General features: G+C 42.6%; 4 protein-coding genes and 1 long non-coding RNA gene across 13 annotated transcripts; 3 read left to right on the top strand and 2 right to left on the bottom strand.

Moving 5' to 3' along the window:
* Positions 1 to 10374: 10374 nt before the first annotated feature.
* EZR (ezrin) lies at positions 10375 to 80520 on the top strand. 2 transcript variants are annotated; one of them, XM_045010279.1, is made up of 14 exons: positions 10375 to 10540; positions 27473 to 27569; positions 48789 to 48872; positions 60608 to 60703; positions 62379 to 62653; positions 63512 to 63595; positions 64322 to 64468; positions 68170 to 68266; positions 73535 to 73698; positions 75050 to 75180; positions 75971 to 76131; positions 76478 to 76570; positions 77932 to 78183; positions 79062 to 80520. In XM_045010279.1, exons 2-14 carry the CDS (start codon positions 27558 to 27560, stop codon positions 79224 to 79226), a joined length of 1761 nt encoding a protein of 586 aa, XP_044866214.1. In that variant the 5' UTR covers positions 10375 to 10540; positions 27473 to 27557; the 3' UTR covers positions 79227 to 80520. The 2 variants fall into 2 exon arrangements, with proteins under 2 accessions (XP_044866214.1, XP_044866213.1); XM_045010278.1 differs by lacking the exon at positions 10375 to 10540 and adding an exon at positions 26488 to 26626.
* A 1490-nt stretch (positions 80521 to 82010) lies between these two features.
* SYTL3 (synaptotagmin like 3) lies at positions 82011 to 152053 on the bottom strand. Of its 5 annotated transcripts, none has more exons than XR_006578186.1 (18): positions 151708 to 151870; positions 149820 to 150017; positions 132030 to 132632; positions 130075 to 130290; positions 121324 to 121388; positions 111639 to 111690; positions 109609 to 109675; positions 108615 to 108687; positions 105343 to 105470; positions 100665 to 100808; positions 96685 to 96863; positions 92598 to 92700; positions 89239 to 89409; positions 88853 to 88967; positions 87375 to 87483; positions 85768 to 85973; positions 85221 to 85315; positions 82011 to 82370 (listed from the first exon to the last, which is right to left on the bottom strand). XR_006578186.1 is itself a non-coding variant. In XM_045010506.1 (18 exons), exons 4-18 carry the CDS (start codon positions 132137 to 132139, stop codon positions 82249 to 82251), a joined length of 1860 nt encoding a protein of 619 aa, XP_044866441.1. In that variant the 5' UTR covers positions 132140 to 132632; positions 136194 to 136277; positions 149820 to 150017; positions 151708 to 151867; the 3' UTR covers positions 82014 to 82248. The 5 variants fall into 5 exon arrangements, 4 of the variants coding, with proteins under 4 accessions (XP_044866441.1, XP_044866439.1, XP_044866437.1 ...); XM_045010506.1 differs by lacking the exon at positions 85221 to 85315 and adding an exon at positions 136194 to 136277 and having other exon boundaries at positions 82014 to 82370; positions 151708 to 151867; XM_045010504.1 differs by lacking the exons at positions 85221 to 85315; positions 151708 to 151870 and adding an exon at positions 151918 to 152053 and having other exon boundaries at positions 82014 to 82370.
* Positions 152054 to 152109: 56 nt separating this feature from the next.
* DYNLT1 (dynein light chain Tctex-type 1) lies at positions 152110 to 161194 on the top strand. 2 transcript variants are annotated; one of them, XM_045010508.1, is made up of 5 exons: positions 152110 to 152245; positions 157411 to 157452; positions 159033 to 159156; positions 160273 to 160350; positions 160768 to 161194. In XM_045010508.1, the coding sequence occupies exons 2-5, from the start codon at positions 157444 to 157446 to the stop codon at positions 160836 to 160838; spliced, it is 282 nt and encodes a 93-aa protein (XP_044866443.1). In that variant the 5' UTR covers positions 152110 to 152245; positions 157411 to 157443; the 3' UTR covers positions 160839 to 161194. The 2 variants fall into 2 exon arrangements, with proteins under 2 accessions (XP_044866443.1, XP_044866442.1); XM_045010507.1 differs by lacking the exon at positions 152110 to 152245 and adding an exon at positions 152338 to 152453.
* A 7039-nt stretch (positions 161195 to 168233) lies between these two features.
* Positions 168234 to 224392, bottom strand: TMEM181 (transmembrane protein 181). Of its 3 annotated transcripts, none has more exons than XM_045011310.1 (17): positions 224262 to 224392; positions 203595 to 203698; positions 197116 to 197168; positions 194779 to 194869; positions 194057 to 194178; positions 186512 to 186631; positions 183719 to 183799; positions 182702 to 182801; positions 181200 to 181330; positions 179551 to 179642; positions 178533 to 178590; positions 177469 to 177571; positions 177301 to 177352; positions 174182 to 174264; positions 172717 to 172806; positions 171423 to 171489; positions 168234 to 169973 (listed from the first exon to the last, which is right to left on the bottom strand). In XM_045011310.1, the coding sequence occupies exons 1-17, from the start codon at positions 224390 to 224392 to the stop codon at positions 169895 to 169897; spliced, it is 1557 nt and encodes a 518-aa protein (XP_044867245.1). In that variant the 3' UTR covers positions 168234 to 169894. The 3 variants fall into 3 exon arrangements, with proteins under 3 accessions (XP_044867245.1, XP_044867248.1, XP_044867246.1); XM_045011313.1 differs by lacking the exon at positions 224262 to 224392 and adding an exon at positions 212765 to 212961; XM_045011311.1 differs by lacking the exon at positions 224262 to 224392 and adding an exon at positions 212596 to 212694.
* A 15502-nt stretch (positions 224393 to 239894) lies between these two features.
* LOC123366295 lies at positions 239895 to 242363 on the top strand. Its single transcript, XR_006578025.1, has 3 exons — positions 239895 to 239948; positions 241130 to 241241; positions 242148 to 242363. It is a non-coding gene; the product is annotated as an uncharacterized LOC123366295 (long non-coding RNA).
* Positions 242364 to 246054: the final 3691 nt, after the last annotated feature.

Raw genomic sequence — 246054 nt, 5'->3', positions numbered from 1 at the left:
TAAGAAAGCTAATGGTGTGCCAGTATTTAAAAGGGGTAAATGGAATCACCTGGGTAATTATAAGCCTGTCAGTCTGACATTGCTTCTGGCAAGATAATGAAGTGCCTGATACATGACCTGATTAATAAAGAATTAAAGGAGGGAAATATAATTAATGCAAACCAATGTGGATTAGTGGCAAATAGATCCTGTCAAATTAACTTAATATCTTTAATGAGATTACAAGTTTGGTTATAAAGGTAATAGTGTTCATATAATACACTTGGACTTCTGTAAAGCCTTTGACTTGGTACCATATGACATCTTGATTAAATGATATAAAATTAACATGGCACACATTCAGTGGATTTAAATGATAGGTCTAAAAATGTAATTGTAAATGGGGAAACATCATTGAGTGTGTTTCTAGTGGGTCCCATAGGGATTGGTTCTTGGCCTCATGCTATTGAACATTTTTATTAGGGACCTAGAAGAAAACATTAAATTTTCTCTCATGAAGTTTGCAGATAATACAAAAATTGGGGGAGTGGTAAAACATGAAGAGGACAGGTTACTGAGTCAGAGTGATCTGGATCACTTGGTAAGCTGTGCACCAACAAACAATATGCATTTTAATATGGTTATATGTAAATGTACACATGTAGGAACAAAGAATGTAGGCCTTACTTACAGGCTGGGGGACTCTAGCCTAGGCAGCAGTGATTCTGAAAAAGATTTGGGGGTCATGATGGACAATCAGCTGAACATGAGCTCCCAGTGTCACACTCTGGCCAAAAGAGCTAATCCAATCCTCGGATGCATAAATGGGCATCTTGAGTAGGAATAGAGGTTATGTTACCTCTATATTTGGCACTAGAGCAACCGCTGCTGGACTACTGTGTCCAGTTCTGGTGCCCACAATTCAAGAAGGATATTGAAAAAATTGGAGAGGCTTCAGAGTAGAGTTATGAGAATGATTAAAGAATTAGGAAAAAAAAAAGTCTATAGTGATAGGCTCAATGAGTTCAATCTATTTAGCTTAACAAAGAATGGTTAAGGGGTGACCTGATTACAGTCTATAAGTCCCTACATGCGGAACAGATATTCAGTAATGGTCCCTTCAATTTAGCAGAGACAGGTATAACACAATCCAGTAGCTGGAAGTTGAAGCTAGACAAATTCAGACTAGAAATAAGGCAAAAAAAGTTTAACAGTGAGGTAATTAACCATTGGAACAATTTACCAAGGGTCATAGTGGATTCTCCATCATTGGCAATTTTAACTCAAGATAGAAAGTTTTTCAAAGCTATGCTCCAGGAATTATTTTGGGGATGTTCTATGGCCTGTTTCGTATAGGAGATCAGACTAGATCAGTGGTCTTCAACCTTTTTTCATTTTGCAGACCCCAAAAAATTTCAAATGGTGGGTTTGGACCCCTTTGGAAATCTTAGACATAGTCTGTGGACCCCCTCCCCCCCCCGGGGGTCTGTGGACCGTAAGTTGAGAACCACTGTTCTGTAGAAACGACAACCTTTCACAGACCCCCCTTAGACATAGTCTGTTGCCTCCCCAGAGGTCTGTGGACCACAGGTTGAAAACCACTGAACTATATGATCACAATGGTCCTTTCTGGCCTTAGAATCTATGAATCTATATAGTTTCTGTGTACAGTTACTGTTTATTCAATGAAATGTCTAGATCCTTATCCCACTGTGCAAGGCTCATTCAAATAACAACTTAAAACTTGCTTCTTCAAAGAGGTCCACAGATGCTGACCCATACCAATAAAATGCTGCTGTCTTTCCCAAAAAGCTGTTAAGTGGCACCATCAGCCACGTTTGCCAGTCCACTTTTGTTGTTGTTCAATCACTGACTATTTAAAATTCCGCCACTCTTACACATGCCAAGTAGCGTCACAGGCCCAGGTTCCACAAGATTGTCTGCATGGGCAGACCTGACCCCAAATAAGACCCCACAGAGATCAGCTGGTACATTTGTGGCCTTATTGCATGAGTGGTCCTATTGAAATGAATGGACCTACTTGTGGAGCAGGGAACTACCTCAAGGTGAGTAAGGGTAGCAAAGTCAGGCTCTTAAGGCATGATCCAAAGCCCACCAAAGTCAGTGGAAACTTTTCTAGTGACTTCATGAACTTTGGATCAGGTCCCTAGATTGCAAACTCCTTTGAGCAGGGACAATGGTTTCCCTGATCTTGTGCAGGGCCAAGTATGATGTCGTCAGTTAAGTAATAATAAACATAATATACACTAAGCATTTAATTTAGCAGGACAAATACTCCTAGTTCTATCATGTTCAGTGCCCCAAAAGCTGTTGATGTTGGACCTGATGGAATTAGGGGGTTCAGTCTCACAACTAGGGGTTGGTGCCAGTATACATTTTTGTGAAATGCTGCAAGGGAAACACTTTGGATCTTAGTATTATACTAACATGAGAACAGTACATTCCTAAAACAACTTGCGGTGTGTGAGCACTTCCAGTTCCTTGACAAGGCGTCTAAAAGGAAAGTCATACAAAGCAGCACAAACATGGAAAAATGCTCTTAGGAAATACAGTAAGAGGAACACTGGGCAACCCAAGCTAAAATAAAAGCCAGGAGTTCTCTTCTCCTTGCCCACTATAAACCTTAGCTCAGCTGAGGAGAAATGAGCTGAACACAATATGTACGTCTATAGATATATTTGTATGTTTAAGCAATTGTACAAGAACAGTTCACCCTTAGGAAAATATTACTTCTGCAATGCTGCCAAAGTCACTGTTTGCATGGTTATCTGCAACATAAGTAGAAGTTTCATAAGATAAATTTTGCCTTCGTGGCAGGATTGATTTGCAGAACTAACTTCTACAAATATTTTACCAATTTCATTTTGGAGTCAGCATTCCTGTCTACCCTCTGGGTTACAGCATGCATGCCTCTCTACAAATCCTGTATTATCATCTGTCCTAAAGAAATACTGATTGGATGAAAGTTTAAGGGACGAGGTTAATCACTTGATTTTTTCCAAATTAAAAACAAATTGCCCTTGACACGAGGCGTCATATGCAACAGAGGTTATGCCATCTGCGACAAGAAATTTGTCAATCAGTGGTAAACTTTGATCAGGCTACATAATGTGTTCGGTAGCAAAATTACATTTTTTTCACTTCACCTCTGCTCTGGGAGTAGGTTTAATTTTTTGGTTTGCTGAATTAGACTTTTATTACTTTTGAAAACATCAATATTGTCCATGGCGACTCTCAAGACCTTGTGGGGAAGGATTTAAGGGGCATTAGGAGGAACTGTAGAGACCTCAGTTAAACATAATTAAATAAGGAAAAGCACCACACCAAACAGAGTATATGTTATTCCAAACGTTCTCAGTGCAGTTCCATGTCCTGAGAACTGAAATTAGGCTTCTCTTCTTTACAAATCTTTGGGTCTGGAAAGTACCAATAACTTGTACAGTGGAATCGGCACTAGAATATTTGTGCATCAAAAGCATTTCCTTTGGAAGCAAAGATGGAACAGGAGCTGCCCTCTTGAGACAAATCTCTTGCATAATAGAAGCCAAACTCTATCTGACTACACTCTACCATACACTAACTGGCATACTTTGCACTAAGCAGCTTGTACCACTAATTAGGTTACTCTGTTCCCAAATCTGCCCTCAACCAGACCCTTCCCTCCCACTCCACCCCTCCATCTCCAGTGACTTCCAACTGCCTCAGTTTTCCCATCTGCAAGGTAAAGATAATACTAATCTTTGTAAAGCAGTGTGAGATTCCCTGATTAAAAGCGCTAATAAAGTGCTCATTGTTAAGAGTAACTAGGAGTAGAATTGGATTCTATTCCTATATTTAAAATCTGTGGTTGTATCTGTTTAGCCAAGCCTTGATTAGTAGTAGCACCCATGAACATTCACTTCTTTTTAAGTGATGAAGTGTCCCTTTTGGCTACATAGAAGAGTCATACCAAAATGATATGTGTGTAAGCAGAGTCAGGATGAGCCCCACCCTGACATCTGGTGGTACATTATGAGGAGTGGGCAAAGGAATTTTAGGAATGTGCATTTGCATTGGTAAACCCACTCCACTTAGCATAACACACAGCAGCATGGGATGGTTATTTTCACACTGTGGAATCCCCAATTTCTTTGTTATTGGGGCAGGAAGGAGAAAAACGTGCTGTTACCTTAATTATGTGAATGAGGAACTATGAGACTGCTTTATGACAGAAATGATTCAACTTACATTAAATAGTACTTGATAGACAAGAGACATGGGTCCCAAAACCCAGTGAAGGGGAGAGAGGTTGGGGACTGGTGTGTGTACCTGATGGTATGGGCCCCTTTTGAGTGCCTGGGACACCAATTGCACTTCCTCCTCTCTCCACTGTTAAAGAGCAGAGCTAATTTTGAATCCTTTAGGAGTCCATCTAGAGGTTGCTGACCTGAATTCACGTTGGGCCATGTGGCACTGGGGCTCTCCTACTACAAGTTGAAATCACTAAGAGCTGAAATCACTAAAAGAGCTAAGCTTACTGAGCTGAGATCACTGAGTGCTGTGTTAAGTAGTGGGAGAGCCTGAAGATCTATCACCAAGCAGCTGGCAGAGCGGAGCAGTCTGCAGCACGTTGGAGCAGCCCATGGAACAGTGAGCAGTGTGGAGCGGTTTGTGGGGGACGGCTGACGTGGTTCACGGGTCTGCTAGAGGAGCAGCACAGCTGGTGGAGTGGAGCCAATCGTGGTGAAGGCTGCAGCAGAACTCCACGGAGAAGCGGGGCAGTCGGCCCTGGCCCACGTAAGGTGTCCCTTAGCACCCTGTGTGTGCGACCCCCCCCCCATTTCCACCCAGGCTGGGGGGAAGGGGTAAAACTCTGCCGATAAACTTTTGAACTCTGGGGTGGCACTGACCAGAGACTGAGACTTTTGGGTTGTTGGACTTTGGGGTGATTGGACTTAAGACCTAAGGACAGTGTCAAATGTACTTGGAGGTGGGTTTTTGCTTATGGTTTGTGTATAGTCCTGTTTGTGGTGTCTCTCCAACGTGATGCCACATTGTTTCCCTCCTTTATTAAAAGGATTTTGCTACACCCAGACTTCGTGCTTGCGAGTGGGGAAGTATTGCCTCCTAGAGGGGCCCGGGGGGGTGGTAGGTAATTGTCCCAGGTCACTGGGTGGGGGCTCGAGCCGGTTTTGCATTGTGTTATTGAAACGGAACCCCTGGATACTGAACCCGGCCCTTGTTGCTGCCAACTCAGAGGGGCAGAAGGGTTACATGTGCAAAAGTAAAACATTGCACCATATTCTGGCCAGGGTTCTACCCAGGCAACCCCACAGAAATCAAATAGGCTATACGGGTTTAACTATGATCAGAATTTAGCCCATTGCTAATAAGGTCCCAGATCTTGCAAGTTTCGGTTGCAATACAAGTTCAGGGGTCTGCCCAAGCCATTCTCATTACAGGTTTGGGGTCTAGAGCCAGAGCCGCAATGTATTTAGGCTCCTAATTTCCACTGAAATCAAATACCTTTGCGGATCTGGACCTACAACAATAAAGCATTAGTGTCTGATCTAATCTAGCTAAATCAGCGGGTCCCAAATGTATTGATTTATGTGCCACTTTCTTTAAAAGTTGATGTTTGAAGTAACACATGCACACTTCTCTTATTTTTTTTTCCTTCACATTTATTTCGGGCCATAGTAGGTGTAAGTATTTCTAGACTCTAGTAAAATAAATGCCTAAGGAAGTCTAAAGTGTTCAATTATAATATCTTCTTTAAAAATCTCATGTTTCCAAACAGTGAATCAGAAAGAAACACAGTGAAACAGCCATTATTATTTATGACTGTGGAGGCAGGAGGGAATTCCCCAGACATCCAGTGCCTCCGAGCCCTGCAGGGGCCAGGTTGCATCTTCTGCAGGGCAGGGAGTGCAGAGGGAGCTCCTGCTGTGCAGCAGCTACCCATGTGGAGACCTTTGACCTTTAGGCTGCCTGCTGCTGCAGCTTTTGCAGGGGTTCTGAACTGGCCCCCGCACATGTGTGTCTTTTTGGATGAGAGGCGTGCTGGTGGCATGATATGAAACGTCATGAATTCACCTCAGTAGCTTACAGCCAGCTAAAGGCTAGGCCTAGCAGAAAGTCTGTTGTGCATCAAATGACAGTACAGTTACCCATCTGCACACTACTAAATGCAACTACTATTCTGGCATGGTCAGTGAATGTTATTCACCATTATGGCTGAAAGTGGCCATGAGATTACATTTGGCTTCTTATGCATTTTCTGGTGTATTACAGGCAGTGCATGCAACAACTGTTCATTTGAAATGGAGAGGCCTTTTTTTTTTTTAACTTTTTTGCATACCACTTTCAAGAAGCTCACTACCACCAATGGCACATGAACCACAGTTTGGGAACGCCTGATCTAAGTTCTTATATTGGCACCCATCAATGGAGTATCAAATCATCTCCCACAAGTAAAGAACCACAAAGATATTTCTCCCCATCTGGCAAGAGTCAAACTTGGTTATTTTTTTTAAATGTATATGGAAAAATGAAGAGAGACACAAGACTAACATCAACAATAGGTCTGAAAAGAATAAATGTGAGACCAGAAAAGTGAGTATGTTTTAAATTAGGACTTTATACAATTGGCGGGTGGGGTTAAAAAATCTCCATTATTGAGGTTTGAAAATACAAACTCTTTACCTGATAATTTTGGAGCATTTATTTTGTTCCCCTTTTTTAATAAAAATGTGTTGAATGGACTAAGATCTACAGATATCTACTGGTAAAATAGACTGCAGAAGTTAATGGGGAAGGTAACAAACAGTTAACCCCCACCCCCAAAAAAAAACCTGGGAACCAGAAGTGGTTGTGGTTACTAACACTCAGTAATTTTTAAAATGCAGTTACCATGTTGAGGAAGAAGTAGAACATTGTGCTATGACACCGACACGCATGGCAGCATCTCCATTAAGAGACAAGGGCAGTTACAAGGGCAGAGCAACACTAATTGACACCCTTGAAGCATGAGAAGTCAGTATACATGCACACCATTTACAGAGCCCTCTGTATGCAAAGGGATCCAATGGGACACATTATTAATTTATAGTATAACTATATTTTATTCTACATTTTATTAAGTTTCAGTGGTTTTGAAGGGTCTGATCCTGAACACCTTATTCAAACAAAAATCCCCTTGGGATCAGCCCATAAATTAGCTTATTATAGCACTGGCACATTACAACTATTAATGTCTGCCAGTGTTTCTGTTATAAACTCCTACGTTAAAGGTTCATAACTTGGCAATAAAATGTACTGTTGTGGACTCGAATTTAGCATAGCAAAACTCAATCCAGGAGAAAATTTTGTTACTGTTATGTGCAATTATTTTTACAAGACTTAATTAAATGTTTTGAATGAACTTGCTTGAAAACGGATTATTTTTTGGACCGGGAATATGCCATGTACACTGAACTGCTGAAACAGGCCACAGCTAGGATATCAAAGAAAGGCTATTCTCTAACCCAGAGAAAAATCAACAGCAATATTCACAAGTCACAACCCAAGTGGAGGGCAGTGGTAACTGGCAGCCTCCGTCTGCCATTGTACCAGGGAGAGTACAAGGAGACAGAGTACAAAGAAAGGAATATGACTACTCCTTTAAAAAATCTGGAAAGCGAGACATAGGAATCTGTAATCAGTTAGGGAGGTATCATTTGTTTGTGTCTAAATGCTGACTTAAAATATTACATCTGATAACTGAGTGGATAAGGGAGCAGAAATGCCTGTGACAGGAAAATCAGGTCACTGCCAATATATATACAGGGATGCACATGAATGGTTGGTTGTTCTTTTTGCTTGCCAGCAGACTTTCTTTTGTTTTCTGGTGTGTCCTGGAGTGCTCCTGAAACATGCACGTGTTACCCTTTCAAGAGTAAAAGAAATGTTTAAAAGACTCCATACCTTTTCAGAGGACTTTTGAGTTTAGAAACGGTTTGCTGTCTGAGGGAAGTAAATAAACAATTGGATAACTATACAATTTATGTTATTTCGGATAATTCCAAGGGGCTAGTATAGAATGTAATTACTGGTGGGTTGCTAAGGGAACTTTATTATGTTTGTTATAAATTTTGAATTTGTCATGCAAAAACAGTCAGTGAAAGCTGCAGTTCCAGGCTGGGATAGTAGCATGAATTTACAGCTCATGACCTTTTGGGAAATGCAGTTTATTACTATTTATTTGTGTTGTGATCATAGGTGCTGGAACAAGGGGTTCTGGGGATGCTGCCACACCCCCTGGCTTGAAGTGGTTTCCATCATATACAGGATTTACAGTTTGGTTCAATGGATCTCAGCACCCCCACTATACAAATTGTTCCAGCACCCCAGGTTGCGGTAGTGCCTAGAAGCTCCAGTCATAGCCCAGAACCTGACTGTGTTAGGTGTTGTACAAACACAGAACAAAAGACAGTCCATGCCCCAAAGAGCTTATAATCTAAATATAAGACAAGAGACAACAGGTGGTTACAGACTGATATGGTGGAGCACAAGGAAACTATGAGACAATGTGTAGTTATATCACATGACCATTTGATTGCAGACATTGCTATTTATGAGTGGTTAAAGAACGTGAAAGGAATTTCTGAACTAAATTATGAAAGATGTAGAGCAATCACCTACCATTCACTAAATAAATAGTAACAGCATGAAAAATATAGAATAAAGGTTATATTTAAAGGAAACACCCAACAATGTTATGTTCAGTGTATAAAATCATTGGATCACAGTATACCATCCTTTGCATGGTTATTTGAACAAAGTGCATTCTTTCTGATTTCATAAGGAATGTCCTTTAAAATAAAGATTGGCCAGACACCCTAGAGAAAGTACTGGATCTGATACTATAGTGGTGGAGCCACCTTAGTACCGAGAGTGATAAGAATACATGTAATTTAACTGGATAGGTGGAGACTGATCAGAGAAAAGATTCAGATCCTTTTGGGTGAGGGATTATGGGTATTTCCACCCATAAAGAAAGCTGATTTAAGTAGCCAGATAGCTAACAAATTGGTACAAATAGTCAATGTATTGAACATTTAGGACTGGAAGATTGAGCAATACGATCCTACTTCTGCAATGAGTTCTGCCTGGGAACAGAGGTGCACCCACTCAGAGCTCCTAGCGGGATAGGGGCTTTTTAATTAATCCAAATGAAACCACGTTTTGATGCCATCAGAATTAAAATTAATGGGAGAGTAGAAGAGGAATAAAATAATACAATAAGCCTTATCACTACATTTCCTTCACTATTAATAGACAGTCTAATATAGAGATGTAAAAGGTTAACCAGTTAACCGGTGAGCATTACAGTTAACCAACCTTAACCATTAACCCCGGTGGCCCCACATGGACTGGAAGGACCCCAGCCCCGGCTGCGACAGGCCAGCAGGAGGGACCTGAGTGCCAGCCGGGCACGTCGGGCCAGCCAGCCAGAGGGACCCAACACCAGCCACACCAGACCAGCCGGACCCCAACCCCAGCTGCAGTGGCCTCAACCCCGGCTGTGCCAGCAGGACCCCAACCCCTGCTGTGTCAGGCCCACTGGAGCTACCTCGGTTAATGGTTAACTGGTTAAACTATATAATTTTAATTGTTTAACTGGTTAACTTTTTAAATGGATATTTACATCCCTAGTCTAACATGTTTATGGATTTAGGTTTCACACAGTAAAATATTGCCAGGCACAGACTTTTACTTCAAGATATGGCACTGGCTACCCTTAAGAGGATTTTTAAAAAACCAAGTTCTTTAAGAGGGAAAAAACTAAAATTAGCTGGAATAAGTCATCCTGCCCATGAGAAAAGCACTAGCACTGGGTGGATGAGGAATGTGGCTATAATTAGCCACTGGTGATTGTGTCCTGATTACTCACACAGTAACACAATATTATGGCCATAGTTTACAGTATCACACCATGACATCCGGCCTCAGGCTATGGCTTATGTTAAAGGCTTGCGTTCCGAGTGAATACAAAGCAAGCCCAGGGGAGCTTCAGGAGAAAGAGCAGTAGGTCACCCTAACCCCACCAGGTAGGGAGAGGGACCCACCTGGCCCCTGACGCACATCGCCGCCAGCTCACTGCGAGCGCTGAGCAAAGCGCTGCTATTTATAATGCGCTATTTTAATCGCGTTCGCTCATTGGCCGCCCGCCTTGGTGACGGCACAATCGCACCCAGGGCAAAGTTCCACTCCTCTGCCCATCCCTCCCCAGGAGAGCGAAACGCGCCGGGGACAGGCGGTGTCCTGGGAGCGGCACGCGCGCGGGGGAAAGGCACCGGCTGGGGCGCCGACTTCGCAGGGAAGCCAGGCGCTTGCCCAGGCCGCCGAAGAATCGCGGGGGGGGGGAGTGATGAGGTACCCGATCCAGTGCAGCTCCAGCAGCAGCCCCCTGGCTGGGAGAGCAGCCCTGGCCGGGCTCCCTAATGCTGCATCTTTCTCAATAGCAGTAGAACTAACAAAGGGTGGGACTAGAGGCTCAGGAACAACACCACAGAGAGAGGTAGGAAGAGGAGCCTTTATTCCCTGTCAAGAGGAAATTAGCTTTACTACAGAAGCCAAGTGCACAGTGTAAAACATACAGCTCCAGAAGGAGAAGTGTGGTGGATACATAGACATGGGGAGGTGCTTGGGTTCAGTCTACACTAAAAACATTCTTTGAAAAAATTCCTACTACTATTTCAGCCTCCCTGGAAAGAGCAATATTGGGAGCCATAGTCCATCAGCTGCTTATCAGTGTTTTTAAGTACCATAAGAAAAAGCCTGACTATTGAAGTCAATTAGCATTTTGCCATTGACTTCAGTGGGGCCAGGATATCACCTCATGTCATCTAATCCTGCAAAAGGCTGGTCTAATTAGCGTGTTTCTCAAAATTGTAGCAACAACCAATGAATGGCTCCCTCTGAATTAGGGTTCCTAATGCTGCTAAAACTGGTGGAGGTGAACCCGTGTTAGCAAAGATTGGACATTTTTGTCTGGACCATAAACAGATTTCCAGACAGCACTTGTTACAGTAGTACCGGTCAAGGTTTTGTTACAGTCTCTGTTACAAACATAGATTTGATGGAGATATCCTTAGAAATTTAGTTTAAGCAGGGAGAATCTGTTTGTTCCCATAGAAAGGGCAAAGTCAGTCATACAGCAACATGTTCTTTGTAACAACAAAGTGCCAGATTCACCACTGGCTTACACCAATAAAGGGTGGTAGCAGGAAGTGCACAAGGAGGAGTGGAAGGCAGGGACAGGTTACAGCAACATAAATTTCACTTTCAGGGCTAGAGACATAAGGGATCAACTTGGCTCTGAAAGAAGGCTGCGGCAGCCAAAAAAGGGAACCTGGCCAGAGTGGCCAAAAAGTCCACTGATGCAGCAGCTCATCACAGAGGGTCCTGCCAGCATAGCTCCTGTGGAACTGTTCCACACACAACTTATCAGAGCCCTGACACAGGCTCTATTACCCCTATGGAGGAGAGCCAGTGCATCTCCATGTTGAGTGCAATGGGTGGGAGGGTGTATGCTACACATGACTGCACCGCTTTGCTGAATTTGGCCACACGATAGGAAAATTCTCACTAGTCATGAGTCTACAGAAGTAGGCTTTCTACAAAAGTCCTATTAATCAGGTCATTTAAGATTTATTGTTGGCATAGAACTTAGGCAATTTTAAAATGACAGTAGGCCAAATATATCAGCACTCAGGGCCGTCCCTAGCGGGGTGTGGGGCCCGGGGCAGAAGTGACAAATCCATCACTGCCGGGACTGACCTGTCACTTCTGGGACTGACTGTGCTGGCCAATCGTGCCAGCCCGCGGGGGGCCCCCAAAGCATGGGGCTGGGAGTGGTCACCCCAATTTGCTGTACCCTAGGGACAGCTCTGTCAGCACTCTACATCCAAAAGTAGCCCTAGTGGCTGCTGGTCCATAAAAACTCTCTGGCATTTTTATGCTCTGTAGTTGCAGAAACTATTTGCAACTCCAGTGAGGAACAGGGTCTTCAGCTGCTGCAACCCCTCCTTTAAAGATAGGGTAACCAGACGTCCCTCTCATCTGGTCACCCTATTTAGAGAGGAGACCTCTCTCTAGCTGGTCTGTTTGCTGTACCAGTATGCCCTTAAGAATAGTGTCAGAAGACTTCACTGAGCATGCTCAAAGTGGACTATCTCCTGATCTCACTTACACAGATTAAATCAGGGTAATGCCAATAAAGTTAATGCAGTTACATGAATGTGCTGTGAGAGGGGAATCTGGACCAGAGTCCTCTATGCTCTAATGAAGGAATGGATTCTTCTTCAGTTGACAAAATGTCAGTCAGATGGGCCATCATTTATCTAGGCTACAGTCCCAAGTATTTGGGCTCTTCCCTGGATGACAAGACCATTATAAGGACCCCCAGGAGAGTTATTTCCTTCCTTTAATATCAGTGAGAATCATGATCAGTGGTGTTCCCAGATGTAATGCTCAATAACATGGCAGGCCAGGTGGAGTCAGAACTCTACCTTGGAGGAGGGGCAGTGTGGAATTCCTAATATTTTCTGCAGCCATTTAAATCAGAGAATATTGCCCTGACAGCCAAGTAAAAGATACGCCAGCTGAGATTTGGTGTAACATCCCTTTACTGACCAGCTGCCATGGGGGACAGGTAACCCAGGATTGTGGACTATGGTATTTTTACCCCTTCTTGATATGAGCACTAGTCAAAGTTCAGGGCCTTGTAGGTTGTTCCAGATGGGAGTAGAAATTGATGATGGAGTCTGATATTTTCTCTGATGCAATCTTGTTTATTTACAGGGAATGTACTGAGTCTTCCTCTTGCTTGCAAGAGGAATCAAAAACAGGAGACAGCTTCTTGGTTTATAGCCACAAGCCTCTTTACCCAGCACCAGGTCTAAAAGGCCTCTCACTCTAGCTTCTTCTAGGGTCATACACCCTTGTTCAGGCTGACCTTCTGTCTGTCTCAGACTCTCTCTCAATTTCTTGTGTGTACACAAACTTGTTTCTCCACAATCTAAGGCTATGTCTATATTATAGACTAGAGCCTATGCCAGCACAGTTGTGGTGCCATAGCTATGCCAGCATAGCTCTCTAGGGTATATGTAGCCTGTACTGACTGAAGGACTTTTTGTGTCTGTGTAGGAACTCCAACTTCCCAAACAACATGAGCTATGTCACTGAAAGCCCTATTCCATTGACAACTGCATCAACACTGGGGATTTTTCGTATGCCCTGTTCGACATAGCTCTGCCAAAATAATTTTTAAGTGTAGACCAAGCTGTGCATATGCACGCACACACACACACACATCCCTAGTCAGAACAATAGTCAGTGGAAATCTCCATCCACATGATGCTAGTTTCTGGGCAGAGTCCATTATGCCATGTTTTAGGTGTGGCTACTTTAACTATCTCTCACAGCAACTTTAAATGATGGGTAATTACACACCCATCTGTTTCAATGAGGTTTTAACGCAACCCAGAACAAGACTTAACCCAGCTCAGAACAGTATGTCTCCACTCCAATCAGGAGGCCCACATGCAGCATGTATAGGAATACCTGAGCTAGCTTTGACTGAACTAGCTCACTAAAAATAACAATGTAGTTTCAGCGGCATGGGCTAGCCAGCTGAGTACAATCCTGTTCAGGACCCTAGGTACAGACTCAAGCAGCTAGCCCATGCTACTGTGGTTACACTGATATTTTTAGTGAGCTAGCTAGATCTGCTAGCTCTGGTGTACCTATATGTGCTGTCCTGACTGCAGGTAGACATATCATAAGCGAGAGCATCATCTTGTAGAGCACTGAAACTTTTGCCTATGCAACCAGGATCTACATCCTTTAGGACCTCACGCAGCCAAAAAAGCCGTAGATATTTTCTGCCAGATACTAGTGTTATTACATGTTAATATACATTTGAGAGGGTAGAGGACTTCCTATGTTCTGTTTACTAGTGGACTTGGTGAAATATTCATTAGCTGGATTCAGGCAAATTACTAAAACGAGGCCAAATTCATCTCTGGTTTAAATGCCTTTGAAGTCAATGGAGTCACAACACAATGTATGAGCCTAGAGTGATCTACTTTTTGCCCTATCTCTGCCATTGGATTTCAGTAGCTATTTGTGTTAAATTATACACAAATTTATACATTATACTCAAAATTACTGGATTACCATAAATTAGATATGTATTCCGGTTGCTGATCTCCTGCTATTTCTTACTGATCCTCAGACATCTGTTCTGGCTATAATTCTTTCATAACCCAATTTAGAGATGTATCATGGATTAAACTTATTTACTCTACATTGGATGCTCTACTGAAGAAAATACAGAAAAATATATTTTCCAGCAACAACCATTTAATGTGTTAAAGGGAAGTTTTCTTCATGTAGGTCTGTTGATTTTAATTTTCATATAATCCAGAGCAAATATATTAATTCTCTCTCATTCAGAGCCTGATCAAAAGCCAATTCAAGCCAATGGGAGCCTTTCCATTAACTTCAATAGTCTTTAAACAGGCCCTCAGTGCATCAAAGTGGATCTTTGTAACAGGATGTACCTCTCAGTGCTCTTCACAGGTCTGGGGTTTAGGTAAAAGCACAGTTCATTGATATGTAGTTTAACCATGTGTCTCATATCCTGCATCTTTTGCTAACTCTATCCAAACAAAAATAACAGTGAAATCCAATTTGACAATAATCTTAATACATTTTCAGAGGGTTGGATATTTGGGATTTCCTGATTTCTGGTCTGCTGTCTAGGAAGCGTCAAGCCAGCATTGCTCCTAATTAGCTAAGAGTGATGCTGAAGAGGACCATGATGTACAAGAGCAGAGCTTCAGACCTGTGATATACAGGGGCCATGCAACACTGAAGCTCCCATTAAAACTCTGGAGTACTTACAAGAAGTTTCAATTAGCAGAAATTCAGAAAATTGGGATTGTACTGTAATAGTAAAAGAAACGGGGCCTCTAATCCTGATTAACACGTTACAATTCCAATTGTCAACTAAAATCTCATAGGTGTTTGAATTTAGAGGCAAGAAATATAATTATATGAACTTGCTTATCCCCCACTATTCACTTTTACCTGTAACCAGAAAATTGTCCCTGACTCTCAGACGGATCCACCTCTTAGTGAAGTCAGAGACAGCCTTTCTATTCACTTCAGTGGGAGTTGGATCAGGACCTATACTGGGGCAAATATGCATATAGCTAGCAGCAGTGATAACAGTAGTGGTGATTTGTGTGACTTTCTGTCTCTTATATGCCATAATCTCAATTGTATGGGATACAAACAATTTCAACTAGAATGCAATTATAATTTAATAATTTTCAAAGCCAGATGACATCGGGCCAAATCTTCAGCTGTTGTGTATCAGCGTTGAAGTCAATGCAGCTATGCCAGTTTACACCAGCTGAAAGGCTGACCCCTCATGAAGAAATAAATATTTGTGTGCAGTGTTTTTGAAAAGAACTAGGCACACTTCTCTTGCAACATTCCTTGATGTCAGAGTGTTGCACAGGATGTACATCAGAGCAGAATTTGACCGTAGAACTACAAGGATGAGGAAAGGTGAACTGTGGACTAGGAAAGAATGCAGTTGTTAAAGAATAGCTTAGTTACTAAGGATAACCCAGGTCTAGTTGCTATGGGCTTGGAGCGTGCTATTGTTGGGACATGACTGTAAACACACCACTTCATAATCAACATGTCATAAAATGAGGTTTCAAAAGCTGTATAAATGAGCAGCTGGTAAGGTACAGGAAGATTAATACAGGCAGTGAGAGATTCCACCTTTACATTCAGAAGGCCCTGTATGTTTGAATTTCCTAGAACAATGATCAGGCGGCTTATGTGAAATGAATTTGCCACAAACAGAGGTAGAAGCAGCGAGGTTTCCTGCCAGGCAGTTGATATACCTGGAGAGGTTGAGGCCAGTAGTGAGCTGGAGCCGGTTCCCACAGGTTCCCAAGAACTGGTTGCTAAAATTAGCCCTCCATGGAGAACCGGTTGTTAAAGGGCCAGGGAGTGGGCAAAGAACTCCGGTCCGCGGGCTGGACCATCCTGTTGCTCCCAGGATTCCCAGCTGGGGAGGCTGAGACTCCCCCAGCCCTTCCCCTGCTTCCCCCCAGCTGCAGCGTGGCCAGCCGCCAGCATCAGCTGAGCAGCTCAGCTGAGCTCGGGAGTCGTCCTGCTGCCGCTTTTTGAAAGGCCCAGCAAGGTGGGGTGGGGTCCTGCTGCAAGCTCCAGGGCTGGCCAGAGGGGAGGGGAGGGGGCAAGTGGGGCAATTGGCCTGGGCCCTGCAGGGGTCCCTGGCCCCATGAGGATGTCTCCCCCGGGCCCTCCCCCACTTCTCCCACCCCAAAGAGCCGCAGCATGGCCAGCAGCTGGGCAGCTCAGCTGAGCTCCTGAGTCGTCCTGCTGCTTTGAGCTGCCGGCAAGGTAAGGGGGAGGGGGCTGCAAGCTCTAGGGCTGCCGGTGGGGCAATTTGCCCCTGGCCCCACGGGTATGTCTCCCCCTGCCCCGGCCCCTCCCCCACTTCCACCCCTTAAATCAGAACTTTTTATAAGGAACCGGTTGTTAAGATTTTGGCAGCTCATCACTGGTTGAGGCTGTGTTTGCAAAGCAATCTTGTTGCTTAGGATAGTCATACATTTTGGTTATGAAAACATAAGTTCCAAGTGTTGAGGGAAACCATATGCAATTAGAAGTTATTTTGTATTACAAGGTAGAGAAAAAATAGTATTGATGTGCAGTGCAGGATGCTATTTAGTAAATGTTTGCAGTCTCACTGGTCCTCAAGAAAAAATGCACAAAGTGTATAATGTAATTGCTTCTACTGACTATGGTTTCATTCCATACAAAAAATTACTTTAAAGAATGTTCAGGATGAAAGTTAAGCACTCAAAGGTCAGAAATGCCAATGTTAAGGTTGCATGTCAACTGTGCCCACCTGAATGTGTGCATAGATTCATGAGCACATACTATTATTTCCACAGGACCCATACCTTATTCAAGCTCCAATTCAGCCGGATACTTAAGCACATGTCTAAGTGAAACATACGAATTAATTGAATTCCATAGGACTCTTAAACTCTAGTGAGTTACGAGAACCCACTGAAGCCAACAGGACTACTCCTGTGCTTAAAGTTAGGTAATTAAATGCCTTGCTGATCAATGAGAACAGGATGTGGACCAAAAGCTCTTGTTTTACATTGTGTCATGTTTGTTCATCTCAGCTTGTTGCTGTTCCCACCAAAATCCAGTACTTAATGTAACTTGAGTGTTTACACAATGGAGTAACGAAGGAGGCAATAAATTATTTCCTTTACCAATAGACCAGTTTGTACATTTTGCCCATTGCCACCTGAATTAAGTAATTACACTTCTTTGAAAAAAGTCCACAAAAGCAAAGTATCATTTCTTGTGCTATTGATCACTATTTCTATATAAAAACAACGAGGAGTCCTTGTGGCACCTTATTAATTTTTTTATTTATTTGGGCATAAGCTTTTGTGTGCTAGAACCCACTTCATCAGATGCATCATGAAAGCTTATGCCCAAATAAATTTGTTAGTCTCTAAGGGGCCACAAGGACTCCTCGTTTTTGCTGATACAGAGTAACACAGCTGTCACTCTGAAACCCATTTCTATATAGTTTGTTTTGGTTACATTTTGTATGATATGATAGTGTGTGAAGCATGAAGGTTACCAAGATATAATTCACAGTATTAAGTACAATCCTTATACAAACAATGGGAAGGATCTTATATTTTCATAGACAACATTCTGGAAATCCAAGCATCATTACCTATAAAAATAAGAATAAAAGGAAATGGTATTTTTAAAGAAAATTACTTTTTTTATTGAAGCAGCAAAACAACTTTTATGGGCATTTGACTTTACTTTTAGGGTAGCAGTGGACTTACCTCCACCAATACCAGATCAGCCTGCCCTCAAAACAAAATAAAAAATGCCCCATACTCATTGCTTGTGTTCATCCAACCCACCAGCATGCCGCCTGTGTTGGCATCCATGTCACCTTCAGTGTGTTTCCCAAAGAATATAGGGCCTGATTTTTCCACCCATACTCATGTTGTTTAAATAGGAAAACTCAGTGAGTCAGTTACTACTGGACAGAAATAAGGGTGGCAGGGTCAGGCTCATAAGCTTTCAGTTTCCATATTGGTATGAAGGAGTAATTTATTACCTCAACAGTATGAATGTTACATGTTAAACACATATAAGGCTCAACAGTAATGTCACTTACTGGTTTTGCACCAGAGGGTACATCCACATTACCCACCGCAATTGATCTATCGGGGATCGATTTATCGTGTCTCATCTAGACACGATAAATTGATCCCTGAACGCGCTCCCCATTGACTCCGGAACTCCACCAGGGCAAGAGGCGGAAGTGGAATCGACAGGGGAGCCGCGGCTGTCGATCCCGCACCGTGAGGACGGGAGGTAACTCGATCTAAGATACGTCGACTTCAGCTACGCTATTCTTGTAGCTGAAGTTGCGTATCAGGACTGTAAGTTTGGGTCCTATAAGCAGAGGCTCACTCTAACTGGCACTGTAGTTTGTGTATTTCAATGCATTTGAAACAATTAAAGTTTCCATTCTTCTCCCCTACAAATGAGGGTATTCTATAGCTGAGTTTCCCATAAATGGGTTATATGTATTGATTATTAGATCTGAAAAGTAATCAATTACCTATTACCAATTGCTCTGAAATTGCTTTCGTGAGGTGCTTGTGAGTTTTTGGTGAAACTGTGGCTGTACTGGGATGGGTACCATAACATTGTGGCTTAGTCTCTGGAGAGAAATGAGTCCTAAAGTAAAGCACCTAAGTCTATATTTGGGCACATAGAAAGTGGGTTGTTTTCAGAGGCTGTGAATACCCACAGCTCCCATGGAAGTCTGTGCCTGAGCTAGTTACTGTGTATGCATACAAGAGAGAAACCATGCTCCAAAGCTAAATAAGTGCCTCCTATATTGTATTTATTATTTCATTAGAAATTTCTTTTGTTCCTGTTCCCTTCTCTTTCTCCATACCTTACCACAGTTTCGTCTAACTGGAATTCCAACCCAATAACTTGTGCCCTTAACTTTAAGCCCATTTTTCTGTGGGCCAACATGAAACAAAATGTGTTTATCCATCCTTAATGTATAGGATTGGCATGAGTATTTGTGCACTATAAATATTCAAAAGCTATAGATTTTAAGGGCAGAAGGGACCATTTTGATCCTCTTATCTGACCTGCATAATGCAGGCTTCACCCAGTAATTTATGCATCAAGCTCATAACTTTTGTTTCAGTTTCTGTTTGAGTTATATTGCCCTTGTTAAAATGTGATACACATGAGTCTCATCTTACGCGGGGGTTCCATTCCGCAGTCAGCGCGTAAAGCGAAAACCGCATATAGTCAAAATTACATTGAGATGAATGGCAGGCAGAATCACCTGCACTACAGTTACAGTATTAAAATTGTTATTTTTCTCTTTTTTTTGTTTTGTTTTTGCCAACCGCGTAAAGCTGAAATCGTGCATGTTAAATGCGCGTAAGATGTGACAGACCTGTATTTTAGAAAGCAAACAAAGCTAAAGAAGTGAGTCTGTGCCCACAGTTGTTGAGACACCGTGGCTCCTATTCCTGCAATTCCTATTTTAAGTACAGTATAGAAAAAAAGACACTGTCTCAAATACCACTGTGTGGCAACTGTGAGCAAATGTTGAGTTTTTAATGGCAACCACTGGATGTCTGCCTTTCCTAGTTAACCAATACCATATCAAGGTCACTCTGGTTCTTTTGAATATCCTCCTGCCCCCATCTTTTAAATGTACTTTTTATTTAATTACATTTACAAGCCTTATTTTGAGGATTTAAACTGTACCTAGTGGTGCCTGGACCCATGCTGGTTCTCTGTACAAGAGTGAAATTCACCTTCTGTTTTTAAAGGCAGTATAATAAGAATTACTTTACAGAGTGTTTTTAAAGGAGTTGCTAGGCAACATATTGCAGAACTTCATGATTACCTTTTGTGCCATGAGTCAGAGCTAATTACTTCACAGCACCTCAGACTAGGTGTGTCATTGGGAGGCATTGAAAACTCCATTTACTTTAGATTACCTTCATGCCTAACAGCATCAGGTGAGCAGTAATCAGCACACCACCATTTTCTTCCAGTGAGGCCTCACAGAATACATTTGGTTTGGTGGCCTCCTTGTTTCTGAATTGCCGCTTTGAAGGTACCAGTGGCTGATTAGATAAGGCAGTTATGTGTATGCAGAACTGTATGCAGCCCAAATAATGAAACGTGTTAAGTTTGCTCTCACTGTTTAACAGTGTAGTTTAAAACTAATTGAGGATTTATTTGTGGATGTATAAAGTGCGCTGTTCAGCATGAAACATGAATAGCCCTTTATCTCGGGGAACTGGACAAGCCTATGTCCAACAGAAGTTCGGTTCCAGGTAGGTTCTACAAAATACCAGGGACCAAATGCAGACCTGGTGTAAGAGGGCACAGCTCTACTATGTTCAGAGACATTGCCCCATTTATACAATGCCTGAATTTGGCCCAATTTCTTTAGCAGTGGCCATCCACTTTCAACACGCTTCCATTATCATAGAGCAAACAGAGGATCTCCCTAGGTGTGTCCCTGTACTCCAGTCTCCATCTTAGCATCTTACTCATGATTAAGGTTAAGATTTTGTCACAGTTATTTTTAGCAAAAGTCACGAAGAGGTCGCAGGCAATAAAAAAAAATTAATTGGCGCCTGTGACCTGTCTGTGACTTTTGCTAAAAATAACTGGGGGGAATGACAGCTGATAACTGGTGGCAGTGGGGGGAATGACAACTAGAGCCCAAGCCCCACTGCCATGGCCACAGCTGCAGCCTCAGGGTGTGGGGCTGCAGCCACTGACAGCTGAAGCTGAAGAAGTCATGGAGGACCAGTAAAGTCAGGGAATCCGTGACCTCCATGACTAAATTGTGTCCTTAATCATCACTCTGTTTTTACAGACAAACTGAGCTGCAGAGATGTTAAATGACTTTCCCAAGGTCACAGAGGTCCCATTCCTGCAAAGTGATCAGTGTGGGCAGACCTTTATATCCACAGAGTCCTACTGAGCAGTAGTGGGACCTCAATGAGGCCCAGTTTTATATTCTGACTATTGGTTCCCTGAGCCTCACTCCCAAGCCTCTATTGACTGGACAACATTGCTTTTCCTGTCATTATGGTTACCTTTGTGGAATGAGTAGGTGGCAGGTAGTGATGGGTGGACCTGAAAAGATTCAGAGGTTTAGGTTTGGATATTTAACCAAAACATTCAAATAAATGCCTGACCCTCATCCATGATATCCGAACCTTTGGGGTCTGCTAAATTGGGTTTCATTCCTCTGTGGAGCTCTGTGCCTGCCAACAGCTCCTTGCAGGACTTGAGGCCTTGGGTTAGAAATCTCACAGATGCTGACTTTTCCTGGAATTTCTACAAATACCTATTTCTATTGTGTCCAGACATGCCACAAAGAGTGGCTGAGTTTGGCATTTCTTCTCCTGAGCACAGCCAGAAACCAGAGGCTCACACTAAGGGTACATGAAAATAGAAAATACTGGATAGAATAAAATGCTTTTGAAGCTCAAAAATGTTCACTTAGAATTTTCTGTGAAAGTTTCAGGTATTGGGTTTTTAAAATATGCCATATGTGGAATATTTGTTCCTAGCTTCTGTCAGAGTCTACCCAAAATTGGGCCTAATTCCGGTCTGTGCCACACTCAATGCAACCCCACTGAACAGGACATAAATCCAGGCAGAAATTTGTCCCAGGAATGTCACTTTACATGCTTGATTCTTAGACACGTGTGGAAATTGTTCTTGTGATTCCTGAACATTTTGTGAAACCAGAGCGTGGAGATTCCACAAAAGATACTGAAACGACGTCTGTCCAGCACCCACCCACAGATGACTTAAAACCAAGGTCCTATCTGGTTTCCATGGACATTTGGCCCGATGACCCTTTTCATAAAAGCCAGTTTTCATGGTTTCCTCTCCTCCATTGCTGTGTGCCAGTTGGGGCCACTCTCAGCTCCTCTGGCAATAGCTGCATTTCAGTGGCGATGCATGTGTGTAGTGTAAAGTGTTTTGGGATCCTTCAGCATCAGCACGAAAGGTATATAAATGTGAAATACTATTAACCTCTTGTTTCACTCCTTGTACTTCACCCTCTTATGTTGTTATCACCTTCCTTTTCAATTCTTGAATTGGTGATGATTCCTTTTCTTTGGTGTAGGGACTTCAACCATTGCCTGGTGGAGGCTTGGTGATGGATTGGTTGTGAGGGAGGCATCCCTTTATGCCCAGGCCCTGTACCATTGTGCTACATTTTTTCTGTCAAGTTTCACCTATACTTTTCTGTCCAAATGGAAAACAGGACACTCTGCGTGAGGCTGACCTGAGGACCCCACACACAAACACTGATGGCAGCAGTGGCTGGACTGTGGGGGCTCTTCTGTCTTGTAGCTCAGCTGAATGCCATCACGGGAATAAATGAAAGAAGTATGGGCCTACAGGCGGTTTGCCTGCAGCTCTATACATTGTTCTTATGGAGGGGATACTGTGCAAGCCGGGATGGAAGCACAGGAGCTTTCAAGGAGCTGCCTGCTGCTTTATCCACAGAAGCATATTTGAAGATGCACAGTATCACTGACCCTTCATATTGAAAAATCAAAAGACAGACCTCCAAACTTATTAGATTGGTGTAAAAAATCATGAGATATAAAAAAAATAGGGGAGTTATTGTTATTTTGCCTTCTGGTTTCTGAGCCTTTGGGATGCACTTGGGTCATGTGTTCAAGCTTTTCTCTGTACTCATGAGACCTAGCAACATTTAGTAAAAACAAAAGATGAGATTATCAGGTCATAGAGTTTAAGGCCAGAAGGGAACACCAGATCATGTAGTCTGACCTCCTGTTTAACACAGACCACCATCACCCACGCACTAAGCCCGACAACCAAAATTAGACCCAGTTATTGCAGCCAAACCAAGTATTACATATAATCATGTCTCCAGCAGCTGGGGCTTTAAGAAAAGCAGCAAAGATTAAGAGAGAACATAAAAACGGCCAGAGTGGATCAGACCAAAGGTCCATCTAGCTCAGTATCCTGTCTTCCAACAGTGGTCAATGCCAGGTGTTTCAGAGAGACTGAACAGAACAGGTAATCAAGTGATCCGTCCCCACTTGCCTAATAAAACTGTGAGAGATGGAAACATTGCATCTGGGGTTATGGAGCTTTCTCCTCTCCCCCTTGGACTAGTTGAACCTCAGGATGGAAGAAGGAGACTCTTAGTGAATAAATTGTTGCAATATATCCAGAGGTCTAGTGCTGCCAAAGCAGTCTGGAATGTCATTCTGGCACCTGAAATCCAGGATACAGAGGAGCTCCAAAAATTCACCAGGTGCATAGGGTCACAGCACTACTGAGGTTTGGCCTGGCTGCTCCTCCATGATGAGGGGAAGTGTCCTGGGACAAACCTGAGAGGTGCTGCAGCCTCGCATACCAGGTCACAGTGCCATTCATTACTCAAATTTGGTGCATGCTATGTGAGTGTGGCAGACAATGGGAGCAAGCCATGGCTGGGATTGGGAGGAGCTACCCTAGCCAGGCACAGGAGTGGAGCCAGGGAGGTGCTGGTGAGAGGCCAGGAAGGTTGTTGGCTGTGAGTTCTTGTTGGACTACGGAGAGAGTGTTGGGAAGCTGTGGGGTGATGGATTGGGGGCAAGTGGGGGATGTTGGGGGCTGCAGTGAGCAGGATGTACATCAGGGCTACTGGGATGCCTGGGGGCTCTCAGAATAAGTGGAGTCTAGTGGAGACCCATTGCTAACTTGGTCTGATCAGCCAGTTAAATTGGGTTTATGAAGTGTCCAAACAGCAGCTGGAGCATACAAGTGAATCTTGCCCTTATTTTAAGTTTGCAGAGAATATTAATGTTGTAAAACCAGTATTTTACATGTCCCACCAGTGGTCTTTTTGATTAACTATATGTGTGCTTTAGATGTGCCTTGCTACTTAAAGTCTGGCACATAAATACTGAGTTACAGGTGCTTTATGTTGATGTGATATATGTATTTATTACTAATGTGTGAAGTCTCATAACTGCTGCTGCACAAACTGTCAATTAGATAAAATTTAGTGGTAAAAAAATTACTATAGGTGCCAGGGCCACCCGGGGGCGGGGCAAGTGGGGCAATTTGCCCCAGGCCCCACAGGGGCCTCGCGAGACCTGGCCCTGCAGCGGTCTGGGTCTTCAGTGGCATTTCGGCGGCGGGGGGCCCTTCAGTCACTCCGGGTCTTCAGCGGCATTTCAACAGCGGGGGGCCCTTCAGTGCTGCTGAAGACGTGGAGCAACTGAAGGGCCCCCCGCCGCCGAAGACCCGGACTGCCACCGGGTGAGTACAAGCGCTGCAGCTCCCCCGCTTTGACCCAGGCCCCCTGAATCCTCTGGGCAGCCCTGATAGGTGCTGTATCTTATGATGACGTCATGCACAAGATAGATTTTGGACTGGAGACTCTCACGTGTGACAGAATTACCACCTTAGTATCACTTCTGCAGGGCTCATGCACTGTAAAATTTAGCACTACATCACTGACTGTATCACACAAATACACACACAAATGAGCTAGCCAAAGAAATCAAAAGTGTCAGAAAGTTTTCTTAAGGTGCGAAAAACATCTTGTTTCACATTAGTCAAAAACAGCCCCATCCATGAAAATTTGAAAACTACCAAAAAGACAACCACAAAATCCTCCTCTCTGTGCTGAGAATAAGCATGAAAATTTTCAGCACAAAAGGCGATTGGACGTCTAACATAGGGAATGCCAGTGAAAATGAGGTAGGATCAGAGTCTAAAATAGGGAAAGAACAAGTCAAAAATTACTTAAACAAGTTAGATGTTTTCAAATCACCAGGGCCTGATGAAATGCATCCTAGAATACTCAAGGAGCTGACTGAGGAGATATCTGAGCCATTAGCAATTATCTTTGAAAAGTTATGGAAGACAGGAGACATTCCAGAAGACTGGAAACAGACAAATATAGTGCCAATCTATAAAACTGAAAGAAGGACAACCTGGGGAATTACAGTCCAGCCAGCTTAAACTTCTGTACCCAGCAAGATAATGGAGCAAATAATTAAGAAATCAGTTTGCAAACACCTAGAAGATAATGAGGTGATAAGTAACAGTCAGCATGGATTTGTCAAGAACAAATCATGTCAAACCAACCTGATAGCTTTCTTTGACAGGGTAACAAGCCTTGTGAATAAGGGGGAAGTGGTAGATGTGGTATATCTTGACTTTACTAAGGCTTTTGATACTGTCTCGCACTTAGGAAGGAACAATCAGTTGCTCACATACAAAATGGGATATGACTGCCTAGGAAGGAGTACTGCGGAAAGGGATCTGGGTGTCAGTGTGGATCACAAGCTAAATATGAGTCAACAGTGTAACACTGTTGCAAAAAAAGCAAACATCATTCTGGTATGTATTACCAGGAGTATTGTAAGCAAGACATAAGAAGTAATTCTTCCTCTCTACTCCGCGCTGATTAGGCCTCAGCTGGAGTATTGTGTCCAGTTCTGGGCACCACGTTTCAGGAAAGATGTGGACAAATTGGAGAAAGTCCAGAGAAGAGCAACAAAAATCATTAAAGGTTTAGAAAACATGACCTATGAGGGAAGATTGAAAAAATTGGGTTTGTTTAGTCTGGAGACGAGAAGACTGAGAGGGGACATAATAACAGTTTTCAAGTACATAAAAGGTTGTTACAAGGAGGAGGGAGTACAATTGTTCTTAACCTCTGAAGATAGGACAAGAAGCAATGGGCTTAAATTGCAGCAAAGGTAGTTTAGGTTGGACATTAGGGAAAACTTCCTAACTGGACTAAATTGCCTCTGGACATTGTGGACTCTCCATTGTTGGGGATTTTTAAGAGCAGGTTGGAGAAACACCTGTCAGGGATGGTCTAGATAATACTTAGTCCTGCCTTAAGTGCAGAGGACTAGACTAGATGACCTCTTGAGGTCCCTTCCAGTTCTATGATAAGGAAGAAAATGGAGGAAACGACAAGCACATGCCAAAGTGCTAGGTGCAATGAAAGTGCTTCCTCAAATTATTCGTGGGGAGTACAATGCCGGGTGGGAAGGGGCTAGTGAGGAGAAGAATTTTTGTCCAAAACCCAGGAGCGCTAAAACCAAACAAACCCAAGTCTGGGTAAGTTCCCCAGGTACGTGTGTTATTTGTTACTGGAGGCTCCTTTCTGTTGTTTGCTTCTCTCCCTAAACCCGGAGCTAATGCTCGTTCAGCGCTGCACACTAAAATGCCCCGCGGTCCCGTCTCAGCCCCTATCGGGTCGCGCAGAGGCAGGTGGAGAGCGGGCGGGAGGCGGGGGCACAGCCCCGGCAGGAGGCGGGCCCCCGCTCGGCCATATTGCAGTGGGAGCGGCGGGGCGGGGCCAGAGGCGCGCACAGGGACCCGAGCGCACCCCACGGCCGCCTGCCAGTGCCCAGCCGCCGCCGAGGACAGCCGGGTAAGTCCCGTCCCAGCCCCCCTCAGCCGGCGGGGCCGGAGCCCGGGCAGCCACTCGGCTTCCCCCCCTTCCCCTGCCGCGGGAGGACGGGGCGGCGCTGCCAACAGGTGTTGCGGGGCTTAGCGCGCCGGGAGCTCCCGCCACCGCCTTCCCGCTTCTCCGGGGCGCGGGGCTCCCGGGGCCAGGTGCTGCCCGCAGCGCCGCGCGGCAGAGGGGGAGCGGGCCCTGCCGGCTCCGGGTGTCTGCGGACTGTAGGCAGAGTCCGCCTTCGGCTTGACCCCAAGAGCTGCTGGGCTCCCCTCTTTCCCGGGTGGCTGTTTAAGGGCAAAGGGAGCCAGGTGCTGCCCTGCCCCCTCCTCCCGGGGCTCTCTGGGCAGGACTCTTCAGCGGCTCCTCGCAAGGACTCTAAAGCACCTGCGCTTTGCAAAGCAGGATCTTAATCGTATTGAATGCTTCCGACCTGCTTGCTGGCAGCAGCCCCGGCGGGCTGTGTTGCAAACCTAGGGCTGATAATAGTTTCCAGGTTCTGCCTCCTCCTTCTTTCCCAAGTTATTAAACTTATGCCGCACAGGAGTCAGGAAAGGTGTTGAAATTATATTTAGTCTTATGGGTGTGTCTGGCCAAATGACCTTCTCTGGTTGCAGCTGGGTTTTTTTCCCACTGGGCGAGGTCACTTGTGAGTGTTTTTTTTTAAACCAGTGGAGTGCCTTGGTAATTGTTGGTCATGTATGAATCATCCTTGCTACTCCCCCTGATTACTTAAGAATCCCAGCAGAGGTTTTAAAGTTCTTTACTTTGCCCCCTTCTCAGTAAACTAGAACTTCTTTCCTACTCTCCTGTTATCAGATCTGTTGAGAAGAAAAACAAACACCTTCAAGCCTCCGCATGAGCATTTGTTTCTGGAACAACAGAACCACTGCAAGAACTGAAAATGCCCAAACCGGTGAGTGTTATTTCATGTCTTGTATCTTGTGGTATTCAATGTACATTTTATGTTTTACTTTAGATTAGTAACTTACCGTTTTTTTAGGTGACTGTTTCCTTCTAACACTTTTCACAAAGTGATTACTCTATATCTGGTCTCAGTCCTCATCCTCAAAGGAAATCTGCACAACCCCTTCAAAAAGATGAGCCTGGGATCTTAAATTATAACTGTTAGACACTAAAAAGAACGGACTGAACAGAGACACTGGTTTATAACAATCCATAACTCACCCCCCTTTTTTTTCCCTCCCAGCTGTCTTCCTCTTCCCTCTTTTCCCCCTATGACTGGAGGAGTGTTAATGGGCCCCTTCATCTTGAATGGTCCCTTGAAATATGTATTAACTATTTATGCTGAACAATCTGTTCCACCTTATATATAGCTGTAACACCCTGAGTATATTTCGCAGACCTGAAGAAGAGCTCTCTTGCTCAGAAGCTTGGGTGTCTCACTGACAGAAGTTGGTTCAAGAAAATATACTACCTTGCCTGCCTTGTTTCTCTATTTCCTTCTATGTTGAGAAGGATTATAGAAATTAAGACCTCATAATTTGAGAGATCCATGCCAATTTCAAATCTTTTTGATAGGGCATAGCAGCATGATGAAGTCCTACAACTGTGTGTGTGTCATGTGGGGGGTGCTAGTCTGGCCCGGGGGAGGTGGGGTTAGGGTGCTGGGGGCCAGGCTGGCATGGGGAATTAGGGGGACCCTGGTGCCAGTAGCAGGGGTCGGGCCTGGGCGAGCACTCACCAGCAGGAGGGACCCAGCCCCACCCTGCTCTGGCTCCCGGTATCATTCAGGGGAGGGGACAGAAGCCAGAAGTCATGCATCTGATGAAGTGGGTATTCACCCACAAAAGCTCATGCTCCTAAAGGTCTGTTAGTCTATAAGGTGGCACAGGACTCTTTGCTGCTTTTACAATTTGTAATGTTAACAGAATCATGAATCTGAAGTCCTATCCTCCAGTGCTTAATTTAAACTTGTATTGATTTATTTAGACTTTTTAATTTAAAACTTTTTAAACTAGTATTTAAAATATTACTGTACCTTAATCCAACTACACAAAACTCTACTCCCCAAGGGCAAGTAACTGTTTTGGTGGGCAAAAATATAATTAATTTTGTTAATTTATGGTTAACATGGGTGAGCAGACTTTGCACTTGAGTTGGTACATCTTTGTAATTTTGCAAGGTTGTCTTAAAGGTAGGTGGGGGGGGGGGTGTCCCTTTATAAAAGAGCTAATTTATAGCCTGTGGACTGACAAGTGTCTGAGGCTAGGTCTACTTTGTAGTGACTTAAATATTTTGGGTTTTTTAAAGATTCATTTGCTATTGAAAAGTAATCATTCCAAAAGAGGAGAAATAGAATCATTTCTATGCTTTACAAAGGGGTGTGTGTGTGTGTGGCTATCAGAACCAAAGAACTTGCTGGTTCCAGCAGAATTTAGATCTGAAAAGGGGTTTAGTAATGGACTTTGATTGGAGATGGGAGGCAGAGGTCAACAGCTTGATTAAAAATTATATTGTATTCTCTGTGAAGATATTGAAACTAATATGCATACTTAAAATTCATTGAATAAGTCACTTAATGAATAGGTCACTTCTAGGACAAGAATGCCAAGGGCCTTGCTTTTTCAAAGGTGCTGAACTTTTAAACTTATGGGAACTGCAGATGCTCAGGCCTCAGTTGTGTCAGGACAACTATAACTTGATTTTTAGACTAGAAAGAGAGCATAACAAGTTTTTTTTTAAATCAAATGCATTTTGTATTATGTTCTAAAATCTTCATATATTGGTAGAAAAATACTAACCCTTGAGTAACTTAATAGGGAGGTATTTTATTATGCTCCCATATGTAACTTTTAGAGTTAGCAGTTAAAACAAGATTGTTGCAACTTTGTTATCTTCTAGGATAGGTACTGTGTGTCTATAACAGGAAGAGTCCTGTGGCCTTTTATCTCAGTGTTGACTAGACAGAAACAAATATACGTGTTCTTCTGTAACAGCTCACAGGAAGCACTATATAGGATTTTATTAAAAGGCCTGATTTTAGATTTTATCCAACTATAGGCAGAAATAGCTCAATTTTTTTCTGTGCAAGCTTGGTCCACTTTTTTTAATGCTGTTGCCAACATTGCTACAAATATCTTGGAAAAACCTGTTGCTAGTTGGGGACATACCAAATATAACAATTACTTACTCAAAAGACTAGAGGCCTGATCAAAAGCTCCTTGAGTTCAATGGACTTAAGATCAGGCTTTTGCTGTGTGCTGTGGTCCGCTGTCAGGGGAAACCTTAAAGTCGCTAACCATAAAGGACAAAGTTAGTGCATTACTTCCACTGTATATCTTCCATAGAGGCCTGTCATCAATTTATTTTAAAATGCAGTGCAGCTGTAGCAAGTCTGAGCTCTGTGGCTTTGAGGTTGTTTTTTTTTATAGCTCTGCTTTGGAAAAAGGGTAAACAGATTTGTCTTCCAGTGACTAGCAATTGATGTTCCACCCATCATAATGAAGAGTTTGTTTAATTATGTTGCCAATGACAATTGTACTACTGTCTAAGGTTAACATGCATATGGACTACAGAATGTTTTAAAATAATTCTGAGTGACAATTCAATGTTCAGTAAAAATAGTACAATCGCTCTTCTTTCTTTATGCAAGAATGTCTTTCTATTAATGAGGTAGTAGTGTCCATATGAAGGTCTTTTTGCCTTTGCCCCCCTAGAAAAAAACATGTTGCATTATGAACAATTACATTATGAACATATTGCATTATGAACAGTTTACCCAGTTTGTAATCTGCTTAACAGGAATGCGCATGCGCACACTAATATATCCATTGAGAGTTTTATTAAGTGTATCCATTTGTCTTCCTCCCTCCTCCATGCTGTTTCTCCAGTTTGCATCTTGGTATTGACATTTTTACAGTTAATACGGAAATATCATAGTGTCAGTGGAAAGTGTAACATACTGCAGAGACTATCCTATAACCTTCATAGACTACCAAAGTGGCATTGGAAAACAATCTTTATGAAATCATCCAGTTGGAATAACCTGAATTTATGGGCTCTGATTAATTTATGCTGAAAGGTACTGTAGGCTGAAGAAAAGTTCTTTCATCTAATCAACAAAAGCTGCTTACAACCATGTACTTAATTCTACCTGAACTGAGCATGACACTGGAGCAGTACCTGACAGAGGTTGATATTGTTCCTCTCCTTTTGCTGGCTACTAAGTAAATGGTGAAGAGCCAAAATGTTGACAGGTGCGAGTGAGAGCAGCTGGAGAAAGGGCAGCCAGCACCTCCTTTGGTTGGTTTCTGAGCCATGTGACCTATTGGCTAGGATTTACAGGCATGAATCTGTGGCAGCACCTACTGATATAGCATAAACCCAGTCTTTATAATCAGTACTTAATCTGCTGTTCAGTAGACCTAACTCGTATGTTTACTGGAAAAGGATAGAAGAAGAATGGTACTGGGATTACCTTATTAGAACACATTGCTCTGTCTCCCAATTTTAAATTAGGGATGATTAGTTTGGACTCTTCCCAGCCCTGCCCCTTGTTCTTTACTATCATGGAATAGGATCTTTATCAGTTTATAGGGCATTGTGGGATAGAAATTAAAGCTGTCACATCAGAGCTGGAACTGCATTGTGAGAGATCAGAAAAGGCTAATGCCCTCAGGCCAGAAGATTTAGTGACTCCTAAAGGGGAGTTAGACAGAATCTAACTTAGTATGTTGTTTTCTGTTCAAAGTAGATAAGGTGTTGACTCCTTTACAGTGATGTGATAATCTGGTATAAACAGATAAATAATATCTATTCATATTTCATACCATCATTGATGGGAGGCTTTGAGGTGACAGATTGCTCCTATTTTTCATAATAGTCACTTTTTAAAAATTGATTAAAAAGCTCTAATTCAGTAATTTAAACACTTTTTTAAAAAGTCCTTAAAAACACAACCAACAAAACAAATTTACATAGTTTAGAGCAATGGTTCTCAATTTTTTTTTCCTGTGGACCACTTGAAAATTGCTGAGAGTCTCAGTGGACCACTTAATGATCTTTCCAAATGTTGTTTGTACTGTTAGCTAACTATCATAAAGCACTTTGGATAAAAGTGCTATATTAAAAAAAACGTAATTAACATTTTTTGGTTCTACAAATAAAAGCGCACAACTCAGATTTTAATATCAGTTGTCTTACCTTTCTAATGCTGCCATTGCAGCCCCCGAGCTGGGGCTGGGAAGGAGGGTCGAATCTCTCCCTGGCAACCACAGCCTTGGAGCTGGGGAAAGTCACCTCTTTCTCTGGCCACCACAGCCCTGCATGTCCCAAATTCCCCCCACCCCCGCTTCTCACCCCACTGCCCCCTCCCACCTACCCTCTATTCCCCGCAAGGCCACCACCTCACCTTACATGTGCATCTTCTTCAGGGTCCAGGCACCTAATTAGTGGAGGCATGCCTCCACAGCTCCACTAATTAGGTGGGTGGCCCTTCATTCTCTTGTGTGCGGCTGCCCAGGTGCGCACCTTAGAGAGAACTATCTGGGAACCACCTGAATGGAGCTTGCGGACCACTGTTTGAGAACCTCTGGTCTAGAGAGCATTACCTTTTTTGTTCCAGTTGTCATTTTATACAAAGAGATTCATTGCTTAAAATCAGGACGCTGGCAATACTACTGCTGTAGTGGCTTGTATTTTTTAATAGCTTTTTTTCCCTTCCCACTATCCCAACACTTTCAGCTACATTTGAGGGAATTTCTGTTGAATCTTGTGATGCACATTTTATCTTACAGAAACTGCTATAAGATGAATTCAAAACTGCTATCAACAGTACTATATGACAGCTCCAAAATAATACCAACTCAATTAAACTAAAATTGTGGATTTTTCAATAAGCATGTAATATGTACAAAGTGTAACTGTTCTGAAGGTAGACGCACTTTTAAATAAGCTATTTAGTGCACAACTTTAAGTCCCCAATTCATGTGTGTTTGGAGGCTGGGATGGAAGCTGTTTAGGATGGAAGCAATTATCAATCAATTGCTAGCAAACCAAATACTATACAAGTTCCTCTAGACAATGGTTCCCTAGATTATACATCCTAAATTATTTGAGCAAGTATAAGTAGATACCATCCTGCTCTGAAGGGATTTACCTAGACTCTGCCTGAGATTTGTTTATCTTAAAAACAAAACAAAATAGTAGAAGGAAAGTCTAAACTCAAAGTTCAGCAGAAGTTGCCGGGGAAGGGTTTGCAGAAGTGTAGTTTGGAGAAGCTCTTCTCAATAAATAGAGGGAGGGGAAGCCACAAATGTCAGGGGCAGCAGAAGAAAGCGTGTAGGTGGCAATAGGGAGGGAGTGTAGTTGTTGGCAGGAAATGGGCGTGGAACATGAGAAGCTTGAATTGGAAGGTGAGAGGAAGCCAGTGAAGGGCACTGTGAGATTGATATGGACACACTGACAAAAGAGGAGGTATTCGACTTTTCTAATACGGTAACTTTTTTGTACAGATGCAGAATGGTTCTTTCAGGATCTACAACTGAAGCTCTGTATACAAACATCAGTCACTTTTATTTGCTGTATTGAGGGTTTTTTTAGTGACTCATCTCTACTTTTTCCCCCCCCCCCCAGCATATATTTTGGATTTTTTAGTAAATTCTTTTTCTGATCAGAGTTGAGCAAGTCCTGTGTAATGAATGACTGACTTAACAAACCTAGTCTTGTCTTCCACTGGTGGAATGTCTGTGTGCTGATGGCAACTTTCTCAGACTTATTTGGTCTTGGTTCCTATTTTATGTGGGGCCATTGCCTCTGGATGCTTCCTCCCCTGCTCCCAAACTGTGTGTGGCAGTGACTGGTCAGATAAGTCTCCGGGTATGTTTCCTGATTTAGTCAAGTGCAAACAAGTTTTGTGAATACCGGAAATTAGATTTCATATTTAGCTTCTACAGATTTCTCAGATTGGCTCTCTATACATTTATGCCACTAAAATTTAGTGTCTCTTACTTTCCTGGAAGGCAACCCCTAAAAAGGAGTGAGTATGGTCAGAGGAATTCATTTTTAAACACCTGAGAAAATAGTCTTGATAAACTTTTCCCCTTCCATATCTCCATCCCAAAACCCACCCAGCTCTATTCCTCATTATGTACCATTAACTGTGGAGGACAATGGACTCATGCCTTCATGTTTCATAAAAGAATTTTTTATCTCCTTCAATTCTTGGGATCAACTTGGCGTAACTGGACTTGAGTCCAAAACTAATGAAACTCTTGTATATGTTGACGTTCACAAGCTGTTTGCAACAATGTCTATTGCACTTAATTTCCCACTCCTAAAATGGATTTTTTACTATCCCATCCAAGATTGGTTTAGCTATCAAAACAATGTAATGTTTAAAAGTACTCACGGGTAATATAAGAAGTATATTTGTACCTGTACCTGTCCTCACTGCTTTTCTCCTCATGCCCCCCCCCTTACCTCCTCACCTTGCTCCTTAAGCGTTGTGTGTCCCACCTGTCTCCAGAGAGACGGTGCATGCAAGAGTAACAGGGAAGAAGGGGAGGGGCTGATGCTTCCCCCGACACTGCTCAGGAAACTGCCGTGGCCGCATTTGGGAAATGGTGGTTTAACGTCTTGTCTTATTAGAAACTTAAGGGAGGGGGAGTGCTACTTTTTAGTAAAGAAAAAAGCCCAATGCTTCCATTTGTACATACTACACAACAAAAAACCTGATAATTTTAAAAGTAGGTCAGATTTTGAGACTAAAATTACTTGATGACCTTTACATATTTGCATGTGTGTGTAATTAGTACTCTTATTTAGTGCTTTTGTCCCAGGATCTCAATGTACTCCACGTGATATTGGGTCTTGCATCAACCCTGAAGCAGATAAGCATTGTGTGGTGGTTTTTTTTTTTTTGTTTGTTTGGTTTTTTTGCCGTGAAAATTTGAGACATTGGACCTTAAACCTGTCACTTATCTCAGACTTAATGTTTGTTGTTCAAAGTGTTAGGTTGGTACAAATGTAGTGTGGGAGGGGTTGCAGGAAGCTTATGTATGGGAGAGGAGGAGAAATGTTTCTCTGGGAAGTAGGTTTTTCTTTAAAGGGCAATTGTTTGAAGCTGCTCAGAAGTCAACAACATTGGAAGTCCTAGGGAAAGGGCTTCGTGGGCAGTATGAACGTGAGACTGTTGATGCAGGATCAATTAAAATTATCACATAGATATCATAGTCATATCTGTTTATGCACGTAATCTAACACTTTGCAGCCAAAAGGTTCCCAAACGCTGGAGCTGTTTACATAAAGCTCCACTGAAATTCAGCCACCTCTGGGATAGAGGGCAGTAGCTGTACGGTCACATGGTTTTGTTGCCTGTCAGTGGAATGGGGTAGGATGTTTTGGCCAAGGACACAGTGAAAACCTGCATTCTTGTTTAAAAACTGGCGTGGTATTTTCTAATATCCATATAGACCAGAGAGGACTCAGTTTTGAGTTTCTATCCCAGACACCGTCCCATTAAACGAAACAGTGCCCATTTATTTATCTTGGGCTGAAGAGCCAAGTTGGCCTTACTAATATAGCTGGCTGAAGAACAAGAATGAGTCTTTATGCCCCCGTCCTCCCAAAAAAGTCTATTTTTTCACTCCAAAAAACTTGATGTTTGAACAGCTCGATTTGTTGGGATTTTATCTTCTAATTCTAGAATTTCCAGACAGAGGTCTCTGTTTTTGTGCACCTTGAAGTTACTTACAACAGTGGAAACTAAGTGTAAAACCGTGTTCTACAATATCTTGGGCAAACACTATGGAATTAAGTTAAACCTTACTGAATGACGTTTAATAGCTTTGGGGCCCATTGTATTGAAAATGCATATGTTTGTGTACTATTGTGGGCTTGTATGGAACTTCGCTGGGAGGAAGGATTAATTTAATCTCTGGGAGATAATGTGAACTTCAAAAGATTACATTGACCAATATAGCGCAGACAATTGATCTTTTGGGACAATATATGTGAAGTGGAATTGCTAGGAAGTACTGGGCAAGAGGGGATTGCAACGCCCCACTTACAATTTAAGACTATGGAACTTTGCTCAGAGGGGAGACCTTTTGTCTGGTGATCACCTGTTACAGGAGGACAGTTCAAAGACCCAATCTGGATTCCCCAGGGACCAACAGACAAAAAGGATTTTTGGATAAATAGCCTGGTTTTAAACAGGCCCAGGGCATTCATTCTGATCCAGTAAATGGATAGGACCCTGAGTCCTTAGGGAAGCATTGGAAGGACTGACACCAACCAGAGCCCTTGCGTAGATGGATGGGGATATGATCTCTGTTAATCTTATTGGCATGTGTGTAGGCTCCTTTATTGTTTTTTAATGTTTTCTCTGTAGTGCTTTTCCCTTAATAAAATATGCTTGCTTAGAAAGAACTGTGTAGTAACTTCTAACTAGCAATGACCTTGTTTCATCTCTGAGAAGAGTAGTGAAGGAGGTCTGTTTAGTCAGGCTCTTTTGCTGGGAATAACACAGTGAAGGCAGAGAACTGTTCAGCCTGGAAATACGGTGGTCAGGAGAGAGAGAGGTGAGTCTCCACCTAAGAGCAATGGCTAGGAGTCCAGAAGCCTGAAAGTGGGTGCCCTTGCTGGATCACTGAGTGAGGATACAGATGTCGTTGCCCTGAACTGTGACAACGACCATTCTGACTTGTTGGCGTTTTTTACTCACTCTGCCGAGGCATAAATAATTACATGAGGGTAGGGCAATAGAGAATTGGGGCCTTGGACTAGCCACCCTAGAACCACAAATTCTCCTGTAAAGGAGGCTGTATTCTAGGCAACACTTTGCATTGCCATATTCCCATCTCTCTCACCCTCTCATTTCTTTATGTAAGAAAATAATTGTCAGTAATTGTCCTATCTCTTAAAAAAAATGCTTTAGGGAGAATAAAAAGAGTTTAGAGGACCAAATCCTGCCTACCTGCCACTTTATTCAATAAGTAAAACCTCACTAACTTGCACGGATGACAAGTGTTCTGCCTGTGACCGACTAACATTTGAAAGTGCAAAAAAAAAAAAAAAAATTCACAGAGCCCTAGTAAATGTATTATATAGCTTATAACAGTGTTTCTTTTATAGTTGTCTCTTGCCACCCTTCTATAGAATGGTAGCTAAAATTCATGGATCATGTTTCTTTGAATCCTTTAACTGTCAAAAGAGCTTTCATTATATTTATATAGCAAAGGGGAAGTATGCCTCAGCTGGAAAATGACAAATTCCTTGACCCTCATTCTTTGAAGTAGTTTAGCTGAGATTCCCCAAATGTACGTAATTAGCTTGGCATAGATTTCAGATTGTGACTCCTAGATCTGTTTCTAGGATGGTGCCAGTACAGGAACTCTTACTTAAATGAGAAATGTAAGTAGGTAGATACTACTGTGTACTAAAATGGTATTTAAGAAGGCATGAGTTACTGTATTAAAACTGATAGCTTTCTTGTTTGAAAAATTGCCCTTGAAGCACAGTAAATTAGACATAGTAAACATATGGGACAATCCTGAAGCTACATAATATACTTTTTAAAAAACTGATCTTCCTAAGGCTATTGAGCTGCTGTATTTACTTTCAGCATGTTTCTCCCACCTTGCTATGAAAGGCACAAAAGGTCTGTGACAAAGTCCAGCCTGTCCAATTTGAATTTTTATCCACTGTCTAAACATTGGTGATTGGTGTTCTAAATCTGCTTTGTAAACACTGAAAAATAACTTTAATTGTACTGCATGTTGTGGGAGAGGAGGGGGGAGGGGGAAGAGGGGAAATTTGTGTGAATGTGACCTAATGCCCATATTTGCTTGTAATGGGAGAAGAAACATTTAGCAGAAACTAATATCTGAGATGGAATGTTCAGTGTTAACAAGCAGATGTTGCATCATAGAAATGACTATCTTGTATAGAGGCAGGTATCTCGTAGCAGTCTGATAGTGTCATTTATTTTAGAGACATAGATGAATCCCATCTGGCAAAGACAAGTTCATAGCATGCTGTATGACTAAGAAGCATTTCTATATTCTGTAACTTAAAACTTTAGTGCCAGTCTAACCATGTTACTTGCCATGTTACTTACCATGTTATCTGTCTAGGTATATGTATTGCAGTTCTCTTCTTCCCCTCTCCCAGCAAGCTAAAGTTTTAAGCCAATCTGAACTTAATATTTGTTACCTGGGGCAGTTGGAGGCTGGCACTTTCAGAGGAAGTTGAATTTGGATCCTCCTATAGGAAAGAGGAGGATAGGCAGACAAAGGTGAAAGTAGTGCTGGCTGTTTCCTGGCTCACAGGTACACAGAAGACTGATTTCCTCCAGAGCAGTACCATAGAACTTCGGGGGAGGGACAATATGGTCACAGAGGGCGGTATAACCTTTAAAATCTACATTAAAGTCCAAGCATTATAAATTAGTTGACCTTTCTTTTGTACTATACTGGCACAGAACACTTTAAAAGATGTGTATGACATTCTCTGTCAAATGTCTTCCTTGATCTTTCTACTGAATTCAAAAAACTTAAAATACCAAGACAGACTGACTACTTTAGTGAGCAACAACATTGAAATAAGATGATCAAGGAGGGAGTGACTGGAAACAGTGGTAGTTTCCATAAACAGCTTCTCCTACTCATGTCTCCAATAGACATTTTCAAGAGGAGTCTTTTATTCTACCAGCAATGTTGGGTTACAAATTAATTATTTTAAGGGGATAAGCACAAAATTGGTTATTATTACTTACAACACAACTATTTTAAAAAGACTGGTTTAAAATTCCATTCTGAAATTTTTCAGTGGGTGTACGTGCTCACATGCTAAATCAAACAGCTTATGCTACTAAAAACATCAGACTTGCTGCCTTTTATGTATTTTGAAGAACTTTGGTTCAGAAATAAAGTAATGTTTCAAGAGAGCACACATAGCACATGACTTCATTCCATTACTGAAGTGAAAATACAAGCCTAACGGAAAACTAAGTAGAAAAGAACACTTTTCTCTCTGGCCACAAAATCAAGAATTAAAACAAATAGATCATGGATTAGCTCTGACTAATTCACCCACGAAAGCTCATGCTCCAAAACGTCTGTTAGTCTATAAGGTGCCACAGGATTCTTTGCTGCTTTTACAGATACAGACTAACACGGCTACCCCTCTGATACCAGCCCTGACTAGTTCTTGGCTTTAATTTTTTTTAAAAAAAGCTTAAATCTTCCTTAAACATTGTAGTTAAAATTGATAGTTGTCTGAGCCTTTGCTGAAGAATGCAAATACAAACCATAGATTTAAAATCTGGTTAAAAAGTCCTTGCTTCCTCAACTGCTTCAGCTTTCATACTCTAATCTTGTGATGGTCCTTATTTTCCAGACATTGGTGTCCTCTGCAGTAGAGAAGACCTTTATCCTATGTACCATCCCCTTTCCTTCCCCAAATCGTCTTCAGAATAAACCTTTCAGGTCTCATTTATGTACTATGTAAAGAAGAAGAAAAGGGTCACAAACTCAAATACTTTTCCTCTTCTTGTGGGTCACCTTTTAGGATAATGACAGAGGGGACCTACTTAGAAAAGGGAGATGGAGAGGAGGAAGAGGTCTTGAGTTTAATTGCCCTTAATGAGGGATTAGTAAACCAACAAACTGGCCCTGCACGGTGTAAGTTACAAGGAGTCTGGAACCCATTCCTGAAAAACACAACAAAAATACTCAGTGAGTGTAGTAGATAATAGCATAAAAGCTGTTTTAACACTAAGTTGCATTTTATGCTTTATAGCATTTTATTTCAAAATCTGCTGCGACTTTAAGAGGTCATCTAGATTGCTAAAGACCTAATCCTACAAAGAGAATATGTGGCTGGATATCAGTGTGGAGTTCCATTTCCTTCATCGGGGTCCTGTGCAACTACAGGCGTCTGCCTCTACTGTTCTCTCTCTGCAGCTTCTGAACATTGGGCCTTATCTAAACACAAGTTGTACCAATTTAAATGTGTTTAGAGACTGGCATAGTCAAATCAGTGTAACCCCTCCTGGTGTGGATGTTCTTGAATAATTTCAAATTAAAAATCTATTCAGAAGTGTCCACACAATCAGATTTGCACAGAATTTTAACTACCCAGTTTCTAAACCTAGTTAGTTGAATCAGTATGACCCTTGTGTGTACAGTGAGGCTTCTTTTCTTTAGTACAGGGGTGAGGAACCTTTTTTGTATCAGGGGCCATTGACCCACAGAAAAAATCAGTCATGGGCCACACACAGCCCTGGTGCAAGCTCTGGGGTGGGACTGAGGATGAGGGGTTTGGAGTGCAGGAGGCTGGGGCAGGGGGTTGGGGTGCAGGAGGAGATTTGGGGTACAGGCTCCGGGAAGGAGTTTGGATTTGGGAGAGGACTCAGGGCTGGGGCAGGGGGTTGGGGTGGGGATGCGGGGTCTAGGAGGTTAGGTTGCAGGAGGGGATTCTGCAGTGGGCCAAATCCATCTTGCGGGCCGTAAGTTCCCCACCCCTGCTTAAGTAGGTCACTTTCTGCGTCACCAGTTTAGGAGTGGAAGAAGTTTTAAGTGTTTTCTATGTTCATGAGCTCCCAGTCTTCTACAGTCCTCTGATATATTGTGAACTCTCAGCTTTCTCTATTTTTGGGCCAGCAGATTCACATCTTATTAACCATTTTTCAGTCCATACTGGACATATTCTTCATATTCCTATCACTAAATGTTTAAAAATCATGGGTTGGACCCAAAAGATTGGCCTAACAATGCTGATTTTAAAAAAATAAATCTGGGGTTTGCTTGCCTTCTGGTTTTAGAGCCTTTAGGGTTCATGTTTTCAAGCTTTTTCTCTGCATCCATGAGGGCTAAAAATTAGGTTTTTAAAAATCAAAGCTGAGATTCTTCCATAATAACTTGTTTCCAAAAGCTGGGGCTATATTTAAAATATCAGCTCAAGACTTGTGATAAAATTGATTCTCACTTCTGTCCTTTTGGTCCTGAACCAATCAACACTAATAATACATGAATGTCAGTAGAGAGGAGTCCCCCTTTCAGTGTCTTTCCTGATATTTTGTAACATGAAAGCACTATTGCTAATAGCAGATGTTTACCAATAGCTCTTTCTGTAAACAGCTAAGGCTGAAGTGAGATTACCACCTCTAAAGACTTAGTGCAGATCTGAGAGGGGAATTTTACCATATGGTTCTATGCCCAGATACTTCTTATATCAAAGACCGTAGGAATTATTTGTGTATTGGGAGGGCAGAAATTGGACTTCTGTCATGTTGTGTTAGAGATGAGAATTTTGCTACTGAAAGAGCAGAAGTTTTCTTATGTGTGTAATGCATAATGGGGGGCATATTTGCATGGTGTTCACACTCTCCATCTTATTGCAACCATAATATTTTTTAATTGCCTATGATTTAAATGTAGCTTAAAACACAAAAAGAAAATGCTAAGGAAAGCAGTACTTAACCTCACTGGATAAGGAATAGTAAAGACTAGAATTTCTGACCACAAGGAAGATAGAGTTAACAGATGACTTGACTGAACTATTCAGAACTTTAGAGTAAAACCTAGGGCTGTCAATTAATCACAGTTAACTCACATGATCAACTCAAAAAAATTAATCGTGATTAATTGCATTGTTAAACAATAGAATACCAATTGAAATTTATTAAATATTTTTGGATGTTTTTCTACATTTTCAATATTGATTTCAAAGTTCACAGTGCTCACTTTGTATTATTTTGATTACAAGTATATACACTGTAAAAATGATAGTATTTTTCAATTCACCTCATACAAGTACTAAAATGCAATCGCTTTATTGTGAAAGTGTAACTTACAAATGCAGATTTTTTTTGTTACATAACTGCACTGAAAAACAAAACTGTGTAAAACTTTAGAGCCTACAAGTCCACTCAATCCTACTTTTCATTCAGCCAATTGCTAAGACAAATAAGTTTGTTTACATTGACAAGGGATATTGCTGCCTGCTTCTTATTTACAAAGTCGCCTGAAAGTGAGAACAGGTATTCGCATGGCACTTTTGTAACCGGCGCTGCAAGCTATTTACATGCCAGATATGCTAAACATTCGTATGTCCTTTCATGCTTCAGCCACTATTCTAGAGGACATGCTTCCATGCTGATGATGCTCATTTTAAAAAAAAAAAGCATCAATTAAATTTGTGATTATACTCCTTGGGGGAGAATTGTATATCTCCTGCTCTGTTTCACCCGCATTTTGCATATATTTCATATTATAGCAGTCTTGGGTGATGACCCAGCATGTGTTCGTTTTAAGAACACTTTCACAGCAGATTTGACAAAAGTCAAAGAAGATACTGATATGAGATTTCGAAAAATAGCTACAGCACTTGACCCAATGTTTAAGAATCTGAAGTGCCTTCCAAAATCTGAGAGGGATGAGGTGCTTTCAGAAGTCTTAAAAGAGCAACACTCCGATGCGGAAACTACAGAACCCGAACCACCAAAAAAGAAAATCAACCTTCTGCTGGTGGCATCTGACTCAGATGATGAAAATGCATCAGTTCGCACTGCTTTGGATCATTATCAAGCAGAACCCTTCATCAGCATGGACGCAAGTATACTGGAATGGTGGTTGAAGCATGAAGGGACATGAATCTTTAACGCATCTCGCACGTAAGTATCTTGCAACATCAACTACAACAGTGCCATGCGAATGCCTGTTCTCACTTTCAGGTGACATGGTAAACAAGAAGCGGGCAGCATTATCTCCTGTAACCAACCTTGTGTGTCTGAGTGATTGGCTGACCAAGAAGTAGGACTGAGTAGACTTTGTTTTATTTTTTGAATGCAGGTTTTTTTGTACATAATTCTACATTTGTAAGTTCAACTTTCATGATAGAGATTGCACGACCGTATTGTATGAGGTGAATTGAAAATTTTTTTACAGTGCAAATATTTGTAATAAAAATATAGTGAGCACTGTACACTTTGTATTCTGTGTTGTAATTTAAATTAATATATTTGAAAATGTAGTAAAATCCCAAAATATTTAAAATAATGGTATTCTATTGTTTAACAGCATAGTTAATCACAATTAGTTTTTTTTAATCGCTTGACAGCCCTAGTAAAAACTGATAAGTCCTTCCCATCATCTGACAAGGAGTTGCTCTGTATAATGTACTTATCATGTTTTACTGGTGGTTACATTATTGCCCTGTGTCCTATGGAATTTACTGCTGAAGGAAAGAAATAAGTGTGTTGCCTAACTTTATGGTCTTTTAATTTATAAAATCACAGGTGTTACTAATGTAAAGGATCTCGTGTATCAGGATGTAAGATCACTATTAGTGTGGGTGGGTTGGTTGGTTGGTTTTTTCCTCCTCCCCTCTGGGTACAGCATACAACAATTGGCTGTACAGTGGTTAAACTGGCCCAGTTTTAAGGTGGGTGTCTTCTTGGAATTAACTGTGGCCAGAAATAGGCAAATAGAAGAGATGGATCATACCACTGATCGTGTTGCAGGATTTATGGGAATTTTTCATACAAATTCCTTTTTAAAATTGAACTTGAGTGTAACACCTTCTGTTAAAAGATGATATCTTGCCCTAGGATATGGCTTTTAAAAAAAACAAAACATTAATGCTTTGTAAGACCCTTATGATTAACAGGTTACCTGGAAAACAAAAGGATCCTTTTGAAACTACCACAGCTTCTACTACAAGACTTACTTATAAATAGGGCCCTACGAAATTCATGGCCATAAAAAAATGCGTCATGGACCATGAAATCTGGTCTCCCCTCATGAAATCTAGTCTTTAACCTATACTATATAGATTTCATGGGGGAAACCCACATTTCACAACTTGTGGGTCCTGACCCAAAAGGGAGTTGCAGGGGGATTGTGATATTGCCACCCTTACTTCTGTGCTGCCTTCAAGGCTGGGTAGCCAGAGAGCTGCCGCTCTGGCCAAGCGCTGAAGGCAGCGCCTCCCCGCAGCAGCACAGAAGTGAGAGTGCAATACCACACAGTGCCACCCTTATTTCTGCGCTGCTGCCTTCAGAGCTGGGCAGCCAGAGAGCAGTGGCTGCTTACTGAGGGCCCAGCTCTGCAGGCAGAAGTAAGGGTGGCAATACCATACCACAACTTCTGTGTTGCTGCTGGCAGCAGCTCTGCAATCAGAGCTAGGCTCCCAGCCAGCAGCCATTGCTCTCCAGCTGCCCAGCTCTGAAGTAAGGGTAGCAATACTGGAACCTTCCCCCCCCCCCCCCACCCCCCATAACCTCACAACACCCCTTGTCTCTTCCCCCCCCCCCCAGCCCGCACAACTCCTTTTTGGGGTCAGGACCCTTACAGTTACAACACTGTGAAATTTCAGATTTAAATAGCTGAAATCGTGAAATTTACGATTTTTAAAATCCTATGACTTTGACCAAAATGGACCATGAATTTGGTAGGGCCCTACTTAAAAAGATACTGCTGATCTGAAACTGGATTAAATAGGTAGGAACAGAACAGCCTTATTTATGGGTGGGCCTGAATGAAACTTTTCTTCATACTTCCACTTTTCTGTCCCAATAACAAGTAGGCTGTTCAGAGCAGACATTGTTCAAGTCTAAATCATAGGCTTAGTATTTCATAGTCCAGTAGATGAGGCTTGTAAAAACTGTGATCTTAAACCTGAACAGTTTGACTCAAGGCTGGGTGTAAACTTATTTTATGATCATGCTGAAAAGCTAAGAGAGGAGATGATTATATAGTTCATCACTTGCACAGTTCTCTCTGGCTCTGGGATGGGGTGTGTTCATTCTCCTCATCTTTTCCACTCCGAGTGCACAAGAGTGTCTCTGCACAGGCCATGCCATGTGTTTTAGGTGTGTGGTTTTTTTAACTTCTGTATATGAAAACACAACACAAAATATTTAATACATTTGTTTAAGGCCCTGATCCTGTAAACATAAATACATATACATACATATATAATGCCTACTTAATTCTATGCATGTGAATAACCTACTCAATGTGCGTAAGTGTTTGCAGAATGGGGGCCTAAATGTGGAAAGACAGTGTCTTACTGTTTAGCACTTGTATATGCTAGAGTGTAAATATTTCATACACTGTGTATAGTACATACATTATCCCTTTAATTGTCTGAGCTTCTACCATATTGGTGAGATTTTCTCTTCGCTAAAGGCCAAATTTCAGTTTTGGGATAATGCCAGGATTTACTAGTGATGTCATAAATGGTGAGCTGTCGTGCTGTCCCGTGCAGAGATGACTTCCATTTGGAAGTCTCCCTCTTAGGCATCAGGCTTCCTCCTTAACTCTCCTCCACTGAGGTTTCTGTTGCTGATAGAGTGCCAGTCTGTCTGCTCCCACCATAGCATCTTCTCCAGTTGTATGTACCTATGCAATTTAGATTGTCAGCCTGTTTGCTTTGGCTCTCATCTGTGGCCACTACTTTCTTATGGGCCTTGCTGATTACAGCTCTGGCATTGACCTCACCTTATTGGGGGGAGGAGGGGAACCTTGTAATCCCTGACTCCTACCAAGGGTCTCAAGGAGCCTTAGACTCTAGTCACCTCCTTTGGTACAAGTTTTTGGTCTCTGAGGCAAGGTAACATGTCTCCGTGTGAATATCCCAGAATCAGCTTTTAGACGGACCACAGAGTTCTTGCTTAGAATAAGGCTTATTGGGAGACAGGAAGTGCAGGGGGACCTCTTAGATGGAAGACTCTGTTGCCTTACCAGGAAGGCTACAGATCCTTGAAAGTACAGTGGACAATTGAAAGCACAGTCTAGAGATCAATGAGGAGTCCTTGTCTGACCTTTTTGGCACTGACCGAGATCCAGGCCCCAGAGCCAAGTTCTTCCTTAGTTCTGCTGGCCACATAGGCCTGGGCTATACTAGCAGAGGGATTCGAACTAAGATACGCAACTTCAGCTACGCTATTTGCATAGCTGAAGTCGAAGTATCTTAGTTCGACTTACCTGGCCGTTCTCACGGTGGCGACTCCGCTTACTCCTCCTGCTGAGATGGAGTGCGGGCGTCGATTAGCAGATCGATTTATCACGTCCAGATGAGACGCGATAAATCGATCCTCGATACATCGAACACTACCCGTTTACTACCCGCCGGATCTAGACGTATCCTTAGTTGATCATGAACCTTTTTTGAAATGCAGACTGAGAGGGTTCACTAACCTAGTCTCAGAGTCCCTTCATTGTCTCAGTCAAGGGAAAATTAATATTTGGATGAACCAGGAAGCCAGTCCAATACATGTTTAGCATTACGGTATAGCCCACTACAACAGAGAGCAGATAGTTTACATGTTAACAGTTTTGCCCTATGTTCTTACAGCTAACCCTGTTCAAACAACTTAAAAATAAATGTGAGATGTGGGACCTTTATAAGCAGTAGTTGATTGTGTGGCTGTTTCTGTAGCTTCTTAAATATTAAGTATAACCAGGAGGATATCTCGCTATTCGAGTACTTAATCTTTGATATCCTTTCAAACTAGGGAGCTAAAGAACTCTTAATATTCCCCCCACTCATACAGTAATGATGCGCTAGTTGCTACTAAAGCAAGAAGTATATCTTGATGTCAGTTGGAATGCCATGTATAGGAAGGTAGTAGGATTCAGATCTGTAGTGGTAGGGAAAATATCCTTTCAGACTCCTTAAAATCTCTGCAAAAAATGTACTTTACCCCACAATGTGGCTTTCAGCCAAAAGTGTAAAGAATCTAAAGGAACTGCAGCTTTGTATTGTATGTAAGGATTAGGAATGTATGCATTCCTTAGAGGGTGTGGGGAGAGATTAGTATATAATCTGACTTTCCTGTGTTGCAGGGGGTGGGCAAGAAGATTTCTTAATTGGCAGGGGTTAGATCTTCAAATCTTGGTCTTACCATTTCTAAATAGAGCTTTTTTTTCAAGCTTTCAGTGCCCCTACCTCCCCTTAGGTACCCCTAGCACACATTGTTCAGTTGGAAAATCCTTCCCTTTAGACAAGAAAGACTTTTTTTTTTTTTTTTAAAGCATGGAATTGGGTACTGTCTCACATTTTAAAGCATTCTAGAATTCTGCAACTACTAAAGCTAGGGTGGAAAAGAAGTTTTCTAAGAGTTTAGATTCAGTTGAAAAGAAATCTAGAACCTGCAAAATTCTCTTGTGCTTGACTGTTTTTAAACAGTATCCTTTTATCTGAACAAATCCTTAAAGGCATTGGGGTCATCTAGCAGACAGCTTCTGGGGTTTGGCAACTGTTGACTCTCCAATAGGTAAATAACTGGAAAGAAGGAATGAAGAGATTTTTCTAATAACTTATTTTAATGACTCTTGGAGCCTATGTAACTCACTGAAAGTGTCTTATGTTTTAACTCGAAGGTGTTCCATTTTGTAATTAAATACATTAAAATTAGTATTGCCAGTATTTTACAGTTGATGTAAGTGTAGTTTCATATATAAATTATAATTTTCAAGGGTGGTCTCCAGTATCTACATTATTTTTAAGTAATGAAAGCTATTTAAACTTGAAACACTGTGCAAAAGGGCAGATATTCCTCTTCTCTCTCTTAATCCCAGTCTAAAAATATTTTTAAATGTCACTGGTATACAAGTTCCTCACCTATAGCAGACTTTTCTGGTCTGTTAGTTTTGCTTTCTGTAGTGTTGCATTCATAAAATGACGTGTCCATCTTTTCACCCTAAGGAGAAGGAAAAATACACCAAGCTGTACAATATGTAGCTAATAAATAAAAATATCCTTGCATTATTTTAGAAATGCAAATTATACAGGAAGCAAATGGTGGAATAGTGATTCTCCAACTTTTTTCATTTGCGGACCTCTAAAAAAATTTTTGAATGGCAGCAAGGACCCCTTTGGAAATTAGATAGTCTGCAGACCCCAGGAACCACAATTTGAGAACTTCAATAACTCAGACATAGGTTAGGGGTTTGTTATAAAAGTGGATAGGTGAGATTCTGTGGCCTGCATTGTGCAGGAGATCGGACTAGATGATCATAATGGTCCCTTCTGACCTTAAAGTCTGAGTCTATGAACAAAGAAGGAAGAGGAGAGCATTGCATCCCCTTTCCCTCATCTTGTGTAGCAAAACTGTCTCTGGTTTCAAGTTCTTGTTCTCATGGTTTATTACCTCTCCCTTACCAATATTTATGTTGCAACCCTGAGGGTGGAGGAAGGAGTCTTCCTGAGGTGTGCAAAGTGCAATACTTTTTAGGTGACAGTATTGTTGTATCAGACCTTCAGATAATCCTTTTCTGAGCTGCCATTACTGTGCTGCTCCTTATGATACTTCCTGCAGTCTTGGTTGCTGCTTTCCTGTTTTTTTTTGTTTTTTTTTTAATTAATAGACAATTTCTTTGTTACTAGTAGAATATCTCTAGTGTTCTGCATACAGTACTAACCTTTCTATTTTATACACTTGATCACCTTTCTCCTTTTGCCTTTGAAATAAACACAATCAGATTTATTATTAAAATATTTGTTCCACAGTGTTCTTAAACCTCCTTTAATGCCTTTTTGCATGCTCAGTAGATCAGTTATAAGCATAATAATTGATGTTTATTGGATTAATACTGATTGGCTTGGAAGAATAATCAACTGCCTTTTACCTTTAAAACCTTATGTTAAATCTAGCTCTAGCATAAAGGGGAGCTGAATTTAAACTCCTAAATTTAATTTGGTCATTATGACATTCTTTTAGGATTAAGGGGTGTTTTAAATGCAGTGTGCAGTCCTTGCTCACCATGTGCTGTGGTCAGAAGCAATCAACACTAAAATGCTTTCTCATTTAATCAGAAGTCCAATCCAATTCCAGGCTGAGTAACACAACCTGTGGAGCAATCTGGATAAGTCAGTGCCCTTAATTAACTTTGTCTATGTGATAACACAAAACTCTAATTGAGGAATACACTAAAATGTAAATAGTCTTTTAAAAATAAAGCGAGCGAGAGACTGGAGCCATTGTTAATGCTCATCCTCAGTGAGGTGAAGATGCCTACGATGCCTTTAAGATTTTTTTTACTGGAAATAATGCTTTAAAACATGTACAGTACTGGTTCTATGAAATATACATATAGTTCACACTGGTTGTATGGTTTTTCAATATTTATTTTTTAAATCACTGTACTTATTTTCTCTTCAGCTCAATGTTCGAGTTACCACTATGGATGCGGAGCTGGAGTTTGCCATCCAGCCCAACACTACAGGCAAACAGCTATTTGACCAGGTCAGTTGTGCATGTGTGTGAAACCATTTTAGATTGTAAGCTCTTCTTCAGTCATGAACCATTTCTCTTCTGACTTTGTACAGGGCCTATCAGAATGGGGTATTCTAAAGCCTGACTGTTGCCTTTGGACTTAACCACAATAAATAAGCAAAGATCCTTTAAAAAAATAATTGGCCACTATTTTTTTTATGTTCAAGATAACTAACAAATAAATGGTATGTTTGTCAAATATCCACTAGTGCATTCACCCAGCCTTTACCGCTCTTGATATTTGCCTTATTCTCTCCAGCAGAGACGCTTATGGGTTGTCCTCTCAGTATGGTGAACACAATAAACACAAATTTGTGAACATAATCACCCCCCTAATGAGCCTCTGCTAGAACTCAGTGCACTTTCTGTGAGGTTGTATTATCTTACGAAATTACTCAGTCATTTAATAATTATTAATCTCACTCTGAGACTTTAAATATTGGGCATCTGTCCCTGCTAGGGGATTACAAAGGGAAGGAGGCAATAACAGCCTGGAATGAAGGGGCAGTGGTAATGACTTTAATGGCTTGTATTCCAAAGGGTATGAGAGAGGCTGATTAGTATCCCTGGGGCCCACATTTCTCTAGTGAAGCCCATTTCCAAGTGATTATGAATCTTTCCCTTTATATTGATTTTCATTCTCTGGGTGCCAGAGGTATAGTAGAGCATGCTGGAAAGGTTTCACTGTGCCACCTTTGCTAGTTTCTTCCATTGCTGATATGCTGTCCTGTGAAGAATGAGCTGTTTAAAACTTTCATGTGGGTAATGTCTTACCTTAAGCTGATGGTATGTCTTGTCTAGATTAGTGACTTTTGTCTTTCTACTGATGTAGAAGGACATACTGTAGAATGAGCCCTGAGCTACAGTACACCATTAGATCAACATAAGCTGCCCCTATGTTGACCTAACTATATCATTGTACACACTACAGCCTTGCTCCCTCCAATATAAGTGCCCCACTACACTAACATAATAGGGCCTTGTCTACACCACAAAGCTTTGTCAGCTAAAGTTATTCCGCTTTAATTAAAGCGCTTTAATTAAAACTGCTGTTGCATGTCCACACTGTTGGCAGAGGGCAGCTCTTGCATTGACACAGAGCAGCGCACTGTGGGTAGCTATCCCACTGTGCAACTGGCTGCAGGGTGCTTTGGGAAGGGTTTGCAATGCCTCATGGGGCAGGTATAGCGTCGCGTGATGCAGGTTTCTCCAGGGACATCCTACTAGGTTGAAAAAGCAGCTGACAACTGAAGTGTGTGTGGGGAGGGAGAGGAGAGTGGTGTGTCTGGGGCAGGGGAGACAGCAGGCTGATCGACCTATCCTGAGGCAGGGGGCGGGGGACACTCACCCCACATCGGGCCTTGGTGGCACAGCAGTCTCTCCCAAAGCAGGCCGCTCTGACTGCTTGTCTGTGGTACTGTGATTCCCTCCGAGTTCTCCCACAGCCTCCTCAGCTCCGCATCCTGTGCAGGCAGCTCTGTGAGCTCTCAGTGTGAGGGATGTCAAAGCAGCACAGCAGTGTTCCCCACCCCTCCCGTCCCTTCTTCCCCCCCCCCCCCCGCCCCCAGCGTACGGCAGAATAGGAGCATTAACAGGACCCCAGAAGAGTCAGGCATTTTGCATATTAAGTGTAACCGCTTTTTACAGGGCACAATCCACCCTGTGCATTAGGACAAAGCAAAGAGGCTGGCCATTAGTGTCAGTGGGTTCTTCAAGACACACGGGCCTTCTAGACCAGGGGTCTCAAACTCAAATGACCCCGAGGGCCGCATGAGGACTAGTGCATTGGCCCGAGGGCCGCATCACTGACACGCCCCCTTGCTGCCCCTGGCCCCACCCCCAATCCACTCCTTCCATGAGGCCCCGCCCCTGCTCTGTCTCTTCTCCACCTCCTCTCCTAAGCGCGCGGCTCCCCGCTCCTCCCCCCTTCCCTCCTGGAAAGTGCTAAGCGCCACCAACAGCTTTTTCAATGCACTCTTCCAATCCTTGAAATATGTCACGTCCCGTTGTGGTACCCTTCAGTGGCATTAAGTCTAGCAATTCTTCAGTTATATTCAAATTGCAGTCCACACCTCTAATGAACACTGCACACTGTGCGGTATCTGATACATCTGTACTCTCATCAAGAGCAATTGAAAATACTTCAAAGTCTTTTGCCATTTGAATCAATTGTTTTTGCACATTATCAGCTAAATCCGTTATCCTGCAGGCAACTGTATTTGCAGACAAGCTTATGCCTTCAAAAACTTTCTTCCTATCAGGACATAAAATTTCACTGGCCTTCATAAGACATTCTTTTATGAATAAGCCTTCTGTAAAAGGTCGCGATGATTTAGCTATCATTTCGCTTATCACAAAACTTGCTCTTACTGAATCTTCGCTAGACTTGTTAATCCCTGAAAATAAATTTCTTTGCTTGGCAAATGCTGCTTTAAGTTGCTGAACTTTTTCCTCTCGGATTTTTCCGGTGAATGCATCATATTTTTCACGGTGCATCGTGTCATAGTGCCGACGCACGTTATACTCCTTGGGAACAGCAATCGTTTGCTGACAAATAAGGCATTGAATTTTATCTTTTACCTCTGTGAAAAAATATAAATTCTCCCATTTGTCTTGGAAAACTCTTTTCTTCCATGAGTGTTCTTTTTTTTGACGAAGTCATTTCCAAGCAGTTTTAATAAATATATACACTCAGTAATGCACCTCACTCAAAGGACAAAACACGCACTTAGATTTACTGCCTAAGGCTCTGGGAGGGAGTTTGGGTGGGGGAGGGGGTCTGGAGTGCAGGCTCTGTGCTCGGTGCAGGCTCCAGGCTGCGGCAGGGGGTGGGGGTGCAGGCTTTGGGACGGAGTTTGGGGATAGGAGGGGGTGCAGGGGTGAGGGCTGTGGGGCTGAGGGTGAGGGGTTTGAGGCATTGGAGAGGCTCGGGGCATTGGAGAGTCTCAGGACTAGGGGAAGGGCAGCCTGCCCTGGCCCTAGTGCAGGGAGGCGCTAGGACCCTGCGGCAGCAGGTGATGCCGGAAGCCGGCATAGCGGAGGAGGAGTGGAGTCAGCGTGAGCTCCCGGGCGGTGAGGGGGCAGCAAGTGGGGGCCGGGAGACACTGGGGGGAGGCGCGTGGGGGCGGCAGGTGGGGCCAGGGGAGAGACCCGGCCCCAAACATTGAGGAGCAGCGCGTGGGGAGCTTAGGCACAGAAAATAACTCGGGGAGGGGGGCGGGGGTGAGGGGAGTTTGGCGGCGACAGGAAGTAACTGGGGGAGCTCCGCGGGCCGCAGGGAAGAGCTCCGAGGGCCGCATGCGGCCCGCGGGCCGCATGTTTGAGACCCCTGTTCTAGACACTGAAGAACATGGGCAGCCAAACTGTCTTCTCTTGCTGTTGCTCCGAGGATATGCTTAAAAGAAACAGCATGAGCTCATCTCTGATATCACTATTGGGAGGTGGGGCCGCTATGGCTCAGAACAAGAACGAGGTAGTGATTGGATTGAGGCAAGTGGCATTTTTATAAACCTTTTTATACCTTCTTTTTGTGCATGTAATACCCAAGAGTTTTTATTGACTGGGTAGAACAGAAATAGGCTAAGAATGGCTAGGCTTGCTTTTCACAAAGACCTAGCTGTACATATATAAGATGAATTCATAGCTCTGGCTTGAAGGAGAACTTGTTTGTAATCATAAAGACTCCTGTATGCCAACAGAGCATTAATAGTGCCTGGAAAGAGACTCAAACTGTACACAAAAAAGGCAAGATTAGCTTAACGTCCCTTAGAAAATGTTAAATGAGTTGGGTCAAACAGTTTTTCTTTGCTCCTCTACTGGTCCTTTTAACAAAAGGCTGTGTAGTCTGTCTTTCAGCTCAAGTAGGCAGAACTGGCTGAATAGCATGCATTCTTTGTACAAATGTTGTCAACACACTTTGAATGACATTTCAGACAAGAGTTGGCCCGAGCCAACTCAGTCTTGTGGGAACTGTGCGGATTCCTTTTTTATAGAAAAGATAGCCTGAGTAGCTTTTGTTTTGCTCTGACTTGCAATCACTGCTGTACTTGAAAGCTAACTTGCAATATCACATTTTATTGTAAGAATGACGCGATTTTAATTTCTTTTGATCACTACAGACCTGGGCTAGATTTGAAATCTATAGACTGTTTGCCAAATCTCCAATAAAATAACTTTTAATTGAAGCAGCATTTAGTTGTATGACCTACCTACCTGTAGATCTGGCTTGATTTTCTACCCAGAAAATAGAGGAGGGTTGCAGCAGGAAGGGGGAGAATATATTTACTTCAATCTTTCAGGGTATAACTTTCAAAAGTTCCAAAGTCTCGCTTTCTAAAATGATTTAGGAACTACTGAAAAATCTTATCCTCAATCTTTAGTGTTGCCTGCTATAGATGCAAGTCAAATATTTCAGGCAGAAGTGATTTGTTTTAAGATGCTTCTTCAAGTATCTAATCAGGCGAGGTGGTGGTATACTAAATATAGCTAGCTTTTGCATAAATGGCAGAAAAGTCTCAAGATTTCTTAGCTACAATTGAACTTTGATGTGAAAAATGATAAGCTTGAAACAAGTTTAAAAAATAACAGGAGTGGCAAAGTAGTGTTGGCTACTACCTCTTACAATGACTTACCGCATCTACCAAGATTCCTAGGAGTACCTTTATCTCTCACCCCTGCCCACTGTTCTTTTTAATAGTCTTCCATATGATTGGAATGAAATATCAATGAAATAGTATGCTGGGACAGAAAACTCTTTAATCTGACATGGTCTTGCAGTGTCTGTTGCTGGAAAAGTAGCAAGGTCTTGCAAATCTCACACTGAAATGAGGGAAATTAAAAATAAGTATGTCTGCTTTGGATTACGTTAACATACATTCTCCATAGACACATGGACCTCCCCAGCCCTCTCAGCATTTACCCCAATATAGAACAAGGTCTTGAGAAGATCTCATTTAAAGTCTCATATATCCCATCATGATACTCTGTTCCAGCAACTCTTCCCATCTCTCATCAAACAATTAAAAAGAACAAGAGTTGGGGATCAGTTCCCCCTCAGAAACCAGTTAACTCCGGGGGTTGCAGGTGAACAGCAATACTCAGCTATGTGTAATTGAAAAGCTGCATTGAGAGATTGTCGGGTTTTTATGTTCTGAAGGGGTGGGGTTGAAACTTAAACTGATCTTTATTTTAAAACTCCCACACCTGAATCTTTTCTGGTTGCTGAGGCACTCTGCTGTGTGACAATAGCTGCTGTTCAGAATAAAGCTATAGCCTACCAACATCTTGCCATAGTCCATGCAGAAGTTGGCTCTCAAGGACTCCCCAACAGCACAATGTAAGGGGCAATTGTAACAAGGCAATGACTAGAAGCAGGCTTTCTATATGAATTAAGAAAAAGAAAGTTAGTATTTATTTTTAAAAAATCTATAATAAACTACAGTAAAGGGATATCATCCACTTAAAACCTTCAGACTGTGTGTGTGGTGGTATGGGGGTTTACCTTAAGTGACAGCTAAGATTAGAGAGAAATTATTTTCCTGCTCTTTCATTTTGTTGACTTTGCATTCTGTGTGTAGAAACAGTGAAACTGACTAGGAACGTAAGACTTGCCAGACCCAGGATCCATCCAGTTCAGTATCCTGTCTCCAGTAGGGTCCAGCAACAGATGCCTTAGGGGAAGGGGCAAGAAACCCTACATTAGGCAATGTGTGATCATTCCTTCCCCCCAACACTTACTTGTCCTAACCCCTAATAATATTAGATTTGCTTATATCCTGAAGCATGAGATTTAATATCACTACTCAGTCAGTCCATTCATTATGTGTGGGCCTTTTCCCAGCAATGGGAGACTTTAAAAGGAAAGGTGACTGTGAACCCAGTTTTCATTACTAATGTACCAGCTTATTTCCAATTTAAGGTCACAATCTGTGGACTGACAGTGAATTTTTTCATGTGTGTGTTTTAGGAAGTGTTTTGATTAAAGAGCATTTCTAGTCTGGCAAAAGCCACCACTTTATTGAACACATCTAACTTGGGCTGCAGAACCCTTGCTGCTGGTGATGTGAGAGTATGAAAGGAATCCGATAACTCCAGCTATGATATAGTCTTTCAGGGCTGGCAATCAGAATGCATCTTCATTATGGGAGGCAGCACACTTTATCTAGAAATCCACAGAGAGAATGGGTTTTTCTCCCCGCCTCCATGTTTAGAATCACTGTCTGGAGCAGAATTGGACTTTAAGTAGTCTTCTGCTGAAAGGAGCCACAATGTATGCTATTCTCTCAAGTTACACTGTCTGTATAAGTGTCTGTAAATACACCAGGTTCTAGAAGAGAAACAGATGTAGACCACTGTTTTCCTTTTTGGTAAACATTCTAAGTAGGACTTTGATATTGTTAAACTTACAGATTTCAAAAGACAAGGGAAAATATCTCTACCTTCAGACTAGAATGTAGAGCACTGGAAGTATTACATCAAATATTCATCTTAAGTTGGCCTAATTCATTACCCCAGTAGCCTATTTTCAGGCTTTCGAACATCAGTTGGTTTTCTGCTTGCAGTAATGTGAAGGGTTTGTCTATATGGGGGAAACTGATAGACTAAGTTATTTATTCCACTATTCAAAACAACTTCCCTAGGTAGACAAGCCCAAACAAGCATGTAAATCTAAGTGTACCTGAAAGCAGCACAGTAAGATTGAAATCTGCATGAGCAGGCTCTAATACATGTAGTGCAAGCTCTGCGGATTACTAGCAAACTGTTTTCAAACTTACTGTGTGTATGGCAGACCTCTGAACCTTTATTTAATTAGGAACTACTTCACTGGCTTGTGTGAAGGTGTGGTTTTTTTTTAAATAAAATAGTTAAGCCTATGAATGTTCCAATCCCTTTCCTTTCAGATCAGGCTCATATTCAGAGTCTTCATACTTTTCCTACAGTACATGGAGTTTCACAATCCTGGATTCCTAAAATCTTTCAAAAACAGCCACTAGTTTCTGCACGGTAACTTATGAGTAATGGAATGGGATCAAGTTAGTGGCACACTCACCTCCTCTAAACAACTTCTGAGAATATACTTTGGAAGGCAACACCTACTTTGAGAGCTGCTGGGTTAATTAACAAACAATTTTTGTGATTAAACTGAAGATCCTTAGTCCAGTTTGTGTCATTCTGTTTGTATATTCACACTGATCAAACATCAGTTAACCAAAATTTAGTCCCATCTGTATCAGTGACTGATCTCCCATCTTTAATACAAACGAAATAATCTTAAAAGTACTAAGTTATAAAGCTACATACTATCTGCTTATTTTTTAAATATCATATCACATAATTTAAGTACCTATGCAAAGTGTGAGCAAATGTTAATTCTATATGACTTGTTAAAATCACAGACCATCATGGCGTATGAGTGAGAGTATTTTCACATTCTTGTGATCTGTGAAAACCTATCTTGATTGTGGTGCCTGGAGTTAACATTTTGAAATCTCCAGAGGTAAGGGAGCAGCATCTGTCAAGTAGACCATTTGTAATAGCTTGTCAAGGTGAACTAGGTTACCCCTGCAACAAGGAGTAGTCAATTTATTTTTTTAAGCTAAGCTACAAATTTCTTGATCAAGGTATAGTCAGGGTCCAGACTCCAGAGAAGAAAATAAAAAAATAAGTAATTACAATTTCTGGGTCCTTTCAAAGGCATCTGATGGGGTCCAGATTTGGCACATGGTCCACCTACTGACTACCCCTGCCTACAAATAAACTAAATGATGTATGCTATCAGCTAAAGTAGTGTCTTGACGTTTTAAATGAGTAGTACAATTGCTTTATTTGATCTGGAAAGAGCCAAATGACCCTTGAACTTAAAGGCCTTTTTAAATGAATTGTAACCTTGCTGGAGAGTAGATTCAAATATAGTTCTGTTGAACATGATTTTAACTTAAACTGGGTCAATTACACTGAGAACAAGGCTTAAGTCCTTCATCATTGCAAAAATGAGCCAAATCCTGCTTGCCTAACTCATGGAGTATTCCTATTGGCTGCCATGGTATTTGCTAAGAGACCACTCAGATACGAGCAGTAGGATTAGGCCCTGCAGTGTGACACTGTTGTAGGCAATAAAAATAGCTTTAGTATGTGGCCTTATTTTTTCATCTTCCCCTTTCAGTTAGCATGCTGCTGTTAGTTGGCTTTCATAGGATTGCCAAGCATCTTACTCCATCTGGAATAAATATGAGACCCTAGAATTTGCTGCTTCAGTACCCTTCCCATGGTCAAGATGGCAAGTAAAGTGCTTTTTTTTTTTTTTTTTAATAAAAGTTGTATCTAAAGGTCTCAATGGTGAGCTGATGCATGTATCCAGTTACTGGATTTTTGTAGTTTGATCTAGGTTTTCTGTATTGCCATCCCCACTCAGCCAAATCCTGATTCAAATCTCAAAACTCATGAGATTAAAAAAATCTATAATAAAAGGCGGCCTTGTCTTCCGTTGCTGGCCGGGGCGGCTCTAAGAATTTTGCCGCCCCAAGCACGGCAGGCAGGCTGCCTTCCGCGGCTTGCCTACGGACGGTCCGCTGGTCCCGCGGCTTGCCTGCGGACCTCCTGCAGGCACGCCTGCGGGAGGTCCGCCGAAGCCGCGGGACCAGCGGACCCTCCGCGGGACCAGCGGACCCTCCGCAGGCAAGCTGCCGAGGGCAGCCTGCCTGCTGCCCTCGCGGCGCCGACAGAGCGCCCCCTGCGGCTTGCCGCCCCAAGCACGCGGTTGGCGTGCTGGGGCCTGGAGCCATCCCTGGTTGCTGGGAGCAGATTTTTAAGTTTAAGTTTCCACTGAGATAGGACTTAGGCACCTAAATGCATTTAAAAATCTGAACTTTGAAGACTTAAGAGCTCTTTTTTTTTAAGCTTTTTTCTGCAGCCATGCAGGCTAGAAAACTATATATTTTTCAGTTAAACTTGAGTCTTCTCTGGAGTGCAACAGGTGGGACTTAATAAAAACCTCAAATCATGACACTTGCCATAAAATCATGAGAACTGGGCTTTGTGCAGCAGAATGGATTATGAGCATTGGCATTCTTGTCACCATTATCTCCCTGCCAGAGAGTTTGGAGTAAAGCTCATTTCCCTCTCTTCAAAATATACCTAGACCTCAGGAACCTCTCAGGCTTTTTGTGATGGAACAAACCAATTCTGCAGCTGGGAAAGAGGAGGGATTTTAGTCAAGTACCAGTTGCTAGTTGAGGTGTGTTCCTCTTACCACCCACCACCTTCCAAACCCCCTGGTTTTTATTACCATGTTCTGATGAGAACATAAGATTAGTTTTGACCTAAAGTCTATTTTTAGTAAAATTAGCTTTTCACTTATGAGCCAGCCAAAGTAGGGCATTCTCACTTGTGCAAGAGCATATGCCTTCTTTTTTTTTTTTAAAGGTACACTTCAAAGAAGTGGGAAATGGCCCCCACAGGTGTGTGAGATGACCTTTATGTTCTTAAGTAGGGCATCTAGCTTGTAATTCCTCTGTGTAACCTCTCCATTGAATTCCAGTTTCCCTTGAGTCATGTGCATTGCTGTAACTTACAGATTGTCTATCACTAATCAGCCATGGCTATTGAAACTGTAACCCCCCCAGAGTGGTAATCACCATAGTTGCTGGGGTTTTTTAAAGGCATTCTCACATGCTAACTGCCAGCTTCTGGCTCATTTGGGTACTAAATTCAAGGAAAACAAACTGTGGAGTGAAGGTTGGGTAAGTGCTCTGGGGAGAGGAAGTTTTTGGACTCTGAACAAGATGTTTGCATGAGTTTCACTTTTATAAAAATGCAATTAGTGGAGTATTAATGAAACTACCTTCCTACATGCATGAGAAATCTGAGCCGCAAACACCTTGGCCTCTGTGCCCTGAGTGGCATCACAAGTACCATAAACAAGGGAAGGAAAATAAAAACGCTGTCCCAGTCTAAATCTCAAATCTGTTTCTGGCATTTGTGGTGTCACCTTTTTTGACCAGAGAAACAAGCATATCTGCAGTGCATAGATTACATGATTTTAAGAAGGTACCAGTTACAGTAGAACACTAATTTGATCCTTGAGAGGTTCATATACTATTTTGATGTATTATAAAGGATTTTCTAAACTCTTTGCTGTCATGGGGTAAGAGGGAAGGTCCTTTCATAGATCGGTAACTGGTTAAAAGATGGGAAACAAAGGGTAGGAATAAATGGTCAGTTTTCAGAATGGAAAGAGGTAAATAGTGGTGTCCCGCAGGGGTCTGTATGGGGACCAGTCCTATTCAACATATTCATAAATGATCTGTAAAGTGTTTTTATTTTATTTTATTTTATTTATTTTTGTTGAAAATCTAAGTACACTATATCTGCTGGATTTCCCCCTTTTTTCCACATGCTTGTTGACCCCCTTAAAGAATTCTATTAGATTGGTGAGGCATGGTTTCCCTTTACAAAAACCATGCTGACTATTTCCCAATAAATTATGTTCATCTATGTGTCTGACAATATTATTCTTTATTATAGTTTCAACCAGTTTGTCTGGTACTGAAGTCAGGTGTACTGGCCTGTAATTGCTGAGATCACCTCTGGGGGCCCTTTTTAAAAATTGGCATCACATTAGCTATCCTCCAGTCATTTGGTACGAAAGTGATCGGTTACAAACTACAGTTAGTAGTTCTGCAATTTTATATTTGAGTTCCTTCAGAACTCTTGGGTGAATACCATCTGGTCCTGGTGACTTATTACTGTTTAGTTGATCAATTTGTTCCAAAACCTCCTCTAATGACACCTCAATCTGGGACAGTTCCTCAGATTTGTCACCTAAAAAGAATGGTTCAGGTTTGGGAATCTCCCTCACATCCTCAACTGTGAAGACTGATGCAAATAATTCATTTAGTTTCTCCACAATGGCCATATCATCCTTGAGTGCTCTTTTAGCATCTCGATCGTCCCATGGCCCCACTGGTTGTTTAGCAGGCTTCCTGCTTCTGATGTACTTAAAAAAAAATTTTTTTTATTAGTTTTTGAGTCGTTGGCTAGCTGTTCTTCAAATTCTTTTTTGGCCTTCCTAATTATATTTTTACACTTCACTTGCCAGAGTTTATGCTCCTTTCTATTTTCCTCATTAGGAATTAACTTCCACGTCTTAAAGGATGCCTTTTTGCCTCTCGCTGCTTCTTTTACTTTGTTGTTTAGCCAGGGCGGCATTTTTTTTGTTTTCTTACTATGTTTTTTAATTTGGGGTATACTTTTAAGTTGAGCCTCTATTATGGTATCTTGTAGCTTGCAGAGATTTCACTTTTGGCACTGTACCTTTTTAACTTCTGTTTCACTAACTTCCTCATTTTTGTGTAGTCACCCTTTCTGAAATTAAATGCTACCATGTTGGGCTGCTGTTGTGCCTTCCATCAGTCAGTTCTCACCCTCCTTTTTGGGAGTTGAAACATGCAGCTAATGCTCCGTTACCTCCTTTTTTCCAGGCTTCTGTTTTCTTCCCTGTCTGGGAGATCTGATTCTTGGATGGACTAGCTCAGCAGTCAGGGGCTGCAACTGGAGGTCCTGAAGCTGGCAACCTTGGGTGGATGGGAAGAAGGAGGCCTGTTAGAACATGAATTAGATGTGACGGGGTGGGGGTTCAACTGAGGGAGCTGATGGTCCAAATTACATTTTACGGGTATATTAACTTTTTTATTATTATTTTGTTTCAGGTGGTTAAGACAATAGGCTTGCGTGAAGTATGGTACTTTGGTCTTCAGTATATGGACAACAAAGGATTTCCGACTTGGCTGAAACTTGATAAAAAGGTAATTGCTGTTTTGGGTTAACTATTGAAAAGAGGCTAACTTTTGGTGTAAGAGTCATGCTGTGATATCAATTGCTGATGTCAGTCCTGTAGATGCTGCTGTTAATTTCTTTCAGCTCCATGTTTGTAGCTTTTTTTTTTTTTAAGAGAACCAGCTGACTTAGGGTGGCAGGAATCCTGTGAACAATGGTCTGGCAAACTGGAGGTTCACTCCCATCCCTGTGCATGCATATTGGCAGTCTGTGGTATATAAATGTGATAGAGCAGTTTGCAATCACTTTATCAGGGTGTACCTTGAGTCTAGCCCCAGCACATCCGGGCTTTCCACAAAATAAGCAACTATTTTTATTCTCTTAGTGGAACCTGCTAATTTATGGTGCTTAATATTTCATGCTAGTATAGAATTAGTTGCCAGGCTCATTAGAATAGATGGTTCATTTCTAGATTTAAAAGTGTTATGCTGTAATTTTAATGTACTCTTCGTTCAGTGGCTTTCAGATGTCTTGGGGATTAACATGAGCCCTTGGTGAGCAGACAGATTATCCCACATCTGCCAACTGTGAAGTTTCTTGTGCCTTTCTCTGGGGGTGTCTGGTGCTGGTCACTGTCAGACAAGGAGCTGAACGGATCACTAGTCTGACCCAGTATGGCATTTCTTGTATTCCTATGTTCCTGAATATACAGAGTTTATTGTGGAAGTCTCTGCTCCCATATTATCAGGGGCTGCAGGTCTTAAACCCTGGTCCACTGGGCTCTTAAGAGCTAGTAAATTCCAACCTGCCATCTGGGGACCAGCGAACAGTTGCTGGAATAGAAGCTGAACCTTAACAGAGGACTCCAGTCCTGGTCTCTGACAGAATGCCTGGGGCCCTGATCAGTTCATTGCTTCTATATAAACCCAGCATAGGAACAGGAAATTGTCCATGCAGCTGGGTTCTCCAGTAGGTCAGACTGTGCACTTCTCAGTCCATGAGACATTTATGGAAACTACAGCAAATTTTTTTGAGTATTTTTCCACATAAGTTGCATAAAAAGTATTCACGTTTTCATGCTGTTTAGCAGCTGGGAGTAAGGAGGAGAGCCAGCACTTTGAAGCAGTGGACTGATCACGTGGAACACGCACGGTTCCATGGGCCATAGTTTGGGATGGTCTTCTGTTTGTTGCTTAAAATGCCAACAGATCTTCATTTTCCTTCTTGTCTCTCCCCTCCCCCCCCCAATAAAACCATCTGGCATGGAGTATAGATCAGTCTGAGGCATATGTTTCCCTTCGAAGTAGTATCCATTTGTCCCCACTATCTAGTGAAAGGAGTTGATAGGGAGTGTTAGAAGGATACTGTCTTTGCCTTTTTTCTTGTAACTAAACAGGCTGCTCTTTGGATTAATTTAATTAATTAAATTTTGTGCTATCGTAGGAGTGATCCTACAATGAATGCCTCATGGGCGGACCCTGGCACTTACACAGGTGCCCATGGATTTGAAAGGGATCCCATGCTGGTGCAGGAGTTTGTTGCAGAGTTGGGGCCATACTGACAGTAAATTCCTGAAGTAATCTTGTCTGTAAACCTGTACTAGAACACCACCCCCCAAACCCTTTTCTTTGTGAAAGAAACATCTCCTATTGTCAGTTAGCCATCTGCTCAGTTTTTGGGTCTGTGTGTTTTGTTTTGTCTCAGGTCTCTGCTCAGGAAGTCAAAAAGGAAAATCCCCTCCAGTTCAAATTCCGTGCCAAGTTCTTCCCTGAAGATGTGTCTGAGGAGCTGATCCAGGACATCACCCAGAAGCTGTTCTTCCTGCAAGTGAAGGAAGGGATCCTCAGCGATGAGATCTACTGCCCACCTGAAACAGCAGTTCTTCTTGGCTCGTATGCTGTGCAAGCCAAATTTGGAGACTACAGTAAAGAATCACACAAGTCTGGGTACCTCAGTTCAGAACGCCTGATCCCTCAACGGTGAGTGCTTTAAAATAAAAGGGTAAGGCTGCCCTGAGTCTTCCAGTGTATTCCAGTTATTTGAACTCCCTCAAAAAATGGTATGATCAGAAGGCATGACACTTCAAAAGTTAAAGCCTCTGCATCTCATTGTTCTCTGTTCCATCCAGGCTGCGTGTGCATGACTGGAGAGCACTGCTCAATACTTCCTTTCATCAGAAAATAGATAAGGGAATATTTTCACCTCTTTCAGTTAGAGTTTGGATCCCCCTCTCCCCCAAAGTCTAATCACTAGCAACTGTTAGCAGGTTTTGAGTGGGGAACAGCAGATTGCCATTATGAACATCCCTACCCCTGGAGAAGTTGTGTTTGCACATTGTTAATTTTTAAAATCAAATTATCCCAAAGAGAGACTCTCCCGCTGCAGAAATTAACTTCTCTTTTTAACTCACTCTTCCAACTGTCTCAGTGGTGTGCATTTTTCTTTCCATAAACTGTTCCACTTGGTCAAGGGGTCATGTGTTCTACCTTCATGCCCTTGGTCAATGACAGCCAGGAGTTCTTGCTGGGGAGAGATGGGCAATTATCTATGTTCCACTTCATGAACTAGTCCTTCTCCCAAAGGCATTTGTTCCTGGCGGGGGGGCATTTAGGCTTTTCATGAGGTTAATTTCAGCAGCACACACATGCACTTCCTGTAGAGGGATACCAGTTTTGTTCAGAAATGCTACAGCAGTAATCTTAAAACAGCTTTATCTGCAGATCACAAGAGTGGGGGAAAAGTGTGACATAAATATACATGCATAGCAAAGTTAAATATTGCAACTATATGCAGCAGAACAAGTAACCTAATACTTCTAACTTCCTTCCATGTATTAGAGTAATGGACCAGCACAAACTTTCCAGAGAGCAGTGGGAAGAACGGATTCAGGTCTGGCATGCTGAACATGGTGGAATGCTCAAGTGAGTACCTCTGTTGGGCTGTATTTAGGTCATCTTGACTTGTTCTGTTAATCTCCTTAAGCACGCAGTTTTATTGTGTATTTTTAAAGTGGAATCTCAAAGTAATTGGATCGGGAAATAGCTAACACTTATTTTGCAATCCAGCATGGAATAATGTGAAAATTCAGTAGAATTGGAAACCAGTTTTATAAAGTGTACTGCAGCCAAGCTCAATGCATTTCCAATCCAATTAACAAACCTGTAGGTCGGCATTGACTGCTCTGATGTTCGTAAAGTTAAGATCTGGCACACGTGGAGAAGACCTCATTGAATGGATACAACCTTCTAAAACATTCATGTCAAACGCTTATTGAAAGTGCCTTTAAAACAAAATACAGTTAGGCTTGTAGAATGGAAAGTCAGGTGTTGCATTCTTACATTGTCCACATGTTTGTTGGTTGTACACCATGACAGACGAGTGCTACTTACTGAGAAGTCATGATTTAGGGTTTAACTAAACAGGAATATTTTATTCTATTCAATAATAAACTAAAACACATTCAGGACTTCTCCTGAGCCCAAGCATCAGAACTGGAGTTAGGAGCAAACTGTCTGTCCCAGAAGCAACTCCTCTTTTTTTCCAACTTGCACAGATGTTTCTTCCACTAGCTTTGGCTTGTAATTTCAAAGAAGTTAGTTATCTTATGTATATATTTATACTACTTTTTTTTTTCCCACCTCAACCAGAGAGAATGCAATGCTGGAATATCTAAAGATTGCCCAAGACTTGGAGATGTATGGAATCAACTACTTTGAAATCAAGAATAAGAAAGGAACTGACTTGTGGCTGGGAGTAGATGCACTGGGTTTGAATATTTATGAAAAGGATGATAAGTAAGTGTGCGTGCGCATGTGCCTGATCCCTCCAAAGGGCAACAGACTGTTGCTGGAGCCCAAAGAACTTTGAATTAGTAAAATGTAGTACTTGCTTGGTGAATGTCACCTAAGTTTGGATAGCCACGGGGTAAAGTTTGTGTTGGGAGGCAGGGCGAGGCTTGTACTTTACGTGAATCCTGATTTCTCTCTTCTTTCCCTCACAATGTGACTGCTTTCCTCTTAGGCTATGCACCAGCATGTAGAAAACTTGAAATTATGTTTATAACAGCTCTCTAAATGTAGTGCATGAAATCATGGTATTAAACTGCCAGCACTGTTAACTTCCATTTCCGTATACAGCTGTAAAATCAGGCCTAAAGAATTATTTTAGGGAAATATCAACCTTGTCCAAAGTTAGGGGATCAGACACCACAGTAGTGGTTGCAGTGTAAGAATCTATAGACCAGATTCTCATTATGCACTCCCAGGAACTGCCTTTTTCAGGGTTGAGTGTTAAACACAGTTGCCAATAATATAAGAGCTAATTAGAGTAAATTCTTTTAGTGTGTCTGTAGTTGCAACCAATCCTTTCAGTAGTTGTGCGCTCGCTAATAATGGAGTATGAGAGGGGGAAAAGAAGGCTGAGAAGCAGGAAGAAGTAGACTGAAGATTAAAGAAGAATAAAGTTTAAAAGGAAATGAGTCCTGTTTGTATGTGTATCGCTTTGCTGGATTCTTAAAAAAATGAAGCACAGGCCCAAAGTGCGGTGAAATACGAGGAAGTTTGAAATGAAGGATTCTGCGTCAGTGACTTAAGCTCCATTTCTCTGAATTTCTAATATAAATCCTAATAATAAAAGGGTAGCAACAGGATCGTAGGGGATGGAGAGTAAGTCTGGGTCTAAAATGACAGTTGAGATGTAGCATTAATGGGAACTGTTTGGGGCTCCTGTTAGGACTGCAGAGGAAAAGAATGCATTTCTCTTTGCTGTGTTTAATGTGTGCCGTCACCCAGAAAACAAGGAGTGTCACATGAGATATTGCATGAGTGAAACTACCTTTCTTTATTTCTTGAATGACTGGTTTCGCTGTGTAACCATGGTCACACAAACAGGTTTTTCGAGCTGCATAACCAGGCAGTATGTAGCCGTGACCTCTGAAAGAATTATGTAGAAAAACTTACAGAACCAAAAAAAAAAGTTAGGCCAAATGATTTGTTTTGTTCAGCTTTTTTGCTACTGTGCAATTGGATCTTTTGAGCACATAATGTCAGGACTAGGAAAAACAGTGATGTACATAAATCAGGACTGGATGCACTGGCAGAGCTTTGGGATTGGGATGGGGGAGGTTGGGGAAAATTTTGCAAATGCTTTGTTTACTGTTGAGTAAGACATTACTACTCATTAAATACAGGAATCTGTGCTATATGTCAGTACCTATATTTAAGGGTGAATACCAGTCCCCCCCCAAACTTGATTTCTACTACAGTATTTAAAATGTGGGGTGGGGGAGAGAGAAGACTACCATTATACAGTACTACATCTGGAATTTATTCAACAAGGTATCAGTGCCACCTCAAGTGTACTGTAATACTGCATGCTAGTGTTAGATTGCTCATTTAATAGAATATATTGGCGACTGGAGCAGTTATGGCCAAATCAAAACCTAGGCAAGCAAATTACTGTGTGTAACACACGGGTGTGCGTGCACACACAGGTGCATAGGCACACAGAATAAAGGTTCAGAAATGCTACATTTTAATAGGCGTTCATTTTATTTTTGCACTGGTTTAAAGGCTGGTGCTGGGAAGTAGGCTTGGGCCCAGTGTTTCTACAATCCTGTGTTTAAATGGTAGGTAGCTTCCACCATTTGATACAAGGCTTGGATGAATTTGCCTTAAGTTGCAAGCTCTTGTTTCTCTGAGCCTCTTCTTTTCCTCCCTTCCCCGTGTATAGTGCTTATAATCTTGAAGAAACTTGAGTTATTAGAAGTAGTAACCTGGAGTTGTTAAAACATTACATATATCTAATACACTAAAGGGGTTTTTAAATGTTTGTTAGAAATTCCTTTTGGTACTTTGATATCTCCATTCAGTCATTGAAACTGTTTGCTGTCTTAATGATGGATTACTGCATGCACAGCCATGTGCGCCGCCACCCCTCCTCTCCCCTCCCCCCCGCCCGTGTGCTATAGAACTTGTAAGAATTTGCTGTCCTTTGTGAGCAAGCACTGGAATTCTGCAAGCTTAATTGCTTCACTTCCACTTTGCTTCATTAAATTGTCAAGATGGAATCTGCCTATTCTATATTTTAATTAGAACAGAGAAATTAAACTTGTGCTTGTCACTTCATCTAGCTAAAGAGGATTTTACACTGGCCTTTTCTTTCCCTACTGAGCAGATTTTGGCTCAAAATTTAGACTGCAAAAATAATTTTTTTTCAAATGCTAATGAAAACTGGTTTTTAAAAACAACTGCATGTACCCCAACAGTGTCTGAACACAGATGTGGCAGTATTGGGCAGGTATAAGAGAACCTAAAAATGAAATGGACTAGAAACCAATTAGATTTAGTAATTTCTCTTTTGATTTATCTTATTTTTTCAAGCTCAGAAATTCAAAAAGTAGTTGGCATAGTGAAAAGTTAAGATATGGACTTTTTTGTTTGAATAATCTGAAGTCTTTGTATTACTGGGAGGAATTTTTGTTTGTTTAAAATTGACTTTTAGCCCACCAGTTTGTGCTTTAACTGCAGGTCTGTTTTCCAGTGGCAAAGAACTGCATAGGACTGTTAGCATATGAGAGAGCCCATGGTTTAAAGTTCTGCTGTATGACTTTTGGGCAAAGTCCCTTGTGCAGGTTTCATGCAAGAACAAAACAGAGCTTTTTGTCTCCAGTCTCTCCAATAATCTGGAGGAGGGGAAGAAATGTAAGAGAGATCTGCTTCCCTTAACTGTCTCTAATGAGCATGCTATGGATTTAGGCCCCAGTTCAGAAAATCTTCTTTAAGCATATGATCATGGGACTTAGCCACTTGCTTAAGTGCTGACCTGAATAAGGATACTTTACAGAACATGGGCCTTAAAAGATTAAAAATACGTTTCATTGTACATTTTATTAGTCAGAAAATAGATGTAAACTTCTGAGTCTGTATCATGCCAGACAGTGTTTGTTAATAGTTTTGGAAGGGCCCTATATACTTCAGTGCAAGGGGGGAGGGGGGGGGAAGAAGTATTACACTTAAAAAAAAAAAAAAAAAAAAAAAAGGCCAAGGTTTTCAACAACTGGTGCCAAAAAGCATAGTTAGATACCTAAATAAAGGAGCCTGGCATTCAAATGTGCTGAGAATGCAACAGATCCTGCACTAGTCAAATGGAGCTGTGGGGACTGAGCACTTCTGAAATTCAAGCACATACTCTTACATTTAATGGCCACAATGTCACTAGGCTGGTTACTTCGAATTAGGAAAGGGAGAGCCGCTGAGTTTGATAAGGGGTGTTGGGGGACATATCTTCCCATGGGCAGGAGCAGATGTTTTTCTCATGTTTTATTTAGTATTTCAAGTTGTCTAGTCTGTTTTAGAGCACGTGGCTCAGGGCCTCTCTGCAGAGGAGTGAAGTAATGGCACATTGTTTCAAATTCTGGAAAGAAGATCAATTAATCACACATCTTGTTGTTTTTGTTTGTATCTTGGCTTCTTTTAAAACCTGTCTTTGTTTTCAGATTGACCCCAAAGATTGGCTTCCCCTGGAGTGAAATCAGAAACATCTCTTTCAATGACAAAAAGTTCGTTATAAAACCTATTGACAAGAAGGCACCTGTAAGTATATCTAGAATGAACTCTTGCATATCATGTTTAGTTGTTAAATACTTTTCATCTCCATGCCATAAAATACAGTTCTTGTACTCCTTATAAAAACTTGCTCATTGCATCAGAGACAGTATATACTACCACAGAGTATTCATCAAACATTTCTGCCTATAACTAAGGCTGCAGTTTTGTTTTGTTTTTTTATAATTGGAGATATACCAATCTCCTAGAACTGGAAGGGACCTTGAAAGGTCATTGAGTCCAGCCCCATGCCTTCACTAGTAGGACCAATTTTTGCCCCAGATCCCCAAGTGGCCCCCTCAAGGATTGAACTCAACCCTGGGTTTAGCAGGCCAATGCTCAAACCACTGAGCTCTCCCTCCCCCCAGTTCTGTCATGGAGGTTGCGGAAGTCAGATTCTGTGACTTTCCACGACCTCTGACTTCTGCAGCAGCTGGTGCGGCTGACCCCGGGACTAGCTGCTGCTCGGGCGGCCCTAAGCAGCACTGGCCCTGGGGAGCACCCAAGCAGCAGCTGACTGAAACTGTTCATCTTAGAAAAGAGACGACTAAGGGGGAAATCTGATAAAGGTCTATAAAATCACAAATGGTGTGGAGCAGGTGAATAGGGAAGTGTTATTTACCCCTTCATGAAACACAAGAACCAGGGGTCACCCAATTAAATTAATAGGTCACCGGTTTAAAACTGATATAAGGAAGTATTTTTTTCACACAATGCGCAGTCAACCTATGGAACTTGTTGCCAGGGGATGTTGTGAAGTCTAAAAGTATTACTGGGTTCAAAAAAAAATTGGATAAGTTCATGGAGCATAGGTCCATCAATGGCTATTAGCCAAGATGGTCAGGGATACAACTCCATACTCTGGGTGTCCCTAAACTGTTGACTGCCAGAAGCTGGGACTGGATGATGGGATGGATCACTGTAACTGCCCCGTTCTGTTCATTCCCTCTGAAACATCTGGCACTGGCTGCAGTCAGAAGACGTGATACTGGGCTAGATGGATCTTTTGTTTGACCCAGTATGGCCGTTCTTACGTTATGTTCTAAGGGGGTTGGAGTGCAAAACAGCACTTCAGGGTTATAGAAACCTTCTTTGTCTTGCTATATCCCACATTCTTTCCTGGGTGCTGACTGGTGAGTCTTGCCCACGTGCTCAGGGTTTAACTGATCACCATATTTGGGGTCGGGAAGGAATTTTCCTCCAGGGCAGATTGGCAGAGGCCCTAGAGTTTTTCACCTTCCTCTGCAGCATTGGGCACGGGTCACTTGCTGGAGGATTCTCTGCATCTTGAGGTCTTCAAACCACAATTTGAGGACTTCAATAACTCAGACATAGGTTAGGGGTTTGTTACAGGAGTGGGTGGGTGAGATTCTGTGGCCTGAATTGTGCAGGCGGTCAGACTAGATGATCATAATGGTCCCTTCTGACCTTAAAGTCTGAGTCTATACCACCATCCAAACCACTCGCCACTGCCCCCATCAAAAAAAAATTCTCTACAGTTATATCTCGCACTCATATCTGAGGTACTTTGAAAGGTGATGTCTGAGTTACCTCTTCATAGACAAATAACTTTTGAGCTGTTTAAAAAAAAAAAAAAAAAAAGTTCTCCCAGGGCTTCTCTCTCACTTCTCAGAACACCTGGAGTTGCTGGATAATTGTTTTTCTATTAAAGGCTTCTTGTGATGCTACTCTAAAACTGAACATGCACAGCATTCTTACTAAGGGTCTCAGGAGCGTGTCACTCCAAAAGTGCACATCACACACCAGATCATTGTGTATTTTGACTTCTGAAACTTCACAATTGTTTGGAGACAGATTTAGGGGGCAATTTGCATTGCAATTCTGATTCAAAGAAAGGAGCAGAGTCTCTTAAATGAGCTTGTAGACTTTTTAGGGTATGGAGAAGCAAGGACATGGATACCTGAAAAGAGGTAATTTAAATACAGTACCTGTGTGTTTAAAATACACCATGAGCATGTTTTCCCAGGTAACTGTAGTGAATTTACCGATATCACTATCAGTTATCAAACCATGAAGAGTGTAGTAACAGGAATAGGTGAGGTGTGTTCCGACAGTCCTGTCAGCTGTTGGAGCAGGAGAAAAAGGCATTGAGAAAAGGGCATGCTCGTGCATCTATTAACATAAGGCATGGGGAAAATGCCGCTTTTAGAAACAGTTAGTTTGGTTTTGGTAGGGCTTTTTGAGAAAATTGTAGCTATGGAGTTAAAAGCAAGTGACTCAACCAACTGTTTAAATAACAAACAGCAGAATATTGAAAAACTGTTGGTGTGAAATCCATCCTTTTCTTAGAAACAAATCTGTTTTATAATGTAATTCATGGCAACCACCAAAACACTGCCCCACTGTAAAGGTTCACCTCCCTGTACATGCTGGACTCCTTGGTAGGAAAGCCCCTTTGTGATCTCAGCCATACTTCATGCTGAGTACAAAATGTTAATCTCCTGTTTGTGATTCATGGACACTGCTTTCCACCCACTCTCCAGCTGCAAATCTGAATGCATTTAAAATGGAAACTTGCAGGAGACTAATACAGTGAAGCTGTTACTACTGAAAACACCTTTTATGTCTGTTCCATTCGGTTTGGAGTGCCTTGTATGCTCTAGATGCTTCTTGTATTCAAACTTTGCTACAAAAAAGAGAAGCAAAAGTCTTGTTTTTTCTGGATACAAGTTTTGAGTTTCCAAGGGCAAGCTTTAAAAACAAACCAACAAAAATAACAACCCAGCCCTGGATACCTACCAGTAGAATCCCCAAAGTAAAAATAGGATTGCTGTTTTTTCTCTTTATGTTGACAAGGCTTCAAGTTTACTAGGAACAGAGTCTGACTCCTGAGGCACCTAGTGCTGTGGAGATTCTTTTTGAGTCAATGTGCCACTGATACTGAATAGAGACGGAAGATTTTGCTGGGGGTATCAGCATACCAAGTTAGAATGCACATCTTCATCTCAAGCCAGGGTAGGGTGGGCCTGAGCTCTTCTGTGCCTCTGATTATTATGTTCACTGCAAAACTCCTGTGTTCTTACATGAATTCTTTCTCCCTTAGTTACAAGGCTATAGATGACAAACGTGGGCTCCCATCCATGCCTTTAGTATTTATCTTCTTGGAGTTAGACATTGCTTAGAGATGGAGGCCATACCTGCATACAGTGCACATAGCTGTTTGGCTTTTTTTGAACTGTTTCCATAAGTGGAAGCATAATTAATAATTTACAGCTGTAGACCGTATCAAGCATGCCAAAGACATTGTGATCTGAATAGTTAGAAAAACTAAACCAACCACCTTGGTTGACTGCAAAGTCTGCATCCTTCAGAGTTGGTATGTGAACAGAATCATAATGGAGGGCATGTACTGAAGAGAACTTATCCTTGCCAGCAGGTTCTCACTGAATTTGGAGTTAGGAGCATTTTTCATTATTTCTGGAGTCACTTCCAGTGTTAGTCATAGATCCAAAATACCTTCTGAACTCCAGGTGTAATTGAAATGTGTGGAGTGGCAGTCATTGATGTCTGAGACCCATTCTCTGTAAATGCACAGCTCTGACTCTCTTCTTGTGACAATTCTGTCTCATATGAACTATGAGACACTCCAGGGAGGGCATTTCTAAGGGATTAGTGCATTTCCCAGGCGACTTGTCGTTCAAACACTTGTCATTTTATCTGTTGGTCTGTCTTATCACCCTATGCAAAGCATGCTGTAATAGCAGAAATGCAATGCTTTATTGAATAATGAGTGTTTCTTGAGTTCAAAGTCTTACTGAATCTATAATAGTTCATATACTTAAAGCTATCTGGCTCAGTAACAGATGAAGAATTCTATGGCTTTGGGCATAGCCTTACTGAAGAATTTACTTTTACCTGTTTACTTCACCTACAGGGAGAATGAATTTTGTTCTAATAAATGGATTGTTTTGATGCTGGTTGATAAAGAACAGGGGAAGGTTTCTGAGTTAACTCTGTTGGTTATCAGTGCTGCATGTAACCCAATACCCAAAGCATTACTCGTGTGGTGTTGGCAGCTGGGGAGGGTGATAGAGTAGCTCACTAATGCTCAGAGCTCTGATCACAGCGCAAATCTTCTTAAAAATGGCACCAAGAGGCAAAGATGACAATGCAGATGTCATGAATGCGGAAATCTTGCTCCTATAAAAACTCCCAAAGTTATTTTTGGCTCAGTAGCAAAAGGAATGAGGAGTCTCCCATCTTCATTCTAGCAGAAGGAATTAAGGTGTTTCTCCTCTCCTTTTCCCCCCCCATCATCTAGGAGGAAGGGCTGCATGAATGCTTGATGGTGGCAGTCTCTCAGTGGCCACTTCAGAAGTGGCTATGGACTGTCATTTGTCAAAGTGGTGGTTCCATTAGAGTGTAGCTACACTCATCCATGTTCTATATTTTGCACCTATGTAGAGATACCATTGCTGGGATTCCCAACAAATATTGATACAACTATTGTGGCTGGACTCTCCGGTACTGGAGACTTTCTGTGACATAGCTTGCATAGCTACAAACATTACTAAGATAAAAATGCTACATATCTTGCTTCAGAGTGTAAAAGTTAATCACCTTCAAGGGGCGAGAGGGGATCTGTCTTCTCATCCGTCTAACCGTCCCTTCCTCCTGAATCATCCCGATTCCCTGAAAAGTATCTCTTGGTACAATTGGCTGAGGGTGCTGACAATTTTTCATCTTTATCTGAAGAAAGAGATAGTAGCAGGTTCTAAGACACTGAATTAGAAGGATCAGTGATATGACCTAAGACTGTAAATCCTTGTGGTATTTTTTAATATTAATCATATACTATTACGTTTCAGGCCTCCTTAAGTCTTATTTCCATTCATAAGACCTCCTTGCCCACTTTGTATACTAATGAATAACAGTAATCACACACTGTCATATCTTGTCTAATGAATAGAGGTGGGTGGGTTACATGGCTGCTTAGATATCCTCCCAAAAAATCTGATTGACTTTCCAAGTGTTTCAAATCTCAGGAAGCTCCTTTTGTACTACCGTCACTCTTGAATCGAGGTTTTTATGGGAGTGTTGTTACAATCACTGGGAATACATAATTGAAAATGCAGCTGCTATTCATATATAAATGCCTGTGCATGTCTTTGGATTGCAGTAGGAGAATGGCCATGTGATTGGTCTGCCTACAATAAGTTAGAAATGCTTTATCTCCTTCCATAGTAAACCACTGCCTCAGGGACTGAATTCCATTGTTCTGCCTCTCTTCCCTAGGACTTTGTGTTTTATGCACCTCGTCTAAGAATTAACAAGAGGATCCTGCAGCTGTGCATGGGTAACCATGAGCTGTACATGCGCCGCAGGAAGCCTGACACCATTGAGGTCCAACAGATGAAAGCCCAGGCCCGTGAGGAGAAACACCAGAAACAGTTGGAAAGGTGAGCTGAACTGGACAGAGGAGGGGGAGAGCTCAGGGGAAATGTGGGTGACCTGTACGGAAGCAAATTGGCAGGATTAAGCATTTCAGTTGTGAGACAGCTGAACTGGAGCCAATAGGGTGGGGTTGCACCAAAGCAGGAGGTGAACTATTCAGACACTGAGGGCTACTGCCCTCATACCACCTTAGCCAGAGGGGAGTATCTGGCCCTGGATTCTAACTGATAATAGAGGGGATATTGACTAAAGGGGGAAGAAACAATTCAAAAGAACGTAGGACTTGCCAGACTGGCTCAGACATGAAGTCCACATGCCAGTATCCTATCTGACAGCGGTCAGTACTAGATATTTGTGAGGAAAGTACAAGAAACTACATAGTGGCAGTTAGAGAATAACTTACCCATAGACAAATTTCCTCCTAATGCCATTTGTTGGCTTATGTCCTAAAGAATGAGTATTTATATCCATTAAAGTCTTTGTGTATCTAATGTAACTGTAGGTATTCTTCTTATCCACATGGATTTCTAATCCTTTCCTTGAATTCTGCTTAAATCTTGGCCTCAATGATTACTAGAGGCAAGTAGGTCTGCCGGTTGGTTGTCTTGTAGGAAAAGTGTTCCCTTCTGTCCAGTTTTTAAATTTGCTGTCTTTTATCTTATTATGAGAGGATATATAGGAATGTGATTTGCCTATGCCTGTTACTTCTAGCAGGTCTTTTGTTTAACTCTGCTCTACACTAAATGGTACCAATCTTTCCAATGGTTTTCCATCTGGAAGTATTTACATGCCTCTGATCATTTTTTAGAGAGACAAGGTGGGAGAGATCTGTTGTTGGACCATCTTCTGTTGGTGAAACAAGCCTTCAAACTTACCCAGAGCTCTTCTTCATGTCCTCGAAAGCTTGTCTCTCTCACCCACCTTGTGTCTCTAATATCCTGAGACAGACACAGGTACAACTACACTGCATCTGATTGTTTTTTGTCAACTGTCTGTGAATCCTTCTTTATGCAGTGGGGTATCCAACACTCAACACAGTGCTCCTGGGTAGGATGTAGCATTGACTTGGAAAAGAAAGATGGAAAGTATATAACTTATCCCATTCCTTGGTAGTAGTGGTAGTATTACCTGGTTATGGGCCAGGACCCATTGTGCTAGGTGCTGTACAAACACAGAACAAAGACAGTCCCCACCCCAAAGGACCCCCTAACATAGTTTTTGACTGCCATTGACCAGCAGTTTTCACTGAGCTTTCTACAGAGATGCCCAGGCCTCCTGCAGCATGGATGCAGTTCAGTGGAGCAAGCAAACTCCTACCTTCCTAGATTCTAAACTTATGTTATTTCTCTCTAACAGGCAACAGTTAGAAAGTGAAAAGAAGAAGAGAGAGACCATTGAAAAAGAGAAGGAGCAGATGTTGAGGGAGAAAGAGGAGCTGATGCTGAGACTGCAAGAGTACGAAATAAAGACCAAGAAGGCTGAGAAAGGTAAAGGGTTTGCACTGGTCAGCAAGCAGGGTACAGGTGATCTCACATACTGGGCTTTACCCTTCTACTTGATAGCTGCCCTTCTCCTAAACGCTTCCATCTTGTGACACTTTGATCTGCTGCACAAAACGGACTTCTACCAGTGCGTCTGTGCGCATGTATAAATACAGGGACAGTGAAATCTTTCCTTTTCAGTGCAGTGATCACCAGCTATTGTATAGAGAAAATAGATGTCAAGTGACCTTTATTTTTGTCTGGAAACTGAGGTTCAAAACTGAATCTTCGCTTTCCCATAGGAGGAAAGTGTAATATGGCCACTTCCATCAGTGACTGACTCAAATATTTCTCATTCAAGTAGCTTTTAATGGTCCCTCCCATAACTCCCCTGCCAGGACACCTGATGCTTCATTAACAAGACATCAGTGAAATTGGAGTCTGTCCTCCCTACCTCCAATGTGTAGAGAAATATGGAGGACCAGAAGCAGCAATCCAGTCCTACTCCATAAACTGGTACTCTAAGACTTTGGAGTTGCCATGTTTTCCTCAATATGGAGTAAAACCCACAATTAGACTCAGTGCCTACATTCTGGAAAGGGAATATTATCTAGAACATAAGCTACGGACGTCTTGCGTATGATGTGTCAGGTAACTGCATTTAGACTTGTTCATAAACTAAGTTGGAGTTTGTGTATAAAAGACTAGAGTGAAGTATTTGCACCGGTATGCAAAACCCCTTTTGTGAAGAGGTTAGTTAAACCCATTGACTTACAGCTTTCCTCTGCCTTTACAGAGCTCTCAGATCAGATCCAAAAAGCCATGCAGCTTGAGGAGGAGAGGAGGCGAGCAGAGAAGGAAGCTGAACGTCTGGAGGCCGAGCGCTTGGCTGCTCTCCAAGCCAAGGAAGAGCTGGAGAAGCAAACTGTTGACCAGATGAAGAGCCAGGAACAGCTGGTAGGAACCATAGGCTTTTTGAGTGTTCATGTATAAAGCCTTGAATTGTATATTTCAGTTAATGTGGGCTTGTTACTGTATATTTTTAAATGAAGTCTTGGATACAAGGACATAAACCATTAGGCCAGAGGCCGCACTGCAGTGGCATAATCATGGACTCAGTTTTGACTGGGAAACTTTTCAAATGATCTACCAAATAAGTGCAAATTGCCCATAACTTAATGGAGTCTTTATCACAGTGGAGGAATCTATTCACAAAATCATGTAACATTTGGGTCATGTTTCTCATTCATAAACGCATTATTGAAAGAGCTCCAAGTATAATTCTAGCCTTGCTATTCAATAGGCTACAGAGCTTGCAGAATATACAGCCAAGATTGCTCTTCTGGAAGAAGCAAGGAAGCGTAAAGAGAATGAGGTTGAAGAATGGCAACACAGGGTGAGTTTCTCTACTTTCCTAAATTGATCCAGAGCTTTAAACTTTGGTACATTTTACTAATTCATTTGCTTAGCCTTGTATAACACCACAGAAGAGACTCTTTAGTAAAGCCCTAATGGAAATGCTGAATTTATGAATGTAGCTATTAACTTCCAACCCAAAGTGTGATGTGTAATCTCCCTCCTCCAACAAATCTGACTCTTCTCAAAACTCCAACCAGTGAGCTATATAACAACTTAGAATGCAATCTTAACTACAGAGTCATGATCGTAATGTATTTGGGCATCTTAGGATACACATATTTGTGTATGAAACTGTTGAATGAAGGAGAGAGAAACGGACAAAGTAAGTGTAACAGCACTAATGTAGTGGTCCCAATAACTTTGTGCTATTGGAAAGTGCCTTCTTTTGTCTTGCCACGGGGGACTGAAGTATTCATAATGGAATGCAGCAGAAGTGAGAGCAAATCTGGAAGATCCTTAAGTGTGTAGTTATATTTATGTGCCAACATAAGTTAAACACTATATCTGGAAAACATTTTCTCACTCTTTAGTTTTCTATTTTGTCTTTGCTATTTCGCACCTCTAGGAAAACAACCCTGCAGCATTTTGTTCAAGAATAATTATTATGTAGAGGAAAATGTGTGTTCTTAGCATTTTTTAAACACTGATTAGAGATCTGATAGCAATCCAAGAGTTTAGGGCTGGCTGGGGATATTCTGGATATTTCAAAACTTCATTGAAAACTGCCCAAAGTCTTACCAACAGTTTTCCATTTTTTTCAGCTACTGTGAATCTTGCCACGGAATTACAGCCCCCCCCCCTTTCTACATTTGCTGGAAGCTGAGTTCAGTTTTCCCACAAGACCATAGCTAGCCCTGAGGAGGGAAGAACTGGTTTTAGTAAGCAAGAAGCCCAATTTCTTGCAATTTACACACACCTTTAAAGTCCCGCAATTTAGGAATGCAATTTCTCATTTCTCATTGTATGGACTTCCCAGCTAAGGCTGACCAACAACTTCTTTTTATTTGACAAGTAGTATGTTATAAATATGGATTCCACATTCCCCTACCATACTAGTAGTTCTTCAGGCATCATTCTATGTTGGAGGAAGACTCTTGCTTAGTGAAATTATACTGGCCTCATCCACAATCCTAATCAATTTTTTTTTTTTAAATCTCACCATGCAGAAGAGTATATTGAAAGAATTGTCTTCTGGTTAGCAAATATCCAACCACTCTAACATGCCCTTTTCTTTCTGTCCCTTCCCCTTTGGGTGCTACAGTGTGTTCATTGAGCTGGGTTTAAATAAACTTCTCATATCTGCTTTTGTGCCCATTTTTTTTTGTTTCCACTTTAAAGGCCAAGGAAGCCCAAGATGACCTAGTGAAGACAAAAGAAGAGTTGCATTTGGTAATGACTGCCCCACCTCCACCACCAGCCCCTGTCTATGAGCCAGTGAATTACCATGTCCATGATAACTTGCATGAGGAAGGAACAGAATATTCAGGCTACAGTGCCGAGTTCTCAAGTGAAGGCATCTTGGATGATCGCAATGAAGAGGAACGCACTACTGAAGCAGAGAAGAATCAGCGTGTTCAGAGGCAGTTGATGGTAAGAAAACAAAATTATTAGGAGAAAACTTAAATCTAATGTTGCTGAAAATTGAGCCCTGTTTAAATGCACGGATCTCCCAAACTGGTGTATGTAAAATATTAAAGGCTCATCTATATGGAAACTTAGTGTGCAGCACGCTGTGAGGATTCTGCTACTGCACACTAAAGGTAATAAAGGTAATAATTGGAGATATACCAATCTCCTAGAACTGGAAGCACACTAACTGGAAGGGACCTTGAAAGGTCATAGAGTCCAGCCCCCTGCCTTCACTAGCAGGACCAATTTTTGCCCCAGATCCCCAAGTGGCCTCCTCAAGGCTTGAACTCACAACCCTGGGTTTAGCAGGCCAATGCTCAAACCACTGAGCTATCCCTCCCCCACACTAAAAGTTCGTAGTGCACTTTGACCTACTGCTGGGATCTGTACTGTAGTTGTGCGCTGCAGAACTGTTTATACATGGCAGCAAGGTCCACATGGCCAGTTAGCGTGCTTGAGGTTTACACCTTGGTTTGCCATGCACTAAATCTCCATGTAGACAAGCCCTACAAGAAGTCTTGAACATAAAGCCATCTGTGCCTGTACTTTAACATGACTGACTGATTTTCATGCAATACATATGGGCTTTTCTTATTACTCACACAGTAGGGATGCACTGATGCTTCTGGTTCTTTCAAATAGCTAGTGTTCAGTCAGCACATTGTAATACTCAAATGTCCAGATCTCCAGTTCACCCATTTCTTCTGTACTCTTCTGCATCCCAAGGATGTTGTCAAAAGCCTCTAAAACATTATTAATGCTTGACTCTGTCAAACTCTCGAGATCCAGGTCTTTCATGTGTGACCCAGATTTGTGACATCCTGTACTCAATGTTGCAGACCCTGACAGATGAGCTGGCCCAGGCCAGGGATGAAAACAAGAGAACCCACAACGACATGATCCACACAGAGAACATGCGACAGGGACGTGACAAGTACAAGACGCTGAGGCAGATCCGACAGGGCAACACCAAGCAGAGAATTGATGAGTTTGAGGCCATGTAAGCGCACTTTACAGCCAAGAAGGCAAGACTATGGGAAAGGCAGATCTTAACATACGATCTGCCTTTTCTGAGGGGTCACTGTATAACATCTAAATATATATAAATATCAAATGCTCTAAACCTAGAGAGGCTCCCACTGTCAGCTTATCCTCCAGTTTTTACTATTAAAAGGTGGTGACTGCCCATTAAGTCTGTCAGTCAAGCAATTCTGATAACTGTTGCTCATTCATATCCTAGTGCCAAAAGGCCTACAAGTCACGTCCATTTTTTTTTTCAAGCAGGGTTTACTTTAATACTACATCTTTCTATCCATAAAGATGATATGCTGTGATAGGTGGTACATCTGGATTCAGCTTTTTAAATAAAAACACAATGCTGTGGGTGAATTTTTGTGCCATATCTTTACATTCTTTACATACAGCATATAACCTGACTAATTCTACATTATGCTTTGTCAGCAAAGACCTGCAGGCCCTTGTTAATAATTTTACAAAATGGTACCAGCAACCATCTGGAAATCTGTTATTTCTACGTATGATAAGTGTGATGGGGGTTTTTTTTGTTGCTCTGTTCAATTGGAGAAATTCCTGCAGTGATCACTCAGACGAAATGCAGTATAGGAACACTCTTTGATACCCTCCTTGCATAGGTAGGCAAATATTCGGTTGGACTCATACACTTGTTGATGTGTTATATACTCCAGCTTAATTAATGATCAGCTGTAGTGTAGTATTTATATATAAATATGGATTGTAACACTAGTTCAAAAAGGGGGAAAGTTTTTTGCTCTGTATATTTTGTTACCTTTTTCAGATTTAGTATTAAAATAAATTGCATATGTAAAAAAATTTGCCTAAACAATATACGTAGTCTGTGCTACAGAAACAGTGTAAAACTGATTACTTGCTATAAAACATATTATTTGTAAAGTGATTTTTTTACTTCAAATAAAATTGATATATGCACGATTCAGTATATACAATCTTACTGCACCTATTTTTTCTAACAAATTTTCTAATTTTTTAAAAATATTTGATTTAATATTTCAGACTCCAACTATGAAGGGATTTTGTTTATATCCCCCTCTTATTCTGTCTATGAAAAGAGCATTTGTAGACTTCTTGTTTCCTCCACCCCATCTTTGAAAATTTGTTAGAATGTCAGTGTGTTGGTTCTGCTCCTCCATTTACAACTCCAATGCTGCTTTATACTCGTAAGGTTAAACCTTTATATCAAGGTGTTGTGGGTTTTTCACAACACATGAATATGAATAAAAGATCTGCAAGATAACAAAAGATTTGAAGTTGTGTATTTTGTGTTGTGGGAGGTGTTTAACCCCAGCAGTGCTGTGTGTATGCTAGAACTACAGTGCAGCTCTACATTTCTCACTTTGGAAATATGAACTCTTACATTTGCAGCTTTGCAGTGAAATGTCCTGGGGGGGGAAGAAACACTTTCTCTAAGTGAGGGTGCGGGGAAGAGGAAGACAACTGCTTTTTGCAGTAATGTGTGATCAGGGGCCGGGAATGAAAGGGATGAGACCTTTCAGATACAGCATTCTCCCCACTGCAGAGAAGATGCATCCACCAGGAAACTGGTACTTCTCTTGATCTTAGACCGCGTCTACACTGGGAAAATGTCACACACCAAATTGCTATTTGTTCTAAGGTAGGCTTGCTTTCTGCAGTCAGACTTGCTAACTAACACAGCACTAAAGATGGCTTCAGCCACAAGAGCCTCACCTTTCTAGGCCTCCCACTGGTAGTTACATGTCTTCATCTGAAGTGGTGCAAATTTTGTAACCAAAGGCAGACATGGCTTTGGCCAAAAGGCTGACCTATGAGCTCTCCAGTGTGCTGCTACTCAATCAAGAGTGGGTTGTGAGGGGCGCCCCACTTGCTGCATCACTAACAGTGTGGTCACTCCCCTCCTGCAGTTGTCTTTGTCCAGTCCTAGGGTAGCTTCTCAGCATGCCCCAGAGCTTGGCTCTGTGATAGAAATGACATTTCTGCAGCCCTCCTGAACTGGCTCTACAGCTTCAAGCTCTGTAGTTGGGGAGACAAGGAAGTAACTAACAGCAGCTCCTGCACCCTTTACAAACCTCCACCCCACATTCCCATAGCCTGGAGCAGGTGTTTCCAAACAGTGGTCCATGGACCATCAGTATTCCACAGAGCGCTTGCTGCCCGCTTGCTAACTTGCATTAAAAGATAATATGCTTTCCTTCTTGTTAGCTACAAGGATGGGCAGTTGTTAATGACCTCATCTTTATTAAAACATGGCCACACTAGGGAGGAAAAACTAAGAATCTCTGCTCTAGAGTATTTGGTCTTGAGTCAGACTCTCTTAACATGCATATCGCATTGTCTTTTCTGTACTGAGTGCCAAACTCTCTTGCAGACCAACATTTAGAAGGATACCTTATGCTTTCTCTCTCTCTCTCCAGCAGTCTCCTTGACATCTTTTTGCTTTTCTTTTAGTAACTGTACTGCAAACAACTTGCAAGCCAGACTCCATCAATGCTTCAGGTGCCATAGTTTCCTATGGGAATGTGAAGACGTTTCACCTGTACTCAGATGGCCTTTGACCATAGTAACATTTTTGGCAACAAGTGTTGAAGCAACTCAGCAGTTATAGCTGCTCCTTTTGTAGTAATATAACAATGCATCATTTAATCCCCAAACCACCACCACCACATTTGAGCTGGCTGCTGCTGATAAATGTCTTACAAGAGCTGCTCATGATGAAAAATCATGCATAAGATTTTTTTAATTAAATGCTCCTGGAGTGTAACAGTTTAATATTTTATTAGTTTTGTAATGATTCTAATTACACAGTTTTGTTTTATGTATAGATAAGTGGCTTACGTGTGGAGAGCTCTTTTCAAAGGTATGTTTCTTTCCAGAAGGCAGAAGGGATCAGAGAGCATGCCGTGCTGCTTAACCTTGAGTACAATGCTTGGGCAATACTTTCCGACTGCTCACACGTGGAAGATATGCTTGTCACATGGGTGCTATTAGGACTTAAGTGTCCGTATCTGAATGCAGCGTAAGTGTAATATCTATCCAAGTGTTTGGGCTGCTGAGTATTTTCTGCCACTGATGTTTTGATTGGGGGTCTGAATCCCAGGTGCCAGATGGTTCTTCTACAGGAAAGTTGAAACAAAAGGGTAAGGCTAGGTGTACATGAGCATTTCTGCCCTAACATAGAATCTCTGTTCTCCATTATTTCTTCTAATGCTTTGTCTCATTATGTAACTCCATCCTTAAATCCACAAGTGTCAAACTAATTCAGTACAGTGAAGACACCATTTATTCTGCAGCAATCTAGATTTAAATTCTGCATTAAGGACCCTGATTGCTGTGGCAGCACCATTTAAACAGAAGTATATTGATGTAAATATGGGAAATTAAAATCAGCTTGGGTTTATCACACAATTTATCGGATTGTAACACTCTACTGTATCACAGAAACTGTTGGTGAGGAAGTGGGGTAGGGCAGAGGCTGTCAACCTTTCCTGACTCCTGTATCTCTCTCTCTCAGGAGTCTCTTGCATACCCCAAGTTTCACCTCACTTAAACTTACTTACAAAATCAGATAAACTGTCTCAGCACACTATTACTGAAAAATTGCTTACTTTCTCATTTGTACCATATAATTATAAATCAATTGAAATATAAATATTGTACTTGCATTTCAGCATATATTATATAGAGCAGTATAAACAAGTCACTGTTTGAAATTTGTTTGTACTGACTTTGCTAGTGCTTTTTATGTAGCCTGTGGTAAAAGTAGGCAAATATCTAGATGACAGTGTAGCCTTGGAAAGACCTCTGTGTACCCCTGGTTGAGAACCACTGAGCTAGGGTGTTTGAGCTTCTGGTACTCAGGAAGGCAGATTAGGATAAGTACTCTTCCTAGGCGCTTCTGCTAAAATAATCAGCAGTGAAATAACTCAGAATGGACATGTACTGTCACTTATTTTCAGAGTCCCCCACTCAGACATGGAGCTGTTAATGGTTAGGAGAGCAGGCACTGGCTTACATACAGCCCATATTTTTAACCATGGAGCTTGTAGATCAGTTTTAAAGGAAGAGGTGGCTTCTGCAGCAAATTCCGTGCACTGTCCTATTTCTTAGCAGAATCACTGGTCTCTTAGCTTAAAATCTACTTCAAAGGATGAGCCCTTTTGGTACAATTGCTCTGAGGGGTGCTCTAAGAGCAGGCCTCCACGGCTCTGCATCAGAGTGAACCTACATTCAGTGGCAGGCTGGTGCTGTATTTGGTGACAAAATGGAAATACAGCAGCTGTGTGAGAGGCAGTTGAGCTGATTAACTGTTTTTCAGTTTGCACAGTGTGTCTGGCAGATGGGCAAACAAACCTTCAAAAACACTTCCAGGTGTGGCTGCCCAGCAGCTGGAGGCACGCTTCGGGTAGACAGCCATGGGCTAGTTCTGCTCAAGCCAGCGCACTACAACTAGCAGTGTGGGTGGAGTGGCATGTGCAGTAGCTTAGGCTAGTCACCCGAGTCCAAACCTGCCCAACCCTGCTGCATGCACCACCCCAGCCCCGCTATGATTTTTTAGCACCCTAGCTGGAGCAGAGCAAGATTTTGTTTGCCTAGCTGCCCTGTAGACATACCCTAGAGCTCACTGAACAAAGCCAATGAGGCTGAGCCTTTGCCAGATGAATTCATCCCCATAGGAAAAGTGTAAGTAGGTGAACTTGAGGCAGCACATCTGACAGAGGCTTGCTTATCATTAAGGCTGGCAGGCAAGATAATAAAAGCTAGGTTATCCAGTGCTAACACTGCTACTTGAGCTCTAAATCTTTAGAAAACTGCCCAGTTTCCCCTGAGGAATTTGCTGCAGCACCTGCCCCTTGCCCCAGAAGCTAAAATGTCATTCAGTAAAGAGATGTTTGGCGCCTTGGTCGTTAAGAAAAACTTTAAAATATGAACTGGTGTAGGGCTGCCTGCCTGAGCTGGCAGCTAGCCTGAAACGCTGCTCACTCCCTTGAGCTAAATGGGAAGTTTTCACATTCTGTCAGCAAGCTGAGATGCCTACTGATGACGATTTAAATCTGGCCACTTAATCGTTTCTCTGCCAGTTATTTTAAGGGAAGCTGCCAGCTCAAATGGTTCTGCTACAAAACCAAAGCAGGGCCCTTGCCTTCCTGGGTGCCTGACCCTCCAATGTCCCTCACCCAGGCCACCAAAATTTCCAGCTATTCCCCACCCCCAACAACTTTCATGCAGCAGCTTGAAAAAAAAAATGGGGACAAAAAAACAAATACCCATCTAAGGCCTGGGGCTAAGTCCAGAGGGCATTTATTAATGCCATTCAGATTTAATGCACTAAATCTCTCCATTTTAAAATGTAAATGAAGCAGTTGCAGAATTTCCTAAGTGATGCAAATAGCAGGGGGGCCTTGCTAGGCTGCTGGTAACCAAAAATGAGTGTGGTGTTGTGATGCTTTGAGTTCTGTTAACTGGGTGGGCTTTGGTTTTAAAGCATTAATTAGCCAAGCTGTAAAACGTTAGGGTTTGACTTGGTCTGTGGTCATGTCAAAGGCGGGCCGGTTGTGGGAAAGCCTGGCACGAGCTAACGCAGGCAGAGAGCAACTCCAAGTAGGGAGTGGTTCAAAGGAATTCTCAGGCCCATTCTTTGGTAAACAAGCTAGAAAGCACGACTGGAGTAACGTCACCTGATGGACAAGGGCTGATGCCAAAGCAGCAATAACAGGCCCTAGTGAGTCAGTTCCAGAATAGGGTGACTGGTTGGGCTAGTGGGTGTGGTCACATGCTGGACAATGGGGACAGCCCAGGCAGCGAGCTCAAACAGAGCCTTCTGAAATGTTAAAGAAGAACAGACTTCTACCCTTGCCGCTTCTACGATAAATTATGCAGAAGTTACCAGTAAGGCCCCAACTGGGCAAACACTTATGTGCACATGCTTAAGTTTACACCTGTTCTACTGAATGGGAGTAACTCACATGTGAAAAGTTAAAGGCATAAGTGCTTGCAAGATTGGGACCACTCCCCCCTTCTTTCTTCAAACTTGTCCTCCACACCTAGCTCTATCATGAATCTGTAAGAAAATAGCCAATTAAGACTGGACAGAATGAGAGGCAGATGCAGAGACCGGGCACCTACTTTGCTGCTTTGTCGTTATTTTTTAAATCACACTTGTATATGCAAGTGGCTGCCCCGGCCTTTCACAGCTCTGCTGTCTGTGTTCTTAGGCCCTGATCTCAAATCCTGCCCCTAGTTAGCAGACCCCTGTGCCCATATGGAGCCCCATTGACTTAAGTGGCACTTTTCACAGGCATAAGGTGAAGCATGTGCATAAATATTTGCAGGCTCAAGGCCTAAGACTACAAGTGCGTCAGGCCAAGGGCTGTTTGTGCGGGTGTGTTTGCCTAGCACCAGTCCTGAGTGGGGCTCCAACTGCCACTGCATTGTAAATTATTATTATTGTTCTGTAAAATGAGTAGTGGAGTGTTTCTTTTGTCTTCAATTTTTTAATGATAAAAGACTTACTTGTGCTAAGCCTGGCTCCCCCCAGGAACCGGTCATTTGAGCCAAAAGATGCCTGGTCCCAGACGGCCAAGTCCAGACAAGATTGCCGGAGCTGAGATGGGGTCACGCCGTCAAAGACAAACAGGTGCTTCCACTGAGGACAGGCTTCTTTCTTCAGGACAGGAGACTTCTGTCTTATCTCACGCTGGTCCGGGAGAGTGAGACAACTTCCAAAAAGGAATAAAATAGATGCTGGGTGAGGTCACTGACCTAAAAGATATTACCTCACCCACCTCTTTTCTACCTGTATCTCTCAGCCATGGGGGCGGGGAAGCATTTAGTCTAATAAGATAGGACACTTCTCATTGGAATGCTCTGACTGGTAAAGTGAGGCATAAGTGCAAAATGGTAGTATATTAACACTTTTTTTTTTTTAAATCGTAGGCTTGATTCTCCTCCCACTGAAGCCAGTGGGTCTATTCCCATTAACCTGTATGGGGAGTAAGAATGAGCTCCGTTGACTCTGCTTGCGGATCCAATTGTTAGGGACGACTGTAGCAGCCTTTGCTTCCCAATAGCAGCTGCTCCCCCAGCCCATCCAGCAATGCCTGCCTAAGAGCAGCATTTCTCTCACTCACAAAACTAAAGAGACCATTCCACCTCTGGTAAGGGGCTCTTATCAGGAACGAGACACACCCTCACTACAGGTATCCAACATCCTGCCTCCTGCTGTGTACGATGCTTGATTGTAGGAAGGTAAAATGACCCCATAGTGCTAACTCTGCAATGCTGCACATGGGAGAAAAATTCCTTCCTGACCCCTGAAGTGATGGAGCAGGAAATGTGATTAGCTCCATCTTAGCTTGCACAGTGAGAACGTGTTAGGAAGGTAATACAAAATGACAGCAAAGCTGAGTGTGCATGGGGTACGTGTTTCTGTGATATGCTGACTGAACATAATAGGGTTTCACATACAAAGTGACAGCTTTCAGCGAATGCACCCTTCCTAGTCACTGTGACAAAGGCAGGATGGGGGTGGTCGCCAACAGATATGTGTACTTGTCACCTACATCAGTTCCAAACATTCTGACATAGTCATAGTAATAAAAGAACTCTTCTGAAATGCCTAGAATGAGTAGGAGAATAGGTTACCTCTCCCAGCGAGTAAAATGCTGTAATTCACTTTGCAACAGCACAGCTCAAAGCATGAATTAAGAAGACAAGAATGGCTCTCCTCCCTTGTTTGTAATCACATTTCCTAAGTGTTTCCTTTTACTGCTTCTGAACTTGACATTTAAACACTTTTGCAACTGTGAAACCTTAGTATTCAAAGCAGAGATTAAATCTCAATAACTGGTGGAGTTACCACAAATCCTAAATCTGTCTGAACGGGGCCTAAGGGTCAGATTGTGACCCCTTTGCTTACGCTGGTGAGTGCTGCAATCTCAGGAGCTACTTAGGTAAACGCTCACCATCATAAGACAGGACTCCACAATCTGGCTTCATACTCAGGTGTAATGTCTCTTACTCAAAGATCTACTCCCTGGTATGTGTTTAGCTAATGTTTAGCTCCATGCAGAAGTGGGTGATGGTTTAAAAGATTCTAAATCTGAAGTGTTAAAACATACCCTTTAACAAATGAGTTCAAAGTGCCACCACATCTCATCACAGGCAAGTTCTTGGCTCCAAGCACCACAAGGTGAAGCTGGCCATCGGCAGATGCTTGGTCTTCTCTCCCTAAAACAGAAACATTGCTTATAATTAGCGAGCAGTGTGGGTAAATGGTTGGCTAGTTAACACCGGGCTAAAGGAAGGAAGGAAAGTTACTAAGCATTGTTGCCCTGAAGTGAGGAAATGCAGCATGTTTGCTGAACTGCAGAGATATTTTAGACAAGAAAGGTTTGAAAACTTTTACAGTATATGATTTTAAAAAATGGAAGGAGGGAGGAAAATCAGTGGCATGATGATGAGGAAGCTTTACCAGGCAGGGTCTGTTCAAAGACCAAGCCCCCAGGTGCACCTGCAGAGATCCAGAGAGCAATCCACACCCCATAGTTTAACTCTGAGGCAGAACCAGCAGCAGGGACAGTTGGCACAACCCACCACATGATGGGGGGTGTGTGTGTGTGTGTGTGTGTGTGTGTGTGTGTGTGTGTGTGTGTGTGTGTGTGTGTGTGTGTGTGTGTGTGTGTGTGTGTGTGTGAAAGAGTGGCTGACAGAGGAGGAACACGGGTGAGTGTAGAAAGGAGAGAGGGAACAGACAGCATGAGGGAGGAGAAGGATTGAACCAAGAAGGGAATGGTGACTGGGATACAGGGAGAGGAGATGGGGATCCAAGGGACAGAAAGAAATAAAACTAACAACTGACTTGCTCTTTCCACTATTTCCTTCCTACTTCTATGTCTAGGAGATCTGCTGTAGGAGGCTAACACAGCCAATGTAGCCACCTCTGGAGCTCTTCCCTGCAGTGCTTACTATTATTCAGTGAGCAAAAGAATGTGTCCTAATCATCGACCCGCTACAGTTTTTACTTCCTTCAGCAGCAACTGCACCATTTACAGACACTGAATCCCAGTTAGAATGAAAAGTTAAACTTAACTCCACCGAGGAACAAAAACAGTCTGAAGAGTGCAGTGCTTGTGCCTAGCAGACATTTCCCCATCACCTGATTTACCAAAACTGAGTCTCTAACTCCAGAGAGGTCCAGGAGTGGAATAACTGGCCTGCTACAGCTCAGAAATGAGGTGCACTGTCTGAGGGCATAAGCTTGCTTCAAGAGCATCTGAGTGCACTATGCCAAAGCCTCTTTAATAAGCACATTTATACCTGCTTTTGGTGTGAAAAGGAGAAAATGTGACTGACAAGTCTGGAATTCAAATAATTTTACCTAGTTTTTGTTTTACCTTAAAAGGCTTCTAACCATTTATATAATCACAACACAATACGTGCCACAATATGTAGGGGCTATTTAGTCAAGCAGGAATAAGCCCCTATGCAGGCAGTGTTTATACCCAGATGCACACACAAATTTGCACACACAAATACTTTGTTTGTCTCCTTGTTTTCACAGCCAGAGTAATTCATACAAGGCTGAAATACTTTGTACCTCCTCTCATCTGCTCTTCATACTGGCATTTTTTAGACTGGGATGGTAAGATCAGTTTTGCACACACCAGGAGTTCTCCATTGTACTGAACCAGGTTGTCTTCAGGCTTTCCAGACTGAAAAGAGAGAGACACAAAGTCTGTATTATTATGATCGTCCTATACCACCTCCCCTTCTCCTCATTCTCATTGTTCACCTATATCTGGAACATTCCCGCCCATATGCTGATATGGCAGGACTGGCCTGCTACATCAAAATTTCATCCTTCCTCTCCATGATCTAGTAAGGGTGGGCCCTGATACAGCTTTCACTATATGCTATTTTTTTAAAACACAAATCTTTTGGAACTTTAAAAATAATAATGATAACCTAAAGTCTAGGAGTCACCTTCACTTTAAGCTGGTACCAATTGAATGACTGTGTTGAATTGTCTTCAAAATTCCAAGACGCCAGTGGAACAACCACTTCTCCAAGGAACACCCTTCGCTTGAGTGTTTCTGAGTGCCACACAGATATCTGAAGCTGTCGTGTTTCCAGCTGGGAGTATTCAATCTTATACTAGAAAAAAGATAAATAGCAGTACAGGATTGATGAAAGCAAGACCCAATCACAACACAATCACCGGTCTCTGCTCAAAGGAAGCCCAAGAATGGACTTGCTGAAGGCATGGAGATCTAGATTGAGCAGTGTTATCTGAGCTGGGACTGGGAAATCTGCATATTGTCTGCCCACACTATGCTTGTCTCTAACCAGTGTAATGGCCCCTCACATCTAAAACGTTGTATTCACTCACTTTTAACATTACAAAAATAAAACAGGACCACCTGTGTCACTACCTGTGCTGCTAACACCTTAGATGAATAACCTGAATTTAAGAATGTAAATAACTTTTCACGCTCTTTGTTCTTTGCATACTTTTTGCACCTTGCTCAGCTGAGACAGCAACATTGAACAGGCCAATGTCACGTTCTAGTCCTCCAGCACTAGCCTAATGCAGTTGTGCTTGGGCTGGCAGCACTGTGCAGACTAATATTTAAAGTGAAGAAAAATAACGTTTAAATTGAATTATTTTTAAGAATCACGGAAACTGTTCTCTTCACAGTGAGCCTAATCTTCATTTACTCGACGTCCCCTTTGCACTGCGCTGGCCACATAAAGTGGGGTAACTGTCATTTACTGCTGCTTTAAGTCCCTTTACAGGGCCAGGGCAGAGTAAAGGAGGCCCAGTATAAATGAGATTTAGGCCCATTACATTCTGTAAAAAACCCTGTTTATGTTATCAAATCTAAGTTTGGGTCCAAAGCCTGTTTTCTGGCCTCCTTAAGATGTAGGGACAATGTCTCCTGTATGGCTGCACACATCTTTAAGAAGCAAGAGCACAATAGAGGCCACCAATTGGAAATTACCTGGGCTATTTAGATTTATGGATTGGATGGTGTTTGAGAAAGTGAAAGGGCTGATACACTGCCAGAGGCGTAATGCCTCTCTTTGCCACCTGCGCACTGTGTTGGAAGTGGGCCAATCCTCAGTGGTAACACAGCCCTGAATCTTTCCTGGAAACAGACTGTGCCAAAACACGCTGACCTGCTCCTTATAACAGTCCTTATACTGGACTGTTCACTCACATGTTTAAATGAAACAGGCTTATGAACAGTCCTCTAAGTACACGTACAGGGGTAAAGTGAACGTGCTGAGTCTTGGAGCTTGTCCTGGTAGAGAGCTTCAGTGGGAGTTTTGGCTGAGTAATGGCTGCAGGATTGGGCCCAGAATCTGATTTCTGCATCTCATGTCATGAGGGAGGTCTTGAAGATAACATATTGTCTCATGGTTCCCTCACACAGTTTAGAATATTTCCCATTCCCATCCTGTTATTCTCCACTGCAGACTGAGCAAGACCCTATCCTATTTTACTCTGTAATTGTACAACAATAATTAGCAACAATGGCCCATGTGCTTCACCCCCTTCTCTCACTTTGCAGTGTGGAGGGCAGGGGCGGCTCTAAGAATTGCGCCGCCCCAAGCAGGGCGGCACGCCGCGGGGGGCGCTCTGGCGGTCGCCGGTCCCACGGCTCCGGTAGACCTCCTGCAGACGTGCCTGCGGATGCTCCACCAAAGCCATGGGACCAACGGACCCTCCGCAGGCACGCCTGCGGTACGTCCACCGGAGCCGCAGGACCAGCGGACCCTCCGCAGGCGTGCCTGCGGGAGGTCCACCGGAGCCGCCTGCCGCCCTCCCGCGGCACGCCGCCCCAAGCGCGCGCTTGGCGCGCTGGGGTCTGGAGCCGGCCCTGGTGGAGGGGAATAAATCTGTGCAAAAAGTCACAGGGGAGCCATGCAGAAAGGGAAGTAGCTACGCTGGACACTTCTCCACTCTACATAACTACCTTTGCCCTCCTCTGCAAAACATCTCAGAGGCCCAAAGCTGGCATGGCAAGCCATGAAGGGAGAAGACACCCCAAAATTATGGTTGATCTGTAGGAAAAGCCTTAGGTGACAATAACGCCTTCTGCACCCTCAGTGACTCCCCTCTGCACATCTCTGCCAGCAGACAAGGGGCACTAGCCGTGCCATACTGCCACGAAAGGGGGCATACGGCAGAGAAGCATAGAGCAGGAGTTCTTCTGCAAAGCTAGCCAGAATCTGGGACTTCAGAGTCCAAATCTGGGGCTTTCCTCTGCCTTTTGAGATCCTCCCCACCATCACCCACTCCACACCCCTGCTGGTTCTGTGGACTCAGGGGAGGTGCAAACACTACAGCTTTATTACAGTCGAGGAGTCTGGGCATTAATCTTTCCCCTCCCATATAAATGACATCATCAGATTCCATTGGGGCCCTTACTACCTTGCACATCATTGCAATCCCTCAGTTACACATAATGGCCTTAGTACCAGATGAGAGGTAAGAACAGCTGAGTTCTAATCCCAGCTCCGTCAGTAACTCACTGCAGCCTTAGCAAGTCATTCAAACTCAGCTTCCCCCTCAGTCAAATCAGGATAACAACACTTACGGACTGCACAGAGGTGCTGTAAGGATTCATGAAATAATGCTGTAAAGCACTTTGAAAATGAAAAATTACAGGCACTCTTACTCTCTACTGTGATGATTAATGTGTTGTAAATGAACAAGTCCAAACACTTATGAATGAGACATCACTTGTGGTGGGGAAGAAAAAGGAGGAAACTAACACATAGGATCGATCGCTCCTTTGAGCACAATAGGAATGAATGGAATAGCTGTGATTCATGTAGCAAATTGCAAAGAGACACTCCCTTTGACGTTCACAAAAGAGCTGTCAGTTCAAACAGATAACAGTACAAAGTACTAATTTTCCTTTGTAATATACACAGTTAGTCTATGTAACCATAAAAAGATATGAGAGTTTCCTTTTACCATATTTCCGATCTCTTTAGCCAGAAACTGCAACAGAATTCAGTCAACTTTATGTTTTCTATGGACAGAGCCAGATGTTCCTTTTTTCTGTCAGCTTGCAGCTTATTAATAGAGCTGTACAGAAATGTACAAGAGGCTGCTTTTATTCTGATTGGCATCCATCATTAGTTAATGGTTAGGTTCACTTTGACCCCTAGAATTGGAGGGTGTGGCACAATTGTAAAAACCCTTACACAGGGCTCTCAAAGTCAAAGGGAGTTCTGCTCACAGAGAGCTTGTAGGATTGGACACCAGAAGTGGACACTTTGCTATGCAAGTGAGAGATCTTTCCAGGTCACAAATGTCTACAAGTCACCTTTAAAGTTTCATGGAATGCCGGATCCACTGTGTTCTTTTTAACAGCTGTCTTCCGTTTACTCCGGGAAGATTTATCGGGAAGCAAATAAGTCTTTGCATACCTTGCAATTAGAGAGAGGGTTTGGGGGAGAGAGCAAAATTTAGGACAGTTCAAACTGAGAAAGAAAGGGAAGGAAATAAAGCAGCATGTTCCCCACTCTCTAATCTTTGGCACATTCTGAATTTTTCCAGGGTATACTCAGTGCTGGTTAATGGTGCCTGACAACCTCTATTTAATCAACAGAATGGACAGATGCAGTGCAGTGTTCCTCACATACTGTTCAGTTGGCGTGTTTCAATCCTGTTCTGATCATCTCTAAGAGTTAGAGGGCAGGTCAGTTTCCATGACCTCTCAATCGTTGGTCTCTGCTAAAGGGGCCTTGGGCTGGGGGGATGACAACGCCACCCTGACCATGGGACCCTGGTCGGTCATCCACCCATAAGGCCGGCTCTGCCTGCACCCAAAAAATGATGATCACCTTCCATACCATGCGACCCTCATGTCTGCGCTGCCCACTGCTCTCCGGCTGCCCAGCTCTGAAGGCAGTGCCTCCATCAGAAGCAATGCAGATGTAAGGGTGGCAATTCTGCGACCTCCCTACAATAGCCTTGCGACCATCACCAGAACCCTCTTTTGGGTCAGGACTGTAAATATCTGAAATGCTGAAATTCACAATTTAAAAATCCTATAACAGTGAAATTGACCAAATGGACCGTGAATTTGAGAGGGCCCCTGTCACATAAATAACTCAAGTTAAGCAATATTCTCTCCGAATGAGAATTTTATGGACAGACAATGGTCTATACCATGGAGTATGAATCCAGAGCCAAAGGTGATCAATAGCATTATGGATGCCCATTATCTGCTCGTTGGGCCTGTGGTGAAGGAGACAAATTCTACCAGAACATTCTTTTAAAAAGTTGTATTTTATATTTAATTTATAACAGTCTATAACTGTTAAACTAGTCTGGGTTACATTCTGGGGAAACTGAAGATCAGTTGTAGCTTTCAGCAGCAATGCACTGCTTCCCTGTGCTTCCCAAGCCCCTTTGTACTGTGTGTATTTTAAAAGCCTTTTCAGCAACAGGGAGTCATGCAAACCAACCAGCCATAGCTCAAACCAGCCAACAAGCTGACAGTTTTGACAGGTTGCTAGCATAAGTGTTGGAAACAACACCTACCCCAGCCAACTTCTGTGTCAAGTGTTCTAACTGTAAACAATGCCTGTACTTTTTCCTACTGGCTGAGAGACAGCACTCTCTACACCAAATACAGAATGTAATGTTCACTACTACATGGAACTTCCCACACCACACTCTCAGATTTTTGGTGATTTGTATGCTGGCTACGCCACCAGGAAACTCAAGGGTTATTCAGTCACTTATTAAATATTCCCTAACTGTGCCATGGCATTAGCTGGCATTCCAAGAAGGATCCTTTTATTAGAGTTCAGTTTTATGATCCTCCTCTGCAAAAGACTCAATGCCAAATTCTTTCTGGTAGAATCTAAGCATAACTCTGGAATTCCGGAATGCTTAGTGTTGGCCCAGCTGATCCAAATGCACTCAAACAATGTATTACAGTAGGGTCAAGCACTAACCATACAGCTGGACATTCTGCCCGATGAATTTCCATGAATGACTTCTGCCATGGAAAGACAGAGAGAATCATTCATAAATAAAACAATAACCAGAGAGGAGACACTGAGTTAAACGTTCCAACATTAGCACCTACATTGCAAACAAAAAACACACAAAAAGAACAGGAGTACTTGTGGCACCTTAGAGACTAACAAATTTATTTGAGCATAAGCTTTCGTGGGCTACAGACCCACTACACCAACATTCCACACAAAGATGGACTACAAGCCGTCAGGAACAGTATCCCCAATAACGTCACGGCAAACCTGGTGGCTGAACTTTGTAACTTTGTCCTCACCCATAACTATTTCACGTTTGGGGACAACAGATACCTTCAAATCAGCGGCACTGCTATGGGTATCCACATGGCCCCACAATATGCCAACATTTTTATGGCTGACTTAGAACAACACTTCCTTAGCTCTTGTCCCCTAACACTCCTACTCTACTTGTGCTACATTGATGACATCTTCATCATCTGGACCCATGGAAAAGAAGCCCTCGAGGAATTCCATCATGATTTCAACAATTTCCACCCCACCATCATCCTCAGCCTGGATCCACTTCCTGGACACTACAGTGCTAATAAGCGATGGTCACATAAACACCACCCTATACCAGAAACCTAATGACCGCTAAACTTACCTACATGCCTCCAGCTTTCATCCAGACCACACCACTTGATCCACTGTCTACAGCCAAGCTCTACAATACAATCGTATTTGCTCCAACCCCTCAGACAGAGACAAAGATCTCTATCAAGCATTCTTACAACTACAATACCCACCTGCTGAAGTGAAGAAACAGATTGACAGAGCCAGAAGAGTACCCAGAAGTCACCCAGTACAGGACAGGCTCAACAAAGAAAGGAACAGAACGCCATCACTGTAGCACAAGTAGAGTAGGGGTGTTAGGGGACAAGAGCTGAGGAAGTGTTGTTCTAAGTCAGGCATAAAAATGTTGGCATATTGTGGGGCCATCACCTTCAGTCCCCAACTAAAACCTCTCCAGCGCATCATCAAGGATCTACGACCTATCCTGAAGGATGATCCCTCACTCTCACAGATCTTGGGAGACAGGCCAGTCCCTGCTTACACAACCTCCAAACCTGAAGCAAATACTCACCAGCAACCACACACCACACAACAAAAACACTAACCCAGGAACCTATCCTTGCAACAAAGCCCATTGCCAACTCTGTCCACATATCTATTCAGGAGATACCATCATAGAACCTAATCACATCAGCCACGCCATCAGGGGCTCGTTCACCTGCACATCTACCAATGTGATATATGCCATCATGTCCCAACAATGCCCCTCTGCCATGTACACTGGCCAAACTGGACAGTCTCTACGTAAAAGAATAAATGGATACAAATCAGATGTCAAGAATTATAACATTCAAAAACCAGTTGGAGAACACTTCAATCTCCCTGGCCACTCAATTACAGACCTAAAAGTCGCTATATTACAACAAAAAACCTTCAAAAACAGACTTCAACGAGAGACTGCTGAATTGGAATTCATTTGCAAATTGGACACTATCAAACTATGCTTGAATAAAGACTGGGAGTGTATGGGCCATTACACAAAGTAAAACTATTTCCCCATGTTCCTACCCCAACCCCCCCACCAGTTCCTCACATCTTCTTGTCAATTGCTGGAAATGGGCCATTTTCATTACCACTACAAACAGTTCTTTTTCTCTCCTGCTGATAATAGCTCACCTAAATTGATTACTCTCCTCATAGTGTGTATGGTAACACCCATTGTTTCATGTTCTCTGTGTGTGTGTGTGTATATATATATATATCATCCTACTGTATTTTCCACTACTTGCATCCGGTGAAGTGGGTCTGTAGCCCACGAAAGCTTATGCTCAAATAAATTTGTTAGTCTCTAAGGTGCCAAAAGTACTTCTGTTCTTTTTGCGGATACAGACTAACACGGCTGCTACTCTGAAAAAAAACACACAGGCATCTTTCATACACAGAAATGGGTACTTTTTGCACAGGTACTATTTATATTATATTTTGCAATTATCATTAGCTGTCATAGCATTTTACAAAAGCAGAGATTTGTATTCTCATTTTATAGCTGAAGATGACAAACACAGATGTGTTAAATAACTTGCCCGGTGTCATGCAGTGAGTCAGTCGGGAATAGAACATAGATCTCCCAACTTTTCTGTTTCATGCTGGAACCACTAGACAATGAGTGTACAAGCATTTTTTGCAGGCACAACTCAAGTGCTAATGGTCTGACATCTGGGCCTCTGTATAAATTGATATGTGTATAAGTACACAGTGGCAAGTCGGACACACACACACACACACACACGTGTATCTTGAAAAACTAAACACCTTGTTTTTGGCTTTTTCTTTTGACACAAAAACACTTACGGGTTACACTTTTTCTTCTTCTCTTCTCCGTAAGCCAGGTTCTTGCAGGCCTTGATGCAGACTTCTAAAGTGCAGGCTTTAAAGACGTATCTGATGGCAAACTCTATTTCTCCTGTGACATTAGCCGTGTCAAAATTGCCAGCCTCGGTGCAAGTGCTGTTAATGCTATATAAACTGCCCTAAGAAAAGACAAGGATTAAAAAAAGGGAGTTCAAATCCAATAAGATAAAATTGTTTTTTCCCCTCAAATCTTAATATCTTTGCACCAAACTGACTGCTAAAGTTATAGCAAACAACTCAGAACCAACACAATACGTGCATAAAGCTATTTCTTCACTATCCATACTAGGCCTTAAATAATAACTTCTGTTGAAATTCTACTAGTTCATTTTTCTATACAGAATTAACCATCTTTATATAGTAAGCTCCATGAGGTAAGGGCAGTGTCTTCCTCTGTCCCCCATACATGACTGAGCATAACTATCCTATAGGCACTCACTGTATGAGACCATATCTCTATCTGGAAGTTGATTCCCCAAAAAATTAGTATGTGACCAAAAAGAGGATTTTTTAAAAAGCATGTGATAGGAACAATATAGATACTGGACTGACTGGCACCCACTGATGTCAATGGCCAAAGTCCCAAACATCTAAAAATGTACAGCTAGACCGTGTCTGTAGTATGCAGCCCATGGTAAGAGGCAGTGCTGAAGTACACAGCCCTAGAAAGAGCCTGAGGAAGTGTTGTAGGAAACAAAGAGGGTCACTTATTAAACATTCCCTAGGGCTCCCCAGTGGCATATTTAAAGGGACTAGCATACTTTTCCTGCATAGCCAGCCAGCACTGGGTACCAGTGCATAGGGGAGGTGGACCCATGGCTCTGCACCTCCTTGCCCACTCTTTACCCTCCTTGGGGGGGGGGAGGTTCTGGGGTGCAGCCTCTGTGCTCGCCCAAGCGCCCAGACAGCACTTGTGGCCAGCCCTTACACAGGCCCTGAAGGTGGGGTGAAGAAAGAGGCTTTACTCCTTTCCGTGCCCCAGTGCAGCCCCATAACTGCAGGGGGTAATCTAGCTCTCAACATATTGAACTATGAATTTATTCAAGACAGTTTTGGTGTCTCCTCTCCATTCTTTTTTAACTATAGGCTTTAATGTGAGTGCTTCAGGGTTTCCTTTTAAGTACTGTTACCAGCAAGTGTGTCCTTAAGATCTTGTTATTACAGCAATTTCTTCTGACACTAACACCTTTGTGTCATCACTATTTGACATCCCTTCCTTTGAAAAAATAATCCCGCCCTATTCTACACCCCCAACCAAGGAGTTCTTACTTTGCATGCCTGAGCAGCTAATCACACAGGCTAATGTTTAGAATAGATTGTATCTCTCTGCACTGCAGTTGTTATTTTTAATTTGTGCAGCTTGCCAAGCAACCATTTCAAAATTCATAACAATGTCTTTGACTGAAGTCAAAGAAGTCACCTGCTCTAAGTTCCAAGTAACACACATTGCTTTTTTGGCCTGAGGGTGGAAAAAGAAGTCTTGACAGGAGCTAGGGTTACATTTTGAACCCATGTACAGCTCATGTAATCCATCTGACCTCACTGGATGTAGGCCAGAGCAGCAGTTAATCTCTGTTGCAGTTTTGTTAAATTCTACTCACCCCCTCACCACAAGGAAGTAAATTATTTCACAGCTAAGTAAAAAACTCATTCATTTTTCACTATCACTCATCATAAGAAAGGAAGGCAAATAGATTTTGTGCCTCAGCTGACAGATTTTAATGACAGTTTTGCAAAGCTGCCCTACTGCTTAGTTCATTGACCCTCTTATTTATTCAGAGGAGCTGTATGCTTATTCCAAGCAGTGCTCCTCAGTTTGGATAGCATTACGTGTTCCTTTTTTTCAGTAGGCTGTGCAGTGGCTTTAGCAGGGGTCAGACCCTCGGACAAAAGCAGGCATTGTAAACACTGAACAAGGAAATACCCCTTCCATTTGGTCCTCCCTCATAATAAATTAACAATGAGCTCCTGTACTCAAGCCCAGCTGGCAGGAGTTGGAGTGACACCATCTCTTAGGTTAAAGGATAGATTTTGATGAATCGATGATCAGCATCACAGAGCTCCCCCATAAAGAAGGTGCTTGATAAAGCTGGGCCTCCCCTTTGACAAGACAGCAGGCGATACTCCACTGTTTAGACTGGGCTGTCCATAGTACAGCCAGTGGAGTCCCAGAATGCATCCTGCAACTGTCCTCCAATCCATTGCAAGCTAGGTTGTAATGGGCTTGACCCGGATGCAAGGTGGGAAAGATGCTAGGACGCACAACCCCCCTCTGAGCTTCTCCAGAGCAGTCGGGCAAGTACATCTCCATACTACCCCCCAACACAGAGCTGTGCCTTATAGGCACAGACTAGCCCTGTACCTCAGATATAGACAGAGGTCTGACTCATGGAGACAAGGGTTTCTAACAGGAGAGACCCCAAGTCCATTCTTCCATTCTGAAGGCTCTGTCCCTGGTATATGGTTGTTTTATCATTACTGGGGTATTTATCCAACAGGTAAAATATCTATTCATGTATGAAGGAATATATAATTATAAGCAATTATTAGGGTTATGTTCACTTATATTTTGTAAGAAATACAAGTTAGGTAAATCCTTTATATCAATGGGGTTTGTATTTGTTTCTCCAGCACCTTTTCCCATCCCTCAAAGAAAATAATCATGTTCAAAAAGGAAAAGGAGGAATACAGGCAGATCGCTACAGAGAGCAGTAGTGACTGTCATTCAAAAGTCAACTTTGCTGACTGCATCACAGTTATGACCTATGCTAAGAGGAAATGTATGGCAACTCAGATACAATTGTGTGGTGAACTGTTAGCAAACATCGAGGGCCTGATTGGCCACTGCCTTGCACTTTGTATAGTTGTAAGCAGAGTCAGGATGAGCTCTACCCTGACATCTGGTTTGTGGTGTTTCTCCAATGGTGATGCCGCATTGTTTCCCTCCTTTATTAAAAGGATTTTGCTACACTCGGACTCTGTGCTTGCGAGTGGGGAAGTATTGCCTCCTAGAGGCGCCTGGGGGGGTTGTATGTAATTGTCCCAGGTCACTGGGTGGGGGCTCGAGCTGGTTTTGCATTCTGTTATTGAAACGGAACCCTGGATACTGAACCCGGCCCTTGTTGCTGCCAACTCAGAGGGGCAGAAGGGTTACATAGTTATTCACACTCTGCAAAGCACATGTAAAATTATCTCATTGTTCTGTCACTAAAAAGCAGGAGGCTGGTTCAACTATGTTTGGCCCCTAAGAGCCATTTTAGTTTCCTTCCTTCTTAACTCCAGCTCTGAAATGCCTAGACACTGCAGCTATGATTCCCACTGTGTCCTGACAATTCCTGTCAAGTCATTTATAACATACTGAAAGCATTACCCTCAGTGACATACAGTTAACATAACAGCAAATCAAATAGACTTTAAAACCCTTGTTGCATTCACTTCTGATTGGTTTTCTTCTCTCCCTTCTGGCTAAGATCAAGTGCAGTATCTGATATGTCATCAGTCAGGGGACTATATTTTGTAGAAAATGTCAATGGTTTAGAAAGGCTTTTCCATCCCTAATGACTATGATCGCCTTTGCACTTTAATGTTTTTGTCCTTTTCTATAAACTATCCTCAGTGAAGAGAATGAGGCAGCTGAGTTTGCACACCTCAGAGGACATTAACTAAACTTCAGTTAACCTGAGGTTTCAGCTAACTGCCGTTCATTCAGCTGTATTTATGCTGCAGTAAACTTATACCACTGCTATAAGGACCATGCCAAGGACAGACAGTCTTTCCTTGATCTGAACTAAAGTAGAATTCTCTTCTTATTTCTGAGCATAATCCATAACACACGCTATACTGAACAAGCTTTTAACTCCTACGCTTCAGTCCATTTTACACCACTGTTCTATTCTGCTTCATCTCGCGTTGACACTTACATGTTTTTTGCCACCGCAGAATACAGTGTCACTCATGGGACTGGTTGGAATGTCTTCTGCCTGCTTGCAATACCTTTTGGTAAAGGCTTCATTGTCGTCCCGTGTCCCATTGATGAGTTGCTGAAGGGTTGGTATATTTTTTATCTGTAAGAGATGTAGCATTGAACTTCCATTCACTTGTTCCCACCCTCCTCCCCCCTGTGTTCTGCCACATAAATATATGGTCAATACCTACAATTCACATATGGGTGTGCCTGCTTTGGGAGACTGTTTGACCAAGGAACAGGTCTATAACTAAATTGTAATTTGTACACACACTGGTTGATCCATTGCTGCTCCACCCTGTCCATAGTATATCCATAATCTTGTGTGGTGGACATGCCATTATCCACCATATGATGATTGCTAACATGGCACCTACAATTAAAGGTAATTACTGTAGCAGTGTATTAATAAAAGGCCACATTAGGACAACTTCACCCCAACCCCCAAAATCCTGGCAGTTGGCCAAAAGAACTCTTCTGCCAGGAAATTACAAATTGTATGTTGCAGCATACATGGCATATGCCTGTCTCCATCTATGTGAAGAAAGACCAGAATGAACGTAACTTGAAGGAGTCAGTACAAGGATGGAGTGACAAGTCTTACTTTAGCCGTGACTCCAGAGAAAGGCTGAACATTCAATGTTTGTTTAACTGTAACTTTGCTATAGTCCAGAATGTGGGAGTTCCAAGCAGCACATCTTTAAATTCCACTCCCCCATAAAAATTCTGACTGTGTGGGCAAAATGAAGAGATGAGGTAGGATTCCTCAGTATCTCCCATCCATCAGTCTCTGTTCTTCCAAGAAAATACAGTCTGTGAAACACATTTCATCAAGGGCATGGGGGGGAAATAGCAGAAGGAAAAGATCTCTTTGGAATACATATTTGTTTGAAGAAACACTTTGGTGGAGTTTATTACCAAAGGACTAGTGAGAATATTCCTCCCTGAATGAGCCAACAACATTAGTGAGAATTATTTACACACAGAGAGGGGATAACATGCCCTTAATAATCACAGGGATTTCCTGTACTACTAGTAGAAAGAACTACAAAAATGGCCATGGATGAAGATGAAATGGTGAGATTAATTTGAAAACAGATCTCATTCTGAACAACAGGTTACACACCTGTGACAGGTTGGATCACAGAACCCCCCTTGGGAGCTGCCACCTGATGTGCCAAGACTACTTCTGCCCCTGCTTTCCCTGCCAGCTCGGGGCCCCAGCACCCTGTCTTGCTGAGCCAGACACTCCTGTCTGCTCCAATAAAGACCCAGGGTCAGAATTATTTGCCCCAGAGCTGCAGGTTTACCTGAAAGCAACTAACAGAAGTGTTCTTGTATTTAACACTCAGATGCCCAACTCCCAGTGTTTGCTCCCCCAGGTATTAATACATACTCTGGGTCAATTAATAAGTAGAATTTTATTAAATACCGAAAGTAGGATTTAAGTGGTTCCAAGTAGTAACAGACAGAACAATGTAAGTCACCAAGCACAATAAAATAAAACACGCAAATCTATGTCTAATCAAACTGACTACAGATAATCTCACCCTCAGAGATGCTTCAGTAAGCTTTTTTCTCAGACTGGACACCTTCTAGGCCTGGGCACAATTCTTTCCCCTGGTACAGCTCTTGTACCAGCTCAGGTGGTAGCTAGGGGATTCTTCATGATGGCTTCTTCCCCTTTGTTCTATTCCACCCCTTTATATATCTTTTGCATAAGGCGGGAATCATTTGTTCCTCTCTGGGTTCCCACCCCCTCCTTCTCAATAGAAAGACACCAGGTTAAAGATGGGTTCCAGTTCAGGTGACATGATCACATGTCACTGCAAGACTTCATTGTCCATTTGCCTGCACACACGTAGACAGGAAGACTTGCAGGTAAAACACAGCCATCTGCAGTCAATAGTCCTGGTTAATGGGAGTCATCAAGATTCCAAACCACCATTAATGGCCCACACTTTGCATAATTACAATAGGCCCTCAGAGTTATATTTCATATTTCTAGTTTCAGATACAAGAGTGATACATTTATATAAATAGGATGATCACACTCAGTAGATTATAAGCTTTGTAATGATACCTTACAAGAGAACTTTTACATGAAGCATATTCCAGTTACATTATATTCACTCATTAGCATATTTTTTATAAAATCATATAGACTGCAATGTCACAACACCATCCAAGCCATTATACTTCTCTACTGTGCTAAATACAAAACAATCATAAAGATGATGGGCAGGGCAGTGTTAATACCAGTGCTAAGGTTAGAATAGCACATATATATAGGGACAAAATCAGAAACGCTGAGGCACAGAGTGAGTTACACCTATCAAGGGACATAAAAGGCAAGAAGAAGTTCTTTAAATAGATTATGAGCAAGACAAAGATGAAGGCCAGTGAAGGTCCTCTACTTAGTGAGGAAGGAGAGCTAACAACGGACGACAACAAGAAGGCTGAGGTGTTAGTGCCTATTCTGCTTCAGTCTTCATCAGTCAGCCTAACTTTGATGCCTGGAAAGATACTGGAACAAACTAACAAGAGTAAAAATAAATTTTTACTGTTTTATGTCATCAAAGCAAGGAGGCACGTCTGAGTATACATAGGGATCAGACCTGTTGAGTAAGAAGGTGCCATTTTGACAGTCACTCTTCAGGGTAGAACTGTGGTTTAAGATCACTTAAAGAGTTCTGGCAGAGAGAACACAAACAGTGTGATCCGGGAAAAAAAAGAAAGGTGGCAACCTGGTTTACAAAGATAAAAAGAAAATAGGAAACCACAGAGGGAATAACAGATGAGGCATTTGATAAAGATTAACAAACAGGCTACACAGTGAAGTGTAAGAACTGATGAACACTGCCACTGCCACTACCACTATCAAAAGGAAGACAAAGATCAGAACTAGAGATAATGCTAGGAAAAAGTAAGAGGGGGGCACAACAGCTCACAGAGATTAAAAGTACATTTAGGGATCACAGCATGAATGCTAAGAGCCATACAATAGGGGTGGGGAAGAAGGTGTGAGTAAAAACTTCAACCAGAATTAGAAAATCTAGATTGCAATGATGACATCTAAAATAGAAGATCAACCAAAACTTCACCCAAATCAGCCAAAACTTCAGCAGAGGCTTGGGTTTTTCAGTTAGAGGGGCATTGGAAATTCCTGTTCTCCAGGAGCAGAGCTATGACAACACAATCAAGAAAAATGTTACCTTTCTATATCCTTAATATAAAGTGCTGACGTACTTTAGCACCCTAAAACCTTTAGCATTTATAGCCAATTACAAAATCCAGACATATTGTTTGGCAAACATATCACAGGGAGATTTCAAACTATAGAGACCTCATTCATCCATAAAACACAATAGGATGTGTGTTTAATGTGCAATGAAAGTACGGTTAGGGTGTGTAGAGAATGTCGGTATACTAACTCCTTCCTTATTGCTTCCCAATGTAGCGAAACACAGCAATGATTTTCCAGTGAAACCAGATCGACAAGGAAACACTGGGGATATGGTTGGTCACACACAACTGGTATAGAACTAAAAGGAAGCACTGAGGTGATTAACCTATCTATATTTTCCATATTTATGATATAGTTTCAATGCATCCTATAAAAATAAACACCACAGATAATTTGCTTTATTTTCTAAATGACATACCAGGTCAGATCACTGGTGCATTAAGTCTGGCATTCTGACTCTGACACCTGCCAATTCCCGATGCTTTAGTGGAATATGAAAAGCCACCATGATGTAGAACATTGTACATGGGGGGAAATGTCCCTTTCTGCCCCCTGCTCTGAGAAGTACATGCTCTAAAGCAGGAGCAGTTTTGTAAACGCCTCACGTAACAAGACAGCATGTGAAGTCTAGGCTATTCAAATAGCTGCAGCAACTCAGAGCGGCCCAGCTACCTAGAAAGTTTCAGCTGATAAAGCTCAGCCATTTGGGAGCTAGATGTGTACAAAACAAACCCTTACCCGTCTTTTTACAGAAGATAAACTAAATTGTTTCACGCTCTCACAACTTCAAAACAGGAGAATGGATTTTGCTCAAACATTTCAAAAATACTGAGGGGTAGTGATTTGGCCCTTGCGGAGGTGCATGGGAAGGGGCAAATGGAGGAGCTGCAGGAAACCTTCCCCAAACAGTTCACATGATGGCCAACACCTTCTCTCCTCAGCAAATTGCCCCAAAAGTCCCAGGAACAGTGTGGAAGGGCCATAGCTCAGTCTCGTCTTTATCAGTAGGGGCTGAAGGAGGGCCAGCAGATGGACAGAGAGCAATAGGAGCAGCCTATTGGCTGGTGCAGAGTGCACCAAGCAGCCCCAGGAGAGCTTGTGAGCCATGTGCGCTCCTGGTGTTCCCTGTTGGAGCAAGGTGGCTCCATGCAAACTAGCCCTTAGCTTTGGGCTGAAACTAAGGCTGGAGAAGTTCAGCCAAAAAGAAGAATTACTGAAAGAGTTACAAAAGGAGGAGATCCAGTGGCCATCTCAAAGTAACCTTAACTAGCTTCCACTGATCTAATAAAGCCAGTACTGTATCACGACAATCATCAGTCTTCTAATCATATTCCAATCACAAAACAGCCCTTAAAATTATAACAACTAAGTATAATGAATTGCATACCCTGTTTGCAATATCGATGGCAGTGTCAGACTGACTTCTCCTTTCCTTCCTCCGTTCCATGTCCTGCCCATAATCTGTAGTTAGGAGACTTTTGTCAGCCCTCATATCATTCTGGGACTTTGAGATTTCTAAAACGAATATAAGGAGAGAGGGTCACATTTATAATGAAGATTGTCAACAAGTCTGGAAATGTATGAAGCTAATCCTATGCCTTTCAGATCATTTAGATTACAGATCTACTATTGATCTCCTGAGAAAAAGAAACAGCTGGGAAAGCAAGTTCCTGTCCCATTTTGTGTAACTGCATTCTGCCTACCTAAATTCACAAATGCAATACCATTATGATCATTTATGGGAGTGCTACAGTGGAAAATGAGGAGTCAATTAAAATGGATACAAAATATGGAAGAAAGTGGAAACATTTTATATTCAGGCCACATGCATGATTTTAAGATGTGAGTACCCTCACTGACTTCAACAGGATTGCTCACTTGCTTAAACTTATGCATGTGCTTAAATTCCTGGTTAAATTAGGGCCTCAGTGCATTAAAGGTCCTTTTCCCAAGCAATTCAGATTGCAGTATAGGTAATGCAACAAAATATGGTAATGCATCAATCCTTATGGGCTGTACACAATTAGCCAAATAAACCTGCCAGTGCACTTATAGAGCTTTAGTGCAACACTTCTTTGCTTCTTTCACCTTGGGGTGCAATAAGGAGGGCTTCTCTTTATTTCAGGGGAAGGAAGGAGAGGACATATTCATGATTCTTAAGATTAAAGACGGGCAGTCCCAGCAACAGACACAGTGTGTGTTATAAACACTATCTTACATAGCTCCTGATGAAGAGTTAATATTGCAGTACAAGTGGTGCAAAAAAGATCAACAGCCATCACGTTTAATATATACTGGGGAAATAAATCTTTCTGTAGTGTATAACACTGATGGCTGCAATGGAAAACTCACAAAGCCTGTTAAGATACTTGAGAACAATGGGACTCTGGGGTGTCTGACATTTAAAGCCATTGTGACATAGGTTTTACTTTTAAGAGCAATCGATCCTCCTACATTTATTGAGCGTTGTGTACGCAGTGAACGTGCCAGGTGACACATTCATAAAGAGGCTCAGTCCAGTCGTCTCCTACAGTAAATGCGACTGGATTTTTTTTTTAATATATAGTGAATTCAGCACTCATAAAAGGGGCCAGAGTGACAGGCCTAATGGGCCGAATAGGTTTATAATAGATTCAGCACCAGCACAGGCTTGCCCCACACTGCTCTAACAATGGGATTGTTGGAGGGATCATTTCTAAAGTCAAGTTAGTTCAATTTTCACATCCATTCTTTCTTTGGCGTCTCTGCTGAGACAATCAATAAGGGTGCCAATTATTGCCAGTTGCGGATTGTGCTGTGAACTAGACCAAGACCAGCAACTCATTTCACATACGCCATCCAACAACTAAAAGGTTATAACAACGTTCTCTCTTTGCCACAGAGAATCAACTGGAACTAGCACCCTAAAAGGGAAAGTCTTTCTAGCCATCCAATCTGTGGAAACTAAGGCTTTGTATCCTACACTCAAATCCTTTGGCTCCAGATGTGCTGTCAGATATGCACACACGAGTCCCATTGGCTTAAATGGGAGTGTCTGAGGGCACAGCCAGGCTCTTCGTTTTTACTTCTTGCAAAATACAGGAGCTGTGTATGCTCAGTACTGCTGCAAACACTTTTATTTAGATGCCAAAATATGGATGTAGGAACCTAACTTTAGGCACTCATGACTCAAAATTTTGGCCCACATGTTTATCATTGGGCTTGAAGGAAACTACTAAGGGGCACAGTGTCAAGAAGAGGTGGCTTCCTGGCCCAACAGGGGGCAGTGGTGAGTTACAGCTCTTAGCTACAGTGACTCCCAGCTAGCCAATCCTTCCTTCTAGGAAACACCCCTTTCTTCCCTGGCCTCCCTTCCTCCATGCTCTGCCCTGATCAGCAAGGAAAAGCCAAGCTTCCTCACAAAGTATTTGGGTTACATGCTGGCTTAAGGTGAGTGATCATGTCTTTCTTTGGTAGCTGACTTCACAGACAATAACAGCCTATCATACGTTCTTACAGCTAAAGAGATTCCTGCCCTAGTTCAAATGGTAGCAGCTTGTGCTTTTGGTGTTGTATATTCCAAGTTCAATCCACACTAACAGTCATAGTGTCTATATATATACAGGCTGTTATGCTTCTCAGTGTTCTTGGGTCACATGGGCAAAGTGGATTACATTTGGTGAGAACAAGGAGAGGGGACTGGCTAGGGAGGAGGGAGGAGTCTCATTAGGATTCAGAGTGGTAGCCTTGTTAGTCTATATCAGCAAAAACAATGAGGACTCCTCATTAGAAAGGAGTGGTTAAGAGGAAAGACGACAGAGAGGAGGCAAGAAACTAGTGCCAAGTTACTCAGGTCTAGTCTCATTTTATAATCCTTGGGATAAGGATACTACTCTAGCCATGAGAGACAACATTTACAACTGCCCCCAGTCTCTGCAGCAGGCAGCAGATAAGTAAAATATATATGCTAATTGTGGGGTCTCTGGTCTTCATAAGGGTCAGAACTTGTTCTCTTCTGGCTACTGCTCCCTTTTGTTATGCACATAGGACCAAAGTCTGCCCTCCAGTAGGTGCAGGTTGTTCCATATATGTATCCAAAGCCTAAACTTGCCCTCTAAAGTTACTGAAGAAGAGAATAGCAATAAGTGAAAGAGGAAAATGAGGACAAAGGATATCAGGATTAAAGATGAACTGACAGGTGAGGATGACTTTTAAAAACACATACACTGACAGGAAGTTAGAATGAGGGAGAAAGAGACGGGAGAGGTTTTTTAAAAAAACTGATAGGAAAGAGAAAGACAATACTAAAACCTTCCTTCTGAGAGTGATCAAAGAAGGGCAATCTGTGACAAGTTCACTTGGGAAAGATGGATAATACAGCCGTTACCACAATAGAAAGTTGGCATATTCCACGCCACAATAGTTGAGTTTGCTGTAGTATTTTCAGGTTTTATCAGCACATATCTGAACTATTACAGTTGTTTAAAAAACTTAGCAAGAAAAGAGAGTGCTCAGCTGGGATCATCAGTTGCTCAGCTTGTTAAAAAATTAGAGGGAATTCTGATGGAAAATTAGACATGTCTTACTATTTGTTGGTCCTAGCAGCAGTCACTAACAGACCCTTCACTTATAACCACTTGTGGCTCAAATTTAAATGGCAAAGCACTGAAGGACACTTACTTTTCATATTTGTGGCAAGAGACAGAAACAAGTTTTCCACAGACTTATTAAAGCTTTTAGATTGGCTGATTTCCTGCAATTGAGAGAAAAAAATTGAGAGAGAAAATCAAGAACTGTGTTTTCAAAGCTTCCCATGTCACACACCTTTAGAAATTGCAAAAACAGCACGTGTGTAAGGTTGCACAGAGCTATCATTTCTGTAGCATTTATAAGCACATATTTTTGCACTACATGTAAATATTAGCACCAAAGTATTTGGCTGGGGAATGGGGTGGCTCTTTCAACTGAGTTCTTTTGCAACTACCAGCAGAAAACTCTGCAGGCAATTTCCATATTGCTTTCATAAATCTAAACAAATGACATAGCTGATTAATTTTTTACAATATTGTTTGCATTTAAATTAAGGTAAGAAAGAGTCTTATTAATCTTAGAGCTGCTGCAATGCTTCTGGCAGTCCAGATTCAGAGGATCCTCACAAGGATTGGAAGTAGAGCTAGTCTGAATTTTTCATCAAAATCAATGGGATTTAAGCATGTGTATAAAATTAAACATGTGCTTAAGTGCTCTCCTGAGCAGGGAAGGGCTGCTGAATTAGGGCACCAGGGCCCAATCCAGAGCCCTATGAAGTCAATGGTAGTCTTCCAATTGATTTCAATGGATTTTGGATCCGGTCCTAATAATCCACCTGCTAGAAACTGTGATGAAATTGCAAACATCAAAATCATTCTGCTCTTTGCTCATTTATACAAACAACACATGCAAAGTTTTCATTACAAATGGCTACATAATATGCACTAAAAAACTGGTGACTAATCTAATATGTCCCTAAGAGACCAACTCCTCAGAAAAAGGAACAAGACAAAGGAAATAAAAGCATAATTTATATTGCAACAAATTCCTAAACAATATTATGAGTTGTTCCTATGTGCTACACTTCTGCGGCTGGCCGTTTCCACTGAAAGAGCTCTTAGATAGCTGCACATATAAACATTACCATTGTGGTGTTTCTCCCGGTGGTTTCAGTGAAAGGAGGGGGAGTAGGAGGAACCACAGAAATTTTACTAGGAAGTTAGGAGAAAAGAAACAATTAACATATTTTTCACAAGACTCTAATATTTACAGCTTTCCCAACCTCTTTCTTTGTTTCTTCTCTTTCCTCAAAGGAGCCACCTCTCTCCTTCAACCTAAAGATCTTGGGTGAGTCTGTGCTACGCTTCTTACAGGCTCAGCAAAGAACTTGCAGCCACAGGAGTGGGGGCTAAAGTGGCTTTGCACCCTCCTGATCCTCAGCTGCTCCAGCCAGTATAATTTAGACAAACCTGAGGGCCTATTTAAGTCACTGCAGCCTCCTTGGGCTGCTCTATGGTCACCAGTGCATAGTTGTACCCCTGCCTCCCCGCAGACACACCCCTGCTGACTCCAGCATGCATGCATCTTCCTGCCATCTATGCCACAGGTTATGAGAGGATCCTCAGAAATCAGCCTTATGGCCATCTTCCATGGTTCCTGTGCTGGAGGGATCCACCCCTGGCTGGAATTGGGGCTTTTAGAATTTTGGACTTTTATTCTACCCCAGCCCCTTCATGCAGCATAAAGAGGCCAGACCAGGAGCAATGATCTGCCCCTTGATCCTGTACTCCCAACACAATCAAAACCCCCAATGCAGAGAATGCACTTCCCCGTGCTTCTACTCCAGGGGTTGGGAACATGCCAAAGGTGGCGTGCAAGTCGATTTTTGATGGCATGCGCTGCTCTGGGGTTCCAGCTGCTGCCCCGTTGCCAGCTGGGGTCCCGGCCGCCGGCCCCCCTCAGCCTGCTACTGGCCTGGGGTTCTGCTCACCGAGGCCTGCAGGAAGCTGAGCGGGGCCAGCAGCTGGGACCTCAGCTGTCAAGGGGCTGGCAGCCGGAACCCCAGACCAGCAGCAGGCTGAGTGCTACTGGCACCCCAGACTGGCAGCAGACTGAGCCACTCAGCCCCCTGCCAGCCCTGCGCAGCCTGCCACCGGCCCGCTCAGCCTGCTGCCGGCTGAGCAAATGGAACCCCAGATTGGCAGCGGGCTGAGCAGGACCAGCGGCTGGACCCCAGACCGGCCAGCGGGCTGAGCGGGGTTGGTGGCTGGAACCCCAGACAACGATCCCAGGGAAGGATCACAATAAATTGATAAGATCTGCATTTTAATTTTATTTGAAATAAAGCTTGTTAAATATTTTTAAAACCTTATTTACTTTAAACACAACAATAGTTTATTTATATAATATAGACAGAGAGAGAGAGACCTTCTACAAATGTTAAGGTACGGGAAACCTTAAATTACAGTGAATTTGGCACACCACTTCTGAAAGGTTGCCAACCCCTGTTCTACTCTGTTCTATCTAGGTCCTTATATGGTCATCCTCACCATTGTATCTGACCTTCCACGGGTTCTCTGGTGATGCACCTATGCCCCACCAGAAAGCCTCAGTTTGTCCTATGATTTGTATCTATTCTTATTTACTCATTTTTAAAGGAACAAGATTCCTTTAACAGAATACACACTGCATACACTTAGGTGCACCTTGACAAACAGGGACCTTCCTGTCTTACATTCACTTAAAAAATAACAATAGGCAAAATCTCCAGTCAGTTTACTGCATGTTTGTACCACTACTGTTTTTCCTGCAATGATTTTCAACCCAGATCATTTAAACAGAGCCTGTAAATGTGAAAAGCACTGGAGAAAAAGATCACAGCAAAATACCGTATGCTTCCCTGAATTTCCAATAAATTAAAGCAAGGAAACTGTCCAGCTAAAAGTAGGATTCTTTCTACTGTACTCCAACCTCTTTCTATAGAATGCACAAAGCCAAAAAGAGTGGCAATCTTTCTATAGTACTATTAATTGCATTCCAAACTTTTTTAAATCTTGAGATTTGCCATCTTGGTAATCAGAAAACTTAAGCAGCAAGCTGTTTTGTATTACAAAATAAGTTCATTGTATTGTAGTCTCAGTGCCCTAGGACAATTTGTCCTTCTACAAGTCTTACCTCAGTTTTTGATAAGATTTCAAGAGCTTTGCGCCAGCTGTTTCGTGTCTACCTATGAAGCAAGAAAATAACGTAAAGGTCATTTTGTAGCAATAATAGTCATTAGCGCTTAGATAACACTTTTCAGAATCAAAGTGCTTTCAGGCACTGGACTAAATATATAAAAGCTCCTGAAGATGTAAATCACTATAGGTGAAATTAAACCCTGTGCAACAGGCCACCACAAGCCCTAAGCAACACTTAAATCCCACCTAAGCAAAAACTGTTTTATTAGCTTACATCAACCTCTCTTCAGAGGTAGTTTGGCAAGACTAAAGATGATAATCATAGAAGTGTAGGACTGCAAGGGGCTTCAAGAGGTCATCTAGTCCAGTCTCCTGCACTCAAGGAAGGACTGTGTAATAACTAGACCATTCCTGACAGGTGATTGTCTAACCTGTTCTTTAAACCCTCCAATGGCGTAGATTCCACAACCTCTGTAGGCAATTTGTTCCAGTGCTTAATTACCCAGACAGGAAGTTTTTCCTAATGCCAAACCTAAACCTCCCTTGGTGCAATTTAAGCCCATTGCTTCTTGTTCTATCCTCAGAGGTTAACAAGAACAATTTTTCTCCTTCCTCCTTGTAACAACCTTTTATGTACTTGGAAACTGTTATCATGTCCCCTCTCAGTCTTCTCTTCTCCAGACTAAACAAACCCAATTTTTTCAATCTTCCCTCATAGGTCATGTTTTCTAGACCTTTAATCATTTTTGTTGCTCTTCTCTGAACTTTCTTCAATTTGTCCAGATCTTTCCTGAAATGTGGCACCCAGAACTGGACACAATACTCCAGTTGAAGCCTTATCAGCACAAAGCAGTGTGGAATAATTAATTCTCATGTCTTGCTTACAACACTCCTGCTAATACATCCCAGAATGATGTTTGCTTTTTTTGGAACTGTGACACTGTTGACTCATATTTAGCTTGCAATCCACTACAACTCCCAGATCCCTTTCCATGGTACTCCTTCCTAGACCGTTATTTCCCATTTTGTACATGTCAATTGATTGTTCCTTCCTAAATGCATTTGTCCATATTGAATTTCAGCCTATTTGCTTCAGGACATTTCTCCAGTTTGTCCAGATCATTTTGAATATTTATCCTATCCTGCAAAGCATTTGCAACCCATCCCAGCTTGGTATCATCCGCAAATTTTATAAGTGTATGCTCTATGCCCATTATCTAAATCATTTATGAAGATATTGAACCGAACCAGACCCCTGACTGATCCCTGCAGGACCCCACTTGAGATGCATTTCCAGCTTGACTGTGAAAAACTGCTCATAAATACAGAAAAGTAATCTTATCTTATTCCCAGATACTGGGCCTATGTATCTAAGATACTTATATGGTCACCGTCACCATAGTATCTGAGTACTTCACAACATTTTAATGTATTTATCCTCACACTCTTGCATGGTAGGGAAGTACTATTATCCCCATTTTACAGATGAGGAACTGAGGGCAGGTCTACACTTAAAATGCAGGATCAGCGCTTAAGTGAAGATGCTCCTTCACCAATGGGAGACCTCTCCCATCAGTGTAATTAATCCACCACTTTGAGAGGCAGTAGTTATGTCACACCCCTGAGCAATGTAGTTATATTGACATAGGTCTGCAGTGTAGAATTTGCCTGAGGCACAGATCTAAGTGACTTGCCAAAGGTCACACAGGAAGTCTGTGGCAGAGCAGGGAATTGAACCAGGGTCTCCAAGTCCGAGGCTAACCACTACTAGACCATCCTTCCTCTCTAGGGTGCTAAGTGGACGTAAATGGGACTTGAGTAGTGCAAAGGCCTTGTGTTGACCAATGCACAGAAGTAAATATGACCTAGAAAACATAAGCACTGTGAAAAGTAGTGCAAATGAACATGCAGAAAAGTAATACCCATGAAAGCACTTTCAATGTGATTTTGAAAAGGGCTTTTCATTTTTCACACAATACATTTGAACAATTATGAATATGCACCAATGACTCACAAACAAAAAAGAGACTGTGTATAAAGCTTGGGTCATCCAATCAGGGAACAGAAACAATGCCACATGACTTAGATGATCACAAGGCATTAAGAACAACAATCATACATGCTTTATCAATCACGAACAATTAGAGTAATAAAAATCACAAACAGACAAAAATTGTAAACTAAATTCATTTAATAAATGGAAAATAGCAAGTAACTGGCTCATTGCTAAGTCACTGTTAGCAATGTCAGCATGTCACTAGTAATATTGCTCTAAGAGCAATGTGGGTATTGTGGTCTGTTGCAGAAGACATCATTAACTATAACAACAGAGGAGGTAACACCTTTTAATAGTTGGGTTTGGTGGTAATAATAATTTTTTCTAAATGTTATAAAGTTTACCAAGTGTCCTGAATTTGATGCTCAGTTGACCATAAAGACAATTTACAGTGAGTAATGTCCGGTATCTTGGTTTATTGCAGCTTTAAATGCCTCTTTAGCCCATTACAGTAGAACCTCAGAGTTAAGAATACCCGAGTTACAACCTGACCAGTCAACCACAGACTTCATTTGGAACGGAAATACACAATCAGGCAGCAACAGAGACAAAAAAAACAAATACAGTACAGTACTGCGTCAAACATATCCTACTCAAAAAAATAAAGGGAAAGTTTAAAAAAAAGATTTGACAAGGTAAAGAAACTGTTTCTGTGCTTGTGGCACCTCAGAGACTAACAAATTTATTTGAGCATAAGTTTTCATGGGCTAAAACCCACTTCATCGGATGCATCCAGTGGAAGATACGGTAGGAATATATATGCTCTCTGTGTATATATATTTTCCTACTGTATCTGCCACTGCATGCATCCGATGAAGTGGGTTTTAGCCCACGAAAGCTTATGCTCAAATAAATTTGTTAGTCTCTAAGGTGCCACAAGTACTCCTCGTTCTTTTTACTGATACAGACTAACATGGCTACAGCTCAAACCTGTTTCTGTGCTTGTTTCATCATTTAAATTAAGATGGTTAAAAGCAGTGTTTTAGTCCTGCATAGTAAAGTTTCAAAGCTGTACTAAGTCAATGTTCAATTGTAGACTTTTGAAAGAACAACCGTAATGTTTTGTTCAGAATAACAAACGTTTCAGAGTTACAAACAACCTCCATTCCCGAGGTGTTTGTAACTCTGAGGTTCTACTGTAATTTACTATTTAGTAAAAGCAGCTAATTGTTTTTATGAAGGTTGGTTGTTTAAGTTGCTAAAATATTAACAGGAGAAGTGGCATACCGGCATAGCATTTCATTTTTTTAAAGCCTATAACATGGAAAGAATAAAAATGTTAGCCATAGTATATGCTATGTGTGTTCCATTCTATGCATCCGAAGAAGTGAGCTGTAACCCACGAAAGCTTATGCTAAAATAAATGTGTTAGTCTCTAAATTGCCACAAGTACTCCTGTTCTTTCTGCGGATACAGACTAACACAGCTGCTACTCTGAATCCTGTCATAGTATATGCTAGTAAATTAACCTTATATAGTGAACAGCTAATCTTGCATTACGCTATCAAGCCAAAAGAGGGCTCTGTTCCTACACTCTTGGAGGATGCATAACTAAGCACAATGAAGTGTTTCAGTTATTTATCCACAGAGACCTGATCCTGAAAGGTGATGAATGTCATCAACCACGGTTTACTGCATTGGGAATTGAGAGCACTCAGCACCCTGTAGGACCAGGCCCAATGTCTGAGAAAAAACGGTTACTCACTTCTTGTAACTTGGTCTTTGAGATGTGTTGTTCATGTCCATTCCAATCAGGTGTGTGCGCGCGCACGTGCATGTTGGCTGGAAGATTTTTCCCCTAGCAGCATCCATCAGGTCAGCCTCGGCGCCCCCTGGAGTCGCACCCTCAAGGCGCCTAATATATAGCCCTGCCGACCTGCCACCCCTTCAGTTCCTTCTTGCCGGCTACTCCGACCGAAGGGTAGGAGGTTGGGTATTGGAATGGACATGAACAAGAGATCTCGAAGAACAACAGTTACGAGAAGTGAGTAACTGTTTTTTCTTCTTCGAGTGCTTGTTCATGTCCATTCCAATCAGGTGACTCTCAAGACAAATTCAGAAGGAGGGGTTGGAGCTGTCCACTGATTGGAGTACTGCTCTTCCTAAGGCTGCATTGTCTCTGGCCTGCCAGGTGACTGCATAGTGTGCGGCGAAAGTGTGTATGGCCGCTCTGCAGATTTCCTGGGCGGGAACTTGAGCCAGGCACACCGTCTATGAAGTCTGTGCCCTGGTAGAATGCACTATGATTGAAGGCGTGGGAACCCCTGCCAGGTTGTAGCACTCGCTGATACAGGTCACGATCCATGATGAAATGGGCTGGGGCGAAACCAGCTGGCCTTTCATCCTGTCCGCCACTGCCACGAAGAGCTGGACCGACTTCTTGAATGGTTTCGTTCTCTCGATGTAGAAAGCGAGCGCTCTGTGGACATCCAGAGTGTGAAGTCTCTGCTCCCTGTTGTTAGAATGAGGTTTAGGGTAGAAAACTGGAAGGAAAATATCCTGGTTGATGTGGAACTGCGACACAACCTTCAAGAGGAAAGAAGGATGGGGCAGGGTCACGATCCTGTCCAAGCTGTCCTTGGCTGGTTGATAGACTGATGCTAGCCACATCTGTAGTGGCCGAAGCCTGAGTCTGGCGTGTCGTACCACATACATACAGGCTGCCATGTGCCCGAGAAGCCTCAGGCAGTTTCTCGTGGTAGTGATGGGAAACTGAGTGATTCCCTGGATCATGTCGTTGAGGGCTTGAAACCTCGCCTGTGGGAGGAATGCCCTAGCTTGGGTCGAGTCCAGTACTGCCCCTATGAACCCTATCTTCTGGACAGGGGACAGAGTCTATTTTGCTTCATTTAGGAGCAGACCCAGGTTGTCGAAGGTGGCTTTGATAAACACGACCTGAGTTTCCACCTGTGTCCTGGAGCGGCCTTTGATCAGCCAGTCATCGAGGTACAGAAATACCTGTACCTAATGTCTCTGCAGAAAAGCGGCGACAACTGCCATGCATTTGGTGAATACTCGAGGTGATGCTGACAGGACGAATGGGAGGACAGTAAATTGCTAGTGGGAACCACTGACCACAAATTTGAGGAACTTCCTGTGGTTCTGAGCGACTGCGATGTGAAAATACATGTCCCTCAAGCCGAGGGCAGCATACCAGTCTGCTGGATCTAGTGAAGGGATGATGGAGGCCAGGGAGACTTGTTGAGCTCACGCAGATCCAGGATAGGCCTGAGGCTGCCTTTGGCTTTCGGTATTAGGAAATACCGGGCATAGAAGCCCTCCCCCCCGTGCTCCAGAGGAAACTCCTCCACTGCCCCTAGTGATAGGAGTGACTGCACTTCCTGAATGAGAAGTTGCTCGTAATACGGGACCCTGAAGAGGGATGGGGAAGGAGGTTGGAAGGGCAGGAGGGCACAGAATTGGATGGAGTACCCCCTCTCTACCGTGTGAAGCACCCAGCGGTCCGAGGTGATACGGGACCATCCACGGTAGAAAGGGGATAGACGGGAGGAAAAGGTAAGGCGGGTTAGATCCAGTCTGTGATCTGGTGTGCTGTCCTCAACCGCACCTTCAAAAGGCTGGTTTAGGCCAGAGGCCGGTTTAAGGCCGGTTTGGGCTGGCCAGAGCCCTGAGTTGAGGAAGGGTGTTGCCTCCTGCCACTCCTGTTCTTCCTCCAAGAACTCTCCTGTCGGCTCTGCTGCTGGAACCTTTGAGGAGGTTGTGGGCAGAAGTGTCTCCGCTGCATGGCGGGGGTGTGCAGGCCTAAGGATTTGAGGGTGGCTCAGGAGTCTTTCAGGCTGTGCAGCTACTTGTTTGTCTTTTCAGAAAACAGAGTCTCGCCCTCAAATGGGAGGTCCTGAATGGTTTGCTGGACTTCGTAGGGTAACCCTGAGACTTGGAACCAAGCACTGCGCCACATAGCTACCTCCGTCACCATGACTCTAGTGGCAGCATCTGCAGCGTCTAATACAGCCTGCAGGGAAGCCTGGGAGACTAGCTTCCCTTCCTCCACCAAGGCTGTGAACTCCGCTTGTGAATCCGAAGGGATGAGCTCCATGAACTTTGTCATTGCTGCACAGGTGTTGTACAAGTACCCGCTCACAATGGCCATTGGTTAGCAATACGGAGCTGCAAACCACCTGTCGAGTGGTTTGCAGCTCCGGATTTCTACCCACAAGGTCTAGGTGTTTAGCATCCCTGTTCTTTGGGGAGGGTCCTTGGAAGCCCTGTCTCTCACGCTGGTTAGCCGCATCGACCACCAGGGAGTCAGGAGACGGGTGAGAGTATCAATGCTCGAACCCTCTGGAGGGAACAAAATTCTGCCACTCATTGTGTTTGGCAGTAGGAGGCAAGGATGCCGGCATCTGCCACAGGGTCTTAGTGGTGTTCACAATGGTCTTTATAAGTGGCAAGGCTATACATGACAGTCCCGAGGGTGCTAGGATGTCCACCATGGGATCAGCCTCCTCCACCACCTCCTCAGCCTTGATGCCCAGACCCTGGGAGGCCCTACGCAGCAACTGCTGTAGCACTCTGTTGTCCTCTGAGACAGGGGCTATGGCTGTCCCCACCAATGCTTCGTCCAGCGATGAAGAGGAGGAAGCATGTGCCGAGAGTGGAAGCTCCCTACCATCTACCCCTGAGGGGTCACGTGACTCTCAGGGCAGCGTTGGAGGTAGTGGTGCCATCGACGGTGCCGGGGCTGTGGATGTCGAAGCACACATCAGCACTGCCATCAGCCCTACTGGAGGGAGCTGCATCAGAATGCTCACAGGAGCCACTGGAAGCAGGGGGCCCAGTGACTGCATCAAGGTCGATGTTGACAATGGTGCAGGCGTGGGAGACGGGTGTGTCAACGCCGTGAAGGGCAGTGCGAGGTCGGAGCTGAGCATGGTGCCAGAGTCGACAACGGAGCCTGAGGCAGAGGCGTCAGGACTGTAAGCGCCAAGGGAAGATGCGCAGCAGAAAGTGGCACGAAGGTGGCAGAGGCCAAGGAAGACGTCACAGAGTGTGGACCTGGGTTCCTCCCTGGCCCTGGTGAAAAGCCCAGGGGGTCCAGAAGGGCCACTGAGGCGGGTTCTGCCACTGCAGAGGCCACGCCTGGGGCTCTCTCCTGTCTCTATCAGACCTCGATCTGCGACTTCTGCTCCTTCCAGAGCAATAGGAGTCAGACTCTAACTCCGAGGTCTCAGACACTGAAGACCATGGAGGAGCTGATCCTCAGTGTCTTGAACATTGAGAGCTCTCTGTCCAAGTGGTAGGCGCCAAGGGACATGGCAAGGGAGATCATCTTGACATCATAGCCAGCTTCCCCTTCGAATGCACCAGAGGATGCGGATCCGCTGGCACTGAGGGTTCCTCCCTGGCAGGCGAGAACGGTGCTGTAAGATGGAAGAGGTCCGAGCAGCCTGGTACGGTTCCAGCGTCGACAGGAGCTGCAGCTGCTGTGTAGGCGCCGATGATCGAGGCGGGGCCAGACTTGACTGCCACACTTGGGCAGGAGTTGACCCGACCCCTGCAGGGGATCCTGAGGAGTGGCCCACCTGGGGTCGCACGTCTTGTGACTTGGCTGGAGGAGAATGGTCATCTGGCTGCTTCTTCTTTTGAGGCACTGGCGAGTGGGAACGGTGCCTACTATCAGATGGGCCCCGTGAGGAGCCGTGTTGGTGCCGAGCGTCTCGGGAAAAGTGCTTTCTTGGTGCCGAGCTCGCCGACAGCACTGGGGCGCTCTGTGTCAAGGACGACGCAGTAGGGGTCGGGTCTCCCGAGCCTGGGTTGGAGTGGGGGCATAGAGCTGCCTCCATGAGGATCACCTTGAGTCGCTGTTCCCTTTCCTTAAGAGTTCTCGTACGGAACTCGCGGCAGATCTCACAACAATCTTTCTGATGGGTCTCCCCCAGGCACCGTAGACATGACAAGTGAGGGTCACTCTTTGGCACGTGCTTGGCGTGGGCCACACAATTTTGAAACCGGGGGACCGCGGCATACCACGGCTCCATGAAGCAGAGTGCGGGGGGCAACAAACTCTATACTAACACACTAATAACACTAATGAACTAACTATATACAAGCAGATAAAGAATGAACTTGCTGAGCAAGAGCTAAGGGAAGTTCCAGCCACAGTCACTGGAGGTAAGAAGGAACTGAAGGGGTGGTGGGTCGGCAGGGCTATATATTAGGCGCCATGAGGGCACGACCAGGGGGCGCCCAGGCTGACCCGATGGATGCTGCTAGAGGAAAAATCTTCTGGCCAACATGCACGTGCGCGCACACACACCTGATTGGAATGGACATGAACAAGCACTCGAAGAAGAACAACAAAAGATCACTTTTCTGTATTTGTGAGAGGTTGTTTAGATTTACATCTTTACTCTCACCAACCACCTCTGAAGAGAGAGTGAGATGAGCTCATATAACAACCTTTGGAACTCCACTGCCCGTAAGAAGGTGAATCAACCAACATTATTAAATTGGGAAGTGTGTTCTATCTAGAAGGGGATTCAGTGAAGTCTATAAATAACTACTGTTATCTGATTTTTAGCAAGGAAGTGTATCATTACTCAGCTTCTCACTTTGTTTTGATGCCAGCTTTCAGTGAATGCCTGTTGTTTCAAAGACTGCTTGCTTATTTAAGGTATAACATCCTTTTTCTCTTATATTGCTAATGTTTTCCCAAATAAACAGAGCTCCCTGAGGTGGTATTTTAAGGACCAGTGCCTACTGGCTTCTCCTTCTACATCTAAAGTCATAAAATGGGGATACTTTGGTCCAGGTTGTGTCATTTAGACACAGGTCTCAGTTAGGGGAAGTGGGAAGCTACACGACCCCCAGGGGAGCTCAAGAAGGGACTATGTCTCATAAAACACAATCCCTTCCCCAGAATGCAGGGATAGAGCGCACACTGCAGCAGCCCTTTGGGTGATGCAGTATGTTCCTCATTCACCTGACCTGCTTTGGGTGCCAGTGCTGTGGATGGGGATGGATCTGCCACCTCCACACACCTGTTGGCTACTTTGTGTCCCCAGTGGCATAGGAAGGCACTACACAAGGGGGATGGCATAGTTGGGCTCCAAATGGGTTGTGGTTTAGGTTCCCATAGATTAGTATGTGCTGAACACTGTCTCATAGTAGGTTTGTAAATTTCCCCTTTTTATTGTCTATTCCATCCTGTCCTCTTTGTAGGCTTTGAACCTGCACCACTGAAATCAATGGGAACTTTGCCATTAACTTAAAAGGCTGCAAGACAGTGCCTTGCAGTCCACATACCCTACTGCATATATATTTATTTCAGACCTTTGTATTTCTTATTCGCCTTAAGGTGCACACTTATTTGGTGCTCACAATTTCAGTCACATTGTTCAAATTAAAATGGTTATCATATTTTCATATTACCCAGCCAAAGTACTTTGCCCTTTAAAGGCCTTCTTCTGGTTTATGCTTAAGGCAAAAAGGCAGGCATTCTACACCCACTGTAGAAACACATACCACAAGATCTAGTCTTTATTTCAGACCTACTAAATGGGCTAAAAATGAAACAAAGTAGTGTATCGAGATTTTGTATTGTATATTGCTTAGATGAGGCCTATACGCGGCAAAGCAGTTTGTTGCCTGCTCCAGTAATTACCTTCAGCTGGGAATTTCTTGGCACGTTCCTCAAAGAACCATTCCCCAGTCTTTACTTTCATGTCTCTGAAAAACAAACAACACACATGTGAACCTTTTACACAGTTTCCAAGATGAATTTTCATGACCATATACATGTGCACTTAAGACAAAAATCTGTTTAACAGTCAAAGGCTACAGAGTGACCCTTCTTAATTGTACAGTATAACTAATGGGAGATGGCTACACAATCTGACCCTGAGTTTGAGAGCAAAGGATCAGCTTTGTTCTCCCTGTAAGAGCTGTTCTGCGCTGACGTAAGTATTATCTAGTGTTTAGAGCAACACGCTGGAAGTCAAGAGTCCTTGATTCTATTTGTAGCTCTGCACCTGATTTGCTCTGTGACCTCAGATAAGGCCCTTAGGACTAGCTTGCTGTTTACTGCCATAGCGTAAAGGTACTGTAGTGTGCGCTCCGAGCTGTAAGTCAGAATGGCTATATAAGAGCAGCACATGCTGCAGTGTCATAACCCTAGAAGAAGGTGCAACACACTCTCTCCTCATTGATGTGGACAGTGTGGTTGTGCTGTGGCCTAACCCATGGGTAGGCAACCTATGGCACGGGTGCCGAAGGCGGCACGCGAGCTGATTTTCAGTGGCACTCACACTGCCTGGGTCCTGGCCACCAGTCCGGGGGGCTCTGCATTTTAATTTAATTTTAAATGAAGCTTCTTAAACATTTTAAAAACAACAATACTTTACATACAACAATAGTTTAGTTATATATTATAGACTTCTAGAAAAGAGACCTTCTACAAATGTTAAAATGTATTACTGGCACGCGACACCTTAAATTACAGTGAATAAATGAAGACTCGGCACACCACTTCTGAAAGGTTGCCGACCGCTGGCCTAACCCTAACCTTAGCCCGCTCCTCTTTCGAGAAGCTAGTACCACTGGTGGCAACTGTCATGCACAGTACCTGCATGCATCAGGATCAGGGCCGGCTCCAGACCCCAGCACGGCAAGCACGCGCGTGGGGCGGCCCTTTCCCGGGGGGGGCGGCAGGGTGGGCCAGCGGACCTGCCGCAGTCATGCCTGTGGGAGGTCCACCGGAGCCCCGGGACGACCAGACCTGCCGCAGGCATGACTGCGGAGGGGGCGCTCGTCCCGTGGCTCCAGTGGACCTCCCGCAGGCATGACTGTGGACGGTTCGCTGGTCCTGCGGCTCGGCTGGACCTCCCGCAGCCATGACTGCGGCAGCTCAAGCAGAGCCGCCGGACCTGCGAACCGTCCGCAGCTGCGGGAGGTCCAGCCGAGCCGCGCGACCAGCGGACCCTCTGCAGTCATGCCCGCGGGAGGTCCGCTGCTCCAGCGGCTCCGGGGCGCCTCCCGCGCATGACTGCTTGGGGCGGCCAAAAAGGTAGAGCCGCCCCTGATCAGGATCATGAGATCAAATAGGTGATGTTTAATGAGTATGAAATGCATATAAGGACAGATCCTTGAGAAAAATTCAAAAGCCTGTAACTAACCAAAACCAAAAAACTATATATCATTCTGACTGAAATTCACAAAGGCCAGGAAATGCAGCAATTGGGCTGCTACTCTGGTTCTCAACTCATTCCCTTTTAAAATATGGTACAATGTTTAGGAATCTGTGTGCTTTTGTTGCAGCTTGGTTTTAGGTTCCATTTTTAGGCACCTAAATAAGTGTCTTTGTATTCAGAGGAGCTGAACACCTGCAACTTTCACTTACTCTATTGGAAATGGAGTATGTTCAGCTCCTCTTGAAATCAGGCCATTTATTTAGCTGTCTAACCATAGATTTTGGTGCTTAACTTAAGACAATGGAATCTGAAAATTTGGCAGTAGGGGTTCTGGTACAACTGTACTGGACACTGCTTTAAACCCATATAATGTGCTATGATTAGGCTTGAAAGGATTAGATTTGTATCGGTAAATGCAGGTAAACATCTATTTCACCATACACATACAAACTGAAGAAAAGTATTTTCCATCAAAAATAATCAAAATTTATAGATAGACTCAGTAAGAAAAGTACTGCTTGAGAACTTCTTAAAGTTTGATTTGAGGATATTTACTTTTTATATTTTGACATGTGACAATTTGTGTTTTGACGGTTATAAAGCTTCAGGTTTTTGAACCTCAATGTCTACTATCAAGAAATAATTATTGTCTGCCCCCATTGTGTGAACTCCCCCCATAATTTCCCACAGCTGTGAAAATTTAAATCCATAAATGAAGAAAAGGGTGCTTAAAACCCATAATTTTGTGCAACTGTGAAAATTTAATCAGATAAAAACAGAAAAAATGCTTAAAAATAAACATCTATATTATCCATTGAAATTATAAAAAAGTAAAAAGCAAATTCTGCCAAGCCTAACTATGGTTTTGATCAGTGCTAATCCTTCTAAGCCTAACTATAGTGAGTCATCCCTTTGTATCTTAAATAATTTGTTTGCCTGCTTGCTTTCAATAATGTATGGCTTTCATTTTGGTCTTCATCACTATTAGATGGCTATTAAAGCAAAACAATCCAGAATTTATTACAGTTTGCAAACACTGAAATAATAGTGTCTTGCCAGAATCCAGTTTTATTTTACCTATGCATCCTACTGTCTGTTGCTTGTTAAGAAAGTGCTTAAGAAGCTTGCTTCTTGCTTGCTTATATATACCTGCCCCAGGAAATTTCCACCACTTGCATCCGAAGAAGTGGGTATTCACCCACGAAAGCTCATGCTGCAAAACGTCTGTTAGTCTATAAGGTGCCACAGGATTCTTTGCTGCTTCTACAGAACCAGACTAACACGGCTACCCCTCTGATACTATTCTATTATTTGTAACTTTAGCAGGTAAAAATATTCGAAGTGTAATGTTTAAATTTTCTTAGATTCATATATTTTAAGGCCAGAAGGCCTTATGACCATCTAGTCCAGGGGAGGGGAACCTTTTTTCTATCAGGGACCACTGACCCACATAAAAAAATCAGTCATGGGCCACACACAGCCCCGTATGAGGCAGCGAGGATGCTCGGGGCTTCCCCTAGGCTCCAGGGTGGGGACAGAAATGAGGGTTTCAGTCTGTGGGAGGGGGCTACAGGCTGGGGCAGGGGGTTGAGGTGCGGGGAGGGGGTGAGGGCTCTGACTGGGGTTGCGGGCTCTGGTGTGGGGCTGTGGATGAGGGGTTTGGGTTTCAGGAAGAGGCTCCAGGCTGAGGCCAAGGGATTTGGAATGCAGGAACGTGCTCAGGGTTGGGGCAGGGGGTTGGGGTGTGGGAGGAGGTATGGGGTACGGGGTCTGGGAGGGAGTTAGGGTGTGGGAGGGGGTTCTGACTTGGGGCGGGGGGCTAGGGTGTGGGTGACGCTTACCTCAGGCAGCTCCTGGTCAGTGGCACAGAGGGGCTAAGGCAGGGTCCCTGCCTGCTGGGGCTCCACGCTGCTCCCAGAAGCGGCTGCCATGTTCAGCCCCTAGGCGGAGGGGCGAGAGGGCGCTGCATGGTGCATGCTGCCTGCGCCCACAGGCACTACCCCCACAGCTCCCATTGGCCACGATTCCTGGCCAATGGGAACTGCAGAGTCAGCGCTGGGGACGGGGGCAGTGTGCAGAGCTTCCCTGATCGCCCCTGCTCCTAGGGGCCACAGGGACATGCTGGGAGTGGCACAGAGCTGACCAGACTTCTGGCAACCCGGCGCTGGCAGCTCAAGCCCTGTGGGGGTGAGGGCGCCAAGGCTCGGGGCTTCCAGCCTGTGGCATGGAGACTTGCCATGGGCCAGATGAAATGGAGCAGGGGCCGGATCCAGCTGCAGGTTCCCCATCCGATCTAGTCTGACCTACACACAACAGGTCAGTAATCCTCACCCAGTAATTCCTGCCTCAAGCCTATAGCTTGTGGTTGGACTAGAGCATACTTGCTAGAAAGACATCCAATCTTGACTTAAAGATGTCAAGTGGTGGTGAATCCATCACAACACTAGGTAACTTGATCCAATGGTTAATTACACTCACTGTTCTAAATGTGCCCCTTATTTCTAGCCTGTATTTATCTAGCTGCAGCTTCCAACCACTGGGCATTGTTATGCCTTTGTCACATTTAAGAGCCCCATGCTATCAGAACTTCTCGCCATGTAGCTATATATAAACCATAGATTAGATAAATAGAGTGAACTTCTTAAGTCTTCCACTGTAAGGCAAGTTTTCCAGACCTTAAATCATTCTTGTAGCTCTTTTCTGAACTCTTCCAATTTTTCAACACTCTTTTGGAGTGTGGAGACCAAATCTGGACAGACTATTATAGTAGCAGTCTCACCAGTGCTGTACATAAGAACATAAGAAAGGCCATACTGGTTCAGACCAAAGGTCCAGCTAGCCCACTACCCGACAGTGGCCAATGTCAGGTGCTCCACAGGGAATGAACAGAGCAGATAATCATCAAGTGATCCATCCCCTGTCGCCCATTCCCAGCTTCCGGCAAACGTACGTATACATAAGTTATATCAACTTTCTATTTGATTTTCCCCTGGTTATACATCCAAGAATTGCATTAGCCAGTTTAGCCACAGTAAGACACAGGGAACTCATATTCAGTTAGTTATTCATCATGACCCCCTAGGTCCATTTCAGAGACACTGCTTCCAAAACAGAGTCCCTGATACTGTAACTGACCTATATGCATTGTATGTTGTTCAAATGAACTCATCTTACCAAGTGATCTAGACTGCTCTGTATAATTGACCTATCCTTATTATTATTTACCACTTTACCTATTTTCATATCACCTGCACACTTTACCAGCAAAGATATAATATTTTCTTCTAGATCATTGATAAACATACAAAATAGCATTACACCAAGAACAGATCCCTGTGGGAGCCCACTAGAAACACCTGCTTTGGATGATAATTCCCCATTTACAATTATTTGTGAGGTTTATCGATTAGCCAGTTTTTAATCCATTTAATATGTGATATATTGATTTTGTATAATGCTAATTTTTTAATCAGAATGTTATGCGAAACTAAATCAAACACCTTACAGAAGTCTAAATCCATACTATGCCAATACAACAAGGAGTCCAGTGGCACCTTAAAGATTAACAAATTTATTTGGGGAAATGACCTCACTTCTTCAGATGCATGGCCTTTTACCTACGAAAGCTTATGCCCAAATAAATCTGTTAGTCTTTAAGGTGCCACTGGACTCCTTGTTGTTTTTGTGGATACAGATTAACATGGCTACCCCCTGACTCTATGCCACTACAGTTACCTTTATCAACCATACCTGTAATCTCATCAAAATTAAAAAAATATATAAAATTTCTTGAACAAGACTTATTTTCCATAAAATCATGCTTTTATGCGGGACATGGACAGGGGTAAGGGGGACATGACCCTGAAAAGTTTGGGGCCCACTGATTTAGAAAGACAAACAACATTATAAATAACTTTATCCTTGTTCACCACTTCCTTCCTAGCACAGGATGTACATATTTAAATGTTACTTTACGTCTAGCATTCATGCAATCCAGATTTATTTAGTCTGAATACATTACATGACTAACAATATGATCAGCCCCAAAATCCCTGATCTGAACATCCTCAAACTTTCTGAGGTTAAGATCCCAATTGGAACATTGCAGTTTGCTCTCTTTCTAATCACGATATACCAAACCAAACGCCGACCTCAGTTAAACATTTATTTTCTTTGGACAGGTGGGATCTAAGCACTTAAGAGCTGAATTTGGCTGACAATGTTCATCTAGCAAATGGGGACATGTATGTAATCCTGTGATAAATCATAACCAAGGTATAATGGGACTGCTTGAAAGATATTTGCCCTCAGTCATGCACAGAGAAAGAGCACACGAGAAGTTAAAAGATGCTCACATTTATGAACTTATCAGAGCAAGAACAGAGAATGATGGCTGATTTCTGTTCACTTATGCGTGACTCATAGTAATACCTAGAATCAGCTAGATACAACACACAGGAAATACATTTATTTTATTTTTGAAATGTCAAAACTGGTGTTCTGTGGTAGCCTTTTTGTCATTGCTGATGCTCAGTTTGATACATGAAGTTTGTCTCCACAGATAATCTAATATCTAAGACTAGTATCTAAAGAGCAGGGTGGGAAAGGAAGAACATCAGTGATGTTGCTGATACCAACGTTCGGTTGGGGAAAAAACATTTTAACAGCAACTGAGAGCTAGATAATAGTATCAGGAGTAAAAAATATCAAGATGAAGATAATGAAATTATACTGCCTATAAAATGTACACCAGTATGTTTTGTATTTGATCATTTATTAGCAGTCACTCTACTTGTAATCACAAAGACACACAGAGCCTCTGTTGGCCTAGATTCCGCAAGAAGTCATTTAGATGCTGATTTTCAGAGGTCAACATGCTTTTCTTGACTTCAACAGAAGGTATGAGTGCTCAGTACCTCTGAAAATCGGTCTCTAAATTTCTACATCTTTCCTCTTCCCATAAAATATAGGGCACTGAGTGGAACTACCCCATTACAGAGGGCCCACACATAGCCCTATCCATCTCTTAAGCTTTATAGTCCTGAACCAAAGCCCATTAAAGTCAATGGAAAAACTCCCAATTATTCCAATGGGCTTTGGATCAGGCCCCAAGTGATGAGCTCAAATGAGGCTTAAGTGCAGATAGGGCCTCGTGCTGGCCCTCTCCTCAAGATCTCCACTCACTGAAGATGCATCATTTTTCAACATCTACAATAGACAGAAAAATAGATCTCCTTGGGCCTGTTTATGTGTGTGTGTCTTGCTGCATCCACGAATAAGTAACAGGATAAGTGATGATATGAGATGTGATATGATGTGATCTTATATGGCTGAAATGACACTTTTATTATAAGCCTCTATTTTAATTGCTTTAGGATACAAAGAGTTTTTCCATGTTAAAACTTGGAACACTTAGCCTCTGAATAATAGTCTTAAAAAACAAATTAGAAAAAATGTGGTCCATTTGTGTGTAGGAAACTTATGGTTGCCTACACACGCAAAGAGTTATGAATCCATTCCCTTTTCACTAAAAAGAAAAGCATTTTGGAGGTGGAGATGATGGTTCTGGAACTCATATAATTCAAAAGCTGCTTTTCCCTCCTTCTCCCCCCCAAAAAACAACCCCATAATTATTTAGCCCCAAATGTGGAGCAAACTACTTTGCCCATTTTATGATAAATGCATTTCAAAATACATTGTTTAAAAATCACAATTTACATGAAAAGACATTAATTGTGAATTCTTAAAGTCTGCATTGTCACCTAAGATACACAAACTGACTTTAAACTGGCAACCATACAGATAGTCAGCCCTGTTCAAAGAGCTAATACAAGACCTATGCATCACTTGAGTTCTTATTTAAACTTAAATTTGAGGTCTAATGAGGGATTTAAGTGGTGACCTTCATAGTGATGAATTTTATTTAAAGTACTCGCCCTATGCACAGGGATGAATTTCACCTTCAGAACTGCTGGTTTGATTTCAAAACTCTGTTTTTGCCTATAAGTATCAGAATGTTTCTCATCAAAGGCAGAAATGTATCAGAATATCCCTGTTTGGACTATTCAACTTAGGATGTTATGAATAAGAGTGTATTCAGTGGAGGTATTTAATATAAAAGTACAGAGAATATAAATCAAACACTCTTGTTTACACTTCCTGGTAATACAAGAACAAAGTGATATGCAATGAAATTAAAAGGCAACAAATTTAAATTAGATAAGCTTAGGGCTGTGTCTGACTATATGCGCTTGTCATCAGAATGTTGTTATTAATATTTGTTATACTTTTTTAACCTACATGTACTATGGCTTCACTTTATTTATTATATTAATTATTATTATTATTAAACACAATGGGGATACCTCTACTCTTGTGACAAGGGCCGTGGGAAAAATAATGACAAGAAAGTAGTCAAGAACTCAGTCATATATCTCATCCAAAAGATGGCACCTCCTATGGCACAAGATCCCCAATACCAGAGGTGAAAGTAAGCCAGTCTGGTCCGGTATGGCGTACCAGCAAGAGCTGGTACGCTGTGCCGGACTGGACCGGCTTCTCCAGCAGTGATTTAAAGGGCCCAGGGCTCCAGCCGCTGCGGGGAGCCCCGGGCCCTTTAAATCACCGCCAGAGATCCGGCAGCTGGGCTTGGGTGGGTATTTAAAGGGCCCACAGCTCCAGCCACTGCGGGAAGCCCTGGGTCCTTTAAAGCGCCACTGCCAGAGGATGATCCGACGAAGTGGGTATTCACCCACGAAAGCTCATGCTCCAATACGTCTGTTAGACTATAAAGGTGCCACAGGACTCTTTGCTGCTTTTACTGGTTCAGTACTGACTCAGAGGGAAGAGAGCCATCTGTGGGAATCACTTACTGCAATAACCGGGTTTTCTTCAGATAATTTCTATGCAAGAACCGACTATACCAAATCCTGCCCTACTTTATGAGATCTAACTCTATCACAGCCCCAGGAAATAGTGATGCATCTTTGAGTCTCTGTGACATGTCCATTTTGCTAAACACAAGGGATGAAATTTCAGCTCCACTGAAGTCAATGGCAAAATTCCCATCAACTTCAATGGGGTGAGGATTTCACCCCAGGCTTTCAACTCTTGTCAATGCTAACTTCATTATAACAATTTAGGAATTTTATATGCTTCTCTAACTCTATTACTTACAACACCACAAATAACAGAGATGGCTTAACAAAACTAGTCAAATTTCTCACCCATGAGCATAACAGATGGTGCATTTCCACAGGTAGGGATTCAGGCAGACACGGCACTCAGAGCACACTCGATGACTGCATCCATTGCACACTGCACCTCTATTCATCACCAGGCCCAAGGATTTCTGACAGCGAGCGCAGGATCTTTCCTGGTATTCATGGCTTACACTTTTTCCCCCCTTCCACTGAAGCTGCTGCAACTGCATTTTCAATTTCCTGTCCCCACCAAGCAAATAAAAATATGTACAATCACAAGCTGATAATGTTTGTATCCAATAGTGATAATATTCTATGGGTCATATCTTCAAATTGTAATCTCTATTTTTACGTTGCCTGAAATAACTTGCACATGAAACCTCACTTGTGTGCATAAATGGAGTTTTAATCTAGTACAAATGGTGCTCTGCACATGCAAATTATGCACACGTAATAGGGAGCCAAAAAGTATGTATGCAAGTGATCATGTGTTCAAAGCTGTGCACATGCAAACAGAAGTTAGATTTGATTCCCTTTGCAAATTTGATTAATGAGTGAGAATTGCAAAAACATCTTCATCAAATGCAGGAATCAGCTAAAGGTGAATTTAACTGAATTGTGTGTAGACTTAAAATTACAAACAAAAAAAAACATTTTAAACCAAAAAAATTGAAAATTGTTGCTTTTACTTACCTGACGTAACCTTAGTTCAGTGTTTCTCTGACAGGGATCAGTAACATTAAGAATACTGTTCCCTGCACTATTTGGTTACATCATAACCCTTCTGCAGGAGACTATTCTGACTATACAAAGTTGAACTGAGTAAATACCAAAAAAGTTACTGTAGTTGCTCTAATTTAAAAATGAATTTATTTCAGCTTTGCTGACAACCTATTAGCATTTGCTTTCCACAGACATTTAAGTTTTAATCATGCAAATACTTGCAGAAAACAAACTGCAGGGCCCTACATTCAACTGTGCAAACACAGAGAATTTTAAACTTGCAGGTGTAAATATTAGCAACCCAAATGGTATGTTTTTTATGGGATGGGTTATTGCTTGACAAAGTAGGTTGCAAAGTTCAAAAAAAAACCTTGTCAGAGTCCTAGTATACAGGAAACAAAATAAGCCAGACAAAGATTTAACCTCACCCTTTATAAATCAAGTATCTGTGTGAAGGTGCTGAGAGAGAATTAAATTTAAACTCTTCATTCAGCCAATAAAACCCTCTGGTGATGACAGGAAATTGCACACTAGTAAATGCAATGCACTTAGCATAACATTTATATGGGATAGGACACTGCTTCACTCAGCATTGGGAAGAGGTTCCCAAAACCCCTTGTGAGAATCCTGGAACAGATGAAATGACATAAATCAGTCAAAGACCTGAACTCATTCTTTGTAACTGGGACAATGCATGTGCACCTGTGAATGTGATGAGAGAGAATTAACTATAAACTCTTCACATGAGGGAGTAACCCTTGTGATAGCCTGATTTTTTTTGTAGGAATGCTAGAAGCTAAATTCATTCAGTAGTTTATTCAATGCATAGTATTTGTTCAGCTCTAATGGATAGTGAGCCACTAGCACAGGGGTTCTCAAACTTTTGTACTGGTGACCCCTTTCACACAGCAAGCCTCTGATTGCGACCCCCCTTATGCATTAAAACACTTTTTTATATATTTAACACCATTATAAATGCTGGAGGCAAAGCAGGGTTTGGGGTGGAGGGTGACAGCTCGTGACCCCCCATGTAATAACCTCGCAACCCCCCCATGTAATAACCTCGCGACCCCCTGAGGGGTCCCGACCCCCAGTTTGAGAACCCCTGCACTAGCATGTTAAAGCCATGACGCACTGGATACCTTTTAGTTCTCTCAACTGGAAAAAAGATACTAGTTTATAGCAGACAAGAGAAGGGATAAGATTAGAGAGGAAAGCAAAGAGAAATGGTGGCATAGACCAAAAAAGGCAAATACCTTATCCTTTCCTCATCCACTTTTCTCACCATCTGGTCACGGTACAGGACCTGTAAAACTGTCTCTTGTTCCAATTCCTTAAGGAAGTTCAGATTCAGTTCACAGGTCATTTTCCCCACACTTCACTTCCTTTGGAGACCCCGGCACTACACAGTTCTACTGTATCCAAGCTGACAGATAATAATGTTGTCTGGAGTATAATATAGCACTCAGGAGGTCTATGAATTCTTTTAAGTGCCTGTGCTGTTATTTCATTGGTGATGCATTTCTACTGTGTCATACTCTTGAAGAAAAAAAAATGAGAATGTTGATCTCCATGCAAATTATTATTTCCAGAGTGTGTCTGCCCCCGATGAACACAGTCATTTAGCAGGGTCACAACAGTCTGCTGCCTTTCATATGAAAGTTCTTTTTTTGCTGAGAGTGGCTCCAAAACTGACAATAGCCCAAAGTAAGGTTTTATTTGTAATCACCAGGTTGAGGGAGCCTTCACACAGGAAAAGGGCATGAAGGAGAGGAAAGCAGCTTGTCTTACTTGACCTCTTGCTTCAGAAATTTCACAGTAGGAAGTGACTAGAATAAAAATAGTATCTTGTTCAGGACCTAGAGAAAAACAAAGAAAGTGTTATTTTCCCTCATTTCTTCTTCTTCAACATCTCTCTGCTAGCATCTGGGCATTGCTCTGTGAAAATCAAACTCTATTGTATACAAATATACCTTTCACACACTGATTCGGATAGTAGCCTGGAGGTACTGAATAAGACACACCATTCTTCCGTCAGCATTACCATCATACATACCCACATGTTCCATTAATGCTTAGCCTTCTGCGTGAATAGCTTGGAGAAGAATAATTTTTGTGTTGTGCTGATAATGCAAAAAAAATCAAAAAAAATCAATCAATAAAAGTAGCTGTCAAGAAAATTCAGAGGCTGGCCCTGTGGCCTCATGACTCGAAGACATATTGGTTATGATATGTGCTCCTTAGCTGATTAGTAGCTGTACTAATCATCTTCTAGAAATGACAAAGCATTAAAAACTTGTAATAAAAGGAGAAAGAAACAACTCTAAGGGGATGCTCTACCAATTATTTATAGGTTTTAATAGCTAATGGGCCTGCCATCTGAATCACATCTAGCTTCTTTCTGTAGAGGCTAGATAAAAGGTTTCGTGCACAGCAGCACTGCTATCTTTGTTAAACACACACAAACACAAAAAGTCAAGAGAATACAGTTTTATTTCTAGCATTGTGCACAAATAGTTCCTCATCCCAAACTGATGAGTTACTTATGTGCAAACATACAAGAAGCAGGAAAATACAGAAAGAGAAATAGATGAATGTGACACGTAGACCCCTTTTTCTCACCTCAGACCTGACAAACTCACTACACCAAAGATGTGTCTTACATGTCTTATTCATTAAAAAGTAGTATGTAAGGTATCTAAAGAAAGCTCATAATTTGTCAAGACTCAATCTCATTGCAATATGTATGTACAGGTAATATTTATGGAATAATGTATTTATATGGAAAATAGGCTTCATGGACTTTGAGTAAAAATTAGTCACCAGGAGTAATATGCTGACCCATTCAAGCAAGAGAGAGTTATCACTCCTCCTCAGTCAGCCATCGAGGTAATGCAAGGTTCTATTGTCTACCCTTGCCACACCCCAGAACAGAGGTGGGCAAACTACAGCCCACGGGCCGGATGTGGCCTGCGGGAGCCTCCTGCCCGGCCCCTGAGCTCCTGGCCAGGGAGGCTAGCCCCCGGCCCCTCCCCCGCAGCCTCAGCTCACTGCGCCATGCTCTGGGCGGCAGGGCTTGGAGCTCCTGGGGCAGTGCAGCTGCAGAGCCCAGCCTGACCCGGTGCTCTGTGCTGCGTGGTTGGCTCCAGCCGGGCGGCGCGGCGTGGCGCGGCTGCTTGTCCTGGTGCTCTGGGCAGCACAGCTGTAGTGCCGCCAGCCACCGGTCCTCCAGGCAGTGCGGTAAGGGGGCAGGGAGCAAGGGGGGTTGAATAGAGGACAGGGGAGTTCAGGGTGGTGGTCAGGGGGCAGAGCTGTGGATAGGGGTTAGGGCGGTCAGAAGGTGGGGAATAGGGGGGTTGAATGGGGGCAGGGGTCCCAGGGGGGCAGTCAGGAAGGACGGGGGGTTGGATGGGGTGGCAGGGGGCAGTCAGAGGCAGGACTGGCTCCAGGCACCAGCGGAGCAAGCCCGTGTCTGGGGCGGCGCATGCAAAGGGGCAGCATTCCGCCCATTCTTGGGGCGGCAGAGTCTGGGCGGCTTTTTTTTTTTTTTTTTTTGGTGCTTCGGCAGTTCGGGCACAGCAGTCCAAGCATTTTTTTTTTTTGCGCTTCAGCAGTGATGGCAGTCTGAGCTGCTTTTTGGTTTTGCTTGGGGCGGCAAAATTGGTAGAGCTGGCCCTGGTCAGGGGCAGGTATTCCAGGGATGGTCAGGAGACAGGAAGAAGGGGTGGTTGGATGGGACAGGAGTCCTGGGGAGGCCATCAGGGGGCAAGAAGTGTGGGGGAGGTGGATAGGGGGCGGGGGCCGGGGCCAAGCCATGCCTGGCTGTTTGGGGAGGCACAGCCTCCTCTAACTGGCCCTCCATAAAATTTCCGAAACCCGACGCGGCCCTCAGGCCAAAAAGTTTGCCCATCCCTGCCCCAGAACAATCAACAGAAAACCATCAAAGACAACTGCAAATGATTGGAACCACCTGGAGGTGAAAATGAACATTATAGGAGGCAGGAAATCGTTCTGGGTATGAATAAAAACAAAAGATTGCTTTACTTTAAGAGAAGCAATGTCTATACTATAGCCTATGTCAGCAACATTTATGTCACTCGGGCAGGGGTGGGGGTGGAATCCACACCTCCCCCCTGAGCGACATAAGTTACAGAGACATAAGCACTCATGTCCACAACGCTATGTCAGGGGGAGAGCTTCTCCCCCCGACATAGCTTTGGCCGCTCTTGAAGGCTGTTTTTTTTATGCTGACAGGAGAGCTCTCTCCCGTTGACATAAAGCATCTTCACCAGATGTGCCACTGCAGTGCTGTACATATAGAGATAACCAGAGTGTAGGGGAAAGCACTCTGTATCCATTTATTGAGGAAAACTCCTGGCAGAGAAGAGTGCTTTCAGGAGCATTTGAATGCTGGCTCTTCTGAAATTGGCCAGCTCTGCAACTGACTAAACTTTGGTGGTGAAATCTACTTATTAGCTAAAAAGGTAATAACTGGAGATATACCAATCTCCTAGAACTGGAAGGGACCTTGAAAGGTCATTGAGTCCAGCCCCCTGCCTTCACTAGCAGGACCAATTTTTGCCCCAGATCCCTAAGTGGCCCCCTCAAGGATTATTGAACTCACAACCCTGGGTTTAGCAGGCCAATGCTCAAACCACTGAGCTATCCCTCCCCCCCAAAGAAAAGTAACTATTAATAAGTGAAGACCCACGTTCACATTTTATGATTTTGTTTCATATTGCAACCACTTTTTCTACCACTCTCTCATTTCTACTTAAATCCCTATTCTTATTTTAACAACAAGGAGTCCGGTGGCACCTTAAAGACTAACAGATTTATTTGTCCACTCCATGCAGCCGAAGAAGTGGGTTTTTTGCCCATGAAAGCTTATGCCCAAATAAATCTGTTAGTCTTTAAGGTGCCACCGGACTCCTTGTTGTTTTTGTGGACATAGACTAACATAGCTACCCCCTGATACTCTTCTTACTTTAATAAATCTTCTTTTGTTTTATAAGTGCATTCAAGTGCTGTCTGGTTTTCAGGAGCAGTGGTTTAAGGTACAACTGGTAAGTTGGGGTATACTGCATCTTTGGGTGCAGAGGATTGGAAATTGCTGAGAGTAATCAGTGTCAGAGGCTGTATATTGCAGGGGAACACTTCAAAAGGACTTGGGTGCACCTATTGCTAACCTGCTAAACTAGGGCTGGCATAGCCCAGAGGAGAATGCTTGAGTGGCTGAAGGGCTGGCACGGTCAGGAAGCTAACATCCAGCGACCACAAGCAAGACTTCCTCTTGCTGGAGGCGGAGGGCAACAAGATGATTCACAGTTCTGAGTACCTCAAGAACCATGACAACGAAGTTTAAATAAAAACACGCAAGAACTGCTTTGTATCTATGGGACAAATTCTGTGGTACTTACTTGTACAAAACTCCCACTGAAATCAAAAGGCGTTTGCGTGATGAAACTGCAGAAACTGGCTCTATATGTATAGCTTTCAAAAAACTGAACAAAACAAAAAGTTTTTTTTTTAATAATAATGGATATTACTGTAGCACTTGAAGGAGGAAAACAGTTATTGAATCACATTCAGAACGTTTGCATCTCTTACAAATTAGGTTATAAAATCAATATTTGGGTTGGTATGACCTATTCAGGAGAGTTAAAAGCAGACCACTTTTGATACACCTCTATTATTAAAAGGCGATAAAATAAAAATTAGTTTTGAGATAAAGTCTTGAGTGTTTAATCTAAATATTATAACAATCTTGGGGGTCATTAAACAACAAACCAAATGAATGATAAAGGAACAAAACTTTATTAAAACAAACTGGAGAGCATCTCTGATGAACTGCACACGGCCATGTGGTGTTCCCAACCACTGCCTTGAGGGCACATCTCCAAATTCCTATGTTCATAATACTGTCCCTTATGAGGGATCGTCTCTAAATTATAATCTTCTACAAACATATCTCTATCTTCCCTGTTAAAGAAAAACAAATTAACTCATATATAACAGCTAACAACTATCTAATAACACATGCATTAAATTCTAAACCCATCTAGTACATTTCCATAAACCCAGTGTGTCAACTACCTAGAGAGGACAGATTACTAGCACATCACTCTCCAGTGAATCTTTACCACTCACTTTCCTCAAATACCCTTTCCCCAGGCAGGTTAGCAAGTCTCTATGAGTCTTCCAGGATGTTTAATCTCACACTCTGATTTTCTGAGGATCAGCCTTTCATTAGAGTTTGAGTTGTTCTCTTGTTCCTTGACAGTTGCTCTTTTGTGAGTTGATGATAAAGGATCAGTCACACGGGAAATGTCAGAGTCCACATCAGCTGTCAATGTGTTGGAACCTTCTGTGATTAATCGTACATCCCTTCAATTATGTCAAAATGTGTCCATCTGGTCTGTCTGGACTACATAAAACCTTGGATGCAGCTGTTCTTTAATGGCACCCCTTTGGCCCCAAGTATTAGAGGTGTGATTCCTCAGGTGCACACTATCACCTGGGTTAAGAGATGGGATATCACAGGCCCTTTTGTCAAATTAATATTTCTTCTTCCACTTCTGATTTCCTTTCATCTTCTTTATGGTTGCACTGTTATGAGATTTCAACAGGTCATCAGTAACCGGTAAATTAGATCTGATCTTTCTTCCCATTAACAACAGAGCTAGAGAAAAGCCATTCTCCAGGGGTGTATTTTGGTAACCAATAATACTTTATACAAATCACCCCCACTGTCAAAAGTCTTTTTCATAAGATTCTTTACTGTCTGTATAAACATTTCCTAAAGTCCATTTGATTGGGGATAATTTGGATTTGACGTTTTGTGATGAAAATCCCAATCTCTGGCAAATTGCCTAAAATCTGCACTGGAAAATTGCGGCCCATTATTGCTAAAGGCTTCATCTGGAATTCCATGTTTGGAGAAGATCTTCTTCAAGTCAGCTATCACTGACTTATTATTAGTACTGTGCAGTGTGCAATTTTCTGGATACAGAGAATAATAATCTGTGACTATTAAATAATCCTTTGATTGTCAGATAAATAAATTACTACCAACCTTGTAATAAGGCCTTTGTGGAACTGGATGCATTTGACTTTTCTGCATTTGGGATCTGCAGCATTTTACAAAATGACTATTTCCCCCACATTTATGGCAATATCCTAAAGGCAATACACTGTTTGGGGCCATGCTATGATCCACAGCTTCCACATGAGCATGTGTAACCACATGAGCATGTGTAACCAGTCGTCCCCCTAGCAATGGTTTTCATAGGTGGTTCCACTCTTTGATTTGACCTATTCTGGTTATATTCTTTTGTACTTAGTACATGGATACCCTTTCTGGTGAATTCAGCTCTTTGGCATGTTGTTTCACAGTTTCTGCTGCCCTGCATATTTGGAGAGCTTTTTCTGACGTTAAGTCTCCTTCACGTAGAAGTCTCTCTCGTAGACTCATTTGTAGCATTAAAGACAATGTGTTATTTCTGACCACAGACTTTGTCAGCTCACCAAAGTCGCATGTTTTACTGAGTTTCCTTAATTATGTGACATATTGCGCTATGGTGTCATCAGTTTTTTTTCATGCATGTAAAGAATGTGTATCTCTTAAATGTTTCATTCCTTTCTGGCATGCAATGTATCTAAAGTTTAGTCAGTATCTTGCTCAACTTCATGCTTTCACCTTCTTCAAGCATAGAGTTGCTATAAATATCCAATGCTTTCTTCCCCACAACATACAAAAAGATTGGTGATTTCCCTTTATCATTTTTTTTCTTTGTCCCGATGGCTGCTAAATACAATTCAAATCTCTGATTTTTTTTCACTTCTCTGCAACATTGCCTGACAATTGCAGACTGGATGGAGGTTGCAAAACATTCATTTTTGGCTTTTTTCTCCCTTCTTAATCTAGTCAAGCTTCTATTGTGCTCACCAAATACATGCAAAAGCCTCTGTGCCTGGTGCTCCATGTGCTTCTCTCGTGCCTCCCTTTGTCTCTGCTTTCAGTTGCAAAAACAGAAGTTAACTTCAAAATCACTGCAGTTTCCTTCTTTTTCAACACTTCTGACGCCATGTAACTATCTTGAGGTTCATTAAACAGCAAACCAAATGAATGAGAAAGGAATAAAACTTTAACAAAACAAACTAGAGAGCATAACTGGTGAACTGCAGCACACAGCCATGCTATGCGATACTCTCAACCCTCACCTCCAGGGCACATCTCCAAATTCCGACGTTCATAATAATATCCCTTACGAGTGAGAGTCTTTAAATTATCATGTTCTACAAACATATTTCTACAGGTATTAAATACACAGGGCCAGATCATTCACTAGTATAGATGGGTGTAGCTTTATTGAAGTCAATGATATTACACTGATTTACACCAACTGAAGATCTGACTCATTATCTGTATGTTTTGTTTTAAGTACCAGAGACTCCACGTTGCCAATTTATTTGCAGATATCTACAGCTATTTTATTGTTTTATATGTGTGTTTTACATCCAAACTGTCACGGATGGGCAGCAGGTATCATAGGCTGGGGGAGGCTAACAAACAGCAACACCATGCTCTGCCCCCAGCCCCTCACTCCTGCTTCCCACTCCACTGCCATGGCTGGAGTCCAGTCTCCCTCTGGGGAGGGGCTTGGGCCACATCGCCCTCCTGGTGCTACGGAGCTGGGGCGGGGGGAGGGGAGCTAGCCTGGGATGGGGGCCGGTGGCTAAGGTGGGGGCTCTGGGCTCCAGTGGGGATGTGCGGAAGAGGCGGGGCCTTGGATGGAAGGGGCGGGGCTGGGAGCTAACCTCCCCCAGCCAGCAGTTCACGCATCGCCCATGCTGTCAGGCTAGTTCAACTTTATCCACCTAATATTGCAAAAGAAGGCAGGAGATGTTGCTTTTTATATCCAGACAGTAGCTGTGTATATGCTCCTCCTTTTGTATTCTTTTGATAAAATTCTTTGATGACAAAAAACTGACAGATTTTCACATAGAAAACTGTTAAAGAAAAAAAAAAGATATAACATGAATTTCCGGTGGAAACAGAGGAGGCAAAGATATGAACAATCGTATTTTATTTCCTCGACAATTGCATTTTACAGGAAGTTACTAAAACATTTAAAACCACAGCAATTATGCATTCTCACAACATAGGCTATTTTCAAAGACATGCACTACCACTGCTCAAGTTGATCTTTCACTACAGTCATTTCTTTAAGGCTCTTCTCTTTTGGAGTCTGATCCTGCCAGGTACTGAATCCCTCTTGAGCAGTGCTGAGAGCCCTCAACTCCCACTGAAGTCAGGAGGCACTTTACAGGAGGCATGCAGCACCACACAGTATCAGGCCCTCAGAGAATCTGTGAGCAGTGCCTTCTATTTCTCTAAGATTGATTTGAAAAGCTAATATTGTTACAATGTCCTCAATAAATCTGAAGGCAAAAATTCTGAGGCATGTCATTTGGAGACTAGCAAATTCCACAGAAGTAATTATCAGTGGGACCAAGCAAAACCCATCTCAGAGGGTTAATATTAATACACTGCTAATAACAGCAACACCAACAGTTATCAAATAAATGAATGAATAGTTATGTTATTTCCCAGCCCCTCCATATTCTTAAAAACAAAAGGGTTTCCCCCCTGGTCTACAAAATGCCACACACAGAATTAAAGACTTCAGGCTCATTTTGTGAAACAGCTATTTCTGAACAGTACATAACAAGCTGGTAATGGGGAGCAGAGAGAATCCTTTTTAGAGATTCACAGAATAGTTTATTTGTACACACAAAGTGATATTTTCAAGGATTTGTATTTGTACAAATATAAAATAATAATGGGCCAAATTCTGGCTAAATTCTCCTTTAAGTACATGGGAGTTTAGCCTGAACGAAGACTGAGGCCCAGATCCATAGAGGTATTTAGGCTCCTAATTTTTCCACTGAGTTCCATGCAAGTTGAGAGCCTAGATATCTTTGTGGATCTGAGCCTCAGCAGACACTTGAATACAGACATTCGGAGATGGCCCAAAATGAGTACTTAGAATACCACCATTCAGAAACAATGGATTTGCTGCTGCTATTCAAATTCTATGCACAGTAAAAATTTAAAAAAAATGGGGCAATTGTGCATTCAGTTCTGATCTCCTGAGATATAAATTATAACATCTGGCAACATTTAAAACATACAGAACCAAAGTATGGCTAGGCCTGCAAGGGAATCAAACAGAGAAGAAAGGGCCCGGAATCATTTTCCTCCCTATGCCAGCAGCAGGTCCAGCTCCCAGGTGGAGGCACGCAAGCAGCTCTGCATGGCTGTTGCCAGCGGGCATCCTCCCTCCCCTCCCTGCCTGAGCTCCTGATTCACCATTGCCACACCCTGACCCAGAGCCTGGGCCCACTGTGTATATACTGTTCTTGCTCAGTCCTTGCCTGAGCCCCTGACTCACCATTGCACTGCCCTGAACCAGGGCCTGCGCCCACTTTGTATATACTGTTATTGCTTGGCCCCTGTTTGAGGGCCTGAGCCCCTGGCTCACCATTGCCCTGCCCTGCCCTGACCTAGGGCTTAGGCTGATGACTGACGGTGTTGTTTTTGCCCTCACAAAGGCCGCAGAGGAAGACTGCTGCAGCCAGACTAATTCCCTTCTGGACCTCCTCCCGAACTTAGTGAGGCGGTGGAGGTCCCCACCACCCTAGAGAGAGACGAGCCCCGGCTAACCTCATTACAAAAGTCTTTGTTGCGCATCAGTAGAGCTGAAATCACTGATAACCAGGTCTGAGTGTTAGATCTGCTATGGGACAGTGTCTATGGTGAAAAAAACTGCCGAGCCTGCACTAGCAGTGAGGCTCCCCTACTAGCAGCTGAAATCACTGAGCACTGAAAGCTGTGTTAAGTGGAGGGACCTCAAGACATCTCAGAGGGTATGGTGGAGCAGTGAGCAAGTGGCTGCGGGAACAATCAAGTTGTCTTCTCCCTCCCCCCTGCATCCCCAAACGTGGAAGGTGAACTTATGCAAAATCACCTCTGAACGCTGGGTCTCCACTGACCAAGGACAACAACTGTGAGTGGAGTGTGACGGAAGGTGGGGGACATCAAAGGAACTTTTGGTTGTTGGACTTAAGAACCTGAGACCGAAGATACTGCCCAATGTACTCTGGGATGGATGTTTTTCTCATAGTCTTATGCTTATGAATCCTGCTTGTGGCGTTTTCCCCAAGATAATGCTGGGTTACTTTCCCCCTTTCTATTAAAAGTTTCTTATCTAATCTACACACAGACTTTGTGCTTGTCAGAGGGGAAGTATTGCCTCGTAGAGGTGCCCAAGGCGTGGTGTGTACTTTTCCCAGGTTATTGGGTGGGGGCTTGAGCAAGTTTTGTGTTGTATTGTTAAAAAGGAACCCCTAGATCAGCGGTTCTCAAACTTTGTTGCACCGTGACCCCCTTCTGACAACAAAAATTACTACACGACCCCAGGAGGGGAGACCAAAGCCTGAGCCTGCCCAAATCCTGCCACCCTGGGTGGGAGAGACCAAAACTGAAGCCCTAGGCCTCAGCAAGTCTAATGCCACCCTGGCGATCCCATTAGAATGGGGTCGTGACCAACTTTGGGGTCCCAAACCACAGTTTGAGAACCGCTGCCCAAGATATTGAACCCGGCCTTATGACTGCCAACTCCACCTGGAAGAACAGTTACATACCTAATTTTCTATAAATGTTCTAAGCTAATTTAGAATCACAGTTAGGGAGTTTATAGGGTAAACAAAGCGCCATTATGAGGGCAAAGCTTCATGCCTCACAATCACTTGAGCTTGTAATTATTTTGCAGATGTGGTCAAATTGGATGGAACAGGTGATTGCTTTTAGACTCATAGACTTTAAGGTCAGAGGGGACGATTATGATCATCTAGTCTGACCTCCTGCACAATGCAGGCCACAGAATCTCACCCACCCACTCCTGTAACAAACCCCTAACCTATGTCTGAGTTACTGAAGTCCTCAAATTGTGGTTTGAAGACCTCAAGCTGCAGAGACTCCTCCAGCAAGTGACCCGTGCCCCATGCTGCAGAGGAAGGCGAAAAACCTCCAGGGCCTCTGCCAATCTGCCCTGAAGGAAAATTCCTTCTCGACCCCAAATATGGCGATCAGTTAAACCCTGAGCATGTGGGCAAGACTCACCAGCCAGCACCCAGGAAAGAATTCTCTGTAGTAACTCAGATCCCACCCCATCTAACATCCCATCACAGACCACTTGGCATACTTACCTGCTGATAATCAAAGATCAATTGCCAAATTAATTGCCAAAATTAGGCTATCCCATCATACCATCCCCTCCATAAACTTATCAAGCTTAGTCTTGAAGCCAGATATGTCTTTTGCCCCTACTACTCCCCTTGGAAGGCTGTTCCAGAACTTCACTCCTCTAATGGTTAGAAACCTTCGTCTAATTTCAAGTCTAAACTTCCTAGTGTCCAGTTTATATCCATTTGTTCTTGTGTCCACATTGGTACTAAGCTTAAATAATTCCTCTCCCTCCCTAATATTTATCCCTTTGATATATTTATAAAGAGCAATCATATCCCCCCTCAACCTTCTTTTGGTTAGGCTAAACAAGCCAAGATCTTTGAGTCTCCTTTCATAAGACAGGTTTTCCATTCCTCGGATCATCCTAGTAGCCCTTCTCTGTACCTGTTCCAGTTTGAATTCATCCTTCTTAACCATGGGAGACCAGAACTGCACACAATATTCCAGATGAGGTCTCACCAGTGCCTTGTATAACAGTACTAACACCTCCTTATCTTTGCTGGAAATACCTCGCCTGATGCATCCTAAAACCGCATTAGCTTCTTTAACGGCCATATCACATTGGCGGATCATAGTCATCCTGTGATCAATCAATACTCCGAGGTCCTTCTCCTCCTCTTTTACTTCCAACTGATGTGTCCCCAATTTATAACTAAAATTCTTGTTATTAACCCCTAAATGCATGACCTTGCACTTTTCACTATTAAATTTCATCCTATTACTATTACTCCAGTTTACAAGGTCATCCAGATCTTCCTGTATGATATCCCGGTCCTTCTCTGTGTTAGCAATACCTCAGCTTTGTGTCATCCGCAAACTTTATTAGCACATTCCCCCTTTCTGTGCCAAGGTCAGTAATAAAAAGATTAAATAAGATTGGTCCCAAAACCGATCCCTGAGGAACTCCACTAGTAACCTCCTTCCAGCCTGACAGTTCACCTTTCAGTATGACCCGTTGTAGCCTTCCCTTTAACCAGTTCCTTATCCACCTTTCAATTTTCATATTGATCCCCATCTTTTCCAATTTAACTAATAATTCCCCATGTGGAACTGTATCAAATGCCTTACTGAAATCGAGGTAAATTAGATCCATTGCGTTTCCTTTGTCTAAAAAAATCTGTTACCTTCTCAAAGAAGGAGATCAGGTTGGTTTGGCACGATCTACCTTTTGTAAAACCATGTTGTATTTGGTCCCAATTACCATTGACCTCAAAGTCCTTAACTACTTTCTCCTTCAAAATTTTTTCCAAGACCTTACATACTACAGATGTCAAACTAACAGGCCTATAGTTACTTGGATCACTTTTTTTCCCTTTCTTAAAAATAGGAACGATGTTAGCAATTCTCCAGTCGAACGGTACAACCCCTGAGTTTACTGATTCATTAAAAATTCTTGCTAATGGGCTTGCAATTTCATGTGGCAGTTCCTTTAATATTCTTGGATGAAGATTATCTGAGCCCTCCGATTTTGTCCCATTAAGCTGTTCGAGTTTGGCTTCTACCTCAGATGTGGTAATATCTACCTCCATATCCTCATTCCCATTTGTCATCCTACCATTATCCCTAAGATCCTCATTAGCCTCATTAAAGACTGAGGAAAAGTATTTGTTTAGATATTGGGCCATGCCTAGATTATCCTTAACTTCCATTCCATCCTCAGTGTTTAGCGGTCCCACTTCTTCTTTCTTTGTTTTCTTCTTATTTATATGGCTATAGAACCTTTTACTATTGGTTTTAATTCCCTTTGCAAGGTCCAACTCTACATGGCTTTTGGCCTTTCTCACTTTATCCCTACATGTTCTGACCTCAATAAGGTAGACTTCCTTGCTAATCCCTCCCATCTTCCATGCCTTGTAGGCTTTCTGCTTTTCCTTAATCACCTCTCTGAGATGCTTGCTCATCCAGCTTGGTCTACAACTCCTGCCTACGATTTTTTTCCCCTTTCTTGGGATGCAGGCAGGGGCGGCTCTACGATTTGCGCTGCCCCAAGCACGGCGGCACGCCGCGGGGGGCGCTCTGGGGGTCGCCGGTCCCGTGGCTCCGGTGGACCTCCCACAGGCATGCCTGCGGATGCTCCACCGGAGCCGCGGGACCAGCGGACCCTCCGCAGGCACGTCTGCGGGAGGTCCACCGGAGCCGCCTGCCGCCCTCCCACTGGGACACTGCCCCAAGTGCGCGCTTGGCGCGCTGGGGTCTGGAGCCAGCCCTGGATTCAGGCTTCTGATAGTTTCTGCAACTTTGACTTGAAGTAATTCCAGGCCTCCTCCGCCTTTAGATCCACAAGTTCTTCAGTCCAATCCACTCCCCTAACTAATTTCCTTAATTCTTTAATGTTAGCCCTTTTGAAATAAAAAACCCTAGTCCCAGATCTATTTTTGTTCATCCTTCCATCTAGTTTGAACTGAATTAGCTCATGATCACTCGAACCAAGGTTGTCCCCTACAACCATTTCTTCTATGAGGTCCTCACTATTCACCAAAACCAAATCTAAAATGGCATCCCCTCTTGTTGGTTCAACAACTACTTGGTGAAGGAATTCATCAGCTATCACATCCAGAAAAATCTGAGCCCTATTATTATTACTAGCACTGGTCCTCCAGTCTATATCTGGGAAGTTAAAGTCTCCAATGATCACACAATTCCCATTAGTGTTTACTTCATTAAAAACATTAAAGAGGTCTCTATCCATATCCAAATCAGATCCCTGTGGTCTGTAGCACACCCCAAGCACTATCTCAGGGGAGGCTCTAGTAGCTTTCTTTCCCAATGTGATTTTTGCCCAGACAGACTCTGTCTTATCCATTCCATCACTTCTTATTTCTTTACAGTTAACCTCATCATTGATATACAATGCTACCCCACCACCTTTGCCTTTATTTCTGTCTTTCCTAAACAGCACATAACCTTCAATAACTGTACTCCAGTCATGACTACTATTCCACCATGTTTCTATTATCCCTATAATATCCAGTTTCACTTCCTGCACCAGCAGCTCTAGTTCCTCCATTTTGTTACCTAGGCTCCTCGCATTAGTGTACAAACATCTTAATTTTTGCCATTTGGCTTCACTGACATTCTTTACCCAGTTAGGCACAGACATTCTACCACCAGTATCACCTATTAGACTGGTATCTACACTACCCTTCCTCCTTATGTCCATTCTCCTGCCCACGGCTGTATCCTCTCTTACTTTGTTTTCTTCCCTCTCAATGTTAAATTCTGGCGTGGAGATTACCTGGACATCTCCCAACCATCTCCCCCAAATTCCTAGTTTAAAGCTCTCTTAATCAGTTGTTCCAGCCTCCATCCTAGAAGTCTATTTCCCTCCTTACTCAGGTGAAGTCCGTCCCGAGAGAAAAGTCCCCTGTCCATGAATGCTTCCCAGTGGCCGTACATCCCAAATTCCTCCTTATAGCACCACTGCCTGAGCCATCTGTTGATTGCCATAATCTTGTCAGACCTTTGTTGCCCTTCTCTAGGAACAGGCAGAATCCCACTGAAGATCACCTGTGCCTCGATTTCCTTAAGCGTCTTCCCCAGTCTGGCATAGTCTCCCTTGATACATTCCAGCGAGAATCTAGCTGTAGCATTTGTTCCCACAAGGATAATCAGCGGATTCTTTCCCGCTCCCGTTAGGATCCTTTTCAGTCTCTGGTCCACATCCCGTATCTTAGCACCCGGCAGACAGCACACCCGTCTCTGTTCTCCGGATCAGCTCTAGTTGTCTATTCTTCTCAGTAAGGAGCCCCCAATCACGTAGACCTGCCTTTTCCTGGTGACAGTGTGATTCTCCGGTCTATCCCCTGTTCCTTCTGGCTGAAAGTCCTCTCGATTTCTATTGTCCCTTGCAATCTTCCACAACCCATCCCATATCCTCCTGGGGCTCATATTTGGTGCTGTCTCCATTGACTCTTCCCCTCTTCCTATAGGACTAGCTGCTCTTCTCTTCTTCTTTGCCCTCTCACCTTCAGCAACCACCTGCTGTGCCCCTTCTTCATTTTCCAACTCTGCAAACCTATTCCTGAGCTCTATTTCTCCTTCACTGGCCTCTCTTTTCCTCTGCCTGGTTCTCTTAGTCACATGCTTCCACCGTCCACTTTCCTCACCCAGCAGTCTTCCCCTCAGAATTCTTTGGTCCTGCTTCCATCTGCAAGTGTGAGCTTATCCCTTCAGCCTCCTCATATCTTTGCTCCATCATCTGCTCGGACCCCCTTCTAAACTCTACCAGAGTTTCCACCTGCATCTCCAGTCCTCGGATCTTTTCTTCCCTCAGCTCTATCAGGCGGCACTTCATACAGACGAAACTCTTTTCAGGTACCCCCCTCCAGGATCATGTACATGCCGCAGCTTCCACATCCAGTCATCCTCATTGTGTCTTTCACTGCTGCCTCTGTATCGGTCATAGCCTTCCCACCTAAAACCTGTTAGTCCAGGAAACACAAACCAAAACAACCCCCCAACAGGCACCAGAATACCGGCAGAACACCACCCACTCTCTTCACTAGCCTGTCAGCTCCTCTGCCTAGGTCTCTAAGTCTCCCCCGCAAACTCTCCCTGTAAACTCCCGTTTACAGCTCTGTTTGCTGGTTCCTGTGCCACTGCAGCTGTCTATGTCATTGCCTGACTGGCTGGCTACCTTTATAAGACCTCTAAGCAGAGAAGCCCTGCCCCCTAATCAGGGCTCAGCTTCTCTCCCAGCACACTGCCCCTACCAGCCTTCACACATATAACTACAAAATACAATACACAAAATACAAAAACTTTCTTCTCCAACAGAACTCCCACTGAAACTCCCCTGTTTACAACTCTGTTTGCTGGCTCCTGTGCCACTACAGCTGTCTATGTAACAGTAGAGAAGAACTTTTGAATCACTGAAGTTGCCTGCATCAGACCTATTCTTAGGAGAAATCAAGAAATGATATTTTTAATAAACGACTGTTCCTCAGGATTCACGGGGGGTGGAGGTGGGAAATCTTACAAAACCTTCAGATACCTTCCTTCTATACATGCCTGCTGGGAAAATCCATCTAGCTAGCTTAGAGTTTTATACTGCCACTCATCACATTATAATGCTTGAGCACCTTCTGTGTAAAATCAATAGCAAGATTCCTAATGAACTTCATAGTTCCTCTCCCTTTTTAGGGTATAAACACTTTGATTAAGATAGGGTTATGTTTTTGTTTGTTTGATTTATTAGTTTTGCGGCCAAGGGGACTTTCCAGGGGCATTCCTAAACTTGTGTGAGGGAATGGTACAGGGCCAATGTACACAGCTCTCTCCTTTGCAACGTCCAGTGCTGGGTTCAGATTGCGGAATCTTTGGAGCACTTTGGGCTCTGGCAATTTTGAGCTGGAGAGCAGCACATTGGTAGCAGTAGGGAAGATTTCACAAGTTAGAGCCGCCCAGAATCCAGGAGGACCAAAAGTCTATAATATGATAGAGCTAGGTCTCATCCGCTTTGACAGAATGCTTTTTGGAACCCTGTGTGCATGTGCCCTATGAACTTGACTATGCTGTCTGTACCCATCGATCTAACAACTAAACCACATTCTGATCACAAAGTCAGGATCAGATCCAGAAATATTGATTCCCAATATTCCACTGCTCTACCACATATAGTTGCCATTTTGTCTCTGGCAAAGGGTGTATCATGTTCCTGTCTATGGGCTGGTCCACCTAAAAGATAACAACTTAGTTCTACTACATTACTCTATTAGCACAAGAGGACTGCAATGTGGATCTGGAATTTCTGAGAACAACCTTTGCCAATGACCAGCCATGCAGGAAAATATAATATATGCTCACATAATTACTGGTTATAGCATAATATATACATACAAGTGGGCAGGATTAAGTTTGCATGAGTAACTTTACTTCTGGCATTTCTTAATCTTTCAGTATTTGACTTTGCAACTTTATCCTTCTCTTAAGGTTGCTCGTTTGCATACAATATATGATAAAGACTCCCTCTTAAATTAGTACTTGTTTGGGGGCTGGATGCCTCAAGGCATTGCTAATAAATCAGAGATCTTTTTGCTAATAGGTCACCAGTCTGAACTCAGATGAGCTCAGTAGGGAGTAAAAATTGGGGTCTTTCTAAATTGAAATCCTCAGATGAAAGGCAAAGTATTACTTTTATCATCTTTCTTTATTATTATTTATAATAATAAATACCCAAATATTGTGTTGATATATGGAATAATAGTATATGACTGTACATGAACATTTTTGTTTCATTTTAAATTACTCAGATATGTTCATTGTGAGATCATTTCCAATTCCTATAGCCATATTTATTTTTTGGTTTTGGTAGTGACACCAAATCAAATACATACAAAATGATCTGTGAAAGTTAAGTCCTGATTTGAGATAATTTGACTATCAGCTCCATTAATTCAAAAGAGAGATGTGGCATATCTACAATGGAGATACAGAGTAATGCTATTTCCTGGAAAAAAAACATACAAATCACAAATGCTAACAGACTTCATGGCAGTTGCCTCTCATACAAATATCAATCAAATTAATTAATCAGAACTCACTTGACAAACAGAATTATGAAAAAAAAATAATTTTCATGTAGATATAGAATGTTTTCCCATAACAATGTCTTTTGTGTTGTAAAATGAAATATGTTGTTTGCACTTCTCTCTTGTAGTATTAATATCATCCTATCCAAGTTTATCCAGTAAAAGAGATTACTTCACAACAAATCATTGAAAATATGCCTTACCTTTTCAGCTGCCACAGAAGGAAGAGATCTGTTCATTGGAGATTGAGGAGTTCACTTCTTCTTTACTGAAAAAAACTGATCTTCTCCCCACTCTTTTGGAGTAAAACATCTGTAGATGGTGACCCCGTGGCAGCCAACAGGGACCTGGCTCAGGGGATGGTTGCTGCTGCTGTCACAGGCTCCAAAACACTGCTGTTCCTGGGAGCAAAGCAGAGACTAGTGATCAAACGGAAGTTATCTTCTTTAACATTTAAAAAAGAGGTTTCACCGTGAGAAAATGCAATGCTGACTTCATCAAAATGTGCTTATGGCCCCCCCAAGCCACCCACAGGAAGCACAGTGGCTATGCTTTCTTGACTTCCGAATGATTTCGCTTTCTGAAGTAATAGATTTGCAAAAATTGCAAACCACAACCTCCTCAGAGAGACTGAAAAACACTGGTAAACTGAGCAGGCCCTTTACTGGAAACAAGATAGCCTGGTTTCCTTTCCAGTCAGTTGCAGATCACAAAGCATGACAGATAGAAGACACTATGAACTTTCCTGAATGAACACCTATGAAAAGTAGAAATGAACCTAACTCATCAAGTACAAGTCTAGAATCAGATGCAAATCCAAAATTCATGGATGTCTGGATTGGGGATTCCAGTCCAACCTGTTACAGAGATAGGCTGAGTGTCTGCATCCAAACTTCTTCAGATTCTGGGAGGGGATATTGAGCCTCTTTTTCCAGGTCAAGCAAATCTCTAGTTTAAAGGCGCAATTATTTCTTGGTCAAACACAATATATAAAATAAGACAACAGAGTTCTTTTTATTTCTTAGATGTCTTGAGAAGTGGCATATATCAGTACAAAGTCTATAAAGCATTGCCATCCACATGGCAAAATGAATCAGCTTGTGTGACTCTTTAATTGCATAGCTCTACTAACCCAATAGGTTCAAACAGCATGGGCTTAACTTTAAGCATGTCAGTAGTCTCACTTAAGTAACAAGAACTGCTCTTGTGCATAAAGATAAGCCCATGAGAAACTATTTGCAGGATTAAAAAATAAGTTTATTTTAAATCTCACGATTTTTAAGACAAATTTTGGATTATTTTTGTTGTTTGGTTTTTGAGCCTGTAAGATCCACTCTGGTCATGTTTTCAAGATTTTCTCAACAGCCATGAAGACCAGACACATATCCCCCACCCCCCCTTTTTTTTTAATGAAAGCTGAGATTCTCATGTAATCACGTACCTAGAAGCTGCTGCTTTAACAAAAACAACAAATAGTGGGAGATTTGAGATGGAATCACCAGTTGACATCTCTGGATCTGTTAGTGATTCCATCATCTCTCAGCAACTCCCATCCAAGGCCTCTGATGTGCTTTATCAACATAAAAACTCACAACACCTCTAGGGAAAAAGCTACTTGGGCATCCGTGGCAGGATTTGAGGCCAGACACAAAGGGCCAAGTTGCTTGGGGTGTAAACCAGAGAACAATCAGCACAGATGTTTGGGGATGATTTAATTGGTGTTGGTCCTGCTTTGAACAGGGGGTTGGACTAGATGACCTCCTGAGGCCTCTTCCAACCCTGATATTCTATCCTAAGTCACAATGGGGCCAACTCTTCCCATGGGCACGACTTGGAACCAGCTCACTAAGACTAACCTTGCCAGCAGTGCCCCGTGATTTTTTTTAACTTTTCGTTAAGGCAAAGTTCCCACCCGTCTGTTACTATTCCCTGCTCCGGACCAGGGTAGCAGTCACAGAACCGGGCTAAGGGCTCCAGCTGGCCGCCTGGGGAGCCCCCCACCTCCGAGCACGCTAGAGAGAACGACCCTCCGGCGGAGACACGTGGCATGAAAGTTTCTCCCAGGCCAGGCCGCACGTCACTGCCCCACACCTGCAGCCGGGGCCCGGGCCAGGCAGCGTCCTGCTGATCACGCACCATCCCCCACGGGGGCTGCGCCACCTGCCGGGGGTGCGGGGCCGGCCAACAGGCCCCAGGAGCGGGCGGCCGCCTAGGCAAGCCCAGCCCAGCGGGGCCCACTCGCTGCCGGGCCTATGGGTAACTCGCGAGGGAGTCCGGGTTACCGTGGAAACAGACAACTACCGGCTTTGTCACGCGGGAGACACTGGGCGGGGCCAAGCCCTGACTGGCCACTGTCACGAGATTAGGCTGTGGGGGCGGGGTAGGGAGGAAACTGCGCCTTTCCCGGCACCAGCGTATCCCAGAATGCACCGCGCTGCCTGTTGCTAAAACCGGGGACAAGCGGCTAAGGGAGCAGGGTAGATTACGCAGGCGCAGTAAGAGCTGCAAATTCGGAGGGGGCGGATGCGCCGGCGCAAAATGAGCCGCTCGAGAATACGTCGGATGACAGAATTACGTTGAATGCGCAGGCGCACTATAGGCACCGTTCCGAGCCGCAGAGGGATGTGAGGTAGCTGAGAGCATTGCGCAGGCGCAGTTCAAGCGGCTGGGACGTCAGTGGGCGGGGTGGGTGCGCAGGCGCGGCGCGGCGCGAGCAGCCAGCTGTTGGCGGAGGGGTTATCAGGGGGCGGGGCCGGGGTGTTCGTTCCAGGCTGGTGGCGTGAGCGGCTGGGGTCTGAGCCGGAGGAAAGATGGACGAGTTCCAGCCAGGGGAGGAGGTAACGGCTCGGGCAGCGGGGCAGGGATCCCCCGTTAGCGTTGCTGCCGCCCCTCCCCGACACACACGGGGGTTGCTGGGAGACTCGCCGTCCCCCGGGAGGCTCCGGAAGTGGGGGCGAGCTGAGTGTCCGGGGGCAGGGGGAGCCTCGCGCTGCCCCGCAATCCCCAACGGCCGGAGCGCGCGCGAGCTCCGAACGGGCTTCTCCTGCCTCCTGCATTGCCCGGTGGGGGGGGGCGGCGGCGGCTGCTGCTGCTGCTGCCCCGGGGAGTAACGCCCGGTGCCCCCTCCTCAGCGCTTGTGAATCCCGGGCAGGGGGAGGGGAGCCCAGCCTTTGTCTTCTCCATGTGGCAGCGTGGTGCTGGGGCTGCTGCCGTTTACTTGCAGGAGCAGGATGCCATTTGATTGATGAGTACAACGCATCCAAGGAATAATAACGAGGAGTCCTTGTGGCACCTTACTGACTAACACATTTATTTGGGCATAAGCTTTCGTGGGCTAAAACCCCCTGCATCAGCCTGTCACCAAGGAATAATGTCTCCCAGAACTGCATATCCGCGGTGGGGTTTTGATAACATCACAAACCAAGTGAATGAAGCTTGATTAATCTAAATCCTAACACAGAATTCAAGTTTTAACTCTTTGTTCATTAGTGGTCATTGAAATATCTCACTAAGCAATATTCCCACATCCTGTCCCTAGGTCTCTCTTGTGTTTATCTTGGGTAACCACTTATCTTTCACCCTTCTTCTATGCCCCTCTTGTTTTCGTCTATCCTGAAAGATTCTCTTTCAAAACTTTTTTGTAGGCTATGATAGAGAAATATCATAGTAGACATTTTCCTGACCTCACTACTGAACAATAAACTCCTTTCATTGTATGAAACTTCACTGTTGCATTAAAATTAAGTGCATAAGAATGTCACATAGCATAGAGGCTTGAGCACAAAAGCAAGAGCATGCTGAATTAAGCCAGGTAAACCTCTTAATTGTGCCTCAATTTTGCAGCACACAAAGATGTTTTCTTCATATTTCACAGACACATACCCCCAAGGCCATACATATTCAACTTTTACCAAAATAATTTTTACAAAAGCTGCTATTTGTGTTACTGATTTTTTTTAATTCAAGTACACAAATACTGATTAAGAAAACCCAGTATGTTAAATTAGCTGTGTTTGTTAAATTAGTCTAAGTGTAAATGAAAGGCTGTCTATTAAAGCAGTTAATGTGTAAATTAGTGCTCAAGTCCTTTAAAAAAAAAAAAAAAGTGTCAATTTCCTGGCGCTAGCTCCCTGCTCCATAAGGAGAGATGAAGGCTTGGTGACTTGGTAACTTGGGCTGCCATCTCTCCACCTGGAGTGGGGAGCTAGGTCAGAAGTATTTACTTTGCTCTTTGTTGCATGTTTTTTCCCCTAACCTTCCATACCCTGATATGACTTTTTCAAGCACATTAGTACAGAGTGGAGGGAATACTCTTGAGGAAGTTCCTCATACCAGTAGGAGGAATAGCTCAGATGGACTTCGAGGGCTTAATCTAGTTTTCATCAAACTCAAAATGTATGTACTGCTTAAATGCTAATAAGAGAGACAAGGAAGGTGAGGTAATATCTCTTATCCCACCAAGGTCTGTTGGTGAAAGAGACAAGCTTTCAAGCTACACAGAGCTGTATTTCTGGTGTGGGAAAGGTACACAGTGTCACAGCTAAATACAAGGTGAAACAGATTTAGTATATGTAGTTAATACATTTTTTAAGGGACTGCTCAAGGTGATGAGGCCTATTAATACGTCTGCAGTCATAGGATGAAAAAGGGGGGTTAGTTGGTCACAGATTGTTGTAATAAGCCACAAATCCCGTGTCTTTGCTAGACACTAAAAATCATGATCTTAATAAAGTTATGAATTTAATCTCCCAGGCTTGTCTTTTGAAGGTGTTATGTGTTTCCTTTGAGGATGAGGCCTGAAAGGTCTGATATGGTCTGATAGCTTTGTGAAAAGTGTGTTCCCATGGGTGATAGTGTTTTTTTCCCTCATCATTTGTGTTTGAGTTCATTTGAGAGTGTTGTGATTGTCTGGTTTCACCCATATTGTTATTGGGGCATTTAGTGCCCTGGATGAGGTATGCCACATGTTGTGATAGGCATGTGTAGAATCCCTTGATCTTGAAAGGTGTGTTGGCTCATTACAACAATCTGCAACTCACTTTTTTTGTCCTATGACTGCTCAGGTGTTAATAGGCCACTTCATTTGGAATGGTCCCTTAGAATGTGTTATCTACTTATGCTAAACAATCTGTTCCATCTTGCATTTAGCTGTGACACTGTGTTCCTTTCCCAGACCAGAAGAAGAATTCTTGTCTCTTTCACCAACAGAAGTTGGTCCAGTAGAAGACAGTCCTCAACTTTTCTCTTTGTGATTATGGGCAGCCTGTAATTACCAGTACTAGTTCAGTAGGTAAAAATGACCAAATGGAATTGTCATACACATTAAGTTTTTCTGTATTATAACTTGTGACTACCACACTCGAATCACCAAACAATCAAACACATTAGCAGTGTCCAAGAGACCACCAGTTTAGTAAACTGTTTGTATTTGTTACCAAGACTTGATTTTTTTAAAAGTACTGATTCTGTGACGATTAGTACACACAGGTTGTCAATTGTCTTCCCCTTTACCACTTCAAATGCAAGAAACATATAATTTTATAAGCCTCCAATGTCAGGAAATGTGACTGACATAATGGTCATGTTTGTGAAAATATTCTAGCACCTTTTTTCAAATGCCCAAGGAAGTCCAGTATGGAAGAGTTGATAAGACTGAGAATCTAAATGCACAAGTCAAGAAGGTCAAAATTATGGATTTTACAGTAGAAGTAACTTAGTGACATTACACATACACAAAGGTACAAATTTAGCACCGTTTTCTGTTGAACACAAGATTTTTAGCAGAATCTGTCAATCAGAAAGCTTGCTTTCTTATTTTTTAATGAAGATTACATTGCCACCATTCCCCCTTTTCTTCCTCCCCTCCTTCTCCAAGTTTTTATTAATTATTCAAGACAGAGGAACTGATCCCTCTTACTTTGTTCATAAAACATAATCTCATATCAAAGGTTGACTACAGGCTCTTTGGTCTCTAAAGATATTCCACCTGACCCTTGCAAAATAAAACATTTAATACTGTAACATGTAAGGAATAAAGACACTTAAAATAGAACTGCATCAAGGAGAAACACATTATACAGTTATGCTTGCATATACACACACAGATTATTGCCAGTTTGACTGTATCACTTTCCTTCTCTGTGCCCACTCAGTAAGCTTGATCCTGATGTTCTTTCTCAGGCAAAACTTCAATCATTTTACTATTACCCTTAGGGCTTGGCTACACTTGCGAGTTAGAGCGCATTAAAGGAGCCCCAGGAGCCCTAGCTCACTACCCGTCCACACTGGCAAGGCATGTAGAGCACTCTGACTCCATGGCTAGAGCACTCCTGGTACTCCACCTTGGTGAGAAGATTAACGCTTGGTGCGCCTTGGCTGAAATGCCCAGGCATCAGTGTGAACGAGGTGTTGCATTATTGCGCTCTGATCAGCCTCTGGAAACATCCCATAATCCCCTTATGTCAAGTGGCCACTCTTGTCTTTGTTTTGGAATCTCTGCAGGAATGTGGATATGCCCTTTTTAAACGCTCTGTTTCTGACAGCCGGCATGCTTATCTGCCCTGGGACGTGTGTGTGTGTGTGTGCGCTCGCTGCTGTCTGAACTGACATGCTCTCAGCCCCCCAAAAACCCACTCTCTCCGCCCACATACACCCAACACACTCCCTGTCACACTTCACCCCACCCACCCCCATTTGAAAAGCATGTTGCAGCCACTTGCATGCTGAGATAGCTACCACAATGCACTACTTTCAGCTGTCAGCATGGACAGCTTGCAGCGCTTTCCCTACTGCGCTTTACAAAGGCAGGTTTAACTCAAAGCGCTCTACATCTGCAAGTATAGCCATGCCCTAAGTATCTTCATTCCCATTTTTCTGTTTTCTCCATCAGTAGTCACATCTGATTGTAAGCTCCATCAGATTGTAAGATGTTTGGAGCAGAGGTTATTTCATGTGTATATGGAGTCTAGCATTACTTGTGCCCTAATAGGAGCGTTGATGCTACCACAATATAAACAACCTGGACTTCCAAGCAAAACTGCAAACGTTTAAAAGGCAGTGGGGAGCCAAGAGACAGCTACCTATGTGGAAGGGAATAGTAAAAGTGGAGTGGGGATGGACGTGTCTCCTTCTCCCTAAGGTTGCATCTGGGCTGTCTGCTTTTAATTTTTGTGTCTAACTGTCAATTGTAGTCTTAGATTTGGGTATGTATGTACTCAAGGACTGAGTTACTGTTGCCCAAGAGGTCATAACTCACTTTCCTGGCTTGTTGAAAGTCTTGATTCTTGCATTGTATAGGCATAGTTAGTAGGGTCCTGACTTTATAGGGACAGTCCCGATGTTTGGGACTTTGTCTTATATAGGCGCCTGTTACCCCCGCAACCTCCATCCTGATTTTTCACACTTGCTGTCTGGTCACCCTAATAGTATCATGCCACTGTCCTCCAAAAAGAACAGAACTGCTCAAAATAGAGCTAATATACTGAATTTTATTGTAAAATTATGTCAGCTAAAGTCTTAATTCCATGCTAATCCAAATGATTGTTAATAAAATATTTCTTAGCAATGTAGGCAAAGTACTGATTTAATCCAGTGAGGCGCCTAATTAAATGTAAACAAGGAAGATTAGGTGCCTCTTGATTTAAGTCTGACAGACTCAGTCTAAATTATCCTAAAAAATGTACTCTTACTAGCTAAATTTCCACTAGTGAAACTTGTACTCGCAACTAGAAACTGGCTCTGAAACATTTAAAAGTATTAATTTATTTAAAATTCTATTTCTGAATTTTTCTGTAGACTTCTTTTGTTGTTGAAGAAGTGAGTAACATCATGAAAGAGGTAAGAAGTTACCAAATGTCTTCAGGTTGTCATGTGAAAATGTAACCTTGTATGCTCTATATTTGTGTTTGTACTATTTTCTCTCAATAGTTTCTGTGTGTGTGTGTGTGTGTGTGTGTTTCAAAAAAAAACCAAAAAAACAAAAACCTTATCTTCCAACCAATACATTGATTAGTATTAGAAATAGATATTACCTAGGTTATCATTCAGTTTTCTAGTAAGACTGATACCAGTTAATAGTTGTCTGTTTGAAAAATCTATTTAAGTATTGTTATGAACTTAAAATATATTTATTTAGAGTGTGTTCCTCTTCTAGTGTGAACCTGTCTTTCTTCATATTAATTCCTAAACAATGGAAATTATATGAATAAGGTGAAATTTATGCAGAGGGGCTTAAACTCCATTTAAAATCTTGGCGTGAAGAGCTTTGCACAGCCCTCTGCACAAACATAAATTTCACTTATAAATGTCTCACCTTTCAGGATTTTGTCCTCAAAGATAATGTATGAGCTACATATTTGATTTAGACACTTTAAAGTGTATTTGAGATAAATGCCCTGTAGTTGCAAGTTGCTAAGAAACATGCATCTTGTCTACAGAGGTGTTTGTTTGTGGCAACCACCTTTCCTATTGTAGAAATTCAATGGAATGGCAAGTAGATGGGATTATGACACATTTTGTTGTACAGTAACCAAATAAACTCTCCAAAGTTGCAGTTACTGTGGAGTTACTGTCAATGAATTGTCTCTTAGGAATTTGGAAGGCCCCTTTCATATACTGTACATTTTTTTTCTACACACTAAGTGAATTAGTTCTTTGATTTTATTTTTTTAAGGAAGCAAACTAAAGCTTCTGTAAGAAAAGTGCATGACCTAAAATTACACACTTGCTGTTCAGCCATAAAAAGTGTGCCTGCTTACTTTGAAAATGTACACCATTGGGTACAAGTGAGAATCAGTACCCATAAGTAGTGTAATTTTTTATACTTGCTTTCTTAAATAATCTTCAGCCATCTGGTCGGTCTTACTTCTGGCTATTGGTGTAGTAAAATAACAGGATTAAAAAAAAAAAAATTCTTCTCAAGACTACTTCAAAGGTTAAGCACAAACAGTTGAAATTCTACTTTCAGACCCAGGTCTCTGCACAGTCATACAGCAGTACCAAACATGTATATGTGTGAATATCTGTGCTTGTGAATCAAAATGTTTCCAGTCACTCTAGTTCTGTTGCAAATGCAAGTAACATTTGTAGTTCCAAATGTGTATTTGGGATTCTGCAGTAGGGGTTTATGAGAAAAGCAGGAATCAAATTAAAATAAAAGGCTAAAGTAAAACCATTGACATCACCATACTAACAAAGAGCAAATCATTTGGAGAGCTTTGGTCTTAAATAGTAGATGTGTGGTAAAAAGTATTTCTACTACATACCACTTCTACAGAGACTGGCATCTTCAATGCTAGTTAAACTTGGGGTTCTCTGTAAACTGAATGTCCAATGTGTTAAAAACATGAAGTACTTAGTTAAAATAGAGGTCTAAGCTGGATAATGGCAACATATCTTTCTATGTTTGTCACTTTTAGGCTATAGAAAGTGCAATAGGTGGCAATGCCTATCAACACAGCAAAGTGAACCAGTGGACTACAAGTGTGGTAGAACAAACTTTAAGTCAGCTAACAAAGCTGGGGAAACCTTTCAAGTATATTGGTAAGTTTGTGCTGCTGTATTGGCTTTGCTTACATTTCAGTCTTCTGGTATAGTCAATAATCAGTGAGATTTATTTAAAGATGAATGCAAAACTTTTAATAGAAACTTGTCTCCTAAACTAGAACAATACATTATATTTTAGCTATAAACTATGCATCTACAGTCAAACTATAAAATCAGCTTTATTTACTTGCCAAGTATCTAGTGTCAGTCTGTAGAAGATTAAAGAATCTGGCACTGGTATGTTGCACGCTGTTGGTTTTGTTCCTCTTGCCCCCAAGAGGTAGGAATATTGTTCTCCCTTCATGAGGGGGGTTGGGAGGAGTGAGACATAGAGATTAAGTGACTTGCCCAGCATCCCGCACAAAATATGTGGCAGAACTGGGGAAAGAATCCCCATCTCTTGTCACATTTCACTGCCTTAAACTGTAGACCATCCTTGCTGTTACAGGTTATAAACTTCTTTATTTGTGTTACCAAAGTGCCTATGAGTCCCAGTCCTGGACCACAACCCTATTGAGCCAGGTGCTGTACAAATGGGGGGGGAGCCTTTCCTTGTCCCAAAGATCTTAGTCTGTCTTGAGGTTTTATGTAGGTGATGGCCAGAGCTGATTTATTTGGGACACCTTTGAAGTATCTGTGTTAGCACCTTAGCTTTTTCTTACATTGATATTTTTTTTGTGCTTTTTGTATTTATTCTGTTGTACTATTTGATGTGTAGGGGTCTGCATCTTTTTGCTAAGAAGTTTTTACAGTAATTTGCATTCATGTGGTAGATATACCTATCTCCATATATTAATATCTCATAGAGCTGGAAGGGACCCTGAAAGGTCATCGAGTCCAGCCCCCTGCCTTCACTAGCAGGACAAAGTACTGATTGTTGCCCCAGATCACTAAGTGGCCCTCTCAATGATTGAACTCGCAACCCTGGGTTTAGGAGGCCAATGCTCAAACCACTGAGCTATCCCTCCCCCACCATATTGCATGTGGTGAATTTGAGTTCATAGACATAGGGGACTGGTACATCAGTGCCTATTTTTTAGCATTAATGCTAAGTGTGTTGATAGTAATGGTCAGTTTGGTTCTCTAATGGGAGCTTCTTTTGTGTGTTAACAGTGACCTGTGTGATTATGCAAAAAAACGGTGCTGGCCTTCACACAGCAAGCTCTTGTTTCTGGGACAACACCAGTGATGGTACAGAAGTGACTTAATTTTCTTTCTTAAAATAGCAACTTTACATAAAAATTCTCATGCTAGAACCTGCTTTTTATTGTCAAGATTCTGTTGCCTTATCTTAAATAAAACTGACAATCTTAAACTACTATTTTGGAGCAGCGTGGTACAGATTAAACTGCCTTTGGGGGAAAGGAGAGGCAAAAGTCTCCAAATTAAGAGGCTTATAAGTTTATTTCAATACATGTGAAGTTAGCAGCTAATTTCTTTTTTTTTAAAATGCAAAGTTTAACTACTGTGACAGCTTCACTCTTAGAATTTGAAAGTTTCACTTTTTAATCAATTTTTAATATAGATGTCTGATATTGGGAAGCATGCATAACTTGGTGTATGTAATGACAAACTTCTTGGTTTTAAATACTTTCTCTTCTGCTGTAGGAAACTGCACTGTGAGATGGGAGAATAAGACTATGTACTGTATTGTCAGTGCCTTTGGACTTGCAATATAATTGCCTTGGAACTGCTCAGCCTTCTACTGATTTTTCTTCTTCAGCACTTCCATTTCATAATCTGTTCAAATTGAATACTTTTGTTTTTAATGTACTTTTTTATGTAGTTCTTTCAAATGTAGAAATGTGAAAACACTAGTCATATGCTGTTACAAGGACTATACATTTGATCTTTATTGCACCAGTGTTGCCAGACTGTCTTAACATTTCAAGGACTTCCCAAGGTGCTAATAAAAAACAACAACCCTGAAACCTGCTGCAATGTAAAGGTTTCTTTAGCTTTACTCTCTGAAACTAATTTAAATAAGAATTTTCACACTTTGTACTCTTGGTTAGCATTAAATTATTGAAGTTCATAACTTTGTGTGACTCTTCTATTGAATTCAGCTGTTTTGTGGTTTTTGTTTTGTTTGGGGGGTTTTTTGGTAGGGGAAATTGAAGGGAATAGCTTTTAATTCTACTTGTTTTCAAGGTGTATGTCATACTGAATCTCTGATGTAGACAATCTGCCTACACTGAAGTGTATGCAGAATTGGAAAAATCTTATTTGAGATAATACTATTGAAATACCACCATGGTAAAGACTAAATGAGCAAAGGCACAGTCTAAAAAGATTCTCTGGTCTTATCTCTGCTGCATTTAACACTGGTCACAAGAATGTGTTTCTTCCATATAGTAATTCAGTAATTTTGTGAGCCTCTTCTGCACCATCTGTGTTAAACAGGAGGGATCAAGGAGATATGAGGCATCTAATATGGTCCAGTCCTGTCTCATCCAAATAGCCTAGCAGACATCTGAAACATGGGTTAAATTGAAGTGCTATTAAATAACATTTGGTTATATGGGGGACACAAGGGATTTGGATAACTAGAATTTTCAGATAAAGCAAATGCAGATAAGTGGAATTATAGTGTCTGGTTCTCTGAAAAACCTCTACCTTAACTATAAAAAGAACAGGAGTACTTGTGGCACCTTAGAGACTAACAAATTTATTTCAGCATGAGCTTTCGTGAGCTACAGCTCGCTTCTTCGGATGCGTAGAAGTGAACACACAGACAGGAGATATTTATACATACAGAGAACATGAAAAGGTGGAAGTATGCATACCAACAGGAAGAGTCTAATCAATTGAGATGATTAGACAATTGATTAGACTCTTCCTGTTGGTATGCATACTTCCACCTTTTCATGTTCTCTGTATGTATAAATATCTCCTGTCTGTGGGTTCCATTCTATGCATCCGAAGAAGTGAGCTGTAGCTCATGAAAGCTCATGCTGAAATACCTTTGTTAGTCTCTAAGGTGCCACAAGTACTCCTGTTCTTTTTGTGGATACAGACTAACACGGCTGCTACTCTGAAACCTACCTTAACTATAAGTTGTAGAAAGTCAGAAAACTTGAAAAAAAATAAAGGGGAATGCTGTTTCCCTTCTGACTGTTTGTGGGACCTGGGGTTGTGTGTGGGTTTTTGTGTGTGAAACTTCTATTTTCCCAGTGGGGACAAAACTGGACACAAATAAACCAGAAGAAATATGTATCATACACCTATACTATTCTTCAAGATGTTAATCTTGCCTTCTAAAATAGTAACAATAGAATTGTGTTTTTAACCATTAGTTCACGTGCTCTAGTGTCCTCAAATGTCACGGGGCATCATTTTTGCATTATGCAGTAATGTATTCTAAATAAGTGTTCACATCTAATAAAAATGACCTAGGTAAACTTCCACAGCACAGTCAAACATACAGGCCTGTACTGGTTTCAACCTTATAACAAACTGCTTCTGCAAAATTATTTATATGGTTAAGTGTTTGCAGGGTCAGGCCCTAAATTAATAGCGCAGTATCTAAAGAAAGAGGATTGAAGCTGTTGAATTTCTTGCTTGGTCAGTATCCTTCAAAACAGGAGGCTGAAGAGGGCTATAAAGCCAGCAGCTAGTGGAATGATTTTTCTCTGTATGCCTCTGTTGCTTTTGCAGATTGGTATGGGGTACAGCCATCATTTTCACTTTCTCTAAGTGCTGATGATGGTTTTTGGTGCAGCATGCTCTCCCCAACAAGTCACGGTGTCTATGCAGATATACAGGGGTAAGTATATGCTGGTCAACTAGTTAAACATTGAATCATAGTGTTGAAGAGCTCTGTGAGCTCAAAAGCTTGTCTCTTCAGCTAACACAAGCTGCTCCAACAAACTACCTCCCCCACTCTAAGATCCTGGGCTTACCGTAGCTACAGTGCCCCCATCTCAACTGAACACTGATATACATAGCTGGAATCTGTCTGGTTCATTTGTGGGTTAATATTGATAAGATAGACATTTAGTCCAAACACTCAGAATTCTATCAGATGCTTGAGCTGCTGCATGTGTTAACTCACTTGTAATGTCTAATCTCAATATGGAATATAATTGAGCAGGTGCAATGTGAGCCTTTGACTATGTTAATCACTGTGGAGGAGAGGGGTATTTAGTAGTGTGAAGAGCTGCTCTTCTACAGAAATTGTTAGGCCCCCTGCCTATATCTAGATCAGGGGTTGGCAACCTTTCAGATGTGGTGTGCCGAGTCTTCATTTATTCATCCCTAATTTAAGGTTTAAAGTGCCAGTAATACATTTTAATGTTTTTAGAAGGCCTTTCTATATTGTTGTAAAAGTAAATAACATTTTAAAAATGTTTAAGCTTCATTTAAAATTAAAATAGAGCCCTCCGGGCCAGTGGCCAGGACCCAGGCAGTGAGTGTGCCACTGAAAATCAGCTTGCATGCTGCCTTCAGCACACGTGCCATAGGTTGCTTACCCCTGATCTAGATTGAGGAATAATGCAACAAATGGCCTAAAGAGACATTGGAATTCTGTTTGCCTCTGTGAAGATGAATCATGGACATGGCTTCTTGAGTTACCAACTGAGCACATGTCTGGGGGGGGGGGGGGGGGAGGGGAGAAAACCCCAAAGAAAAGGAATGGGAGGTATTGTCTGCACTGCAATTAGACATCAACTGACTCAGGGTCACAGGGCTCAGGGGCTGTTTAATTGTAGTGTAGACATTGGCTTGTGCTGCAGTCTAAGCTCTAGGACCCTTATCTCACAGGGTCCTAGACCCCAGGCTTAAGCCTGAGCCCTAATGTCTCCTCTCCAAATAAACAGCCTCTTAGCCTAAATCAGCTGACAGGCCAACTGCTGGTTTTTAAGTGCAATGTAGGCATAGCCCAGGCTTCCTATGTTTCTATGTAACATCAGGTGTTGGGTTAGTAGAACTGTTGCACAGGGATATGGAGTTTTCACAACACTGAGCAATGTAGTCATCTATGTAAGTCTGTAGTATAGACCTGGCCTATATGTGCTTGCTTTAACCTTGTAAATAACTAGTTTCCTTTTTCCTCTGTAATAAAATTGTATACAAGCATTGTCCTTGGTGTGAACTTTAAGGTGCAATTGATCTGAGGTGGTCCTTGGGGACTAGAAGTACCCTGAATGAGTCTTGCTGTTTCTCAAGTACCATCTATCTCTCAGATATTCAGCTCAGTGCCAAGACAGTCCTTGGATAGGCTGGTTTATCTGTGACTATTTAAGGCTATTGGTATGCCTGGAGTTTGCCCTTGATCAATTTGGGGTTTGTGACCTGGTTGTTTTAACAGTCTACCCAGAAGCTGGTACACTCACTCTGGGAACATTGCAATCTTAATGGTTAGAAAATTAGGAATCAAAAGTAATGTCAAAGCAGGTCCACACCCCATGAAACAGCTCAATAGGACACCCCATGTGAGCACTGGTTAGCATATGTATCTGGTTATTTTTCTAACAGCACTAATAAACAACCATCTCCAATCCTAGATAGTAAAAAAAAAAAATCTCTCCTGGTCTACACTGTTAATTATTAGCAACAGAAATATTTAAAGTTTTCTGCTGCTAAGACAGTATCAGTTTAGTACATATGCACACAAGGCTGTCTTTTGTACCTGTAAAGAAAAATAGTGCTAGATTATCATCACCTAATGGAAGGAAAATGAAACCCAAATGCAGGTGTAAAGATACATATGAAAACTATTTATTAACATATTTAATGCACATGAAGTCTTCCATGTATCAGCACCCAATTTTTGCTGAAGGTAAATGATCAGGTTTGCTTTGTATGCTATACCAGAAAGAGTTCCAGTGTAAATAGATGATTTATTAACAAGTTTCCCTATAACACAATACTAATGCATACCATCTCAAAGCAGCACAATATTTACAGCTTCTCATTAACAGAATATTTCTTACACATTCTATACCATTTTGGTATACCATAGTTTTGCTTCATTTTTACGTATATTTACAAACTTTAAAAAACATTGTTTTACAGTAGCATGAGGGTTTTATGTAGTGTATGGCAGTTACTGGCATAGTCAGAACATATGGCAAAAAGGGAATAAGCAGGTTTATAATTCTTGTTACAATAACTGCCTTTTGGATCAAAGAAAGCTATCCAGTCAAGAATCCTTTCATTTCAAAACACTCTTCTCAAAGCAGTTCATGCTCTCTGTTAAACTGGATTTTCATTCTTAACCAAAGGTAGCAAAGATTTCTCTTCCCTAATGTATTCCTCTGGGTTATGCTTCCCTTTCTTGGCCATAGAGAACAGGATATTTGTTTCCCAGCCAGCCTTACCACTGATGATGTCTTAAAGCCAATACAACAGCAACAATGTGCATGAGAGTTCAGGAGCTAACAATACCTGAATCACCAGTGTAGGCCTGAGACCTGATCAACACTCCCACATATTAGACCTGCCTTGGGTGAAACTTAGGGTGTTCACCACTAAACTTGGAAAAAAGGGATGTTCTGCTGCTTCTAAAGCACCCCCCCCTCAGGAATGTACCTAATTGTTATAAACACTTGGTTAAAACCAAGTTGTAAAGATGCTGGGAAATTAGGGAGGATCTAGAAAGAGACTCAACAAATGGTAAGATAAGCACTGACGATCTGCACAAATAGAGAAGATCTCAATTTAGGTATGAAAGATAAAATGTAAAGAACTTGGGCATCAAGGAGGACACAAAGATGCCAGTGTGTAATTAGTTAAAATTTTTGTTATTTAGGAGTGTGGGATAATGTGATAGGTTTAGTACATTTGAAGGCAGGAGCTAGTTTTACCTATATAACAAATGAAAAACAATGCTCTTTGGGAACCATTTCCAGACTGCAGTTCAACATCAAGCTGCTGGAACTCTGACCCTTCTTTACAACCCTGATATGCAGAGGCATTGCAGGGAACTCCCAGCTGAATGAATCCTAACTGGCTATGGGGTGAAATTTATCTGTAGGAGTGGTGAGCATAAGAGATTTGCTTGGTCTATATATTCTGTGTGTGTTGCTAATAAATAGATGTTTAGAGCACAACTGTGTAAGGCTCTTTCCCGGGGAAAAAGTTCCATAGAGCCCTTAACCCTGAGGGAAAGGGCTCTTTGACCAGGTTTCTTCCTGAGCCCTGTGGGTAAGGGTAGGTGCCTTACACCCTGAGCCCTCAGAAGAGAAAGGGTGGGGGTGCCTAAACTGACTGGGTCACACCTTGAGCCCTTCATAGAGTATAGATGGGGTGCCCTAAACTGAGCAGATAACACCAGGGCCAGTGGTATTTGGCTTCCACATAGTGCACAAGAAAGATTTTTACAAGTAAAATCCTCAGCGTTGGACAAAGAGGAAGCATCTCTTTTTCCATAACCCAGTATATTGTGCATGTATTTTGTATACATTACTCATTTTCCTATGTTCTAATCATCATTCTTGAAAAGGTTTAATCTGGAATTATTACATGAAAGCTTGAAATGAGGGAGGGGGAAAGGAATCCACCCCACTGTTTTTATTAGTTGTGTTTTAACAGTCTAGCACAAGTGCACTTTGACCTAACTGTGGTTCTTGGGAAGAAAAAAAATTCAGCTTTACAAAATATATTTCCCTTATTGACTTTTCCGCTGGCCATATGGAAAATATACAGCTAGCCAAGTGAATTTCTTACGTAGACACCTTTCGTTTGATTTTTGGGTCATAATAGCACAACACACTGCATAGAGACACATGGATTGTAAATATTTTGTGAGAAGTTGTATTCATCTTGTTGCCCCAAGAGAATTCCGCAGAGTAATCTTTGGTTCCAAATTGTATCTTTGGGTAGTTTTCAATATTCATTGCCACAAGGCATGAAATATGTGATCTCTTACCAGGGAGACAGCTTTATTGCTTCTGCCTATTTACTAGGTAGGTAGTGAAGTTAATGCTGTGCTGCTTTAGCCAAACTTGCTAAGTTACAATGTAACATTTTTTGAGTATAAAATACAGTATGCAGGAGTAGAGCCCAGCAAATCCACAGATCCTGCTTTATATCCGCAGATATCTACATGTGTGGATAAATTTTTGCAGATCGAGGATGGATGTGGATCCATATTTTATTTCTAAAGCCTTGCAAATCTGCAGATACCCACTTTATATCTGCTGGTGTGGATATCCACAGATCATTTTTGCGGCTTGGATGTGGATACAAATTTTGTATCTGTGCAGGGCTCTATGCATGGGGAAAGGCAATTCAATGCAGGATTTCTACAAAATTCATTAGCAAGATAAATAACTGTTTTTTAAAGTACACATTTCCCCATCCTATTCCTATTTTTGTTCCTCTAACAAGCAATGTAATAACAAAACAAAGAATAATAAAAGGGACAATAACCAGCCTAGGAAAATTTCACAAATTCTAAATACCATGATTTCTTGAAGTTGAATTTTTAAAAAATGTTTTCTTTAGTTAATGGAATAAAAAAACATTTAATAAAGTCAGACTTAATATACTGTATCACAAGCATCCTGGATTATAGTAAGCAGCATTAGTAAAAATCAAATATCCTACATGGAAAAATATTTTAGCAAATCAAAAAATGACTTATAACAGGAATAAAATAGTATTAAAGTGCCAAAAAGCTTTGAATGCACAAGTAAAAATCTGCATAAACATAAAGGCCTGATCCTTGTGTCACCACCTCCCACCCCCGACTCTCATGAAAGTCCATGGAAATTTTGGGTGTACAGGGAGTATCAGTGATTGGATCCTGAGCTTGACTTTACAAAGTCAAACTCAAGTACAAGCAAACACTGGATTATTCTTGCTTTCTTGTTTTAGAAAAAGAGAAGCCAGTCTGTTTTTCCATTGGATTAAAAAAGCATCTAAAAACACAACCGTGTATTAAAAAAAGGCTAAGTTAGCTAAGAGTTGTTAAAGGTGCAACAACTACTGCAGTTTACAAAGACAATTTAACCCTCTCAGAATTTTTCCACATATTGTTACTTGTAACACCTACCATACTAAGGGGAAATCTGTTTGTTCTATTTTTTTACTTTGTGCACATGACAATAGCTTGGCCTTCTCTGAACTGTGAAACAGATACCCAGAGGTTATTGCAGATGAAGTGGTTTAGGACAGTTCTAATGTGAATGTAAGACAAACCTGCAGTGGTTCCCAATGCAATTCAGCATGTTCATTGTGGACACAGTGAAGTTTTATGATTAAACCAGTTCAATTCCCTAATGTAGACAGGTCTTTGCATATAGATCAAAATCACTGTTTGTTCTCTATATGCTGTCAGTTTCTCATTTGTTAGTTTGGGTATTTCTCTTCCCTGTTGCTGTATGAAACAGTAAGAAAATGGTGATTGTGAAACCACAGAAAAACCTACAGAAAGACTCCAGGGACAGATGGCATACCTGAAAATACTAAACTTTTTAAAAAAAGTTAATAGAAATTGACAGCCTCCCTTTAAAAACAAAGCTATATTATGGTAGGGAAATTGAAACACCCATTTAAATATCATGATGAGAAATATTCCAGTAAATACTCTGAAGTTGTTTAGCACACTGTTCTAGCATAGCCTGAAAAGGGACAGTAAAAAAGATACTTGTAAGCAGCAGGCATTTTAAGTATAGCTATTTAGGTGTGTCTAAAGATGAAGAGGTTGAGCTATCTACAGAACATGCTGAAGAACACACTTTTGTACATTTGTTCAACATGTCATCAAAAGTGATTGTTCTTATAATATAAACTTTTTTTTTTAAACAGCTATGAGAAGATTGCATGAAAAATCCTAATTTAGGAAAGGATCTAGCAATTAAAAGAATGTTTGTGTAAAAAATATTAAGTTGTATCTTGTACTCTTTGTAGGAAATGTACCCATTTTCTCCCTCCTCTGCGCCCATCACAGATGGATTTCCCACCAAGGTTTGCAACAGTTTAAAATATTTAAACTAGACGTTTTAACTTATTTTTGTCTTATTTTGTTTTGATCATTCTAAGAGAAACCCTTGCAAATTATTTTGCACTGCTGATTATAATATATTATTCTGTTTATAAATTTCGGCCTCAACAGAACTGGAATATTTGTACCTGTCTCACATTCATAACTGTAGATATTTGGCAAACTTCCATTTTATGAACTCCAGTCAATTACAGAGCTGACCACTGAACTGTGAATGCTGCCCCTTTGCAGAAGCAATAAAGCTTGTGGTTTCTCAGAAATCAATGGAAATACCTGCCATTTCGTACCTCTAACTCAGATGGGCAGGGTGAGGAAGGGAAGAAGAAAGAGAGGCACCATCACCAGTGGACACTGTACACAATAGCTAACACAAGCTGCATCAGGAGTGAAGATGATGTGCTGTACATAATCCTCTAAAAACAGACAGCAAGGAAGCAATTTTAAATCAGCATATACTCGGTGACACTCTTAGTTGGAACCAGACTCTGAAAGCCTCATTGTTTTAGCAGTCTGTTCTCCACAGAAATCCTGTACGTGACATTTTCTAAACCTAGTGTAAAGAATGAATTTGGTTTCTTAGAAGCCTCCACCACAATCTTTTCAAGCATTTCCATTTTTCCTTCAGTTTTGTTTTAACTCTGTAAACAGAAATAAATAGGAAGTCCTTCCTAGGGAGATAGTGTTCAGCTGAAAGCAGACTCATAAGAAAGTCAAGGAAGTGGTCATCTAGGAAAAACCTCAAGATCACTTTCATTTCCATAAGCAAGTCTCCTCCACATGAACTCAATCACTGTCTGATTCTTCCTTGTACTTGGCTCTAATGGCTTGACCATTCTGAAGTGGCATTTCTTCATAGTCACTCCTGGTAACAAACAGATATTTGTAAACATCCTGAACACAATGGCCAGCTACTTAATTTCATGTAAACAGAGAAAAGATACTAAACCAGTTCTACAATAATTTGGGCCATCAATTCACAACTGATACAAGTACATCATCATTCACAAGGATTCACTAATCCAAAAGAATGCATTTCAGTTAAGAGATGTGAGCAATACATAATCCTAGTCTCCAAATTCTTCCTCAAGGTTTGCATCTATGCCTTGTCTACACTTGCAGCAGCATGTAAAATACAGGCACAACCCATGGAGCTACATGCCAGAGTGAATGACAGGCTTCGTCACTGCAGCACGTAATGCGGGGAGGCAGTGGGACACTGCTAAAAATAGAAGTGTAGATGTGGAAGGCACTGCTTGGGCATGTAGAGAGCCTTATAGGGTACATACCCCCTAGGGGTTCAGGCATGTACGGCATTCTACTTGCATAAGCCACATCTCACCATCTACACCGCTACTTATACCTGTGCTAGCTGGGTGTGCAATGTGTTACTTTACATGCCACTGTAAGTGTAGACTTGTCTTTACTGTGACACATATGGGACTGCAGACAACAGCTAATCAGGAGGCAAGCTAGGACTGCTGCTACTAATCAAAATTAAACACACACAAAAGCAAAGCCAAAAAAGCTATCACTTCAAGCGGCACATAACTAATCTATGTGAAACATGTTACCATGTCCTCACTCTTTCACCTACCTATTGTGTGGCTTTTTTTCTGTATTTATTTATTTATTTTTATATTTATACAAAGTCTGTAAGCCCTCAAGGGTAGGAACTGTTTCTACTGTGTGTTTGTTCAGCACCAAGCACAACGGGACCCTGACTGGGCCTCTAGTTGCTATGTAAATACTAATACTACTGTCAAGTTCAGAATCTGAACTCAGGCAATTGCATTGGATTTGATTATTAATATTTTTAATGAATATTGGGTATCTAAAATAGCAATTGTCCTGCCCTACAGCAGTGGCCATTTTAAGAATGGCCCAGCTCTCAATCTATTCCCTCCTACTGCAACCTGCATCCTGCCAACCAGACTCCAGCACTCGTTTCCCATCTACTCCCTTCTGCCAGTATATTCTCTTCCCAAACCCTGCCATCCACATGCACCCTCTTACTGCAGCCTGCCATTGTCCTCACACCTACAAGTAGGGAAATGTATCTTTTAGTATCAGTGTCATGGCAGTCCCTTTTTCAACAGGAAAAAAAGAAACCAAGATAGTAAGAAACCTCATTACAATTATATTTTGGAGTAAAGTGACTCAAAATAGAAGACTCAAGCTACAGTTGTCTTCCATTCTGTAGTCAGAATGTTTAGGATTTTCACTAAGAACAACCCACCAGGTCCTTAAACTTTTTATATTAACTCCACACCCCCTGAATCACCAATAGATTTTTCACAATTGTGTTACTTACCCATAAATCACATCATCATCTGAATCATTCAGCATAGAAAAGGCAGGATTGTCTTTCAACTGTGACTCTGGAAAATATAGACATGGTTTCATTTAACCAGAAAATTGCATTCCTGATTTCAAACTTTTAGATTAGACTTTTATCCAGAACTGAAGGGAGAGACTTTGTAGTTTCCAAGGAAGTTATAACTGGGATTCAGCCTGGAGTTTTACCCTGGCAAGGAAGGGATTGGAATCTGTGATTTAAACTCTTCAACCCCCGTCTCACAGATTGTCAGCATTCATAACAGCTGAAGTTGACACTCTTGTCTAAAAACTCCAGGAAGTGGATAGTCTCTATATTGCATTAGCATCATTTCTTCCCAGGTACAATTTCACCTGTCCACATTACTTATACCTGGTATTTTAGAACACACTAGTCAATAAAGAATCTGGTTGAAAGGTATAGGCAGATTTTGTGTGACATTTCAGTCCCTTTCCCTTATTTATGACTAAAGTTCCAAAAGTAATGAAATCTAATAATTGGGCATTAATGCCTATCTAAGGTGTTATAACTTAGGGCATATATTTTTCACTTTCACATAGGAAGGAGGAAGGTACTGCTGTAACTTCATGCTGGAATGGAAGGATGCACACTCTCTTTCCACTGGCTATCTACAATACCACCTCTCCAGGTTTCCCGGCATAGGCCTGTGAAGTCTTAGGGCTCAGTATATCCCTGGTGTAAGGTGACAACTCCACTGAAGTCAGCAGAGTTACAGAGTGAAATCTGGCCCCTAATGGTTTGCCACAAGATCCAATTCCTTCCGCATGCTTTTTAATTCTTCTAACCCAGGTACAGATGCAAATATTTGTGCCCAGCCAGCCAGCCAGCTAGTTGCATTTCCTATAATGGAAGTATGGGATTCCTGAAGCAGCTCCATTCATCTTAGTGCCAAAATCAGTTTAGTGAGAAACTGCTCTGCCCCAATAAATAAGGCCCTCCCCATGCATGTAGTACATGCTAGCTGCCCAGCATACTTACATTCAATGGTTAAAGCAGAAGACATCCAGTAGCCATATTTATTATTGAGTATCCTAGAGCTACACAATATTAAGAGGCACATACAATAAATGTAAAATTTTCATGGATTAGATCAATGCATGTTTCTATCGTTACTGGCTATTTGAAGCCACCTTAAGCTGCTCATATACACAGAACAAAATAAAGTGCTAATGAAACAGCCAACATGTGAAGATTTGATGAGCTCTATTGGCATGCCAGATCTTGGCAAATTTTACAGTAAGTCACTTACCATACAGTGCATTCTTTGATGGGGAATACACAAAGGCTAAAGTGTAGAGATAGAAGTTGAGTAAACCATAGAATGATAAGAATTCTGCTGGTAATAATAGTCAAGGATATTACACAATACAGCTAAGTACATATTAATTTTGAATAAACCAAACATTAGGTAGGATTCTCCCCGCAACAACATTTTTGGGAAAGCTTGATGACTTTTGCCCAGCACTTCCAAAGTATGAAGAGTATTAACTGTGCACTGTTAAAGTTTTGGGACACTGATGTTTAGTTTGGCATGGTCTTAGATTAAGTTAACTGGGTGGGAGGGAGGAGTGACTGCAATCAGATAGAACACTAAAACATGGTTGGGCTGTTCCCCTTGTTTTTAAGGTACCTCATTAAAGCTCTCTATTTGAGTTTCCACTAGTTATAGAAAATTCCAGAAATACAAGTCTAATCCTGGCTCCAATACAGACAGAGACGAGCTGGCAACATCTGGCAAATTGGCTTCCCCATCTGTAAAATTTAGTGTATCTAAAAAACTATACTTTATAATGAATGAGATGGCGCCAACTGCTTGACTATCAAATTAGTACTGTGCAAATCCTGTTTCTAAACCAGCAGTTTTGGGAATATCTCCCACTGGTGGAAGCTCTAGAGTAGACTAGCTTTGCTTCCACCTTCTCCACCCAACCTTGCCCCCACATGCCCTCTCTCTGTTATCTAGACCTGCACTGAATGGGTCTAAACAACACGATAGTAAACATGCTAGTGACAAGTCTTTAGTAATACTCCAGCTGTCACCACACCAGAGGAGCTGTACCACAACAAAGGGAGATTTCCCCAAAACTGCCAGTGTAGAGAAGACTGAACTGTAGCAAGATATGCGTGAACACTCTCCAGTTGTACCATGATCCTGCAATAATATTTTCCTTCTGTATTGGAAACTCAGCCCTGAACTGGAAAATGTAAGATGGCAGTTTGCAGAACTACTTCCTGCCTCCTCCAATTATGCAGCCCATGATACTTTTGTTTAAGTGAATTTAATACCTATGCCAATTTGCAGACATCTGCTAGCTACAGAATATGATCAGCATAGGCAGCATCCACGTAAATTACCCAACAGTGTCCTTCCAACATGACTCGGCCCTGCTCTGAAGGGATAACCTACTACACATATATGGGAAAGAAACTTGTCCTGTCTTCGTGCACATTCAAGAGTGCCAATTATGGCTGTGGATTTTGTGACATGGACAGCTGTTCAGAGAGTTGGATTGAAACCAACACATTAATTTGGCAGCCAACATGAATAACCATCAGAAAATAACAATTTGCAGTCACTACCAACCCGGATTGGATTTGAACTGGTGCTCTAGAGGTGAAAGGCACAACTCCTGAGCCATCGTCTCCATACATTCACTTAACTGAAATAAGTTATCAATATTCCTAAATCACTGGAAGCCACAATGGAAGGATATAATTCTGATAATGAGTTGACAGCTCAGCTACAAAGTTGTCCTGTAGAACTCGTGCTCCAAAGCGTAGATAAAGTATAACAATGCTGTGGGAGACAAGACAGACACTGTGGCTATATGCACTGAACTGTAACAACATTTGAGGAGGTGGGTAATGGGGGAGGGGTAAGAACAGAGTTATAAGAAAAAATGGCACCTTGTCTTAGACTAATGCGACAAATCTATTCAGCTGCTTATTCTAAGATACATTGATTTCACACTCTTAATTTCAAAAATCAAACATTCTGAATTAGAAGTCAGTCAGTTGAAGGATGGGAAAATTTAGCCTATTTTTTCCTGGGTTTCCCATAAAGCACAATCCACGAAAGTCAGCAGTGATTTGACCCTACATTGATGGAAGGTGCGTATTAGAAACTAGTTTAAAAAAAAACATTGGCAATTCACCCCAACCTCTGAATTTCACATTGTCAGGATCCCAACTATACATATAAAATGATGGGGTCTAAATTAGCTGTTACCACTCAAGAAAGCTATCTTGGATTCATTGTGGATAGTTCTCTGAAAACATCCACTCAATATGCAGCGGCAGTCAAAAAAGAGAACAGAATGTTGGGATTCATTAAGAAAAGGATAGATAAGACAGAAAATACCATATTGCCTCTATATAAATCCATGGTACGCCCACATCTTGAATACTGTGAACAGATGTGGTCGCCCAATCTCAAAAAGATATCTTGGAATTGGAAAAGGTTCAGAAAAAGGCAACAAAAATGATTAGGGGTATGGAACAGCTTCTGTATGAGGAGAGATTAATAAGACTGGGACTTTTCAGCTTGGAAAAGAGACGACTAAGCAGGGATATGATAGAGGTCTATAAAATGATGACTGGTGTGAGGAAAGTAAATAAGAAAGTGTTATTTACTCCTCCTTATAACACAAGAAATAGAGGTCACCAAATGAAAATAATAGGCAGCAGGTTTAAAACAAACAAAAAGGAAGTATTTCTTCACACAACGCACAGTCAACCTGTGGAACCTGTGCCAGAGGATGTTGTGAAGGCCAAGACTATAACAGGATTCAAAAAAGAACTAGATACATTCATGGAGGATAGGTCCATCAATGGCTATTAGCCAGGATGGGCAGGGATGGTGTCCCTAGCTTCTGTTTTCCAGAAGCTGGGAACGAGTGACAGGGGATGGATCACTTGATGATTACCTGTTCATTCCCTCTGGGGCACTTGGCATTGGCTACTGTCAGAAGCCAGGATACTGGGCTAGGTGGACCTTTGGTCTGACGCAGTATGGCCATTCTTATGTTCAGCACATGAAACTCCACAGGTGAATGCTGCCTTACAGACAACTCTGCAGGGTGGACTTCTCTCTGGTAGATACATGTCCATAACTACAGTCTGATCAATGTGATGGTGGCAGTAGTGGACAGTTCACTCTAAATACCTCACGAAAGGAGGTTACAGAGCAAGAGGTGCTCACCAGAGGACAGATTAGCAAGCCACTCCCGGTTATAGGCAGCGACCACAATACGGTTTTAGAAAAAGTGATTTACAGAGGCAACCACAATGTGGGCTGTGTTGGCAGCTTGCCAGGACCCCAAAGGTTTTACCTAATTTACAAAAGAGTGAAGTAGATTGCAGCTGCCCCCATCTTTAATATGGAGGTGTGCCTCATGGATATTACAAGTCCCAACATGAAATGCTCAATCTTGTTCTGACGACCCTCACAGACTGATGCATACCAGGTCTTCTCACCGGCGAGGGCTGCATCTCCAGGATGAAAATAAATGCAGCCACAAGCAATAGTATAGAAATCTGTGAGCTATATTTAGCCGTTGGCTGCCTCAGATTTTATCAGAGTGGATACCATCTCTTTCCAAGGTCTAACACCAAATCTGTCCCAAGACAGGTTCAGTCTCCTCTTAGTTGATGCTGTAAACCACATTTCTTTAGTCTGTTCTAGATGGAACCAGTTTTCCCTTTGATAAGAATATTCTAGATAAACCACTTAAGTTTAGAGTAATAGCCCCTTGCTTTCAAACAACGTTCATAATGACACCATCAACCCCATTCGCTGAATGGAACAATCCCATATGTTTATGGCTCTTATACACATTCCCCTTTTGCAACATTTTAAGGCTGCCATAAAAGAGCAACATAAGTCAATCTAATTTTTTTCCAAAAGGAGGAAATCATTTTCATGTCATGGAGAGTCAAGTGTGGGACTCCACAAATCACAGAAGTCTGAACATTTACAGACTACTCAACTCTCCCAGATGTTCAGCACAATTGTATTTTTTTAATGCAGGCATACAGAGTAGGTTTTTAGTCACTCATCATTCTACTTACCCAAGAGCTTCACTGCCAGTTCACCAATCTCTTCTTGGCCTCATTGATTCAAGACATTAAACAGGTCAGAGTGGGATGTCTTCATTTTGGGTTATCAATGTTCTTTCCCTTTCTCCTTCCCTTCTTATAGAGGCCATTTGCCCCAGAGTCTAGGTTAACTAAAAACTCCCTGCATCCCTTAAAAACAGGCATTGTTGGTGCCCCACTGGCTTTCCTGGGCTGAAGACAGAATTTAATGGCAGACTTTCAAAAGAAAAAGCATGAAAGCCTTGTGACCATCTCACAAGCTTATTGAGCTCTACTGTTCTGAGAAACAAATTATGAAATCTGTCTCAGACAGTCTGCCTGGACAGCAACAGTGCATCACAGTGCTAGCTGAGTCAGTGCATTTGCTTTTAAAAAAGGCTCTTTATTTTTTATAAACAGAGGGTCATGCACTTTCCAAGATCCACAGCACTGCTCTAGTGGGATATCAGTAGGAATTTTTTGGAAAAATAAGGACACAAAGATCTATTGATTACGGAACTGAGTGGTGGAATTTATTATTTGGTGAGTGCCAGTAGCGTGCAAGATTTTAAAGTGTAGTTTGGATGCAGTGGCATTTTTAAGAATGAACCCAGAGAAAGTTGTGAATGGATAACCTGCTCTAAAGGTGCATCATTTTACTGATAATTTGATTGCCAAGGACTGTTTTTCTTTAAGAAAGTTTTACAAAGCTATAAATATTACAATGCAGAGAATATGTACTTTAAAGAAGTCTTACCTAATGACAAGAACTACAAAGGTCAATGCAGTCAAGAATTTTAATCTGAGATCTGGAAGGATTAAGAACAATCGTAAGTCATTTGAGAGCTTACACCCCCTGCCCCAAATATCTAGCCATCCTTGGGGGAAACCCATTTGAAGGAAACACGAAGAAAGTACTGCTTACCAACATAAGGCATGTTGCGAAGCTCTGAACACGCCCTCACTATCAGGAACAAAAGGTACAAGATATATACAGTTGCCACCACAAGGAAGAAGATTTTCATTCCCTGTAATAGAAAAAAAATATAATATAGTTTTACTGAACAAGAGTTATCCTATTCTTTCTTCCTTCAAATCCATCCCAGAGACAGAAACCACCACCTCCAAAAGCATGATCCATTTGTTCAGGGCAATTAGGCTGGAGGAAGGAAGCATGATACTCCCTTGTCTGTAGCAAAAGTGGCTGTGGTGGTTGTGTCAATTTTGGGATGTGGCACAGTGGAGAGGGTGTTTCATTAGCAAAGGTCACTTCTTTCAGTTGAATGGTTCAAATCTCAGAAGTTTTTTAAAAATGCCCACACAGCTCTGAGAAGCAACAGGAGGCTGTACAGAACTGATTTCTCCTACTGAAGGGAAAGTGGAGATTTACTGAGAAGGCCAAATGTTCTGAGAATAGAAGGTGTGGAGAACTAGGAGGCCTAACAAGGAGCTCATTTTTGGCTCTCTGAAAGGTAATGAATATATTTCTGATGAGATCCAAGATGCCCTGGGTGATTTCTAACCAGAAACTACTCAATTGCAAACAATCCAAACGGTCTTCCCTGGGGTGACAGCTCAACATTCACAGTATGGCCTTCTTTCTTAATAGTGCAGTAGGCCTATAGAAACACGCCTCTTCGTCCAAAAGGAAACATTCCATGTCTCTAGTACAGAATATGCAATGGAGGGAGCATCTTTCTATAAACACACAAGTCCATTTTAAATATATTTGCATTAGCCAAACAAAAAATCTGAACAATTTTCCTTAAAATAGTGAAAATATATTTTCAGTCTTCAGATCTTCCATTCAGCACTTGGCGTTCTTTAAAGTTTTACAGCAAAAAAATAGTTACATTTCAGCCTGAAGAATATAATATAATGTAATACTAAATACCTGACAGATCTCTTCACACACCTCTTCCCCAGTCTTACCTGAGTAGATGTACAAAATCCATATGGAAGCGTCAAAAAAGTTTGATTCAAACTTACCTGAAAATTACCTGTGTCAACCCTGAACTGGTATGTTGGATCATGTAGTTCATTAACACTAGAAAAGATCAAAGATCAGGAAGTAATCACAGTTCTAATGGTGTCAGGTTAAACCCGAAACATGCATTGACGAAAGTCACTATTGGAATTCTAGTCTTGTTCTACTGAGATTATGGCTACTGGGCCAGATCCTCAGCTGGTGTAAACTGGTAGTTATACTGATTTTAAATTGAGACACATGGATTTATACCAGCTGAGGATCTGACCCATTGATTTTACTTGTCATTTATGTGGGGATTCTGGGTTTTCAGCTATTCTTTATTCATTTTCTGTGTTTATTTTTGGCTACTTTAAAACATAGTAATTTCCTACAAAACTTGGGTTTCACAGATTTATTGGAGTTTGATTGGAGCAATGAAAAAATGCAGGATCAGACTCTTCACTCATTATCAAGTATGTATCCCTTATAGGACAGAAGGGCAGTCTCTGATTTTAATAGCATTTTCCTGAAGCTGCCTAGCCTTCCACCTTAACCACCCCACCGTTTACTTCCCCCTCAAAAAAAACCCAAAATATAAGAGGGACACAATTGTGGGTAATGTACCTTAGAAAGCCACATCACTCAAATGGTGAGGTAGTTGTCTGGGAGCGGGATGTTTCTATCTTTATGTTAGCTTATCAAATTGGAAGGAATTCAGAAAAGAACACCACAAATTATTCAATGGTCAGAGGGACTGATATAAGAGGAAAAATTCTACTTGGAATCCTGTTCTAAATTGAACAAAACACTGGAGAATGTATTGTAGGGAGCCATTATGCACTGGCTGTGTGTTATTAGGGCAGCCATTAGAGATTTAGTCTCAGTTTACAAAATGGGAAGATCTGACAGAACTGGTGTAGCTCAATTTCTGGATCACAATTAAAACATCAAAAGACAGACATCACTAATTGTAAACCACCTCCTCTCTCCTGAGCAGCTTTTTCTCACTAATACTTAGTGCAAAGAGAAATTACTTACGTTTGCCATATTCCTAATGTAACACAGGCCAACCACAGAAGCCCAACGATAAAGAATTTGGGAAAATAGAACGTTAAGCATTTCCTTTCTCCCTGTTGAGGAAAGAAGAAGACAGGTTAAGAACATGTGAATTCACCTCAGAAAGAATGTTAGTTCTCAACACATTAAAATAGGAACAGCCATGTGACGTTATTTACATGAACCCAAGCTGTGGATGTGCCCCAGAGACTTTACTTAAGCTAACAATTTATTCCATCACTGCTACAAGCCTGAACCAAGAACTTTGCCATTACTGTATGTAATTAATTCCATTTAACCAATTTTAACTTTCATCTATATTTCTTTCTTTTTATGAATAAACCTTTAGATTCTAAAGGATTGGCAACAGTGTGATTTTGGGTAAGATCTGACTGGTATATTGACCTAGGTCTGGAGCTTGGTCCTTTGGGATCGGGAGAACCTTTTTTCTTTTACTGGGATATTGGTTTTCATAACCATTCATCCCCATAAGGAGTGGCGCTGGTGGTGACACTGGGAACTGGAGTGTCTGAGGAATTGCTTGCTTGACTTCTGGTTAGCCAGTGGGGTAAAACCGAAGTCCTCTCTGTTTGGCTGGTTTGGTGTGCCTCAGCAGCGAAGGAACCCCAGCCTTGGGCTGTAACTGCCCTGCTCTAAGCAACTGTTCCTGAATTGATACTCTCAATAGTGTCCTACCTAAGGCCGCTTTGTTACAAGCCATACTTCGGGTTCACTCCCAAAGTGCTTTTTAAAAAAGCAGCATCTGCAATTTATTTTGTAAGATCCAAAGCTCACTACAGAGTGTATAAAAAATATGTTATAATCACATGTATGTTAAAACAAAGTAAGGATATTACAAGATCTGATGCACTTCACTGATTCTGCAGCTGCAAAATCCACTTTTTTCCATAAAATTTGCTCCAGAATTTGAGTTCTCTCTTTTTTTTTTTTAAGATTATAATATGTATGGTTGCAAAAAAATAGCTTTCCAAATATGAACCAAGTGGAAACTACCGCAGTGTTGCTCTGCAACTAGTCTAGAATAAGAGCTGAGAGGTGTGAACCACGCCAATAAGGCTGTGCCAGAATAGCTCAGTATTTCACTGCTAATCATTTTAGCCTCAAAGTCACATGACAGCATTCTCTACGGCGGTACCTGAGATCTCTCTGACACAGTTTAAGGAAGGCAGCAAGCCGATCCTTGGTATCAAAAAAGTGGAGAAACACTGCTCTATAACAGAGCCCTGTCTCTTCCCTAGCACAAGGGACAAAGCACCCAAATGGCTAACCACAAATCACATATTCAAGTCATAATGCAAACAGTACAACACTACATCAGGCTTTGTCACTCTGTGAATCCATTAAACAATGAGCTAGAATATATAAAACAACTTATCTGAAATAAAATGGAAGAAATGAGTTTAGCATACGGGACAGAATAAAAAGTCACATTACACTGTGTATAGAATGAGTTTTGTGAACACTTTCATATTAGGCATGATTTCATTTTGTTAACAGCTTGGAAAAAGTGTACCACATAAATCAGGGAGAAAAATTAAAACTGCATAATGCAAAACTGAATTAATACTAATATATCTGCAGCAAGTACTGAGTAATTGTCCTCTCCTTACCTGCACTCGTATCCCGTGGTAGACACAGAGCCAGAACAGCAGCAATGCACACAGAAACACAGACTGAAAGAGGTCATCAAGCATTCCAGGAAACCAACTATTCACCAAAAATGAGAGGGGGAAAAATGGATCTGTAACAGAATGGAAGAAAAATCATAGAATTTTATTTTCTTTTTCAATTTTACCCATCAATCAAAGGGGGAAAAAAACCTAAAGGGTCTTCAGAAAACAAGCAGATTTTTCAAAATCTTAACAAGTGGCACTGCAGTTGGCTGAATCTGAAAGTTCATAACAAATACAAGGCACCTCCAACAGGTATTCCTCCCTGTGCTAAGCAATCACATTAAGATTTTCCCCAAGATTTCCAGTAGAGTTTGTGTTTTGTTAGCCCTTTAGTTAGAGGGCACCTACTACACAACTGTTTCTTGCTGGTTGCCTAAAGTCAGGTCTCAGTGTAGTTCTAGTGTTAAAGTTCTGGGGACATGTAACACAGCTGCTGCTGCCTGAGCAGTCCCTCATGGCCAGAGTTCCCTTTGCAGCAAGCCCCCTCTGTTCTCTCTCATCAGGACCACTTACAGACTCCCCACAGACTCCAGCTGTGGCTGGTTTAATGCCCACAAACAGTCGCATCAATAAAGTCCATCACTGCAATCCAAAGGTTCATACTTCTCTCTGGCTCTTCTGCCATCCATAGCCTGCTCTTCACAAGGTTGCTTCTCATAACTGTCTCTCCCTAGATTTTAGCTTTCCAGCTCTGGCTTCCTTCTCCTGTCAATGTCTTTCTCCTGTTCTGAGGGAGAAGGCAGTCTATTCACTGGCCTCCTGTGAAGAGCTCCTCCTAACTGCCTGGAAGTGAGAAGAGCCCTGCCCCACCCTACACTACAAGGTCTGGGACCTTAAAGGAACAGTGTCCTTGTGCTTTCCTCCCACACAACTTCTAATTCCCTGGGATGGTCTCCTCTCTTCTGCCACCATGCCACTTCCTGGGCCTTGGTTCATTCAAATTCCTTGGAACAGGGTCCTATGGGCCCCCTCTTAAAAGAGCCAGTACACCTCATTACAGGGCCAAATGCTATTTTGATATCTACTGGATCTCTCTAGCAATTTGGCTTGGTTTACAAGCTAGAGACTAAAAGCAGCCTCCATGCTTAATTGAGGAGCCACTGGTATCTCAGTGCCTCCAGAGAGATGCTCGGTTAAATGCAGAGGCTGGATAATACTACCACCTTTAAAACAGATAATACAACATTTATCTGATTCAGAATTGTAAACAATCAGGAACAACATTTATTTGAAAGACTGAAAGGAAATGAAACCCATCTGATTATCATGGTGTCTGGCCTATTGAAAAGAAGGGATTTATTTGTATATTTTTAAAGAAATTCAGTGAGTACATGGCTGAATTTTTATAAGCAGTCACATATTTTAAAGGGGCCAAGCTGACTGTAAGATAACCCTACAAAAATGGCATAATATATATACACACACACACACACAAATACCATTATAAAGCAGCAACAGTGGAAGGAGGATGGACATCCATTTTTGTTCAATTCCCCAGTCCCTCATGGAAAATTTCCGGAGAGAATGTGCAAACAGACACTGCAAAAAAACAAAAAAAATGTATTGGCAACTGCCAGTTACTATATTACATACATCAACCTTCATCTATCTTGTCCTTCCTAGCCTTAGCAGAGCTAACAGAGACTAATACACTAACAATGTACTCAACAGAGCACACTTCCTTTTGAGTAAGATTTTATCACTGGGAGTCAGGTCTCCAAGGTTCTGTCATTCTGATATGTTGTGTGACCTTGAGCAAGTCACTTAACCTCTGGGACAGCCTGAAATGGAAACCAGCATCATTTGTGTGATGCTGCCAACTTACTGTTTGATATTACTATATAGACTATAACAACATACCAATATCTGCCTAAGCTAGCCAACAAACTTCACTGAGAGGTCAGGTCATGTACCACATTCATTGTTACTTGATAGAAGAGGCGTGTGTACACACACACACACACACCACACACTTCTAGAAAGTGTGTAGCAGCACCCACTACATTCAAAATTACATTAGGACTTTCATTCTAACCCAGTGTTTTCATTCCTTGTCAGAAATTTTCCACTCCAGTTTTTCAGAAATATTTCATTACTTGGTCTCAACCCCGAGATGAGTTTTTTCTTGAAAGTCTGAGCAATATTCTTTCAGCCATTTTGAGTTGTACAAAGTATATGATTTTTCCCATTTGCAATACCACCCAATCCAAAAAACACTCAAACACGGCTGGACTTGAAAATTCAGGTTCAACTAAACCCTTCCATTGTTTGCAGAAATTTTAAAACACAAACTGAATTATAAGTATTTTTTAAAATGGTTTTGCACATGCACAGTAGGAGGCTTTGCTAATGTTGAGAGCTAGGATACCAAACACAGGACTGGGTAGCAGTTGAATTCGCAACCTGCACACCTATCCCCAACCCTCCAGAAAAGTTAAGTAAGAGACTGTACTCACAGTGACCATGAAAGTAAGAACTACAAAGACAAATCGGAACCAGATTTCCACTTGTGAAAAAGAAGGGTTGTAGGTTTTCCACTACAAGATAATAAAAGATAAATTATCATATTAAGAGGAAGCTGATAGAATTTGCATAACATAACAAATTCCTAGTACTTGCAGACACAATATTGCATAAAAGTCTTACAGATGAATCCACTGGCTTTCTCAAGTTTAACGGCCAAGCCATTGCAAATTCCACTGCACTACCTTAGAAAGATTAAGGCTAATTCATGCCTCGCTGCCTCCTCCAACCTCGATATTGTTATGAAAATTTCAATACATAAAAATAGAGCTAAAGCAGCCTACTGTTCCTCATGCTTGGTACTAAGTTACAGGATAAAGAAGCATAGTACATTCTCAAAGTGTGAGCATACATGACAAACCACACACTAAGGCAAAAAAAAAAAAAAAAAAGGATGAAACCAACATAGGTTAACTTCCCTTTGTTTAAGACTTTACAGTAAATTCATCAATTGACTCAATCCACTGCAAGCTTCTTTATTTTTGAAGACTATGCATGTTTGTAGCTGACTACATTTGCTAAATTAAGAAGAGATGAATGATTGCTAATTAGCTCATTTATTTCCCCTTCACCTGGTTTTTGCCTCAGGAAAAAGGAACGCAAGTTCTAAAAACGCACAACTAACTTAATTTCCTCCCCCATAACAGGTATTATGGATAAAATGTAGCTTATATAAACTTTTACAAAGGATCAGGGTTTAAGTTATTCTGTGGTCCACATAGACTTTAAAGGAGACTTGGAAAATGGTTATAAAAATAGTTATACAAATGTACAAGCCCAGGCACAAAAAAAATCTACTCACCAACACTCTCTGGCCCCTGTGTGACTTTGGGCATGTCACTTCACCTCTGTATGTCACTGGTTTCCCTCTTTGTCTATCTTGACTATTTAGACTGCAAGCTCTTTAGATCAGGCACCATTTATTTTGCACTACATGTACAGAGCCCCACTATGCTACACACTGTGCAATCTCAGCTGGGGATACTAGAGACTCTGGGCAAACAGAGTTTTGCAAAGCTGCCTTAAAGGTCATGTGCAAAGCAAGATGATAAAGTCTATCGCAGGGATGGCCAATTTGAACCTGAGAAGGAACCAGAATTTACTAATGTACATTGCCAAAGAGCCACAGTAATACGTCAGCAGCCCCACATTCACTCCCCTACCCCCATTCCCAGCGTCTCCCACCCACTGGCAGCCCCACCAATTAGCACCTCCACCTCCCTCCCTGCACCTCCCGATCAGCTGTTTCATGGAGTACAGAGGCTCTGAGAGGAGCAAGGGCATGGCAGGTGCAGGGGAGGGCACGGGAAGGGGAGGACTGGGGGCAGGGCCTGTGGCAGAGCCAGGGGTTGAGCAGGGGGCACTCCCTGGCACATTGGTAAGTTGGTGCCTGAAGCTCCAGCCCCGGAGTCGGGCCTTATACAAGGAGCCGCATATTAAACTTCTCAAGAATATATGTGGCTCCAGAGCCACAGGTTGGCCACCCCTGCTCTATTGCTTCACTAATGTGCTGAATACTCTCCACTTACCCAGCAAAGAGGTGCATTCAGAGTATAAAGAACTAAAAACTAATATTTTGCCTTTTCATTTTAGGTCCCTGCATGCTAGCAGCTGTGACACACAGAATGCTATCTGTTGGAATATCATAGCACAGCAACCACTGCTGGAATATACACCCGGCCCGCAGCAGCATAGGCGGGATCAACTTCAAAGTTTCTTTTTGTATATTGGCTTTGGAGTCACTCAGCACAAATTGGTGAAGTACTGTAAACATTTTGTTTTGCAAGTCACCTTTGTACACTATGGTTTATACTCAGCATATTTCTTCGGAGAGAACGGCTCTGCTTGTCTTGGGAGGAAAGGAAAAATACACTCAACACTGTGTGTGCAAAAACACCCAAACAAAAACAAGAACAAAAACCCAATCAAGAGTTTCCTGCAATGATAATTTGCTAACCCCATATGCTTTTGGAAAGTCTGAAGAAATCCTACTAATCTCAATACACCTACCATAACAGTTGTAAAAGGCCAGTATGTGTTTGGGGATGTAAGATCTGAATTCACATATTAACCTGTCTAAACGAGACATTTCTTGTCAGCTCAGATCCCAACACTGCAATCAGTTGAACATGGGAATAACAGAAATGCAATTTTTGGATTGCCTATTTGTATGATAATAGCCAGGAGGCTTTTCCATTTTACAATTATTTCTTAGCAGTGCTTGCGTTCAGAGCTGTAAGAACAAGACATGGGTTTCATATGTGCATTCAAGTTTTTTTCAATGGTGTGCTTTGTAAGAAAATATAGAATGGCTTTCTGAACAGGCTTTCCTTATCCACACTAAGCAGAACTGTTCTAGCTGTAATCATGTTTGAACAGCTGTTGCTAGCTGGGTGTTAGTATGGCTTTCCAATGGCTAATAAAGATTTCTAGAGAACAGCACTACAGACTACCACTCTAGGCAAGCACAAGTTCATAACAGTTCTGACAGAAGAGAAGAGTTCTTCTCCACACTAGTCAGGGAAATTGTGCTAGAACTTCGACAATGGCAAATAAAGTATGTTTACAATCTCAGTGAGGATAGGGCCTTAGCCTCCACACGTTCTCTGTGCAAGTGTTTCACTTTCAAAAGGCAAATGACGTACATTTTACTATGGTTAAAGTAGCCTTCCACAACAATAATTAAAACTGAAGATTTTTTTGCTAGCATGATACTGTTCACTTACTGTGAAATTCACATTCTTGATGGGGTACATCAGCTTATTCAGATCCTCAAAACCAACAATGACTTCGTACTGAGTGTAAGTCAGGTAGCCAAGGTGAACCACAATGATTTCGGCACATTTCTATGAAAACACACAGTAGAATCAGAATACCTCATAAGAGCTTTATGCTGTAATTTATATTTAAGGGCTTACACATTACGATTCAATTACCAAAAAATGACTAACAGCGAAGTTATAATGGATAAACAAATAAGGAGATTGAGAGAGATTCCAAATCATTTTATTTAAGGCACTCAAAGTAAAAGTTCAATGGGTGTCAACTGCCCATCAGTCAAAATACAGCTATATTTCTCAGTATCTAAGTTTAAGATCTTCTGGTACCATTAATTTTTTTTTTTAAAAGATGACCTGCAAAAGACAAAAAGGGGTCTTTTTTAATTTGATGTATGAATAAAACTTGAAAGCTTTCCTTAAGAAATGGCTGCTTTTTTTATATATATTATAAATTTCTGATCTTTGATGTCTTCTGTTGTGTTATCTTTCACTTTGAGATAGTTATCAATTAAAAACACTAAAAAACTGTCTGGCTCTGAAGCGGTATGAGGTTCTGCTGAGGATATCGAAGCAAAGGATCAGAGAACTTTATACCGACTTTTTAAAAAATGTTAATGTGGGTCACTTCTTAACCCACATACAGCACAAGGAAATCACATCCTCCACAGCCAACTAAAAATGTACAGAATCACCAACAATGGTTTTTTGAGGAGTGGAGGAGCCCCCAAATAAGTGACATTAGTTTTAGATTTGTCTGTGTGCTATTCTTTCTTTCAGTGCCAGAGAGCTAAGGAGAACATCAGAAAAATTCTAACCTTTCCAAAAAAGGTTAGCACTCAATGAAGGATATTTATATGCCTTTGTACCTATTAAAACAAAAACTGTAAACACATGAGCAATTAAATGCTCCAACAACTCAGCGGCAGCAGAAGTGCCCTAGGCTATCTTTGCTCAATCCACTATTTCCCCCTGATTATCCAGCAGATTAGTTCGCCATGCTGTGGTAATTTTCAAGTAATTGCACAATATATCATCTATACCTAGGGCCCAAATTCATGGTTCATTTTGGTCAATTTCATGGTCAGAGGAATTTTAAAATAATAAATTTCATGATTTCGCCTATTTAAATATGAATTTTCACAGCGTTGTAATTGTAGGGGTCCTGACCCAAAAAGGAGTTGTACAGGAGTCACAAGGTTATTATAGGGGGGTTTGCAGAACTACTACCCTTACTTCTGTGCTGCTGCTGCTGCTAGTGGCAGCGCTGCCTTCAGAACTGGGCAGCTGGAGACTGGCAGCTCCTGGTCAGAAGCCCAGCTCTGAAGGCAGAGCTGTCGCCAGCAGCAGCACAGGACTAAGGGTGGCATGGTATTCAGAGCTGGGTGGCCAGAGATGAGTGGCTGTTGGGCAGGCGCCTAGCTCTGAAGGCAGCACAGAAGTAAGAGTGGCAATACCGCAACCCCTCTAAAATAACCTTGCAACCCCCCTGCAACTCTCTTTTGGGTCAGGACCCCCAATTTGAGAAATGCTGGTCTGCCCCCTGAAATCTGTATAGTATAACAACATAAGAACGGCCATACTGGGTCAGACCAAAGGTCCATCTAGCCCAGAATCCTGTCTTCCGACAGTGACCAATGCCAGGTGGTCCCAGAGGGAATGAACAAAACAGGTAATCAAGTGATTCATCCCCTGTAGCCCATTCCAAGCTTCCTGCAAACAAAGGCTAGTGACACCATCCCTGTCCATCCTGGCTAACAGCCATTGATGGATCTATCCCCCATGAACTTATTTAGTCCTTTTTTGAACTCTGTTATAGTCTTGGCCTTCACAACATCCTCTGGCAAGGAGTTCCACAGGTTGACCATGTGTTGTGTGAAGAAATACTTCCTTTTGTTTGTTTTAAACCTGCTGCCTATTAATTTCATTTGGTGACCCTAGTTCTTGTGTTATGAGAAGGAATAAATAACACTTCCTTGTTTACTTTCTCCACACCAGTCATGATTTTATAGACCTCTATCATATTCTCCTTTAGTCATCTCTTTTCCAAGCTGAAAAGTCACAGTCTTAATCTCTCCTCATATGGCAGCTGTTTCATACCTCTAATCATCTTTGTTGCCCTTTTATGAACCTTTTCCAATTCCAATATATCTTTTTTGAGATGGGGCGACCACTTCTGCATGCAGTATTCAAGATGTGGGCGTACCATGGATTTATATAGAGGCAATATGGTATTTTCTGTCTTATTATCTATCCCTTTCTCAATGATTTCCAACATTCTGTTCGCTTTTTTGACTGGCACTGCACACTGAGTGAATATTTTCAGAGAACTATTCACGACTCCAAGATCTCTTTCTTGAGTTGTAACAGCTAATTTAGACCCCATCATTTTATATGTATAGTTGGGATTTTTTTTCAAAGGTGCATTACTTTGCATTTTCAATGTTGAATTTCATCTGCCATTTTGTTGCCTGGTCACCCAGTTTTGAGGGATCCTTTTGTAGCTCTTCGCGGTCTGCCTGGGACTTAACAATTTTGAGCAATTTAGTATCAGCAGCAAATTTTGCCACCTCACTGTTTACCCCTTTTTCCAGATCATTTATGAATATATTGAATAGAACTGGGCCCAGTACAGACCTCTGGGGGACACCACTATTTACCTCTCTTCGTTCTGAAAACTGACCATTTATTCCTACCCTTTGTTTCCTATCTTTTAACCAGTTACCAATCCCTGAGAGGACCTTCCCTCTTATCCCATGACAGCTTACTTTGCTGAAGAGTCTTTGGTGAGGGACCTTGTCAAAGGCTTTCTGAAAATCTAAGTACACTATATCCACTGGATCCCCCTTATCCACATGCTTGTTGACCCCCTCAAAGAATTCTAGTAGATTGGTGAGTCATGATTTCCCTTTACAAAAATCATGTTGACTCTTCCCCAACAAATTACGTTCATCTATGTGTCTGTATGTTCTTTACTATGATTTCAACCAGTTTGCCCGGTACTGAAGTCAGGTTTACCGGCCTGTAATTGCTGGGATCACTTCTGGAGCCCTTTTTAAGAATTGGCATCACATTAATTATCCTCCAGTCATTTGGTACTGAAGCTGATTTAAAAGGATAGGTTACAGACTACAGTTAGAAATTCTGCAATTTCACATTTGAGTTCCTTCAGAACTCTTGGGTGAATATCATCTGGTCCTGGTGACTTATTACTGTTTAGTTTATCAATTTGTTCCAAAACTTCCTCTAATGACATCTCAATGACACTTCCTCAGATATGTCACCTAAAAAATAAGGTAAATGCACACAAAAGACCAGATTTCATGGTAGGATACCAGATTTCACAGTCCATGATGTGTTTTTCATGACCGTGAATTTGGTAGGGCCCTATCTATACCTAGTAAGAAAGGGACATGGCTTATGTTCTTAAGTCTGCCCATTTGTAAGCAGTCTCCATTTCGACCAACAAGATTGCAGTACAAATACACAGGGCCGTGCTTATCCATATGAAAAGTATGCAGCTGCATAGGGCACCAGGAAATTCAGGGCACCAAAATTCCTGATGCCCTGTGGAGCTGCATGCTTCTCCAGCCGCTGCTCTGGCTCTTCCCCAGCTTCCTCCGGCTCTTCCCTGCTCCGCCCATTCCCTGCCTCAGCCCCGCCTCAGCCCCGCCCCCACTCCCCTGAGCTCTGCAGCAGGGCCGGGCCTGCACTCACCAGTGGCGGGAAGTGCAGCAACCCAGCCCCAGCCACGCCGCCAGTGAGTGCTAGGGGGTGGTTCCCCGCTGCCCCCCAAGCCAGCCCCATTCCCCCCCGCAGAGGCCTGGGCCCCACACCCCCCGCAGGGGGGGCTGCGCAGGGCCCCAGAATTACTAGGAACGGCCCTGCAAATAGAAACTTGTGCAGGGTGCAAAGGTATAACTCCAACAGCTGTAACATTTCAGTGGATATCTCCCAGGACAGTGCTGGGAACTGGAAGAAGGCAGGGGAAGAGATACACTCTGGTACTTCAATTCCTTTCACAACTAGCAATGGAAATCTAGGTAGAAAGAAACTAATTTCCAGACACTGGTCAGGTGAATGACATTTATTATCTTTCCCATTGGTCCTGACTAGTCATCCAGAGTTCAATGTTACTGAGTAAGACCCAGAGTTACCGTATTTTCCGGCGTATAGGGCGACGGGGCGTATAAGATGACCCCCTAATTTTACAGTTAAAATATAGGTTTTGGCCTATACTCGCCCTATAAGACGACCCCCCCTTCCGAGGGGGGGAGCCCAGAGCCTTTTAAATCCCAGCCGCAGCCGGGAATCAGAGGGCTCTGGGCTGCCCGCTGCGGCGGGCAGCGCAGAGCCTTTTAAATCCCAGCCGCGGCCGGGAGTCAGAAGGCATCCGGGCTGCCCGCTGCGGCGGGCAGCGCAGAGCCCAGAGCCTTTTAAATCCCAGCCGCGGCCGGGAGTCAGAAGGCTCTGGGCTGCCCGCTGCGGCGGGGAGCCCAGAGCCTTTTAAATCCCAGCCGCGGCGGGGAGTCAGAAGGCTCCAGGCTGCCCGCCGCGGCGGGCAGCGCAGAGACTTTTAAATCCCAGCCGCGGCCGGGAATCAGAAGGCTCCGGGCTGCCCGCTGCGGCGGGGAGCTCAGAGCCTTTTAAAGCCCAGCCGCCTGCTGTTATACCCGGCGTATAAGACGACTTCCGATTTTGGGGGGTTGTTTTTTAATATAGAAAGTCGTCTTATACGCCGGAATATACGGTAATCTAACTTTCAACATGTATATAGTATAGACACTTTACTGGTTTTTGGAAGAGACTACTCTTGAAAGAGTGAGAGTAATAAATCTTTGGAACAATTTTTACCAAGGGTTGTGGAAGGTTCTTCATCACTGGCAATTTTTAAATGAAGATTGGATGTTCTTCTAAAAGATATGCTCTAGTTCAAACAGGAATTATTTCGGGGACGTTCTAGGCCCTGGGTTATGCGGTCAGACTAGATCATCATAGTTGTCCCTTCTGGCCACAGAATCTATGAAAGATACCAGACTGTCCTCTAGTCTCTGTTGCTGTCAAAGTGAGTCAACAGAACCAAGAGAAACAGAAGGTGCATGATACTGTTGTGATAATGCATGAAACTTTCATAAGCACTTAAATGACCAGGAGCCTAACCAATGAATGTCAATAGGATTTGGGTTCATAAGTCATTTAGGCACTTTTGAACATTTTACCTAATCTTTTTATTATTTTCTTTTTTACATCTTGTAGAGGGGGATCACAAGCCAGAAAACTAGAAGCAGCATCTAGACTGACTTAAGACATTCAAAACATTCAGAATGCCCACGTGTAAGTGAGACAAAGTGACCAAGCAGAGACAGAGCATCTCTTAACACACTCACATGTTACAAATATTTGAAATATTTCACTAAGACTTCCAAAGAAATAGCCTGATGGGACAGAGGAGAATTTGGGGGAATTTTTGGGTCACAGGTTGGTAGGACAGGGTGGGTCTCACACTCCTCTAAAACCCTTCTATACTGAAATCCTTAAAGAAATACGATCAGTCATGAAGGATTGCAAGAGGAAGGGGAAAATGGAGTGTGCAAGATTCAACTGACTTGAGTCAGCCTAAAGGCTAACTAATGCTTGGGGACTTAAAAGAAAAAAAAAAAAAAAAAAAAAGAATCCAGCCGAGACAGGAAAAAATGTCAAGTCCAGAATATCTGACTTATAATTAGGGCCCTACCAAATTCACGGCCGTGAAAAAACACATCCCGGACTATGAAATCTGATCTCCCACTGTGAAATCTGGTTTTTTGTGTGCTTTTACCCTATACTATACAGATTTCACGGGGGAGACCAGCATTTCTCAAATTGGGGTTTCTGACTCAAAAGGGAGTTGCGGTGAAGGGGTGGGGGTGGAGTCACAGGGTTATTTTAGAAGGGAGGCACGATATTGCCATCCTTACTTCTGCGCTGCCTTCAGAGCTAGTGGCCGGGCACCCAGCTCTGAAGGCAGCGCCCCGACAGCAGCAGCACAGAAGTAAGGATGGCTTGGTATGGTACTGCCACCCTTACTTTTGTGATGCTGCCTTCAGAGCTGGGCGGCCAGAGAGTGGCGTCTGCTGACTGAGGACCCAGCTCTGCAGGCAGCAGCGCCATTTTCATGAGACTTGGTAGATCTCTGCCCTCCTGGTGGGAGACAGGAGTTTTGTTCAGTGGTCTGCCCTTTATGAAGCATCTAGCCAGGTAAAATACTGGCTACAGCTGTACTCTCCTGAACAATTTCAGTTGCCATTGGTGAGAAAGCAGGTGTTTCTGAGCTTTGTTCATGACAGTGTGGAGACTTAATAGCTCAGGAGATTGGTATGGGAATACAGAGCATATCGCCTCCAGATCATCTCTTTCAAACGTGACCCAGCCTGGGAGTCAGATTTGAAAGAGATCATCATTATAACTGTTTGGTAATCTCTGTGAAATTAGTTGTTCTGTTCAGTTTGTGGTGAACAGATGCAGTATTTACCTACTCCATCTGCTTAAAAATACTGAGATTACTTCTGTGTTGCTGCTGGCGATGGCTCTGCCTTCAGAGCTTGGCTCTCCGCCAGCAGCCACTGCTCTCCAGCTGCCCAGTTCTGAAGGCAGCGCCGTCACCAGCAGCAGCGCAGAAGTAAGGATAGCAGTACCGAAACCCACCTTACAATTATCTTGAGACCCCCCCCACAACTCCTTTTGGGGTCAGGACCCCTACAATTACAACACCATGACATTTCAGATTTAAATAGCTTAAATCATGAAATTTACGATTTTTAAAATCCTATGACCATGAAATTGACCAAAATGGATGGTGAATTTGGGAGGGCCCTAATTATGATATATGGTCCTCACTGTGTAATTAAGATCATTCTTCTAAAGAAAGTCTCACTCATGAGGAGCTGTAGTTTCATGGCTCTTCAAGTTAAACTAACTCAAATCTTAGATACTGACGAAAAGGTAGGTTAGAACTTTAGAACCTTAAATGAATACACCTGAATAATGTTTTGTCTCAGACTCAAGGCAGTGACTATATTACAGCATTCTGATTCTTCCATTTAGGATCTGTCCACATTAATACTAAAACAGTGCCAGCAACAACTGCGTTTAAACACAGTCATGTCCAGCTGAGTTTTACCATTTTCCCAATGTGGAAAGGATTTTTTTTTTTTCTGTAATTCAGTTCCATTCATGCTGTTGACAACCTGAAAAGTATTCTATATTACGGTCTGGTTACTATGGATCTCAAAAGAAGTCATGCCACACAGCTGGAGGAAGCCATATTACAACCTTGCTAGCAAAATCCAAGAAACACAGTATTACTAGCACAACTGCAAGCATAACGTAGACAAACTCTTACTGCAAGTTTTCCCCTGTGGCCTCCTTATCAGGTACTTTCCCCACATCTACAACACACGAGTAGTTTTAAAAGAATAACCTTTACAATCAGTGTTGTTTCAAAAAAATACTTACTTGTGCACAGTTCAGCATTCTCGTCCGATTGTAAACTTGTTTATTAATGAACGATGAACTTCCATTTTCTTCTACACCACGTATTTTAACTGTCATAGTAACATTTGTTTTGAAGCTGGATTCTGTAATTAAAGAGAAAAATATTAGGTTGTTGTCCAAAACAAATGCAGAAATGAAATCTCAAATAGAATTACTAGGTGCAGCAATACTCCCATCTTACTGAAGCGGATTCAGGTATGCATTGTTATAGTAGAGAGGAAAAATCTTGCATTCCTGACTTGGGCAAGAATTCCCATTGAAGTCAGTGTGGTATTCAGTGCAATTAGCAATACCTGATAATGTGATCTGAGAAGCTGAGTGTTAATCTATAGTCAATATCTTCTAACATCAACTAGTCTAATCCCAAAAAGAGGAAGCTAAAGAGAGAGAGACAAACACACAACACTACTGCTTTAGCAAAAAGTATAAAAAACAACTTTGAAATTTCCCTGCAGCCATTCCCTTCGATTCTTAGCTAACAAGTCAAGTTCTGCATATTTATTGTGATGGGTGGGTTTTTTCCATGCATTTTGGATCCAGGTAAAACTACATGATAATATACATGACAGCTAAGTGAAATACAGGTCAACTACTGTAACCATAATTGATTTGTTATACCTACTGTAATAAAATTCCAGGATAACATCAGTTTTCTGAAATAATAAATTGGACAAGGTGCTTACCATCAGGCTGATCCAGCTGAATCATACATGTCAGCCACAGCTGCTGATTATAAGTAGACAATGGTTTTGAATTTAATTTAAATGGCCTCATCTGGAAGAAAACAAGAAGCATTTGAGGTAATTCACGTTCATCCTACTGCACTAGCCATTTGGACATGCAACAAATAAACACTTCTGTTACCGTTCTACACTTCTGACAGAAAAGCATGGGTTTTTTTTTAACCCATTAAATGATCAGTTGTCGGTACAGTGCCGGTGGTGTGAACAACACCCTTGAATACATTTAATTTTAATCAGCACACAGAGTTTGTGTAGCTTTGAATTAAGAAGAGACAGAAGTATTTAAAGAAATAAAAGCAGCAGCAAACAGTTAAACAAAGAGAATGCAAGTATAGAAAGGAAATACCGTTTTATATTTTCAAATCAAGTACCAAAAGTAGTTTATTTCTAGCTCTACACTTCAAAAGTCAGAGTTTCGGTCATCAAATTGCTACATGTCAAGCTTATTCAACTCTGTGTATTAAAATGGCAGCCATTTCCCCATGGATGTTCTAAAACTTTCATATTCCTTTTAAAATCATGAAATAAGAAATGAATAGGTACAAGCTGCAAGCAGAAATAGGTCAAATTCTGAATGGATGTTTTCCTAAAAGATATACTCTAATTGAAACAGGAATTAATTTAGGGAAGTCTTACTACCTGTGTTTTATACAGGAGATCAGACTAGATGATCATAGTGGTCCCTTCTGGTCTAGAGTCACAGTTTACAAGGAGCAGTGGTAGAAGAGAAAGGGTTGGCTTTTCCTTGCCATACCTCTGCTCATCTGGGTACAATAAGTGTATAAGAATGGTTTCTGTTCTCTAAAACAAATATACATAGGTGGCAAGTTAAATATAGAGAGCACAGGTACAACATTTAGGGCTCAACAAATTGAACACATAAATTGCTTTGAAATAATAAAGTTAAGTACTGTCCCAAATCCCCCATCATACTACTGCCGAAGGTAAAACTGGAGTGGATATAGGAAAAAAACAAGAGCTAAGATGCAGGAAAAGTGCAGAGCCTTAAAAGTGAGGATGTGAAGGTTGCTTTTAGGATACCAGATCTCAGGTGTTTATTTCATATCTTTCACTTACCAATGAACAATTGCCAAGAAAAAAAAACATTCCTTCCAGTTGACAGAATTGAAAATGGATGTGGGGGTGTTAGTCCTCATTGAGGACTTTTTAAATTCTCTGCTTTCAATTTCCCCTCCACCCCACTCCCTTAAGGATGCACATTGTGGTCGTCTTTCTTGGCTAAAGAGCGATGCATGGGTTCTCAAGGGAATCCCACACTTTGGTTGGCCACAGTGTCAGCTGCAAAGCAACTCTGCCCTATCACAGGTCTCCCTAACTTACCAGCCTGGAGAAGAACTAACAGACTAGAAACCAATGCTGGGTACTCATGAGTAAGGCTACGTTTTAGTCACGGGTATTATTAGTAAAAGTCACGGACAGGTCACAGGCTGTAAATGAAAATTCACGGCCTGTGACCTATCCATGACATTTACTATATACCCCGACTAAAAGGGGGGGGGGGAGCCGAGGGAACTCAGGGGGACGGCCTGGGGGGGCAGCGGTGCGGCAGGTGCTGGGGGGGCACAGTGGGTGCTGGGAGGAAGGGCCAGGGGGTGCAGCGGGTGCTCGTGGATGGTATGGAGGGTGCTCGGGGGGTGGGCAGGGGGCACAGTGGGTGCTGGGGGGGTGCAGGTGCTTTGGGGGGAGCGGAGAAGGCTCCCTACCTGGTTCCTGAGCTCTACTTGCTGCCTCCGCTCCACCCCAAGCCCCAGTTCTACAGCTCCCATTGGCTGGGAACTGCAGCCAAAGGGAACTGCAGGGACGGTGCTTGCCAGCAGAGGCAGCACATGGAGGTAGGAGCTGAGGGAGGGGAGCCCATCCGCTCTCCAGGTAAGCACTGCCCAGCACCCCAATCCACAGCCCTGAGGCCCCCCACACCCAAACTCCTGCTGCTGGGGGGTTCAGGGGCTGCCCAAGCTGCTCAGGCAGCCCCTGGGCCAGGCCCACCAGCCACTGCACAAGTCACAGAGGTCACAGAATCCATGACCTCTGTGACAAACACAGAGCTTTACTCATGAGGCAGGATAAAGAACTAATCTGAGAAAATTTAGCCAGTGAATTCTGAATTCTCGTGCAAGTTGGAAAGCACAACACCACACAGATACAATTTTCCATTTAAAAATCTGACTTAAGCATGTGTGTAAATTAGTAAAATACTTTTTACCAAATAAAGTCATCAGTGCCTGCCATGTAACAACAATATAATGTAGTTCTTACCTTTAAGTTATTCAATGTAGCTGTTACTGCAGTGGATTCAATTACACTAGGACCTAAATGATAGTCAAAAGCAGAGAAGACAGTACTGAAGTAAATCCATAAATGACGACATCATAGTAAGATAGTTATACAAGTCTGAAGTATCTTTAATCTCAGGATTCAAAGCACTTTGCAAATATTAGTTATGCAATATCCCAGTGAAGCAGGCAAATATTACACAAGGGTACTGATGTGTAAACTGAGGGGCAAGTCCCTTGATAGCCATGCAAGGCCACTTAACAATTAAGTTGCAGAACAGGGGCTAGAAGTCAGAAGTGCCAAGTCCCAGATCCCTACTCTACCACATGCTACAAATGCATTCAAATAAGACACTAGATATTTCCTTCCAACTACATTTTTTTTTTACAATCCTATTAAAAATTCACAGCCCACCCCAACTAATAAATTGACTCTGCTACATTTGTGATTAATAAATTATTTGTAACTGTCCAATAAAGACTGGTGCTGTGGTTAATACCTGTATCTAGATCAGGCCTGCACAACATGTGGCCCGTGTGGGCTCACTGTGTGGCCCGCAGAGGATGAGTAGGTGGGCTCACTGTGCGGCCCATGGGGGGTGAGTAGGCAAGCGGCGGGTGAGGGAGGGGGGCTGAAGAGGCGGGTGGGCAGTGGCAGGGGGTGAGGCAAGCCAGGGGGAGGATGGGGGGCTGAGGAGGCGAGCAGGCAGGCAGTGGGGCAGGGGAGGCTAGGTGAGCTGGTGGGGGGGGGGAGGAAGGGCTGAGGAGGTGAGCGGGCAGGCATGCAGTGGCAGGGGCTGAGTAGGCGAGCCGAGGGGGTGGGGGGGGCAGTGTCGGGGGCTGAGTAGGCAAGCCGCGGGGGGGGGGGGGGGGCTGAGTAGGTGAGCGGGCAGTGTCGGGGGCTGAGTAGGCAAGCCGCGGGGGGGGGGGGGGGCTGAGTAGGTGAGCGGGCAGTGTCGGGGGCTGAGTAGGCAAGCCGGGGGGGGGGGGTGCTGCTGAGGAGGTGAGCGAGGAATCAGTGGCTGACCTGTTCTACTGATCTGGCCTGGCTCTCATCCTCTCTCCAAGGGTTGCAGCTGTCTGGAGGTGCCTGCCTTCCACGCCTTCTCAGTCACACCTCACTCATTCAACAGGGCAATTGATTACAAAGTGGGGGGATGATCTTATTCTACTTCTAGCAAAAAAGACATTTTTCTTTTACCTTAATTATACTACCTTAGGGGCTTGCTATAACATATTACCAAGGTTCAATACCGCTGTTTTGGTGGGGCAGCACTGGGGAAGGAGGGTTTGTTTCCGCGGGGCAGAAGGTGCTGGAGGGGGGAGTGTTTCGGGGGGGCTGGGCAGCGCTGGAGGCGGGGGGTCGGCGGGGTTCGGCCCTCAGCTGTTTTCTTTGGACTAATATGGCCCTTGCCACTTTACGAGTTGTGCAGGCCTGGTATAGAGGTAGAAGTGAGGAGGCATTATTAGAGAAGAGAGATCTTTTTAAGTTGCCCTATAGCATTAGAGTACCCAGTGCATCATTTGCATGCCTTGTGATTACAGTAATGATATTTTGTGGAAGGAGTGTTGGATTTTTACCATCTTGGCCTGTTGAAGGGAATTACCTATGTTTGTGTCTAGGTTACATATAATTAAGGCTAAGATTTTTAGTAAAAGTCACGGACATGTCACAGGCAATAAACAAAAATTCATGGAAGCCGTGACCTCTCTGTGACTTTTGCTGCTGTGGCTCCATGGTTTCCCCCACCACCATGGTGGCTGGAAGCTGTGGAGTTCCCCCTCTGCATCCACGTGAGCTAGAAGCTGCAGGGTGATCATATTTCTCAAAGAGAAAATGGGAAACCCCCAGCCACTCACCTGAGGCAGTCCCCCCACCCCGCGCACGAGGCTGACCCCCGTCGCTGGAACCCTGAGGAGGCCCCCCTCAGGAGCCTGTCACCTGTTGCTGGAACCTTGCAGGGGGCCCTCTGTCACTGGAACCCTGCCAGGGCCCCACTTGCTGCCAGCTCCAGAGTCCCGGAGCCCCGGCACTGAAGCAAGCAGAGAATGTCACGGAGGTCTCTGGACGTCACCGATTCTGTGACTTTCATGACCTCCATGACATAAACGTAACCTTACATAAATTGATCCTTATACACATAAAAAAATGTGAATGGTTTCATTGAGGTTCTACTGCAGATATGGATGCTGTTTTCAACAAGTGACATTTAAATTGATTTGTTAAAGCAGCAGACTGAATGGCTCTTCTGGCCATGGAACTAAAGAATAATGAACAAACTATTATACACTCAGCCTCACAGAAACAGTGAAAATGAACCTTTACAGAATTTGGTGGAGGGATAGCTCAGTGGTTTGAGCATTGGCCTGCTAAACCCCCGGTTGTGAGTTCAATCCTTGAGGGGGCCACTTAGGGATCTGGGGCAAAAATCAGTACTTGGTCCTGCTAGTGAAGGCAGGGGGCTGGACTCAATGACATGTATGATTCAGCTGGATCAGCCTGATGGTAAGCACCTGATGACCCGTTCTAGGAGATAGGTATATCTCCAATTATTAAAGGAGTACTTAGGTAGGTGAGCAGAAAAACTGAACCAGCACAGAAAACAAGCTCAGCATCTTCACAGGCCAACTTGCATCTCTTCTGCATTCTTTACTCCCCAGAACTAGCAAAGATCAAAGCAGCAGACATCTTTAATTAAAGGAACGTCTGCTTTCACATAGGAATAAGGCTCCTGCTCAGCTCCCAGTACTGCAGGTAAATACACCAGATGTGTGGAATGGAATGTACAAGTGAGAGACAGCAGACCTACCAAGTCCCTCCCACACCCCTTCTTGCTTCTTTAAGTCTGCGTGTGTGTGTGTGTGTGTGTGTGTGTGTGTGTGTGTGTGTGTGTGTGATGCCATACAACTTTAACAAGTGAGCACTGCACTGTGCATGCCCCTCCCCCATATAGAGAACATGGGGTTGTTAATAATGGAGTAAAACAAATCTAGTGCTACCAACTAGTGAAAAAATATATCACATCTTAAGAGCCCATAATGCTGTATATTCTCTTTTCACAGGTAGGTATTCACACAAGTATCTAAGTGTTTGTTATGACCAGCATGTGAACTATGGGTCTTATCATCAAGAATAGTATTTTTCTGGTGCACTTTGAAAAAATAGTTGGGGGCTTACCAAGAATTTACAATTCCCCCCCTCAAGTATTTTCTCCCGTTTCCCTTAAATAACAAACTGAAAAGTTTCTTTGCTTAAAAGAAAAAAAAAAAAAGAAAAAAAATCCTCTTACAGACAGACCAGATTTTTTCTGTAGGGTTGCTCAGGAACGTGCTGCTAGATGTTTAGTTTTTAAAACCAAAATGCACTCAGAGAGTACTTTTTAAAAGAATTATATGGACTCTGCAAGTGAGCATAATAAAAAGGTAGATCAAATGTTTTTCCTCACAAGGTCAAGTAAGTCCTTTTAAAAGCAAAAATCAATCAATGTAATAATGAGTTGGGTCCATGCCCTGTCAACACACCTGGCTGCCAAAGCAATCTCATGAGGATAAGAATCCCACAGCACCGCCAATTCCTGAAGAAAATCAAAGGTCGGACCACACTTCCAACAGGGTACAAAGAACCATGAATTCCTTACAACAGCTGAGTTACATGGGACAGGGGCATCCACATCATCAGAGCTACATGCAAGTAGATGCAATGCAACACACCACTAACAAAATTCCATACTGAGAACGGTCATTCATTAGGCCTGAACAGCCTTTACAGGAGCACTGCTTTTCCCATTATTAGTCAAAGCCAGCTGTCACATGCCTGCAAGTCCCAATCAAATAATCAGAATTGAATGTAGCACACATAACAGAAGAATATGGCCCAATTATTTAGCTGAGTCAGAAACAGCTCTAATGAAGCCATTCCCATTTCTTGCTTAATAGTTCATGAGATGTAATCTGAAAACTACATTTACATAAAACCATAGCAAGGACAATGCATTGCCCTAATTTGCCCCCAGGCACCTCCCAGCAATGTCATTCTCTTATGTGTGAAGATGATGGCAGTTAGTTTGGTTCTGAAATTTTAAGAGAAACTAACAGCATCTAAGACAGTTCTATTCTATGGCTGATTTTTGCTCATTTATGCTACTGTTATTTTTTGTTCATTTTTTTAAAGCAGCTTTTGAGTGCGGCAAAGTTCAGCAGCACTGAACAGAAAAATGTTTCTATGCTTGTCATTTGCAGGATGGACAGAGTGAATTTAGAATTCTTGTCTAGTATGTTACCAAAATAACACAATAACATATGAGCTCAAAGGAACACTCTCCTACACAGTCTCATAGTCTGCAGCAGACTCCAGCAATGCTAACTAGAAATGCTGATAAGGCAGCTCCTGTTAGTACACAAGCAGCAGCCCAATGGGTTGGTTACAGGTTTAACTGACCAAAGGAAGGGATAGCTCAGTGGTTTGAACATTGGCCTACTAAACCCAGGGTTGTGAGTTCAACCCTTGAGGGGGCCATTTAGGGATCTGGGGCAAAAATAATAGTTGGGGATTGGTCCTGCTTTGAACAGGGGGTTGGACTAGATAACCTCCAGAGGTCCCCTCTAATCCTGATATTCTATGATTCTGTGATATAGATACCCCTGACCCTACTCTCAAGACCACCACCATTTCACTAGTGACCCTCAGCTTCCAAAATCCTGGAACATAACATGGCCCCCACAGAGTAACATAGGTCTTCGGCCACATTTTAAACTGGAGACTCAGTTACTATTTATTAATGAAAAGCTGTTTGCCCACTTTATAGTATTATCAAAAATATTTTGCATTTCTATGGCACCTTCCATCCAATGCACTACAATTAATTAATTCTCAACACCCTTATGGGGAAGCAGAGTATTATCCCCACCATTTCACAGATGGAAAGACTGAGGCAGAGAGAGGATGAAGTGTGATTCTAAGTAAAAAGCTACACCTTCTTATTCAAGAGATCTGCTCATGTGTACTCACTTAGGGTACGTCCATACTTACCGCCGGGTCGACGGGTAGCGTTCGACTTCTCGGAGTTCGAACTATCGCGTCTAATCTAGATAGTTCGAACTCCGAACGCGCTCCCGTCAACTCCGGAACTCCACCACCGCGAACGGCGGTGGCGGAGTCAACAGGGGAGCCGCGGACTTCGATCCCGCGGCGTCTGGACAGGTAAGAAGTTCGAACTAAGGTACTGTAGTTCGACTTCAGCTACGCTATTCACATAGCTGAAGTCGCGTACCTTAGTTCGACCCCCCACCCTAGTGTAGACCAGGCCTTACTATTGCAAAGTATTTACTACTGCCAGCTCTGCAGAAGGCACACACCTCTGGAAGAATAAACTGGATTATTTTCTGGCCTGTGCATCAGAACAATTCACAGTATTCTAATTAGAGTCAGCTATTTTCCTTTGCTACACTTGTGTAATCCTCACTGAAGGCAATAAGGTTTGACAGCTGTAACTAAGGGAATAATCTGAGACAACAGGGCTGCATTAGTATAAATGAGTGATAAATTGTTTATACTATTGAAGCTGCACAAGTTAAAGAATGCAGTTTGATTCTCATATCTCAAGCTGAATTTGCAGTTGCAGGGCTGACAGTTACACACACACATACAAATAGAAAGCCTCTCCTTTCACTTGTAAACTGAACACATTTGAGATGGAGTCATTGAGACGGGAGGTGGAACACCACACAATGCTATTTTTCACAGAGCCACTTTGAGTAATACCACAGCCATGAATGGTATCCAGATTTCTAACACCCAGTCCTGTGCTTTAATCACCATACTTCCTCTTAATATGTTGCTTTTCTATCCCAAATGTATGCAGGTATTAGCCACCTGTAATCAGCAGACCAAGGCTTCTTAGACATATCAATCTTCCATTTAGCTAATCTTAAATGTACCATTTGCTTAATTAGCATCTACTTCAGTACAGAAACTGTACAACTAAGCAAGGAAATCTATTCAATACATATGTAAGAAAAAACCTGTAAACACCAGATACAGACTTGCAGCTAAGTACAGCTCCAGAGATCTCAAGGCACTAGCCTCATTAACAATGGAGCAAATCTGTGGAGAATAAGGGTATGTCTATACTACCCGCCGGATAGTAATTGATCTATCGGGGACCAATTTATTGTGTCTCATCTAGACGCGATAAATTGATCCCCAAATCGACGCCCGTACTCCACCTCGGCAGGAAGAGTAAGCGGAGTCGACGGAGGAGCCGCGGCAGTCGACTTGCCGCAGTGAGAATGACCAGGTAAATCAAACTAAGATACTTGGACTTCAGCTACGCGAATAGCGTAGCTGAAGTTGCATATCTTAGATCGATCCCCCACCCCAGTGTAGACCAGCCCTTAGTTATTTACACAAGTTAAGGTATAGAAACAGCCATAGCTTTTAAAAAAAGACAATAATAATCTTACCTGCAATTCCTATGAAGACTGTCAAACCAAAACAAATGAAGAATACAACAAAGACCAGGACAAAGTGTCGTTTGGACAGTGTATACAATCGCATTGGTGCTAACCTGCAGGAAGCAAAAGAAAGCCCAGAATTAGCACTCAGTAATGACACTTGTAAAAAGAGACTGCATCAGCCAGTCCTCAATAATAAAAAAAATTAAAACAATTTCTGTGGCAATGTGGAATACCAAGAAGAATCCACCAATGATGCACTTTTAGAGAGCAAGCGTAACAGTTTCCTTCCAGCCATGCACACTCAGTGTCACCAACTCTCATGAATTTTTTTCTAAGTGGTTAGAGGTTGAAAATACTGCATACTAAAGAACATGAACATAAGAACGGCCGTACTGGGTTAGACCAAAGATTCATCTAGCCAGTATCCTTTCTACTGACAGTGGCCAATGCCAGGTACCCCAGAGGGACTGAACCTAACAGGTAATGATCAAGTGATCGCTCTCCTGCCATCCATCTCCACTCTCTGACAAACAGAGTCTAGGGACACCATTCCTTACCCCATCCTGGCTAATAGCCATTAATGGACTTAACCACCATGAATTTATCCTGTTCTCTTTTAAACGCTGTTATAGTCCTAGCCTTCACAACCTCCTCAGGTAAGGAGTTCCACAAGTTGACTGTGCGCTGCGTGAAGAAGAACTTCCTTTTATTTGTTTTAAACCTGCTGCCTATTAATTTTATTTGGTGACCCCTAGTTCCTGTAATATGGGAATAAGTAAATAACTTTTCCTTATCCACTTTCTCCACACCACTCATGATTTTATATACCTCTATCATATCCCCCCTTAGTCTCCTCTTTTCCAAGCTGAAAAGTCTTAGCCTCTTTAATCTCTCCTCATTTTGGACCCGTTCCAAACCCCATATCATTTTAGTTGCCCTTTTCTGAACCTTTTCTAGTACCAGTATATCTTTTTTGAGATGAGGAGACCACATCTGTACGCAGTATTCAAGATGTGAGCGTACCATCGATTTATATAAGGGCAACAATATATTCTCCTTCTTATTCTCTATCCCCTTTTTAATGATTCCTAACATCCTGTTTGCTTTTTTGACAGCCTCTGCACACTGCGTGGACATCTTTAGAGAACTATCCACGATGACTCCAAGATCTTTTTCCTGATTTGCTGTAGCTAAATTAGCCCCCATCATATTGTATATATAGTTGGGGTTATTTTTTCCAATGTGCATTACTTTACATTTATCCACATTAAATTTCATTTGCCATTTTGTTGCCCAGTCACTTAGTTTTGTGAGATCTTTTTGAAGTTCTTCACCGTCTGCTTTGGTCTTAACTATCTTGAGCAGTTTAGTATCATTTGCACACTTTTCCACCTCACTTTTTACCCCTTTCTCCAGTTTTTCTTATTCTAGTACTTTAAACAGCAGTTACCATTCCTTTCATGTCAAAAGCATTTTCTGCTATCCTAGGATCTAAGTGTGGGAAAGAGTCTCCTCCTTAACTCCTCCCAGACAGAAAAAGGTTCTATATTTGAGCTCAACTATCTGATATACAGACACACACAGGGTATTGTGAGGATACCATATTTCTAACCATAAGAGCGAAAGCTGATGCTGATGACCTGTATCGCTTAACTGAGATACATGTAAATAGTCAGCTTTCCACCCCTTTTGTATTAATATGACCCTGGAACTTCATCTATATAATGGGATGAGACAAACCCCAGACCTGGATGCTGCTAGATGTGTAGGTTCAGACTCTGGATCCAAATCTGATCTTTCCCAAAGTTTGCAGTGTTCAGCCTATTAGAAAGATGGGTTCAATCTGCAATTCAGATGTGTATTTCGATTCAGGCCCTATCTAGGGCTGCATCCAGCTTAAGGATGCTCAGACTTATGTACAGCATATGTGCACTGGCAACTACGTCTACAATTGGATCCAATATGCTAAGGAGATACTATTTGAATCAAAATAGTATGTAAGTGTTCATGTCAAAGAAACATGGATCACAGATTTGGGCTTAATAAATTTTAAGAACTTGTAGAACTGAAAGCCCTTGGAAAATTACAAATAGCACAACATTGTGTCATATCTATTCATATCAATGCAATATACACCCATATAAACAGCTTTAAACCAGTATAAGTGTGTCCATACAAAAATTTGTTCTGACTTAGCTAAACTGGTCAAGTTAAATCAGTGCAAAAACTGTATGTAGTTTAAATGAGAAACTTAAACAGTTCTAACTTAAAGGGACATTGTCAATTTAAAAACCACACTTGTCTAAGAAACTTGTGACTACTGTTGCAAGTGAAGATTTATGTATCTGAAAGGTCAGAGAAATATTTTTCTTATGTACTTTTATTGTTTGTGCATTTGACAACTTCCTATGGATAGTTAGTTTTCACTCTTTTCCCTGTATAGTCAGCTAGTCAGTCAGTTTCTCCTGAATAGCAACAGGAGAGACAGACACACTTAATGGGCTTTGGACTGCCAGTGCAAGATGCTACCACAAGAATCCCGTAAAGCTAGTTTGTGCATACTTACAGTGTGGACAGTGACTCATTTGCATCCCTCCTTACACCTACATCTTTGTTCTAAACCTGACTAATGCTTGGCTTTCCCTGTAAGTGAACTAAAATGAGCAGATAAGTTTCAGCTGTTTAAAACGTCACATCTCAGAAAGAAGCATTTTATTAAATACAGTAACCGCATTACAATTGGAATTGCAAGAGTTAAGACATCTTTTCCAGGAAGTGCTTTGTGGACTAATGGTGTCCACAGAACACAGAAAGCTGTTTATATGGGTGTATATTGCATTGATATGAATAGATATGATACGATGTTGTGCTATTTGTAATTTTCCAAGGGCTTTCAGTTCTACAAGTTGCCCAGAATTTCTTGCATAAATAGGAATCTCCTACATTGGATATTTCTTAGACTGTATTGGGAAAGAAATAAACATGCATCATAGTAGGTAACTACTTAGACAGTTGCAGAATACCCTGAAGCAGGTAATATCAGGATCACAGAAAACATTGTTTTATCATTTCTTCATATGCATACTTTTATCTCCATTTCAGCAGAGATTTCAAAGCATTTAACATGGACGCAAAATGCAGCTAAAACTAACATTCTTCTGAGTATCCACAATCCTCAGGTAAAATAACAAGACTCTTCACTCACAATATTCATTGTGAGCTGGCTTTACAACCGGGGACATGTAGGTCCTTTATTTACTCATAGGACAGAGATAATGTAGGCAGCAACAGTGCATGTTTCCCCGCCCTGCCCTGCAGAAACCACTTCTACAAATGATAGCTCAATTTTTATGTTCACTCATTATTAGATGGTGTCATAGGTGTACAAAGTATTTTACAGATGAATAAGGCAACATAGGCTTTGCTGAGAAGAGAGGAACTTACAATCTTGTACTAAAAATACAACAAAATGACAAAAAACTACTTGGGGAGAAAGAGGAACACAGCAAATACTGTGAGACACAGCAAATACTGAGAAGGGGGCTACTTCTCCTGGGGAGCACAGGGCATTAAGCATACAGTGTGAGCGGTTTTCACATCTTTCACCAGTACGTTTATTGAAAATAATTTAAACTTCTGTTACTGGTGAGTTATCACTGAAAGGCTTTGAAAATAAATGTTCTGTACGTAAGGAAGTATTTCAGTGAAGTGGGGCTGAAACACAAGAAAGACTGTTCTAAGCAAAAGGGGAAGCATAGAAGTAGGCATGAAGATGAGAACGGAAGAAGGAAATAAAGGGAGCATGTAAACGGGGACTTCTGTGAAAGGAGTGAGATGAGGAGAAAATTAGAGCAGAGAAAGCAAGCAGAAAAAAGTTGTACAGAGCCTTGAATTCAGGATGAAGAAATCTGAGCAACATACAGACTCAATCATAGGCCTCTGATAATACATCTAAAAAGGGCATCAAACTGTAATGCAGAGACCTACTACATTGCTGCCCGTTCTCGTGATTTTACAACAAGTCTCACAGCTCCTGGGTCCTGTGACAAAAACAGAATGAAAGCTGATATTTTAATGTAAACTAAATTTCTTGCCCTTATGGTTACAGAGAAGAGTTTAGAAATGTGAAGTCCTAAAGATGCAAAACCAGAAGCAAACAATCCACTTTTTAAAAATCTCAGTATTTTTAAGCAGATGGATTAGGTAATACTTTATCTGTTCACCACGAACTGAACAGGACAACCCAGGCTGGATCAGATTTAAAAGAGATGATCTGGAGGTGAGATGCTCTGTATTCCCATACCAATCTACTAAGTCTCCACACTGTCACGAACAAAGCTCAGAAACACCTGCTTTCTCACCAATGGCAACTGAAATTGTTCAGGAGAGTACAGCTGTAGCCAGTATTTTACCTGTCTAGATGCTTCATAAAGGGCAGACCACTGAACAAAACCCCTGTCTCCCAGGAGGCCTCAGGAGGGCAGAGATCTACCAAGTCTCATGAGAATGGTGATTCCCATCTTTCAGGCAGCCAGGAACTTGCGTGTTCAAGTAACAATGACACACACCGAAGCCAAGCAAGGGAAGGGGAGCTCTATTTTTTAAATCATACACCTCCCCGTCAAAGCCTATAAAGAAAGATGCTCCCATACCCTCAAGGCCCAGGGGCAGCACGCTGCGGGAAATACTAAGGCATGCATGTCTATGCTGCCTTTCACCATAGCAACAGCCAGGGAGGGCTAATAGGAGATGCACACTTGGCTTTTCAGCAGAATGCTGAGCCTGGACCCAACTGCCCTCATCACCCACTTTCGTACTGGCCTTGGTTAGAAGCTGTTTGGTAAATTGGTTTGACCACATACAATGATACTCCGTGCATTCTATTCACTTGTATCAGGTTCTCTTCCATTGTTTTTTTCTTGTCCTAGGTGGCAACATTATTAATCAATATACTTTAGAATTTCTAATTTTTCTAGACTCAGTCCACTTAGCCTTTATACACAAAATATGAACTTTGGACTATCCATTTCAATCACTTTTTCATTCCTTCCTTCTTTTAAGGGTTTCAGTTCTCTCCAGCTAAGAATAACTGGTCTTATTCCATGACCAGTTAATGGCTGTTTCATATACTAGAGGTATCACCATTGATTCTGGGCATGTTGCAAATAATAAACAGAATTTTACAAATGTACAAAAACATGCAGGTGGATAAAGGATAATAAAAAAAATCAAACAGGGATTGGCATCACATGTTAAATGGGACATCAAAATCACAAAGGAGGAAACACAACCATTTCAAAAGCTATCTATCAGTGAGACGAAGTTAAAAAAAACGCTGGGGAGGAGGAAAGGAAGTTATCCATAGTCTCCGTTAGTGACCAAGACTTTAATATGTCTTCACTAGCAACGTTATAACGAGGCTGTGTAGTCGTGGCAAAGGGCTGGGAGAGAGCTCTCCCAGTGCTGTAAAAAACCCACCCCCATGAGGGGAGTAGCTCCCAGCACTGGCACACCGTCTACACTGCCACTTTACAGTGCTGAAACTTGCAGCACTCGGGGGGGTGTTTTTTCACACCCTGAGCGAGAAAGTTGCAGCGCTGTAAAGTGGCAGTGTAGACAAGGCCTAAGTTGAATAGCTGGGGCTGAAGGAAGAACTAAGACCAATCAAGAGTAGCTCAGAATTAAATGAAGGAGAAGGACAAAAAGGAGCCTAGAAATGTGATAAAGTTAGATTGAGGCAACAAGGTAAATATCAAAGTCGGTATAGAGGTGCTTAATACTTGCCTAAACTGCCCACCATGAAATTAGTAGTGGATTTGGTGGTACTATCTTGGGAGGAAACATTACCAATAATCTTTCCCATTCCATGAAAGAGCAGCTGTGATCTCACACTATTCCTGCCATAAAGTTTCTGTCAATGTCCACAACTTGAGTAGTCTGAGGAAGGGATTTTAATATAACGATCCCTACTTACTTCCAGCAGGCCAACCTATCCTTGTTATCTGGTCACTGACAGATACAAGACTACAGCAACGCTCCACCATATCTCCTTTTCTGTGTTACTCTATTTTAGCTTCTTGAATAGAGAGCGATTCTTACAGTTTGGGCAGTCAACAAAGGTTCTCTTAATAGATCAATTATTGGGAATATTTGAGTATAAAAAAATATAATTATCCAACTATGGCCAGTCACCAAGCCACTGAAAGTCTTGTCCCAAGTTGCAGATTTCAATGGAAAATCCTAGATACTGTAATATGGTGATAGTGAATTTATGGATAATAATGCAGCAGGTTATGTATACTAACATGCAACTGTCATTAAGATCAACCTGCCAGACATGTGAAGGGGAGGATATCTGAAAAACTTTGCAGGTTACGGGGCTCAAAATTACTTTTCTGCATTGCCACAAAAGTGTAATTTACTTTGGCTGCTTATTTTGTATATTCTGTGTGTTGGAGGTTCAGAGGCCTTTGGTCATGGGGCACCTTCTAAATATGTTTTATCTAATAATAAACACTATCAACCAGCTCTGCAGACATTTGCTGTGAAGCTGCGGGAGCTCAAGTAGAGTCAGGCTATGTTAGTAGCTGAATAGTATTAACACACTAAGGAGTACCTACATGCTGACAGGAAGTGGTGTTGGCAATTCAGAAGTTTACATTGTGGAATTTAAATTAATGTTGAACTTACAGCTAGCTCAGCATAGTGCTAGCAGACATTAGCTTTGGAGGTACCATTTTTCCTTTAAGAGGTAAAAACAGACATCCTAGTCACTTGTAAATCAATAACATTCTACAGCATTTTTCAAAAGAGTAGAAATAACAACTCCTCCTCAGCTAAATTCAAATTAACATAGTTACAGTCTACAATAATTTCTAGAACTTTAATTGGGTACAGGCAGTGGTGAGCTGGAGCCGGTTCCCACAGGTTCCCAAGAACCAGTTGCTAAAATTAGACCTCCGTGGAGAACCGGTTGTTAAAGGGCCAGGGAGTGGGCAAAGAACTCTGGTCCATGGGCCGGACCATCCTGTTGCTCCCAGGATTCCCAGCTGGGGAGGCTGATGCTCCCCCGGCCCTTCCCCCAGCTGCAGCATGGCCAGCCGCCGGCATCAGCTGGGCAGCTCAACTGAGCTCCGAAGTCGTCCTGCTGCCACTTTTTGAGAGGCCCGTCAAGGTGGGTGGGGGGGCCTGCTGCAAGCTCCAGGGCTGGCCGGAGGGGAGGGAAGGAGATGGGGAAAGTGGGCCAATTGGCCTGGGCCCTGCAGGGGCCCCTGGCCCCACAAGGATGTCTCCCCCAGGCCCTCCCCTGCTTCCCCCCCACTTAAATCAGAACTTTTTATAAGGAACCGGTTGTTAAGATTTTGGCAGCTCATCACTGGGTACAGGGTTCTTCACTTTCCCCCAAAACCGTTGTGTAGTTTCTCTGCACTGTTAAATGAATCGCAATTGACTGGTCGATCCCAGAGCTTCTGCCAGTCGACTGAGATCTCCAGCCGCTAAAAGTTCGGCGGTGCAGCAGGGCTAAGGCAGGCTCCCCTCCCGACTGCCCTGACCCCACACCGCTCCCAGAAGTGGCTGGCATGTCTCTGCGGTCCCGGGCCGGGGGGCAGTGGGTCTCTGCATGCTGCCTGCCCCCACAGCTGCCATTGGCCATAGTTCCCAGCCAATGGGAGCTGTGGAGTCGGTGGTGGTGGTAGGATTTTTCACACCCCTGAGCAATAGTTATACCGATGTAAGTTTATAGCATAGACCTGGCCTGAAACACATAATGCAAAATCCTTCAACAAAGGAAAGAGGCTTTCAACACTATGTTTGTTATATGACTGTCAAAATCAAGACCTGTCTCCAAATGAGTGAGTATTGCCAGGTTTGTATTAGAGGCAGTATAATGTTTAGCAATTCATGATTGTGACATTCCAAGTTTGCCTAGAGTAGCAAACATTCTACCCTTAATTCTCGAATAAAGTCTGCACACAAAAAACAGCATATGCAGGTAAACACAAAAATCAGAACCACCCTAGAATTTAACAGCAAACTAACCCATAACTGCACATCTAATACATCTTCAAACACTTTGGCAGGCCCTTCAACCAAAGCAGCCTTCCTAAGAGATCCGCATTCACCTGGGCAGTGCTTCTCAGCCACCAGTCCGTGGACCAGCACCAGTCCCCGAGATCTCCCTGACACAGTTTAGGAAGGCAGCAAGCCAGTCCCTGGTATCAAAAAGGTTGAGAAACACTGACCTCGAGGATCAAGTTACTATTTAACTAGAAGTTAGGTCCAATGCCTGATCTGATTTAGATGTTTCCTATGCCTTTTCCTTTCATTTCTATCTAAAAACAGCCCCACACCAGAAGGACACCCATCCAAGGCTCTGGATGCCTTTGAAAGACACTTAAAAACACAATGCTAAAGGGACAACAACTTAAATCGTCCAACACGTCAGCTTTTCTCCTTCTCCCACCCAATCACACCTCCTCTCACTGCCAGTCAAGCAGGCCAACAGGACTTAAAACTTCTCCTCAGCCACACAGCCCCACTGAACAAGAGCCACCCCCACCCAAGATCGGAGGGATCCCTCTAGAGGGATGCCTGGGGACACACGTTAAGGAGGGTGCTCGCATTGAAGCAGGCAATGCGCTAAAGCAGCGTTTCCAAGGCTACACTCCTTGCCTACCCCGCGGCCCGGGGGGAGCCGGCTGGTCACCTGGCTTCCCCGCTACGTCCCCGCGGGAGCCAGCTGCGAGGCTGCTGAACGCGCTCCCGGGGTTACGGTCTCACACAGGGCGCCGGCAGCAGGGGCGGGCTGGCTAGCCGGGGGGGGGGGGCGGGAGAGACACACCTCGGGGAGGGTCACAGCAGAGCACAAGCCCAGAAGGGACCGTGGGGAACATTTACTCTGGCCGGCGCAGGGCACAGGCCCTAGGACGGGCCTGCCCGAGTCCCCCACCCTCGTGTGTTTGGGGGGAGGGGGGGGGCCCTGCGCCGGTCCGGGAGCGCTGCCTACCGGTGCAGCAAGGGGAGGGTCATTCACCGGGGGGACGGGGGGCGACACCTGGACCCAGCGCCCAGGGTAAGGACCCGGATGGGGGGATCGTGGGGGCGGGCAGAGGGACCGCCCCGCCTCGGGCACAGCCCGGAGCCCGAGACACCCCCTCCCCGCGCCCCCCACTCACAGCTCCATCTCCGAGCCGCATGCGCACTGGTGGCGCCTGCGCCGCCTCCTCCTCCCGTAACAGCCTCGGGCGCGAGCCGCAGCCTCACAACCACCCGTGGCAGAAACAGCGGCAGCCGCAGCGCTTCCGTATGCGTCATCCAACCACCACGTCACGCCGGGATCTGTCACGTGACACCTAGACGTAACAGCGCCACAGCCCCGAGGCTCTTGCCCGACTCTTGTTCCTGGGGGAGGGGGAACAGGTCCTCCGTGCGCACGTGGCGGGGTAGTGAGGCGCGAGCGGGCTACGGGGGGCGGACGGGGACACGAAACTACACTGTGATCACTTCACGCCATCCATCCATGTGCCCCCCCCCCCACGGGACGCCGGCCTGGCCCGCCCCGCCCCGCCCATGTCAGCGGCAACCAGCGAGCCCCACCCCATCACCTCAGGGCAACGCGGGTGTTGGCACCACTTGAACTAAAGGGTAGGAAACCGGATCCACTTAACTCGGTGCCTCAGGCCTAGCGTGGACTAGGGTGACCAGATAAGAAGTGTGAGAAATCGGGGGGGGGGCAGGTTTCCAACTTTCTAATCACGTGGCACAAAACCGAACACCCTGCCCCACCCCCATCCCCCGCCTCTGTCGCTTGTTCTCCCCAACCCGACTCACTTATTTTCACTGGGCTGGCGCAGGGGGTTGGGGTGAAGGCTCTGGCTGGGGTGTGGGGCCAGGAATGAGGGGTTCAGAGTGCAGGAGGGGGCTCAGGGCTGGCATTGGGGTACAGGCAGCGCTTACCTCTCAGGGGGCTCCCCAGAAGCGGTGACATGTCCCTTGTCTCTTAGGCATAGGGGCAGCTCTGTGTGGTGTGCACTATCTCTGCCCGCAGGCACCACCCCCGCAGCTCCCATTGGCCACAGTCCCTGGCCAATGGGAGCTACGGAGCCAGTGTTCAGGGCAGCGGAGGGACATGTTGCTGCTTCTGGGGAGCCATGCGAAGCCAGGTAAGGAGCCTACCAGCCATGCCAACTGGACCTTTAACAGCCCAATCAACGGTGCTGACTAGAGCCACCAGGGTCTCTTTTCGACCGGGCATTCCGGTCAAAAACTGGACACCTGGCGATGCTCAAGTGGGGGTAATAGTCTCTTATATAAAACAAAGCCCAAATATTGGGACTGTCCCTATAAAATTGGGACATTTGGTCACCCTAGTGTGGCCGCAGCTCCACCTGCACCCAGGGGCTCCAGGCACAGAAGGGCAGGTCCCTTTTCACCCGCAACCATGCCCATTGCTTCCCCGCCCCCACCATGTGCCCACATGCAGCCACCTCCTGGATATGGCTCCAGCCCCCTGCAGCGCCGGGACTTGCGCCGCCCCGCCCTCAGCTGCTGTGACTCGCGCCATGGCCTCAGGGCCACACTCAGCCTTGGTACTGTGGCAGCCCCTAGAGCTGCAGCCAGGCTGGGCTCCTGGTGTCCACACAGTGCGAGCAGCAGCAGGACTCCGGGGCACACAGCAGAACAGGGCTGCAGAGCGGGGGGCACAGAGACAGGCCAGCATTGAGAGCAGAACCTGTGGGCTCAGCGGCAGCACACACAGCTCAACCTGTCCTGGGGTGGGTACCTCCACTGTCTATGTGTGCCTGGGGTACCAGGCATGGTGGTGGGGGTTGCATACATTAGCATTAATGATCAAGGGATACTCTCCTCTTCTACCAGCTGTCAGGTGGCTAACAGCATCCCATCAGTAATGCTGACCTACCAGCAGGAGCAAGTGCTGGGCTTGTCTACACTTACAGCACTGCAGATTTTCCACACCCCGAGCAACATAGTTCTATGCTACAAACTTATGTTGGTATATCAGGGCCAAGCCTCAAACTGTAACTCCAGAACAAAGCTGAGAGCAGACCTACACTTAAAGCTGCAGCAATGCAGCTGCACAGTGTTAGCACAGATGCTACTATGCCCATGAGGGAGCTTCTCTCCTCAGCGTAGTTAATCCACCTCCAGGAGAAGCCCTCCCGTCAACCTAGTGCTGTTTACATCGGGGATTAGGTCATTATGACTGCGTGGCCCAGGAGTGTGAATTTTTCACATCCCTAAGCTATGTAGTTATACTAATGTAAGTTAGTAGTGTAGACCTGGCTGATAGTGATATCTATATATACTCAGCCATGGTCTGCACTGCAAACATATGTTGGTATAATTACGTCGCTCAGGGCTGTGGAAAATCCACACCCTTGAGTGATCCAGTTATACCACCCTAACTTCTGGTGTAAACAGCGCTATGTTGACAGGAGGGCGTTGCCCATTGACATAGCTACTGCCTGTGGGTGAGGTGGAGTGCCTATGCTGACGACGGGAGAAGCTTTCCTGTCAGTATAGGTAGCATCTTCGCTAAGCACTAGAGCAGGGGTAGGCAACCTATGGCACAGGTGCCGAAGGCGGCACGCGAGCTGATTTTTCAGTGGCACTCACACTGCCTGGGTCCTGGCCGCTGGTCTGGGGGCTCTGCATTTTAAATGTTGAAGCTTTATTTAAAATTAAATTTAGCTTCAACGTTTTGAAACCTTATTTACATTACATACAACAATAGTTTAGTTATATATTATAGACTTCTAGAAAGAGACCTACTAAAAAAGGTTAAAATGTATGACTGGCACGCGAAACCTTAAGTTAGAGTGAATGAATGAAAACTCGGCACACCACTTCTGAAACGTTGCCGACCCCTGCACTAGAGCATGCAGCTGCAGCACTGTAAGCATAGACAAGTCCTTAAGCGTGTTAAGTAAACATAACCACAAGGGAAGCAACTAAACAATTGCAGTACAGGAGAAGGTGTATTGGTCTGTTAGTTGACCTCCAAGATTTCCCCCTCTCAGCTCATGATCCTATTTTAAACTGTTAACTGCACAGAGTAATGACATTTTAGAATAAAACAACAGGGCTGTTTAAAGTACTCGCTCAAACAGAATTCTTAATCATTTATATTTCCACATGTATGTTCCTAATTATCTCTGCTCCAATGTTATTTTAAAAATAGGTTAGAAGAGAATAGTTTAGCCATTATTAAATACGTAGGGCTTGACTCAGCATTGTGTTACTCCAGGCTCATACCAGTGGAAATCCATTGATTTTTATGGAGTTACATCAGCTGACAACTGGAGTAATACAATGCTGATTTAGATCTGTGGTATCTATAAAAAACACTAGAAAATGTTTAGCTGTTTAAAGAGCCTGAGCTTGCCTCAGTGAAGTCAGTGGAAAGTCAACGGCCTTTGAGCTTAAGCATCATGTCTCACAAGGCACCTGAGGCATGTCAGTAGTAATATCTAAGAGCTCACTGCTTAGATGGTTTGTCAGTGGCAGACCCAAGTAGAGGAGTGACATCAATGGGAATTGGATCAAGACCTGGCATACTGCACACTTTGATGTTATATAACTTACTTAAAACACCACATGCCTCTTTTTATCATACTCCCTACACTGCTATGCACTATATGTTAGAAAGTTGCCAAAGCTGTTCTACAGGACAAAGAGCTTCTTGTAACTGCTCTAAATTCTGCTCCAGGAACTGGCTGCTGGAGGCACTTCAGAGTGATGCAAGCTGAGCCTACCACCTCTCCAGAATTAAGAGTGTCACATATATGACACTCTAAGCCTCCTCTAGATTTTGAAATTGCTCCTGCACTTGGATCTGTAAGGAACTAAGCCAGCAGACGGACCCCTTATACTTACACCTTTCTGAAGCTACTTTGCTTCTTAAAAAAAAATTTGTATTGAAGTGAGTACCAAAGTAACATCAGGAATTCCTACTACATCTGGCAGGACTGATTTTACAGACTAAAGCCCCAATTCTGCAAATAATCATGTGCCTGTTTCATTTATACGGGTAGTCCTCTTTCCCAGATGCACCAAACAGAACAACTGAGGATTGAGTCACTTGTGTTTAAATGATATGAGACGTTCCTACCTCTCCAGGATCTTGACAGTACTCCCAAGACCTTAAGGGTACATCTACGCAGCAAGCAAAAACTCATGGTGTCAAGTCTCAGAGAGCAGTCTACAGACCTGGCCTCACACTATGGCACTAAAAATAGCAGTGTAGACATTCAATCTCTGGTGAAGCTCAGGTTTTGAAGCCTAAGGAGAGGGGGTGAGCTTCAGAGCCTGAACTCCAGCCCGAGTCCAAACATCTACACTGCTATTTTTAGTGCAATAGCACCAGCCTGAGTTTGTAGACCAGGCTCTGAGACTTGCTGTTATGGGTTTCTGCTTGCCATGTAGATGTACCCTAACTGGCTAGCAAATTAAAGACTACAAGTGAAATCCGGATCCTGTAGAAAACAATGGAAGTTTTGCCATTTAAGCAAATGTGGCCAGGACTGGAAGTTAAAACCAGGTCTCCCATATGGCACTATAGAACACTAGGCAATGAGAGTTGCCCAGGCACACCCCTTTTACAATAGGGTAACTGAGTGCAAGCTAGGTGACAAAGTACATTAAATGCACTTGCTTTTCTACTGTAAAAATCTGGGTTTGAAACTGGCTGGGGCCACAAGTAAAATGAGTTTGATTATCTCATTCTGGTTGCGAGGGGACATTTTCCATATCACAAAATTACACAGCAATCTAACATCATAGGCTTTGTGTTTTCAGGAGAGGCACAGAACTGTAGTAACAGAGAGTCTTGAAGGTCAGGACAGAGATATATTGAACAAGTCATGTGATGCAGCCTTCATCATCATCATTCCTTAGACCTGGCAGGATAAGATTTACTTACCATCTTTTGAGTCAGATTCTATATAATCTTTATCTGCGGCTGCAAACTGGCTCTGAACACACCTGTTGAGTTTTGCCTATCAGCTTTCAAGTAGCATCCACTTGTATTGCTGGTGAAAGTTAGGGATTAATGACATGAGCTATTGCATTAAAATTAACGATATATTTAGAAAGCAAAAAGCCAAGTGTTTTCGAGGTTGAATCAAACCTATTCATCTAAGGCAGGGGTGGGCAAACTTTTTGGGACGAGGGCCACATTGAGGTTGTGAAACTGTATGGAGGGCCGGGTAGGGAAGGCTCCCCCTCCCACTTCCCGCCCCCCTCATAGCCCCTAACCCATCCAACCCCCCCACCAATCCTTGTCCCCTGACCTCCTGGGACCTCACATCCCTAACCGCCCCCCATAATCCCACCTCTATCCAGCCCCCCCCCGCTCCCTGTCCCCTGACTGCCCCAACCCCTATCCACCCCCCCACCCCCTGACAGGCCCCCCAGGACTCCCACGCCTATCCAACCCCCCCTGCTTCCTGTCCCCTGACTGCCCCCTGGGACCGCCTGCCCCCTTACCATGCCACTCAGAGCAGCAGGTGCTCACAGCCACACCACCGCGTTGCCCAGCAGGAGCAGCAGACCAGAGCACTGGTAGCGCAGCAATCTGAGGCTGCAGGGGATGGGGGACAGCAGGGGAGGGGCTGGGTGCTAGCGTCCCCAGCCAGAAGCTCAGAGGCCGGGCAGGATGGTCCTGCAGGCCAGATGTGGCCTGCGGGCCATAGTTTTCCCACCTCTGATCTAAGGTATAGGACTGACACATCTTATATTTTGAGTCTTTGTGTGTTTAGTTCATGGAAGCATCACTTCACCTTAGAGACAGCATCCTGTTTTTTGAATGAGTTTTGAATAGCTCTTTCAATAGTAAGATAGTGTCAACACTGTTGTCACATTGGGACCAGCTTCGGTGTACAGGAGGTGAAAATGTTTTTAATGTGCCATGTTACAGAGAATCTAGTCAGATTACAAGTAGTTGCAAATTAAAGCCTATCTATTGCTTTAAACACACTACTAAAAATATAACAATATTGCATATACTATTGCTTTATTAACAATCATTTGCACAAATGTCAATGCTTATCTGTTGAGTCTTCTGAGAGACTGGACAGCAAAGGCTGTCAAAGACCCACTGAGCAGGCAGAGAGGCATGGGGATAGATAGTTTATCAAGTCCCTAAACTCACCCTATGTTTCGTACTACTCTTTGCTTTTAATAATAGCAAGTATCTAGTAATATATTAATAAAATGTCAACCTGCTGTCTATGACAGGATAAAGTTCAAAGTACTCCCCAGCTTTGAGGTTTATCATCTACATAGGATAGTTCATCTCAGGATGAACCCCGTGCATTACACCAACAATTCATAGATGGTTCAGGCAGCACAAGCCAGTGTATAATAAAGGCTTATCACATCTTTTAAACAAGCCCAGTACTTCCTGTGCCAGTTTACTTACACGGTGTAGTGTTTATGTTATGGTCATCCTGTAACTTCACTTATCATCGATAGCATTATAGATTAAGTTGTCTGCCTGTGTGATTTAGATTATTACAGACATGTGGGACCCAGTTCATCCCTACTGTAACTCCACTGAACTCAATGGAAATATACCAGGGATGAATTTGATCAATGATGTAGATATTTGTACAGGCAATTAGAACTATGATTTATGGCATTGTTGATTATTTAGTTGTCTTCTGCTGTTGATATAATTTTAAATACAATTAAAAGAAGTGATTCAATTTTACCCAGAATAAGTATTTGGGAATACAAAATAAGTGAGGGAACACCTTTGTGAATTTTAATGGACAAAAATAGATAGTCCAGAACACAGAATAAGGATCGGAGGGGAGACTATTTCTGACCCAGAATAGGCCTTTTTTTGGGGTGGCACTGCTAAATAACACTTTCAAGTAACTAGGTCAGGAATATGCAGCCTTGCAGCTCCCACTCCCTTTGAGGTTTTTCAACAAGTCCTTCTATCTTGGAGATGAGAAAGTGATGGAACAATATGTTTAAAATATCTGTGAGCATTTTTACTGTGTTGGGAAGAGAAGCTCCACAGTCATAGCTTTTATGATTCATTTATGTACACCTTCAGTATCACACAAACATTAAGTGATTTATACTTGCAATACCCCTGAAAGACAGGGAAATGTTATTGTTATTTTATAGAAGGGGATAAATCACAGACAGATTAAGTGATTTGCTCAAGGTCACAGAAGAAGTATGTCGCATAGCTGGGAACCCAACCCAGCCACCTTTACTTTGAGAAGTACTAGCACCTCCGTGCTTTGGAATAGGGACTTGAAATTTGCCAGGGGGGAGCCTTTTTGTCATAGATGAGCCTAACCTTAGTCTCAAAAACAGCTGAATCATTTTGACTGAGATTTTCCCAAATGGTTGACATTTGGCAAGTTATAAGCAACTGAAAATAGGTTCTTATACTGGGAAGTGTTGCACAACCTTAACAATAAGCAGTGGTCCAAGTCTAACTATAATTCATTCTTTATTTCATTACACATACAAGAGACATTTTACATTAAGTAAAATAATGAACGAACTACAACTGTCACATATGAGCCTACTGCTTTTTGATGGACAGAATGATGTCTTATTTAAAAGAGAAAAAAATATTGCAGTCTCACTGTAGGTCATTTATCTTAATCTCTGGGTATTATTACAAAGCTCAGCATCGGGAGAGCACTTGGAATACAGAACTTCTCTTTCTAAGATGGTTAGGCAATAATGATGTATGCATGTCGCCTAGAATTATTGATTTTCAGTATCAAGCCAAATGCTACTTTTAGTTATAGATCTGCTGTGACATCAGTGGAGTTGCATAATTTGGCCACTACACTACCATCTGAAGCACGGTGGTTCTCCCATTTCCTCCAAACAGCTGTGCAAGTTAATTTATAAATTCCCTTCCAAAATTTAGTCATGAAAGTTGGGATTTTCAAAACCATCTAGGGGATTTAGCTGTTCAACACCCACTGATATTAACAGAAGTTCTGTTGTGAGGCTAAGTTTCCTAGTTGGCTTTGAACATACATAATGGTTGAGATTTTCTAAGTGGGCACAAATGTAGAGCCTCTACTAAATCCCCAGTGCATTATGGGAAGACCTAAAGCTGCCTTTAGTTAGCAGCAGAGGGTCCTCCTAGTATAGGGGAATCTTCAACTACCAGCTGTACATCAGTTGCTATGCTCCTGCCTCCCTACCTGGCATCAGAGATATTCCAAGGTCAAGAAGAAGCATGCCAGGGTGGAAGGGGGAATGGCTTCTTGAGAGCCATTATTCATTGGCATCAGTTAGAGCAACCCTAAAGCTGCTCTAACTTGTGTGGAGGCCAGTATGGCTCACATCAGTCTCCAAGATTGAGAAGAAGGAAACATGATGGTAAGCCACCAGTCTTCTCCTCCTTCCCCCAGTGCACTGAGCATTCTCTGGCAAACCTGGCCCTAGGTACAGGGGCGGCTCCAGGCACCAGCACGCCAAGCGCATGCTTGGGGCGGCAAGCCGCGGGGGGCGCTCTGCCGGTCGCTGCAAGGGCGGCAGGCAGGCTGCCTTCGGCGGCATGCCTGCAGAGGGTCCGCTGGTCCCGCGGCTTCGGCAGACCTCCCGCAGGCTGCCGCCGAATCCGCGGGACCGGGTACCTCCCACAGGCAAGCCGCCGAAGGCAGCCTGCCTGCCATGCTTGGGGCGGCAAAATACCTAGAGCCGCCACGGCCTAGGTATACTAGGTCTCTATAAATACCATGAGAGGTGATACCAATTATATTATTTACAATATTATTAAGTATCATCTACATAATGTTGTAAATGTACATGGTGCTTTACCAGCATATAGTAAAATGCATTGCTTGCCCTCAAGAGCTTCCAGTCTAGACACAGCTGTAACTTCATTGCCTTGGGAGGTGGCTGATTGTTTTGTCTCCACCCCAGTATGGTGCAAGTGACTTAGGTCACAGTGGTCAGTGGCTCCATGCAGTTGCACAATCAAAATACATATTAGTTGGGCAAAACTAACTTGCTAACATTTACATTTTTAGCCCCATGCAGCATGATATAGAAACCTAGGCTTAAGACTTCTGAATTTCCTCCCCCTCCCCCAATTAGTCGGGGGGGGCAAGAGTTTCATGAAAGTTCGTTAAGCGAGCTGTATCTAAAGAAACTAAAAGAGAAACGTGCCAAGCACAATGGACTGCTAGATATATAGTGGATAAAAACAGCATATGTAAACCCAGTGGTTCAGCAATAAATGTAACAATACTTAGCCCAAGTCATCCATAGATCTCAACATCCTTTGCAAAGGAGACAAAGTATAATTATCCATATTTTACAGATGGGGAAACTGAAACACAGATGGGGTAAAGTGACTTGCCTAAAGTCACACAGTAGGTCAGTGACAGAGCCAGGTCCTTAGTGCAATGCCATGTACACTGGACCATGCTGCCTCCCCTTCCATATTTACCAAGTGGAATATATTTCTATGTGGAAGATTTGAAATTGACAGGTATTCTTGATCTGCAGACTTATGTGGCTAGGAGCCCTGAATGAACTAAAGCCCCAGCTTCCTCAGAGGCAATGTACAGCTGCGTTATTCTGGAAGAGCTAATACCAGCAGAACCCACAGCATCATTCTTGATTCAGAAAGCTATTTCCCTGTCAACCACAAAGGTAACAGCATAACATTTTACATTTCTATAGCATCTTTCACCCCACTGGTTCTACAGCAAGTAGTGCAAGCATTTACAGCAGCTACTGTCAGGAGATGATGGCGCTGGAAAATGGCAGCCCAGGATTAACTCTACAACTACATTTGGGCCATTCCAATATAGTCTCTGCCATGTAGTATTGAAAGCCCCTTACCACATACTGTTGGTCAAAACGGGGTTAAAGAGAATTTATATTGGAGAGCTGCTGTTTCCTACTGAAAACAAAGCAGCACAGCTGCTGGACGGATGCAGCCATCTCTCAGGCTCTATTCATATCACATGTTTGTTATCCCTAGGCCTAAATCCCCATTGTCTCATACATTCTATATTCATCTACCCCTTTGCAAATCAGACTGGTAGCTTTTTACAGCCATATTGTATTCACTTTGCACAAGTAAAAGTGATCACACAAGTTGCAAGACTGACCATCAGGAGCCTCACATCCAAAAACCTAGCAGAACCAGCAGTTGGAGTCTACATATATGCACTATATTGCCACAGACAACACACTAACGTAACAATTATAGTGTTGACATGTTTGCCCCCCTTCCTCTGCCCCATTTCTAATTATTTCCCACAACCGGGTTTTGGAACAACGAGCCACTGTTTTGTTGGGGGAAAATGCAGCTATATGAAATCCTGCCAGGATACATCGATGGTGCCAAGTTATCAGACATTGGTACTGCTTTCAACAGCTCTTGCTGCTGTGGATGTAGTGACAATTTAAATAGAATGGGCCCGATCCTTGGCTGGTGAAAATGGGTGCAGTACCACTGAAGTCAAAGGATCCATGCTGACTTACCCCCAGCTGAGGATCTGGTGCATTGTGTACAAATATTTAAATGGATGTAGTCACATACTGTGCTCAGATACAATAGGGATAAGCATAGGCTAGAGCTATTATATAATAGTTTATACTACTTAAAGCAGAGAAGCAGGTGATGGAACTTCTGCACAGAGGTTTTCCTAGAAAGCACTTTTCAAGGAGAGATAACAGACTAGTTCACAATGGTAGGGAACCTCTTTTATGCTGTCCTGAGTGCTCAAGATCCTGGGAGGCTTGGATCCATCTTTCTGTGTTATGGAAATCTCTGTTTAGGTTTTATTAGTGAGATTACAGCATTGGTAGTTTTAGACAAAGGCCAATTCTCGGTGGTTCTGGTAGATAGACTCTTACTGCAGATGGTTCCATATTAGGGGATGATTAATTTGTTTTGGGCTCAGTGAAAAAACCTGACCTAGTTTTTTTCACCCACAATCACCAAAGGTCTTTATCTGGTGCTTCCATGTCATGGAAAATAAATTATTCCACAGCAATCAAGGAAATAAAATGGCCTGGGATCTTTTTGGAAGGAAGGTGGAAAGAACTCATTCATATACAGTAGAACCAGAGAGATCCTGGAGAGACGGCACCTTTCCTGTCAGCCTATTCACCCTATGGAATTGCAAGAGGATGAGCCTCTTTGCAAACCCCTCCCAACTTTCCAGTGCCCTATTTAAAATGGCCTTTTCTCCTTCAGCTGCCCGGACCAAACAGCCACTAAGCAACCTAGCCTAGGAGGTTACCGCCGCCATGATTCCTGACTAAACATCACCCAGCCCCATCAACTCCCAACGCAGATGTAGCAGTAGAGGCCCGACAACCTTCCTGCCTTAACACAGCCATGGTAGAGCCTGGCGCTCCTAAAAACCCCTCTCCTCCTAGCCAAGCTGCCTGCAAACGTCCTTACAGGCCCCGCCCGGGCAGCCCAGCTGGCGGGGGGCGTGCACGTATTTAATCAGCTGAAGGCAATTTGGGATTGCGTTCGGGTTCCCCCGCTGAGCAAAACAAACACTCCCCGCCCCCGGGGGGCTGCAGCTGCAAAGCAGCTCGGCAAGAGCCTGGCCGCCCCCGGAGCTCAGCCCCAGCCCCTCCGTGCTGCCCTGCGGGGGGTGGGCGCGGCGCTGGCCGCTCCCCAGCTCTTACCGGTAGTAGCGATCATCCTTGTAGGGGGTCAGGTCCTCGCTGATCTCCTTGTAGGTCTCCTTGACCGTGCGGCAGAAGCGCTTGAGCTCGCCGCAGAGCGGGGTCTCGAAGGCGGGGTAATCCGCGTCCATCCCGCCGCCGCCGCCCCTTCAGCCCCACGCTCAGCCGGCGACACTGGCGAGCCAGTCCCCCTGAGCGAGCGAGCGCCCTCCTGGCGAGGCCGGCCGGGGGGAGGAGCTGCGAGGCCGGGCGCTGCTGAGGTGAGTCGGTGGGGCGGGGGCAGCGCTGCGTTACCCCCGGCAGCCGGGAATGGTTCCCGCCAGCGGCATCCTCCCGCCCTGATGCTTCTCCGGCTTGATGCCGCAGCCCCTGGGATTGTTGCTGACAGCAGAGGTGGCCGGACAAGCAGAGAGGGTAGGAGTGTCTGAACGGGAGCTGGGAAGATTTCAGCACCCTGGACAGATTCACTTGGGTGTTACTGCTTTACAGAGCAGCTCGCCCTTTCATTGAAAAGGTCAAGTCCCGAACCCCCTCTTAAAAATGACTATTTCCAGGGCTTTTCTCCTTTACCTGAGTATAAAATGTAAAAGCAGTGAGCTTGGAAATACAATTTTTAATGAGATGCTTGTTACCTACTATTAAGTATTTATTACAGTATTTTTATTACATTACGAAAATGGCAACACTCACTTTTGTAGCTTGTATCACTTTGGAATAAGCCTGTTATAAGACAAGGCTCCTATGTTTCATCAAGGAGCATCAGATGTGAAACAGCATGAAGGTATTTAAGAAGCCAACTCAAGGAGTTCCTCCTACACAAGCAGTCAGGTCTTGAGCAGTCCAGGCAAACAACACACGTTACAACAAAGCTTAAACTTGTTCTTCATAATAAGTTTAAAAACAATACTAGCTGCCTATTTAATTTAAAAAACAGCAAAAAATATCCATCTCCCTCTCCATTTCTTAGAAGGAGTCTTGACGTTTAAATCTCAGTGTGATAGAGATGCTTGCTTTGATCTGCTTAGCTCTTGGAAGTCCAGAGGCTCCGGGATTCCTAAGGACAGCTCTGACCACCATTAGGGAATTTTTTCCTGAGAATCCCCTGTAACATTTCGCGAACACCCAGGGGTTCACAAACCCCAGTTTGAGAACCACTGCTCTAACCCAATGTTTCTTTTCCCACTGACTGCTGTGAGAGGACAGCCCCTAGTCTTTTCTTATCTGTTCTGTGTTCCACCAAGATTATTTTAATCCCCACCCAGAGTATTAAACCTTAGCCTTAGATCTATTCCTCCTTAGATACGTTAAGTGAAGGGGCTCCGGCAGCTGGGCTTGGGCAGGGATTTAAAGGGCCAGAGGCTCTGGCCATTGTGGGGAGCCCGGGGCCCTTTAAATCTCTGTCTGAGCCCCACTGCTGGAGCTCCAGCGGTGATTTAAAGGGCCTGGGTTCCCCACCGTGGCTGGAGCACCAGGCCCTTTAAATCACCACCAGGGAAGCTGGTCCTGTCTGGTACACCGTACTAGACCGTACCCAATATAACGTGGTCTCACCTATAAGGCGGTGAGAATTTTTGGCCACATGGTATCCTGAGACCGCATGATATCAGGGTAGAAGTGTATTTAAATCTGAAATTTCCCGGTGCTGTAACTGTAGGAGTCCTGACCCAAAAGGGAGTTGTGAAGGGGTTACAAGGTTATTGTAGGGGGGTCTTGGTATTGCCACCCTTACTTCTGTGCCTCTGCTGGCAGCAGCTCTGTCTTCAGAGTTGGTTGGCTGGAGAGCAGCAGCTGCTGGCCAGGAGCCCAGCTCTGAACACAGAAATAACGATAGCATGGTATGGTATTGCTACCCCTACTTCTGCGCTGCTTTCTTCGGAGCTGGGCCATCGGCCAGCAGCCTCCATTCTTCAGCCATCCAGCCCTGAAGGCAGCAGCACAGAAGCAAGGGTGGCATGGTATGAATTGCCACCCTTACATCTGCGCTGCTGCTAGCAGGGCACTGCCTTCAGAGCTGGGCACTGACCAGCAGCTGCTGCTCTCAAGCCATCCAACTCTGAAAGCAGCACAGAAGTAAGGGTGGCAATACCATGACCCCCCTACAATAACTTTGCAAACCCCGCCAACCCCTTTTTGGGTCAGGACCCCCAGTTTGAGAAATGCTGGTCTCCCCTGTGAAATCTGTGTAGTACAGGGTAAAAGCACATAAAAGACAGATTTAACAGTCCATGATGCATTTTTAATGGCTGTGAATTTAGTAGGGCCTTATGTATAATGCCTGGTTTGGAATAATTGGCTGAGTGAAACAAGGCCCTACTTGCAACTCCACAGCATATCTGTCTGTCATGCAATAAATTAAATATTATATCTGATCAATTCAAAAATTTCACGGACTGTTCATAGCATCAATGGGCAGAACCCTATTGATTTGGGGGGAAATTGGAAATCATGCTTCTCCAGTTTTCCACTAAAATCACCATTTTCAGACTCAGGATACAGGATTGAGGCAACAAACCTCAAGGTTAGGGTGCTGGAGAATTTCCTCTGCCTACAGTGCCTCCAAATTAGCATGCTGTGGCCTGGTTTTAGTGGAAATCAGGCTGCTGGAAGCCTCTCATCCCCCCCCCTCCCCCCATTCTGACCACCTCCTGCCAGGTGCACTTCTCATCTCCCCACTCCAACCAGGCCCCCAATTAGATAGGCCATTTGTCTCCCTACTCTGACCAGCTCCACCCTCACCGGGGCCTCTCACCCCCAATCCAGCCAGCCTCCTCACTTCCCCGTCCTCAGCAGTATATCCATTTGGGCACTCAGGATACAGAGATGGAGGCCAAGGGGCTGGACCATAGTGGGGGCGAGGGGTCCGGCTGGGTGAACAGTTCAGCCTACACAAGCAACAGTATGTAGTCCTCTAGTACAACAACTCTGTAATGTATTTTACCCTAAATTACTAATAGGTATTCCCAAACATCACTCCATTTTAATAATTCCCAAACAAAAATCACATTATCTAAATTATATCAATTTAAAAACAGTATTAATTCAGAGGGAGCAAATTAATCATAGATTTTTTTTAAAGCCAGAAGGGACCACTGTGATCATCTAATCTGATGTCATGGATTACACAAATCATAGGACTTCCCTGAATAGAGCGGCCAGATGAGGTTGGTATTACAATAGACCTTTATGGAAAATTTCTGTAGGCATTAATACAAAAAAATAAGATTTCAATATGTTTTTGAACAGCCCTAGAATTTAATAAAGAATTCTTTAGGATTTTTTTATAAAGCTATATGAAAATATCATTCCTGATTAAATTTTATGGATCTAATTTTTATTTACATTAAGGCTAATTTAGACCACTCTGGTAATGTAAAGATGGGTTAAAGTGTGTGTAAAAGAAAATCACATTTTAAGAGCCCTTTGCACTACAATAGTGGTGTAAAGTATAATAAGAATCAATCCCTGTAGGTTATTAGAGTAATTTCTATAGAATTCTATTGAATTTGTATAGAAACTTATTGGTTTAATCTCTCACACATTTTTTAAAGCTTTGTTTTAAAGTATTCTACTGAAAGATGCATTAGTATTTTCATTAACAAATGTCAGTTATTTGGTATCAATACTCATTAAATTTGCAGGAGTTTAACATTCGTGTCTCATTTTTAATCTCTCAAGAATAAATAAAGAGAGGGAAGCAACCTTTCTTATTATGAAGGCTCTTCAAATTTTCAAGGGCAAAAGAGAGAAAACCAAATAATCCCTTAATGCACCTGAGTCACGTATTTCAGTGTATATTGTAGAATATCTGGGTTACTCCTTTCTTGGCTGTTAGAACCTGAACTTTCTCCCCTTGGAATTAATGGAGATTTGCCACTGATTCAGTGGGAGCAGAACCAGACCGTCTGTCCTTTACACCAATCTCCTTTCTGTTGTCTTATTGAACAGCAGTTATTCTTCCACCCCCAAGAGTAGGTTTCATCACAGTGGTACCTATGTCATAGCAAAGTATTTATTTTGCTATTCTTTCTGAGGGGTACTCTTAAGTGTTTCAGAAGTCTCCCATTTCTTGCAATCTGGTTACTTGCTTTTCATGCACATTCCAAACCTCAATCTATATGTAGAATTAAAAAATTCAGTAATGTTTGGTAATTTACATATTCCATTTAAATGAAAAAGGATATGCTTATGCGAAAACAAATCCCACCTGGGTTACTAATAATGCCTAAGATAATAAAATTTTTAGACTTTAAAATGTCTGTATTTCCTTTTCACTATTTGAACTGGCTCTTTACTTTTTGCATTTTACTGAAACTGACTGGCCAGTTCAACTTTCCAGTTCTCACCCATTAGCACAATGCTGCAATGATCATTTACAAACACTTCAGGGTACTGTTTAAATCCATATGAAACGCTGTTTTCCTAGAAATTTAAAAACAATGTGACAACATTGTGATGGACTGACAATTTCCTGCAATATCCTGAATGAACTTTATTGAATTAAGTTAAACTTTATTGAATTAGGTAAATACCTTGAGGGGTCATTGTATTAAAAATGTAGTTGTATATTTGTTATTGTGGCACTATAGTATTTCCATGGAAGGGTAAGTAGGAGAACAAACAGCAGGGAGTTTCAGGTTGTAACATCTCGGGAGAAACTACCCTGTGGAAAGATATGCATATACTAGTGTAAACCGGATTCTCTAGGGACAAACAGACAAAGCTTGGGTTTGGGGATAAATACTTTTAAACTGGCTCATGGCCTTCCTGATCCAGCAAATGGACAGGCCCTCTGGTCCGCAGAGAGCCTCAATTCTTAGGTTAGAATTGGAAGGACTGTGCCTCTAGAATCCATGTTAGGGTTGGGGTTAATTCTCGTAAGTGTATTAGGCTGCGTGTAGATTCTTTCATTGTTTTTAAGATGTTTTCTCTGTAATTCTTCTTTATCTTGAGAATAAAGTAGGCTTGCACAGGAAGTGATATGTGGTAACTTACAATTGTTGACACTATTATCAGTCTCTGAAGAGAAAGCAAGCTGGTGTCCTTAGGCAACCTGTCTGTGCTGGGAAATATACAGTGAAGGCAGGGAACTGTGCCGCCTGGGAATACATCTGTCAGAAGGGAGAGATGCTGGTCTCCACTCAGAAAGGCAATGGCTGGGAAGCTGGAACTTGAGAGTGGGGGCCCTTGTGAACCACTGAGGGGAAATACAGGTGCAGTTGCCCTGATCTGTGACAAAACAGGTCTAGTGATATAGACTGTCCCTTGTTTTTTATTTTTTTATCTACATTTTGGTCTTAAGGATTGTTCAAAAGGCAGGCATGGTAATTTGAGACACATACTCCAATCTTCTAAAACGTTAGGATTAACTGAATAATGATGCTATTTACACCATATCATTATTCAGAGAAGATATCACTACTCAGCTACGTTATTTATCATACTTTGTTTGTTTCCCAGTTGCCGGAGTGGTTCTGGGCATGTCAGAGGATTCAATTAAAACTAATGTGAAAATATTAAAATATGCCAAAAACTTTGAAAAGGTCCTCCCTTGCTTTTTTTAAAAACAACTTACCACTCATACTAGAGTAACTATTTGAGGAAAGGTGAGTTCATCTCATTTCACCCATACTACTGCAACTCATAATCTTTAATACTAGGGGACCTAATTCAGCAAGGTAGTTAGCCATGTGCCTAAATGTAAGCAGGAGTAGATCCATTAACTTCAGTGGAAAAAATAATAAAGTCTTTAAGATGTGCTTGTTAGGCGGTGTTGTTCCAAATGGTAATGTATGGAACAATCTTGCATTGACAAATAGATGGACATCAATAGGCCTTTTTTTCTGGTCTGCCACTTTTCAGATCTGCATGGCTTTTTCTAAAGTTATCTCACACATTTTCTTATTTCTGCAGCCTGTCACAAGCCTTCCCTAATCAGGGACTCTCTTAAGGAGCCAAAATTGCAAGACTGCCTCTTTTGCTTCAACCCTCTAACATATTCCTGAATACTTTGTGTGTGGGGGGGTGTGTGTGTGTGTTTTGTTTCACTCGTGAAAGAGACCTCTTTCATCAGTTTCTTCCTTCCTGGGTATACAATAAGTTTCAAACTATCCTTATCAAAACTATTGCTGTCCCCAGGAGAGAGCTGGAAACTATTAAAGATATCTAACTCTTCTGCACCAGATACAGCTAATTATAAGTTCACTTCCCTGGTACGGTCTGTTGTGTCTGCATCCACTGCAATCATCTGCAAGCCCATTTGTGATTCCTGCACATTGCCCCCAAACCTTAATTCTGGTGGTGGTTTCATGCTGTTCATCCTTTCTGGCAGCGTATGTGCAGTGCAGGCCCCTGGAACTGCTGTGAAAATTCTGCCTGGGTGATCTCAAATCCATCCATTCTTGTTACCAGGTGGTGGTGTATGGCAGTGAGAATGTGGATTTAACAATTATATTAATTTTGTTCTAACATTATGTGATGCAGCAACTGGAGCTTGCTGCAGTCTGCAGGTCCCTGATCTGTCCCTGCTGTCCTGAGTCTCTCCCTCCATGGAGAAGGATGACATTTGGTCTCTGCAGGTAGACCCCAGATCCCTGCTTAACAGCAGCTTCACCAAAAGGGCGCTCTGTCAGGGGGAAAAAATGAAGGTTTTGGTACACCACTCCATCGAAAGCCTTGAGCTTGAAGGTAGGCTGTTACTTTCCCCCACCTGGGGCACATAACCTCTGTCTCATTTCAGTCAGTATCTTGAAACTTACACTATTTTCTTTTGTCTCTTAGGCTATTAATGGGATCCCTCCTCTGTCACCATTGCACCACTCCCCTCTGAGGTCTGGTAGCATACTGGGTGTAGCACAGACACAGAGACAAACGCTCTAGGTGCTTTAAGCACTAGGCTCTAGCACTAGGTGGGTTCCCACTATGGTATAATGTTTTGGATACAACAGAGGATTCCTTTACTAGGGCTGCCAGGGAGAGTCATAGAGATGTAGGGCTGGAAGGATCTTTAAGAAGTCATCAAGTCCAGCCCGCTGTGCTGTGGCAGGACCAAGTAAACCTAGACTATCCCTGGCCTGTGTTTGTCCAACTTGTTTTTAAAAAGCTTCCACTAATGGAGACTCCACAGCCTCCTTTGGAAGCCTATTCCAGAGCTTAACTATCCTTAGAGTTAGAAAGTTTTTCCTAATACCTAACCTAAATCTCCCTTGCTGCAGATTAAGCCCATTACTTAAGGTTCTACCTTTAGTGGACATGGAGAACAATTGATCACTATCCTCTTTGTAACAACCCTTACCATATTTGAAGACTGCTATCAGGTCCCCTCTTAGTCTTGTTTTCTCGAGACTAAACATGCCCAGTTTTTTTAACCTTTCCTCATAGGTCAGGTTTTCTAAACCTTTTATTATTTTCGTTGCTCTCCTTGGGACTCTTCCCAATTTGTCCACATCCTTCCTAAATTGTGGTGCCCAGAACTGGACAGAGTACTCCAGCTGGGGCCTCTCAGTACTGAGTAGAGCAGGATAGTTACCTCCCGTGTCTTACATACACTACTCCAGGCAATCACACACTGGCCAGCAGATCCTCAAGTCAGTCCTCCTGTCTGTAAGCTGTGATCTTGTTCAAGATGTGAGGCAGAAAGGGGTAATTTTCAATTACTGGATGCCAAGTAATTTTCTTCTAAAAATATTTAGTTTAGAGAAACAAGAAATGGTAGGCCAGCTCTCAGTTTCTCTTACTGCCAAACCTGGGAAAGCCACATCAAAATATGGCATTGTTGATACAGGCTACTCATGAGACTATCTCAGGGGATGTGAGTCTCACTATTTTGTCCTGGCTTTTTTTTACATACCTTAGGGGACACCAGAGTCAAGACTAAGCACAATAATCACAGTTATTAACGAGGGCTATTTATTATTACAGGAAGGAAAAGAAAACATTAGACAAACACAAATGATAAACTGGTTACTTCTATTATAATCTCTTCTGTATGCCTCTGTGGTGAGCTTTTAGCAGATATGACACCTTTGCGAACGGACTGGCTGTGAGGTGTTCTTCGTTTGGTAAGTTAAGACCAAAGTATATTGTTTCCCAAAGTTATTGTGAACTATGTCTTAGTATTTTATCAGATATATAAACGCGGTTTTATGAGTGGGCAAGACAATTTAAGGGCAGGTGGAACCTGGCTAATTATTAATAACAACAACAACAATCACCACCAGCAGCCAGTTTATAGATGGGCATAGTAAGCAATCTTAACTAAAGCCTATGATATCAAAGAAAATATTTAAATCAGTTACTTAGGAGAAACCATTTAAGAGCCGTCTTGAGACAGGCCAGTAAACAAATATTAAGAATCTTAAATCAATTAAAACCCACTATTTTTCTATCAGTCTTTTGCCCATCTCCTCTCCAGGAATGCACGGTCTAACCATTTGGTGATTAACAGGAGAAATTGTTAATATTTTAAGTTACAACAGCATTTCAATATTCCAACAAAATCATTACATGAGTTTTTAAATATAACCCCTTCCCCGTGTCTTAGTTAACTTTCTTTCGCCAGTCCACGTTGAAGTCTTGCCAGGTTTCCTTGAGTTGGTTTCTTCTTGAGTCTTTTCTGTTTTTCCTAGCTGCTGTGGCAGCTTGCTTGTTGAGATGGACAGGATACATTGAGTGCTTGCTGTTTAAGCAGGGTAGCAGAAGGCGAGTGGTTATATGAGGAGTGGTCATTTCAGATTTATTTATGCTCTGTTCATAATTTCATGGAAACAGGAAGGAAAACACACCTCTTTCAGGCTTGTTTAGAATCAATGTGGTGGTTGTTACTCTTTCATTGGCTCCATACCATCACAAGCTGGTTTGGGCGACACCTTCAGTTCCTGAATATGCAGTCTGTTTAATGAATATGCATCATTTCTAATTGCCTTTGTTCTTGTGGAGGGAAAAATCCAGATAACCTTTTACAGTTAGAACTTAACTCTTCCTTTTTATTCAATTCATTTTGAACTATTCCTTCAATTTTGTTAGAGTTCATCAGGAAATTAAATTCTGTTTTCAAAAAGTCCAAACACTCCTGTTCTTTATAGGAAGTTTTTAGTTTTTAAAATCTGTACATTAAATAACCCTTAAAATCTCTATCTTAAGTTGATACCACATGACTGTTTTTCTTGTCTTCCTTAGTTGTGTGAGGGAGTTGCTTGAGCACTGCCACTAATTAATTTCCCATGAATATAAATATTCTATACTTAAATGGATTTTTATAATAGTAATTAATTTAGCAAGTTCATTCCTTTTTGGTATATAAAGCATTTTACCATTTACATAGCAACGATATTAGGAACTTTGTATTCAGTTAACATATTTGGAAGTACGCATTTTACAAAGGCATTTGCCATTTCAACCTTAACAAATAAAGGTTTGAAACATTTCCAGCTGCACATGTTTTCCCTAGAAGGTTTTAAAGACAGAAGTAGATGTTTTTCATTGAAAAATAAGGGGGGCTGGCAGAGGTCCCTTTTACCCCCCAAGGTTTTATAGTTTGATAAGGGTTTTTAGTGTTACTTCTCAAGTCCCTCTTCTGTTTACTAGTTGCAGTCTTTACAATTAATGCCTATCAAACATTCCATACAAAGCACCAGTCACCACAACCAAGCTTACATCCATTTTTCAAAACACAGCATAAGAGAAATGGGCATAGAAAGTGAAAGCATGACAAAGCAATGGGCTTAAATTGCAGCAAGGGAGGTTTAGGTTGGACATTAGGAAAAGCTTCCCAACTGTCATGGGTTGTTAAGCACTGGAATAAATTGCCTAAGGAGGTTGTGGAATCTCCATCATTGGAGATTTTTAAGAGCAGGTTGGACAAACACCTGTCAGGGATGGTCTAGAATGATAATACTTAGTCCTGCCATGAGGGCAGGGGACTGGACTAGATGACCTCTTGAAGTCCCTTCCAGTCCTATAGTTCTATTATTCTAAGAAAGTTTAAAATTCTGTTTTCCTGAATTTGTATAAATAGTCTTACTGGTAATAAACATGGTTTTATGGCTGAGGAGGGGTTGGGAAGAGAAGGTAAAACATTCCTTTTGTTGGCTTGAATATTTCATATAATAAAAAAAATATATTCATGGAGGTACATTTCTCCAAGCATCTTAGGTATGAAATTAGTGATAAATCTATTGTAAACTTCAGTAAAGGCACAGGCAAGTCTAGTGACAAATGTATAATTTATGAATATCATTTCTGCATAAATATCAAGGTCTGTCCACTACAAGGACCATCCACACAACTCTCTTGTTTGCAGGGCATTCCCAACAGGCTGCTCCCCACTCCAGCTCTCAGCCTTCTGTCCACGGTCAGCTCCCAAGCTGCTGCCTCCAGCCTGTTCCTCCTGCTGCCATGCAGTTGCCAGGTCTCCTCTGACCTCTGGATATCACTTCCCTTCCCTGTGCTGGAACAATTAGGGAGCCTGCCACTGGCTGGCTGTTGAACTGGGAGTGGGGCACCACTGCCTAGTAATGAGCCAGCAGGTTTATTCACATACTCACTCCACATTTTGTTCCACCCCTTTTTGATTATCACCCTGCAGACACTCCCCATTTCCCCTTTTGGGAAAGGCCCTGCCTGAACGTGAGGAGAATTGTGTACTCCCTGGCAGGGTTGCCAACTCCTGCTATTTTATTGCAAGTCTCACAATATTTGGTGTTTTTCTGGAAGGCCCAGCTACTTTAGTCAAGGGATTACGTGACAATCTCAACTTCCTTTCTTTTTAAATGAAAGTGTCTAGCCCTTATGGTTGTGGGGAAAAACTTGAATATGTGACCTGAGTGCATCCTAAAGCTCAGGAACCAGAAGGTAAAGAAAAGAACCCAAAATATATTATTTAAAAAAAACAAACAAGGGGGGGTTGGATAGAGGGCAGGGGAGTTTGGGGTGGTGGTCACGGGGCGGGGGTGTGGATGGTGGTCGGGGGAGAAATGGGGGGTTGAATGGGGGCAGGGGTCCCGGGGGGGGGCAGTTAAGAAGGAGCGGGGGTTGGATGGGGTGGCAGGGGGCAGTCAGGGGACAGAAAGGGGTGGTTGGATGGGGCAGGGATCCTGGGGGGGCCATCAGGAATGAGAGGAGGGGTTGGATGGGGCAGCGTCGGGAGTCCAGGGGCAGTCAGGGGACAGGGAGCGGGGATGTGTGGATGGGGCAGGGGTCCCAGAGGGGCCGTCAGGGAATGGGAGTGGTGGGGGGTTGGATAGCGCAGGAGTCCCAGAGGGGGAGCAGATAGGAGGTGGGGCTGGGCCATGACCCCCTGCCCTAACCGGCCCTCCATACAATTTACGAAACCCAATGCAGCCCTCAGGCCAAAAAGTTTGCCCGCCTCTGCTCTAGGAGGTCCTTCATATAGATCTCTTCATCACTGTTCATTCCCTTCCCACCTACAGACCAAGTACAGAACTGATCTGGTCACAGGATTTCCCCTGGTATTAGCAGATTTCAGGGTCCAGAATGGAGAGATTGGACTTCCTGTGGAAGAGTTTCAAGGTGAATTCAAACAATCTTAGCTAAGAAGGCAGCATCACCTAGTAGCTTTGAGCAAGAATGCATGAGGATGCTAGATACAATTGGACCAACTGATACCAGGAATCTAAGGCAAAACATAATTAATCAATGTTTCTGATGTGATGCCCTGGCTGGAAGTCTGCTAGAAACATAAGCAGATGCTAATATTAAAAAAAAAAAAAAAAAAAAAAAAAAAAAGAGAGAGGACCTCTGCTGTCCAGAGGCAATACCCTAGTGAGGAGTCCAGTCCACCCAAGGTGCTGGGATTCCTATGAGTACTGATCCTGGGCTCCACACTGGAGGGTCATCTGTCATATCAGCTTCAGTGTAGAAGGGGTTAAATTGGAAGCCCTCACTCTCTGCCCTCCTACCTCAGAGTTTTGAGGCTGTTGTGGGTAGGGAGGATTTCCACTACTTTACCCCTTGCCTTGTGTGAGAGAGGATGTCTCCCCTGAGCTACCCAGCACCAGCTTTCCCAAGAAGCACTGAAGTGAAATTGATGCAATTCATGGCCATTTCACAGGTTTCTGAACAGCAACAGTCAAAATTATTAACACTAATGTTGGCATAAGACACATTCTAGGTGAGTGTTGTTAGGGGTCAGTTGAGAAGGTTCAAAGGCTGATGATTTTACTTACCTTTAGTTTCCCTTTGAGTAGCTTCACTTCCAAGATTCCCTGTTGTTCTTTGTTTCTTAACAAAAAATGGCCCAGATGCAGAATGGGACCAGTTATTGCCATACTAAAGCTATATCTTGAGGATAGCATACATCACAAGTACCCACAGGGATAGAAGCCACTTTGACTTCTAAAACTCCTTAGTTGTCAGTAGCAGCATGGCTTTTAATAGTCTCCAATCTTAGACGGCCAAGTGGTAAGCACTATGTTACAAACAGAAGCACAGCTTTTTTCAGGGTTGGGACAGAGATTAATTTCTTTTTCATTTCCTATGGCTTGATGCATACATCAGGGAAAAGACAATATAGAGAAGCTAGGAGGAAAGTTGTAAGAACATTGAACAGGGCACTCACTTCCAGTGCCTCCTAGTGGCTGGATGTGGTACTGCAATCTTTGTCCTGCTGCTGGCGCCCTCTGTAGTTTGTTGACCTTAGTAGGCAGGTCTTCAATGGATCAGCCCTCCAGCCAAGTCACACAATCAAAAATGGATGCACCCCTTCCAGGGTAGCAAAAGTCCAACAAAACTATTTGCCCTCACTAGGGTCTTCAGCCCTGTCTCTGGGCCTTTTAAATCCTGCTCTTTACTGGAGCTTCTAAACAAGCCTCTTCCCCTCTTGGGGCTTAGGCCACTTTGCTAGTGGCTGGTGGGGAAACCCAGGCCCACCCACTACTCCAGGTCCCAACCCAGGGACCCTGTGAAATAGCAACCACAAACCACTGCGGCTGTTTCCTGGGCCCCTGTAGCCCCTTTCATTTCACCCTGACCTCAGGGCTGAAGTTCTCAGATTCTCTTCCTCCTCACTGCATGCCAATGCCACCTGAGACCACCTTCTGGTTCTCCCTTGAGCACCTGTGACCAGCAGGGAATCCCCAGCCCTGTGCCTCTGGCCCCAGCCAGGAACTGACCCACTCCTTTTATCTGAGCCTGCTGGGCTCTGATTGATAGTTTCTATGCCCCCTCTCTAGGCAGGCCTGGAGGACCCATCTTCATTGCTTCTTTACTGGGGCAGGGTGTGGTAGGACTGCAGGGCTTCTGGTAGGGGGCCATGAAGGGCTAGGTGCACTGTGTCACAGAATGCAGCACTGGTGAATTGCAATGATAGATTAGCCACTGAACAGATTTCACTCTGGATCCGACAGGGATAACATTTACTGCGGTGCTCTTCAGCTTTATGGCATTAGAAGAAACTTTACCAGGAGCCACATGGGAGGGAGCTCCAGTTCATTTGCCCAGCAATCCCAGCATTGCATCCAGGGTGGATTTGATTTGACTAGTGATCCTCACTAGTCAGGAAGATTCTATTTAATCACAGATTTCTACATAAAAGTGCATTCTTGTTGGTTGTTATAACCTTAATACATATTCTTCACAACTCAGAGATAGATGTAGGTTTCATTTTTAGAAGGTATACACTATACATTTTTAAACAGTGATTTATTTTGAAAACGTTTCAGATTAGTTTTACAGCTATATCAGAAAATGAATGATTGTTTGGTTATTTCATTTACCAAAGGTAATTGAAACAGATATTTGTGAAGTCATTGGGAGGTGAACTATCTCCAATTCAACAGGCTAATCATTAATATTCAGAGGATTTTCTTGCCATGCTGTATTAGGAGGAGAACATCACCAGATAGACATTTAAATTGTTTTATTTAACTAAAACAACAACGTTATGTATTCTGGATTTTTTCTTCAACAGCAAACATATAATATTTTAACAAAACAAGCATTTGAATGTAGCTAATCATTCACGTTTTTTAAAATCAGGTTTTTTTTTTTTTAAATTGTTTTTAACTAAAATAGTTAAATTAAATTAAAAAAAAATTAAATCGACTGTCAGCCAGGTCAATGTGAGAAACTTAAAATATTGGCTTATGCAGCTAACTCAGTCGTTCATAAGCTGGAAAGAAAAACAAGCTTTCTTGCTTTTTCAGGTCCCAAATGATTTCTCAATTTGGAATGAATTAGTCCAAAGGAAGGAAATATTGTTTCTACATCAGCAGAAGAAGCTACTGCTGTTAAAAGTGAGATTATCACTTCCACAGTCTCTGAATCCAAGTGCTTAAGTGACTTTCTCCAGTTCACTGGTGTGACTTTCTTTAAAACACCATCAGCAAACATAGATTTCTTGAATGGTTCATCCTTAGCTCTGAAGTTTATTATAGTTGGCATTATGGAGGGATGATTGTTGGATGTCCATGTCATAGCCAACTCCTCTTCTTCAGCAGTTAAGGTTTGACCCTGGTACCGAGTATTGAGAATATCTGCAAGAAAATGAGCTGGAGATAGTGCTTGTCCCATTCGTTTTTTTGAATGTTTGTATTTTAACTCTGTCATTGCATATTTCTCTTTTTAAGATCTCACTCAGTTCCTTCCAAATTTCAACAGCATCAGCAATAAAACAGCTATTTCCCTGCATTTTGTTCAAGGCTACAGAAATAGGCTTCAGGGTACTACTCAGCATGTGTTCAACATTTCTCTTAAGCCCAATGTTGAGAACTTTGGCTGTGACAGTACCATCTTTTTTTTCACAATTTTGTTCACAAACTCTTGTCAGATTAGGCCAGTTCTTGATAGTGCTCAAAACAGTCCACTACTGAGTTCCATAGCACGTCTTGTGGGGAGAGTTAGCTTGGTTCCTCCCATTTTTTTCAGAGCAGCTGCTGCAAAGTGGTTGTTACGAAAGTATTTTGCAATTTCAACATTAGCCTTTATTTCTGGAACACTGAAGTCTTTGGCTAGGAGGTGCATCAAGTTATTAGCTTGGGACTCTCTTCTAAATAATTTCTTCTCATCTTGGATACATTTGGAGCATTGTCTGAGACCAAGCTGTGTATTAGACATTTGAATTTTTTTTCACAGTTATAGCTTTTACTGCTACTTCTTGTAAGTATGCTGCTGTGTGTGCATTTCCTGATGTATCAATTGTTTCTGTAAGGAAGACATTCCCTTGTTCTGTTATCACACAAGCACATATAACAGAATCATTGCGGACATTGCTTCACACATCAAGACTCAGGTTAACAATTTCACCCTCTAGACCTTTTGCACACTGCTCAATTTCTCTTTCATACACTTTATCCAGCAATTTGCCTGCGACATCTGCTCTGTTGGGTAGACTGTATCCTGGTCTTAATGACTGAACCATGTTAATGAAGTGTGGGTTCTCAATCATACGGAAAGGAGAGTTTGTTGCATAAACAAACCGGGCAATTTTTTCATCAATTACCTCTTTTTGTAATCTACTGGTTCTTATCACAAACTTCTCTATGGTTGTTTCTGGATGATGGAGATTTTTTTCTTTTTGCTACAGGTGATATACTGTGCCTATGTGACATACATGATGTGACTGAAACACTGTCACTGGCAGATAACTCTGAAACTATAGAAAATGATGGTGATCTTGAAGGTGGATAGACTTCAGAATCCTGTATGTTGAGGATGGATTCTCATAAACAAAAAGTAAGTCAATGCAGTTATTTAATTATTATTACTAGACTGCTCATTTAGTATTACTCATTGCATTCACTGACAATCAGTACTACTTTCAAGGTGAAATTGTAAAAGGAAGATCTGCCTATTTCAGCTATTTATTTTTTATCAGAACTGCATGTAAAATGATAGTACCATAGAGTAAGAACTATATTTTTTTGCTCAAACATGAGAATTCAAGAATAATCCAGAAGGAAGACAGGCAGGCCTTAAGAAAAAAGTATGAAATAATAAAGTTTACCAACCTGAAGATCCTGCATGTTCAGACATGTTCCTTTCATCTTCTTCAATGCAGCTTCCTCCTGAGAAGGAACACGTCTCATGATGTTTCATTCGGGCAACCAGGCCTTGCATTTCTTTGTTGCACTGTTTGCATTTTGCATGCATGCCTGTCTTACCCATAGGTAGAGGAACTTCATAAAATATTCCCAAACTGGGTCTCTTTTATGGCCTGTTGCCATTATAGGTTTTCCCTTCTAGTGAGAGAATGGTATGGCAAATCTCAAATCAATGAAGGCTACTCAGAAAGACCTCAATACTTCTGTAATATGCTGCTCAAACAGTTTCACTTTTGTTTCTACCGCCGGTCCCTCCCTTCTCACATTTATCTCCACACTTCTTCTTGTTGTCCAGATCTATTCACTGAACTTTTTGAAACTTTGCATTTTTAGAGAGAGGTAAGGGATTGACTCTGTGTACACAAATTTGCAGAGGGATAATAGAGTTGAGGTCTGTTATTTCTCACCTCTATATATTAATTTATTTATTTTAAAAACATTTTTGCTGTTAACAAGCATGAGTCCCATTGGGTAGATATAAAGATTAACCTAAATATTCTATACAGAAGCCCCTGGGACTCCATAAAATTGGGTCCCTAATCCATGAACTATTGGAATCCATTAACAAAACTTTTCTTAAACATTACATGAATATACTGTTTCATACTATAGAATTAGAATTTATAATCCCTATTCCATTATGAGATATCTTTGAGCTATAATGTATCTTGATTAAAACTATCTTTAGATAGGTTTTTCCTCAAAAAGCATTTTATCAAAAAAATCCAATTTAAATAAAAAAAATCCATTTTAATTTTTTTTTTTAATAATTGATTTTTATCCACCCTAACTGCATGGTCTGTAATCCTCAAGGCACAGATTCCTGTGATCAGTATTCAGCTCAAGGCTAGATCCAGCCCAGAGATGTGTTGAAACCATGCCTGTTTTCTTCATCAAAGAGTAAATTAACCTGTGAAATGGAAAGGTCAGTTAAGAAAACAAACCAGAATCATACAATTTTTACAAAGGAGTCTGTCACGGGGCGATCTGCCCCTTTAAGGGCCTGTGGGACTGGGGAGCGGCCAGCCCTGTTCTGGAGAGGAGCCCACAAGCAGCTGCTGGGAATCACCTGACCCAGTTGGACAGAATCTAGTGCTCGGGTCTAATAATTCCCAGCCAGGGATACAAAGGAGAGCTCCTGCCCCAGGAGACTGGCTGTGACCAGGAGAGGACTGGGAGTGCACTCTCCTGTGGCTACTGCAGAAGGCTGTGAGAGGGCAGGGAAGCCCTGCAGATGCCCTTAGGCTTTGGAAGGTTCAGCACATTAAGCTATTGGAGGCAGAGGGCTTCACAATCCGGGCTAAAGAACAGGACTCTTGCTTTTTGTTGTTGTTCCAATTTCCCTTTTTTTGTGTTTAGAAACTAAACAGAGCCCTGAGGAAAAGGCTATAGACTGAACTGGGCATAGCTGATTATTTGTCTCTGCCTGGTGATTGGGTCCACTATCCCTGAGTCCTTTTAACTGAATGCTCCAAGGGATGGGGGAAAAGCCACTGTATCTCCTATGTTATCTTTAGTGTCTTTCTTTTGCTGCACCTGGACAAATGTTATTACCATTACATCTTCTACACATGTTGTGGATCCCTCTTTTCCAAGATAAACATTTATTTCAGTTTACAAAAAATAACAGATGACTTAAATGGCTTTGAAATCATAGTCACACAGCAGAGTGGTCAAGGCAAAAGGAAGAAATTAATCTCACCAAAGCTATGCACTGTAGGGAACAAAGACACCTTTGTTTTGAGGTAAAAAAAGCTATCCAACTGGAAAGCAAAGACATGTTGTTTATGGTAGTTAAAATATAACTTGTATGGCTTTCCTCTTTGTCCAGGGGAAGTCTGTGTTGAAGTTGGAAAGGATGAACATATCAGGGCATGCAACACAGTAAAACCACTTTCAAGGATGAAAATTGCCTCTTGTGAACAGAAGAGAAAATAAGAAATAGAGAACACACAACTGTCCTGGATGAGGAACTGGATGAAGGGTCTGAAATGAACCTCACTTGGTGGAAGTTGCTGTTTTTCCTTTTATAACATCATGCAGCTCCTTCCACAATTAGGCAATTCTTTAGCTCGCCAGCCTGTCCCATTCACACTATATCAACAGTATCACTAAATGCTGTCAAATAATTTAAAATATTTAAGAATGAAGGCAGGGTGTCTCCTCTTAATAGGCAGCAGGTTTAAAACAAATAAAAGGAAGTTCTTCTTCACGCAGTGCACAGTCAACTTGTGGAACTCCTTACCTGAGGAGGTTGTGAAGGCTAGCACTATAACAGCGTTTAAAAGGGAACTGGATAAATTCATGGTGGCTAAGTCCATAAATGGCTATTAGCCAGGATGGGTAAGAATGGTGTCCCTAGCCTCTGTTCGTCAGAGGATGGAGATGGATGGCAGGAGAGAGATCACTTGATCATTGCCTGTTAGGTTCACTCCCTTTGGGGCACCTGGCATTGGCCACTGTCGGTAGACAGATACTGGGCTAGATGGACCTTTGGTCTGACCCGGTACGGCCGTTCTTATGTTCTCTCATTTCACTGTTAACACTAATCTTAGCAAAATAGTATGCCAGCCACAGAGATAGAGTGTATAACCTGATGATCAGAGAACTGATCTAGAAAATCACTCATTTTGATTTGTGGGCTACATATTAAGTATTTAATCATAAATATAGGTTTACTACAATCAGGGCAGCCGTAGGATTTGTAGTTCCTATCTGAAGACAATGCTGCCCAATCCAGCTCTCTCTCCACCTGCAACTGCCCTTCCCATCTCTGTCTGTGATGTCACCGCCAACAACCTCTTGATCAGGTGGTGTAACCAGAAGGCACTGGAGGCAAAGGACTCTGTGTCCACTTAGATGGCATAGACTTAATGCCACTATTGTCTACAACAAATACAAAGAGAGAGACATACAAATATACACATAAGGGGATCCACTGGAGCTCTTCATTCCCATCTGATGGGAATGCGGAAGGTGCTTGGACTCTTACTAGAATGCTTTTCCTGTACACTTAGACACTTCTTTTTCTGTCAGTCTTTGGCTAATGGGTGCAAGATAAATTTGAAACAGACTTACCTCCATCTGGTTCCTAAGAGAGGGAGTTTCTTTTTCTTTCCTCCCAAGTTCAGAGGCCAGCAAAGAGGACCTGCCTAGCCTCCATCCCTGTCTGGCCACCATCATTGGGTCCTCTTCCCCTCTCTATATTGCAGCAGCTTCCTCCAATGCAGCTCTCTGGGTGAAATGATTCCTGTCACAGTTTCATTGCTGACCACAGAGTTCTGAACTGCAGTTGTGAAAGGGACTAAAGTCTTGTTTATTTGATTCCACCGATTCTTGGGAAAACTACAGTAGCATTAACACGAGAGCTGTCTGCAGACTCGGCAGACAACACTGCATCAGGCTACAATTAGATCAAGGTTATCCTTGCAACAATAAGGGCTCAAGAATTTAAAAAAAAAAAGCTGAAAATCTGCAAAAGTTAATGGTGATGTGGGACTGCAGGTCCTTCTCACTGGACAGTGACATAAAAGGGAGTGAATTTAAAAAGCCCTGCCCTATTACACTTTGTACTGTAGTTCACATTGAATGTTTTATAAATATTAGCACCACAAAACAAGATAATCCACTTTAGTCTTATTTTTGCCCATTGCTTGTTTTTCAGTTAAAGAAAAAAAAGACAACAGAGGCATACTACCAGCCATCATAGCATCTGTATTTATTAAAGATGAGAGCATTTGAGGTAACACTGAAGTTTCCAGTATATAAGTGGCAATAAGAAAAATAACATAAATCCCATATGCAATTTCCTTCAATTAAGAGCAAACTGCCTAATATGCAAGCACAGTAGATTATTGTAAAAACTCTTTGTCTTTCATCTTCCCACATGAATGACAGCAGGTATGATGGGCAGGTCTCAGAATGAGCAGGGAAATCCCAGTCTAGAGACGTAGTTGTTCAGGACAGCAAATTATAAGAAAGCTGGCTCTGGAATATTAATGTATTTCTGATTAAGACTAGTCTCCTGTTTTAAAAGCATTCGGGATGTTCAACAAGAAGCAAGATACAACAAACGAGTCATAGATTTTCTAGTCTGCAAAATTTTATTAAGCAACAGCTGGACAACTCTTACAACTCCAAATCATCAAGGAAAAAAAGGGCTATCAGTCCATCTCTTAATCATGTAGACAGTAAAGAATTTGGACAAACCACATTATTAAAGGGAAACCATTAATGCTTTCTAGGTACCACCCGTACACTCTATTACACAAGATACATAAAAGGAGAGGCAGATCAGGGTAAGTCTATAATTACAATGAAAACCTGGTTCAGAATGTCATATTTAAAAAAAAACATTTCCAGAAATATGTTTTTAAAATAGTGTACCTATGTAATAGTACGCGGCAGTGTACCAATTTCCCCGAAGGCTTGAAAAGAACATGCTGGGTCATTTGGCTAGGGATCTCGGCACCCGCATGACTGCACACTTGTTTAAAAAAAAAAAAGCCAAAAACAGTAGTAATAGATTCAGAAAAAATGTCCAAAGTTACAGTACCAAAATAATGCATTTATAAACAAATGCAAAAAAATACCTTTTTCAGGAAATACTACCGTGCCTTTTTTCAATCAAATGCATCCCCATGCGATTCAACAACACTACATATTTTGTATCTACAACAAACGAGATCTTAAACACCATCCCCCCAACACACACATACACACCCACAAAGAAAAGAGAAAAACACAGTAAGAAAAAAAAGAATAGGAAGCAAAAGGCAAAACAGAGACCAAGCTAACAAAAGAAAAGAAAGAAAAATTACAAATCTTATCAACAAGGAACCAGAAATAATAGATTGATGGGAACTATGCTGAGCACTATTTTGATGAAATACTGAAAACGCAATCACCTGCTAACATTATACAAAAACGTTTCTCTCAGTTTTATTATTATTTTTAATCTTAACACTTTTATTATTTGAACCAATGTTAATCTGGCCATCTTTTCGCAATCAGTTATCTGGCCAACAAAGTAAACATTCAGACAGACAGCTTTGTCACTATCCAAAACTCCTGTATCCGATTTTATTTTTAAATTTGGAGTTAGTGTAAATTGGAGGGGAACAATTAGGAACATTTACAGAGCCTTTACATCCGTCTACCATTATGAATCCAATTTTTCTGTGCACATTTTGGAGAAAGAAGTGGTTTGGGGTTGTCCTTCATCCCGCAAAGTCATTATAGTCTCAATTGTATCTGTGTGGAGACACCCTTGCAGAGTCCAATTCAAGTCAATCTGTATAGTAGAGGAGCTTGACTGCATGGACACATTTGCAGAATTATGGGCCTAGAGTTGTTGTTTTTTAATTTTAATAACAATTGCTTCAGTGACTCCTCCTCTGTCCTCTTACTTTAACTGCTCTTGCTATATTTTCCTATTTGCACAGATACAGCCCAAAACAATCAAAACCCCAAAGCAATTCTTTCCTAAAACTTCTTTCTCAACATGCAATGCTCAGTGCTGGGTTGGATTTTTTAATCCTTAAAGTTTCTGTGTGTGACTGTGTATTTGTGCACACTTGAAAAAATGTAATCTTAAAACAATTCCCTTTTGAGACCATTCCTGGGAGATGGTAATATAGTTTAATTCACTCCAGCGTGATACATGTAGCAACAGCCTTAAACCCTGATCCCGGAGAAGGATTCATGCGTGAAGACCCTTGTGCCCATACAGGATTGTA

Source organism: Mauremys mutica, chromosome 3 (assembly GCF_020497125.1).
Source record: "Mauremys mutica isolate MM-2020 ecotype Southern chromosome 3, ASM2049712v1, whole genome shotgun sequence".
Lineage (NCBI taxonomy): Eukaryota > Metazoa > Chordata > Testudines > Geoemydidae > Mauremys > Mauremys mutica.
Note: the sequence above shows the minus strand (reverse complement) of the source record. Positions and strands in the feature narration are given on the sequence as shown.

Bases quoted from the DNA above. Each gene is read 5' to 3' on its own strand.
- DYNLT1 (XM_045010507.1), top strand. From the start codon at position 152,427: ATGGACGAGTTCCAGCCAGGGGAGGAG. The intron at 152,454-157,410 runs GTAACGGCTCGG...ATTTTTCTGTAG, and splicing joins AGTTCCAGCCAGGGGAGGAG to ACTTCTTTTGTTGTTGAAGA. The intron at 160,351-160,767 runs GTACAGAAGTGA...CTTCTGCTGTAG, and splicing joins CTGGGACAACACCAGTGATG to GAAACTGCACTGTGAGATGG.
- SYTL3 (XM_045010504.1), bottom strand. From the start codon at position 132,139: ATGACCTGTGAACTGAATCTGAACTTCCTTAAGGAATTGGAACAAGAG. The intron at 89,410-92,597 runs GTGACTTGTAGA...TCTTTTTTCTAG, and splicing joins CATTCCATGAAACTTTAAAG to TATAAGATTGAATACTCCCA. The intron at 85,974-87,374 runs GTATGTTTTAAC...CCTTTTTGGAAG, and splicing joins TTGAACTCATTTGTTAAAGG to TTGTCTCACTCTCCCGGACC.
- TMEM181 (XM_045011310.1), bottom strand. From the start codon at position 224,392: ATGGACGCGGATTACCCCGCCTTCGAGACCCCGCTCTGCGGCGAGCTC. The intron at 197,169-203,594 runs GTAAGATTATTA...ACTATCATTTAG, and splicing joins AGTCTTCATAGGAATTGCAG to GTCCTAGTGTAATTGAATCC. The intron at 179,643-181,199 runs GTAAGGAGAGGA...TTTCCTCAACAG, and splicing joins ACCACGGGATACGAGTGCAG to GGAGAAAGGAAATGCTTAAC.
- EZR (XM_045010279.1), top strand. The intron at 63,596-64,321 runs GTGAGTACCTCT...CACCTCAACCAG, and splicing joins GAACATGGTGGAATGCTCAA to AGAGAATGCAATGCTGGAAT. The intron at 78,184-79,061 runs GTAAGAAAACAA...TCAATGTTGCAG, and splicing joins GTGTTCAGAGGCAGTTGATG to ACCCTGACAGATGAGCTGGC.